Raw genomic sequence first — 288,358 nt, forward strand, 5'->3', positions numbered from 1 at the left:
TTTGATATATATTGGATATTTTGATATTTATCCGATGTTTTCAATCAATGCAAAATAAGTCTTTAGTAACTGCTTCCTTAAATCAGAGTTGTTTATTTCTCTTATATTATTATTATTATAATGCATCTACTTTAAAAGTAATGTTTCTTTCATTATTTATATTCATTTATTACATGTTCGTGATTTTGCCTCACCCACTCAAAAGGTAATTCAATTGCATCTGAGTTTATTTCAACCACTCATAAAAATAAATGTATAAATAAACAAATATTCAATTTATCAGAGATTATCTTAATTTGTTAAAGGCTTTAGAAAATCAATACTTTTGTCAGGAAATAGAACATTGAAATAAAGGGGAATTCAAATGCTCTAAGACAATGGTGCCCAACATAGAGCTTTCAAAACTGATTCATGTGGCCAGCTGAAATATCTGGTATAGATAAATGAATTTACTGAAAAATGTGGCTTTATTTTAAAGAATCTAAATTTAAGCATCAGTTATATTGCATTCTCTACATTTTTACTTCACTTAAATTTATACGTTAAAGCCAAACAAGAACAGTTTATAAATAGTTTCTACAGTATGCACTCACATTTTTTCAATCACAAGCACAAGTAAGCTCTTTGATGAGGTAGTAGCATTTACGTAAAAGTTTAAGACAGGAGTTTAATTTTTTCTCTCCTCAATCTTGACTAAAACCATTAAAAAAATTAATTTATAGTTTTCTAAAAATTACTCAGGACTGCTGAAATAACACTTTCTGGAAAAAAATTTGTTCGATATAACTGTGCCATGTGATTTCGTGATAGGATTTGTAGGACCATAGGAACTATTTGTTGGTCAGAAAATAAAATAAAATATATTAATATTATTAAAATAATTGGGACTTGAACAACGTGCCCCACTGTCCAACATACCCCACCTACCCCTACTATTTTGCTGAGGATATTCCTAAGTGAAATGCAGAAAAAACAAGCAAGTTTTCTCACGGTTCCTATAAAATTTGGAATCACGAACAATCATTACTTATTTTAGTCATCATAAACTGATGATTTCTCTTCTTAAGAGCAAAGATGATGCACACTAAAAAATATGTACATAATATTATGTACCAGGGTTGGGTTTTTTGCCGGAAAAAAGGTATTTTTGCCAGGACAGTGGAAAAAACCATGGAAAAAAGCGGCAAAAATGGAAAAAAAAGCAAAAACCTAATTGCAAATATAGTACCATTATATTGTTAATCAAGAAATAGTGACAATATAATATAAATAATGCACTTTAATATTTTAATTATGTCTCTCCATGTTACTTCTAATTTATAAGGTGAAAAATAAATAAAAAAGAAATGTTGGGATTGCAAAACTTAAGATTTTAAATGTTTGCTAAAACAATTTTTTTCAGAATGAGCCAATTCCTTCAATGCTACAACAAAGAATGTTTACTTAAGCATAGTAAATTAATAAAAAGATTGAATTCTAATTATATATGTATATATACATACATATATTTAATTAATCACTTTTTTTATCCCACTAAACTTTTTACAGGGTTTGTACGCTCCTTACAAACTCCTTATAAACTCCTGCTTTTTAAGAAAAGAAAATAAGGGCCCTTAAAACTCCTGAATTTTGCCATTATCTCCTTACAAACTCCTTATTTCTTTATGCTAAGAAAACCTTAAAGATTTTTTTTCTATCCTATACGAGTGATTACGTTATACCGAATTTTACTGGAATTCTATTTTTCCGTCTGTTAATACCAGAAATCCGATTTTTTTGTTAGATTATTTTCTTCCCCACATCCGATTTTTTTTCGAAATTTCGGACGATTATGCCGTTAAGTATTAACAATATAACACCTTGTAGACTTGTTAAAGTACCATTCTAATTTTTTTTTGCTTTAATAAATTCTTTTATTTGCCGTTTTTAGACTTTTGATGCTTTCATTTTGATTAATGCAATCTCTTTGCATCCGATATAAGAACCGAATTTTTTTGATTTTTGATGCTAATTATGCTTTTTTTGGAGGGCAAATAAATGAATCCTACGAAAATCATGAAGTTAAATTTTCAAGCCGAATTCTGTGTCCATTATGAGAGTCTAAAAGTTAAAATCCAAATCGCTGGTTTAATTTGATTGTTATTAATAATACGTTTATTGTAGAGCTCCAAAATGCAATTCTAAAATAATTTAAATAAATTCCTTTATGTGCCGTTCTTTATACTTTTAATGTGTTCACTTTGAAAATCGCTATCTCTTTGCATTCGCCACGGGTATAAGATTTTTTTACATTTATGATGCTTACTACGCCTTGTGAAGAAGCAAAAAAATTAAGTTTGTTTTTATTTTTATTAAAATCATTAAATTGAAAAGTTTTTAATGAAATTCATGCTCTTTAAGAGAGTCGAATGTCAGAAAGTTAAGAACGGAATCACTGGCTGAAATTTATTTTTGTTTCAACTTCTTTAAGTGTTTTAATACATACATAACATCTGTAGTTGGCAGGGTTTGTAATTTTTTTTTATTTAAAAAAAGGACTTTTTTATTTAAATTGTTTTATTTTAAAAATTTGTAGATACTAATTACTTAACATGAATAAACATAACATATTTTATATAATAGATGAAAGAGTAACTTAGTAGCTGAACAGTGATACCACTATTTCCTAGAATTATAATTTTCATACTTTTTAGAAGAAAAACTCACACAAAAGTTTTGAAATGGTCCACAAAATTTTGATCTATTTTGAAGATTAAAGTAATTTGAACAATTTTTTTCAAAAGGATCCATAATATTTTAATTGAATTTTCAGTATTTCAATCTTGTATGAGTAACCTTATGTTTCTATGCCAAAATCAAACACAAGCTTCGCCGAAAATTGTTTGTTTTTTTGGCCTCTGTTACTTTTAGTTGGCTTATTATAATTCTTATTTTAGCAATTGTTTTATTTTTTAAATTCTTTTTTTTGGGTTAGGAAATAGTTAGTACCTGTTTTGTTTTTGAGCAAATACTCATTTTCAAGCACTATCGCTTTTTTTGATTAATTTTCAAAATAAAACATATTTCAATGGTTACCCCCCTCCCTGTTTTTGACTTTGTTTCGGAGACGTCTAAGAAGCAGTAAATGCATATTTTACTATAAATTTAGCATTTTTGTGCATTATTTCAATATATTATATGAAAGCAAAAATAAATAATATTAGAGTTGTGCATATTTTTTTTTTGTAATATGTTTTAAAAAATGCATCTTTAAACAAGAAACTAGTCCTTAAAAATGAACTCCTGCAAAACTCCTTAAAAACTCCTTACTTTTAATTTTCAAAGTAGAGTATGAACCCTGTTTTAAGCTATTTAATTAATAACAGAATTTTTACTTGAATATAGAAAAATATCTACTTTTCCTCACTAAAGAAATAATGCATTTACATGCAGTACAGTACCTAAAGATTTCTGCACACTAGTCGTAACTCTTCAAATGTGTCCTGCAAGTTCTGCTGTAATAGAGAGATATTTCTCAAATTTTTCTTTTGTACAATCAAAAATATGAAACCGTTTGTCAGTTGCTTCTCTCACGAAACTAGTTTATTGCTATGCCATGCTTAAACAACAAATAGGTTTTGATGAAGATGGTATAGACTATGATGATTTAAGTGATATTTCAATCTAAAGAAATGTGTATTTTGCTTTTTAATTATCTTTTATTTTATAGTTATATCTTGATTAAGTATTATATAGATATTTAGTATTCTGTAAACAATGCTATAATAAACAAGCTAATTACATTTTCATTGTAAGTTAATTATTTGTCTTGGATGTTACAAAATGAAATTTTATGTTAATATTTAAAAATTTAGAAGTAAAAATGCTCAATAACTTTAAAAGTAAGTTAAACCTTAAATTTTTTTTGAACCATAAAAATAATTAAATTAAAATTTTATCAAAATCTTTACGTGCTTTTACTTTTACATAAAAGGAAAAAAAACTGTCCGTAAGTTGTTAACACAAAATCTATTTTTGCCACTTTGGCAAAAACTGGCCAAAACCTATTTTTGCCGGGCGGTAAAAACCGTGGTTTTTTCCATGGTTTTTTCCGCCCCCGGCAAAAACTTGCCAACCCTGTTATGTACATATATGAATGAAAAACACAATCTATGCTAGTCAAAAGAGATTGATGAATTAAAATATTCCCTGTAATACGTGTTTTACTTTTTCATGTGTTTTTAGAACACCTTGTTATTTGAAATTAAACTTTACAACACACTTAATGCAAAGTAGTTGAAATACAGCTCTATTTCAATTAAAGTATGTTTATTTATTTTCCATTCATAATTTTATGAACTACTTTAAAAAACATTCCTGCCAATTCAAAACATCAGCTGTATTGATGATTTAGCACATTTGAAGAGTTTTACTTCAGCTTCTAAATTTATTTGCCCTTAATGCTTTTTAAGTTTCTTCCAGATATTCTGCAACTTAAAGAAAGCTCAACTACTAATTGAATTGTAGCCCTGATGCAGATGTTCTAGAAAATTCATGATAATATTGTACTGTTTGCTTAAAAAATTGTATAATAGAATGATCTCCAGTATTAAGTTTACAAGGATGTCCAGAAATCATTTTCGAAGTTTTCTTAGCTTGACAGCTTTATCAAAACTAATTTTAATGAAGTTGTTTAAAAAATAATAATAAATTTCCATGTATAATATGCCATTCATGTTTGTTATGTTGAAAACTTCAGAAAATTTGTTGCCCAAACGGTCTTTGGACTTTCAACAACGACATACAAACCAACGGAAATTTTGTGTTTAAATGCTAAATAGTGTATTTAAATGAAATTTTGATCTTCTTCATACAGACAATGCTGCATTTCTGATTTGTTACGCTTATTATCAAATTTATTATCATTCATTTGTATAATAATATTGAAATGTAAAGAGGTTAAACAAACAATACTTTTGCAACAGAAATTTTGAAGCAGTTGCTGGAATTCTGTTTTGATTCTCTAAATTTAGAGTTTTTAATTTGTTTTGTAAATCAAGTGCTTTCTTTAGGTTTATGCTTGTTTGTCATGTAAAAATATTGTTTTCAATTCAGATTTATAATAAATTTTTTGGTATTTAAGGCAAGGCTAAAAAATTTAAGTATACATAAAACTATGAAAGATGTATTTAGGTTTGTTTATTGTTATACCTTATTACAGCATTAAATAAACAGTTCATTTCTGCTTATTCTGTTCCTGTAATTATCCAGAACCCCCCCTCTCAAAAAGAGATTTTTCTCCCCACTTAAACTGCAGGACAGAATTTGAATAACTGCAAATAGCTACAATTTTGGAAGGGATTGTTAGCAACTGTTATCTTAGTCCACTTCTGACTGTCAGTGCACCTGTTCTGTTTCTGACTGAGTTCTGGAAGCATTTTTCACCATATTAGAACATACGTCGTGTTCATCCATCCGCGATATGGGGTAATAAATGGAATAACAATCTATATGAAAAAATCTGAACAAAAAATTCAATTTATTTCAATCAAGGGAGTTTTTTTTCATAAAAATTCACTTCACGAATAGTATAAGAGAAAATAAATTACAAGCATCAGTATATTTTGCCCTGTCTAATCGAAACTCCCTGATTGAGTAGATGGGAATAAAGCCTATAGCAAAATTTATTTTATTTATGTTTATAAGTGACTGAAAATTTTGATTAAACTAATGTTTTGTCCATAATTATTAATTTTAGGAAATGATACTTTGGAGTAAGGAATTTTTAAAAATGTGGTAATAATAACTACATTTTGAACATCTAAATATTCTGACATTACGTTGCATTTCAGAAAACACAAAGATTAATCTTTGCCTATTTTGTTACTTAAGCAGTTATTGATAATAATAGTTTGTCCCAAAATCTATAAAAACTACAAATCCTGTTTCGGTACCCTGAATTTGAGTTTGATTGCCTAGTTGAGAAAAATGTCTTTGTTTCCTCTTTTTTTCCTCATGTAAAAAAGTTGGAAATTCTGTGTTTGAAATAAAGTTTACAGATGTAGCAACACCAAAAAATAAATTGAACATTAGAGACTTTGGATGTAATTTTTATGTGGTAATGACCTGAAGACTTAGTATGGAATTAATGAGTTTTTTTCATGCTAAGTTGTATTTAAAATATCTTTCAAAATTAAATGTAAACATTGCTTTTCCACGAAAATTGAAAATAAGTACAAGTCCTCTACTGGTGCTGTGAATGATTTTTTCTTTGTAATATTGTTTTGATGTGAAAATATTGTTCGAAATTTAAGTAATAGATGTATGATGCAGAGAAATAAATAAATAACAATAGATACATTTGTTTCTTATTCATATGAGTTGAAAATAAGTAATGTTTAAAATTACACCCCCTCAACTCCTCAATTTATTTCTGAATATTTCTATCTACATCAAATTAAAGTAATAATTTTAAATTTTATTCAAATTAATATTTTAACCATGATTACCTACTGAATCACTAAAATATTTGGAGGTTCTTGGTATTTTTTCTTTCTTTTTTTGGGAGGGGGGGAGGGGTTACCTCGTTTTAACCATCTACCTATTTCTAGTATTAAGCTTTCAAATTTTCCTTTGCATATTTACCTTTCAAATTTTTAATTTAATGTTTAACTTAATCACATTTAAATCAGAAAATTGTACAGGGTAAACTTAAACATGCAATTTTTTTAATAGCAAACCATTTTTACTAGTAATATTGCTTTTTAGATGGTTACAGGAAATATTTTTAGATTTAAAACTCTTTATAACACTTGCCTTTCCGAAACAAAAACAAGCAATTTCTAATGTGCATTATCTGTCGTTCATTTATTTATTTTCATTTTCTTACCTTTTTTTAATCACTTCATTTATTTTGAATTAATTAAATTCTAATACATGGAGGTAAGAATTCACATGCTGCGAACTCCTAAAAATAAATAAATAAATAAATAAAAATTATTACAAAAAAAAAACTGTCGGCAGATTTAAATGGATATATTTTTGCTGAAATTAAAAAATAATAAACTATTCCTTAGTTTTAACTGTAAAAGGCATGTGACAGCAAAGTTGCACTTTTTGAAGATTAGTCCATTAGTGACTGAAGTTTTTAATTAAACTAATGTTTTCTTTTTCGGATGAAAATGCTGGAAATTTTGTGTTTTAAATAAAGTTTATAGATACAATAACACCAAAAAATAAATTGAACAACAGAGATCTATGTTGTTTACAACAACAACGAGATTACAACTATAAGATCATGCTATTGATCTGAAAACTTAGAATGAAATAAATGAGTTTTCCTCATGCTAAATTGTTTTTAATTTTTAGTTTTTGTTTTCTCATAAAAATTCAAAAATAAGTACAAGTCCTTTTTTGGTGCTCTGAATTGTTTTAATTTTGTTTCATTAAAAAAATTTCTACTACCTAACTACCTTTCATTCTAGTATTGTTTTGGTATAAAAATGTTGTTGAAAATTTTAAATAATAGATAGTGTACTTTCAAGAAATAAATATAAAACAATGGAGACATCTGTTTCTTGTGCATATACGAATGTTAAAAAAATATATGTCAAAATACACGCCCCCCCCCCCCCCCTATTTAACTTCCCAATTCATTTCTGAATATTTCTACCTTCATCTAGTTTTAAATAAAAATGACCTCTGATTAATATAATTTCGTTTTCAACTAAATACAAATTAATCTATTAACTAGGCGTTCCCACTAAACCATTGAAATATTCAGAGGTTCTTAATTCTTTTTTTTTTGGAGTGGGGGGGGGGGAGGGAGATAGGATCCCCGCAGTGTGGGGTGTCCCAGGTCTTAAGGGGTTCAACGGCCTTTGAAATCGAAGAAAAAAAAATTGAAAAAAACCTAGCACTAAGACTTATTTAATGTTACAAATATACACTGATGGCCTCTGGGGAGGGGCTATAGAGATTTTGTTGCAGGGAGGCCTAAAATATATAGATCCGGGCCTGGATAGGATACCTTGTTTTAAGCTTCTGCATATTTCTAGTATAACTCTTTCAAACTCTCCTTTGCATATACATGGGTGCCCCCCCCCCCCGTAGGTGGACATCCCAGGCATATATTTAATTTCGGAATTTTTAAGCTAATACTAAACTTTTTCATTTAAATCAGAAAATTGTATTTTTTTTCTTTTATAGAAAAAAAATAAATAAGTAATGCTTTTGATATCAATTCAAGAAATATTTCTATGTTCAAAAATCTTTATAAAACTTAATTAATGTAGCAAAAACAAGCAATTTTTTATGTTCGTTATTTGTTGCTTATTTATTTATTTTCATTTTTTAAATCAGTTTTTATTCCTTCATTCATTTTGAATCAATTCAAACTATAATATAATTTTCGTTGTCTCAGAATCTTTTGATTAATTTAAAATTAATCGTATTAAAGAGAATAAGGTTAAAGAAAAAAATCTGCTTTTAATTCTGCTAACACAGGGCCATTTTGTCTTTTTCTAATGTTTGAATCAAAATCGAGCGTTTCATTTATTGACAGCATACATTTTCGAATCCGCGTGCTTACATCCTTCAGAACCCTTTTCATCCATTCTTCCCGCTCCCGCTTGTGACTATTTTTTTTAATGAAACTCGAAAGCGAACAAGGAGCCAATCTTGCAGCTCGGCGGCAACCCTATCTTTCTCCTGTAACCGGTTGCGCTTTCCGAGCGTAGCTGTTGTCGCAACTCTGAAAACTACGTTTTCATATAGGGACTCTACTTACGGCCACGGTCCTTTTAAAGTGATGACGTCATGTAATGTTGCTTCTGTGAATCCGTACCCGTAGTCTTACTAACTTCCTGTTGTTTACCTCCATGTATAGTTAGCTCTATTAATAGAAGTATTTCGGAAAAAAATTAGGGATTTCTTTAGAATTTAGGGAAAAATTCTTTATTCTCACTCTGGTTAGATCCAGATAGCTCCGGTCTATATCCGGTTTCGTTGCAGTTTAGTGTTTAACTCATTCTGTTTTCGTACAGTAAATATTCAGTTGTTTTCGCCCCGCCTATCCCTTTGTCGGCATTGTAGATTGCATAGCTGTGCTTCAAAATATCACAAATTAGCCATCTGCAACTGTAGTAAGTGATCGTTAAAGTAACGTTCTAATGTCATTTTAAAAGAAAAAACATTGAAATTTGGTGTCAAATTAATGTAATATTTTTAGAGGGGTTGAATCTTTAACTTACATGTCAAAAAGAGTGTATATTTCTTAATACAAGCGTATCCGTCTGAATGTTTTGTTGATTACTTTTGTATGTCTGTCCTATCTTTTGCAGTAAAATGTCACTCAATTAAAATCACTTACTGTAAAATAATTTCTATTCGTAATATTATGTTTATAAATTTAAAATTAGAGAATCTTCAATTGGTAATACGTAAATAATATCAAAATTTAAGCTTGAAAGTTGTGACAACCTTGATTTGCTGTCTTTTTACACCAGCATTTCTATTTATAAATATTTAACTTCTGGTTTTTATGCTTTTAATCTCCATCAAAAATAATTTGAGATATCAACACAAATTTGTTTGTTTACTTTATTTTATTCATTTGCTGTGAAAAATACTAGGTTACTTGCTGTATCATAATTACTGATTTAAGTAATCTGTTAAATTTTTTCTGTGAAAACAAATTTATATCGTATAAATATTATTATATTTATTATTATGCAATTATGGTCTTTATTATAGTTAATCATTATTATAGTTTTTATATAGTTACCCTTCATGCCCCATGCAGTCGGCGCTAGTGCTCAGTGTGTTAAATAAACTAACTACTCATTGCTTATAAATCTTAAAATTTAAAATATACTCTTTTATTAAAAAGCCTTTTATCGTGCAGCTCTGTTTGTCTTGCTTTCAAACCAAGGTAAAACATTTTAGAACTCACCAAAGAAGGGTTGGTGTACAAAAACATTCGGCCTGCCCTTCCAATAGAATGTTTTATCTATGCTATTTTCGGCAATAAAAGCATTTCTTCCTTCATGACCATTTAAAGGTTTAGTCACTATTTTAATAATACAGTCGAGTCCCGACTCACGCGAGGGATGCGTTCCAAGACTCCTCGCGTAAGTCGAAATTTCGCGTTGTGCGAAAATATATGTATAACCAATTTTTTAAAAGCATACCAAATTCTTTTAGACACTTATAAACACCCCTCAAACTGCTTTAAAACATTCCTTAACTATACACTACAATTTCTTAAATAAAGAACTGAACTTTTACTGTATTTAAAAAATAAAAAAACTTTCATTCAACATGAAATATTTTAAGATGTACAAAATGAATGATCAATGGAAGGATAGACATAAAATAAAACAACATGGTACGCAAAGTATATACTAATATTAAAATGCTGCACTATACTGTACAGTGGATACAGTAATAATATTTATGAGTTAAAAAATGAAGATAATGATTTTATGCTCCATGATCAGATCGTTATTCTTATCCAATGCATTTTTAAATACGGTTGCTTCACCTTTTCTTATTTAATGTTTCAATTTGGAGCAACAGCCCTTCTTTCTTATCTCTTTTATCCACAATACAAAAGCAGCTTCTATTTTAATAATATTTACTTTTTTAGACTGCTCTGCAAGCTTCAATATTGAAACTAAGTTCAGAACTTTTACGGATATCTCTTTGTTTTGATTTTTAACTGTACGTATGGAAGATTCACTCATATTATTGTCGTGCTACTGTCGACGTTTTGTAGTTTTTCAAGCATATCGAGAATCTTAGCCTTTTTTTTTTTAATCAGAAACTTTCTTTTTTATCCCATCTTCACAAACTTTAGATAAAGGTGCCACTGAGGTGCCAGAAATTTCATCAACTTTAATATTTAGAATGAAAAAAACGAATAAATGAAAGATGCTGAGTAGTTTTTTGATGCTCTAACAACACGATGCGTAGATTAATTTGGTGTGAGAACTTTTGCTGTCAGTGATGCTTAAAGGGATGTAATAACCTGTACGATATCAATATTTTGTGGCAAAAAACGAAGTCGATACTTCCTTCCAAAAAAATTCGTGTTGTGGACGAAAAATTCGCGTTAGCACTAAATTTCGTTCCTCGGGAAAAATTTGCGTTGTAGTCATTTCGCATAAGCCGAATTGCGTTGTAGCGGGAGTCAACTGTATTCTTATTCACTTCTGGTGTACCACTTGTAAAGCTACATTTGTTTCAGTTTCTTCTGCCAAAAGACACTTCGTGATAAAATGGTAGCATGAGTGAATTTTCGTTTCGGCTTGGTGTTGATTGGGCGAGAAGTCTTAGATCCAGTAGTTTCTCTCTCTTATTTATCAGTGGTCAGATCAGAGTTTAAACGGGGCTCAAAAGTTCTTTAGCAAAATAGGGGGGAAAGTTTTAGCAAAATGCTAAAATGTTACACGTTATCACATTTTTCTAAATACCTCAGTCTTTTTTTGTCTCAAGTTGAAAATATAATTCAAATTTCATTTATTACATCTTTAAAGAAATAAGTTCAGCAGTTGTTTCTTTTTAACTCGTAACAAGGGAGGTGAAAAAGTAGGACATAACAGGGGATGTGAGATCTCAGAGACCGCTCTATTTAAAAAAATTCTTACAAATCGTGTAATTAAGATACAGTCCTGTAATTTCCCTCAGATTTTCTTTGAACTTTTATTAGCACAGGGAAAAAATATTTTTTAACTTTGAATCGAAATATACCTCTTCCGAGGAAATTTGGCTAGAGTCTTAAGATTTTTCGAGAAAGTCATATGCTGCAGTAAATAACTCACTATCCGTAATAAAAACGAATCTATCATTTATTGATCATTTCATTTTAGGTGTTTAATATATACAGAGCATTTTAGTACAGTAAAACCTGTAAAGTTGACCACCCTTGTAAGTTGACCACCTGTCTATGTTGACCGCTTTTGTCAGGAACGGAATTAGTCCTATCTCATATAATGAGGGAAAACCTCTGTAACTTGACCACCTCTCTATCTTGACCACCTGTCTATCTTGACCACTAATGTACGCCAAATTTGGTTTGGAGTATTGTAAAAAACCCTTTGTAAGTTGACCACTTGGAATATTTTCTTAAACTTTCTTCAGCAAATTATTTTATTTTATTATCTATTTATTTATTTATTTATTTATTATTACTATTATTATTTTCCTTTTGATAGCTTTCTAAGAATGTTTTTAATGCTTTGATGACAGACTAGCATTTTAAACAGCAACATTTAAACAGCAGCATAAAGCTTATGCTACTCTTTATTCTCCAGACTTGATTTTCATTTGCTGTTCTATTTGAGATAGCTTTTTGTACTCTGTTCAATGAAAATAGGTGTCGGTAGAAAAGTTTAAAGTCTTTTCTTTCATTTGCAATATGTTGTGGCAACACAGGAATTGGGCTACAAAGAGCAGGCCCGGATCTATACATTTTGGGCCCCTCTGCTACAAAATATGTGGGGGCCCTCCCTAGTGTCTAGCAGTTTCTATTTGTAAAGTAAATAAGTCTTAGTACTAGTTTTTCTTTATTTTTTCTTCAATTTCTAGGGCCGTTAGCCCCTTTAATGACGCGAACCCCTCGCAATGCGGATACGCAGAGTCGAGCTTGTTGCTCTTTGTGCTATAAGTTTTACATAAAAAGGCTTCAAAAAGAAACTTGAAATTAATAAAAAGTATGAAATATTAAAATTAATTGAAATTGAAGAAAGCCAGAGAAAATTAGCTGGCACAATGGAATTTCTAAAACTACAGTGTCTAACATAATTAAAAACAAGGAAAAAATAACAAAATTATTTGAATAATATTTTTAATTATTTCACTTTCAATGATGTTAAACAATGAAAGTGAGTTGAACAAAAAGAGTAAGAGTGAATTACTCAAAAAATGAATACATGGTGCAAGAAAAGACAAAAAAAAAAAAAAAACATTACCGTCCTTTATAAGTTGACCACCTGTCTAAGTTGACCTCCAAAGTACTGCACCGCGAGTGGTCAACTTACACAGGTTTCACTGTACCAGAAAATTGATTATATCAAGTTACAGGAAAATTTTGACAGCCCTTTAACTACTAATATTTCGCGTCGTATTTCGAGAAATAATTCAGTCTTCATTGTCCCTAGTAACGTTTGTGAACATTTTAAACAACTTGCTACCTCATCTAGAATATTTTGCATCTCTTCCACATAACGCGGATAAGATAAAATGAGCCTATATCCGCGGTTTCTAACGTTAAGAGCCATGTCTACTACTGACGAAAATTGTAACACTGAAGGGGAATCACGGTCTCACAGACCGCTTCTAAAAATGCAATGAAATTTAAACCAGATGAACTTGCCTAAAGATACTGATGAGGAAGGAGGGTGTTCAAGGACATAAAACAAAAAGCTATTGGGAAAAACCATTCAATCGGACTGAAACTGAGATAGGGGTGATCAGATGAACTTTTGAGCGGTCTGTGAGACCACACCTCCCCTGTTAAGGGTTAAAGGTAAAATAAAAAATTTTGGATTTGCTTACCATTATGAAAACACATGTCTGGTTTTTGAAATGTATTCCCCTCCTCATACACAACTACAGTCTGATCTCCATATATCGAAGTAGCAAATTGCCAGAAAGAAATTCAGTATGAATTATATACTGAGCACTGCATTGCTTCTAAAAAAAAAAAATACTAATGTTTCATGTTTTTGAATGAAAGTTTTCTGTAAGTTTCAGTACTTTTATTACGGCTTTCCGATTTCACATAATAGCACGCCCTCTGCTTGCAGAAATACTAAATTAACCAGAAATGACATTGTTGCGCCTTTGTACATCTTCATTCTTCAGCAACTCAACTTGATTTGCAACATTAGAGGATTTTCATTTTGACATTGTAATCGAGAGAAAAGTAAAAAATCAATCTACTTAACTTGAATGATTTTCACTGAAGATAAAAAGACTAGGAATGATAATCAACAGACAAAAGGAATAACTTGTAACTGATTTTACTGTATTACTGGTTACAACTAAGATTTGAAATAAACTTGAAAGAATTTAAGAACTCCAGAACGGGACGACCTATTCACACCCTTCAACCCGAGATTCTTTATGAGTTTTGTAGCAACATTTAGTGAACATAATTTTCTCCCCTAACCTTCATTTTTCATGAGACAAACAATCTAAAGTAGAAAAAAAATCTACAAATGTCTTTAATTTTTTTTAGACATATAGATTTTTTTGATGTATAGAAACAATTTTTCTATATATTAAACATGGAATTTTGATATATAGAAAATTTCAATGCCTTTAAGTTTGATATATGGAGGTTCGACTGTATTGGAGAGACATAATACCGGATAAGACTAAGTACGGTAGACCGGGACATGTTTATGCTTGGGACATGTTAACGCAGTACACTTTTTTCAAAACGAATTATAACTGGAGAGCCAACAGTCATAACATATTGATGCTGCTCCCTAGCAAATAACCTCACAAGTTTTTGAGCATCAGTCAAGCTTCGGTTTATCTTGCAGAAAGAATAACCTTTTTTCTCCCAAGTCGAGTAACTTTTGAGTTGGACGCTTTGGAGCTTATTGTGAATAAATAATACTTAGTTAAAAAAGAACAAATATATAAACATTAGCAAAATTTTTCTTTTGTTGAGTGTAAAGTAGAAGATCATTATAACGCACACCTTGGAACCAAAGCTTTTGCATTATACAGGTTTTGGCGTTATATAGGTCGTTTCAAAAATTTTGAAACTAATATTCAGACTATATCTATATTAGCACTTCAGAATAGGTTTTTTCTGCAATGAGTAGTAAAACACTAATTATAGAATTAGTTATTCACAAATAAATATGTTTCACAATCAAAAGAAAGTGAATTATCTTGCACTTCTGGTAGCTTCATGGTTTGCATAACAGCTGCATTTTCAAGAGTCATCTAGTATTTTCTTTTTACTGTGAATAGGGGAGACCGGGGCAAGATGACTATGCTAACAGTTTTCGTGGTTTATTAATTTATTTTTAAGGATAGTAAAATTAATTTTACATGAGCTGTTAGAGTAGTCCTTTGTAGTATTAAATCTATTGCCATTTAATTTTTCAAATAAAAATAATGAAGGATATTTTTATCTTTTCATAACCTTAACAAATCGTCATCTTGCCCCAGTACTGGGGCAAGAAGACTTTGATCTAGGGGCAAGATGACAACTTTGAAAAAGGTTGAACATATTTTATGTTTTGAATGTGTTACCTAGTTTTACAAATGATAACTGTGTTTTTACATCTTACTAAGTATCAAATTGAGCGTAATGCGATGTAGCATAATGTTCAAGTGTTAAGTTGTGCAGCTAATAATAGACACAAATAAAAATACCATTTTCATGATTGGAACATTCCTCATGCCACCACTCTTGGCTTTTACAGTTCTGGATCCATTATTTGTTGGAGGGTCTAAAAATTCCACTCTCCAAGCAAGACATCTTAGAACACTATTCTTTGAATTTGATGCAACTGCATTGGTTGGCATGAATACGGGCCCACAGTAATAGACTTGGGCCTACAGGAACTTGGTCTGAGGGGTTTTTTTACTCCCTTTTTAGCTTCACGAGCTTATTTTCCCATTTTTTTAAAAATAATTCTTTTTATTTTCTTCCGCTTTGCTCCTTGTTCTGACATTTCTTTGATAAGTGCTTGTAAGAATGTTTGAGCTTCATTTTTTGTTTTCTCGCATTGTGTTGCTGTAGGCAATGCATTGAAATCAAAAACACTAACATGCTTTTTTGGTGTATCGGAATCAGCATTTGCCAAAACTTCTGCTTCGTCTGGCAGGTTTATATGTTGATTTCTACTCCCAAGGTCTGAGGATTAGCACTATTATTCTCAGTTTCATCGCCAACAACGTCATAGTCCGCTAAAATCAAGAAAATTATGAGACTCGATACCTCATTCTTTAAACCCTTTATCAGCATTTCCAACTGTAGCTGCTTTGAAGTAAACAGTGCTCTAAAGCTCACCAATATTTTTTTCTGGGATAGTTTGTCCTTGATGAATGACCATAACGTTATCACATGCTTGGCTATAGTAGGTTTTTAATGGGCAGAAAAATGACGCATCAGGAGCTAGAGACGATGCAATGTGTGAAATGACAACCCAACCATGATAATATTTTTCCGCTGCAATATAGGATAGCCTGCAAAGCTATGTGAGATTTATGATTGTCAATAATCAGCAGAGCAGGAGATTCTTTGCTTGGTTTTATTCATTCAACTAGTCATTTGATCTACTAGATTATAAATAGTCCCTGGTCACCCGCTTTCGAACAATACCTACCTTGATTCAATGCGTCCTTTAGCCCCAGAGGAGAAGCGCAAGGTCACGTGGACAAACAGACAGCGTTTACAGGAATTTAATAAAGTTTACAACAAAGTTAGTTTAATAATTTCCGAAACACGGGCAATAGGCAAGCTCATCATCTTGCCCCGCGTTGCTGCCCGTCATCTTGCCCCGCACTGCCTGTTTGAACGGATTCTTCTCCATTGCCATAAGAGAAGGCGATTAATTGACATTTATTCATGGTAATAGGTAGTATTCAAACTAAGTAACTCATAAATACTCAAGAGACACGATATATAATAAATGTATATGATGCAGAGCTTATTTACACATGCATAAAAATTATATCGTGGCAACGGTAAACAATCAGAGCTTCAGAACTAATACAACTATGGCGATTTCAGCGTCTCTATACCATTGCTGGACAAACAGCGGATGGGAGAGCTAGTAGCATGCAGTTGATGCAGTTACCTAGTTTAAAACGGAAAAATTAAGGCATTCGTCATCTTGCCCGGCTCCTCATCTTGCCCCGGTCTCCCCTAATAATTTTCAATTCAAAAGCTTTAAATTATGATGAGAAGATGAAAAACTGTTTCAAAATTTAATTTGCCTAACAATTTTAATGTTTGCAAGGTAAAACAGAGGGATTTTTTAAACTTTAAAACCTATTGTTTACTTCTAAAAAGTTGTGCGTTATATAGGTCGGCGTTATAAAAGTATTCTACTGTATTTGTATGAATTGAAATGTTATTAAATGTTTTTGCATATTAAAAATAAATCCAAACTTGACGATGGGGCAAGTTTACGTACGTTCTTATTGTTTCTTACTTCTAAACGTGCCCTGGTGCTTTTTTGGCTCTGAACTGTCTCAAAACTTTTTAATATTTTCAGACTATTTAGTTTTGAAAATCACCATTTAATTTTTTATTGAGTTACAAATTCGTATCTTATAGCTTACACTTATTTAGTGCTGTCTTCACACCGGTTCAGCTTTTACTTTATTCACTATTCAGTCTGTAATAAATTTGCTTTATTTTAACAATGGTAAGACATTATGTTCAAAACACTAACAGAACCACGTTATTTTTAGCTGTAGGTAGGTGAGGTATGTCAAAATAAATATGTGCAAAGGTACCCCATCTCCGGGGCAAGTTTACGCAACCGACTTGGACTCAAAAATTTTTTTTTCAACGATTAAAAACATAAACTGAGCAACAACTGAATATACCAATTTTGACTCCATTAACTGCTTCATAAAACCATAATGTCTAAAATTTCCTAAGTTAAAAAATGGAATTTAGAAAACTCATTGAAAAAAATCTACATAAACATGCCCCAATCTACCCTGTTGTCCGACCTTCATAGTAATTTAAACATCTTAGCTATGATTTAAAAAAGATTAAGTTGATAAATTGCCATGCTCCCTTCCTCTCTTGGATCAAATATATATATATATACGAGGCCTGTCTAAAAAGTATCCAACCTTTGGCTATAAAAAATATTTTGAATACTGGACGGGGTTGGGACCCTAATCCCCTTCAAAGTAGGCCCCTTGTACTTGCACACACTTAGCCCACCGATCCTTCCACTGCCGGAAACACCTCTGGAAGTCTTCTTTTGGAATGGTGTTCATCTCCGTCGTCGCGTTCCGCATTATCTCTTCTCTACTTTCAAAACGGGATCCTTTCAGTGGGGTCTTCAATTTGTGAAACAACCAGAAGTCGCAAGGAGCCATGTCTGGAGGGTAGGGAGGTTGGCGAACGGTTGAAATTCCATGTTTGGCCAAGAAATTTTGGATCAAGTGGGATGAATGTGCGGGGGGCGTTGTCGTGATGCAGTTGCCAGTTTTTCGCCGTCCACATGTCTGGTCTTTTGCGCCGAACTGCGTCACGGAGTCGCCGGAGAACATCCTGATAGTACTCCTTTGTCACTGTTTGTCCTTGCGGTGCGTATTCGTGATGCACAATTCCATGGACATCAAAGAAGACAGTCAGCAGCACCTTGATTTTGCTTCGCACCTGTCTCGCTTTCTTCGGTCTTGGAGACTCGGGATGCTTCCATTGCGATGACTGTCTTTTTGTTTCTGGGTCATACCCGTACACCCATGACTCATCTCCAGTTATCACGGTGTTCAGAAACCCAGGATCAGCGTTGACGGTGTCCAAAAGGTCCTGTGCAATTTCAAGGCGGAGGTCTTTTTGTTCCGGTGACAGCAACTTGGGCACGAATTTCGCAGCCACTCTGTGCATGTTCAAATCATCACACAAAATTGCATGTGCCGAATCTTTACTCACTCCAACCTCTTGGGCAATCTCCCGCAAGGTCAAACGACGATCTGTCATTACCAAATTTCGCACCCTCTCAACAACAGCTGCACTCCGAGCAGTTTGGGGCCTGCCAGAACGCTCGTCACTCTCCGCTGATGTGCGCCCATTTTTGAATCGGTTGAACCACTCCTTAATTTGGGTTACACCCATCGCATCTTCTCCAAACACCTGCTGAATCTTACGAATTGTTTCGCATTGAGAATCACCAAGTTTTTGACAAAATATGATGCAGTATCTTTGCTTAACACGTTCAGTCATCTTGAAAGAATTAGTAATCCGACGAACACGTTGTGTAGCACCTCACTCAGCGACCGACAGGCAGCGACTGACACGCTGGAAGGCGGGGATAAAATTCACACATGCGCATGAAGGTCTCTTCCTTTACTGTGTACAGTGGCGCCACGCTATCGTCTCTATTTTGCGCGGGAAAATCAAAGGTCGGATACTTTTTAGACAGGCCTCGTATATATATATATATATATATATATATATATATTTATATATAAATTTTTTTACATGAGCAAAAAAGCGAAAATACTTTGCTTTATTTTTGCATTTTGTGAAAAATGTGACAGTAGTGGAAGCCCTGGGTCAGATTGGGAGTTCGTTCATACGAAAAATGCTCAACAAATGTTGCAGTTAGTTCTCCTTTTTTTTTTTCAACCTCAGCTACTATACCTTTTTTTTTTTTTTTGGTTCTTACAGGAGTGCAGTTTCGCTCAACTGCTTAGTTAAAAAAATAGTTGGTTTTGAACTCAAATCAAACAGAAATGCATGAAGTTTCCTAATAGCATATTTCAAATTCTAAAGGTAGTTATGTCGCCGGGCACCTCCCGGTCCCCAAAAAAGAAGAAAAGAAAAGGGAGAAAAAAATCAAAACTGTTTACTAGAAAAGCAGTCAACTCTGTTTTAAGTGCCACAACAGTAAATACCAAAAGAGTAAAACTTCTACTCAATCGAGACAAATCAAGAAATTTTCAAAACATTTTACGTTTTTTACGCTTACTTTGTTCCTCTCAATGGCACTTTTTTCCACAACACCCATCATGAAGTTGGGAAAATTTTTTGTCCCACCAATACTTTTGTGTGTAATGTCATAAAAACTAAATTTTTCAAGGGTCATGGGTGCAAGACCTTCCGTCTCAGGACGGATTTCCGTCTTTAACAAAATTTCCTACACGGAGATCGGGAAAGGAAAGAGATTCAGTAACTTTCCTTCAGTTTTTACTTAAAAAAGAGAAATTGACTGTTTGAAAAGTATGCTTTAATTACTGGACCTTTCCATAACTACGAATTTACATCGACATTCTCTCGATTTTCCGCCATGGACTTGTTTCGTTTGCAACGTGTTTTTGGAGGAGTGGCTGTTAGACTCGCGCTGTTTAACTTTTTTTTTTAGGTAGCTCTGTTATTTCACTGCATAACTCACTGCACTGCAGATCACGGAGTTGCTCTCTATTCTCCTTGATTTTTCAAAATAATAGTCTCTAATTGAATATTTAGCCTTTTCTCTTACTATTTTCGATCACTCTTTTTTTTCATTTGCATTTATTTTTTATTTTGCTAACTTAACACGCATAAATGAAAACTATGAGCGCTTTTAAAATGGCTTAGAGTTGAATCTGAATCACTGATTGAGAGTGATTGCTGACAGGGTGAAATATTTACGCCACTGCAAAGGGCGTCCACATGCCAGGTAAAAAGGGTAACATTCAGGGATTTTGAAGAATTTAATGAAAATGGAAATTTTGGTAAGAATTGGGAAAAATTTCAAGCTGGTTTGAAACACCGATGGGAAACTGTTTCTGAATTTTTGACATGTTTCTGGTAAAATATTCTAAGACTTGAGGAATCACTAAATTCCAATGTCATTCAATCTAACACTTTCTAGAATGGAAATATGGGGGGACGGGGGGGGGGGGGGAGAGAAAGGAAACAAGAAAAACAACGGCAACACGAGTTTGCAAAAAAAACCCGCTGCTCTTGCAAAGTCGGCAAATTAACCCAGGATATTGAGATCTTGAAACGTTTATGTCTTGAACAATCTAAGAAGGGGGGGGGGGGCTACTCAAGGGCTTCAGAATAAAATATCGAAAAACTTAAATGAAAGCCATTTTTGAAGCTAGGAGTGGTTCAGTATTTCTCTTCTGCTGTCTTCTCTTAGGCTGCCTTTAATGATGTAAAAGTGGGTAAGGGGAGGTTTAAAAAAAATCGGAAACAGGAGTCTTAAAAACACTTAATTTAGGCAATCTTTGGTGAATTTATGAGAGATGGTTTTGGTGTTCTAACCTGAAAATGTTTTGCAGCTGATGTATTAAAAACTATTTTAGGCTATACTTAAATGGGACTTAAGAGAAAGGGAATTTAGGACCCTCTCCTGAAAAGTGTTTGTAATTGAAGTCTTAAAACTTTTAGGCTATCTTTGGCAACGTAAAGAGGGGGCTCTGCTTAGGCCAAATTCCGAAACTGGAGTCTCTTAAAAGCACAACTTTAAACCATCTTGAGGTTTGGGGTCCCCCTTCCTCGAAAAATATTCAAAGCTGAAGTATTCAGAACTTAGCTTTAGGTAATCTTTGGGGGACTTAAAAAAAAGGGAATTTGATGGCTTTCTCTCAATAAATTTTAGAACTTATATTCTTAAAACTTCGGTGATGAAAAGGGGAACCGCAAATTTAAGTCAGGGAACTTAGGGGAAGGAGTTCGGGAGGGGGCGGGCTCTCCCCCCTTAAAATTTCTCCTTGCTGAAGCATTGAAATGCTATTTGGGCTATTCTTGAGTCAGTTAAGAGTTGGGTAATTCGGGGATCTTTCTCGAAACATTTTGGGGAGGAGGGGGGGGGGATATTCCACCGCCCAGCCCGGAATCCGTTTCTGAAATTTTAAGAGCTCTGTTTTGATCTATCTTTGGATAACTTGGAGGAAGGGTTCAGGAAGCTTCTTTCAGAAGGTTTCCGAAATTAAATTGTGAAAACTTAGGGATTAGGCGGTCATAAGTCATGTATATATGTAAGGGGGGGGGGATACTGTTCCTAGAAAAAAAAATTTAGAAACTGAAACTTTAAAAATTCAATTTTAGGACATTTGTGTTGAACTCAGAGGAAGAGGTTCAGGAATTCTGAAAATTTTTCGATGCTGAAATATTTAAAACACCACTTTAGGCTATATTTGAGCGCCTTAAGCAGAATGTGATTTGGGGCCTCTCCCTGGGATGAGTATTCAGTTCCCCTATTGCTTTTTTAAATTAATGCATATTGGACAGTGTACCTCGCTTAAAAAATATATCTACTTCACTGAAGCGGTTTTTTTATTGCTAATTTCAGCACCTGCTATCTTATAAAATATTTCTCTTTCAAATGAAGACTGGGGGGGGGGGGGGGAATGGTGCAAATTCATTATCATTAGTCACCCATACCCTTCCCCTATTTATCCTTCTTTTCTGGTTTGTTGGCGCTGCCTTGGGTAGACTTTTCGATCAGAACTGATTTTTGTTATAAAAGTGAAAATCTCAAGGTTGTTTGGTTTAAACCACGTTGGTTTAAACCATGGTTTAAACTAATTGTTTTTTTTTTTTTTAAAAACCATGCGGTTTTTTTTAAAAAATGGTTTAAAAAAAAAGCCAAAAAAAAAAAACTATTTTACAGATTTACATTGATTTCCCCACACATATTGAATAAGAAACAAATTAGGATTGGAAAAAGCTTCAAAGCTAGTCTTTTTGTTCAATGCTTTCAACTAAATGAATTTTTTCTAAAGACTTGGAGAAAACAACGGTTCTTTTGGTTTTAAGCAAAATATTTTTAATCTGTTACAAACAAAAACTAAAATTACATTTATAAATAAATATACAGGATGTCCGAAAAGTCCTTGACACATTTAACCTACCATTGTTATGTGTCGAGGACTTTTCAGACACCCTGTATATGTAATGTATTCAACTCATTTCAGAAATATGTGTATAAATCTTTATACAATTACATAAAATCAATGTTACACCGCAATAACATATGCATAAATACACAGCAACTTTCACGTTATAAATTAATATTATTTTTATGTTATTTAGTTCAATGCACTGCACTTTTCTGAAGCTGGTTTTAGTAATGTTGAAGACTTTTAAAGACAGTCGCATTGCATTTTTCAAATTCTTTTTCCTAGCTTTTCCACCACTCAGTCAATGTTGCAGAAGATATAACGTTTTTGGCCAAAAAAATTTCTTGAAATAGAATTTGCTACACATTTTTTTATTCTAAAGAGTTCGCATTTAATATTTTTTAAACTTCAATGCTGGTTGCAACATGTATGCCAGTAAATAAGCTGTAATTTAAGCCGTGTTACACCAATTTTTCTATTCTTTTGATTTGGTTCTTTGTTTTAGCGATAGTCGATATATTTTCCAAGTCTTTCCAAAATAAGAACGGAGTCGAATATAGAGCAGCACTTTTTTTTAAAACTTTGTCAGTACAACAGCAATCGATTTTTTGACTGTTCAAGTTATGATGATTGCTTCTGAAACTGAACATTCTTTGAGCTACCAGTTGCACCTAGTGGTCATGAAAGACTATAAAAATTGTTAGATGATAATGCTGCAAAATTCTGTGGACAAGTTTTAACTATGCAGCAAACACATTAATATATGCAATTGAGCAAAAGGAAACTTGACTTCAAATTTGGGTTCTTAAAACATTGTAAAAATCTATTTTAATGATAACCTTTTAGTTAGTTTTTTTTTTTTTTACTTTCTACCATTTAAGTCAAAAATTCTGTAAGGACAGCAGATGTTAATGACATTTTAGTACTTATCTTAAACCTCCACTTAAATAAGTAATTTTTAGTTTTGTTCTTTTGAAGACAAAAAAATAATAATTTTTAAAAAATGCAAAAAAAACTTTTGCTTAGAACCTGGGAATAGAAATTACACATTTGTAGAGAATTGCTGAAATATAAAGGAAAATTGCCAGAGCCAGAGCATAGCTTATTATCTAAAAGCAGAACTGGAACTAGAGGATAGTAAAAAAACTTCAACTCTAGGTGCCTGGTTGATTTCAAGGGTAGATCCAGCTTCTGGTTTTGGAGGGGGTCATCCTTATAAAGACAGACCCCGAAGAGTTCCTATTTTTCCTACTTTTTCCTACTTTTTAGAGCTCTCTCCTTATTTTCCTACTTTTTCCTTTTTTTCCTACTTTTTTTTTCTTTAATATAGCACTTCTAATTGTGCATCGATTCTTATTTTTACAATGCCGCACAAATAATTTTCTGCATGTTTTAATTTTGAAAAGCAAATGAAACAAGTGGATCCCGAGCTTTTCATTGAACTGACTACAGTAATTTCTGGAAGGAATGCCGCGGCGTTTGCTTGTTTAAAAGTTAAATTTTCGTAAGTGACTTTTTTGCCGTTGTGGCGTTTATGATCGACTTTTCTTTTTATCGCCTCGACTTCAGTCCTACTGTTCTAACGATACAATAAAGAAATAGATGCTGGCACATTCTGATGCAATTATACATTATTTACCCATCAATTAGAAGCTTTAATTAAAGTAAACGGCCGACTGTTCAAAAAGTGCGGAAAAGCCGAATTTCCTATTCGCCTATTTAAAGAGAAAGGCAATTTAAAACCTTAAAAGGAATACGTAAGGAAGCAAAAAGTGAAAAATCGGTACACTGTACATATTTTATTGATGTTAGTACAAAATAAATGGGACAGATAACAGAAATTCGCAAAAACGGACCACTTCAAAAATAACCGCGGTAACTAACTTTTTTCATACATATGATTATTGTTCATTCTAAATCGTAAACATGATTATAAAATTTATAAAATTTCATTTTCTTTCCTTGCAAAGAGTGTATTTTCAAAAAAAAAACATGGCAAAACCTACATGAGCAAAACGTTTCCGATTTTTGGAGAAAAATCGGAAATCAATTTAAATGCAAGATCCGTTTTTATTTCTTCACATTTTTAAAAGTTGGGGGACTGAGCCACAAGCAAGTATGTACTGTTTTTTTTTTTTTTTAAATTTTTAATGGGTATTTTCTACTCTGTTATATCTATCATCAATATCGAGAAGTTGCTCATCATTTTTATGTGCTGCGTTTATGGCAATGCGGCATTTCTGAACATTTAATTTTTTAAAAAAAATACTCGTACTCTTTTTGGGGTGCGGCAATTATACCGATGCGGCCTATCTACTGTAAGTTATTGTGCTAAGGGCGCCTTATCAAGGGGGGGGGGGGGAGAAAGAGATATATGCAGGCATTTGATGCCAGGTGCTTCCCCCTCTCTCTCATTTTCGTGAACAATTTCCGAATAAATATTTTTTGTTGTATGGTGAGGACTGAGAAACTACGTGCCTTCCCTTAGATGCACAGAGAAACATTAGTAACTAATCTTTGTCTTTGATAAAAATGTTATGTTTACCACGAATGGATTTTTCCTTGTTTTTTTCCGTGGCAAAAATTTTGGAACAAGAAGGAGGTAAAAAATCATCAAACAGCAATATTCGTTTTATTGCTTGATTAAAATTAAAACTGGCTCGTCATTTTGATTTTCCCCCCGAGCGTGGCCAGCCAAAGATGCAAATTTTATCTGAAAACAACAAAAACCTCACAAACTTGTATAGTTAAGCATTAATTTTCAAAAGCCAGGGTGGGGAGAAATTGACCCTACTAACCCCCCATAAATGACATGCCTGAAACAAAAATTTATGTTGAACGCTAAAAATACATAACGTAATACAAACTCTTTAGTCTACTGTTTACTTATTTCGTTATTTATTTAGTTTAATTGTTTTACTGTAAATTTTATGTCCCATATTTAACAAAAAATTTATTTTATATAATTCTGCTTTTTTATTCTTTTTCCTTTTTTTTTACAAATTCAAACATCTGCATGCATGTTACATGCAAGAATGCATGTCAGCTGCTGATTATTTTTAAATAAAACTAATTTAATATTTGCTTTGCTTTTTGTATCATAGTTTATGACAATAGGAGCTGAAAGTGTTACATAGTATTTTTAAATGATAATTGGATGCTCTCGAAGGAATGTTTTAGTTCTTGACAAAACAAATCTATAATAAAAATGGTTTTATAGCACCAAAATATGAGTTTTATTATTATTATTAAGGTGTTTTTTTATTTTGGCGTTCACTATATTGCATTTTATTCTTTCAGACTTAAAAATTTTATTACTGTATTGTTGAAAGGTGTTTCTTTGTTTAGGTTTTATTTTCATATTTTTGTAATTAATATCTTTGTTTCCACCAGTTTATTTTTCATAATGATGATTGTCAGCTTGTTTCTTTCATTTTGCTTTTGAGACTCGGTCTTTCTTTAAATCCCTTTAATACTTCAAAAGTACTGTATGTTTATTTTTGGGACAGTTTTAAATCAAAAATACTGTTAGTTTATTCTACGTTAGAAATAAAATTTACGGTAAATTTGTTTCCTTTTGACGTGTGTGTAGTCCTATCTCTTCCTATTTTTTCCTACTTTTTTAAGTGATTTTTTTCCTACTTTTCCTACTTTTTTAATTTTTGATTCCTTATTTCCTACTTTCCCTCCCCAAAAAACCACTTCGGGGTCTGTAAAGAGGTGGTCAAACTGTAATTTTCGGGCAAAAATAGTGTGTCTGGGACAAATTCTACAAAATATTAGCCCCAAAACAACTGATTTAAGATATTTGGTCGCTTAAGGAAGGGAGAAAATGGGTCATGACCCCCTCCCTCCTCTGGATCCACACCTGGTTGATTGTATCTTAATTCTTAATTTAATCATTTTAATATGATTTTAAATAATGAAGATGGAGACAAGTGTATTTAAGTATAATCCTGATTGATTAGTGTGATGATGAGCTCTACCAGTAATCTAAAAACAACTTTATCCAGAATATCTCAGGCACAATCATTCTGGATAACTGGTTCCACTACTGTTTTGGGAGAGCAAGTTTCTCTTCTTTTCTCACCATGATTGTACTGATGTCTCTTTCCTGTATTGAAGCATTGACTTTTTATTCATGTTGTGTTTCTAAATTTTGATATCTGAATTCTAATTTTTGATTGAATTTTCTTTTTTTTCCTTTTAAGATTAAAATAAAGATGAATAAATGTATGCTGGCATGTTTCATATTTACAACCTGCATGCTTTATGAAGCAGTTGCACACTTTCATGATAAATTTCTTGATGATTCCGATCATGAAATGATCTCTCGTATTCCCCGTGGTATTCATGGAAAGCGAAAAGGTAATTTTAGTTGCTCCTTTCATTATGCATTGGAGAGTGATTTTTTTTTTTTTTTTTTTGGTATGATTTCCAGCTTTATTCTCTTAGCTGTATGTATGTAGATAAGAGGTGTGCAAATGAAAAAGTACCAAACGATGTTGTGGGTATAAATGAAAACTTTATTCAAAGTATGCACCGTAGGCCCACTGAATAACTAACCGAAGGATTCCTTATTCTCGGAATTTCTGTGGTGGTGACAAAACCCAGTCCTTGACGGTGTCCTTGAGTTCGTCGTCCGAATTGAAGCGCTTTCGTTTCAAATGCTTTTGAAAAGGACCAAACACATGAAATCGCTGTGCGACATGTCTGGGCTGTAGGGCGAATGGCCAAGCCGCTCCCACTTGAACTTGGCCAGTGAAGTCTGGGTGGTTTAGCAAACTCAGTTTGCTTTAACTGAATGCTGGTGTTGGTCTAGAGCCATTGTTTTTAGTTCTTGAGAACAATTCCTAAAGTTTTAAAAGATTTATAAAAGTTTCCAAAACTTACTTCCTTTTTTTCACCACTTAGAATGTCATCCCGTTATTTTACTGGCGCACAAATCGTTCCCCAGAGCCATTATTCCCAGCTTGTGTTTGTTGACCCGCTGCGTTGATGTGTCATCATAATAAAAATGTTCAGTAACTTTTTGCTGTGTGAATGTGGGAAACAATTTTAAAGATTTATTTGTATACCGTGCTGAGTTGTTTCACCAATATCAGACCTGCCAACTCTCCCGTTTTTCACAGGAGACTCCCGTTTTTTACTCCATTCTCCCGGTTGTACGTTTGAGTATCCATTTCTCCCGTTTTTTTACTCTATTCGGGTTTTTTTCTTTTTTTTTAAATTAAACTTAATTTTCTTCCTTAAAATAGTTACTCACAGCCCTAATAGATGGCGTGACTAGCAGAGCAAACCCTCACTGCTCATGCTCAGTGAGCTCACGTTCGACAAGCACGACCGGTTAGTTAATCACGTGACAGCTAATGATCACGTGCTCCAATCAACTGCTTAGAATGGTAACGGATGCGGTAACCGGTTGATCATAGAACGCTGCGGTTAGTAACCGGTTACTTACCGGAAGACCAGTGAGGTTCGTCGAACGCAAGGTGAGCGGCAAACATTCGATGGGTGCGTTCGGAGTGTCGACCGAAATGCTTCCGACGATGGTGTTTTGGTTTAACTCCACGTTCACACTTCTATCTCACGCATGCGCCGTTTACGCGGTATCGTTCAGTTTCAGACGCATGCTAACTGCGCCGCATGTTTTCATCTTGTTCCTTGATCTACCGCGTGCGTTGTAGTTTAACATTCATCTTTAACGATGTCTGAAAAAATGAAATATCTACAAACTTATAAGAGCTATTATACGAGTGAATTCCCTTTCATGAAAAAATCAAATAAATACTTGTTATAACAGTGTTTTTTACTTATTATAGCATCGTTTAAAATCTCCCTTTTTCTCCCTTAAAGCTTTGACTGGATCTTCCGTTTTTTCTTTTCATAAGGTTGGCAAGTCTGCAATATAATTTATGCATGTTTTTTCGATATGTATCACCCCATTGCATAGGGGGGATTGGGAATGGTATTCAAGTGTGAACTCTCAATCATTCCATTTCTTATTCTTTGTGTCGTTGTAACTGCAGTTCAATGTTCTGGTGAAGTGCTGAGATTGTGCCTGGTAGCTCAGCGCTCCAGATAGATTGTTCCACGTTGTGCAATGGATTCTTTTTGAAATATGTAGAAAGTATTTGTTTAGCCCAGATATAAATGCAAGTGGGTTTCAGTTGTTGCTTTAAGATGTTTTTTTTTCCAGTGGAAGATTTTCTTTTTATAATATGGAAGTTTAAATCAAGTCATTTTTGCTGGTAAAAGGTCTAGCAGGCAGGGCCATTGTAGATTCAGTCTCGAGAGCTGGATTGGATGTCCATTAGAATTCTTCGTCCGGTGGATGGTTCCTGGTATCCGGGAGGACAGGTTTTTGAATGATACAGCATGGTGGCTGTCCACAATTGGAATGACCGTGAACAATTTTTATATGAGATCCAACTGGTGGATCCTGCATTCATTTTTGTGCCAGCTTTTAAGCAAGGAATAGCTTGTACAGGATGAACTTTTGTGTTGTTCATCTGAACTGTTCTGTTTTTGACATAGAACTCAAGTTGGTACCGTATTTTCGGGAATAAGCGCCGCACCCGGTGTATGCGCCGCATCGTAATATTTTCTACCCCAAAAAAATAATTTAATGTAAGCGCCGCACCCGGTATAAGCGCCGCACCCGGTATAAGCGCCGCACCCGTTATAAGCGCTGCTCCCGCCATTAAACAACTTAAAAGCACAGTTAGTAGTAAAAAAAGGCTGGAATGTGAATGTAAATAAAAGAAATATTTTTAATTAACCTAACAATAGAAACTTTTACTATTAATATAATCTAAATACCTGGGGAAGAGACATTGGTTGGTTATCCAGAGCGCGGGACGCGGACCCTTCTCCTCATAGCGCTCCACGTTTTTTTAAGTGGTCGGCGCCACTATAGGCACGCTTTGATCAGTGGGTCGCATCCACTTATAGGCACGCTTTGTTCAGTGGGTCGCATCCACTATAGGCACGCTTTGATAAGTGGGTCACATCCACTACGGATCGGCGATTCAGAATTCGTCGAATTCACTCTCCTCTCTGTCTGTCGCAAACAGCCCCAAGAAGCCTTCATCTAACTTCGGACTATTTTCTCCATCGTCGGAATCGCCATCTTCCTCCGCTACATCCGAGACTGGGGGAATTATTCCTGCCTGCGCGAAGCCGGAAATGATGGTGCTAGACTTCACAGCATTCCAAGCTGCATCCACCCACTTGGCCACTTTTCCGAACGACGCTTTCCTGAGGTTGCCGCCCTTCATGTAGTCGTGAAGACCGTTTGCCATCCATGACTCCCATTGTTGCCGCACGTGGCACTTGAAGGCATGATTGGAAGCCAAATCCAACGGCTGCAATTTCTTTGTCAGCCCACCCGGGATGACGGCTAGGGAAGCCGAACATGTCCGAGCGCCCTTCTTCACAGCGTCGGTCTTGTGCGCCGCCAAGGAGTCGAAAATTAGCATGCCACTCGGTTGGAAGAAAGAGTCTTTTCTCTTGCGCCAAACTTCGTTGAGCCAGTCCAACATCAGAGGCTCATTCATCCAGCCCTTCTCGTTGCAGCGTATAACGAGGGTCGATGGGAAGGTGTCCTTGGGGAACGTTTTTCGCTTAAAGATAAGCATAGGTTTTAGCTTCTCCCCGCTGGCCGTAGATGCTAAAACACAGGTAAACAAAGTCTTTTCGTTTCCTGTGGTCATAATGGGGACGCTCCTTTCCCCAGCAGAAGTTACTGTTCTTGTCGGCGGGCAGTTGAATGTCAAGGGGACTTCATCCATGTTCACAAGTTGTGATGGCTGGAAGTTCTTTTCAATCTTCAGCCTTTCAACGTAGGCCAGAAGCTTCTGCTTCTTTTCCTCCCAATCGGCCGGAAGGCTTTGCCCCACAGTTGTCCGGAACCTGACAGACAATTTGTTTCTCTTCATGAAGCGGAAGCACCAATTCGCATTGCCTTTGATATTGGCAATGCTCATGTTCGCAGCGATGCTCCGGGCCTGAATTCGGACCCGAACAGTTGAAACGGAGAGTCCTTTTGAACGCTGCTCCAAGATCCACTTTTTGAGGTCTCGCTTCAACTCCGGCCAGTGAGCTGCTCGTCCCCGTCTAGCACGTTTTGCCTTCGGCATTGCTTCGATAGTGGACTTTTCTGTCCTCCAACGGCGAACGCATCTCTCATTGATTCCAAATTCTCTGGCCACAGGACGATTTCCTATTGATTCTGCCTTCGAAACTACTTCTAACTTGAAGGCTGCAGTATAGCTTCTCAGTCGTTTAGGAGCCATTTCAAAGTAACTCGGTGAAAAAAAGATAAGCAAGAAACGCACGAATGACAGCAAAAGAAGCGACGATGTGAGTGACTAAAATTAGAGATAGGAGACGGAGAAACAAGTTTCCAATTAGGTCGCTAGACCACTCCGAGCACTATACCCGCCGCACCCATTATATGCGCCGCACAGGCATTATTTTTACTTTTTTTCTTGTATGCGCCGCGGCGCTTATTCCCGAAAATCCGGTAGTAGTATTGAACTAGTTATGTGAATTTTACTGGAACTTTAACGATACTATTTTAAGAAACGTTTCCTACTGATATTTTTGGAAGGATTTTTAGTCAATTGTTGGGGAATGTGAATGTTTATTTACATGTTGATATTTCCATGTTTTAATTATATTTATTGTTCAATAAAATGTTTATTTGATTGTTAAATATGTGTCTGTAATTTCTTTTCTCCCAAGCAGATCATTCCACAGATTTTAAGTTGGGCTTGCTTATAACCTGCTTTTAGTTCTTTTAACTTCAGGTTTTTAATTGAGCTATCAGAAAAGTCTGTGGTAGCAGAGCGTAGTTTGGTTTGCTTGGGTGAATGGAATTTTTAAGGTTATTGAAAATTGTGCTATTGGTCATATGATATTTGAATGTTTTTTTTTAAGGAAAGGGATTTTAAAATATCACCCTTGATAAACTAGGCACTCAGCATGAAACATGGTGCAATTTAAAACATATGTAGACCCCCTGTAGTTTTTGAACAGTGTAGCTGTATTGTGTAAATGTAATTTCCCATTTACACTATAAGATGACAAATTTAATAAAATTCGGCGCCAGGTTATTAGGGTAATGAAAACACTTGAAATGAAAATCTTTGGGTAATTAAAAGAACATAAGAATTTTTTCCAATTGATGTTTAACTTTTTGTTTTTAATAGCATGTAATGTTTGGCTGTTTTTTGGCTGTAAATATAAATATAAGAATTTGTAATCGATTGGACTTGGGCCGTATATTTTTAATAGCATGTTAATTTTGGCTATTCTTTTTCCGGGCGTAAAATATTAATATAAGAAATTGGAATTGGTTAAATTTGCTGTAATTTTAATAGTATATAAGTTTTGGCTGTAAATATTAATATAAGATTTTTTTAAATTAGATTTGGGTCAGGTATTTTAATAGCCTGTAAGTTTTGGTTATTGTTCGGCAATAAATATTAATGTAAGAATTTTTCCAATCAATTAGATTTGTGCTATTTGTTTTGATAGCATATTATTTTTGGCTATCTTTCAGCTGTAAATATAACAATTTGTTTCTCAAAAGATGAAAAATCCCTGTAGGGGAATGTTTTGGAGATGGGGGGGGGGTGACTTTGTTTGGGTTAAGTCCTGAAAGGTAGGTTTTATTTGAGAATATACTTTGGCTGACTTGCATTTTTAAGTCTTCCCTAATTGAATTAAAAATTTTTTTGAAATCTAATTGATGAATTTGAAACTGTGTTTCTGGGTTTTTGAAACTGGGTTTGTTTCTGTGTGAAACTGAAACCGTTTCTAATACCGAAAGTAAATGAATTTGAAACTAAAATTTGTTTTTGAAGTTTGAAACTGAGTGTTTCTGAAATTTCAATTTAAAATTTGAAGCTTAAAAGTGTTTCTGAAAATATCAATTTGAACTAAAATTTTAGAGCAAAACATTGGAAGAAATCAGGTTTATTTCGCTAGTTTCACGCAAAACGTGTCTATCATTCGTCGTTGTTGAGTCATGCGACTTGGGGTCGTAGCCTCAGCTTTTGCTTAACTAATGATTGGCCTCGCTCCCTCCGTTTAGATTCCTGCTCTAAAGTAAAAACCATGATATTCACCGTGGTTTTTACCGTAGTGTCCAAAACCTTGCGAATGCTGGCTTTCAGAGATATGAGTATCAAAATAATTAATGTTGGTCAAAAAAACATGAATCTGGGTTGATTGAATCTCTTTAGGATTTTTAAAAAAAAAAGTGCTTTGTACTAAAATTTTAGTGTATTTTTATACAGACCACAAACAGCATTCTACTTTGTAGGAATGCATGTATCAAATTATGCCTGCACAAGTTTAAAATAACTAATCATTTTTACTGACAAAAATTTTATGTTTAGATGGAGAGTGCCGTTATAAAAAGGGACTATGGAGTGATTGTGATGCAACATCTAATATGCAAAGGAAAACTCTTAGCTTGAAAAAGGGTGATGCATCATGCGAGCAAACAAAAGTTATTACAAGAAAGTGTAAAAAGGGTAAGAAAATCATTTTTGGGCCATTACACGAAAAACTCCCGTACGTGACTGTTCATATATTTCATTAAATACTAATCATTTCAAAGAGTAATGACAGAATTTTTTGCTTAAAACATCATTCATAAGTTTGTTATTTGTTAAGCAGAAATATTTTTTATTAATACTTTTTATTGTTTTTAATGACATAGATAAGGGGTTAGCTGCGGGACAAAACGACCATGTTAAAAGGAATAGCCCTTTAGCAGTTTTTGAGTGCTGTTCATAAATATGTGAGCATAGGCATGCGCATGGGAGCCACCAGGTGTACCGTGGTACCCCCATTAGCACATAGAAATGAAAGTCAATACGAAAGTGTCTAAAATTTTACATTTTTAGGTTCATTAGTTTCTTACCTCGTACGCTTTAAAAACGCTTTTTACTCACAATATTTGAAAATTTTCCTTAAGCGAGCAAGTATATGGGAGCCTTTCTAAGCACAATTTCAACCTCCTGGTACAGTGGTTCCCCCATTTCTGAAGCCCTGCACACGCTTATGGCTGTTAGTTTACATAATTGTAAATTTTTATTGAATAATGTTCTGAAGCTCAAAAGTTATTTACTTTTACATGTTTGAAAGTGAGAAAATACATCCTTATGAAATGTTTTAGTTCTTCACAATATATTTATTTGACTAAGCATCTGAAGGTCAATTAACTCGGTTGAAGTATATCAAGCTTAATATCCAAAGAAAAGTTTTTTACTTTTATTTCTTCACAATTGACCTCTTCATGCTAAGTTCTGGACATAACTTAGAGCTGACTTTTTTCTTAATTTGATTTTTTGTGCTACATTGTAGTGACTACAACTTTTCAAAAATACGTAAGTACAAGGGCAAGGTGAAAAGTTGTGGGCCTGACACTGAAATGGCACTCTAAACAGCAAAAATTTATGTTTCCTGCCTGGGTGAACTTGTCATTAGTTTGAATGAAAAGTTTCAACTTGTTTTCTGAAGTCGTTTATTTGCACAAATTTTTGCAGTAGACATCCCAATTGTTTCTCTTTAAATGGATAAACTTGAACATTGTATGGTTAAACATTTCTTTGTTTTGGATGGATTAATCCCTTAGGAAATTCATCTTGTGTTCAAAGACGTTGTTTAAACACTTAAAAAGTGGGAAGCTATTCCCCAAAGACCGTACTCGCTTCGCAGAACATATACTGAAATTGGAACGATACAGAGAAAATTAGCATTGCCCCTGTGCAAGGATGACATTCAAAATCATGAAGCGCTCCACATTTTTTAAATTTTATTCAAAACTCCTTCATTTTATTTCTGAAATTGAGTATGAACCCTGTTTCTGTGGTATAAACTATATTTTTCTTAATAACATACATTTGTCCATTTTTATTTTGTAAAGAAATAAGATTACCATCATGCATTCCCTAGTTTTCTCATTTCTGTGAACAAAAATGGATTTTATTTTTATTTCAATGAAATAGTTAAAAGAAAAAATGTATAGTATTTTATGTTTAAACATTAATGTCTTTAATTCACTTGGTACACATGCTCATTTAATAAATGCACTCATTTAAATGTTTTCAAATTTAAGTACCGTATTTTCCTGTATATTATCCACGTCGGCGTATAATCCATGGATAATATGATGCAAAAAAAAGAAATTTTGATGTAACATACAAGTTTTTCCAACTAAACTAAAAACGTGAAGAAGTAATAACTTTTGAGGTACATTCAATATTAAAAAACAAAATAATCTAAGAAATTAAAATTTCTTCGTGAAATTGTCATTATAGTACTCTAATTACTTGAAGACAAAGAGTCAAGAAAGGAGCAAACTGTCTAATCTTGTGCAGAAGACTTCGTTTTTTACTGTATGTTGTTTATTTTACGTAGCCTGAATCTCCTAAGAAGATCATTCAAGCTATGTAAAATAACCAACAAACAGGCAGAGTTAAGGATCGCTAACAAGAACATTCAAGCTATGTAAAACTAGTCGACCCGTGCGGAACTCCGCACTATGCTTGGAATCGTTTCATGTGGCATTTCGTTCTTAAAAAATTTCAAAGACAGAACATTATGAAAAGAAATTGAAAAAAGTTTAAACGGATTAAAGAAAATGGAAAAAAGTAATCGAATAAAAGAAATCATGTAATTTGAAGACATCAGCAACAAAATACAATGTTAAATACAATGTTGAGATAATGTGATCATCGCTCACCTTTTGGACCTTTTAGTTTTATGTATTTTCAATGCAAACATAAATATCCTTAAAAGTGTGACTGAGTGATTCATAAAAAAGCAGTAATTGTGCATGTGAAAAAACGGGTTGTGGCAAATACAGTCCTGCCCAGGTGAGCATCTGACGGAAAAAAAACTATTAAAGAGATATTTGTTGACACGTATTCAAACTGGCACCATTCTGATCAACAGCACGACACTCCAACCAACCGAGCTGCTGCGCCTTCGTTTTCGAACGCATTGAAGCAATGTGTAATGAAAAAAAACAGTCAAAAAGCTTTTTGACCAAAAAAAAAAACTATGCATCTATTTTTTGTCATTAGCCAGCATGATACGCTTCTAAATTATTCGTGAAACATGGAACTTAGTTAAGCAATTAGGAAGATCTGGCGTAGCGATTGAAACAAACATTCTAGAGAAATAAGAAATTTGATTGAAAATAAGCGTTTTTATTTTTGAAAATTGATATGATTTCCCATAGCAGGCTGCTTTAACCGTTACTGCTTGAATGTCAGCACATGTTTTTCTTTTAATCGAACAGTTAAAATTGAAAACCAAAACCAGTGGAACAGAGTTTGTTTTTTAAGTGTAATTTTTCAAACGTAGACAAAATGATTTTTTTTTTTTTTTTTGCCGCCCAAAGCAGAGGAATAGAAAATAATTTCTTACTAAAGAAGTTGATAATTTTAAGAGCCACTGTCTGTAAGAAGCAGGCAGTTTACGGCATTTGTGAGTGTTGACATTTTTAATTTTCTTTATTTTTGCAAATGTTGTTCCTTATCATGAATGTAATGTTTGTGCAAAATATGAGTTTTATCTGCCTTACCGTTTTTGGGAAATTGAATTCTTAAATTTAGGGGGCGTGACACATTTTTGCGTGTTTTTCAAATTTGCAGATTTTAAAGTTCTTGTTACTTTAAGCGCCCCTATAATGACATGGATTTTTAAATTCTATACTATTATATGGTCTTCTTAGATACTATTACAGCTGTCAGATCGGTGTCACTACGAGGGCGACGGCCACAAACTCCGTTTAAAAATGACCGAAAATGGAATTTTTTTACTACATTCAATGCCAATTTTCTCAAAGCGCCTTCATGATGACACCAGCATTTTTACATAAATTCCTAGCTACACTTGCATACATCAAAAATATGTAATAAAATTGGTGTCACTATAAGGGCGCCAGAAGATATTGGAACTTTTATGTGATAAATTTCACAAAAATGCAAATGTTTAAAATCTAACTACTACTCTCGCCCTCATAGCAGAGATCTGAAACTAATTATGTTTGATAACCAGCATGTTCGTCTAACATATGAACTAAAAAAATCGGTGTCACTCTTATTACTTTCGGCAATATAATCATTTGAAATTAGTATGTTATGGAGTTATTTAAAAAAAGACTTTTCTGATTCGAATGGCTTTTTGCAGTTTGTTTCAAACTTTAATATAAAATTACAGTAGGGACACCTAAAATATGTTTCTAATGCTTTTTATAAAAAAAGCTTTATAAAAAGCATTAGAAACACAGTAAATCAATATAGGTATAGATGGACATATTGTGTAATGTGCATTATAGGCTAAAATAGTCATACTAATATTCATATTTTTTCAAACATACTAATTTTTTATCTGTTATTTATATTAAAAATGCAACTATTTATAACATAATGTCTTAAATAGTGATAAACATAATGTATTACATAGTGAACTTTCAGAATCAGAAACATAATTTGAGGATGACGTAGACTAAAAGAAAACATAAAAAATCAAATCACCCAGTTTCAGAAAGACGGTCATTAATTATTCATATCTGGTAATTTTGTAGCACTAAAGCTTGGGAAAACATGGTATCCCTGAGAAATAGTAGAAGTTGACCATTTGCTGGTCTGAATACAACTAGCCCCCTCATAGCAGAGATCTGAAACTAATTAGGTTTGATAACCAACACGTTTGTCTAATATTTGAACTAATAAATTTAGTGTCACTCCACTACTTTTGGAAATATAATCATTCGAAGTTAGTATGTTGTGGTGCATTTTTTTCATTTATTATTATCATTTTTAATTTATTTTATTTTTTTATTTATGTATTTTGTTAATTTAATCTTATCACACCGAGATAGTGTTTTGACCATATTTATTTTTAATTTATTACAAAGAAGCAACATTTAACATAAACAGCTTTGGGAAGTAAGAGTGTCTTTATATATATATATATATATATATATATATATATATATATATATATATATATATATATATATATATGAATGTCTGTCTGTATGTCATCCATGAACTCAAAAACTACCCGGCAGATTTGACTGAAACTTTCACCGTTTGTTATTTTTGGTACTGGGAATGTTTATAGACCAGTTCGGAAAAAATTCGATCGATAGTTCCTTTTTTATTCCAATTTATGTCACAATCCATTGGATAAATACAAATAAAATTATCGGCTGCAGAAATTAATTCGCGTGAAAGATCTCATTGATAAGAAGTTAGCTGTTGCCATTTTTCTTGAGTTTGAACAAATAAATTCTTTCTTTATTGTTTTATGGCTTTTCATGCAACGGGGGGATTTAAAACTTTTTCTATTTGATATTTTTAGCGATTGATTGATCTTGCAAACTGCGTGAGAACAAAATTTGAGTATAGTCATGGCTTCACTTGATACCTGGACCGATTATTATGAAAATTGCTATATATATGTATTTTTCTACGGAGAAGGTGCATAATATGCTCATTGAAGCCACTCGCCACCAAGTGGCACTGCAGAGTAGCAACTTCTGCCCCATTCAACCGATTATCATGAAAATCAGTGTAATGATGTATTTTTTTGTTGGCGTAGCAACACGCGTCGGGTACAGGTAGTCTTGAATAGAAAATGCTTGTTTTGATATAGGTACCCAAGTGCATCTATTGTGCATAATATGTTTAGATTATCATACCAATACTCGCCTTTTTTCCAGTCAAATAAATAAATTTATTTATTCCAATCCTTCTTGCCATGTATTTGACCTTTACTTGCAAATGGTCAACTTCTGCTATTTCTCCGGGGTACTATGTTTTCCCAAGCTTTAGTGCTACCTAAAAATTACCAGATATACTACCTAAAAATTACCAGACCCTCCTACTAAAATTACCAGATATGAATAAGAAATGACTGTCTTTCTGAAACTGGGTGATTTGATTTTTTATGTTTTCTTTGTTTTAGTCTATGTCATCCTCAAATTATGTTTCAGATTCTGAAAGCTCGCTATATAATACATTATGTTCATCACTATTTAAGACATTTTGTTATAAATAGTTGCATTTTTAATATAAATAACAGATAAAAAATTAGTATGGTTGAAAAAATATGACTATTAGTATGACTATTTTAGCCTATAATGCACATTACACAATACGTCCATCTATACCTATATCGATTTACTGTGTTTCTAATGCTTTTTATAAAGCTTTTTTTATAAAAAGCATTAGAAACGTATTATTTTAGGTGTCACTACTGTAGTTTTATATTAAAGTTTAAAACAAACCGTGCAAAAAGCCATTCGAATTAGAAAAGTCTTTTTTTAAACAACTCCATAACATACTAATTTCGAATGATTACATTGCCGAAAGTAATAGGAGTGACACTGATTTTTTTTAGTTCATATGTTAGACGAACATGTTGGTTATCAAACGTAATTAGTTTCAGATCTCTGCTATGAGGGCGAGAGTAATAGTTAGATTTTAAACATTTGCATTTTTGTGAAATTTATCACATAAAAGTTCCAATATCTTCTGGCGCCCTTATAGTGACACCAATTTTATTACATATTTCATGTATGCAAGTGTAGCTAGGAATTTATGTAAAAACGCTGGTGTCATCATGAAGAGAGCTTTGAGAAAAATGGCATTGAATGTAGTAAAAAAAATTCATTTTCGGTCATTTTTAAACGGAGTTTGTGGCCATCGCCCTCGTAGTTACACCGATTTGACAGCTGTAATAGTATCTAAGAAGACCATATAATAGTATAGAATTTAAAAATCCATGTCATTATAGAGCTCCTCAAAGCAACAAGAATTTTAAAATCTGCAAATTTGAAAAACACGCAAAAATGTGCCACGCCCCCTAAATTTAAGAATTCAATTTCCCAAAAACGGTAAGGCAGACAAAGCTCATATTTTGCACAAACATTACATTCATGATAATTAACAACATTTGCAAAAATAAAGAAAATTAGAAATGTCAACAATCACAACCTGCCTGATCCTTACAGACAATGGCTCTTAATGTTTTATATCTAATTCGAGTAAATAATTAAAGATTTATTTGGTTAAACTTAAATTTACTTTCAATTTGGCATAGTATTTTTTCATTGATGCAAAAGGTCAAACACTGCTATTAGAAAAATCTACATTTTAGCATACAATGAAAAGTTTTTCTGCACAAAAAGGATTCCCTTGAGGTCTGAATTTTTAAATTTAATACTTTTTTTATGCTTAGTGTGGTCTCAACTGAGTCAAAGCTTTAAAAAAAAAAAAGAGCACCCTTCAATTAATAGTCAACTTATCTGAAAAATAACCAAGTAGCAATCACGTTGCATTTATTTTATTGCCTTAAGTGTGTTATCTGTTGTATGTTATGAGTACATGTAATGTGTAATATTAATCTTAATTAGCTATAAGGTCGGACAGCCTGGGCTGGCCTGAAGATCAGCTAGTTTATAGCCGAATGCTCTACCAAAAAAACTTATCAATTTAGCCGAACAACTAAGTCGAGTACTTTAAAGCTTTATTCAAAAAAAAAAAAAAAAACAGGTCAATTGTAATTTTTTTTTACAAAAGCGACGCAAAAAATCAAAAAATTTGATTAGAATTTTGTTTTAAAAAAAATCTGCATAAGAACTACAAGCTGCATCAAAGTTTTGCAATAGCAAGGGGCGTTTTCAAAAACTTGATTTTTAGACCGTAAGTCTATTTTTCATCATTAGCCATCCTAATAAGCTTTAAAATGAGAGGGGAATTTCTTCAAGAAATAAGAAAGATCTCGCATACTGACAGAAAAATAATCCACAGAAATAATATCTAAGAAAAGTTATTGAAGAAAAGTGTTTTTATTTTTGAAATTTTATACAATTTTTTATCGCAGGCTGCTTGAACCGTTGTGGCTTAGATGACAGCATGTGTTTGTTCATCATTTAACCGAACGGTTAAAATACAAAATTAGTTGAACTAAGTGAAACTGAACTTGAGGCAATATACAAGAGCTTCGCTAACCCACTGCGCCACCGAGGCTTAGTTAAACTAAGTTTGTTTTTTAAGCCTAGCTTTCCGAATGTAGTAAAAATGTGATTGGCTATTTGTTTTTTGCCGAAAGAAGAAAAAAAAATATTTTACCCATCAAATTGTTAGTAATTTTAATGTTTTACTTCATAGTCTAATAAATATTCATAGTTTAACTAAATGAAAAGCGTAATTTCAATTTGGGGAAGTAATTTTTTTATTTGTATAAAGGGTCAAAAACTCATTAGAAGAATCTACATTTCAGTATACGATTTTTTTTCCTGAACAAAAATCTATTCCATTGTTAAAAAACTATTCTATTGAAATCGTGAACCTGATACCTATATTTTTGCTTAAATTATGCTTTAGTTTTCTGACCGGAGCCAAGGCTTTAAAAACAAACTATAAACCTTACAATTAAGAATCAATTTAGCTACATGTTGCATCAAGATTTCGTAATAGCAAGGAGCATATCCGTCACATTTATTTTATTATGTCATTTGTGTTATTGATAGTCTTCGAGTGTTCATGTAATACGAGATTTTTGTCTAATTTTTTGATGCAGATTGTCCAGGCTGGGGCCCGAACACTCGTTCTTCAGGTTAAGATTTGAATGCTCTGCTAATCGAGCTATTCAGCTCTGCCAGTCACAGTGCAATTTAAACTTTTAAATTTAACCGGAAACCTTAGTCCGGTGCTTTAAAACAAGTTTTTTTGACAGAAGAAACAATTTTTTTTTTCGTATTTAGCCTGCACGATAAGCTTTAAAATGAGGTGTAAATCAAAGAAATCAATCAAGAATTGACGAAGATCTCACGTAGGAACAAAAAACTTTTTACAGAAATAATATATAAGGATAATGAACATACAGGCAGGATTTACGAGTGCTAAGAAGAACATTCAAGCTATGTAAAGTAACCAACGTACAGGCAGGGTTTACGAGCTCTAAGAACATTCAAGCTATGTAAAATAACCAACATACAGGCAGGGTTCATGATCTATAATGGCGAATCCTGCTGGAAATATTGAGGTTCAATGCGTCGGTGTGGAGGAAAAAAATGCACAGATAATCAGTGGCAGCGTATAATCCGCACCTCATTAATTTTACACTTTTTTTACAGATAATCCGCAGATTATATACAGGAAAATTCTGGTAATAATAATAGTTAACTTTCTATTTGTGCATTATAAATTCATTGTTTGTTCAATTTCTTCTGACTAATGCTAAGTAACAGTAATACTAAACAAATTGTAACAGTAAATAATACATTTCTTATTTTTAAGGGAATTTCGGGGGGAGGGGATAGTTACAGCTAATAAATTTGAGTTACGGTGCACATGTTACAGTTACAAAAAACCTTGTCTCATTGCAAAATTCAAGTTTACAGATGAAAAGACATTCAACAAAGAATTTTTATGAATGTCCATTCTTTACCTCTTGAGATAAGCACACAATTTGTTTAACTGCATCTATGTCTGCGAAAACCTGCCTGCCTTTCAGAAATTACTCCAATTTAGTGTAGCACAAGCAGTAATCTATTAGCACCCAGTCTCTTGGTTTATTTACACATTATGTTTGTAAAAGAAATTGGGGGGGGGGGGGGTAATATGCCCATATTTTTGACAAACATCATTAGGTTTAAGAATTGGTTCCATCACAGGCTTTCTCCAAGCACTTTGCTCGTCATTTTTCCATGTTTGATTAATAAATGCCAACTAAGCCAGTTTTGTAAAATATCTCGAATTTATGAGGAATAGGTTGGTGTAGTCGGTATAGAAATAAAATTTTGGCAAAACATTTTAAAATTTCATTACAGCGGAATGCTTTTTCCCAATTTTTAAAACCCTGACATGTGATTTGTTTTTTCTAAAAGAAACAATGCATGTTGTAGTTGTGGTTTGTGAGAAATGACATCAAATTTACCAATCAAAAATATGCAAAAAATTAATTTACATAGAGACTCTACTCACTCCGCTCTACAGGGGTGCCCACAGGGGGGGGGATTATGGCGCAAGTTGCGCCATCAAAATTTTTGGGGGGGATTTTTTTTTTCCCAGAATGTTTTTTTCTTTAGAACATGAAATTCTTGAATTTTGGAAAAAAAAAATATTTAAACTTACTGATCAAGAAATAGATGCATTAATAATACTTTTTTCACGTTCTCTTCAGGGCCGTCGCCAAGACGGGGGGGGGGTGATACGCCCCCCAGTTTTTCAGAAGTGGGGCCGCCAATTTCATTTTAGCGATGAAAACGAAAGAAGAGAAAGGGAAACTCTTCGCTGTTTTAAAAAATCAAAATGGCAATTATAAATGAACAATTAAAATAATAGTAACAAAAAGTATTTTTTCTGTAAAATTTGAATGGAAAATGTAATCTTAAAATACAATTTGGGAACATCCATGATTCTCTTTTATTAAGAGTCGCGGAAATGTACGCTTCAAACATTTTTATTAACCAAAAAAAAAAGTATTCAGTACAGTATACTCTTCACTAAGCCGCAAAGTGGGTATGTCTGCCTAGTCGGAAACTATAGGCTCGGCTCAATTAAAGTATTGTGCATAGAGTAAAATTAGCATAATGGGAGGGAGGAAAGGCGACAAAACTAACATGGTGCACGCCTTGTCTCTCGACGGCCCTGGTTATACAAAATTAGGCTTTATGGTTCTTCAGTTAAAAAAAAAAAAAAGAAAAGAAAAAAAAAACATAGATAAATAGGACAGCTTCATTAGAACAGCCCATGGGATAGGGTTCGCCGAAACATTCCTATATATTTTTTTTGATGAAAAATATTGTCCTGAAAATCATTGCTAAGTGGAATAAAATGTATGGGTCGCCGAAATAAATGCGAAATAGAGAGGAAAAAAAATAATAAAACAGTTAAATGAAAAGAGAGATTCAATGTATTGCAATGAATACTCACACCAAAAGTTCTAAATTTTTGAATGTAAAAATCGTAATTAAATCACAGCTTAATCAAGCAGGCTCAATCAGCTCAATGCAGGTAGCATATTTAAAATAAAATGAAGTGGAATAGAAACCTAAAGTATCGCAGAAAATTACCGCATCTGTTCAAAATGTTAAAAGTCCTTTTTCCAAGGCCGCAAATGCTTGTATTGCAAGAAAACAAAAATATTAGGGAGGGGGGAATTGAAAGTTTTATTATGGAAAATCCAAACAAATAATCGTGTTTGGCAAAAGAAAATTGGAAGAAAATATTACCACAATATGTTTATCAGTAATTAAAATTGACAATGAAGATAGGAGGGACGTAGCCAAACTGAAAGGAAGAGTGGGGAACTCAAACCCTTCTTTTTATGTCCCCAAAGCTGGCCTGGAAGTGAGTTTTTAAAATTTAGGTTTTGAAAAAATTCCGGAAATTTTTTTCTCAAACCCCATCCTTTAGCCTAACGTCATTGAAGCTGACCTACACCTGTGTATTTAGGCCTGCAATTTCGAAAAACCATGAGAATGCTCCCAACGTAACCTCCATGCCCTCTCAATTAATCATTGATCCTCATTCAAGGTCGAATAAATTTCGTCTTTTGGACTTTAATTTAAAAAAAAAATAACTCCCTGAGTTGTTCCGAAACTGTCGTCCTCCAAATATTACTGGAGATCCTCAAAAATATCATTGTTAAGGCTTCAATTTACAAAAATTTTCAGGGGAGAGATCTCCAAAACCTTCTGCCCCTCTAACAGTATTAATAACTAGTCTACGATTACTTTAATTGAATTTCAATTTTGAAAATTTGCCGGGGGAGGACTCCGATTCTCTCCACCCATTAACGTTGACAAAAATCTTCTAAAACTGCGGTTTCTACGGATCGAAATTTTTTTCGAGAGAATGCCTCTGTCTCTCTCTCGCCAACATCATCGAAAAATGTCTTAAATCTTGCTTTTAGTGCTTCAGTTACGAAACATTTCTGGTCGCGAGCACCTTCAAAACTCCCCCCCCCCCTTTCATCAAAGGTTGGCTTAAATTACGTTTCCGCAGCTTTGATTTCAAGAGACTGGCGGTGCACTAAATTTTAACAAAAAAGTCTACAATCGCGTTTTAAGACTTTAAAATTTCAAAAAATTTTGATGGGGGAGGGCGCATCTCTCATCCCCTTAATTTCACCATAGATTGTCTAAAACTGCAGTTTTCGATCTACAATTTTCAAATTTTTCTCGGGGGAGAGCCCCCGGACCCCCATTTACGTGTCACAATTGGGAATGCGTGCTTCAAGTTTGCATTTTGAAAAATTATAGAATGATGACCACGAGTCTCTTCCTCCCTTAACATCATCATAGATCGTCTAAAACTGTTTTTCAAATAACAGTCTTGAAAATTCCCAAGGGAGAGCCCCTGGACCCCTCTTCTGAACATAATTAAATATAATATACGATTGTGTTGGGAACTTAAATTTGGAAAAATTATCGGGAGATGCTATCCTCTGGAACTTTTCTCCCCTTCCTCCCAAACTTAAAATATAGTTTAAAACTGCGTTTTTATGTCTTCAAATTGCAAAATAATGCAAGAAGGTAGCCCTCCGACACCCCCTAATTCTGATTGAATATTATCCTAACGATTATTTATATTGCTAGTACTAAGGTCTAGTAATATGACTATCCCTGCTAAACCAGAAGCCAAATGTTCTCTCTCTCTGCACATTGGAACATGCGTTTGAAAAAATTAAGGGGCCGCAAGAAGCTTACCCCCCCCCCCCCCCAGTTTTTTTTTTGAAATAGCCACAGCCCTGGTGCTCTTTCCAAAATTTAATGACCGTGTCTCTTTTTCAATGAAAGGAGCATCACAGACGACATGGAGTTGGTGTCCATTTCAAAGTTGGATCAGAAGATTTGATTTCTTTTTAATATCTTATAAATTTTCTGGAAGCAGCACAATTCTGCATGATGAATACGTGTGACAGTGATGAGAGGGCGGGAGGTCAAAAATGTTTTATTGTTTGTAATAATTCTGACCAGTATGCTCTAGTCTTTCATTGATTCCTTTTGCACCTTGACAATCGTTAAAAACTAGTTTTGAAGTTCCTGCAATCGACAATTAATATATTTTCTTCATTAACTAGCTTAAGCTTATGAAGAATATATATATATCTCTCTCATTTCACTTTACTCCCATCATCTCAACCATTTTTAAATTGATTGTTTCAATTTATCATTAGATGATTTTTATTGAAACTTTCAGTGATGTTGGTTTTCGCTGATGGAAGTAGAACAGTCTGTTCTTAAGTTGATTCAAGCAAGTTCGCATACCGATCGAGCGACCGCCTACAACCGCGAGAGATGATCGAAGAGAGAGCAAACTAAAACCGCGAGCAGTTTAAATATCCCCCGGGTCATTAGCATATCCGAGTCACGTGAACGGACACATCACTGCTATCGTTAAGCACACGTGCCATCAGATTTCTTCTAGAAGCATCTATGACGTCATCCACAACGGAGTTCCCGCCAAAGGTGAACGAAAGTGAAACAAACATTCGGTCGATTCGACCAATGTGAATGAGTGCTGATAAGATTCTTTTACCCCAGTCATGCAGAATGATTGGTAATACATTATAAGTAAGGAAAAACATTATTTTACTCTTGGTGTTGTGAGGTGATGAGATAGGATTATTTACTGTTGTTATTAACAGGCATTTATGCCTAACAAGGCTCCCCTCTCATCATCTCACAATGAAAACATTCAAAAAAAATTCGAGTTCATTTAGACATTAACACAATTTCCACATATTAATAATTATATGAGAAAAAACAATGAACAAATTTTTAAACATAAACTTGACTCTATATTACGAACTTCCAATATAGATCTAGAATCTCAAAATTTGAGAAAAACACAACATACAATACACTTTGCTGGAAAAAAATTTCAAAAGTTCAAAGAACAATCATCTTGAAAAGTCCTTTTTTTTTCTTCATTATCTCTTTCATACGTCGTAACTCATAGTACGTTTTCACGTAATTTTCACCAAAAGTTCGAAAACAAATTCTTGATCAAAGTTCTTTCAATCATTTTTCAATCATTTTTTCCGGCTTTATTTATAGCAATGACAGTAGGTTAATCTGAAATATAAAATAAAAACCCACAGTAACTGTTCAAATCAGCATATAAAATATCGCAGTCTTGAAAATAGTATAGTATAAGCATATATTGAGAAATGTTAATAACGAAATGTAAATAAGCTCTTTTACTAACTATCCATTTCTCACTAAATCATTTCATTTACAAATAGATCACTAAAAATCTTAATCAAAAAATATGCTCCCCTTCTATACTTAAAGACTGTCTGATAATTTTAACTGATTAAAATTTCATTTTTACCAATTCAAAAAAATTTTTTTTTTTTTAAATTACATTTTTGCACCATAATATATTCAATGAAGGAAAATTACAAATTGTAAGGGGAACTAGTGGTGTTTCCAATATTCAAAAATAGGGTCTCACAAAATGAAAAAACAAATACACCCGTGATAGACCTTCATGCAACAATAAACTCCCTCTATCCTAACTCCCGGGAAGACTCAGACAATTACATTTTCACTTTTAACGAGACGTAACAAAAAGCTGTTCGCAACCCGGTTGATAGGGAGAAAAAGCCACTGTAACATTCAGGTGGACAATTAAATTGTTAGAACTTGCAAAAAAACATTTCACAAAACATGATGCAAAGAAAAATTTAAAGTACATTAAACAATTTTCAAAAATTTCTAAAAATGTTTCTAAATTATATTATATTTGTACAAAAAAATTTTCTATAAATCTTTAAATTTCTAATCGGGTGAGAGGTTTCGTGAATATGTCCGACATGTTATCTTTGCTTTTGACATATCTCACGTTAAAAATATTTTTATGAACTAAATCCCGAATGAAAAACAATTTGATATCAATGTGTTTACTACGATAATTTTCGATAGGCGATTTAACAAAACCTAACGTAGCCTGATTATCCACATACAAAATAGATTTAATTTTACAACTTTTAACAATTTTTATTTTGATGCATTCGTCAATTACACGATCAAACCACATGAGCTCTTTAGCACATTCGGTCATGGCTATAAATTCAGCTTCCATCGTTGAAAGGCTAACACTTCGTTCTTGGAACGTGCGCCATTCAATTGGAGCTTTATCAAGTAAAACAAGTTGACCGCCTAATGAGGTTCTATCATCCTTATTTGTAGCAAAATCAGCATCCGAAAAAGCTATAGGTTGAACATTTTCACATTTTAAGTTTAATTTTAAATCTTTAGTATGGTAAACATATCCTAGTAATTTCAACAATCCATCCCAGTGTACAATTCCTGGGTTACTTTGAAATTGGCTGAAAATGTTAACAGCATACGATATATCAGGACGTGTTCTACTAGAAATAAATGATAAACACCCTAATAAACTCTTGTATGGATATTTTGACATTTCGTCAATCTCAGCTTGAGTAGTAGGACAATTTAACTTTGAATAAACACATCCTTTACTAATAGGTAAAGAAGAAATAGGGATTTTAAATTTACTAAATCTTTCATAAACTACACGAATGTATTCAGTTTGATGTAAATTTAAGCCATTTCCTTCATTTTCAAATTCTACACCTAGTAGCTTTTTAGTTTTACCTAAAATTTTAATTTCAACATGTTTTTGAAGTAAATTCAGAGCATCTTTAATATCCCTGTCCTTCTTACTGAATAACACAATGTCATCAACATATAAGAGTAAAATCACATTATCAGTATAATAAACACAATTACATGATAAAAATTTATGAAAACCAATTTTAAGCAATATATTTTCAATTTCATAAAACCACAGACGACCGCTTTGGTGCAGGCCGTATATAGCTTTATTCAATTTGCACACATAATTTTCTTTTCCCTTTTCAATAAAACATGGGGGTTGCTTCATATATATTATTTCATCAATAGGAGCATATAGGTACGCACTTTTAACGTCACATTGGATATGTAGCCAATTTTCTCTTGATACCAATAAAGAAAAGAAAAAGCGAATGGTACTAAAGCAGACTACTGGGCAGAAGGTTACATCAAAATCTAGTCCCCTCACTTGATTAGTCCCCTGTGCGACTAGTCTACTTTTATAAACTTCACCATTTTCCCCTTTCTTTAAATTATAAACCCATCTACATCCGATAGGATTAACATTTTCCGGTAATTTGACTAAATTCCAAACATTTCTTTTACGCATAGTGCCTATTTCTATTTCCATTGATTTTTGCCATTTCCCCCTTTCATTAGGTTTTAATGACTGTTTATATGTTCTAGGGACTTGAATTTCTATGTCTAGTCAAGAAACATGAGTTAAAATTTTTAGATTGATTTGAAACTTCACCCTGAAAATCATCATTGCCTTTAAAATTAAATAATTCCGGATCATACGCTATGTTTTCATGAAGACAATATTTTTGAACATCATTCAACGATCTTAATCTTTTGCTATTCCCCTTTTCAAAATAATCTACGTCGTTTCTTGAACCATCAGGTCTAGGGACAAATTTCCGAATCCACCTAGCTTCCCGCATTAGTTTGCGACTAGAATCATCCCTCTCACTGTCTGAACTTTCCGCCCCCCCCCCCCCTTCGGAGCTACTTTCAACATCTAATTCTCTGAAGCGATTCGAATCTTCGCTTTCTTCCGAAGAATTCTTATCTTCTGCCTGAGGCGAAAGAGGCCAGAAAAGGATATTTTCTTTTCCGCGTGATTCCTACTCGGAAGTAAATTCGTCCTTGAAAAAGGAATTCTCTTTGAAAGATACGTTGATTGTTTCAATGACTTTATCTTTGTCTGGAAGATAAACGCGAAATCCTTTACGATTGAACGCGTATCCGATTAAAACGCCTTTTTCGGCTTTTAGGTCTAGTTTCTTTCTTAATTGTCGTGGGATACCGGCAAAACAAGTAGTTCCGAATGCTTTTAAATGTCTTAAATTTTGCACCACCCTGGTCAAACTTGGTGCCAGACAAAATATTTCGTCTCAAACGGGAAGAATACATTACATCTTTGATAATTACAGTTCTTTTACCGAACTTAACTTTGATTTCCCCTTTTCCCTCAATCGGGAAAGTTTGCTTTTTCACGGCAACAGCCATGTTAACATCATTTAGGGGTTCAAATGTCCTAAACCAGTTCTTATTTGAGCAACATTGATTTGAAGCTACAGTGTCAAAAATAAATGTATTCCCTTTATCTTGGGTCTGACTAAGATTTGCCTCTGACAAGAAATACAAAGGAGACTCACATCTATTATTTGAAGGTGATCGGCGACGCTCCTGGAACTTCCTTCTAGAACTCCATCGGCGATTTCTACTCCTTGGGCTCGTACCTTCTTCCCTCCATTCTTTCCGGGATTGGTGTTGGTTTCCTCTTTTATTTCTTTCTCGTGAAGTCAATCTTTGAAGGTCTTCATTTTTGACATAAGGGCATCTGCTTCTTATATGCCCATCTTCATGACACTTGTAACATCGAATTTTAGATTTAACTTGGAAAACCTGCATCTCATTTGTCTTCTCTTCTTTCATTTCTTGACGGTTTTCTTCAATAATTAGATCAACCAGGATTTTCTCGAATGTGAAATCTTCATTTTTCCTCATCAAAATCTGTTGAATCAGATGATCATATGTTTCTGGTAAACTTTGCAGTAATTTAAAAGAAATAGTCCTCCGGGAAATTCGGATAAGCAACTTTGATTTTGTTGAAAATTCTCTGCAGACGCGCGGCAAATAAATTCAGCTTTTCTCCATTCTCTTTCTTGCACTGATTCAGCTCAATAAAGAGTTGCATACTTATACATCTATTCTCCGGAAAAAAATGTAATTTTAGTTTTTTCCAAGATTCGCATGGATCTTCTATAGTTTCAACTATTTTTCTTAGATTTTGTTCAATATTCAAGAAGATTAGAGAGACTGCAGTTCGCTTCCTCACAATAAATTCTTTCACATCCTTTTCTGTTACATTCGTCTTCTCATTAATGACTGGTTCTTTCTCTTCTCCATTTGTGATATCCCATACAGTCCGTTCCATGAGAAGGAACTTCATATTCGTCGACCATTCGAGGTAATTCTTGTTATTGAGCTTTTCAATCTGAATCGCAAAATTTGCCATTTTTCTTTTTTTTTCAAACTTTAGTATTCTTGAATTTTGGTAAAATCTTTTAAGTCGCTTCTATCTTGGTCGCCCCCCCCATCTCAAACATTCCAATAACTTCATTTTCAGATGGGTCATCGAATTTGCAGCTTTCAAAAAAATATTTCAAAATTTCTGAAAAATATCGAAATGTACATCATCCAACGGTACATGTACTTTTGGCAGCAGTACAACCCTGCCTTTTTACAGATGCATGTACACTCTTTATCATTTCCTAGTCTTATCCAAAAATATTTTCACTAGGTCTGCACAGGAAAGGGACTGGGCCCATAACCCGTGTTGGGGAGAATTTCTAATCTAATAATATCTCCCCAATGCTTTCTTTGATACTAGCAGAGTGAGTTCGGAAATAAGAACTTGACAAACTATTTCTAACTTTCATGAAGTTTATTTAAACAATAATATAAATAGGTTAAAACATGCTGTAAATGATAAAAATAAATACTAACAACATAATCTCTCTACATGCTACTTTTGCATGAGATAACTAACACTGCAATGCAACCTGATTGACAATTGACTAAAAACTTCGATGAAGTAAACCCATTGGGAAATAAGCTAAGTCCAGCTCATCATTTTTAATAAAGGGCGAACGGCACGAACAAGCAAGCCTGCATACCGATCGAGCGACCGCCTAGAACCGCGAGAGATGATCGAAGAGAGAGCGAACTGAAGCCGCGAGCAGTTTAAATATCCCCCTGGGTCATTAGCATATTCGAGTCACGTGAACGGACACATCACTGCTATCGTTAAGCACACGTGCCATCAGATTTCTTCTAGAAGCATCTTTGACGTCATCCACAACGGAGTTCCCGCCAAAGGTGAATGAAAGTGAAACAAACATTCGGTCGATTCGACCAATGTGAATGAGTGCTGATAAGATTCTTTTACCCCAGTCATGCAGAATGATTGGTAATACATTATAAGTAAGGAAAAACATTATTTTACTCTTGGTGTTGTGAGGTGATGAGATAGGATTATTTACTGTTGTTATTAACAGGCATTTATGCCTAACAAGAATGACATCCTCTTTATTATCAAGAGTCATCTAAAACTGCGTTTCTCGTCATGCAATTTTGAAAAATTTATAGGAGAGAGCCCCTGATTCCCCCCTCTTTCCTTAACACGATCAAAGACAAGCCTAGAATTGCGTTTTTGGAGTCTCAATTTCAAAAAATTGCCGGGGTAATGGCACCGAAATTCACCTTCCACTAACATTATCTAGATATATCAAAAGTGTTTCCAAAGCTACAAGTTCGGAAATTTAAGTGGAGCGCCCCTCTCCCTCCTCCCCACTCTCGTCAACATTATTAAGAAGTCGTCCTAAATTTGGTTTTTAGGGCTTCAATATCGAGAAAATTCCGGGAGAGCATTCGAAAACTCTTTTTCTTAACGTCACAAAGGTGGCTACAATTGCGATTTTAGAACTTCAATTTCAGAAAACTGCTTGTCTCCCATTCGTGAACCGTAGATAGCGTTTTCAAGACTTTAATTTTGAAATTTTTCCAGGGGCGAGCCCTAGGATCTCTTCTATCCTTAACATTACCACAAATATTCAAAAACTGTGTTTTTAGAACTACAATTTTGAAAACAAAGGAAAGCCCTTCTTAACACAACGGTAGACTATTTATAATTGCGCTTTTAAAGTTTCAATATTGAAAAATTACCGGGAAGGGGCCACCTAACCTTTTATTTTCCTAACATCACCAGAGATCGTATGAAACTGGTTTTAAAATGACAATTTCAAAAATTTTCTGGGGGAGAAACTCCCCGGACCCCCTATCTAATTTCCGCTTCACGGTTCATGTTATATACATCTAGTAATGACTCCATCCCAAGCCAGAAAGTTGTCCCTGTAATCATTCATACTTTTGAAAAAAAAAAGTGTAGCAAAATTCATGGGTACCCAAAATTTGTTTACTCAAGGTCCATGTTTCAAAATTAAGGAAGGCAAGGTGGGTCAACAATCCAACAACATTTCAGTTCAAATGGTATTTGTTAGCGCTCCCCCTCCCCCCCCCCCCATGAATTTGACTGGAAATTAAACACTCTAAAAATTGTTATGTTCAAATCAATTCGAAAGCGAGAAAATTTGGGGGGGGGGGGGGGGCACACCTGCCGCTCTATTGCCCTTAGTATTACTTATATAGTTTATTTTAAAGAAGAAAAGATTCAACTTAATTGCTTGGAGAATGGTTCAGGAAACTTTTTCAAAACTCATACTAAAACTGTCATAACAAAAATTGTATGTGACCAATGTTTTCAAAAATCTCCCTGAACTTAATTTATTTTTAAGATCTGAAATTTTTTTTTTAAAAAAAGCATGATATAAATTTATTTAAAAACTAATAATATCCTAGTAGAGGAATTCCCCATAGTAGTGGGTGCCTTGAAATCAAATGACTTTTGTTTTACCGTATATACTCGCGTATAAGTCGAGAAATTTTGTCCAAAAAATGAGATCAAAGGAAGGGGGGTCGACTTATACGCGGGTCAAATTTTCCGAAAAATTTTTTCCGATCAACGAGAGCTGGGAAGCTACGAGAAATGCCGATGTGCGGTTACAGGTAGTTGCTGATAAGTTGATCGTGTGAAAAAGTAAACTTATTCAAAAATAATAACTAAAAAAACCTAAATAATACACATAAATAAAGATAATTTTATTCTTCTTTATTAAGGATCAAATCAGCAATTAACAAATATCGTGAAACGTATGAAAATATTTATCGTCAACAGTCACGCCATTCAGACTGAGAGTGCGTTCGACGAGCACGACCGGGAGCGACCGGTTAGTGAATCACGTGACAGCTAATGATCACGTGCTCAAATCAACCAATCAACTGCTTAGAATAGTAACCGCTGCGGTAACCAGTTGATCATAGAACGCCGCGGTTAGTAACTGGTTACTTACCGGTTTACCGGTGAGGTTCGTCGAACGCAACCTCTGATGTCATTGACGATTCTGCAGCCGCCGATGTATACGATGACGCGGTGATGACGGAAGCGGACTTTAATGAACTTTTTTTTTGCGTCCGACTCGGAATCCGAGTTTGAAGGCTTTTAGAAATGTTTTCCTATTTAATTCCTATTTTATTTGTAAATAAATGTGTTCATTATTTTGAAATTTCTTTGAAAATAATTCGCGATGTTTTTGGAAAGTGTGGGGGTCGACTTATACGCGGGTTTTAGATTTTTTCTGGATTTTTTCTCTGAAAAAGGGGGGGTCGACTTATACGCGAGATCGACCTATACGCGAGTATATACGGTAAGCTTTATTGAGGTTAGTTATTCATGTTAAAAAAAACTTAAATAGTTTGTCTGTGATTGGTTTGTTTAGCTTGCAAGTATGAAAAAGGTGAATGGAGTGATTGTGACATTGGTAGTAATTCTAGATCACGAACTGATACAGTGAAACCTGAAAGTGATTCTAGTTGCCCTCCTACTAGAGAGATTTCAAAGAAGTGTAAGAAAGGTACAGGTAATGGAATATTTTATCTGTATTTTATTTTAATTCATTTATGGTTTATTAGTGAAATCAAATACTGAACTTAATAACTACTAACATACAAGTGGTAACTATTTTTCAGCTACTCTTTTTCCAGTAAATTCCCCCACCCCCTCTCTATTTTCTGTAGACCCCTCTCTATTTTCTGTTCATTGATTAACATAACATTCATGTTAAATCTTTCAATTTTTGAATCCATTACTTTATGTCCGAAATACTTTTCTTGTTTAGAGCTAGCTCATGAAACAAAACAAAAATTACAGTTCAACCAGGTTACACATAAATCTGCTGGTTAACTTCTGTTGCTATTCGTATGTTTTTCAGGAGTATTATAAAAACCACTGTGTTTTGTTCCAAGCAAATTATTGTAAAACAAGTCATTTGCAATTAGCCTGTGGAGTCAGACATATAAAAAAAAAAATATTGGCACAAACTCAAGCTTTTTTTAAATAAAATTAAAATGAATTTAAAAAAGTAATAGCAAAAGTTGACCTTTAGAAATTCTGTAGACTCTTATGTTTGTATTTTTCTTGGATTATAAAGCACATCTAATGCATGAGTATTGACAGTCAAAATAAGTAAAATATTGTGAAAAAAACATTTTCTGTTGTGAATTCAATCAGTTATGTTTACTCATTATGATTTGCTTTTTGTAGTTTGTAAGTATAACAAGCAAGCTCAATGGAGTGAATGTGATCTTTCAACTGGTAAAAAAATGAAAGTGTTGGTGTTGAAAAGTTCCAGTTCCCAAGGCTGTGAACCAAGTAAAAAGATAACAAAACCGTGCCACAAAGGTTCCAATCACGGAAACCACAAGGGTGGTAACAAGGATAGGCAAAGTTAGTTTAATGCCTATGTTTTTAATTTTGATAGATTTTATTTAATATACTATTCAGTTTTCTTGGTTTAGTTATATAATTTTAATGATGAAGGATTTTGTATCTTTTTTTTTTTTTTTTTTTTTAATTTTGTGATATCTTCTTTCTAAAAGTAATCTCAAAATGAAGAAACCTCAGTTTTTTATTTTGGGATTAGGGGAAGGAGTAAATTAAAAGACCCTAGTTGATCCATGTAAAGTACTCAGGCTTGACAGAAGTAATTAAAAAATATGTTTTTGTAAGTATATTTTTTTAAATAACAGCTAAGATGTGACTTGATTATTTATTTTTTGTTGATAGGGGTGAACAATTCTTTTAAATAATTTCTTTCTTTTGAAGTTTGATGAAGTATTATAAATTTTATAATTAAATGCTCAAAGGTGCTTTCTGTGAGTATGCTATAACTTTTTCAAAGTTATAGCATACCCACAGAAAGCACCTTTGAAAGATAATATGTATGATTCTGTGATTTGACACGTTAAAATAAATGTTTTATTTTCTGATTTTAATACATCACAACTGTAGTTTAGAATTCTGGCTCCAATGAGTTTAGATTATATCGTCGGCTACATGCTAAACTAACAAATGTGAAAAATCATAAATTAATATCTTCATAACCAATATTCATTGAGCACAAAATGTACACAATATAACACAACAGCTGTTACACCAAGTGCAGTGCTTTTTTAGCAGAATACTGAATGTGAATATACTTGCATATTATTAAACATCATTAATTAAAGGTAATTATTTTTGGCTAAATGAGGTACAGTTATCTGAAACATACAATTATCTTGAAAAAAAAAAAAAAAAGCATTTACGTAATTTTTTGAACATTTTTTGAAACATTTAAAACTATTAAAATTCCCTAAATTCAATTTCTTTCTTTAAACAAAAAAGCACTTTCTTTAGTTGCTTTCCTTAATATCTGTAGAGAAATGAGTTTTCCCAATCAGTTCAATCGGGAGGGAAGTTGAATTTTGAATCAATGAAAATAAATCTATTGTGAAAGTAAAACTACAGGCAACTATTTTTTAGGGCAAGAAACAATAAAATTATAAATAATAATTTCAGTGAAAAAACTAGTCCTTTTTATAGTGCTTAAAATTGAGAAAGAAATATGATGACTATTGGGGGATTTTAATCACCATACAAGCCCTGAATTCACCATTTCCCGCACTATTCTTATGATTGAGCTTTCACTGCTGTTAAAGTCTTCAACTGAGGGCCGGATTATGTGTCAGAATATGCGAGTATTTATTTGTTTAGTGTTAAGTTAAATAGGTAAGCTAAAATCTGAAAACTATCAAGGTTTTCGATTTCTGTTCAGGAAGAAAAAATTTTGGAAATTTTATCCACAGAGATATTGGTGGTCGTGAGGCCCCCATGTTGGCCCCCTAAATTTGCGCCTAACTAAATTGTTCAACTAACATGCTAATACATACTGTAATTATTTTGATTTAAGAGCATGAAATTCTTAAATATCTCATCAAAGTGAATGATAAGTGTCTGCCATGTTGTGAAACTTTCAGCAGCAATCCGAAACTCGGCATATTTCCGAAGTCCAAAGCTGGTGTTGGTCCTGTTGCTTCCCTATTTCAGGTCCTGTGCTGTACTTTAATTATGCAGTAAAAATAGAAAAGTAATTGTTAGTTTTTTTCCCCGAAAAACGTTGGCGATACACCAGCATTTAGATGTTTTTCAAGGTCGATAGGCCGATGTTTTCTTCAAGTTAGCATCGACCGTCAATGCCGATGGATGAATTTTTGAAACATCGGCGCCAATGTATCAGTCTGACCGATGCATTGATCAAGTCCTAAAATTTATGGTCCTTGAGTTTTCTGCATTTTTAAAAATAATCTCGTGAATTCTTACTGATTCCATTCATATTATTTGGTTCACCTCAGTTGAGAGATTACAACCTGCTAAACCGTGAAAGACAAAACTGAGAAAATTCTTTTGTTACCAGTGATTGCTAGCAGCAATTTAATTAGCCATTTTTTTAAAAATAGTCGTCCCCTTTTCAGAGAGTGAAATCATACAATGATACATGTTTTTAATTTACTAAGTTGAAAATTGATAGGGTTTTTTAATCGCCATTTTTTTCATGTGGTCAACCTGTGGCTGTTGACAACTTCTGATTTCGTCCATTACTAAGCTGATATTTTTGAGCATATTTAAGTTCAAAGAATTATTGTATATTTATATTCATACGTGCATACGTTTTTGACAAATGATACAGTGAAAAGCGAAGGGATGTAAGTGAACTTATTCAATTTTCGAGTAAACCACCTTTAAAGATCAGATCCTCTGTAGGCTTTCATTGAATTCGTTTCCTAAATCATGCTATATCGCTGCATCCACCAGAGCAACTAGTACCATCTTTTGCCCTAAGACAGAGGAGAGCAGGGTGGCGACAGATCAGGGAAAAGTCAGGGAACTTTATTAATCAGGGAAATGTCAGGGAATTTTGAAAAAATAACAAAAAATCAGGGAAAATTGATTTTATGAAGAAAAAATTTTTTTTTTGCTTTACAAAATTAAGTACTCTAATTCCCTACACATTTTCCGCCAATTATCTGTTCAAAAAAAAAAAAAAAAAGAAAAGAAAAGAAATTAATGAGGTGCGATTATACACAGTCGCATATTTGTGCATCTTTTTTCCTCAACATCAAAGTATTGAATCTTACTTATTAACCACAGAATGAACTTCCTAAGGTTGCTTCTGTGTCTGTTAGGTTGTTTATTTTACCTAGCTTGAAATTTCCTTTTACGCTTTAAATGCTACGTAAAATAAACAACCATACAGACAAAGAGGAAGCCTACATTAATGCCTTAGCTCCTTTGCCTTTATTCCATTGTATAGAAGTAATTAGCGTACTGTAATCACGATTTCAAGAAGAAATCTTTGGTTTTTGAATTAATACTATAAAAGCTTAAAAGTTATTATTATTTTTTAAATTCTTTTTAAGTAAATGTATTAATTTTTTTATTGTTAAAATGCTGTATTCATTCATTAAAACCTATGTTCTTGATGAGAGAAAAACTCCCTGTGAATGGATGTCAAATGGTTTCATCTGTTTTGCATAAATATGTCAATTAGTTATATAAGAATAACTACATTAATTCTATTCTTTCACTATTACTTGTTATTATTGCAACAATTATTATACTGTTTGAAAACTTAGTTCAAAATAATTTCAATTACTTTTTAGTTCTATCATAAATACACAAATGTTTTTAAAAGTAATTTTAAGTTTCTTAAAATTCTTATGCTAAGTGGTTTCTGGAAGTAAAGTTTTTTTTTTTTTTAATTTTCTATAATATTTCCTTGTAGAAAAATTTAATATATTGTTTTGTAGGTTCCCCCCCCCCCCCACCCGCCCAAATTGATTTAATATGTTTTTTTTAACCATTTTATTTAAAAAATAGCATTTTTTTAAAGTATATTTTTAGTTCAACAACTTAACACAACTTAAAACGTTTAAAATACTGCATTTTATACAAACATACAATGAATTTCAAGTATAGCAAAGAAAGAAAGCCATTATCATTGGTAACGTAAATCAGGGAAATTTGGTGAACTTAATCAGGGAAATCAGGGAAAAGTCAGGGAACTTTTTTTCACAGTTCCTGTCGCCACCCTGGAGACGTTCTCCTACCATTTGCACTGGTTATCTCCAAATCTTTAATTTTGGCTCTTGCATCCCTTTGCTTCTCACTACCTGAAATGTATACAAATCGGTTATAAGGTCGCAAAGTAAACCTTAAGGGTGACCTTGTATCGAGGTACAATTGTATTTCAATTTGTCAACTTTTTAGCTGTGTTTTGTAATTAAATTTTCGTTGCATTTAAAAAAAGTAATTTTATTGCTCAATGTCATTTATTTTATAAAATTATATAATGTTTTAAAGACTACTGAAAACTTCTGTGGTCAATACTCATGGCTGCCACACTTCCGTCCAGGGGACGGAATTCCATCTTTTCAAAAATTTCGGCCATCAGATTTTTTCTTTCTTTTTTTATTTAAAAACAAATCAGTTTTGAAAACTCTTTTCCATCTTAAATAATTAAAAATCTCGGATCAGTGGGTGTGAAGTGACAGGAAGTCTGTGAAAGAATGTTTATTTTCTCTCTAAAGCGAAAATGAAAGTGGAAACGAGGTTCATGTTTGACACGATGATTTTTGCTGATGAAACATTGATTTGAATTAAAAGGCAAATTTTATATAAATAAATGTGCTTATCTTTTTTCTTATTGTTTTTTTTCCGTGTTCAAAATGATTTTTATAGATGAAACAAATCTTTACTTTTGAATCTCTTACTCTATGCCTCAAAAAAGGTCTTATTCTTCTGAGGACAAAAAACTGGCCAATCTGCTAAAGTTCAAAAGATAACCTTTTTTTTCCCAAAAAAAATAACTTAATAAGTTACTCAGTCTGTTGATTTCAACCATTCTTATATTAATCTGGAAAATTTTGTTAAAGTTTTTATCACAATGCATCTTATAGCCAAGAATCTTATACCTGAATTTTTTTTAATTATTAATTTTTTGTATGAAATATGAACTATTTATGTAACATGAACTATACAACCTGAAGCTTTTTTTCTGCAGTAGCAAATTGTAAGCTTTTTTATTGTATTTTATTATTAGGTTCTTTTTCTAATTTTACCTCCTAAAAATCTTAGACAATAATATGTTTTTTTTTTTAAATTTAGGTTTTAAATTTTTACTCAATCTTACACAATTTGGTTTTACTACATAGTTACTACATCAAAAATTAGCATTATATATATCTAAAACATCAAACAAACTAAGCGCTAACATTTTGGTGTCGCGAAATGGAGCTACGCGCTTTTCAGTCCTGGCCAATTTTTAGAGTGGCACCCATGTCAATACTTAAGTCTATGAGAGGTTGGAGTATCTGCCTTACTATACTTTTCTTGCTTAAAAGACCATGGGATCAAGGTACGCCCAAAGCAGAATACTACTGTATTTGCATCATTTGTAGTGTGAGCATTAAGTGTAGTGAAATTTAGACTTACTACACCGCTAGTAGAAGTGAATTTGCAAAGAAAATGTCCACAGCCTGAAGTTGGAGAAAAAAACACTTGAAGCATTTTTCCTCATGGAAAATCTGTATTTATTATCCTCAAAGGATTTCTTAAGTTGACGAACACCATCTTCATTGATATTTAAAAAACATTTAGAAAAATAGACAAATATTAGCCGCTAATTTACAACGAAACATTAAGTTTACGAACATGCTGATTCCAAGGAATATAAGGCATTAACGTAACATACAAAAATAGGCCTAAAGGCGTTTTATAACTTTAAAATTGACATCACGTTGTATAACGCCCTGCCAGGAGTAAAGAGCACTGGCAGACATCACGAAATCACGTATAACACATTTTGCGGCTATGTGAGGTGAGAGAGAGAGCGAAAAAGATCGCTCGAAGTATTTAAAGGTCTTCACATGGCTTTCAAATTAAGAATATGCAAAACACAAGATGTGTTGCCAATGCAAGAAAGTTAAAGATATGTTGCCAATCAAAAAGTAACTCAATCTACAAAAAAATTCTCGCGGTTATAAGATACAATGAACTGGTGACTCGGTTCACCCAAAAGTTCATTCACTTGACTGAGTCATTGCAACCGATCGCACACATGACGTCACAACGTGATGCAATGTTTACATCGAAAAGGGATTGATTCTGCATGATGCAAAAACGTATTTTTAATGTTTTTTTTTTTTTTTTTTCAAATTAAGTGATTCTTTCACTTTTTGTGGAAGTTTAAATTAAAAATCTAACAAGCGGCCCCATTTTTGCAACATGCACAACAATCAGAAAAATTCACAATAAATTCAAATTGACAAAGTCACCATTGAATTTCACAAAAATTTTACACACCCAAAAAGTTCAAATTTAGTTTATATATTTTTCACCCCCAAAAATAATGTCACAAAAATGTCCAAGTTGAGATTTGGTATAAGGTTTTGTCAAAGCATCAGCTAAATTTAATTTAGAACTCACATACATTAATTTAAACAATTTTTCATTTACTAAATTTCTCAAAAAATGATACTTGATATCAATATGTTTACTTCTTTGATTTTGTATAGGACTTTTGGAAAAATCTATTGCAGCAATGTTGTCACCAAATATTTCACAATTTTTCAAAATTAAATTCAAATTTTCATTTTTTAAAATTCTCATGATCCAGACAAATTCTTTAGCAGCCTCTGTTAAAGTGACATATTCGGCTTCCATAGTGGAAAGAGCAATACATTTATGCTTAAAGGTTTTCCACATGATAGGTGTATTATCTAGCAAAATGATGTAACCTCCCATTGAAACCCTATCATCTCTACTAGCTGCTCAATCTGAATCAGAATAACATTTAATATTTAAATTTGAAATATTTGATAACTTCAATTTAAGATTTTTCGTATACAAAACATAACCAAGAAGACGAAGTAAACCATGCCAATGTTTTTCACCATAATTAGATTGAAATTGGGAAAATATATTCAGAGCATATGTTATGTCGGGACGAGTTCTACTAGCCAAAAAGGATAAACAGCCAATTAAATTTCGATACAGGGGTCGAAGTGGTCCTATATATCCTATATTTCCTATATTTTCAAAAAAAGTATGAAAATCGTCCTATATTTCCTATATTTTTGGAAAATGTCCTATATTTCCTATATTCCTGTTTTTTATCCAATTTATTTCTTTAAAACAACAGTAAACAAACTATCTGACTTCGGATTTTTCGTCGAAAGTACGTGTGCAAACGAATTTCAAATTAAAAAAACACAACTCACTAAATCCTGCAACAGGCATCTTCTCTCATTGGCCACAGCAATATGACGTCACTGTAGTGGGTGGAGTTTCGAGAACGAATTCTGAAGTTGGTTTTAGAATTTTGCGTTTGGCAACAGCAGTTTGTTTTGTTTTCCAGCGTGGTTTTTTTGGTTTTGTTTTCGTGGTTTTTTTTTTGGTTTTTGTTTTCACGGGTATATTTTCGTGTTCAGTGCATTTTCTGATCGGAATGTTATAATAGTCTTTTTGCAATCTTTTCTTTTCGTGGAATTTTATAGAACAAAATATCTATGTTTGTGCTATAAAGCATTGGTTATTTCCTGTTAGTTCTCAATACAAAGACGGTTTTTATTTATTTATATAAGTTATGTTTGAGACACTTCTATCCCTGCAAAAATTGTGAGTTGCTGTGTTAATTATCAATAAATTTCACTTTGTTCTTTTTTTTTTTTTTTTTGTCTACAAAGTACACTTTTTTCAAAAATTATTCTTTCAACTACAGGAAAGTCATTTCAGGTGTAAGTTGTAATTTTTTTTGAAGGTTTTTTTTTTAAACAAAATCATTGATAAGAATAAATAAATAATATGTATGTATTATTTTATTTTTCATAGCGAAACTATTCATATAATGTGTCCTATATTTGTCCTATATTTTTTGTGGAAAATGTCCTATATGTGACAAGTCGATCACTTCTACCCCTGGATATGGTAAAGAATTACATTTATCTATTTCTAACTTACTAGTAGGCGAATCAATTTTTGAATAAACCACCCCAACCGAAATAGGAACATTACTAATTGGAATATTATAACTAGAATACAACTCGACAATTTTATTAATATACGTTGTCTGATGAATATACCAATTACCATCAATGTTTTGAAATTCAACACCCAGAAGTTTTCTTATTTCACCCAAAATTTTTAACTCAAAATGATTTCTTAAAAAATTTACAATTTCATTCAAATCAGATTTTAGTTTGCCAAAAAGTATGATATCATCAACATAAAAAAGAAGAATAACCTTATTTTTATATATGTAACAGCAATTACACCAATCTAAACTAGAAAAGTTCATTTTCAAAAGTGTTTCATGGAGTTGATAGTACCACATTCTACCACTTTGGTGTAAACCGTACAAAGCTTTCTTTAACAAACAAACTTTACCAGGCTCTAGTACATATCCACTAGGTTGTTTCATATATACATTAGTATCCAAATTAGCATACAAATAAGCGTTATTTATGTCTACATGCAGATGACACCATTTAAAAAGACATACAAAAATACAGAAAAACAATCTGATTATAGAAAAATCAATGACTGGGCTAAAAACTTCTTGGAATGATTCTCCAGCTTCCTGAAGATAACCTTGGGCACATAATCGAGCACGGTATTTCACAATATTCCCTTGCTGATCTTCTTTTACCGTATATACCCACCGATTTCCCAAAATTTTACTATGTTCAGGTGGATCCACTAACTCCCATACACCGCGATTATATATGGTTTGTATTTCCTGATCCATCGCGTTAATCCAATGTTTAGATTCCCTGGAATTAATGGCTTCTTTAAAATTTAATGGAAGTTTAATTTCAGCAAGATTTCCCTCTAAAATTTCTATTACCTTTCCCTCTTTTAAATTTTTGCCTGAAAAGTCAAAATATGATTCATCAAATTCAATTTTGTTATCATTACAATATTTAATAACTTCATTTAAAGAACGCAAGCGAATATTTGAACCTTCAATCCTATAGTAAATATCAGTTCTATCACCTGATGGTCTAGGAACAGCTTGACGCAACCAATTAATTTCGGAACAAGGTTTTAATTCATCACTAGGACTATCACTGGAAAGCTCATCCACTCCCTGATTTGAAGTTACAGGATATTCATAATCAAAATTGTCAGGTAAGTATTTCATAACCCTTGGACTACTTGATCCAGAACCTAGAACAACATCTGCCCCTTTAGTTCCCTCATCAAAACTGACATTACATGTTTCTATGATTCTTTGTTCGTCTTCCAGCCAGACACGATAACCTCTAGTACTTTGAGCGTAACCTAACAAAATTCCTGGTTTAGATTTATCGTCCAATTTCTTTCTTTTCTGACTTGAAACATTTACAAAAGTTAAACAGCCAAAAGTTCTGAGATGTTTCACGTTAGGCTTTTTATTGAAAAACAGTTCAAACGGGGTATGATTGCTCCCATGACAAGACCTATTCCAAACATAAGAAAAACAAAATGCAGCTTCCCCCCAGAATTTCGAAGGTAAGTTACTGTCTTTTAAAAGTGCTCTAACTCCCCCCATTAATGTCTGGTTAAACCGTTCAATTATGCCATTCATCATTGGTGTGTAGGGATTAGTTTTCTCATGCCTAATGCCACGGTTATTCAAGAAAATTTCAAAATTTTGATTGCAAAATTCTTTCCCCCCATCTGTACGAATTGATTTAATTTTCCTCCCTAAAAGCCTTTCATTACGATTTAAAAATCTTACAAAAATATTGAAAACATCAGACTTCAATTTCATAGGGTATACAGCAACGCGTTTTGAAAAATCGTCCATAATGGATAAATAATATTTCTCTCCCCTCAAAGTTAAATTTGGGACTTCACCTACATCCATGTGTATAAGCTCTAAAGGTTTAGAAGATCTCACGGCCCCAATCGATTTAAAAGAAATACTCCTAGCTTTAGTATATTTACAAATTTCACAATAGTTAACATTTTTATTCAATTCAGGAAGACCTCTAACACTATTGTTTTTGCTAGTTCTAGAAATGTATTCATAATTAATGTGACAATATCTCTTGTGCCATAAATCTTCAGGTGAAATTTTACCAATTTTTTCAGAAATGTTACAAACAGGTTCAGAATTATCACAATGTTCACTATTTTTCAAATACAAATATCTATTAGGCTTAAAGAAATATAAATTTATGTCATTTCTACGCTTTGCATAAAATAATTGATTCCAATTTTTGTCATAAACTTTAAGAATGGTATTATGACCAACAAATTTGTTACCTTCCTGTTCCAATTTAGATAATGACAATAAATTGCGACGGATTTCAGGATTGTACAGAACATCTTTCAAGATAATTTTCCTATGTCTACCATTAATTTTGACCAACAATTGAATTGTACCAATCCCTAAAATATTGCTTTGTTTACCGTCAACAGCCATAGACATTTTTAAGTTATTAACTGGTCTAAAATCAGAGAAAAGATTTTTATTTTTAGTGACATGTGACGTAGCTCCAGAATCGGCAATCCACGTTATATCTGAATCAGATGAAGTAATATTCAAAGCTTCTGACTCATTAATTTCACTCACATTATGTTGAGAATTAGAAGACCCTTGAGATAAATTTTTAGAATTTAACTTTGCCTTAAATTTAAAACAATCAACCTTTTTATGCCCAAAAATCCCACAAAAATTACATTTCCCTTTAAATCTATTTTTACTAAAATTTGACACAGGTTTACAACTACTTTTACAAGGATGGATCTTACCGGCAGGTAGCGAATTCGGAACGGTCACATACACAGCAGGTGTCTGTAGTGGAATGTTCATTTCAGAAATTCTATTTGCTTCGAGCAACAGTTCTTGTTCTATTTTTAATGGGGTAAAGTCCACGTCAGACCATCTGTAGATTTGCTGTACTATGGATGCAAATTCAGGGTGTAAACTCTGGATATACTGGAAACCTATGTAAAGGTCGGACATTGCATGGCCAACTTCTTTTAATTGTGACGCAGCTGCTTTCACTCGGCAGATGAAAAGACCAACAGTCTCACCTTCTTGAAACTTGACTTGAAAAAATTTATCCAACAGGGATATTAATTTGGCACAGGTGTCAGGTTCAAAATACTTGCACAAGATTTCCCAAGCTATCTTTCCTTCAGTAGTGCATTCGATGAGAGGCTTGAATTCTTCTGACAGGAACTGATAAATGGTAGTATAAGCTCGAGTTCTTCTAAGATTCATTTCCGCTTTATCTCGGAACGTCAATTTTTCTTCTTCAAGTTTCTTTTCTTTTTCGTCAGCTTCGATGAATTCCCAGCTGCCCGAATGACGCAGGACAACTTGTATGTTTCTCTTCCAAGTATTCCAATTATTGGCATTTAGTAAAGGTATTGTAGGGACTTCCATACTTTCAAAAATTTCACGATGTTTTAAAAATTCTTCAGAGCATAAAAATTCAAATTTTCCAAGTTCTTCAGGTTATGGCCAGGAATTGCAAAGTCCAGGTGACCTGGGCCCATAACCACTTGTGAGCATTAAGTGTAGTGAAATTTAGACTTACTACACCGCTAGTAGAAGTGAATTTGCAAAGAAAATGTCCACAGCCTGAAGTTGGAGAAAAAAACACTTGAAGCATTTTTCCTCATGGAAAATCTGTATTTATTATCCTCAAAGGATTTCTTAAGTTGACGAACAACATCTTCATTGATATTTAAAAAACATTTAGAAAAATAGACAAATATTAGCCGCTAATTTACAACGAAACATTAAGTTTACGAACATGCTGATTCCAAGGAATATAAGGCATTAACGTAACATACAAAAATAGGCCTAAAGGCGTTTTATAACTTTAAAATTGACATCACGTTGTATAACGCCCTGCCAGGAGTAAAGAGCACTGGCAGACATCACGAAATCACGTATAACACATTTTGCGGCTATGTGAGGTGAGAGAGAGAGCGAAAAAGATCGCTCGAAGTATTTAAAGGTCTTCACATGGCTTTCAAATTAAGAATATGCAAAACACAAGATGTGTTGCTAATGCAAGAAAGTTAAAGATATGTTGCCAATCAAAAAGTAACTCAATCTACAAAAAAATTCTCGCGGTTATAAGATACAATGAACTGGTGACTCGGTTCACCAAAAAGTTCATTCACTTGACTGAGTCATTGCAACCGATCGCACACATGACGTCACAACGTGATGCAATGTTTACATCGAAAAGGGATTGATTCTGCATGATGCAAAAACGTATTTTTAATGTTTTTTTTTTTTTTTCAAATTAAGTGATTCTTTCACTTTTTGTGAAAGTTTAAATTAAAAATCTAACATGTAGAAATTTTAAATTTACTTTGAACTTAAAGGAATCTCCAAAACTAAGTTATTTGCAGAAATTCTACAGGTTTTTGTAGAAATTATGTTTGATTGCCTGAACCTGCTTTATCCCCTTTAGGCATCCTACAGGGATGAGATTTTCTGACTTTTGCTGGAATTCTTAACTTTCTAAGTTTACTTTTTAAAGTGTTCTTCCTTGTTTCATTTTTCAGGTCTCAGAGCGATTCTATATTTCTTAAAAATCTGAAATGAGTCTGATTTTTCTTGCATTTTTTGTTTCTTTTTCCTTATTTTTCTCCAATCAATCTTCATCCACCTCAATTTCTGCCATAAACAAATTTTCAATCACTCTTAATTACTTGTCAAGGTTTAGGGGTATTTTATCATATGCTGCCTTAACTTGACTCTTTTTATTTATTATTTTAGCAATTCATTCATTTTTCAACATTATTTTAATTGTCTGTTCATGTCATGTAAAATTAACAAAAAAAAGGGGGGGGGGGTTGACAGCCAGACTTGGATTTTAATAAAATTTTATTTATTTACTTTTTCTATGCATTTAAGAAAGCATATTAAAATATTTTTAGAGATCTTAAATGATTTACATTTTACAGCCTGTTAAATTTTTTTGAGTTTTATAGTTTTTTCATGATCAACTAATTTTGCAACTTCAGTGATCTTCCATTCAACTTTTGGTTGAAAGTCATGATGTTTTCAGAAGCATCTCATTTTCATAGAAATACATAGAAATTGTGAGGCTTTTAAAAAATAAGGGGGAAAAAAGTCCAGAACTCTAAATACTTTTATAGTGATGAGTTTTGTTGCTGATTAAATGTTCATTCTTTTCTTAAACATAGGCTAAATTACTTGATTAATGAACCTGTCAAATTAATCTATTTGTTCTTTGTGGGCGAGGTTTTAAGTTGTGATGTTTTTTATAACTGAAATTTGAAGAATACTAGAATACTATGCTTTGAAAACAAACAATATGTGTAATCTTAAGTTCTTCCCAAACATTTAAAGCAAATGAACATGAGAAGGATTTTGTTGTATCCTTAAAACTGGTAAATTACACACTTTTTTGAGTACCATCCCTTCTAGAAGTTTTTTAGATATCCTTTCCACATCAATAAATTTTTGGATTCCTCTTTTTAGCTCTCTGATCACTCGTAAACTCTATCCGGGATTAGAGTGGTCAGATCGAGAGAAAGACCAATCTGTAAACCATTTTGGCCATATAGAGCAAAAAACTTTCTGTCCAACATCTTTGTGTAGTGTAGCCATCTCTTTGGTATGCTGGCCATGTGCTGCTATTCTGAGGGAAATAACTGCTTCTAAACTTTTTAATATTTAGAGGAACCGGCCGCACTTTTAGGTACCGAGAATGAAGATATAGTGCAGGGTTTTGCATATTCTGTCAACAATGTATGCCTGAAATTTTAACTTAGTGCTTTTTTCCCTGCAGTAAGACAGAGTACTGAATAAATTAAGTAGCCCTATTATACTCCTGTTACGATCTTGATTTTGGGATCACAATTCTTGGAAATGGTCATGTTTCTACGATACAATGCTTGAAGTAATTGCAGAACAATTTTAGTCAAATGATTTTACGTTGCAGTACATCAGAAGGTATTCTGCTTTAGAGCAAGGTACTGCAAATTAGTTAGAATTGTTTTTGTAGGAAATCAGTTACTCAAATGGTATGGGTCCCTGTTATATAAATTCTGAAACTGGCCTGGTGTTATGTTAATTTCTAACTGTGTGCTGTCCTATTAATCCTTAAGCATTTATAAATAAAATTGTCTGCATGGGGAGGAGGGAGTAGGACACTATGTTTTTTAAAACCTTTATAAAGAGTAGGAACAAGAATATTTTGAAGAAATAACATTCACGTGTATTACTTTCTTGGGCTCTTAAAATAAAAATTGTAAGGATATATTCATAGGTTATTGTGACTTTTCAATTGACAAATGTGTTCAAAATGGTAATATTTTGCACCAAAATCTTTTAACAGTTGATGATGATGGTGATTATGAAGATGATGATTGAATCGAAGGCTGGAAGAAGCTGCACATAGGAGACTATATTGGTTTTTCTTATGTTTTACAGTTTAATTATCCATAAAGAATTGATGTTTTCTTTTGTAATGTGTTAAATGTGAACTGTGAATTTTACTTAGGTAGAAGTATTTCCAGTAACTTTGTAGTTAATACTTATGAAAAAAAAAATTCTTGTAAAATCTACCTGTATATTGTAAAGTCTACCTCTAGTCTGTCTAGATACTTATTGTACTTCAAATCCAAAACTCTTTTTTAATCATGCTATTTGCTGGGCATCTCTTGTACATTTACTTAACTTAAACATCTGCTTTAAAAGCAAAATATTACGTCTACATTTTTATATGACTTTACATTGAAACATTATCTTTCAAACTTTGTTCATGGAATGCTTGTTTTTATGCTTTATTTATTGTTCTGTTAGTTTATTTTAGCTTAATGTTGACAACTTTCGTTTCATTATGGGTGCTAATGCATCATTTTTTAAAACTCTTTGTGTTGTTTACTCAAGTTATTTACTTCTAATGAGGTTACTGCAGTGTTTGAAACATTCATGTTTAACATGGTTTTGTTCCATTTTATTTATTCATTATGTGTACTTAACAAAAAAAAAAACATTATTATACAATAAAATATACATATTTTTTGAATATATTAACAAGAATTTCGAAGTTTTCGGTAAAATTTACAATTTGTTTATCAGAATTGTGTGTGTGTAAACATTCTTCCGATTTCGGTTCATCTTTGAAATTGCAACCTTATATTTAATTCAAATGTAAAACTTATTTTTTCCTGTTTACTAACAGTGTAACATATTGCTAGTGCATATAAAATTTTTGAAAAATAATTAAATTAACTGAATACTTAAATTTAGTTTAAATTGGAAAATTATATTTTTATTAAGGAGCAAAATTGCCCCCTCCTGTCGAAAAAAAAAAAATTGTATAAATACGATTAATTATGTGACTCATAAAACAAATGCATTAGTTCTCCTTATATGATAACATAAACATCTCTTTAAAGTTACGTTTATAATGATTCCTTGTCTAATACCTAAAAAAATTTTTAATTCCTTCATATCATGAAATGTTTTTAAAATGACTTTTTAATCTAGGTGTTTCAGTGTTATTGCTATTTTATTCATCATCCATGTTGTTGAAATAAGTACTTCATAATATTTTGTGTTTAATAACTTTTAAAAAGTCTTATAGTGATAATATTGGGAAATGGTTTGAAATCTTTTCAATGGTCAGTTACTTTAAATTCTAATACTGTCAATTGCAACATTTTGCATGTTTACACTACTTATAACAAGTAATAGTGTACAATGATTATTATTTAAGCAGTTTTTGGTTTCTTGTTCCCAAGTTGCCAGAAGAAATAAGAAAATTCTATGCATAATTCAACACTCTAACTTGAATAAATTTCTAAAAAAAAAATTTTTTTTTTATTTTATAATATAATAAGCTGTTTAAAAGCTTGAGCAACCAATTCAAGATTCTTGACAGTTGGCTTTGGATGAGTCCACCTCAAAATCGGTTGAAAACAAGATAAGCATGTGCTGCTTTTGTCCATTGTTGTTGAAGCAAGTTTTTTTTAAGTTATTGTTTGTTTACTATACAAATATTATGGCCTTAGTCTCAGATGAGGAGCACACTGGAAGTCTGGATTTGCTTCTCCCAGATACTGTCCTCCTCATTTCCTGTGAATTCAATATCTCTTCCACTGAGTGCCATGAATGCTGAACCACACAATACTAGTTTTTTTTTCAGTATATACTATGTGCAGCACCTATGTTATAAATCGTATGCTGAATAGAATTCCACTAAAGCAGTTATTTTACTTTTGCAAACCTTGCCTCAATATTTGACTATAGTGAAATAAACTTTTGGAGCTTTATTTCTTATTTTTGTAAAATTTCATCTGGTTTACGATTACCAAAATTCAACATTGTGTTGATTTCTTTTTTTAATTATTATTTGGGTTCTGATTCTTTGAAAAAATATTATTTAATCAGAATATAGATTTTCTATGTTAAAATAAAATTTAAATAATTGATTGCATTAATAGTGGCTTAATTTCCATATGCATTTTTTTCTTTTAAACTGATAACCATGATTATTACAATTTTGCATATACAAAATGAGGGCATTTTACTTATAAGGTAAGACTGAATATATGTAATTTTTTCTTCTAAATTATGCAGATAAACGCTTTTTTTTCCTATGTGAATACTTAAGAGGGAACAGTTATAGAATTATTGTTATTATTAATAATTTTGTTTAAAAAAAAGTGTTTCAATTGATAATATTTACTTATCAGCCTGTTTAAAATAAAACAAGCTGTAATATAAACAAATTATAAGTATTATTTAGTATTGTGGTTTTCTGGAGGAGTAATTGTATGATATTCATACATTTACAACTCTTTGTTCCTTAAGTAGCAAAAGTAAGAAGCATCTTTCATTATCACTAAGTTTCATGGTTTCCTATTCCATCATTCTGATACTCATAGATGAAAGTAATTGAAGTGAAATTATAATTGTGTGCATATTGAATGATAGAACTTATAGTGCAGCATAAACTGCTTCATTTTTAAGTACTTCAATATGAATTATTTAATGTTATTGATGCATGAACTACATACTTTTTCTCTTTTTATATCTGAAAAGAAAGTGGTAAAAAAATCAGTTGAGTATTTAATTTAATATGTAGCAGTTTATTTTTCAGAGTTAAAAGATACTGACAATTTATATGCTAAACATACATTCAAAATTTCATACAATTTGTGCATGTGAAACACATTTAAAACATTACTACCCCCCTTGCCACAATATTTGTTTTCTAAAAATTACTTCTAGTGTTCCTTTTATGTTTTCTCTTGTTGCAAATTTTTGGAAGAAATCTCTTTTGTTGTGTTAAAAGGCAAGTTTCTCGGAGTTTTTTTTTTTTTTTTTTCTATTTTCATTTAATTTACATTGGTATTTTCCAAGGCTTTTAAAAAGAAATATGTTTTAACTTCATGCATCTGTGCCAAATGTTAATTTTATATTTACATTTTGTGCCAAATATGACTGGTGTAATGAATTGAACTTTGTACTGATATTTTCATATTTTGTAACGCTGCAATGGATTTCAATGACTTTATTTTTAATGTCTAATAAAATTTTGTTTGAGTTTACAGATTCATTGTTTATTTTAGCTGTGCATTGAGGTTACTTTCAACCAATTCTTTATTTGTAACACAATTCATGTTATAAATTAGCTCTGAAGATAATATGAGTCAACTGTGCGATGAAGGCATCACAATTGTTAAAAAGGGGTATTCACAGGTGCAAAAGTTTAAAAACTGTTAGAATCATGTAACCATAAATCGAAGCAGCCTCGACCATGAACCAGCTAGATGGAAGCAATGATTGCTTGTGTTAGGGTTACCAAGAGACAAGGTGGGTGTCAGTTTGATTGTTGGGCCCCCTCCACCTCTAAAACGTGCAAAATTTATATGACTCTCATTCTGTGCCGGGCCTCTAGTTTCTGACTAGGCTTCTATGGCCTCTCGTCGCCCTTGGCTTGTGTGGGGATTAACTTGAGCCCTCATGAATGCACATATTTTAATGTTTGTAATGCCTTCATCTTTTGTCTCACTCAATTGACGATGAATTTCGATTAGTGTCTTCACCCAGAAGAAGAAACGAATGATCTAGTTAACTGTACTTAGCCATTTTATGTTGTTTACCATATTTACATTGCTCACTGTATTGTGCTGCCATTCCTCATTATAGACAAAACACTTCCCACAAATCTTAAAAGCATATTTATATTTCTATTTATTCTCAATGCTGAGAAAAGCATCAGGAGACCTTATAACTTGAACATATCTCACAAATTAAATAAAATGGCTTCTTAGTTGTGTGTTCTTATATATGCCATGTTATTCAATGGTTCTGGCTTAGACAATCCCCATTATAATATGGTCAACAGTCCATAAAATTACTGAAAACTATGTTCCTTAAGCCTTTCACAAAGATCGAGATCAGAGAGGGCAGCTAGAGTTTTTCAAGGCATGAGATAAATCTTAGAAGATTAAAATATAAATGATAACTATGATCAATTCCGTGAAGAAAACTGAAAGAAAAGAAATCTGAAAGAACAATGTAGAGCAGCGGATCCCAATCTTTTCCCCTCTTGTGAACCCCTTCCAAACTCCAAAAGAAGTTGGCGAACCCCTTGGGTAGTAACATAACAAGCAAAAAAAAAGCGTGTGCACACACACACATAGACAATAAAATTTGGGAGATTTTTTTTAGTTTGATGCTGCTCCACAATGAACAACAAGAACGAAAACATAATTACAAAATATAGAATTACAATTAGTACTACAAACTAAAATGATCGCTAAAAAATGAATGCAAAACAAATTCACAAAAAAAAAAAAAAAAAATAATAATAATAATAATAATAAAATAAATAAACAGTGATTATTCTGTGCTGAGCTTTAATCAACTTTGAAAAAAAAAATTTTTAATGGGATTTTTGTGGAGTAAAGAGGTTCAAAGTTTAGCTGAAATTTTTCTGACACAAGGTTATATTTATCTCTATCATTTAATCAGATGTCAATTAAAGAATTATCTTTAAACCTTTCAGGGAGCTGTCTCAGATTAACTAAATGAACTTTTTTCTTCTAGTGAAATGAGAAAGATCTCTAGGTTTAAGTCTTCTTGAAAAGGACTATGAGCCTAGCTGTTTGATAAGGATGTGCACATTAATCCTTTAATTGCTGAAGAATTTTCTTGTAATTATGCTACAAGTGTGGAGTAAAATGTGTATATTGAAAAATAATAGAAGCGTCTTTTTTCAACATACGCATTTACTCTAATTTTTACACAAAAGGTGAGTTTTAACAAAACGAATATTTTTAAGCTCACTTGCTACAGGAGAAATTTTTTTCCACAAATTTCATAAATTCCTTATTGACATATAGCGCAAATTAAGTTGCATGGTTCAATTCCGTGGATTTCCTTTTTTTTCTTTACTGCATAAACCTCACGCTGACAAACTTTCACCCACAAAAGTTTTCTGAACTAATTTTTCTAACATATTTATGACTTGCTAGCCATACTTTCTCTTTTTCGACAATAAAGCTTGAAGTTAATGTAGTGTGAAAATTATAGCAACAATAGCACATTCTCACTTCTATGCACTTTTAACTCAACACACGAGAAGAGCGACAGCTCTTCGTTAGACTCAAATGGTAAAGAAACTAAGCATCATATTTGAGAAGCAGCATATGCTCCATGTAATGTTTTCATCAAGTTTAATCAACTTTTCTGATCAAAAGCTTCTGATGAAACAAATGCTTTCAAATTCTTTCATCTGAGGACATTGTATTCAAAAGAAGAGCTTTTTCAGCATGGCTTCAGGACTATCATTGTCAACGAAAAAGCTAAAAGCTAAAACCGGCACTTTTGTAATGACATACAAAATTCTTCAAATATAAAATGTGTCAGCAACTATGCATTGTATTTTCATGCTAAGGGTATCGTATGTGTGAGAGACAAATGAATAAAAAGCAGCAAAATTTGCTTGAAACCGCTTGTGAACATGAGACTTCATCAGAAACAGACATATTAAAACTCCACCATTACAATATTTTTTTTTGCGAACCCTCAGGGGTTCGCTTCGAGAACCACCGGTTAGGAACCTCAGATGTAGCTGATATTATGGAAAGAAGATAACAACTATTGCTTTCATTTCTAACTTTTAGAGTGACTTTTAACTTTTAGTGCAAAAAAAAAGTATGATACGGGTTATTCTCCAGAAAATGTAACTTTTGAACACAAATATTTTTCAATTTCGAAATCTTTTGTTTTCTTTTTTTATTCTTACATGAAACTGTTACCTACTATTAGCAACCATAAACAATGGCACAGTTAAGTTCCCATTATTTAGATTTATTAAGCTGAGTTTAAAAATTCTTAAGTAAAAAAGCTAAAATTGGGGAGAAGTCTTTAATAAAATGCTAAAATTCAACCTTGACGTCTTTGAAGAAATAATGCACAATTCGGAATATTTTTCAAAAATTTGAAATGAAAAAGTCGGAATTGTTCTAAGTATTGAGGAAGCAAAAACTTTTTTTAACAACCCCTAAAAATTGGGGAGACATAACTCATTAAGACAAATATTGTTTAACTTAATAGCAATTTATTCATTTCAGCTAAGATTTATTTCGCGAAAAATGCGATCATAGCATAAGCCCTGGGTCCAACAAAGTTTAATCATTACTAGTTCAGTTGGAGTGGTGTATGCTCCATGTACAACATAATTTATTGTATAACCTGTGGAGTAGCTGTAAATACACTCCTGTTTGTGAAAATTGCAACACTGCGAAGGACTTACGCGAGTAAGCTGAAAATTGCGGGAAATGTAAGTTAGGGCATGATATGCAAATGATTAGAATTGCAGACCGGTAGCGTATGCTGAGCAGCGCCCTCTGAACAGCAGATTGAACCAAATATAAATAGACGGCTGTAGCTAGGCGTGTATGATTATCGGTGGTTATATGCTGGAGTAAACGTTAACTGAATCTTTACTACGCCTCTTTTGGCGAAAGAAAGCGAAATTTGAGCAAATTTCGGAGTTTTGAATGAGGCAGAATCGTCGGCCTTCGTGAAGCTGGATTGTCTTATCGTGCAGCTACGCTGCTTGTGTGCAGCGTAACAGCAGCACAGTCATGCATGTTTGGAAGCAGTGGACAGATGAGGGTTGAACAGCTCGGAAATCCGGGAGTGGACCCTGAAATGTGACGTCGGTTCGCGATGACAGACACCTGCGTATGGCGCTGACGGACCGCACAGCTTCTTCTAGACAATTGGCAGCACAGTGGTCAACAGCTACAGGTGTTTCATTGTGTGCTTCATCAATTTGGAGACGTCTGCTGCAGCATGGGCTGCACGCAAGGATTCCTTTATACAGGATTCCTCTCACGCAAAACCATCGCCGCCTGCGGCTACAATGGGCCAATGTGCATAGGAGCTGGAGTGCCGATTGGCAACAGGTCGTCTTTTCTGCCAAATCCCGTTTCAATTTTGTGACACCATGATGGCCTAATTCATGTCAGGCACCATGCCGGTGAATGGCACATTCCGGAGTTCATTATCGAACGCCACAGTGGACGAACACCCAGAGTTATTGTTGGGGTGCCATAGCATATCATGGACGATCACAACTGCTACAAATTGTGGGCAATTTGAACAGTACCGGATACATAAACGAAGTTTTACAGCCCCAAGCTATTCCTTTCTTGCAAGGATTGCCAGGGTCTGTATTCCAGCAGGAAGTCCGTCCACATATCGCCAGGATTGTCAAATCCTACCTTGATTCGCAGCAGATAAGCTTCTTCCTTGGTCTGCATATTCCCCAGATATGTCACCGATTGAACATGTGTGGGATTTTGTTGGGCGGTGTCTCGCTCGTGATTCTTGTCCTGTTGCTTCGACAGACAAACTTTGGTTGCGCATACAAACAATATGGAATACTCTTATGAAGACAGATATTCAAACTTTGTTTCATTCTATGCCGAGTCGTGTAGCAGCTCTTATTGCGGCGCGGGTGGCCATACAAAATACCAATTTCTATCTCTTTTTGGTTTGAAAATGTAATCATTTATTTGTATCATTACCACTCAACTGTGTATTATATTTCATTCAACAATAATGCTTCCTTCATAGTGTTACAATTTTCACAAACAGTAGTGTATAATCAAAAGGGAGAAAAAAACAAATGTTCGACTTTTTTACAGCAATTCTTTCTATCTTAGTTTTAAGTTATTACTTATATGAATTTTTATACATAACTACATATTTTTTTTATAAATTTAAAAATTTGATTTGAATAACCCAGAGAAGAAGGCGGGATAAATGAGGTTCTACAATCTATATAAATAAAACAAAGAATATGTATGTGTATATACAGGGTGTTCCATTTTAACCTGCAAGACCTTTATTTTCACAACCGTTAGTCCTAGATGTTATACTTCCAATTGCAAAAATGTTCAAAATCAGATGCAGGGTTAAGATATTGAAAGTTTGAAGTTAAAATAAAAGTAATAACTTTTTATACGGGCCCCAGGTCCCCTAACTTATGTTTAGGGAAATAATCTCTATTGAAAAATAATTCCAATACAAAAAGTTTGAAATTAGTACAACCAATATTCACTGAGATATGAAACCCAGCGTTTTGTGACTTACACTACTTTTCACTTGCCTGTCAATAACACTTTTTGGGGGAAAATATAGTGGTTAACAAGTGTTTAAAATTACATGTGTGCACAGAGTGTGATTAATCAAATTATTCGAGGTGTTGTAGTGCGTTTTTGTGTATGACGGCATAATTTCTCTAAATATTAGTTAGGGGACCTAGGGCCACTATAAAAAGTTAATTTCGTAATGTTTGACTCATTTTTATTTTTGCTTCAAACTTTCAATATCTTACCTCTGCATCTGATTTTGAACATTTTTGCAATTGGAAGTTTACATCTAGGAGCAATGGTTGCGAAAATATGGTCTTGCAGGTTAAAACGGAACATCATGTATATGTTCCCTATACAAATCCACAGTTTATGTCGGACCTTGCCCAAATTTAGCAGGGATGTACTTGGGCACCTGAGAGGAAGCATGGGTGGGCGGGGTCAAACGCCAAAAGGAACTGAACTGTTCAAATTTTAAGGCCCGAAAATGGCATTAAATGGCTTTTTCTTCCCAAAATAATTATCCAATCAGTTCCATTTTAACGCCATTCGAAAGCCTGCGAAAAATACACCTTCGAATTTAATAAAAAAGGGCTGTAAAATCATTGGGGAAAATTCAAAAGCATCATTAAGCCTAATGGAACAGAAATATGTCTGAAAATTATCATTTGCAGGATCTCATTTTAATTTAGTATGAAAACAATTTAGAAGGTTGCCACTTTATTTCCCTCGACTGCGGCTAAATAAAATTTTGTTTTTGTTTTGAGGTAAAAAATCTTTTTTTGATTATTACTAGGCAATTTATCTTCTTTTTTTTTTTTTTTTGTACTGCCAGCAGAAGATAAGAAGGTTGCGTTTAATCTATTTGGAAATTTTTGATTTGCCATTTTCTTTCTTTAAAAAAGATTATTTTAACAGGAAATTTCAAAGTTTTTTTTCCCTCTCTAATTGAAGCCTGGTTGTTAAACATGCATAACTTAACATAACTTTTATTTTCAAGGTAGACCGTGCAAAGCCGGGCAATGCAGCTAGTACTAAATAATTGTTTCACCTCACAGTGTTTTAATACAGAACATTTGCTAAAATTAAAATTAAGAAACATAGCAAGATGTATGAATTTTATTTTCAGAGATTATGACATGTGAAAAAATGTTTGTACACTTTAAACACTCCAGCAAAAATTTCTGGTTCTAACAAATACTCTTCATTTTATAAAATATAACTGGTCCATTTTTCATTTTGCAACGACTAGGTAAGAGTGAAATGCCTCATCTGCATAAAATATTTTCATCCAATTAGCACATTCAAATGACAAATTACACTGATCACAGAAAATTGCTGATAATATTGCTCAATAATTTCATTTATATTGAATGTGATGATGGATGTTTTTATCAAGCACTTAGTATAAAATCATAAAACTGATTTTTCCGAACAAATGGATTTGGTATAATGAGTCTAACGAAATATGAAAACTGAGATGAGTGTTAATTAATGTAACACTTTTTGCATCCATATTGGCTACAAAGCACCTGTTACATAAGAAGTGAATTGTTTCAATAACATTCAATCGTACATGTCTTGGCACAAGATAAAGAGAATTTTGACACAACCAAAGTACATTGAACTTATTTTGGAATGAAAAATATCAATGGAAAATGTTCATTTTTTTAGCAATACTTCTTAATTTGTATTCTATATAAATAGAGTTCATGACAATACTCAGAAAATTTGCTCAGTTAAAAGCAATAACCTTTTATACAAAATTACAATGCAGAAATAGGAACACCAAAATTTTAAATAAATTTACTGTACAAATAATTATTTTATAACATTTCATTCATGAAAGCTTAAACAGGACATTGAAGTACTAATTTTTTAAAGGATGTATTTATACTTCAAAACTATTTTAAAAGGTTTAGTATTTTGAATATTTTAAAGTGTAAATTTTTTATATAAAAGTGAAACAATCCAATGTCTCTTTTTTTAAACAAAACATAAAAGGTAAACTATAAATACTTTAAGGAAACTTAATCGCATTACAAAAGTTCATCCAAATTGATGGTTGATATTCATATTAATAGCTGTCTTCTCTATTATATAATATTCACATGTGTAACAAAAGCTAAACAAAACTATACAAAATGTAAAACAAAATATTTGATTACTTGTCTATGTATAAAAATTCAACAATTGTCAATCAAGTAAAAAAAATTCCTAATTCAAATTAAGTATTGAAATCATACATAAAAATTACAACAGATTTTGTTTTACAACTAAGAGAACATCATTTCAGTTAGAACTTAGCAATTACTTTAGCACTTGACTTTTAAATAAATATTTCAGAACCAATTATGATTTTTGTGAGGTATCTTATAAAGCATCATGTTAAAAGTAAATCTATTTTTAATTTTGCAACACTCTTAAAAATAATAATGAAATTTGTAAAATATAGTGTCCTTGAGTAAAGCATTAACAAAAGTATATTATTTTTAATGACATTATACAGGGTTGCCACGCACCGGGAAAACCTGGAATTGTCAGGAAAAATGAAAATGGCCGAAAATCAGGGAAAATGAAAAATTGCATATTTCCGATCGATCTTGATCGTTGTTAGCGCGGCCCGTGGTATATGACGTCAAAAAAAAAAAACTTTCAACCTTGTTTTTATCGCCGCCATTCCCATTTGTTGTTTTGTCATTCCCCTTTCTTTTTGCCCCTGCAGTTCTTTTTATCAACTCTTTGCCATTGGGGCGTGCACCATAGCAGTCAGCGGCGGACATGCGCAGAAGGTTCTTCTTTTCTTAGTTTTAGCGGGCTCTGTTTAAACGGTTCAAACACTGCTTGTTTACGTCAGCAGTTCTGAAGTTGTTATGATACACAGTACATTGTTTTGTCTGCGAGTGCGACTGAAGTTCTTAATGAGCTGCAATAATCTTTTCATATTTTATATCATTTCTTTAAATTGGTTAGTGAAATCGTATTCTACTAAACAATTTTGTTCTGTAAATTTAGTTCATTAGACAATTTTAAACTTAGAAAGTTTCTTTTTTACAGAAGTATCATAATCTTTTAGTATTTTAGTAGTGATCTTTAAAGACTTTCAATGCGCTTCTTTCTTTCAAAATAAAAGAAATCCGATTAAAAAAAAAAAATCTACACATCAGAGAAGTTTCTGATCATTGCTCAAAATTTAACTTTATGACAGGGTGCCCACAGGAGTGATTATAACGCAAGTTGCGCCATCAAAATGGGGGGGGGGGGATTTTTTAATTATTTATTTTGCTTTATTTTTATTCAAATTATTTACTCATATTATTTTACTTTATTATTTTCATCTATATATGTGTATTTTATTGCGGAGGAGCGAGCACACTTTTCTTTCAAAACAATAATAATTAAAAATAAATAAATAGAAAAAAAAATAAAAAAGAGGGTTAAAAATTAAAAAAAAGGGCTAAGACGTTCAGAAATATTGGGGGGGGGGGGGGGAATATGTGAAGCTAAAAGATGCATGATTTTTTTACAGGCCAAAGTCTAAAAGCGCTGTAAATTCAATGGCTTGGAGGGGTGGAAGGCAATAATTGAAAAAGTTTAGGTTTCATATTTTTTTTAGTTCAGATTATTTTAGCAATTAACTTTATTTTCGTGATACAGATGTCACAATTGTTAACTTCGCAGTTCTTTCACTTGATGTAAGGCAGTGGCTCCTCGCTATTGAAAATTAGATATGCTACATTTACATTAATTGCTTATTACAGTTATTTGCTTCACTTGTGTTAGTACATTAGGGTAGTGCAAAAATATACTTAAAAAAAAGGTTTCTCCTAGAAAACAAAACACCACTCAATGTTTTTAGACTTGTGGATAGTAAAATACTGGAAGAATTTTAACTTCCTATCCCAACTGAAAGCCGATGCTCGACCCCCTCCCCAAACTTCATAAGTATGGGGAGGGGGGTTAAAAAAATACATTGAACTGAAAAAACAATGTTACACACTATAATCTACACGAGTTATATACATATTCATTGCAATAAAATAATTACTTACTTAAAAAAACAGCTGGGGAAATTAAATGTTTCTAAATTTGTGACTTTTTCTATTCTAGGGCTAATGTTAAATTAAGGGGTCATTGAGCAACCTCTTAAAATTTGAGTAAGAAGCTAAAACTTTTACAGCACAATACTATTAGTAAGTTTAAGAAAGATAAGGGGTGTCTTGAACTCGACGTGAGAGAAAAAAAAATTTGAACCACCTTTAGTACATATTTTTGATTATTTCAGCTTGAGTAAATTAAATTTGGTAACCATCGTTAGCAAAGTTTGAAAATGAGGTAAGTTTTATCAAAATTTGAGATGTATATATATCAATGTTGCAAAATGAAGGTGGAGATCGATAACCTGGAATTTTCTCATAACCACCTGGAAAACCTGGAAATGTCAGGGAATTTCATTCTTGAACTTCTGTGGCAACCCTGATTATACAACAGGTCGCAACAGATTCGTTATTTGGTCTTTCTATATTAACAAAATCATGTTCAATGTAAAATCAAAATGGAGTCACATACAGCATGATAAATAAGTTATTCATGTAAAATTCTCAAGCAAACAATAATTATTTTAATCTATAAAGATTGATGATATGCCAAACATAAAACAAAAACTACAAATGTCAGTACATAAAATCACAATAAAGTTCGTCGCAACAAGTCAAATTCAATACTTTAAGCAAAAGAAAATGTTTTAACAAGTACATCAAGTATCACATAAGTCAGTTTCAGGATCTCATTTCAAAGTATTAAATATTTTGCAATGTAAATACATAACAGCCCTCAAAAACGTTTGTGTCCAGTCTCAATATTTCCAAGATTGAGATTTTGGTGTATCAAAAAAGAAATATACCATCAACCAGAACAACTTTGCCAAGCAGGGCATCATTGCCATTTTTTTAAAACGATATTTGGCTTGTTGTACTAAATTTAAAAAGCTAGCGAATTAATGTGGTTGTGTTTTTATTGCACAAGGACACTACTGCATCTATTAGCTTGTATGAGAACTTAGTCAAAAGTCAAGTGTCATCATTTTCAGACACTGCAAAAGATGTCTCACTTGGCGAAAATATCCCGGTTGATGGTAATAATAAAAGTAAAGCTCATTGTCATATCTTCCAATTAAAATTAATTGTACATTCAATGCAACAAATTTTGAATGTATGCGCCCAAGGGAGAAATGATAATACATTATAGCACTGCAGAAAAGTTGATAGAAAAGAAAGCTATGAGAAAATTCCAACAGTTCATGACTTTGAACTTAACATGTGTCTATTAAATGAAGTAATTTAAAAGTATTATTTGTTGCTATTTATAAACTAACAGGATTCCTTAAAAGTTCTCTCTTTAGAGAAATTCACAATTACACAACATTATTCAATTGTTATGCAGATGCTGATATATGTAGATCAGGGGATGGCCAACCTGTGGGACGCGTGCCACTTTGTGACACGACAATTTTTAAAAAATGCATGTAAAGACTTTTCCAAAAATTAAAAAAAATGATAAACAAAATTTTTTTTGGGAGCTTTGCCAAGCTCAAAAATACCTACTTATATTCAAAGAAAACATTCAAAATCTTACTTGTAACTAATTTACAATAAATATAATCAAATACGTCAAAATATGGTCAATATAATAGCTTTATCTAAAATATAAAAATGCATCTCATAGATGCCATCCACATGAAGGTTGCCTCACGAATTGTCTGACTTCAATATTTTAAGTACTTAACTTTGAATAAAAACTGACCCTGCAGAAGAGGTGCAGTGCAACATTTTGGTTTGTTGCACGAATAACAATTTTGAGGTTTCAGAAAAATTTCTTGGTTTGTGCCAACTAGCTTCAACTAAGGACATTTTTTAAAGAACTTTTTTCAAAAATGAATTTACAAAAGTTGAGAGAAGAAAATTAAGATATTGTATGCACAGATGGAGCACCTAGCATGATTTGTAGCATAAAAAGTCTTATTAAACTGCTTGAAAATTATTTGGGAAGAAGATGAGCTTAATTGATGAGCTTTTCCTATACTGAGCTTCCCACTACTCTGACTTACACGGGGGGAAAAAATGTGATACTGGAGTAAGAGTCACATTATCTACCCATAAATAACATTTCTTCAATTTTTGATTCTTTCAGTTTGTTGAAGAAATTGAAGGTGGCACACAGAACTTTTTATCACCAGAGTGGCACTCTTTCAAAAAAGTTTGGCCACTCCTGGTGTAGATAATGCTGAAATATTTTTATGTGCTATTTCTTACCATCCTGAAAACTATTTAAAATTATACTTCATGTAAGAACTAAATATTTAATACAATGTTTCATTCTTATTATGTAACATTTTGTAAATGCTGAATTGGAAGCTCCTGTCCTCACTTATTGAATTTCAAATATGCATTTTTAAATAATTTTGATGTCATTGGATACATCTTATACATTTATCAGAGTAAGAGAAAATATCCGAGAATGTGTACATAAAATTAAGCTAGAAGATAAGGTATGTAATTCACAAATCAATGCTAATATTGAGATTTTAACAATTTTGTTGTTGTAATATAGCTGCCATAGGTAAAATTAAAGAAACAGAACATCAAGAGTTCAGTTGATCTAGTTAAAATGAAGCAGCTAGAACAAGGGAGTAAAAAAATCTATAAAAATATTTACATGGTCATAGTAAAGATTATGAATGACTTCACAATTCTAGTTGCAGCTAAAATACAGCTGCCCAGATAATTTTAATGAATAAGATGTGATTTATTATGTAAAAACATAGATTCTGTTTTTGAACATGTAAAAATAAAGTCACTATGTTGATACAAAGTGGTTGAAACATAAGTTCATCTTTATTCCAACCACACTGATGCAGATGATCATTTATAGAAGGCTGCTAGCCATTAAAATAGGCACTCAAGGGAAATGTGAAGGATGAAAATGGACGAAACAAATTACATTATTTCAGTCTTTCACGAGTCTGTATATGTGATGTTGAGCTCCATGCTCTGATGTGGATACCTCAAACACATAAGCAATACACAACAAAGTCTCTAGAGAATCCCTGTTTGTAATTACCTGTAAAAGATTCATAAACATTGGCACATTTTGAAGACAATAATAAAAGAAAAACATTAATGAAGTAATGCAGTAACAAAACATCTTACGATGTAGAGCACTATCGCAGCCAGAACTTACATTCTGGAAGGGAGTTTTTGGTCATATGTCCCCACTCGTATGTATATAAATTACCATAGCAATTATGTTAAAGACTAGGGTTCTGCACAGAGGGGTTTGACCCCCAGAACCCCTTTGCAGCATCCTTAATGTATACACATTAGCATTTGCAAAATGCATGATTTATAAATCATATTGAATCAATATATTCTAGTTCTAATATTGTTGGCCTAATATGTATTTCTTAAACACTCATGATATATTTCAGGACTTTTTTTAAAGAAATTACCAATTTAATTTTTCCTTTTGCTTCTTGAGATAAAAATGAATCAACTAGATGAACGGAGCTTATAAGCTGTGGTTTGCAAACGTAACTTTTATAGAGATGTAGATTGCGTTTAAAACTAACATATGCAAATTTTCAGCTTCCAAGATAAAAATCCTGCGGATCAGGGATCCCTCAAGTAAATGGCTCCTGTGTGAGAGCTCATGGTAGCTGAGTTCCTGAACTTTTTAATAATAGGGGGATTTTCAAAACTATTGACAGTTTGGTGTCCTGGGTTTTTCCGTTCATTTTCGTGTTGATAAAATTTTTTTGGCATTGCATAGCCCATGTAGAAATGCATTGATTTGCACTTAATTCATTGCATTCATAACTTTTTTCCATGATTGTAAATTAATAAGCCTTTTCTATCACTTTAGTTAGCTAGTAATGGAAATTTCCTTGTAATGACTAGAAAATCCACATATCCTAAATCTTTTTTGCATGCTTTCAAGCAGCTTTTTTATTTTTTGTGCATTAAAGAAGGAAGTAATATTTCTTAGTTAAACACAACTGAAATAGTTTTTACTGAACTGCTCATCTAACATTTTTAAAATTTCAATGCAGTTTGTGTCTTTACATGCATCTCATGAGTGTTAGCCCAGGTAAATTTATATTTTTTATGAACGAAATATTTCTTTATTGTAGTTAGCAACAGTATTAAGGAAGCCCTATCTGTTTCTTTTCTTCTTAGAATGTACAAGTCTAAAGCTGGATATATTAATTTTTTTATTTGTTTATATTGGAATGTACAATTCAATGTGAAGAGCATTTTTATGACTGCTCACATGAGTGTGACCTTGTGTGTGATGTAAACCAAATTAAAACAATGTTTTTAGGCTCCATTTGAAGACATAAGCAACTATTGAATTACAAAAACATCTAATTCAAAAATTTAAAATATAATCACAAAAAACAAGTTTTTTTCATATTTTGTCAAAATTTAGGGCTAATGCACAACTGGAAGATGTCAGTCGATTTTAATCATTGCTCAGGAGTGTTACCCATTTATTTTGTATTATTTTTTTAAGTATGGATACATACAATTAGACAGTAATGTATTTTTTGTTAAGGAAACAAGGGACCTAACTAAATTTTCAAAAACACAGACAGAATTTAATCTATAGCGGAGAGTTTTTCTCAAAATCTCATGAGTGCCTCTTGAAAGGAGTAACACTCACAATAAAAAGAGTCCAAATAATGAGTAGATCCATAGTTATAGATATTATATTAACTATTAAAAAACTGAAGAGTGAACTATTACAAAGCAAATGTTTGCTCAAAGGAGATTTGTGTGCATTGTTTAGGATAAACTCTTATTATTAGGATATGGTACTCAAATAAATACATATTTAGAAGAATTAAAAACTCGTTAAACACTCAAATTTAGTTTGAAAGTGGGGTAGTGGGGTACATAAGCAAACACACACATACACACACACACACACACACACACACACACACACACACACACACATATATATATATATATATAATGCACACATGTCTGGGTATACCTGTCATGGTTTCTTGAAAACGGAAAAATTAAAGCAATTTTTCTAAATATTTCTCGAGAAGATAATTTAAACTTAAAGAAAATAATTTTGCTCAAGTACAATTTGAGCTGATATCCAATTTATCTCCATTCAACATTAAAATTAAAGGAGATCTTATTTTACATAAGTAAGATCAATAAATAGAAGTATTTAAACATAACTCGCAAATATTACACTATATAATGCTTGCAAAAGTGAATATTAGGATTTATTACATTTTCAAAATACAGTAAAACCCCTCCTAACGGACACCCCTCTTATGCGGACAATTTTTATTCCCGAGTTCCAATGCAAATAACATTATTAAACCCCTGTCCTGCAGACACCTACCTCTCTGTTGTGGACAAAAAAAATTACCCCGTTAGTGTCCGCATTAGAGGGATTTTACTGTAGCATAATATCTCATGTAATATATATTCAATTTGATTTCTCTTTTAAAAACAGTATTATCAGTAGTCTAAGATCCTACTTTGGCTGACCTACACCCTCATTGTGCTAGGGTTTAATTTCTACAACCTGACTGTTTTTCAAATAGTATTTAAGTTTTTTTTTTTTTTTTTTGAATAACTGTTTCATGTAATCTGAAAATTTTTTTAATCACAAATCAAGAGTAAAAGGTAAAAATAAATTGCTAAAGTATGCCTGTGGTGACTTTAAACTTTTTCATGAGTCTAATGAGCAAAAATTCAGCATTTGTATTAACAAACTTTTAATTTTAATCCTAAAAATTGGTTTCAATATTGAAATTATTTAGCTTTTCATGGTTATTGCAATGAAAAAAATTTAATGTTTAATTTAATATGTTTTTATTGTAAACTTTACCTTTTATTTAAGAAACAAAGTAACACTAATGAGAAAAACCATCTATTCAAATACTTAAAATTTCTTAAATAAATAAATCTGTATACCATTTTGACTTATCACTGAGTATTTAAGATAGTATCATCAGGATTTATTAGAGGCTCTAAATTGGCGGAGCAGCTTTGAGAAACAAATTGGAATGTTAAGGCTTAGCATGCAGAATATTTATTACACTGGAGGCCTGAAACTTAGAGTGCTTTAAGTACTTATGGTATATGTTCTACTATTTTGGTGAGTTTAAGATCATTATCTTTTGTCTAGCATACATGTAAACACTTTAAAATGTGGGAAGAAGCGTTCCTGAAGTTTAGGTTTTCATATACTCTGAAAATAAATAATTAAAAAGCTCATACTTGTAATTCTTTTGTCAAAATACTTGATTTGGGTACAGCTGCAGATTTGTAATAGTAACCAGTTGTAATTTTGTTAAAGATAATTATCATCCAAAGTGGCAATCAAAATTGCCTGTTTTTAAAGTGTTGTTGCTCAAATTTTCTACTTTCAATTTTTGTTCTGTCAGTACCCTTAGAAAGATCAGTTTTTTTTTTCCAATCCCCCCCCCCTCCCTTCGCAATGGTGTCCTTTCAGACAAGGATGAAATACTGAAGTTGAAAAATTGTTTGTCGCTCATGAGAAAAGTTCAGTGGGCATAGTAGCTAATCAGTGACTGTCTTGGAAAAGGGTTTGTTGTGATTTACATCTGTTATCAATTAAAAATAGTTTTTTTTTTTTTAAATTCTTCTTCAAAAACGTTAGTTTGCAAATTCAGTATGATTTCAAATTTCTTATTTGGGAAAAATTGAAAACATAAAATAATAGAAAATATAGACCATGCTAGTACTAAGTGGTTAAAAATCATCCACAGCGAAAATAGCCTGTTTCCAGGGAAAAAATTGCCATAATCGATTTTTTTTTTGTCAGCCCCATTAGAAATAACAGCTTTCCTCTTATTATTAATATGGTATTTCAGTTGAAGTGCTCTTTCTCATTAGGATAAAGAAAAAAAAATGAATTTGGATAATGTGTTTTCTTTTTTTTTTTTTTTTTGTGAATTGCATGAGGTCAGCTGCTACCAAAAGTGTACCTAATTACTTTTATAATTGTTATCCAGCTTACTTTCGTCCATACTGGTGTGGTTACAACCAGTTTTACAACTGCCAACTACATCGCTAATACAGGGGTCGTAGTGGTGATTAAAAAAATTTTAGGATACAATTTCGGTAAAATTTTAGGACAACAAATATTAAGTTTTTATAACTTAAATAATTTGCACGCTTGATTTTTGTAGTGGGTGATCAAACATGTCAAATTAAATCTTGAAGATGACAACAGAATGCATTTAATCTTTTGTTCTTCAACACAGTGACTCATTATGAGGTAGAAATATTTTACCTTGTGATTTGAATCCGGGTTAATCTAAACAGACAATTTAAAGGAAAATCTTTTAATGAATTTGTCTTCATAATAAGTATAGAAATAAATATTTTATTGCAGAAATAGACTTTTTCGTCTCCAATTACTTCAGATTTCATGAACTTTAAAATTTACTTCTAATAAGTTTGTCCAATTTAAGGTACAAAAAATTAACAGCTGGGCTCTCTTTCTGTATACAATTATTTTATGCAGGCCAGAGAGAAATGAGACAAAATGTATAAGTGTAAATGGATCTTTCAATGAATTTGCAGTTCTATTATATCTATCTAAATTGCCACCTTCATACTGTACAGATACAGATTTCAAGAAATAATGTTCAATAACTAAATACTGCTCAATCAGTTAATCACATACAAACCCAAGAGTGAACCACCTTGTTTCAACTTGTTGTAAAAAGACATAATCAGCCGAAACTTCAAGCAATTCAACTAGCAAGAAATCAAAATCTTCCCCCCTGGTTTGTGATAATTTAAACCATTGATTAATGTCTAATGCAAATTTTTCTATGTTGTTTTTCAACTCCCATGATCATAGCATTATGCACAATATGCAAACAATAAGTTACTATGTTAACCAGATTAGGGAGCAACATCTCAGCAAATATGGTTAACATATTTTTCATCTCATTTCAAGGGGGTAAAAATCAAAAATATCAGATCCTGTTCACCTAACCTAACTCTTTTTCTGCAATGCCTACAGCAGAGCTGTTTTTATTTTCTTTATTATTTTATTTTAATTTTCTGAAGATGAATGACTGCAAGCATTATAAAGTATGGATAAAACAGACAGCTTTATATTGAGCATATATGTTATAGTTAAATGCATCCCCCCCATGCCCTCTTAAAAATACAGCAGCACTATATGTTTCTCTTTCTTTCTTTTTTAGAGAAAACTTAGAGTCTAGCAAGGTCATTTTATCTTAAAACATAGGCATACCATCAAGCAAAGTTTAATTTTTAGGTTGAATTTTCTTTTTCTATGCAAGTATGGAATAAAATAATGAAAATTTTAGGAATTTTAGAAATTTCAGAAATTTTAGGACAACTTCTACCCCTGCAAATATGTCATGCCAGATATTGAGGGATCAGTCATATTTTTTGTTATTTCCAGAACAATATATTTTTCGATCATATTTAAATCATAAAATAACATTTTAAAAGAAGAATAAAGATAACTAACTAATAACAAAAGTAAACCCATTCCCATGGCCATCAGCATTCATTATGCATTGTAAAACAAGTTTATCTTGTGAACCACAGTTTTTTCAAGTTCATTTTCATCAAAAAAAAAAAAAAAAAATCTGATAGGGAAAAAGGGGGGCTGTTCTTTCTAACAGTGCTAAGGAAAACCAAATTGAAGGTGGCAAAAGCCAAGGAGCTTAAAAATCACAAAAATACTTGAACATCTTAACAACCAGAAGTACAAGGCTAATAAAATTTCAGGTTACCAGTGTAATGAAATTTTCTGCAAGCTTAGCCTTAACATAGCAATTCGTTTCACAAAACTGCTCTGCCATTTTGGAATCTTCTATTTGAGGGGAAAATATTTTTGTACAGTGCTAATGTTGAAAAAAGAGAAAACAAGAATGCACAAATGTTTCTCTCTGTTGATAGAAAAACTCAAAATTTGGGTTCAAATTACCAAGCAACAAAAATCCAGCATAATGACATTTAGAGATAGAATTACAACACTTAATTATCTAACGAGTGGATGCAGCTTCATACAAGCAATGCTTAAAAAACTGCAACTTACTTGATATATTGTGAAATTTTCTAGTACACTGTTACACATGTAGCTTTCAGGTAGATGCTTTAGCTTGTGGATAAAGTTGATTAGATATTCACACATCGGAGATCTGTGAATTCTGAACACAAATTTACCATTCTCAAACCGAGGATACTCAGTCTGAAAGTACAAAAAAACACTAATGAAGAATACATGATAAAAGCACTCATTATATATATCTTCAGTCATCTCTAGTTCATCTACTGGTAAAAGAGAGGACTTGACTAATGCATGTGAAAAGGATGTTTATGTAAAATACCACAAATGAGTGCTGAAATTAATTATTTTTGCAGCTAACCTACAACTAACTGCAAAATGTAAATAAATAAGGTTTCTTTCAAAATAAAAATGCAATTCCTTTGAATGCATTTTTCATGGGTGGAAAAATAATACAGTCGATATTTGTTATAATGGCCTTATGTCCTTCAAACAAAATTGGTCGCTATAGCAAGAGGTCCCTATAATGGAAATATATGGGGCATTGCTTCTGCTTTAGTTATAGTTAAAAACACTGGAATAACTTTTACAACTTATGCTTCATTTTAAAAGATAATCAAGAAACTAATAAAATAAATAATATAAGTTAAAAAATAATAACGACGACACATAAAACAACTTTAAAATAATACATTTAACTAAAAAATGTATTGAAATTACTGACAGCAATCAGTTATTTTTAATTGAAAGATCACTGTTTCTTTTGAGATTTTTTTTTTCTTTTTGTCTTTGAAAATAAGTTCCTCCTCTTACTTAAAAGCTTTCCACTTTTATGACTACACATATTTCTAAAGAGGAAATTTTCTTAATATCTGTCACTGGTGTATGGTTCTTATCAATTCTGTACCCTTTTCAGTTTCAAAAAACTCCTTTCCATGCAATTTTTTTTTACCCTTAGAAACATAAAATTGTTAAACATTAGTTTTCGATCAGTCTTGAGAATTGCAAACATGTTGAACTTAATTTCGGACATATACTGCCCTACTGCTATATACCCAAGCTTTGTCTACAATTCACGAACCAAACCACACCATGCTGCGGACGCTTACAGGTGAGATGGATCCACTATAAGGGGGCCCCCAAAAAGTTAATTTTTTTTTTCATAATGAATTTTTTTTTTTTTTTTTTTTTTTTGTACTACAAATTTTGCTGGCTCTGTATTAACAAGGTTTATGCGTTCAGCAGAAAACTCTCTCCCATGGAGTGAGAAAACTATCTAGAGTGACATCTAGCATAGAATGAGGCCACTAAAATGTCATTCCATGCCATGCCTCACTATTACTGCTTAAGGCATTTATTTTGTTTCTATTGATTTACAGCATTTCAAGATGTATAAATCTGTTGTAATTGTATATTTATGTAAGTTTCAAATAACAAATACACTGATTCAGAAATTAAATTGCTTCAGAACTTCCTTTCCAAGGGTACTTTGGAGATATTTGAAAACTTTTTTGGGGACACATAACAAAAGACAAAAAGATGTGCGATTGAGCACTTTCTTCGCTTCTGCAAGTCAAGGGGCCCCCCACAGGTTTGCTGTGATCATAGTCTTAAAATTTCTAAATCGGGCCCTGTTCTATCGACCAGTTTGTTGGCACTCTCAGCATCAATGAGAAGACATCTGCCTCCGGCTTGGTGATTCACTATGCTAGACTGAAGAGTTCTAATAAGAACAAAACAGCAGTCTCTAGCTGTAATAACTAGGCTGTCTGGTAAATTGCAAGAAGGATCATCTATTTCAACTTGTTCAAGCTCTTTTGGCTGACAGGACATAATTCATCAGTAGAGTTAGTTTATGTTTATATGTTTGAGGTGTTATATCCACTTAAAAACCCTGAGTTTGGTTACAAGTCCAAACTTTTATTTTAATTATTTAGCAGATTTACAGCAGTGATTTTTTTATATCTATCACTTATACTATGATAAATGTTATTATGTTAGCATAGTTTTGAGAATTTTAAAATTTAAGTAAACTAAATGAACTACGGTTATAATAATTTCATTGTGTTTATATTGTTATAGGGATACTTGATCACTGGGATCAAGTATCCCTGAAACAAAGAGATCAAGTATCCCTAATAAGATATTTTTATTACAAACATACTTGTTCGATTTTTAACAATACTAAATTTACTAAAAATATGTCTTAATTATTTAAGACTGTCCAGGGAGGACAACCTTGGAGAAACAATTTGAGGAGCATTTGTGGTGATTTTAAGGAGCATTTTGAAATTTTGCGGAGTAGCTCAATATTTTGTATAGAATTCAATAAAGGAACTAAAATCACTTATCAAAAATTGTTTTTGAACTTTGAAAATGATTTTGAGCACTAGCATTTAAAAAAAAAAAAAAAGTTTTTAACATTGTGTCATGCTTGAAAATGCTCTGCCGGGAAATGCGGAGCAAAATAACTTTTGTGCGGAGCTGTGGAGTTTCACTATTTTTGCTGAGCAACTCCACAAAATGCAAAGCAGTTGCAACCCTGACTATCTATACTTTAAAATTACATTTTGCTAAATTTTTTAAGTTGTATGTAATCTACAGAATGCTTTCATTAAAAATTTTCTTCTGACACATTCAGACGATCATTTCTTGAGCTAAAACAAAAAGGCTGAATAAGACTAAGTGTCACCAGTATTTGTGCACACGTATAACTTTACCATTGTTGCCAAGTTTCAAAGCTCTACTTAATGGTTTTGGTAAATTTTTTGGTGAAGGATCAAGTATCCCTAGTCTCTGCTAACGTTTAAAATTTTATGCTTCTAATGCTATTTATGTATTAGAATAACTGCTACTAATTCCATTTTTTTAATTTTTAAACCATTCAGAAAATCCAATATTAATTGTGAGAGCTTCAATTTTGTAAAACTTAATTGAAAGTAAAAAGTCATTTATATGAACAAATACATTGTCTTTTGAATATTAATTGCCGAGTACTACACTCCATTCTAATTATATATTCCTCCAAAATCGTTACATCATTTCTATTGCGTTTGATCTTTTATTTTTAATCGAAAATCTGCATTGACATACTTGCGAGATGTGTTGTGATAGTGAGACAAAAAATTCATGAAAGTCTTCTAGTATTTTCGGCTGGGACGGCTAAAAGTTATCCTATGAGAGATACACACAACAGAGGGGATTTGTAGCAGGAGAGATCACCATATGTATCTTTCTACAGGATTCATATTCAATTTTGAAATTAAAAGTAAGTTGTTTTTAAGGAGTTTTGCAGGAGTTCATTTTACTTTTAAGGGCTAGTTTCTTGTTTAAAGATGCATTTTTTAAAACGTGTTTCAGAAAAAATATGTAGCATACTAAATTCATAGTAAAATATGCATTTTTTTACTGCTTCTTTGACATGAGCCATCTCGGAATCAAATTTAAAAACAGGGGGGGGGGGTAACCATTGAAATATGTTTTATTTTGAAAAATGAAAGAAAAAGTGATATGTTGAAAATTAATATTTTCTCAAAAACAAAACACATACTAGCAATTTCCTAACCCCAAAAAAAAAAAAAAAAAACGACTTTAAAAAATAAAATAATTGCTAAAATAAGAACCTTAATTAGCCGACTGAAAGTAGTAGAGTCTAAAAAAACTTCTAAGTATCAAAATAATTGAAATATTTACAGGATACAAAACGACGAACTTCAAACACATTCGGCGAAGCTTGTGCTTGATTTTGACATAGAAACATAAGGGTTACTCATATGAGATTGAAATATACAGAAGATTCAATTTAAACATTACCCTTTCAATTTACCCTTCAATTTAAACAGTTTTTAAAAAATTGTGCAAATTATTTTAATTTTCAGAATTGATCAAAATTTTGTAGACCATTTCAAAACTTTTGTGTGTCTATCCGCTGATAAACATAGAAAACTGACTAATTTTTTAAGAATTTTTCTTCTAAAAAGTATGAAAATATTAATTTTAGGAAATAGTGGTAGAGGAGAGTGATGTACCTTGGGACACTCTGCTAATTTCCAAGAATCTATTTTTAACAGCCATGGTTTTTATAATCTCTAATAGTAACCATCACCACTAAATGGTGCCATAGTAAAAATCAGCATTAAATGAGTAAAATTGATAATTTTGTGAGAGAAAGAAAATTTCATGACTCCAAAGTAAATATTTTCTTCATTTTCATTTCATTTTCTGTCTTTGTATTTGTAAAAGTAATCAACTAAATTTTATTTTGTTATTAAAGAGAAGTACTTTAAATATTTTGCTTATGAGTAAATAATGATTGCGCATCTAGATTGACCATATTTTTTTTTTTTTTTAAATCACGTGGTGATTGTGGGACAGCCAAACATATTGTACCTAGGAAACATTCCAAATAATGCATGGATACAAATATGCATGCTTCTTAATAATTAAGATATGTTTAGGACCACGGAACAATTTACTAATCTTATATAGCGTTCTAAATGCATTTAAAGTTAGATAATAATTCATAATTCACAATTATTTATGATTCATTTACTACCATGAAAAAAAAAATTTTTTGGTCTTCTGGTGCAAAATTGGTTTAAGTATATGGCTGTTTCCAGAAGAATTTCCCATAGTACAACAGGATGTGTCCCAAGGTACAATAGGATTTTGTACCTTGGGACAGCTTGGAACTTTTACTTTAAATGGCTGGCAATATTTTATTTCGAAGCTGTCTGAATTTAAAAAAAATATATTACATAGAAGTATGTTGGGGTATTTTAATGTGACTTTTATATTTTAAATTTGATCTAAACAATTGACATTAAAAATTAAAATATGAAAAGTGTCCCAAAGTACAACACTCTCCCCTACTACTGTTTAGTTATTAAGCTGCTCTTTCATCTATTGTATAAAATATGTTATGTTTATTTATGTTTTGTAATTAATATCTTTATTTTTTTAATTAAAAAAAAAAGATTTAATAAAAAAAGTAAGACTTTTCTTTTTTTTAATCTAAAAAATTACAAACTTTGCCAACTACAGATGTTACGGATTTAAAAACTTAAAGAAGCTGTACCAAAAATAAATTTCCGCCAACAATTCCTTACTTAACTTTCTGACAATTCAACACTCTTAAAGAGCATGAGTTTTGTTAAAATCATTTCAACTTAATGATTTCAATAAAAATACAAATGAATTTAATTTCTTTGCCTCTTCACAAGGCATAGTAAGCATTCAAAATGCAAAAAATCTTATACCCATGCCAGATGCAAAGAGATTGCGATTTTCAAAGTGAACGCGTTATTAGTATAAAGAATGGCACATAAAAGAATTCATTCAAGTAAATTGTTTTATAATTGCATTTTTGAGCTCTACAATAAAAATATTAATAACAATCAACGTTTTTGAAGCAAAAATGAAATTCAACCAGTGATTTAGATTTTAACTTTTTGACTCTAAAAGACACAGAATTTGGCTTGAAAGTTGTGACTTTGTGATTTTTATTGGAACAAAAAGAAATTTCATTTATTTGCCCTTGAAAAAAGCATAATAAGCATCAAAAATCAGAAAAATTCCGATTCTCATATCGGATGCAAAGAGACTGCTTTAATCAAAATGAAAATATCAAAATTCTAAAAACGGCAAATAAAAGAATTTATTAAAGCAAAACAACTTTAGAATGGTATTTTAACAAGTTTACAAGTTTTATTATTAATAATTATCGAAATAATCGTCAGAAATTTGTAAAAAAAATTCGGATGTGGGGAATAAAATAATCTAACGAATAGCGGAATTCCGGTAAAATTCGATATAACGTAATCATTTGTATCGGATCGAAGAGAGAAGAACATCTTTAAGGTCATGTAGAATAAAAAAATAAGGAATTTGTAAGGAGATAATAGAGAAATTCAGGAGTTTTAAGGGCCCTTATTTCTTTAAATTAATCTTTAAAAGCAGGAGTTTATAAGGAGCGTACGAACCCTGTTCTATGAGTGCAATTCTTCACCTGAGTTTCTGACACAAAAACTCATACACAAACAAAACACACACTATTCTTTTTAATTTAGTTCCTAGAGATAGAAAATACATTAGTAGTTCAGGGTGCTATCAGATCTAATCACACAATCAACTTGCTTTGCTTACTCGTCAGGCCTCAAAATATTTTAACTTAGCTTTATCACTATTGCACAAAGAATTGGTACCCTCTCAAAAATAAAGTTTTAAACAGAATGTACTAGTCACTGTACTAGTCTTTTATCGCTTATACAAATAACTACTTCTCATTTTTCATTATTTTTTTCATTCTAAATGCGAAATCCATAAAAGTTCAGAGTAATAGTATTCAAGCAAATGCAAAAATTATGAAAATAGAAGCTACTCTTTATTGTAAATTAAAGAAACCAGGAAGAAGGGTAATGCCATAGATGGAAACTTAATAAATTAACCAATGAAGCAACTGTATTTAAAAATATATTAGAATGACGGTTTGATCACGCAGCATAAAATCATCATTTTCACTTTTTTTAAGTTACAAATATCATTACTGAATCAACTGTACAGTACAACTATAGGGCATTTGTTTTCCTTACTACATGCAGGGATAGAAATGACATTAGCCAACAAAAATATAGGAATTTTCTGAAAAAAATATAGGAATTCGATGGAAAATATAGGAATTTTCTGCAAATATAGGAATTTTTGGAAATAATTTAGGAACATTTCGAAAAATAAAGGATAGACAGGAATTTGTTTTATAACAAGGCTGGCGAGTATGACATTTTTTTTTTCAAAATGCAATACTACTATTTGATTAAAAACATATAAAGACACTACCTGACATAAGTGCAATACATATGCATAAATAAGTCTAAAAATACAAACAAAACCAACTTTACAAAAAGAAAAAGAGCGTAAAACTGTAATTTGTACTAAATAGCATTTTGAGGCATACTTCTTCAAAAAAAAAAAAAATAGATGAAATTTTTTGTAGATGAACCCAAATCTTTCTTTAAAAAAAAACCCATAAATGACTGGTTTCTTTTCGATAACAGTAACGATACTAAAAATGTGCAATGAATTAAATTTCAACAAAAAGACTCTCATTCTACTTTCAAATGTCTTTATTAACAAATCAGTTAATTTGAATCCTAATTAAGAACCTTCACATAATCAAGTTCAGAATTTTAAAACATATTTTCACAAGCAAAACATATGTAACAATGAAGTTACAACATTTTGCTTCATTAAATTTTTGCATTGCATTTTGTACAAGACTATTTATTCCAGGGTTCCCACTCTCATTCAAGAAAAAAATTCAAATACTTATTTACTATGTTGTAAACCTAGTGATAGCTCTTGAGCAGTAGTGTTGCCGGGATTTCATTTTGGAGGGGGTCCAATCAGTGGCATTGCCATGTTATTTTTTTGGTGGGGGGGGGGGGGGCGCTAAGGAGATTTGACAAATTGATATGGAGATCTTCTTAAAAATGAGCAAAATAGATTTTAGAGACGAAAATTTTATTTAACTGTTATTAATGACAATTAATAACTTTGAATGCATTTGAATTTAAAGCAAGCAAAAAAATTTAATGCAAAATAGATTCCCCACTTCCACAAGAAGCTCACGCAGGGACGAAATTCCAAGAAATTTGGAGGGAACTAAGTGCCTTTTGTTAGATTCTAAACAGGTATATTCTCAGAATTTGCATCTACTTCATTGATACAAAGGAAGCAAATGTTACGAAGGTTGCAAAGAGAAATATTTTCGCACACTAGGGGAAAATAGAGAATCATTGCAATAAAGCACTACGCCTTACAGCGTCCCTCATTTCGTCACTCCTCCCCTTCCCCTGCCCAATGTACTTTATCAATTTTCTCTTCAAAATTTTTTTTGTGTGTTATATATTGTACAAGAGCAATGTATGGATGCCTCACTTGCCAAATCGATAAAAACTGTCGAGAAAACTGATGAAGAAGATAGTATTATCCAATAGGAGTGAAAAGGCCCTCGTGTTACATTTTCTGCCATCACATGGTCAGAAATGTATTGAACCAAAACTTTAATATAAATTCACATGCTAAGCATTGATTAACCACTATTAAAGCAGAAATGTTTTTTTTTAAGCGGGGTTAATCGATTTGGCAACTGAGGCATCCATATATGCATATTTTTTCTTGTTTCATTTTTTTTACTTGAGTAAAAAGCTTGTTTTCAACACACAATGCATTTTTTCTTCAATCATATCTTTACACTTACGTCATTTCTGAGTTAGTGCAGACCCCACCTCGCCCTTTTGGATACCCCACTGCTCCTAAGCAGTGTTCTCAGCTAAGCACTTTAGGATAGCAGTCGTTTCCATCCTAGCACAACCGTACTTTCTTTGCTACCTCCAAGAACAGGAACATATTTTTAATGAAAGGTTTTGCATTATCCGATACTGGGATGGGCAAGCTGTGCTCCAGAATGAAATTCGGGAATAAAAGTTCTGTTAATTATGTTATTCCTTGACGATGCAGTAAAAGCCAAACTTAAAAGTTTTATAAGTTGTTAAAACATGCGCATTATTTTTTCATGTGTTATGCTGAAATCAAAGTCACATGTTAGCATGTCACACAGTAATATCAGGGGTCAGCCCAGGTTTCATTTTTTAAGTCCCCGTTTCGTGAAAAAACAAAATATTTTTTTTTGAATTTTCTTTATTTTTGTGAAAAAGAAATGATTGGGAAATTCCTTTCCTTTTCTGGAAAAAAGTGTTCATGTAAAAATTTAAATGTATACTGTATGGTTTTTTTTTTCAGAAAAATCTCTGATATGATGTATTTTTTTCTGAAAATCTTGACTTTTCAGGACCAAATTCGATCATAGTTGAAATCCACGATTTCCCATGACTTTCAAGGACACCCAGTAAAATATATATTTGATTTAGAAATATTTGGTCATTAAAGCAAAATAAACCAGACCTAAAAAAATAGTAGCCACCACTGTCACCAAGTTTTAAAGTACAAAAAGTGAGGGAGAAGGGCGGTTAGTTTTTACTACTTTCATTTAAAAATAATAATAATAAATAGAACCTTGCACTTGTTTACAAAAACATGCATTTTGGAAAATGTAAGATAAATTGAATTATTTCAAAATAAATATATGAGAAGTCGGCTGGAAACTGCATTTTAGTAATTAAAATTGTTTCTTTAAGTTCATACTAAAGCATCCAAATCAATGAGGATCAAATGCAATTGTGCAGATAAAATTTCACTTTTCAAGAAACTAATTAGTTAAAAGAAAAAAAAAAACATGATTTATGACACACCTTTATGTTATTTTTAATAGTTTGCTTTGAGATAAGCATCTAAAATTCTGTTTATGGAAATTTAGGCAGTTAATAATTTTGTCTACTTCGATCTAGAAAATGACCAAACATGGCGACTACGCGAAAAATTTAAGAAAATAGATTTTTGAATTTGATGCATAAAAGCAGTGGCGTAGCCATGGGGGGTAGGAGGGTCAGAATCCCCCCCCCCCTATGAGCCCCAAAAAATCATTTTTCAGTCAAACCTGAAGGGTTCTGTTTATGAGCTAAACGATTTTTATTTAATGTAACAGCTTTTATGGCAGTAAAAAGCTTATGTCTTCCTGTTATATATATATATATACAGTGGTGTGCAAAAATTAAGGACGAGACGGTTTTTTCAATATAACTTTGTACAAAAGCTTTCCAAATCAACACATTTAATACCGTAAGATCCCCAATACGTAAGGACATGTGTAATGTAAGAAACACTTACTAAAAGAGAAATCAGAGGGATAAAAAGAAGCTTTATTGAAAAAGTAGCATGGAGCGCAATGCGACTGAAGGCCGAAACATCCCTGTGATGGGTGTCCAGCAAGAAACATCCGGTCTTTAGTAGGGGATATGATCTCCCCCGACTAATAGGCAGGTTTCACAGCGTCTGCCCATGCTGAGAATGAGGGTGTCAATGAGTTGTTGAGGCATTGCTGCCCATTCGTCTTGCAGCGCCAATCAAAGCTCCTGAATCGTTACTGGTGGTAAGGTACGATCTGCCAAGCGTCTGCCTAGAAAATCCCATACATGCTCGATGGGATTGAGATCCGGAGATCGTGCCGGCCAATCCATGCGTTCCATATCCTCACCCTCTAAGAGCTGTTCGGCAGCTACTGTGTGATGACATGGTGCATTGCCATCCATGAAAAGGACCTGCGGACCCATAGCGCCTCTAAAAAGACGCACATATGGAAGAAGAATCTCGTTACAATAACGGGTCCCGTTGACTGAACCTGCATCAAAGATGTGAAGGTCTGTACGACTACCAAGCATGATGCCTCCCCAAACAAGAACACCGTGACCTCCATACCTGTCCCCTTCAATGATGTTCGAGGGATGATTGCAGCTTCCCCGCTCTCTCCAGATGAGTATGCGATAAGAATCGCTACTCAGACTGAATCTGCTCTCATCTGTAACGAGTACTCGTCCCAATTCATTGTCTCTCCAATTCCGGTGTTCCTGGCACCACAGAGACCGCCTTCTCCGATGAGCAGGCGTTAGAGGTACACACCGTATAGGGTGTCGTGCAAACAGACCACCACCTACTGTCTTCTGGCCACGGTAAAACGCAATATTGGTCGTCCAGTCGTCTGTGTCGTATGTCTAGCGATTTCTCCCGCTGTTTGCCGCCTGTTTCTTCTGGCCTGTAAGACAATATACCAGTCATCTGCGGGTGTGGTTCCTCGTGGGCGACCACTACTGAATCCCCGGATGGCTGTTCCTGTAGTTTGAAATTGTCTCCAAAGTCGTGAAACGATGCCGTTCGCAATTCCGAACTCTGCAGCCACACTTGTCACACTGTGGTCTTCCTCCAACTCCCCAAGGATTCGACCTCGGGTAAAAGCTTCCAGATGTCGTCTTAACAGATTGACTATTTGCCATTTCTCGCTGAGGCAGTAACTCGGTGTGATTTTAACTGCTATACAGCGTGCAATCTCTTTGCCAGAAATACTTATCTTACACCGACAACATGCATTATACTACTCAGACACTCCCTCATTACGTCTGCCTGCATATCTGTGCATGTGCTACCGTACATCACCTTACTTAATCTCCTGATTGGTCTTTCTGTCCGCTCTGCCTCTTCGTTCAGCTGATATGCTAATTTTTCGACTTTGTCCTTAATTTTTGCACACAAGTGTATATATATATATATATATATATATATATATATATATATATATATATATATATATGCGTGTGTGTGGTGTGCATGTGTGTGTGTGTATATATAAACTTGAGGGCATGGTTTTACTTTGAACTTCAAAAAAAATTACCCCCCCCCCCCCCCAAGGATTTTTTCTCGCTACGCCACTGCATAAAAGTAATTGTAAATATAATTAAAAATCCTCAAAAAAAAACTGCATTTCAGATGAAATAGATTTTTCAGCACATTAGCATCCAAAGCAATGAAGATCAAATAATATTCTGAAGGTAAAAATTTTGATTTTTTCAAGAAAATGAGTGTTATCCAAAAAAAGAAAAATTCCGGCACATTTTGCGGTATTTTCAATAGTTTTCACAGCAATAAACTTCCAATTCTGTTTTTGAAAACTTAGGCACATTCTGTTTTTGAAAACTTAGGCACTTAGTTTAGGCTTAGTCTACTTCCATCTTGGGAATGGCAAAAGATGGCGACTACACCGATTTAGATTTTAAATAGTAGCATAAAAATAATTAAAAAATAAAAAAATCCTCACAAAACCACAATTTAGTGGAAAATCCTATAGTGTTTAGCACATTAGCGACCAAAGCAATGAGGATAAGATGAAATTTTAAATTTTTCATTTCGTGAGAAAACTTAAAAATACTCGGAAAAAAAAAAAAAAAAAAAAAAAAAAACAAAAACAAAAAACAAACAAACAGCACATTGTGTTGTTTTCATTAGTTTGCAGTTAATTAAATATCCAATTCTGCTTTGTTTTTACGGTCTTAGGCACTTAACCCTTAAAGTGGAACGCCCCTCTCCCACTAAACTAGTCAAAAATTTCTGACCCACTGTAAAGAATTTGCTCTATTTGGACACATCGCATCCACACGCACATGCTCCGAAAATGCCAGCTACTTGTTGTCAACCCCCCCTTCTTTCTCATCAAGGTGGAACCCAAATTGACAGTTCAATGCACTGGTCTCGCCCTGTTCCTTGGAGATTTGAATCCTTTTACTATTCAAATGCACGTTATCTGGATTTTTCCGTTTTGTTGTGGCTTGCTGAACAAGGAATGCTCTCAATTTCGAGCTGCCTGCTTCATTTTGTAGCAGTAGGAACTAAATTTTTCTTCGCACTTCAGGAATATTATTTCGCAATACGGTCTTCAACTTTTGCTGCAGAAATTACATATTAAAATTCCTTTTCAAAAAGTCATAGTTTATGTTTGGGCACATGCAAAATTTAAATTTGTTCAGTACCTACTACGCTACAAATGTTTATTGCTATTCAATTGTTTGCTTAGCAATTGTTTAGTTCAGTCTTACTAAAAATCAATATCATATGAGTATAGGTGAAAGAGGTACCTATGGGGAATTTTTTCCTCGTTTCTTTTTTTTTTTTTTCAAAGAACGTTATGAATTTCTCAGGGCAAAAGTGTTCTAATGATAGAAGTATTTTCTTTGAGTCATGATCTTTATGAGATTTTGAAAGAAAATCTATTCACTTTATGGTGTTTGAAAAAAAAAGAAAGAAAAGGCTTCAATTGTTCAAATGTGCTCCGATTGTGGCCGAATATCGTCAAGCCTGGGGCAGAGCACATACAAACAAGATTTAAAAAAAAAAAGAGATTACAATCATCATATTTCAAAGAATTACATTGAAGAGTTTATGACCTATACCAGGACTGTGGAGTCGGAGTCGGGCTTATTTTGGGGTAAAGGATTCGGAGTCATTCGAAACAGGCCTACTCTGAATCCGGGCTTCTTTTTGTCAATAATATTTACCGACTTTCCTTGCATTTTTTAAATAATTTACCACAAATTAGTTCGATTACAAGTATATAGGCCTACTAATAACAAAATAACTGTCTTTGGCAACCAGCAGACTTGATTGTTTATCATACTTTCTGTAATAGCTATTTACGCCGTCCCCTAGTTTGCTTGTTTTTGTGCTCTCTTTAACTAATAGCAACTGTCAAACGGATTTGTTGCCTAAAGTAATCAATTTCAAATAAAAATAATAACTAGTAAAAGGAATGTATTCCTTGAACAAGCCGGCGCCCGTAGCTTGAGAGGAAACTTGAGAGTGTTCGGTAAATTCAAATAAGTGTTGGCGCGGTGAATCCGAAAAAGATCCGATAAAATACATAATTATTTCCCTTGAGGGAAGGGAGGGAATTGAAAATAAATAAATAAAAAAGAAGCCGGCGTCGAAGTTGGACGATTCAAAATCCAGGAGTCGGAGTCGAACATTTTCCTTCCGACTCCACTCCTCCGACTAGTACTTTGTTAGTTTAAATTGTACTGTAATGTGTCAAATACAAAAAAAAAAAAAAAATTATGAATTACATAACAATGCTCACTGTTAAATTTGAAAGTTTCGTAGTTTGGTCCAATCGCTGGAGACAAAAGAAAAAGAACCTATAAGACTGCACAGCCCAAGAAATATTTTATTGTGTTAAGATTATTTTTATTATACATTGCTATTAGGTTTCACACAGGTTATTAATGTTTTTAAATGATTTTAACCTGGATTTTTTGTTAATGTTTCGTGTTTAGTTAAAATGTTTCGTGCCTTTTTATTTCCTGTAGTCAGGACTAGATTAGCCTTTAAAATTAGGGAAAACTCGGTCTCATTTCAAGGCCCTCACTTCTAGCTTTTGGAAATTTTTCGAAAATTCTATGCACATTGATGCAAAACTTATTTGTGCTACTAGTAATATTTACAAAAGTGATCCAGTAGAATTCAATAAAGTTTATTCCACCTTCCCAGCGAATTGAAATTTCGTACATTACACATGTTGTACTGCAATGCTCGACGAATAACGTAGTAAAACGTTTAAATCAAATTTAACACTTCACAAAAAAAAAGACATAAATGAGCATTATAACAGAGTTGAACCAAATCCTATGCCAGAAAACATAACTTGTGACCACATTTTATTAAATGTATCCTCACCTTTTATTATTATTTATTTCTTCCAAACATTTTTATTTAGCATGCGGCAACGTTAGCAATCTCTTTAAAAATGCTTTTAAAAGCAGAAACTGTAATTGTTAATCACAGTTTTTTATTTATTTTCTGGCTCCCTAAAAATTCTGAGAAGCTCAAGTTTTCTGACATTTATGGGGTAATCTGGCCTCCCTGTAGCTGTTCTATAGCACAAAATTCTTGACTAATTATGTAGTAACAAGAAATAAAGAAATACTTAACTATACTTTCTGAATCGACAGTACAAAAAATAATAATAAATTATAATATTTTTTTCTCGAAAATTAATAATAACCTAACATTCATGTTTTAAAAAACATACCGGAACAGCGCACATGAGCGGCGGTTGTTATGTGTTTACAAGTTCTCCATCTTCAGCTTTAGGACTAACTTGCAATAGTAAAGAATTTTTAATTTAATACAAAAGAAATTACACATATAGTCATACATTTACGTAAATGTTCATCAGTGGCAGTATCGTGGCGAACGCAATGGGGTCCGCAATGGTGTCCGGCGGCCACCCCCATTATTTTTAGACCATCTCAATGATCTAAGCCCCTATCCCCTCGATTCGTTTTTCTTGTCTGTAAACCTATTTATAGCAGTCATCTCACTGCGTGCACTGTTAAAACCACGTAACAACGAAGTCAAAAATGCTTTCATTTCTTGTATTTCATAATTTACATGACTATATAAACGTGAATATTCATCGTACAGCGTAAATTTATTTAGATTTGTAGTTGCAAAATATGAGGCAGCAAGAAGCTGTAAGAAGGGATGTAAGTTGACTTTTAAAGTTTCGAGTAAAACACGTTTAAATTTTAGATTCTAGATAGACTTTTAATTGATTTTTTTCTAAACTATGCTGTTTAGCAGCACTAGCCAGAACCAGTTCTATCTCTTGCCCCAAAACAGAAAAGAGGTTCTCCTACCATTTCTACTGATTATCGCCAAATTTTAAAATTTTGGATCTTACATACGTTTGTTTCTCACTGTTTCATAACATTTTAAAACTGTATTGAAAAAATAATTGATTGAAATCCTAAAATAGAAAACAAGTAACATTATTGTCTTATGTTAAAAGCATACTTTAAGATGAAAGACTACTTTTCTTCAAGATTGAAGAGAAAGAAGATTCTGTCTTCATCAAATGATAGTTTTCTTTTTGTTTTTAAATTTTGAAAAAAAGTAAATGCGCAAATTATTGTGGTTTTTGGAAATTCCATTAAGTGTTCGTTAAAAATCCCAAAGAAACAATGAAATTTTGCATATTTTTCAAATTTTCAGGAGCGTTACCGGCTTTGATATCAGATTTCAATTTTCTTTTCCGCTTCAACTCTTCATCAATAACTGGAACTCTCTGGTCTTATAATATTTTAAAAATAAAAATGAAGGTTTTTTTTTTAATTATGAAAAAATGGTGAATTTCTTCCATTTTGGAATTTTCTGTTTAGTTGTGGATTGGATAATATTCAATTTCATTATCTTTTTACAAAAATTAAGTGTTCACCAATTGCAACGTTTCAGGGTTTATAGCACTTAAAAAAAAAAAAAAGATGCAAAATTTTCAAAAAAAATCCCCAAAAACCGGCAAAACTCTCCGCGTTTTCGAACTTTTGGCTCGTTCGAATGTCAAAAGCATGCAATTTCAAAATAATTTATTTTTCAAGTCGTTGCGTTCACCAATCACAACTTTTCCGTGCTACATTCACTCGAAAATAATTTTTTTGATTTTTTCGCACCACTCTTCGCTCTTTCTGTTTTACTGAAGAATATAATTTAAAATTAATACACTCCAAACACATTAATTATATTCTACCAAATCATTAGCTTAACTTTATTCTGTTCTGTTTTTCATTTGTTACACCTATTTGTTCAGCATCGCAATTCCTATAGTAACATTAGGTTCAAAAATATAGGTCTAAGAATGTGATGTTTAAGTACTTATTTAAAAATTGGTTTTCAAGTGAAAACAACGACTCTTTCTTTATGAAAAACAAAGCTCTACAAATATTATAATTCCAGTAATGTAAGGATGAGTTTTGCTAACGCTCCAAAGCATAGCTTAGTTTGCTGTTTCACTTTATTGAATGCACATGTTCTTATCAGTCAGCAGGAAGTGCAATCACTGTTCTTTATGAAAAGAACTTGAAAATAAGATTTCCCCCTTCTGATTCTCAAGGGATCTGCATTCATGTAGATGGAAAATACCAACGACTTCCCCTTTCTCGTTTCGTCTTGCAAACGAAACAATGGAGTACTCTAGCTTGTTTACAATGGGGTGCATGCAAGTGTCAGGGTCAGGTATACCCCGCAAGGTGTCCTTGGGGTAGGAAATGGCACGAAGCTGAGACTGGACTATCAACCAAGCTTTTAACATTTCAATATCAAGCCACCATTTTGATACCACCATTTTCACACCACTAAAACCTCTTGCTGCGGCACCATAGGGTACCACAGCAACCCACTTTGATAATCCTTGCTCTATTTTTTTTTAATTGTTAAATGTTGAATATGAAAAACAATTAAGATCGTGCAATTAAAGGTATCCATACTAGTAAAGCAAACATTTCCAATGAAAGGTTCACGTATTTTGGAGCAGGGCTGACTCAAGTGGTTTTGTCCTCCAGAACAAAAATGAAAAATGACTCCCCTCCTCACGATAAAAATATTGAAATTTATATATTGTTAATAAATACATGCCAATGAATCTTGAATAAATCTTGCACATAGATGACCTGCGTCGCAAAATAATTCATATATAATAAATAAGCATTTAGCTTTGATAAATAATCATTCATTGAAGCTCCTTTTTCGATTATATAGGAAAAAAGAAAAAGAGAAGAAGACAAAAATTGAAAGCGAATACTAGAAAAAGCATATCTGAGCCCCTGTGTAACATTTACATGAATTGAAACATTTACATGAGAACTCGAACCTCCTAAAATTTTTAGCCTACTTTCCCAGTAAAAGTCAAAAAAGAAGAAAAAAGCATGAAAGAAGGCTTAATGCATCTTAAAAATGTCGCAAAAAACGAAAAAAAATCACGAATGAATAAAATAATTAAATAAATATCGAAAAATTAAAAATTGGAAAGTAGGGTATTGAGATGAGGAAAAATGTCTGTCGGTCTGTCTGTCTGTCCCCCCCCCCCCCCCCTCTAATAACTTTTGAATGAATAGTCCGATTCGAACAATTTTTTTTTGTTCGAAAGATCTCGGCGAGGACACCTCATTCCCATATTTCACTTTTTGATTTGAACTATTTTTTGTTCAATTTTGAACAGTTCAAAAAAACTTAACATTAGCGCCTACGGGGAAACTGAAAGTCAATGTAGATTCCGTACTTAAAGGCGGATTTATTTCAAACAAATTTTGTTGAAAATAGCTCTTGACGCCAAACTCCAGACTCCGACTCCAAGAATTTAGAGGCACCTGACTCCGACTCCTGTGCCCGACAATTAATCGGACTCCGATCTCCGACTTCGATTCTGACGTCATAGCTTTGGCAAACACGGAGGACAAATGACTGACTTCGATTCTTGGATATTCGTCTCCGACTCCTTTATCCCAAAATGAGATTGATTCCGACTCCGAGGCTATTTTTTCACTGTGAAATAATTATTGTTGATATGATTTGTTTTTATTTTCACGCTAAAGTTTTAATTTAGGTATTCAGTTTTCGGCGAATAAACTCGAAGTCATTTATGTTTCTACATAACGATATGCGCAGACGTTTTTTTTTTTTTTTGACAATGAAAATTATTTCTTTAAGTTGACATTTTATTGTTTTTATTTATTTTGGTAAGTGCATTAATTCACTTAAAAAATTATTTTTGGCAACAGAGGAAAAATAAACGATTTTTTTTATATGATGTATTTATTTTAATAAGCTTATTAATTTTAATTATTATTTTTTCGTTTTGAAAGCTGTTAAAGTTTTTTTTTTATGGAAAAAAAAGTGTATTAGCTTTTTTTTTTTACGCATCTAATTTTTTTAGATGTGTGAGGAATATTTTATTCCTAAAAATTAGCAAAAATATGTTTGAAGCAATTTGCGATTTTAACTATTTTTGAGATTATTGATCAGGTACTAGAAAGTAGTATGGATATACGGGAAAGTAGGCTCGTATAGTTCTAGACGGAACTTCTTGTTATAAATGTAATTTTGAATAAAAAATAGTAACAAGTGACAACCATTTCTGTGGGCACTCATTAAGTCATATCTTCATTCTAAAACAGCGTTGCTTGATTTTATTTTTTTTGATGAGTAGAGGTGGAACCCTTATTAATGTTTACTTTTTTCATGGAGCCCTGGATTTTTCTTTACATAATGTAATCTACTATCAGTAATATTAAATGTTAGACTATTTTAATATATTTTTCATGCAAAAAATAATAATTTATAATAGTTCACATGGATATTAAAAAAAATCTTTATAGCTTTTTATCTTATTTAATGAAGTTCTGACTTTAATAATTCGTGTTTTAGATATTTCGAGGTAGGCCCAGTCCCATTCATCTTGACCTATGGAGATTCAACTATATTTCTGTTCCTGGATTTAGTCACATATATCCGTATTCTTGTAATGAGACGAGGTTAAATTTAACATAATATTTGACTTTAATATTTAACTGAAAGTCTGGGAAAAGTTTGGATATATACAAACTAAATAATAATACGTGATCGGTAATATGAGTAAAAATAACTTTGTGAATCAAAGTTACCGTTATGTACGCCTTGTTATAGTGTTTTTTTTATGCGGCAAGTTTTTCCCAGCTGTTGCCCCAACTGTCGCTTTTATTCATAGATAACACCCAAGCGATCTGAGTATGATGAAAATTAGAACTGGGCCTGAACATCAGTCCCCACCTCCCCCCCAACTAAACTGACAACTCGGCAAAATTGTTTCAGAAAATGTAGTGGCTGACCAAGGTTCTGGCCTCGAAGGCCAGCGGTCAAGAACACAAATCAAATATCAAAGTATTTTATTCTTTTTTAATTAACATGGGGAAATTAATCCGTTATACTAAAAGAACTGCAAAATGATAAAAACATCGGCAACAATTCTGCGGCAGGAATATTTTACAGAAAATATTGTTACTATTTTAAATTATAAAATATTTTAAAATAAGTTTGTTTATTTACCAGAATCGTTAAATAAAAGATAGCCCATTTGGAAATTTCAACAGTAACGATCGTCATTATGCGAAACGTTTTAGCTATTTCGACAGCAATCAGCTTTGTTTCAGTTTGAATGAAACGAAATGTAACGAAGAAATTCGATGCTTAAAGATGGTGTACTATTGTATAAAAATTCCAGTTAAAAAAAAAAATTAGATTCATCAATTAACTTACATAGCTTTTCGAGCATCATATTCATAGTTCGCCGTAATCTGGTGCATAAGCTAAACTAAAAAAGGGAAAATGAAGATTAGCCCTTCCCCCTCCCGAACCATTTCAGCCCCCTTTTGATCCAGACATGTTCGACGATAGTACGTTAAACAACTGAAACAGTAATTTTATAAAATAATAGCAAACTTCGAAACTATGTATAAAGTAACAACGAAAAAAATAATTGTGGTGATAAAAACAGTTAAATTGAACATTTGTGAACACTAAACTATTGTCCGTCAATTTCAAATGTCACTGACTGAAAAAGAGAGTCAGCACCCCGCAGTGTCAGCTCTCAACACCCCTTCAGTGAATAGAAAGAGAAACATCCCCTTGGTCAGCGGCTGTCCCTCACGAAATTTGGAACAGGGGAAAGCACAGTCAGAATTTTACCTTGCGACGGTTTTTAGAGTAGCTTTCAGGTGGCAGAATTTTACGCCGCAGCCGTTCTCGAAGCAGAATTTTCATGGCGAAATTTTCCGACACGGCCGCTCTTCGATACATCGCTGGGTGAAGGAATTTTACGTCACGGCCGCTTTAAGGGTTAAGCATCTTGTCTGATTCCATCCTGTGAAGGAACAAATATGGCGACTATGTTTCACACGTAACTGGTGGTCCGATAGCTTTCCGGTTGGTAAAAAAAATGATCGTTCCAGATTTACCCTATTATGTTGTTCGTACATTTATTTTGTGATGTGAAATTTTGTGAATGAGCTGCTTTTGAGATGTGGAACTTTGTGAAAGTGGCCGCTTTTACGATGCGTATATTTGTGAAGGGGCCGCAAAACGGACCCAATTTGGGTCTGGATCGATCCCAAAGTGTGCATGTTTTTCCGACTTCCTCGATTCCTTTAAAATCGGGACCAGCTGTGCGTATTCTTTTTTGAAAACTTGGCTGTGCAGCCTCTTCGGAGGCATTATTATTAAAATGAACGTTTAGTTGACACGCGAACTGCAGCACCAACATTCCGCACAATCAAAACCAAAACAATCGAAGTTGCGATGAGCTATCCTGCAAGCAGCAATAATTGCAGCCGTAGCCAAACACAAAGTTCCGAAAAAAAAATTGCACGTGTGGAGACTTGAAATGGTAGTGTTAGGCATAAATGCCTGTTAATAACAACAGTAAATAATCCTATCTCATCACCTCACAACACCAATAGTAAAATAATGTTTTTCCTTACTTATAATGTATTACCAATCATTCTGCATGACTGGAGTAAAAGATTCTTATCAGCATTCATTCACATTGGTCGAATCGACCGAATGTTTGTTTCACTTTCGTTCACCTTTGGCGGGAACTCCGTACTGGATGACGTCATAGATGCTTCTAGAAGAAATCTGAAGGCACGTGTGCTTAACGATAGCAGTGATGTGTCCGTTCATGTGACTCGGATATGCTAATGACCCGAGGGGGATATTTAAACTGCTCGCGGCTTCAGTTCGCTCTGTCTTTGATCATCTCTCGTCGTTGTAGGCGGTCGCTCGATCGGTATGCGAACTTGCTTGTTCGTGCCGTTCGCCCTTTATTAAAAATGATGAGCTGGAATTAGCTTATTTCCCAATGGGTTTACTTCATCGAAGTTTTTAGTCAATAGTCATGCAGTTTGCATTGCAGTGTTAGTTATCTCATGCAAAAGTAGCATGTAGAGAGATTATGTTGTTAGTATTTATTTTTATCATTTACAGCGTGTTTTTAACTATTTACATTATTGTTTAAATAAACTTCATGAAAGTTAGAAATAGTTTGTCAAGTTCTTATTTCCGAACTCACTCTGCTATTATCAAAGAAACATTGGGGAGATATTATTAGATTAGAAATTCTCCCCAACACGGGTTATGGGCCCAGTCCCTTTCCTGTGCAGACCTAGTGAAAATATTTTTGGATAAGGCTAGGAAATGATAAAGAGTGTACATGCATCTGTAAAAAGGCAGGGTTATGTCTGTTTAACCTCTGCTTGAACACACAACACCTGCACATCTTTTCTCCTCTCTTTTTTTTTCTTTTATTGCACGTTCGAAAGGTGTTCTTTTCGAATCGGAAGAAAAGCGTGAATTGCTGTCCTGAGGTGTTCTTCTCGTGTTGAAGTTCGGAGGCTTCTTCAAGCGTAAGAACGCAAATGCCAGCTGTTTCAGCAGCTGTCTGTGTGCTTTAGCAAATTGGGTTTGGCAGCTGATGCGCAGATGTTGCCGCTGATCCTTATGATTGAAAGATGGATTTTTAGCGTTCTCTTGCAGCATTCTTTTCGAGATGTTCGATTACTTCTGGTTCGGAAATTTTTTCTGAGAAATTTAGTGTTTCGCTGCCAAAAGTACATGTACCGTTGGATGGTGTACATTTCGATATTTTTCAGAAATTTTGAAATTTTTTTTTTGGAAACTGCAAATACGATGACCCATCTGAAGATGAAGTTATTGGAATGTTTGAGATGGGGGGGCGACCAAGATAGAAGCGGCTTAAAAGATTTTACCAAAATTCAAGAATACTTAAGTTTGAAAAAAAGAAAAATGGCAAATTTCGCGATTCAGATTGAAAAGCTCAACAACAAGAATTACCTCGAATGGTCGACGAATATGAAGTTCCTTCTCATGGAACGGAATGTATGGGATATCACTAACGGAAAAGAACAAGACCCAGTCATTAATGAGAAGACGAATGTAACAGAAAAGGATGTGAAAGAATTTATTGTGAGGAAGCGAACTGCAGTCTCTCTAATCTTCTTGAATATTGAACAAAATCTAAGAAAAATAGTTGAAACTATAGAAGATCCATGCGAATCTTGGAAGAAGCTAATATTACATTTTTTTCCGGAGAATAGATGTATAAGTATGCAACTCTTCATTGAGCTGAATCAGTGCAAGAAAGAGAATGGAGAAAAGCTGAATTTATTCGCGGCGCGTCTGCAGAGAATTTTCGACAAAATCAAAGTTGCTTATCCGAATTTCCCAGAGGACTGTATTTCTTTTAAATTACTGCAAAGTTTACCAGAAACGTATGATCATCTGACTCAACAGATTTTGATGAGGAAAAATGAAGATTTCACATTCGAGAAAATCCTGGTTGATCTAATTATTGAAGGAAACCGTCAAGAAATGAAAGAAGAGAAGACAAATGAGATGCAGGTTTTCCAAGTTAAATCTAAAATTCGATGTTACAAGTGTCATGAAGATGGGCATATAAGAAGCATGTGCCCTTATGTCAAAAATGAAGACCGTCAAAGATTGGCTTCACGAGAAAGAAATAAAAGAGGAAACCAACACCAATTCCGGAAAGAATGGAGGGAAGAAGGTACGAGCCCAAGGAGTAGAAATCGCCGATGGAGTTCTAGAAGGAAATTCCAGAAGCGTCGCCAATCACCTTCAAATAATAGATGTGAGTATCCTTTGTATTTCTTGTCAGAGGCAAATCTTAGTCAGACCCAAGATAAAGGGAATACATTTATTTTTGACACTGCCGCATCAAATCACTGTTGCTCAAATAAGAACTGGTTTAGGACATTTGAACCCCTAAATGATGTAAACATGGCTGTTGCCGTGAAAAAGCAAACTTTCCCGATTGAGGGAAAAGGGGAAATCAAAGTTAAGTTCGGTAAAAGAACTGTAATTCTCAAAGATGTAATGTATTCTCCCCGTTTGAGACGAAATATTTTGTCTGGCACCAAGTTTGACCAGGGTGGTGCAAAATTTAAAGGTGGGAGAGGTTTCGTGGAGGTATCCGACAAACAGGGATTAATTTTTAAAGCTGAACTCAATAATGGAGTTAATAATGTTAATTGTAAAAAGTTTAAAAATTCTCCTAGTTCTAGTCATATAAATAAAGAACCTTCAATAGAATGCTGTCAAAGTGACATTGAAACTTGGCATAAACGCTGTGGACACGTAAGCACGGAAAGTATTCGTAAAACTAGTAATCTTTCAGCTGTTCGTGGTCTACCTAAGTTTAAACATGTTAAATTAAACTGTGATGTTTGTAAATTAGGAAAATTTAAGCGTGTTAGTTTCAAGTCAATTGATAGAGTAAGAAGTAGCCAGCCATTGCAACTATTGCATATGGATGTTTGGGGAAAATGTGAAGTAGAGGGTAGAAACGGAGAAAATTATTTCTTTTCTATTATTGATGACTATTCTAAAAGGTGTTCATTGTATCCTATTAAGTCAAAAAGTCAGGTTCCGGGAATTGTAAAACAACATATTCTGAGAGCCGAAAGATTTATCGGCAAAAAGGTTGTTAGTATCAGATCTCATAACAGGACGGAATTTGTAAATCAGGAACTAGACGGGTTTTGTCAGAATATGGGTATACATCATGAACTCACAAATGTGTACACACCAGAGCAAAATGGATTAATTGAGAATTTTAACCGTACAGTAACAAATAGTGCACGCGTTTTGTTAAAAGAAAGTGGTTTGCCAAACAATTTTTGGCCCGACGCGATGTTATATTTTGTATACACATGGAATAGGATTTGTCATTCAAGTCAAGAAAAGACTCCTTTTGAACTTTACGGCGGAAGAAAACCGTCTGTAAGACATTTAAAAGCATTCGGAGCTACTTGTTTTGCCGGTATTCCAAGACAATTAAGAAAGAAACTAGACCTAAAAGCCGAAAAAGGCGTTTTAATCAGATACGCGTTCAATTGTAAAGGATTTCGCGTTTATCTTCCAGACAAAGATAAAGTCATTGAAACAATCAACGTATCTTTCAAAGAGAATTCCTTTTTCAAGGACGAATTTACTTCCGAGCAGGAATCGCGCAGAAAAGAAAATACCCTTTTCTGGCATCTTTCGCCTCAGGCAGAAGATAAGAATTCTTCGGAAGAAAGCAAAATTTCGAATCGCTTCAGAGAATTAGATGTTGAAAGTAGCTCCGAAGGGGGGGGGGGCGGAAAGTTCAGACAGTGAGGGGGATGATTCTAGTCGCAAACCAATGCGGGAAGCTAGGTGGATTCGGAAATTTGTCCCTAGACCTGATGGTTCAAGAAACGACGTAGATTATTTTGAAAAGGGGAATAGCAAAAGATTAAGATCGTTGAATGATGTTCAAAAATATTGTCTTCATGAAAACATAGCGTATGATCCGGAATTATTTAATTTTAAAGGCAATGATGATTTTCAGGGTGAAGTTTCAAATCAATCTAAAAATTTTAACTCATGTTTCTTGACTAGACATAGAAATTCAAGTCCCTAGAACATATAAACAGTCATTAAAACCTAATGAAAGGGGGAAATGGCAAAAATCAATGGAAATAGAAATAGGCACTATGCGTAAAAGAAATGTTTGGAATTTAGTCAAATTACCGGAAAATGTTAATCCTATCGGATGTAGATGGGTTTATAATTTAAAGAAAGGGGAAAATGGTGAAGTTTATAAAAGTAGACTAGTCGCACAGGGGACTAATCAAGTGAGGGGACTAGATTTTGATGTAACCTTCTGCCCAGTAGTCTGCTTTAGTACCATTCGCTTTTTCTTTTCTTTATTGGTATCAAGAGAAAATTGGCTACATATCCAATGTGACGTTAAAAGTGCGTACCTATATGCTCCTATTGATGAAATAATATATATGAAGCAACCCCCATGTTTTATTGAAAAGGGAAAAGAAAATTATGTGTGCAAATTGAATAAAGCTATATACGGCCTGCACCAAAGCGGTCGTCTGTGGTTTTATGAAATTGAAAATATATTGCTTAAAATTGGTTTTCATAAATTTCTATCATGTAATTGTGTTTATTATACTGATAATGTGATTTTACTCTTATATGTTGATGACATTGTGTTATTCAGTAAGAAGGACAGGGATATTAAAGATGCTCTGAATTTACTTCAAAAACATGTTGAAATTAAAATTTTAGGTAAAACTAAAAAGCTACTAGGTGTAGAATTTGAAAATGAAGGAAATGGCTTAAATTTACATCAAACTGAATACATTCGTGTAGTTTATGAAAGATTTAGTAAATTTAAAATCCCTATTTCTTCTTTACCTATTAGTAAAGGATGTGTTTATTCAAAGTTAAATTGTCCTACTACTCAAGCTGAGATTGACGAAATGTCAAAATATCCATACAAGAGTTTATTAGGGTGTTTATCATTTATTTCTAGTAGAACACGTCCTGATATATCGTATGCTGTTAACATTTTCAGCCAATTTCAAAGTAACCCAGGAATTGTACACTGGGATGGATTGTTGAAATTACTAGGATATGTTTACCATACTAAAGATTTAAAATTAAACTTAAAATGTGAAAATGTTCAACCTATAGCTTTTTCGGATGCTGATTTTGCTACAAATAAGGATGATAGAACCTCATTAGGCGGTCAACTTGTTTTACTTGATAAAGCTCCAATTGAATGGCGCACGTTCCAAGAACGAAGTGTTAGCCTTTCAACGATGGAAGCTGAATTTATAGCCATGACTGAATGTGCTAAAGAGCTCATGTGGTTTGATCGTATAATTGATGAATGCATCAAAATAAAAATTGTTAAAAGTTGTAAAATTAAATCTATTTTGTATGTGGATAATCAGGCTACGTTAGGTTTTGTTAAATCGCCTATCGAAAATTATCGTAGTAAACACATTGATATCAAATTGTTTTTCATTCGGGATTTAGTTCATAAAAATATTTTTAACGTGAGATATGTCAAAAGCAAAGATAACATGTCGGACATATTCACGAAACCTCTCACCCGATTAGAAATTTAAAGATTTATAGAAAATTTTTTTGTACAAATATAATATAATTTAGAAACATTTTTAGAAATTTTTGAAAATTGTTTAATGTACTTTAAATTTTTCTTTGCATCATGTTTTGTGAAATGTTTTTTTGCAAGTTCTAACAATTTAATTGTCCACCTGAATGTTACAGTGGCTTTTTCTCCCTATCAACCGGGTTGCGAACAGCTTTTTGTTACGTCTCGTTAAAAGTGAAAATGTAATTGTCTGAGTCTTCCCGGGAGTTAGGATAGAGGGAGTTTATTGTTGCATGAAGGTCTATCACGGGTGTATTTGTTTTTTCATTTTGTGAGACCCTATTTTTGAATATTGGAAACACCACTAGTTCCCGTTACAATTTGTAATTTTCCTTCATTGAATATATTATGGTGCAAAAATGTAATTTAAAAAAAAAAAAAAATTTTTTTGAATTGGTAAAAATGAAATTTTAATCAGTTAAAATTATCAGACAGTCTTTAAGTATAGAAGGGGAGCATATTTTTTGATTAAGATTTTTAGTGATCTATTTGTAAATGAAATGATTTAGTGAGAAATGGATAGTTAGTAAAAGAGCTTATTTACATTTCGTTATTAACATTTCTCAATATATGCTTATACTATACTATTTTCAAGACTGCGATATTTTATATGCTGATTTGAACAGTTACTGTGGGTTTTTATTTTATATTTCAGATTAACCTACTGTCATTGCTATAAATAAAGCCGGAAAAAATGATTGAAAAATGATTGAAAGAACTTTGATCAAGAATTTGTTTTCGAACTTTGGTGAAAATTACGCGGAAACGTACTGAGCTACGGCGTGAAAGAGATAATGAAAGAAAAAAAAAAAAGGACATTTCAAGATGATTGTTCTTTGAACTTATAAAATTTTTTCAGCAAAGTGTATTGTATGTTGTGCTTTTCTCAAATTTTGAGAATCTAGATCTATATTGGAAGTTCGTAATATAGAGTCAAGTTTATGTTTTAAAAATTATTCATTGTTTTTTCTCATATAATTATTAATATGTGGAAATTGTGTTCATGTCTAAATGAAGTCGAATTTTTTTTAATGTTTTCATTGTGAGATGATGAGAGGGGGGGCCTTGTTAGGCATAAATGCCTGTTAATAACAACAGTAAATAATCCTATCTCATCACCTCACAACACCAATAGTAAAAGAATGTTTTTCCTTACTTATAATGTATTACCAATCATTCTGCATGACTGGGGTAAAAGATTCTTATCAGCACTCATTCACATTGGTTGAATCGACCGAATGTTTGTTTCACTTTCGTTTACCTTTGGCGGGAACTCCGTTGTGGATGACGTCATAGATGCTTCTAGAAGAAATCTGAAGGCACGTGTGCTTAACGATAGCAGTGATGTGTCCGTTCACGTGACTCGGATATGCTAATGACGAGGGGGATATTTAAACTGCTCGCGGCTTCAGTTCGCTCTCTCTTTGATCATCTCTCGTCGTTGTAAGCGGTCGCTCGATCGGTATGCGAACTTGCTTGTTCGTGCCGTTCGCCCTTTATTAGAAATGATGAGCTGGAATTAGCTTATTTCCCAACGGGTTTACTTCATCGAAGTTTTTAGTCAATTGTCATGCAGTTTGCATTGCAGTGTTAGTTATCTCATGCAAAAGTAGAGAGATTATGTTGTTAGTATTTATTTTTATCATTTACAGCGTGTTTTTAACTATTTACATTATTGTTTAAATAAACTTCATGAAAGTTAGAAATAGTTTGTCAAGTTCTTATTTCCGAACTCACTCTGCTAGTATCAAAGAAACATTGGGGAGATATTATTAGATTAGAAATTCTCCCCAACAGGTAGTTAGCCGGCGAGCCCTTCCTACAATGACGTCGTCAAAACCTACACAGCACATGCGCCCAAGTTCATCGACGCTGAGTTCGAAAGCCAAGTTTTGAGGACTTGCGCAGAAGCTTCATGGACGCAGAATTGAGCTGCGCAGATGAGCTAAAGTCGAACGCTGGCGCCGCTCAGGAAGAAACACGGTAGGAAAGCACAGCCTTCTATATATCAGGCCTACGTGCTGTATTGCGCAATCGATGTCACATGACCTTCTAGAGGCGATTGGCCGTGAATTCCCTTCAGTTCAAACAGCGTTCGTGGACTAGCTGATCGTTGCAAAACAACTCTGGTATTAGTTAGCAAAGTAATAAATATTCAAAAAGTATGTGTGAATGTTCAGTTTACGTTATCAGCAGTCTCTTAATGGAGACTTGGAATGATGTTCTTTTTTTCTTTCTTTGTATTGTTGTGCTTAAAGCTGCAGAAGCCGTTGGGATGCTTTAGTATTGAAAATTTAACGTATTAAATGTTTAACATTTCCGAATATGTTTGGAAGCTACATTTTTTGACCAAAACATGTTTTTAAAAAGGTAAGTCTGATTATCAATGCTTATTTTTTTTTAATAGAATCAATAATACAAAATAAATACTTGTTTAATAATTTTTTAATGATTTTTTCCCTGTAAGGTAGAAATTTTTATGTGTGGTTTTTTCGTGCTATACATTTTCATTACTTTCGATTTTAGTGATGAAGGTTTCTGCCCCCACTTTGGGTAATAGTTACATTTTGTAAATATTGTTTCAAGGAACTTTTTAGCATGAATTGTCTGAAGAGTGCGATTTAGTAGATACAATAAATAGCGGCATTTTAAAAAGACCGACTGTTTTATATTTTAAAGCAGCTTCTATTACTGTAAAGTACTGTATTCTATTACTGTATGGTACACATTTTTATGAATGTTTTTTTTTTCATGCTATATATTTTTATTAGTTTCGATTTTAGTGACGAAGCTTTTTTGCCCTCAATTTAAGCAATGATTATTTTTTTGTAACTGATGTTTCAAGGAACTTTTTACATAAATTATCTGAAGAGTGCAGTTTAATAGATACAAGACGGTGGCTCTTTAAAAGGGCCAACTGTTTTAACTTTTAAAGCACCTTCTATTTGTATAAATATATTTCGAAATGTTGTGGAAAATTTTCAGGAGGAATTCCTTTCAAATAAAAATTAATTAAAGCTTTTAACAAATATTGGTGAGCAATGCATTAGAAATCTGGCACATGATCATTGCAAGCTTTGGTCTCACAACATTTTCTTGATTCTGGAAATGTAATGCAAACGATTTATAAAATACTGTTGTACAGTGATGTTCTTATCAATTTTTCTGAGGGTTTACTCCCGGTAATCCATTACGCACAATTTGTGTATGTGATCAAATGCTTAGTATGTCATAATATGAAAATTTATGAAGCTTGAGGATATACGCTATATGTCTGAAAAATAATTGAGAGTGTACGGCGTATCGAGTATACCCTATGGGAACACCACACTGTTGAATAACTTTTCAAAAAAAAAAAAAAGAATGAGAAGTAGTAATGGAAAAGTAGATAAAAGAAAAATAAAGAAGTTAACTCACAATAAATAGATTCCCAGTAAAAATTCATGACAAATCTATACATTTTTTGCTCTGAAATATATGCAACAGTATTGACATTATATATCAATTGTTTGGTTTGTTTCATTTGTTTAGATGTTTTGTAATCATTATTGGGTATTATAGCGATTCATTTCTTTAAAATGTATGTTGTTTTTTTATTTTTAACAGTTAGAAAAATGTCTAAATATAGGTTTTTTATTCCAATTTATATTATTGTTTCATTTGTTTACATTTATATCAAAGAAAATCAATACTACTGCTAATCATTCACGGGAAAAATGACTATTAGATTATGAATAACAAATATGCACTTCCAATTTATCTTAACTCATTTTACAATTTACAGTAAGCAAAATTTATTTCGTATTTTCTTTTATGTTAGGATTTAAATTTCAAGAGTATTTTCTTCATATCCAAATACATTTTCATTTTCCTTTCTTATCTGTATATTTTGTGTAATATAATATTTAATGTGTCATATGCATAGTTTAATTTAATTTACTATTTAAGAACCATTTGTGTCGATATTAAATCTTAAACGATATAAAATTTTAATTGAGAGATCTATCAGAGTACTTCATGTGAAAACTCTGATTAACATGTGATTGACTTTCTCAATGGATTTTAAAAAAATCTTACATTTTTATTCACGGTAGAGCTATTATGAGATGTAAACAAACAGCTTTCACGGGCGGCCATGTTGAATGAGAGCGCAGGCCTTGTGTTAAGATGGCTGTGTAGGAAAGATAAAATGACGTCTGCGCGTGGCTCACGGAAAAGTTAGTATCCAAAAGTCGGGGGAAAAGAAAAAAAAAGGAAGCTGAGACTAAAAATATAGGAAAATATAGGAATTATAGGAAAATAGGAACTTTTTCAGAAATATAGGAAAATATAGAAATATAGAGACGCTGCGATGCCTGTACATGATGTACATACGGTACTAGTTTATTTTATGTCTTTCTTTCTCATTGATCATTGTTTTTGTGCATCATAGCAGTATTTTATGTTGAATAAAACGGTTTTTTTTAAATACAAATAAAAACTCAGTTCTTTATGTAAGAAACAGTAATGTATAGTTAAGAAAAGGTTTTTAACTGTTTAAGGTGGTGTTTACAAGTGTCTAAATGATTGGTTATGTTTATAAAAGTTTTTATACCTTTTTCCACAACGCGAAATTTCGACTTACGCGAGGGGTCTTGGAACGCATACCTCCCGTAAGTCGGGACTCGATTGTATTTGACTTTTATAAAGATATGCAATTTATTCTTTTTCATGAAACAACTTGAATCATGAGGGAAATTTCAAGAAATTAATTGTACATTTTGGATTGCTAATAAATTTAGAGAAAAAAACTACATAAAGTAATTCGGCGGAGGAGGGGTGGGGTTGAAAGTACGAGAGTAATTGCACCATCAACTTGCAAAATTTCAAAAAAAATAACTGGAATATTCCTTAATATCAAAAAGCTCATTTGATCTCTCACTCTTGAGAAGGCTGTGAGAATTTTCCACAACTTAAACTACCAATAACTCAGAGGTTTTAGCCAGTCCCTTAGGACTTCAAGTTATTGAGAGTTGACTGAACAAAATTTTTTATAAGAGAATAAATGGAAATTTTGTAATGCATTTAATTTTGTGGACAACACATATTAAAATAAAATATATTACCTCTACTTTTTCCACCACGTTTTTTCCAAAGGAACACACTTTGGTTGAACACTGAATGCTCATGTTTTCAGTAGATTCATACCTAATGTCAGAAAAGAATGTTTTAGCGATTAAACACTGTGTAAAGTACATAGTTCATAAAATAAACATTAATTGCATAACTAAGAAAAGAAACAAATGAGTCACAAATGCAGAAGTAAATACCTTTAGGGGAAAAAAATACTAAAAAGTAATACAGTAGTTTCCCATTACATCATGCTTGTGGAAAAACATTAATAAAGTGTGTCCAAAAACACAATGTTATTAAGAATGGTGATTCATCTAACATACAGATAAATGCTACATGCACATAATACAAAAAGTTTATATCTCTCTATCAATTGGGGAGACTTTCAAAAATTAATATATGTTAGAAAATTAGCCTACCATTTTCATTTTTAATATAAAACAAGCTTTGCTGTGAAATAACAGTCAAAATTTCTGTCTTAAACTACAGCAAATTTAGGTGAAGAGAAAACCATGTTTTTTTAGATAATTTAGTTCACAGAAAAATAATTGTTCAGAAGAACACAATGTTATGACTAAAACAAAACATTTCCAATGAAAGAATAAAATGAGTCTTGGTATAAAAGCAGTTACCTTACATTTTATACAGAAGCTGGAAATTAGAAAAATTTAAGTTTATACTAAAATTATTAACTAAAAAGAAAATTAAATTTCAACGGAAGAGAGTAATACGCTTAGATATAGGAAAAATTATGTTTTAATATAAAAAAAATACATTGTAAATGACTATCAGATTACTGTAAATTCACACAATAATCTTCACACCTCAACAAATTAGATCATTGAATAGACATTAAACTTAAAATCAAATAGAATAACTGGTACTAGAGTGAGGAAATAATCAAGTTCATTCGGTCAATAAATACAGCACAAGAGCAAGGACATTTCACAATATTTGACAATCCTTCAGGGTAGTGTCTAACTGAAGCACGAAAATCACCACACTATATTCATCAAATAAATAAATAAAGCCCTGAAATCCCTACTAAGGTTTCCAAAAAGGACTTGGTCACCAAGAATATTAAAAAGCAACATTAAGAAGAGAAATATCAATTACAAATTTATGACACACATCTTGCTTTGAAAGTATTCTTGGTTTTAGGAACAGCATAGGATATCCAGCAGACATAGCAAAACAATCACTAGTAACCTTACTTCTATATTCCCACATTACTATACTGTAAATTCATCTTCATTCTAGACTAAAAGTAACAAAATAGGATAAATCTCATTTACATACTTATATATAAACCAGACATTGTTTGAGCAAAGTAGTATCGATTCTTTTTGCCCTTTAATCAACAATTTTCACACCCATGTCTGGCTCAAAATGCAATACTGGAAAATTAAATACATGTTTCTTCATCCTGAGTACATGGTCTCCTCCCATCAGGCCCTGTGGAACTGCGTACAAGGTCCCCAAAAGGGTTTGCGCCACCACTGTACACTTACAAAGACTGGATACACTCAGCAGAAAGATAACATACTCATGGTTTTCATTTAGATAGGGGAAACATTTTTTTTTTTTTTAAGGCTGAGTATAAAAGGAGAAATAAAGCACAAACGCACATAGCAATTCTTTAGAAAAGTGCAAGGTTTAATCCGAGGCTCATAGAAACTGTAGAAAAGAATTTCCCCCTTTCTTTTATTATTATTTTTGTCACCTTTTAAAGAACAAAATAACAGGCATTTAAGAGTACTCTATAATACTCACTTATGTGGAGGTTTAACATAAGTACTAAAATGTCATTAGCATCCACTGTCAGAATTTCTGTCTTTAATAGTCTGCCCAGACAGCAAAGAGAGGGAAAAAAAACCTTAAATGGATCTTTAAAATAGATTTTTACAATACTTCATGTTCCTTTATATTTAGTCAAGTTCTTTCTTTTTTGATTGCCCATATTAGTATGTTTTTTTTTTCTGAAATCTGTCCCCAGCTTTGTGTCATTATCATACAACACTTTTTACAGACTTTCATGACCATAAAGTGCAACCGACAGCACAAAAAACTTTCATTTTTAGTAGCAGCCTTCATAACTTTGTTAATAAATAAAGAATTATTGCATAAATTATTGCATAAAGAATTGTGTGCAGAAATTTCTTTGCTTCCTGATTAGATGTAATTAATATTAAAGTATATAGAAAAAAATTGATGGCTGTCATTACCATCCTCACTCATAATGAGTTACTTTTCACAATATTATGCAATTTTGTTCATTTTATGCTTATATTAAGTGCCTGTGTTCAAAATGTGTAAATGAAGGTAGCCATATTTTATATCTTGTCAGGTGAAATAGGTTAAAATGTCATTACCATCCAGTGTGACATATATGTGGATGGTAATAATCGACAAAAAATTAAATGGTACTTAGTGCATTATTTCCAGTATTTTAAATTCATAATTCTTTAAAAGTTATTTTTTTAACTTTAGACATCTTGCTTCATAAGTTTAATTGAAGCTCTAAAAAAATGAGTTGACGAGTATTAAAAAGTGCTTTTTACATACCGTAAACCCGGGTTACTTTAGACTGACGGGGTAACTTTATAAAAACCTGTTTTTATTTTTGAACCGTTCTGGCGGGCTTAATTTTACAATTGGCGACGCCCTGGTGGTCTCAGGGTTTCAAGAATCGCTTTTCAGAGTGTGCTGACATCGCCAATTGAGTAACCCCGTAAGTATAAAGTTACCCCGTCAGTCTAAAGTAACCCCGGTTTACGGTACTTAAGCAGTTTTATTATACAGTAGAGCCTTGAAAGGTTCTACTTAATCTGAGGTGCTTCATTTCTATTTTAAGTTATATTTTTTAGTAGCTCAAAATTTGATTTTCATTAAAATCTGAAAACAGAATTTTTTTGCCGCTGTAAAATGTATCGACTATGTACAGTAAATAAAATAAATCTTGAGAGGCTGCTTATGTTCTGGTTGCCTTGCGCACACAAATATGTACAGATATTGAGAAAAAATTAAGTTAACATTAGTTTAGATGCAATTAAAATAAAATTTGTATTGAAATTCGAGAGATAAATTTTCGTGAAGACAATATTTTCTTTTTCTTATACAATGAAGTAAAAGGTGCTCCTCTGTATGTCTTCCGAACAGGGGTAAATTTTAAATCTGGAAGAATTTTCCGGATAATCTGAGTTTTCAGTAATCTGAGGTGAGCCCTAATTATCTCGGATTTGAGACTCCGCTGTATTTATTTTGATTTTATATGATAAATTTAATAAAGTATTAAATAATCAATTTGATTTATGAATTAAAATTAGAGAAAATTAAAAAAATTGTTCGATGACATTTTTTGTCGAATTTACAATTTTAACCCTCAATATCTCCAAAACAAATTATGTTTTATGAATTTTTCCGATTTAACAAAAATACATATGGTCTTTCTAAAAACTGCCTTACTCAACTTTATCCTTGTTAAAAGATTGAAAAGTAGTTTGAGATACAAAATAACACTTTTTTTGCAGAATTGCCCACTGTGTATAAAATTTTTAGCTCTTCCGAAGATTTTAAGTACCAACATACTGTCAGCTTTCAAGCAAAAGTTATGAAGAGCAAAAATGTTCTTTGACATGTAGTTAATTTAAGTTCCGGATCAAAAATTATTGACAGCAATATTTTCCTCTTTTCAGACATCTAAGTGAGACAATAGTTTCACTTACGCCCCGTGGCAGAAAGCTGCCGACATGGCGACATTGTCACAGAATGAGAGAGAGTTTGTGCAGAAAGATTTTGCACTAAGAGGGTTTAAGGGGGGAAAAAGTCAGCAATAAAACCATTCTGCAGAACAATACCTAAGGATAGCTGTTTTGCAGTAAAAAATTTAACTCGACTATGAATTAAGGAAAAGGCATGATTTTCTGCAAAAATAAAATAATTGCGACAATATTTTGCAAAAAAAAAAAAAAAAAAGAAACTTTGGCGAGCGCCAAATCGATTGATTATTGATGACAGTGGTTGTCTGCAACATTGGAGATCGGTAGGTATATGGATCAAAACCCAGGGGTCTGTCCAGGATTTTTCACAGGGTCCGTTTTTTGTGAAAAATCAGGGTGATCCTTATTTACTTTTTCAAATCACATGAATGTTTTAGTTTTTTTTTTTTTTTTTGCAATGCTTAAATTAGTTAAATTAGCATAATAATTTACATTGCTTTTGGTTAGATTTAATTTTTTTCTCCACTTACCAATTGCTGTTACCATGGTGTTAATATTTTAAATCGTATAGATTTAGCTCAGGATCCCTTTTTTTTTCTCTAGCGAAAACTGAAAATCTGTTGGAAGTCCTGATACTGAGCTTTAATGCTTTTTGTTTTTGTATAAATGTGCTTAAATAAGAAGTTGTGCAAAACTTGTTAATAAATAAATAAATTTTTCACTTTGAAATGAATTGCACTTAAATTTGTCCATTAGTTAATTTTTCACTTCACGGAGCATTCTTGCAGAAAGAAATTAGATCCACAAAACTTGTCGCAGAAAGTCAAATAAAATTCTGCCACAGGGCACTTATGTAAGTGTAAGTTCGGTTTACAAAAATGGGGAAAGAATGAAATAATTACTTAATTATTCTAATCAATTATAATAATCTGGAATTTTGCAAAACTAGTGAGAACACCAACTTTAGCTTCATACAGAAAAATAAAATACCTACTCGCACGTAACACCATAAAACACACCAGCTTCATCTTGAATATTGGTGTTCAAATCCACCTAAATATATTAATTAATAATGAATATAGTGACAAAAAGGAAGAAATACATAAACGATTTAGCCGTTTCAATACACAATTATAGCAAAACTGAAAACTCAGAAAAACTTTTACATGATTTAAAAGTTACAACTTTTTCTCATTTTTTTTAACTAGTAAAAGAAAAACTTGTGCTTTAAATATGGCAGTAAATTGCAGTTATGGAAGCAATAAATATTGTAAAACATTTAAAAAATGAAAAAAAAATTATTTAAAAGTCAAGTAATTTTAAATTCTGTACTTGCCCAGAATTTGACGAGGAAGAATGCGTGTTCAGGACCTTTGTCATAGAGGTCTTTCAAGCCACCTTTCTTATCTGGGAATTTGTCGTATATTTGGCTAATATCTACAGCCTATTAGAGATAAAACCCTTTTTGTAATAAAAGAAATTTATGCACTATATTAATTTAAATATCACTTAATCTAGATAAAAGTTATTTAATGTTTTTTAAAAGGTCAAAAGAATTTTAAAACAAAATTGACATGATTTTAATAAAAACTACATCTTAAGTTAAGACAAACAAAACTTAAAAAAAAAAAAAAAAAAAAAAAAAAGCAAAAAAGGAAACCACAAGTTTTAAATAAATGGGACACAGGTAAGAGTGAAATCATTTTCCCAGAGTTTTCCCAATCCAATTAAAAATGGTTCCTTATTTCTCTTACGGAACGATTTCTCATCCTCTTACAGGCATTTCTATTCTTCCTTGACACTTAGATACACTTGTCCTTTTATATTACAGGGTGGCGACAGGAACTGTGAAAAAAAGTTCCCTGACTTTTCCCTGATTTCCCTGATTAAGTTCACCAAATTTCCCTGATTTACGTTACCAATGATAATGGTTTTCTTTCTTTGCTCTACTTGAAATCCATTGTATGTTTGTATAAAATGCAGTATTTTAAACGTTTTAAGTTGTGTAAAGTTGTTGAACTAAAGGTATATTTTAAAAAATGCTACTTTTTTAATAAAATGGTTAAAAAAAACATATCAAGTCATTTTTTTGGGGGGAAAAAAAACGCTACAAAATAGAATATTAAATTTTTCTACAATGGAAAGATTATAGAGAATTAAAAAAAAAAAACTTTACTTCCAGAAACCACTTAGCATAAGAATTTTAAGAAACTATTAAAATCACTCTTAAAAACATATGTGTATTTATGATAGAACTAAAAAGTAATTGAAATTATTTTGAACTAAATTTTCAAACAGTATAATAATTGTAGCAAGAATAACAAGCAATAGTGAAATAATAGAAGTAATGAAATTATTTTGAACTAAATTTTCAAACAGTATAATAATTGTTGCAAGAATAACAAGCAATAGTGAAATAATAGAAGTAATGTAGTTATTCTTATATAACTAATTGACATATTTATGCAAAACAGATGAAACCATTTGACATCCATTCATATGGAGCTTTTCACTAATCAAGAACATAGATTTTAATGAATGAATACAGCATTTTAACAATAAAAAAATAAAGATATTTACTTAAGTTACTTAGTTAACTCTATTTCAAATGATTTCAGTATGTAATGAAAAAAAATCTTACATCGCTTTTGTAACAAACAACTTTGAAATGCAAAGGGGAAAAAAGAAATAAAAAAGCAATTAGTTAATTTCAAAATATATAAAAGAAGAATACAACTTGGTTATAAAATAAAAGAATCACTTATGTCCGAAGAAAAGAAAACCTTTATAATCTGCGGTGATAACAAATAATATAACGGCAAAAAACAAAGTTTTTTTTATTGAAAGTTCAATTTTATCAATCAAATTAAAAACAGGAAGAAGTAATAATTTTTAAGCTTTTATAGTATTAATTCAAAAACCAAAGATTTCTTCTTGAAATTCTAAATACAGTATGCTAATTACTTCGAGACAATGGAATAAAGGCAAAGGAGCTAAGGCATTAATGAAGGCTTCCTCTTTGCCTGTATGGTTGTTTATTTTACGTAGCATTGAAAGCGTAAAAGGAAATTTTAAGCTAGGTAAAATGAACTACCTAACAGACACAGAAACAATCTTAGGAAGTTCATCCTGTGGGGAATAAGTAAGATTCAATACTTTGACGTTGAGGGAAAAAAAATGCACAAATATGCGGCAGTGTATAATCACACCTCATTAATTTTACTTTTTTTGAGCAGATAATTGGCGGAAAATGCGTAGGGAATTAAAATACTTAATTTTGTAAAGCAAAAAAAAATTTTTTTTCCTTCATAAAATAAATTTTCCCTGATTTTTTGTTATTTTTTCAAAATTCCCTGATATTTCCCTGACTTTTCCCTGATTAATAAAGTTCCCTGACTTTTCCCTGATCTCCCTGATTTCCCTGATCTGTCGCCACCCTGTATTACTTCAGAAATCCATTTAGCACAATATTTTAAAGTGAACAGCAAACAAGAAATAAGCAGGCACAAGAACACATAATTACAAAAAGAGCTGGAAAAGTCTTGGAAGTAAATTTTATAGGTGAACAATTTTTGTTTACTAAAACTGTTTGCAAAGGAAATAAAAACTTTTATTTCATGGCTTTGAAAGTGTTAAGATTTTTATGCTATAAACAATTTTGAAGTAAAAAAAGCTGTCCACTTGGAAAAATCTCAATGTGTAAAATACTTCTTAAGGCTTCAATAATGACCACGTTAATCAGTCTCATGAAATCCACAAACTGCATACAACATACATGTATGGTCATTTTTCATCAAGCTTCTAGAAGAAAGGCTGAAAATAATTCCAACATTTGAGTAACTCACAAAGTTTTCAATGTTTTTTCCAGAGAGAGCAATACATTTCCTTGACTTCTGAAACATATTGCCATTTTAATGTCATAAATGCTTATTAGATTAAACTGATTTACTTAAATTCTTCATAAATTAAACCTTTAGTAAGCCTCATACGGATTAACTAAGGCTTAGTTTTGCAAATAGTGTTAGTTTAAACTACCTCTGACTGGATAAAGTTTTCAAATAGGCATAGCAAAGAGATGACTGTGGACGTTCAACTAAAGTTAAAATAGATGAAGGATTGAAAATAACTGTCATATAAAAATTATTAATGTCTCAGTGGTAGACTTGTATGAGAGGTAACAAATGTACAACAGTTGCAGAAGGGGATGCAATCAATGGCGGATACAAGGGGGTCATGACGCCCCTAAACCCTCAACAACAGTATCCGTCCTCATTGTGTTCAAACACTTTACGCAAAAACTGTAAACGATTACAGTATCTTTTCAATTCATTAATTAGTTTTGGAAGTAAATATTTGAACTGCTACTTTGTTTCATTGGTTGGTCCTAATTGGTTGTTCTTGGTTGATTTGTTGCTTTTATAGACCCCAAGCAGTTTCTAAAATTTTTCATTCCAGTAGTAACGGTATGTTTCATGGGGGGAGAAAGTCATTCTTCAGCATGACCTCCCTCTAAAATGGTTTCCTGTATTCTGTCCCTAGATGCAATCTGATTTCAAAATTCATAACAGCAATCAGGATTAGCAAGTAAAGCATATTTGCAGCTAAAATGCAGAAATTTCATGCCTAATGCTTAAAAGCTGGCATATATGCAATGCAATATGAAATAACAAAATATTGTTACTATATTATTATTTTTTTTAATGCATTGTATTTTGGTTTGCAGGACTTCATACAGACAGTCAAACCTTGGAGCTGCTGGGGTGGAAAATGTGGGATTTTGTTTCTGTTGACTCATCCATTCTTCTTAATCATCATGAACTTATGAAGAATTGAAAACAAAAACAAAAAATAAAATGGGAAAAATCATAACAAAAGCGTCAGTGAGTTTTTTAAAAAATTGGAAACCTGGAAAAAGTCCCCAAAAAGCGGAAATTTGCGGAAAGAGACCAATTTTTTTCTTGTCAAAAGAATTGTGCTTAAAGAAATGTATTAAATTGCACAGTATATGTTCTAGACCACTATATTCCTTCACGTTAACAAATTTTTCATGTAAAGCATATTCATATTATTTCATTGTATGAGTGGTAGTTCTGATAACTTATATAAAATGTTTACAAAACTATAAAACCAAACAAAAGCACTTACTTCTAGGAGTGGATCGGTATAGCTAGGTAAACCTTCTATATGTACAAATATATGCTTGTGATACTACAAAAGGAGAGAGAAACAAATATGTAAATCATCCTCAAATTAAACATATCATTTAACAGTTTAAAAAATATTATTAAGATATATTTGCCTTTACATTTTCTGGATCACGTTGTGACTCCATAAAAGCAGACAACTCTACAAGCCTTAACTTGTGAGTGGCAATGGCTCTGCCTTCCCACGCTGGCAATGGCGTACTGCTGCTTAACAGATCAACACCGGAAACTGGAACACTTACAGGTGCCTTGTGACCAATCCCATAGGGTTGGCCGACGAAGGGCTTTACACTGAAAATAAAGATTCATAGATTCTTAGCTACATAAGTAAAAACAACATAAACAGAAAAATTTGTATTATTATTAGTATTATTTTTTTAATTACCAAGAATAAAGTATTACAATCTGTGCTTGTCATTACAAATCTCAGAAGTTCCTTGATAGCACATGTCATGCCAAGGTTACAGTGACATTCACTGGGAGTCAACAGACACAGTCACTAAGTGACAGAATTGGGATACCACATAGGAGTTTAGTGACACAGTTGTGATATGACTTCACTGTAAAGTCACTGCAACAATTAATTTGCAATTTTTGGAAGATGCCATTGCAATTTCACATTGTGATGTCTCTGGGAACTGACATTCATAAGTGGCTGCAACCTGATGACTTTGCAGTCCCTTATATTACCATCTTGTGATTGTCACATAAGGGTCCTATTTCAGTCCCTGTGATATTAGGGTTACTATCTAAAGAAATGCTATCCTCTATTGATAAAAAGATGTTTCCTGCTATTATTTAAAAAAATAACTAATAATTAATTTTTAAGGTTTAATTTTATTTTTCAAAAAAAAATAAGAATTGATGACAAAATCCTTTAACTCAATCTCTACATGTATACCTCATTTTAGCAAATAACACTCCTTTGACTTTCATCAACTTTTTTATTAGTGGTGATTAAATTCAAATCAAATTTACTGCTTTTTAAACCAATATTTCGTGTTATATTTTTAATTAATCTATCTCACTTCATACAGGATTTAGAGTATAAATTTACATACAAAGTAAAGTATTTCCATTCATAAATCTTCTCATCCTGAGGCTCCTGATTAAATAAAAGGAGACTGCTTCTTTTGTTGGATAAAATATACATACAGTGAAACTTCAATGAGCCAAAAACTTTGATAAGTCGAAGTGAATCGTTATTCTCGTTTAACTGAATGGAGAAGTAATGTTATTTACTTTTAATAAGTCGAATTTCATCAAGACAAAGTATTTGATAAGTTGAATCTTATTTTATGCCTATTGTCAAAGTTTCTTTGCTAATGTAACTCTATAAGTCAAAACTGAGGGGTTTTTTGCCTTTTTACTCTCAAAAAGTATGAACAAAAAGAAATAAATCAGTGCCATTGCAGTGCATTAAAAGGCTTCTAGAACAAATAAATCTTTGAAGCCAATTCATTGCACATAACTTGGCAAGATTGGTTTTTTGCTTTTAGTTCCATTCTAACATAATGTTTACTTCATTTCCTTCGGTAAAAAAGAAAAACCGGCTCATGGGGGAAACCAAAACCCAAATAGGATGGAAAAAATTGCACAGGAAGGGGTGTGTATATTCAGGATTAAGGAATAATTCCACTTTAGACAAAAAAAGAGGGGGGAGGGGTGGAGTTATAGAAGACTATTATTTGGATTTTGCGGTATTCTACAAAGCTGCTGGTCTTTCCAAGACTGGTTTTTTTTCCTTCCTTGTTATAGAAAACTAATATTTATGGTGCTATTTCATTGATTCCTGTACATGTGAGACAGAACTTTAAAATAGACTTAGAGAATAATTAAAACTTTAAGCTACCAAGAAAATGTTGAATTTTTTTGATTGTGGCGTAGCAAAGAAGGAAATTGTATTGAAGTTGAATGTGCCTCCAAGCTTTAAACAACTTAAAAATCAAAAATTCATTTTGATTGGTGGCGTAAAAAACAAAAACAAAAAACCCTGCATGAAAAAGCAGCAGGTATGTATTGCACGTTTTAATAGAATTCCATCCAAATCTTCCTTACTCCCTCTTTGATGCTTTAAAAGAATCCGAGGACTGCTCAAAAGAAAAAAGAACTGCTCAATGCAATGTTTGATAACTGATTTTTTTTTTTTAATATCTTTTATTTTTTCTTATTTTCTGGTAAGGTATCCTACATAATATTATAAATCTGTTTTCCATCCAATATAATTTTCTGAACTTATAGAATTATACTAAACATTTATTATGTCAAGTAAAATCATCGCCTCAGAGCCACAGGAAAACTTCTAACCAATATTATCTTTGATAGATTATTCACTTTTCTGCTCATATTATGTATTAATTTAATGAGTATCAGTGCTGGTATTTTATATTATATAGTTTTGTTTCCACATTCAGTAAGCAGAATTTTCAATAACTCATTTTTTTTCGCTTTCCCTGCAACTTAAGACTTGTCGAAGTTTCACTGTAATTTTTTAAAAATGTTTTACTTATGTCAAGAGCAATTCAGTATGTGGGACTACACTGAGCTGATTTTCCATAATACAAAATTATTAGTACAATACTGTTGGCCGAGAAGACCAACTGATGTGGAATGGTCAGCCCGGGAAAAATGAACAGTAGAAACTCAATTTAAATTTAAATTACACTTTGTTCAAAACTATTGTAAAAATGCAAATAGAAAAAAAAAAAAACAAATAAAAATCACATCCCCCCATAATAACAATTCTAATAAAATAATACCCCCCCCCCCCCCAACAAACAAACATCAAAGAGAGATATCACAAGATCCAGTTGCATAAAAGCATCAGTTCTAAAACATTCCGACTATTCTTAAAAAGTTCACCCCACACAATGCCACAACAATGGCAACTGTCCAGAAAACTATTTAAAAAGTTCATACCACTGGCAGTCCTTACTTTAAACTTGGCACACACAATACAGAGGTAACATTTACCTCTCAGATGTTCAGACGAGTTGAAAACGTCCATGGATGACAGACCAAATCCATGGTCATTCAATCCCAAGTACACCCATATTACAGAAGAGGCAGCGCAGGAAATTATTTACCCAGTTTCAGGCAAAACAGGAACCATCCACTAGCAGAGGATTCCTCACCGTATAGTGGATTCAGTCCAGCCCGACCGGCTCCATAATCGGGTATAGGCCAGACGAATATTCTGGCCCTGTTCTTAATACATCTTAAAACATCAACTCTTCAAATTTAAATTCACTAAAAAAAACTCCTTTGTTACTTTAAGGGTGCTGTTTTAGAACATCCTGCACTTTTAGCAGGCTATTGAATCCTATTATTAAATATCTCATGAAAAACTTTCATGTTCTCTGCGTAGATAAATCAATCTACTGAACCCACATGCTCACATGAAAATACACACCATCTGAGAAACGGAACCAACTGATAAGAGATTGATTGACTTGCTATTTAAGCAGTCTCATGTGCACTTTAAGCAACGACGTTTTAGGTTTAAGTTCCTGTTTATTGTTTATAGTTTAACATGTGGTGCATTTAGCTCGATGTTATTCTGTATTGCATATACTGGAGCTTAAACACTCACGTTTTAGTTAATATAGTTTAATTTTTTAGTCTTTGGACCATATTTATTGAATCCTCCATAGCTGATGAGCTCTGGATTCAAACTTTTTCTATTAATTGCTGCTTTCATTTTTCCTTTTTCTCATCATGATTGTTCTTAGATATTGTTTAAAACTTGTTATTTTGCTTGTATATTAATAAATCGATTTATACCATATGCTGATTTAAAACAACATAAAACTCTGAATACGAAGATTCTTTTTACATGTAGAAAAAGAAAAAAACTGCTGTAGTAAAAGAGGTTGGATTACTTTTTTCCTTGTTATTTTCCAGCAACACAGAAACAGCACAGTGCATCTGAGTAAGCACAAATACTATAAAAAAGGTCACTGTATTTCTATGTAAGCACAGATAAAACTTGACTCAGAAACTGGTGAATCATGTCTCCATATTTTATGTCCCTCTCAAAAGATCACAGCACGAGGAGCAAATGATTAAATAAACGTTATAGAATTTACTTTATCAAAATGTGAATTAAAGTTGTAAAAAGCACATAAGAAGCGACATGTTACACTAACTATAATTTTTATTTGTTTTCATTTCATTAGAACTTTGGAGTAATAAAACAAAAGTAGCTTACTCCTCAGATGTTCCAGCTGTGATACCTGGCTGCCAAAACTGAAATAAAATTTTAAAAATATTATTGAAATATAATTCACAAAATTATTTAATATTCAAACACAAAAACAGAGTAGCAACTATTAACTGGAATTTAGTATTAAAAATATTGTACAAATGTTGAATACAAATAATTTTTTTTTAAAAATTGAATGAGAAAAAAAAGCTAATAATTAAAATAGACTTAAGGCAAAAGATAGTTTTTAAAGTAGTTCTTGATTAATTCTCAAAATTTTTTTAACAGTTATGAGAGAAGCTAATTTAAATAATCACATTCTTGCTTACGGTTGTCCCAGGATAGTTAACTGGTGGCACAAGTGATGCAAGTCCAGGAACAGTTGAAGCTTTATTGTGGATGGCAGTGGCAGATACAATCTGGGCAGATGACAGGCTTGTAAGAGACTGGAGGGCTTTCTCCTTTGCCGCTTGGTCCTGGGAGTAAAACAAAGACACGATCTGAGCAGACGACATGGAAGACATCGACTGCAGAGCAGCTTCCTTTGAAGTTTGATCCTGCTGAAAATAGATGATTACAACCGTTGACGGCTAGAGGTGTAACAAAGGCCACCCAAAAAAACCGCCATTCCTGGTTGTATTCTTTTCTAAACTAAGCTATAGTAGCCTTTAGCTACATGAATTACTCTAAGTTAATATAAAACAAATATTAAGGGACGAAGTAATATTATGAATACTAAGAGTTTTACAAGACTAAATTTTATAGCATACCAAACCGAATATGGAAATTCATATATGTATTTATAATATAACAGTACTTTGTGGAATATAATTTTTCTGAAGAAATTGGAAGTAATGAAACAGTTTAATGCAACATATTGGGGAAAAAATTCTGACTTGATTTCATCTGACTATTTTCAGGATATTAAAATTGACACTTGACTTGCCATATTGATAGTTGGTTTTTGGCATTTTTTACATTAACTTACATAAATACTACCCACTTAACATATTTAAATCTTTGGAATTCAAAACTATACTCAACATGCTATCTACTAATTGCCAAATTTATATCACACCACATTCCATTCACACTCCAGGAGTGTAAGTTTTCTGTTGCACTATCCTATTTCTGCCAGGATTAGATAGTTAACATACAAGCATATTGCACTGTCTGCTTTTTTTATGGCATACAAATTCGCTTGCCATGATGAATTGACAGTTTATTTGCTGTACCATTTGCATTGAATAGACTCAGAAATAAATGCAAAAAGATATTGTTGGCATGAATGTAAACGAACATGAAAAGACAATAATTGTCAATACAGTGGCTTCTCAAGTTCGGCGATCACCGACTTCGAAGAAAAAAAATTCTCTTTGAATTTAATCACCTACAATTTTAATTCAACATTTAGTTCCATTAATTTTAAAATGTACTAAAGGAAATTAACATTTTCATTTTGATTGGCAAAAAAGAAAAATAAATCATATTTACTGACAGAGCAATAAAATCTTGCAGAAAAAGTATTTAAAAAATTTAAATTTTTTCTCATAAATTTTTACTCTTTAATTTGATTCATATTTAAATGAATAAGCATTAAACTTGACATACTTTTTTGTGTTAAATTAGATTCACTTTGGAGAAACATTTAAAAAGGAAAAAATAACAATAATAATATAAAAATGTCTACTGCCTTATGAAATACCATAGATAAAAGTTTAACTGATACTTAGAAAAATGTGTTGTTTCAAACCATTAAAATATTTTTTTAATTGCATCAAATGCCATTAAAAGAAATTCTTTGAAATGTAACTTCTAATAAACCTATTAAAATGGTGTTAAAAATCCAATGTTATGAAAAAAACTAGTAGTCAATGTATCTTTTTATCGATTTCCAATACAGCAAAAATATACATATCAATAAGTGTAGTAAATAGCTGTTGAGAAACTCAAAGCAACCTACTCCAATAATATTCATGAAATAATTACTTCTATTTGTCATAATATCTTTGTATCAATATTTTACCTGTTCTTAAATAGGCTGTTAATATTCGCTTGCTTGAAATGTCTGAACTGAACTTGAAACATAAGAAAGGTAAGTGTGTTTTACATCTTAATTGATATGAAAACTGATGAAAATCTAACTATCTAAGAATATAATCCAGAACTTTATACATGAAAAAGGACAATAGCAATATTTTTAAGCATTTAAATGTTGCAACAAACTTGAATGTATCTTTCAGTTGCGAAGTTATGTATAACAACTAAAGCAAACTTAAGAATTCATCTAACCAGCTCTTAACATTCAATAGAAAGGGGGGGGGGAGTTTATATTTTAGGAGAGAAATTAATATTTACTTTTAATTTTGACTGTATTTCTCGTGCCCGGCGACGAGCAAGGACTTGAATGTGCGAAGAGACCTAAAAGAGAGAGAATACAATAACAACTTGCATACCTGCCAAGCTCAAAAGGTAATATGAAGACAGAAGTAAAAAAAGAAAGAGTTTTGTATGACTTATTTTTTTTCATAATGAAATACAGTGAGATTGTCCTGTTACAGCAAATGCCGATACAAAGAATACAAAGAAATATCCGTTACAACAAACAAAACGTTTGGTTCTGTTTGAAAACCCCTTGATAAAAAATCTTGTTTCAACAAAGCAATTTTTTTCAAAAATTTGTTACAACAAAATGTTTTTCTCAAGTTCAGTTGGGAATATTTTTTCTTATTGCTGTTTTGGTAAATTAAAAAAACTTGTTGCAACATGAAAACTCTGTTCGTACTTTTTGAAACAGTCATTCAAGGGGAAAATCCATTCATGCTGAAACGTAAGTTGATGTGTGACAACAAAAGCCTGTGTCTAGCCAAGCGCAGTCGATTTTTGTGCACTAAACCTAAAGCACTTTGTGAACTCGAAAGGAGTCAGCAAGGTTTCAAGTTTCCTTTTGGTGATAAATGTCATTCACAAATTAGAATATTTTATAATGTGCTCTAGGACCAAGTCTCTGGTTCATAATAACACTTTTTGTGAAGATGACCAATGAATTAAAGTTCAGTGCTCAATATTTTTCTTTTTTTTTTTCAGAATAAATAATGTGTTTTACTTATATTTTAGATTGTTAGTAACGGAAAATGTTGCAAATTTAATTATATTACGGTGCAGATTTAACAGTTTTATAAAAATAAAGAAAGTTTTAAGACAATTCCAGTACAACAATTTTTTTTTTTTTGGTCCCTTTGGAATTCATTGAAATGGGATTTCACTGTACATTTCACCATATACAGTACAATAAGAACACCTACAAGAACTTTGAAAATGCTTTTGGTTTGAGCAACTCATTCGCTGAAACTTTAATGAATAATATAATGGTGAATTGAGAGTAGCAGGAAAATAGACGCATTCCCCACCCCCTGCAAATGGTTGCTAAAAACAAAAAATGCAAAAAATTTTGATATTAATATTTTTTTAACTCTCAGTACATGCTATAAAAAAACAACGTAACTGCTGTTTATACTTGATCAGGGAATTTGAAACAAATGCTACAATAGTGATCGACTATAAATTTAATTCCTTAACACTTTACTAGTGAATAAATCTACATTTTGTGTGTGAATTTCAAAAGTTTTTTAAATAACAAACAAATAATCTCTATCATGTGCTTATTTCTTGAAATTTAGTACTTTCCCAAAAGATGCATTAATTACCAATAATTTATTAATAAATAAACTACCAATAATTGGAATAAATAAAACCCAAGTTCACAAAAAACAAAACAATAACATTTTGACAGTGTATGATGGCCTTAGACTCTATAGGACTGTGTTTCCCAGTGGGGGTGTGCGAGGAGCCATTTTGTTTTTTGCAAGGGGAAAATCCACAAGAAGTAGTACCTTTTTTTTATACAGAATCATTTCATTCTTTTACATTAAGATTTTTTTCTTTGCTTTTTGTTCTTACTTGTAATTTGAAAGCATTTTTACACCTAACTAATGGCACATATACTTTATGGACACGCATTCTTGTTTTGAGTACTGAAAACTATATATCACTGGGGAGAAGGGAGGCAACCACACTTTAAGGATGTCTCATTGGCAAAGTTGGGAACCACTTGTTATAGCACCTACAGTGGCGTAGCTACACTTTCTGCCACCCGGGGCGGTTCTTCAATTTGCCGCTCTTCTGATAAGAAATAATTAATATATTAAAGAGTCAAAAGTATTTTAATAGGATTTTAATAAAGAGAAGACAAGAAACTCATTTTTTTTTCCTTCATGTTTTTCTTGCAGAAGAGAAAAAAAAAGGAATTCATAGCCCCACTGAAAATTTCCAAAATGTATAAGTTAAAATTGAGAATTTCAGGCAAGTTTTAGTAATGCATAGAGAAAAGAGGCTTAGGAGCTCCCAACATTTCTTAAAATTAGTTTTACGCTTTATTTAGCAACGTTAGAGGGTCGGAACTTCTCAAGGAATTTTTCGAAATTGAAGTGTTTAAAAGGCAATTTTAAGCTATCTTTTTGGATACGTGAAGATATTGGGGAAGGTTCAGGGGCGCTCTGTCTGGAAAGTTTTTCAACTAAACTGAAACACACGTAAACGTAGGCTGTATCTAGTGGTGTAAGGGTCTCCCCTAACTCCAATAAAAACTAGGACCATCGGCACCGATTGTTCAACAATTTATCCATCGGCATCGGCGGCCGATGCTAAATTGCAGGAAACATCGGCCCATCGGCCTTAAAAACATCGAAAAGCCGATGGAACTGGCCGATGTTTTTGAAAAAAAAAAAGGAGCTTTGATGTTTTACTTTTTAATACGAAGTAAAGGTTGTTTTCATATAAAATTGTTTACTAAATTTCAGTATGAATTTCTATTTTAGTCACCCCTGAAAGAGTTTTTAATACTGCATTCAAGTACCAAACAAGTTTATTATTGGGTTGTTTCTTGCTGCTGGATGTACGTACGTACCTCTCATAAGTCATAACTCAAAAATCGTAAGCTGTAGAAGGATAATTTTCGCATGTGGGGTGTGCACTTCCAGTTGTGCACTTCCCTTTTTGTTTTCGATCGGGTGTTCTGAAAAGCCTGTTTATTCATTTTTAGTTGCTATAAATTACTTATTTCAATGCAAAACTAATATAGCGTCTCAGACTGACAATCATTTGGTAATATATTGCCGAATTGGACACCTTGGAAACAAATATGAGATGGCAAAACCGGTTTTTGTGTCATTTTGTTAGATTCCGGTTGAGCCGACGGTAATTCTTAATTTTTCGATATCTATATACATAAATGGCTACTTCTCTGTGGGGATGTCCCTGGTAAACTTCAAAACTACTGGACAGGTTTTAACCATTTTTTCACCATAGATAGCTACATCATCAGGGAGCATTTTAGGCTATAATTTATTCCTTAAAAACTTAGTTTTAAAAAGTTATGGTGGAAAACATTAAATTTCATGTAATTTCCCCATGTTATGATTAAATATAAAACCCATTGTTAGGAAAATTCGTTGCCTAACAACAGCAATATTAAAAGTAATCACAATGAAAAGTTTGAATCAAGGCTTCTCCGGAGCAAGCATGACATTTATTGCTTTCTTAGGAGTTGTATCCTCATCTTTATACATAAACTAGCTGTACCCGACGCGCGTTGCTACGCCAACAAAAAAATACATCATTATACTGATTTTCATGACAATCGGTTGAACGGGGCAGAAGTTGCTACTTTGAAGTGCCACCTGGTGGTGAGTGGCTTCAATGAGCATATTATGCACCTTCTCTGTGGAAAAATACACATATATAGCAGTTTTCATAATAATCGGTCCAAGTATCAAGTGAAGCCGTGACTATACTCAAATTTTGTACTCACGCAGTTTCCAAGATCAATCAATTGCTAAAAATATCAAATAGAAAAAGTTTTAAATCCCCCCGTTGCATGAAAAGCCATAAAACAATAAAGAAAGAATTTATTTGTTCAAACTCAAGAAAAATGGCAACAGTTAACTTCTCATCAATGAAATCTTTCACGCGAATTAATTTCTGCAGCCGATAATTTTATTCGTATTTATCCAACAATGGATTGTGACTTAAATTGGAATAAAAAAGGAACTATCGATCGGATTTTTTTCGAACTGGTCTATAAACATTCCCAGTACCAAAAATAACAAACGGTAAAAGTTTCAGCCAAATCTGCTGGGTAGTTTTTGAATTCATGGATGACATACAGACAAACATTCATATATATATATATATATATATATATATATATATATATATATATATATATATATATATATATATATATATATATATATATATATATATGGCTGCTTCTGTGGGGATGTCCGGGGGGTAAACTTCAAAAGTACTGGACGGATTTTAATAATTTTTTCACCATATATAGCTATATTATCTGGGAGCAACTTAGGCTACAATTTATTCCTTATAAACTTAGTTTTAAAAAGTAATGGTGGAAAACAGTAAATTTCATATAATTTCCCCATTAAATGATTAAATTCACAACTCTAATAAACTATAGGGGGCGCAGCAGCCACTGTCTAATGGCGGATGAAAAAGGTAAAACAAAAAAATACCGTAAAACTTGCTTTGACGCGTAGTGAATGACATTAATTTTTCATCGTGTTTGTGAGAAGCCTTCTTTTCTATTTTTCTGAAATTACATTACACTACAAACTGCTAGAAGCCTGTAGTTTACCCCCAAAGAAAACACGTGGAATGGAATGTTTTACCTTTTTCTTTAGCATTGGTTTTTCACCGCAAGGTAGCGTATTCGAGCTCTGGAGTAGCGAATATAAAACCCATTGTTACAAAAATTCGTTGCCTAAGAACAGCAATATTAAAAGTAATCATAATGAAAATTTTGAATCAAGGCTTCTCCGGAGCAAACATGAGTTTAAAGTCATTTAAACTTTTGAAAACTCTACTTTTTGCACCTTTAAAGAAACCTAGTAGAGAGCTTTTTTTTTTTGTGTGTGTACTATTTAATTAAATAAAGCGCACGGTTTTTTTTAGTGATCTTTGTTTTTGTTAGTTCGTATTTTGGAAATTCTTCAAATTTTTATATGCTTAAATTCGTGCTCTCGTTTCTAAATTAATATTCGTTCGTTCTTTATACTTATTGCTATTTTACTTTTATGGGTAAGGAAGAAGCTCGATTTTTAATCACGTCAAAGCGATGTGTTTTGAGTTCTTTCAGTTAAAACAGAAAACGAAAGAAAGTAGCGATTGTTTCTCGCAATTATGACTGACCCAGGCAACGCCGGGTATTTTTGATAATTTGTAATATAAATCACAGTAATGCAGTCTTTTCTATATCGCTTCAGCGGAGTTACAAGTTTGGGGCCCGTCGAAATACATTTTGGGGCCCTATTTCCCTATCACAGAAGTTGTAAAACATTTATCACAAGCATTTTTCTAACTCCTACGGTGCCACTATGGTTATGGTGCCTCTCGCGCAATTGCAACATTTGCTATATTTTAAATCCGCCACCGGACATCAAAACAAACTCGGGTGCAAGTTTTGAAAGGGTTTTTCTGTTCAATGTTTATGATTATTTTGAACTCTATTTTTTGCGACTATTTTTTGAATTTCCAAGAACACTTGAGCGTCCCTCCTCCCACTCCTTCAATTTTTGAAATTAAACTCTAGTTGTACTTTTGAGTTGTTTAAAACTAACACCATTCATAAAATTAGAGATTTTTTTCAAAAACTTTATCTATTGTTTAGAAAGAATTTAGAGCATTAATGTTAGAAATTGATTAAAGACGTTTTGAATGGTGACATTATTCGGAAATCGATGAGACTTGAATTTTTTTCTTCGGAAGTGCTGAAATAGATTCAGAAACTCTTTCAATGCGTTGGTTTTAGCGGTTCTGTACTAAAAAAAATTAGGCCGAGGTTGGGGCCGAAGTGTGAGTTACTGCAAAATCAGAGGGTGACCCCCCCCCCTCCCCATTTTGTAATGCGCCATCTTTTTTGCGATCGATTTTTTTTCTGTCGTAAGTAACTATTTTAATGTATTTATATAAAATCAATGAATAACTTATTTTCGTTTCTTATGAAAAAGTTTCAAGGATTTTCTATTATGTAATTTTTTAAATTTCAGAAAATTATTGTTATATTGAACAATTTAATTTGAACATGTTTGTAAAGCTTCATAAAAGATTAAACAATCAAATTGTTTAATATTATGTGTGCAAACAACAGATCAAGTAGTATATGTATTCAGTTATTAACTTGGTGTAAATATTGAGTTTGTTTATTGTAGCTGCGTTTTAAGAACCTCGCTCTTTTCATGGCTTTTTCTTTTTCAGCAAAATTTATGTCACTGTTTTAGTTTTCTGAAAAATGCAAAATTTTCTATTCATAAATTTTAAATAAGTATAAAAATATTCCTATTATGATTTAATATTGTAATTTACCTGTTACCTTTTTTGTTTAATTTGATGACTAAAAAATGTCTACGTGCAATCTTTCCACTTTAATTGCGTAATTTGTTGAAGGTTTCATTGTTTTATTATTATCTTTTTTTTTTGGGAATGATTAAACAACATAGTTTAATATTTTTTAACTATGTTTAGTGTTCCTAAATCCATACATCATTACAATCTTTTTCTGAAATCTTAGTTATATGTTTCATTTGTATATATATAGGTGACTACTTTGTAGATCGATGTGCTTCGGTAATGTGAACTATTCAGGGTAAGGTTTTATACAACTTGTCCTCTAACTTTAGATTTTTTTATTTATTTATTAATACAAACATTGTTTATATTAATAAATAAATAAAAACCGTCTTTGTGTTGACAACTAACAGGAAATAACCAATGCTTTGTAGCACAAATATACAGATATTTTGTGCTATAAAATTCCACAAAAACATAAGATTGCACAAAGAATATTAGAACATTCCGATCAGAAAATGCACTGAACACAAAAATATACCAGCGAAAACAAAAAAGAAAACCCGCTGGAAAACAAAACAAACGGCTGTTGCCAAACGCAAAGTTCTAAAACCGGCTTCAGACTTTGTTCTCGAAACTACACTCACTACAGTGACGTCATATTGCTGTAGCAGGCGCATCAGTTTAAGATTAGCCTTTTTGGATGGGAGAGATTTGAGAGGGTGTCTTTTTTGGCGAGTAATCGCGTTTGGTGATTGTTTACTGCGAGCGATTATTAGCGGCACGTTAATTGTTTATTAAATGAAGGGTTATTTTCGGCAACTTTGGCGAAACCCCGTGGTAACCCTAGCAGTGCAACAATGTAAAATCCGATCCAAAATGGCTAGACTTAAGCTAATGCGTCGGCCTGTCTATATAGTGGCTCTAGATTTAGTCAGTTGCGTTTGTTAATTTAAATTCGTTTGCACTCGTACTTTCGATGAAAAATCCGAAGTCAGATAGTTTATTTACTGTTGTTTTAAAGAAATAAATTGGATAAAAAACAGAAATATAGGAAATATACGACATTTTTCAAAAATATAAGAAATATAGGACGATTTTGATGCTGTTTTTGAAAATATAGGATATATAGGACCACTTCGACCCCTGGTTAAGGGGAGAAAGGGATGGTAAATGGCTCTCCTCCGGAAATGTTTCCAAATGAAAATATTGAAAATGCATTTTAAGCTTTGTGACAATAGGAAGGAGCGTAAATGTCGGGGATATAAGGTTGGATATTTACATTTCTATGAGGCTAATTTGCTGAATGATTATATAAGCAATCTAATAGGTTCATATTAGAAAAGGCAAAAAGTTCTGTTACTTTTAATTTGTCATTATTTGATTCATTAAACAACGATCTATACCATGGACCAGCCAAATCCCATCCGTCTTTCTTAGGTTTATAGAGATAAACAAAAATCAGCAAATATTTTAACTTTTTTTTTCAAAAAAAAAAAAGTTTGACCGTACATCGCTTTTTGGCGCAACATTATCGGCCAAAAAGTGTCGAATTACGGAAAAAAAAGAGAACTTCAAAAAATCATGAATTGAGCTGGATAATCTCAATCATTTTTTTTTTCTTTGTTTACATTTCGTTACTTGATAAGCCGTGACCTTGAAAGAAGCGTTTTCAATGTAGTGACGGTCCCTACAATGATTTTCATTAATAACTGCTGTTCTACTGCACGGAATGCAGTGAAAATTTGTACCCTGGCTGTATTTTGCTGTCTAAACATAATTATGTAGCAAAAAAATAGGGGTTCCCATTGGAAAATCAAGAGTTGGTGCTCATTTTGCTTTGTATATGGTCCTTTATAAAAATTTTACCTACGTAGTTTTAAAGAAGACTTTAAAACAAGTTGGATGACTTCTTTCTTTCCTTTCTAGCATGTATAATGGCTGGATAATTAAAAGTGTTTCGTTTTTTTTCTATGACTGTACAAAATCGATTAGTTTTGAAACTTATAAAACTACTAACTTGTTTTCTCGTTCTCGTTTTGCCAGTCCTTAATTTTATGTAGCGGGCTATCAGCTCGTTTCGTCCTGGAAAAAAGAAAACAAAAATAAAAAAATTACAACATTCAAAGTACAGTCGAGTCCCGACTTACGCGAGAGTTGCGTTCCAAGACACCTCGCGTAAGTCGGAATTTCGCGTTGTGGAACAAGGTATGTTTAGTAATTTCTTATAAGCATACCCAATTGTTTCAGACATTTGTAAAAACCCCTCATATTGTTTCAAACCATTTATTAACTATATATTGCAGTATCTTTTACAAAGATCCGACTTTTTCTGTATTTCAGAAAAAGCGTTATTTGACATAAAATTCTGTAATTTAGCACAAAATCAATGATTAATGGGGATGAGAAACTTTATATAAAGCAGTATGGTGCTTACAGTATGTACACTAGAGCATTATTATAGCACTTAACAGTATAGGTGTAGTAAATATATTTGTAATTTAAAAAATGAAAAAGGTTTATGCAACGCGATTAGACTGTTATCAACGTTCAACGTATTTTATCAATGTTCATATGTAAAATGAAAAAAAAAATCATAGCGGTTATTTGTATAAACTAAAGCAAAGCGTTGTTTAGACTAATACAGTGGGTGAACTTCCACTTTCAGTGATGCTAAAGGGATGAAAGTCCATTCACAAAACCAATATTTAGTGTCAACAAAGCCCATTCTTACTCTCCGCTGCTCTTTTCCGAAAAATTTCATGTTGCAGGCGAGGAATTTGTGTCCGCAATAAAAAATTCATTGCTCATGAAAACCTTGCATTATAGCCATTTCGAGTAAGTCGGATCGCATTGTAGCGGGATCCGACTGTATACAAAAGGTTGGAATGTGTAGGGATGAAGGAAGCATTTCAGTCCTCGGAAATTTGTAGCAGAGTAGTAGTTTAAATTAGCACATGGCGAACAAAGTCCCGAAGAAAAAAAATATATTTTAGTAGAGCTAATTCTTAGACAATGTATTGTACTTACATTGAATCGAGTTCAACAGGAACATTAAACATAAAATATTATACTGAAACTAACAACATCTCGTCAAAAATGGCTAAAAAGTTATTTCGAATTACTTTAGAATAGAAGCATCTACACGAAATAACACTCCAATATAATTAAACCATTTTCATTTGAACTGGATAGGATGACACAAACGTGCACACTACACACACAAGAAAAATATGGGAGAGAGAGCGAGCTCTCAAACCTGCAGCATTAAATACCGTGAAACCACATGGTGGAACAACAAACAGTCAAAATTCCTCCATTTCCTCGTGTCCTTCCTATGTTGTCAGTATGGAAGCCTAAAGATGTGCCTATTTAGACTTATAACCATTAGTATCCTTCTTTCAAGGCACATAAAAGATGTATCAGTGTTCTTTATTTTACATTCCCCAATTTTCCTTTTTTAGAACTTTAAAACATGATTTAGAAGCTTAAAGGAAAATAGGAAATAGTGGTAGTTAAATGTCTTTGCTCGAATCGGAAGAATCGAGATCCGGTACTGGTTAAATTAACTTTTTTAATTTACAAAGGTGGGCCAAAATACTCTTTAGCCGACTGGGCCAAAGTCAGCCAGTCCGCCCCTGTATATATATATATATATATATATATATATATATATATATATATATATATATATATATATATATATATATATATATATATATATATATATATATATATTAGGGTGTCCCAAAAAAATGAAAGTCTTTTTTTTTTAAACGCATACCCTCTTATTTTTTTCCTTTTATATCAAAACCGTTGTAAAAAAAGTTTCATGCAATTTGAAGCACGGTAACCCGTGCTGACTTGAGCCTAAAGGCTAATCGTGTAAATAGCACGTGTATTCATAAGCAAGTGAACGCTGGCGACGCGATACTTTGCGAAGCTCAAAACAGCTGTAAATAGTGCACAGAAAACATATGTTGGGGGAGGGGGGGCTTATCTGCGGCGATTTGCAAACCGTCAAACATGTCAGTACGAATATATTCCGGTCAGCGAGCGCAGTATAATCCTTCCATAGGGAACGAAACACAGCAGTGGAATTGCAAAGTTTGAAAAAAGAGATATTTTTAATAGGAGTCGTAAAACACCAAACTACGGGCTTGAAACTTCAATCAAATGGACAAGTTCTGTTTGTTTTGTTTTATAACATTCGAGAAGTAAATTTAACCATCACTGAAAGTGCAAAACTCGCTATTCGGGAATGCATCATCTTTTGGGAAAAGGCACTTATTCCCACCAAATCGTTGTCAAATTGTGTGAATAAACTTAAAAACCTGAATCAAATTTGAAGGGACTTACAAAAAAATGCAAAAAAACTGCAAGTATTCAGGCAGCGCCAACAAGAATTTGAGAGTAATTTAAACAATTTATTCAATATTGCACATGCTGATGAACTTCGGGTAATCAAAATAGAGGAAGATGAGATTTTTTTGCAACTCCAAAAAGAGCCCGGTCGACGTGGTCACTTTAGGTGGAGTGGATAAAAAACTGGCCGACAAAGAGGAAATGGCTCGACTTTGAGCTGTCAAAGAAGAAAACAGGCGCATTAAATACGATTCCGCTTCAACATCCTCGGAATTGTGTGAGCCTGTACAAGAAGATTCCTCTTCGAGCTCTAGTGAAAATATTAATTCAGAAAATTTCTCTGAAACATATAAATCAGTACCTGGAACAAGTTTATCAGAACCTGGAACAAGTATTCCATAAACTAGAACAAGTATTATCCGAACCTGGAACAAGTAAATAAGTAATGAGGAGCGATTTTATTACTCAAAGTCAGTTGCTGCATTGAACAGGGGTCCAAGTATACGAGATTATGTGTTTATTCTTGAAGCTACTATTGATGCACTTGGGTGTAACATTAATGAATTTCCCATAGGTAAATCTTCAATTCAAAGAATTTGAACCGAAAAGCGGAAGGAGTACGAGGAAAGAATAAAAATTGGTTTTCAGAGCGAGGTACCATATGTAGTGAATTTACCTTGGGATATGAAACTGTTACCGGCTTTGAGTGCTCAAAAATCAAAAGAAGATCGCTTATCTATAGTTATTTTATATGGATGTGACGAACAATTCATTGCTGAGTCTAAACTGGATAATTCCACAGGAAAAAAACAAAGAAAGGCTGTTTGAAAGGCAGTTTTAGTTTGGAATCTCGAAGACAAAGTTCAAACTCTCTGTTGTGATACTACAGCTCCTTTCAGTGATTCTTGCGCTATTCATGAGCAAAAATTTGATAGAGAAATGCTTTCATTTGTTTGCCGCCATCATATATATGAACTGATCTATCCCACTAAAATACAGTGCTATGGAGGAGCTGCGGAGTTGTTCCAAACTGTACCCTAACTTGGAAAATTTACTTGACTTTTACCGTGCTGAACTTACTAATATTACGGTCAGGGATGACTATCAAGAGTTGATAGAACTGTCTATCATATTTTTAGGTGGAGATACAGAAAATGAATTTAAAATAAGATCACCGTGAGCCATGCACAAAGCTCGATGGATGGCTCGATCGATTTACTCCCTAAAACTATTACTATTTAGTTCACAACTAAAATTAGATACAAAGGAAAATGAAGCATTGTTTGATGTCAGTGACAATATACATGAAACCATGGCTTCAAAGCATTTTGGCAGTCAAAACACCCAACAAAGATTTGTGCTTTTTGATAAAAGTGTATTAAAATGTGGACCCAATTATCTCAAAAGCTGCTCTACAAAAATTCATCCAGCTTTTATGGTATGGACAATAATATTTCATTCCTTGATGTGAAAAAGACTATCTCAATGCTTAGAGCAGTAAACGATGCAGCTGAAAGAGTGGTAAAAATGATGCAGAACTTTCATGCAGGACTATCATGGTTTGCTAACAGCTGATGAGGAACAAAAACAATCTGTGTTACGTTGCGTTCAAGAGCAGCGGAAGCTCTATCCTGACTGCAAAAAGCAAACATTGAATTACAAATATGTGCAGTAATGTTTCTTGTAGTCTAATATTGTTGTAAATATCTGCTTTAAATAAATTGATGTCGCGTGTGGTAAGGAATTATACAGTTAGCAATCTTTCCACTGTAGTCGCCGTACAGGGTTTCAGGTCCAACTTTGACCTCAAGTCGGCACGGGTTCCCGTTATTTTATTGCAAGGAAACTTTTTTCTCATGTTTCTGATGTGAAATGGAAAAAATTTGGAGGGTATGCGTATTTGATTTCACATTTTTTTTTTTCGCCATTATATCTTGGGACACCCTAATATATATATATATATTGAAAACATATTAAAGAGGGAAAAATTAGAGTTATGAAATGGCGTACAGTAGACATGGAAATTGAAAATTTTAATTTACCAATTGAGTTTTAAACCACCCATCTCACTATAAGACACCACTTTAGCCAGGACTAATATTCTTTTCAATTAAAACAGCTAGGCAATACCATACTAAATAGTATAGTGTGGAGAAATAAATGTATAGCATATATATATATAAGATACCAGTTACTACATTGTATGAATGCACTATGAAACGGAAAAAAGGGATTTAAAATATAATGTCTGAACCATAAGTTTCAGTAAAAAAAATTAAAACCTGCACGCATAATTATTAATTTTTTTTTCAAGCAAGAGATGTTTTCAAAAAATGTTTATTAAAAAGTGAAAAAGTTGTAAGTGAACATGTAAATTGTGAAATGTATACTGAAATGAATACATATAAATAACGAACCCCCCCCCCCAAAAAAAAAAAGTTATATTCAGAGTATTCTCTCAAGAGTTATTGTGCAAGGGGGAGGGGGGTTGCACAATAGACACATTACAACATTAAACAACCACCTGCTTACAGTTTTTAAATTTTTATTGACACTTCGATTTCTGAATCCTTCAGATTTTCCTTTCAGTAAAAAAAAAAAAAAACTAGGTAGCTTTTTTTAATCTTCTAGTGTTAGAGGAGGGAGGGCAGTCCATAACGAGCATATGCAGTCTGCATAAAATGCAGATATGCCAAAGCAGATGACTCCTGATTTAATGTTCAATCTCTGACCTACTGCCACCAAAGAAATTTCTCCTACTCTTTTAGGAATCAAAAAGTAGCCTAACTTTGACTGTCAAGAGTCTTATTAATTTTGGTAGGGAAAATATAGCACACCTAATAACTGTTAAAGCCATAAATTTGTGCAATGTGCTAAGGCAGAGCACAAACTTTTAACTCTGTTGGTCTTTAAATTTTCTTTTTTTTTATTTATTAGCATTTCTCATGACCATGTGTAAATGCTAATTATACGAGTAAATAACTGTATATACATCTTTTTTTTTTCTTTTTTTTTGCATTTAAAGTTTTCCTCTTTAATCACTTGCTAGATTGAAGAAAAGTATTTTGAATAATGTAGTGACTAATTCTTAAATGAAAATGGCACAAATAAGTTCTTCATTTTTAATTTTTAAATTATCCTTGAAAATTTTGAACTTAAAATGTAAATGTTAACCTTGTTCAAGGTTACATCTTCCATGATTAATTTCACAAAAAATTGCCCAAACCGTATATCGATTTGAATTATATTGAATAATTCACTTAAGATTGTTTTATTTTATTTATTTATACAATTATTTTTTGAAGATTAAATGTGAAAATTATTAATGTCCTTCTCACTAAAATATCTAGTTGAGCTCTTTGAAGCACTTTGAAATTTGAAACATGAAGAAAATCCCAAGACAAAACCCTTTTCTAAATGACACATAAGATGTTACTCTCTAAATATCGCCAACAGTGGCCAAATTGAAACCAGATTTAAAAAAAAAAAATTAAAAAAAAAAACACCAAATTTGTCGCAAAGACTGGCGATATATCGCCAAGTGTCGGCCAAATTATAACACCACTTGAGTTTACATCGAAATAAACAATGATTTCCCCCAAAAAAGGGGCAAAAGACACCCTTTGCAGCATCTGAATGCAACCAAAAAGGGAAGTGCACAACTAGGCTCCACTAGGAGTCTAAGTACCAAATTTCAACTTTCTAGGACATTCCGTTCTTGAGTTATGCGACATACATACACATAAGCACATACATACGTACATACAGACGTCACAAGAAAACTCGTCGTAATTAACTTGTTCCCCCCCCCATACAACGTTTCATAACAAAGTTTTCATGACTTTATTTTTAAATGCATTTTAGGATTCTTTTAAGGCCAAGTAATCTCTTTATAAGTACACAAACTTGATGCACTAATATGTTTTTAATGCGGACGTAAAATATCTTTCACATTTCAAGCCAATTAAATGTTAAACCCAATAGTATTTCACTGAGATGCTATAAAATGAGCGGTTTTTATTACGAACATTGTCATAATGATAAGACACGAGAGCTATTAAACAAACCCATATATAAACATATATATTGAAATTTATTAAATAAACCCATACTTCGTTGACCCACACTACATACATTTGAGTTTTTATAAATTAATTTATACTTAACAATAAAATATTAAGTAATTAAGAAAATCAAAGCTTCATAACAGGGTCATTCCATACAGATTCAACGGACGAGTACGCTCGACCATTTTCAATTTTTTTGAAACTCATATCCCAAAAAGATGCATATGAATGATGTTTAAAACCACTTTTATTTTTTCTCTAACCTTAACCCTTGATTTTTTTAGAGGTCATCAAAAGTCATTTTCGTAGTCAAAAATGGGACTTTTAGACCTTTGCATTTTGGCCAAAATCTATTTGAATTACATTTATGACAGTTAATTTTACGATTTGATGTTAAAGTGCATAAGATGATAGTCTTACATGCTGAGTTACGTGGCTGTAACTTAATAGTTAAAATAATGGCAACAGGTTAAAATTCAAGGTCGAATGTAAAAATTTTACTTATTTCAATGGGGAATAACTCGCGTAGGGGACAGAAACACAAAATGAAATACGGCAAAAACTAATCACTGGGACTATGCTAATAAGAATATGTAACTGTTTCTGTGTGTTTTTTCACCCCTTACAGATTACAGCTTCTCAAAAATCGGAAAAAATGACAAAAATGGCGTTTTCAGACCCCTGTAGACCAAAAGGGGATGAAATTAAAAATAAAATTTCTTGGCCAATTAAATATTCTATTTAAGTACTATACATGTTCTATGTATTGTTTTGTGTATTTGGTTTGTAAAAAAGATACAGATCTTTGAAATTGAGCACTTTTACTAGTTAATTCACACACTAAAACAGAAATAAAAAGTGAAAACTTCATTGCACCTTCTTAAATTACGTAAATTGTGCTCTATATAATATATTATACTAAAAAAACATATTGTAAGTATAAAAAAAATATTTAAATTTGATAACATAGAAATATTTGAACATGAATGAGTAGTTCATGCTTGATTTACAGCTTATATACAGTGAAACCTCAATAAGTAGTCAACTGGTTAAGTGGTCACTCCGTTTAAGTGGTCGTTTTTCTTTGGTCCCGACAAGGTCTCATTCACAGTAATGTAAAATGACTCTCCTTTACTGGTCACCAAATTTAATTTTACCCGCTTAACTAGTCACTTAAAAGTTGTTTTCTAAAATTCCTTTTCTTTATCGGATCTTAGAAAATAGTGTCGGACTTAGTTGAAAGGAAGTTTGATATTTATTTTCCTTGAAATCTCGATCCTTGGTTATGGTCATTCAAAGCATAATTCTTGCTGTGACTCTGCTAAATGCCGAGAATATGAATGTAACTCCTTCCAGCAAGACAGACAAAATCTAATACCTGGAGAAAGTTAGTCAGTATTAAACATCCGTTCACAAGGAACAAAAAACACAAAACTTATAAGCTTGATGTACGTTAGAAGAGATAGTTCTTTTCCGTAAGCAACAACTTCATCAGTCAACATTGAAGGATTGTATTAACACTAGAAAGACGACGTTTTCCGTATACCTAGAAAGACTAGCAGCGGTCATTTTGACCGCTATACTTAAAAATGTGAAAATGATTTATTTTCGGGATTTTTAATAATAGAAAAGATTTGTTTTGATGCATCATAAATTCATTTAACAATTTAATCATAATATAACCTGTAAATTAGTCTGAGACAGCTTTTTTAAAAATTTAATTTTATGTTCTATCAACTGAAAAGCATATATACAGTAAGTAAATGATATTACCAGGGGTAGAAGTGATCGTCTTGTCACGTATAGGACATTTTCCACAAAAAATATAGGACAAATATAGGACACATTATATGAATAGTTTCGCTGTGAAAAAAGAAATAATACATGCATATTACTTATTTATTCTTATCAATGATTTTGTTTTAAAAAAAACCTTCAAACAAAATTATAACTTACACCTGAAATGACTTTCCTGTAGTTGAAAGAATAATTTTTGAAAAAAGTGTACTTTGTAGACAAAAAAAAGAAAGAACAAAGTGAAATTTATTGATAATTAACACAGCAACTCACAATTTTTGCGGGGATAGAAGTGTCACAAACATAGCTTATATAAATAAATAAAAACCGTCTTTGTGTTGAGAACTAACAGGAAATAACCAATGCTTTGTAGCACAAACATACAGATATTTTGTTCTATAAAATTCCACAAACAGAAAAGTTGCAAAAAGACTATTATAACATTCCGATCAGAAAATGCACTGAACACAAAAATATACCCGCGAAAACAAAAACAAAAAAAAAAAAAAAAACCACGAAAACAAAACCAAAAAAATCCACGCTGGAAAACAAAACAAACTGCTGTTGCCAAACGCAAAATTCTAAAACCAACTTCGGAATTCGTTCTCGAAACTCCACCCACTACAGTGGCGTCATATTGCTGTGGCCAATGAGAGTAGATGCCTGTTGCAGGATTTAGTGAGTTGTGTTTTTTAATTTGCAAATTCGTTTGTACACGTACTTTCGACGAAAAATCCGAAGTCAGATAGTTTGTTTACTGTTGTTTTAAAGAAATAAATTGGATAAAAAACAGGAATATAGGAAATATAGGACATTTTCCAAAAATATAGGAAATATAGGACGATTTTCATACTTTTTTTGAAATTATAGGAAATATAGGATATATAGGACCACTTCGACCCCTGTATTACGGAAGATTAAATTTGTACGAAATAGAGGACATTTTCTAAGCATGTAATCACTAACAAGTATTTTCAACTATTCATGTGATTCATTTCTTAAATGCATAAATATCGTAATATACTTAGGGTGCATTCGGAAACGCGGATCGGTCGCCTCGGTGCAACCACAAGCGTTCGGAAACGCTTGCGGTGGAACCGGTGACGTCACTTAACCGCGTTCGGAAACACTGTGGTTGTTTTCTGGCGGTCGACTTGGTAGCAACCTGTGGCACCGCTGTCTGGAAGCGGTTAGCGAGATCACAAACGTCACAAAGTCTGTGTTGGCCAATCCGGTCGTGTTTCATGTTTTGATCGTAACGCACGTGACTTGCCTACTATGAAAGGTACGCGCTGATTGGAGTGTCGTTTGCTGCTGAACTAGAACTACCGCGGTTTAACCACGAGCGCTCGGAAACACAGCTGTTCTACCGGAATTCCTAGAGAAATTCCAAACACGTCATAACCACACCGGACTAACCACGCGGTGTAACCGGTGGATCGTTTCCGAACGCAGCCTTACATTACTCTTCTTTACAATATTTAAAAATAATCATCTTTATCACTTTCCATGTATATGAGCCGCATTTTTTTTTTTTTTTTTTTTTTTTTTGCGATCAGAACAAATAGTCAGTTTTATTTCTACATTATTTCATTTGACATCGTTTTTGTTTTTTCCCTCAGGTAGAAATTTTATCATCATCTTTTTGTGCAATGCTAGGTTTCGAAAAATTATCGCAATCAACTGATGAACGTATATAATTTTCCTCGCTAGGAATGTATTCCTCCTCAGATAATGCAGACTACGCATCCAACCCAGAATCAATTTCAGGCAAATCCTGCAACAGTGGCAGGAATTCATTTTCTGATAAGTCTTGCTTTCCAACGGCCCTTCGCGGCATCATAAAGAGAATAATTAGACTAGACCTTTCAAGAACATCAAAGGAAACAAACGCCTATGTTTCAAGCCAAACACATGTTTTGGTGCCCAAAATAATTCCAGCACAAGTTTTTAGAATCCACCTGTTCTAAATTAATCCCTTTTCAAAACTAAAAGGATATTATGTGTCCAGTGCCATGCTTTTCAAAGTCACCTTTCTCAACTTTGCCCCCTGCTATAACAGCAGATAAAAAAGAAGCACTTGACCAAAAGGTGTTTCGCATTTTCCTAACGGTTCAAAGAACTGCACCTGACCAGCAGATGCTGTTCAAACCCACTAATTACAAAAGAATGCTATTCACCCTGACAACTAACAAAAAATCCATAGTGCACATATCTGATAAGAGAAAAGTGATCAAATCCGGAAGCATAAATAACAGCGGTCAAAATGACCGCCGTCAGTCTTTCTAGGTATAAACACTTATAGCGACTGTAATAATGGGTCTAAAGAAAGAAAATTTACTTTTGTCAGATCTTAATAAATAGTTAGGAAAAGTCAATAAAGGGGAAAGAGTTTGAAAATAAAGCGCAGCAAATATGAGCGTTTGGAAATCGTTTGCGGTCAAAATGACCGCCTCCGTCTTTCTAGTGTTAATGTATCGTGACTACATTAAAATAAGTTGTTGTTATTAGGTAATATGTAAATAAGAGAAAACAAAACAAAGTAACTATCATTAGTATTTTCCCCCTTTTTAAAATTTCCACTAATTTATAGACATTTCTTATATAAGCTATCGTTTTTCTCACAGAATTCTACTGCTATTCATAAATATTTGTAAGGCTCTTTTTTTCTTCCTTAATTTCCCACTCCACATAAGTAGTCACTCCACATAAGTGGTAAAAAAATTTTGGTCCCTTGAGTGACGACTTAACGAGGTTTTACTGTAGTTAATTTATAGACTATACTGATAATCTACACACACACACACACACACACATTTTCAATGTATACAAACATACTCATTAACTTATGTAACTGTTCATTAACTTATGTAACTTGCTTAAACACATTCAAAAACATTATCTACATAGCTGAAAGGAAAAAATAGTGCGTTTTTCATTTTTTGCATCAGTGCAGTTTTAAGAAAATGAACTTACACAGTAGTACTATAGTTCTGATGGTGACACAGTTGGGGCGTATACTTTACTCAAATATACAACAAAAATAGAAAGAACTTTGTTAATTTATGTACAGGACCGCCGAGAGAGGGGGGCAAGCCTATGCATTGCACAGGGGCCCCGTGAGAGATTGAGGGGCCCACGAAGCGGGTCTAAGATAAAGATACCCCACCCCCCCTTAAAAAACTTTTTAGTTTGAAGGAAGTCTTTCTTCTAGAGTTAAGATTAATAGTTTAGATTATTAGTTTTCAATCGAAGTGAATTCAGTGAAAGTGATCAGGCTTTAAGTGAGAAATTCTACTTGTCCTTATCTTCATAGCCCACTATCGATGCCTTGAACCAAAAATAAATGTGATTTTTTTTTGCGTGAATTCCAATGCTAAAAAAAATGCTTCTTTTTGAAAGCTAAACAGAATTTTAGTGAAATGAAAAAGGAGCAAAAAAAAAAGAATAATAATAATAATAAAAAGACATAAATATAAGCGCTTCCATTTTCAGCATTCGAAACTCAAAACATAGGCGAGCGACGCAGTTCGATGAAAAGATTTAAAATATGAGTTGATTTAGTTTTGAGTACTGTGATACAAATTGAAACTAGATCTAGTGTTGTTTCTAGAGGAAAAACGGGGAGAGTGGGGTGATTAGGGGGCACTTTGGAAGATGTTTAATCATCAAAGTGCATAGAACGCCCTTACATATCTAAAAAGGGCACAGTTATATCACCATTAATTAGAATGAGTGCTGGATTGACCTATAAGCTAAACAAGCTATAACTTAGGTCCCCCGCTTCTTTGGGGGCCCTAACTCCCGAAAAAATTGCATGATTCAATCCTAAAAAAAGGAAAAATACTTTAAAAAATGAATTTCATTTTCACGTGCTTAGAAACCTAACAAACTTGGGACATTTTAAACTTCTTCAAATGCGAGGAGGGGGGGAAAGGGATGCCAAAATTGCCAAATTCAGCTCCTCGCTACATTCTGCATCAAAAATGTAAAAAAGTATGGTTATGACATTCCTGAAACATATTGCTTGCTTGAGATACATTTTCGTGACTAGCATGTTCACATTTTGCTATTTATTTAAACCTGAATTCCGTATTTTGAAAGTTATTTTGTTATTGCCTGCTTTTACATTACTTCTACTGCATACTGTCAATCTGTTTCGCATGAGAAAAATTACTACACTACCTCTATTCCTTTTCGTTTTCTGCACTACTTGTTATTTAAGAATACAAGTAGTGCAGAATAACAGGGGTTTCTTACTAAGTTAGAATGTAAAACTATACGATCAAGTATTAAAATATCAGAGATTGGAAAGTACAAATGAACTGCTTTGAATAATTTTAATTGTTCTAGAGGCCTTGAAAATAATTTTAAAAATTTCTGATACTGCTTGAAAAGTGCTTCAATTTTATTTCCTATCAGTTGTATAAAGTATGATTTGTCCGAATGGTTAGGCTGTTATTTTCACATTACCTAATTTCTAAATATTTTCACCATTTCTTTTAAAGCATATTTTAATCTTGATCGTTTTTCAGTTAATTCAGTGGGCCGTTTGTTGGTGTGTTGATAAGGGATCATAGAAAACCAATTATACCGAGAGTCGATGTGAGCAAGTGACAATGCGTCATCGTTTCTCCCTCGTCGCTTTTCCTCTCTGTCGATTAATATCAACGATTTGTCGAACCACGAGCAGTTTGTATTTTGTATTGTCTTAGTTTGCAAAAGAGTGTAAAGTTTAAGAAATTTTTTGCTTTCCTTTTTTTTCCTTCATGTTTTTGTAGTTCCTATTATCCCGTATAAGGCCTCAAAATGCAGAATTTTTTAGCGTATTTTTCAAAGATTTTCCCGGGGGAGAAAGCCCCGGACCCCCTAAAGTTTGAGATATTCTACCCTCAAACCAAAGGAGATCCCTGCACCACTCTTCTGATATCCCTCCTCCTCCAAGGAAGTAAAAAGAGACAGAGAAATGTTTTTTATTTATTTATTTATTCATTTCTGTTAAATATACACACACGCGCGCGCGAAGGAAAAGACACATCGTGAGGAAAAAAAATATAAAATGGCCTGTTTTGCTATCGACATAAAGTTGGCCGAGCTACAAAAAGGGTCCCCCATACCTGAAATCGCAAATCAATTTTAAATATTATGTGAAAACGGAGCCTAGAAAGAGAAGGTTAAAGATGAAGTAAAAAGTTAGGGCCCCTGAAGAAAATTGCATAGGGGCCCATAAATCCTGTCGACGGCCCTGTTTATGTAATCAAGAAACGGATGTCAACTTGAGAGCTGAATGGCATTTCTATGCAATATCACATGGTAATGGACAATGTAAGGGAATCAGAGGAACCGTAAAAAGAATTGATGCTACTAAGACTAATTTGCAAGGAGAACTACTAGAAGTCACATTTTAATTCCTACAGAAATGTATACCTTCTACATTTTTGCTACTAAACATTGTATGTATTCTTGTGATCACTCCGTATATTAAACTAGCTGAAAAAATGCTGCAAGAAAGGTTTGACTATGCAAATAAACTTCCCTATACAACATCTAATCACTGCTTTATGCCACCCTATTTAAATATTATCACAGTAATAATATTTTCCCCTAGCAATAGGTATGAAGAATTGTGTTACTAAAAAGACTATGAAAAGAAGATGCATATTATTGTCAAAAAGGTTATTACATAGCTTGTGTTGATCAATAAATTTAGAACCCCTGTCATTGTCTTGGTCCCGGTTCAGTTTCAAAGTATCAAATTATGAATGTGCATTGGTAATGCATTCCAAAACGTCATATACTTGAGTCACCATTACAACTATAGGACTACTAGATGAGTTCATTTTTTCAAAACTACACTCAAACAAAAAATAAAAAATGACTTTTTAAAATTTAAATTTTGTACATATAATGTTTTTGCATATGTTTAAGGCAATTTGGACCTGCTTATGTACAGAGCATATGTTTGTGTGTATTGAAAATTTGTGTGTGTAGATAGTCTACAAATTAACTGCTTAAGCTGTCAATCAAGTATGAACTACTCTTTCATGTCCAAATATTTCTAAGTTATCAACTTAAAAAAATTATTTTTATACTTACAATATGTTTTTTCAATATAATATATTATATAGAGGACAATATATGTAATTTAAGCAGGTGCAATGAAGTTTTCACTTTTTTTTTTTTCTGTTTTAGTCTGTGAACTAACTAGTAAAATTGCTCAATTTCAAAGACCTATATCCTTTTTACAAACCAAATACACAAAACAATACATAGAACATGTATAGTACCTGACTTGAATATTTAATTGGCAAAAAAATGTATCAAGAGTATTTTAAGCAAATTTGAAACCACAGGACGCTAATGTTATAATCTATAAAACAATCACAAGATTAAAACCTAACAAATGAAATTTTAGGCGTAAAAATGCCAAAGGCATTTAGAACTAATTAGATACACTCATTTACAAACAAAAAAAAAGGCAGCCAATTAAAAAAATAATGTGAACGATTTTTCATCCAACAACACATACAAACTATCCACCTTTTCCGAAAAGGGAAATACGAGAGAACGGGGGTGGTTCGCGGAAAAGATATTTATTTTGACAAGCCATCAAGACCCCCCTCCCCCTCTAACTCTACAAACAGTTCTCCGCTTTTAATACTCGCCTCCCCTCAACACATTCATTTCAAGCGCTTGAGGGTCCAGCTGCTGCAACTCATTTTCGGTTCCTGGTATAAGGGGTAGGGACAATGGAGGGGGGGATGATAATCTCTGCTGTCCAAGAGATGCGCAAGCGCATTGCAGTGTCGCATCAAGGCTCGAGGAAGGGAGGGGTGGGACGCGAGAAATTGAAGGCGACATTCCAGACATTCCATTGGGATGGCGTTGCTTGGCGTCGGTTGGTAGGTGTACGCGCTTCACTTATTCGACTCCCCCCCCCCCCCCGGAGCTTCCGATATATATATGAAAGCAGCAAGCGATCGATATGATAGGGGGAAGCCATCCAACTAAGAGGCTGAAACCAAGGAAAGGGGCGGTGCCAGAAGTGGGGGGCTGCTTGCGTATTACGTTGGAACGCGAGAAATATTTGCCTCCAACTTTACAAGAAGTTAATCTTGGTGTTCCGTACAAAAGCACGTCACTATTCGAGTTGTATCCAAAATCTATTGACTTGCTTCTGCTAGTCAATTGATAGACCAATCGACCAGCGCTTGCAGTTTTGTTACGTTGACCTGGCGGAAGAAATGAAAATTAGTATGTGAGACAAGAGAACGGAGTGCTGGGCATAGTTATTGAGCTCAATGAATAGAGTAGTCAGAAAGATACCACAGGAGCATAAGGCAAAAATGTTTCTTTCTTGAAATTTTGTTCTTAGACGAATTTGAGCACCAATCGTAGAAAATAAGTTTGATTTCATCTTTTCAAAGATAATGAAGAAAGTCGGCCCGAATGTCTTCATGGCTTGACTAATTGATGAAATAAAGTACTCAGCAAAAACAGTTAAGGTTTATGGGATTTCAATCATTCAATCAATAATAGCTTGCCTTCTATTTTTAATACTCATCTAGACCCTACAAATGAAAAATTGTCATAGGAATTATGTGAATAGAAATGACTTCATTTGTAATGCAACGGTAGGGAGCATAACATTTTAGTAAGAATTTTAATAATTAATAAAATATACTGCCGGTCAAGTGATATACTAGCAGAATGAAAAAAAATTTAAAAGTTTAGCTGGTTCAATCGGCATAACTAGGGCCTTAGAAATTGGAGAGAGACGAAAAGAGAAAAATAATGAAAAAAAAAAAACAATCAAATTGCAGGAGTTGTACCTGCCACCAAGAGTAAAGGGATAATCGTGATCCCTCTCCCCTCAGTTTACACTCCTTGATGACCTAACCTGAAACATTCGTTTCTTATTTTCTAAATGGGGAAAAAAATTTCAATGGAAAATAGACTGAATTTCACCAAAATTTCGAAGAACATCATTATAACGCTCGGCATATCGGAGCAGAAATAAAGAAGTTTTGAATACAACATCCATCTCAAGATATGTAAAACATTAAATGATACAAAAAAAGATAAAAACAAGGATAGTTAATCATGTTTTTATCTTTTCTCCTGAAAAGTTGAAGAAAACTGTCCGATAAGGTTTCTATTTTGGTTTGCTCAAGCCAAAAGTTAATGATGCACAGGTCAGTATAATACTGGAAGGTGAACTGGTGGCAAGCCAATGAAAGATTGAAAGATATTATTCACTTTCGTTGCAAGGACAAAATAGCAAAGAGTTTTGATTTGATTAGAGTAAAGACATTATGACCATGTTTACGCTATATAGGGAGAAAGCTAACCTTGAATTTAAAAAATTCTGTTCGTAATAAAACTTCAAAAAATGCTTGGATCATATCGTTCAAGCTATTTCTGAATACACTTGTAAACTAAAAAACTTTTATTTATATACAAATCTCTTTAACTAGAATTACTTGAGTTTTTAATAACAATGCTTAACCTTAATAAATTCTCAAGTTTGTAAGACATAATACGGAGATGATGAAATTCTGAAATTTCGAAATCGAAAAAACACCCAATTGAATGAAAGTAAGAGATCAATGCCTTGTTTCAACTATTCATTCAAAACAAACTTCATGTAGACAGTTTGTTTGGTAGTTTGAACAACAAAGTAAGTAAAAGTACGCTATCAATGTTTTGTTTCAACTATGAGTCACTCAAACTATACTGACTTGAGCAGGTGAAAGTAAGCAATCAATGTTTCGTTTAAAATATGATTCATTTTCATTCAAAACCATATTAAATTGGCCAGGTGAAAGTAAGCGATCATGTTTTGTTTAAACTATAATTCATTCATAAACGTTGAGCAGAAGTAAGCGATCAATATTATGATACATTTGCAAACATAATAAATTGAGCATAAGTAAGAGATCAATTCTTCGTTCAAACTAAAACTCGTTCGTAAATATATTAAATTACGTAAAAGGGAGGAATATTTTGGTCAGACAAGGATTCATATGAATTTCATCGCGATGCTGAAATCAGCGGAAGCTGAGTACGTAAACGTTGGACATTCCAAGCCGCTAGTTACCGTCGTAGATGCGGCAGATGAATCGCAATTGATAGAAATTACTTTTTTCGCTGAATAAAGCGATTTCAAGTGATTAATTTTATTGAAAATCATAGCCTTATATAAAAATGAAAGACATGATGTATATCAAAAAGATTCTCATAAAATCAATTAATTTGAATTGCTATGAAAAAAATGGAAGGACTTTGACCTTACGGAAAAATATTTCATTTCAACATGCTTTTATTTTTATTGAGTTGAATTTGCTTTTCTATAAGAAACAAAAATGTTTCTATGTGTTTTCTCTTTTGTTTAATTTCACACTGTTTCGGTCATTTCTTTTAAATGAACTTTTTGTTTATTTTATAAGATTTTATACGGCTTCAGAGGAGATAGACGCTTAAAAACTATAGGATGAGTTGAATTATAATGTATAAAAAGATATATTTTTAGAATCAAAGTGAAGTAGAATGTGTATGACAGAAAACATTGTAAAATATTGAGGGAGGGGGTGAAGCAAGCAGAAACGAAATGAAAAATGTGGCACCATATAGATTCTCATTATTATTTAAAATATAACAATATAAAAACCTCTATGCGTATTCGTGCGTGAATGACCTAAGTTCTTTTATTCCTATCACAAGGTTGCCACTCAATTCTGGGGAAAAAATTCCCTGTGTTTTCCCTGTATGGATATGCAGTTTTACAAGCGAACTAACACTGATATTTGAAAAAGCTGCATGTAAAATAAAAAATAAATATAATGTTTGCTTTTATGATGGACATTTTAACATTTAAATTTAAAAAAAAAGAAAAACCTTTAGAATTACAATTTTTTATCATATTTTATTTATAAATTTATTTATTATACAGTATTTTTTGGTAATTAATATGTATGGACACTGATTTTTGCAACTTCAATTTAAAAAAAAATAAACTCCCTCTACTTTCCAGGTTTTTGAAGAAATTTTCAAAATTCCTTAGATGTTCCCAGTTTTTTTTCCCTTGAATTCCCTGCATTTTATTTGTTTCTTCAGGTTTCCCTGTGGCCGTGGTAACCCTGTATCATTCTCTCTCCAAATAAAAAACAAGAAGCAATAACAGATTAAGGAGTAACCTCTTGTCAAAGGAAAAGGAACAGTCAGTATTCAGCAACAATATGACTGACCTATCAATAAACGAGTTTGTACAACTAAACTGAAAATCTAGTTGCGACAAGTGAAATCTATTGACTATGAGTGAAATATCGACTTTTCATTTCTAATGAATTAACATATTAATGAAAGATTTGGCGCATTCGATTTGGTGTACCAACTAAAATAATGATCTACTTTGATAAATGTAGTTATAAAAATATTATATAAATAAATATTATATAAATAAAAAAAATATTATATAAGAGAAGGAAATGGCAAGTAACGAAGAAGCGGGACCTTTCATTAAGTTTTACATGAAAGACTAACAGAAAGTTTCTGGCAAATGATGACATTTTCATAATTATTTCTTGTATAAAATTTTGTAGCTATCTACAGTTTATACTCTGTCGTATTTCCTTTATTTTACTTAATTTTTTCTAGCTGATAACAGAACTTATCCTTGACGCTATTTACTTTCCTTTACAATTCTATGAATCAATATTTAATTAAGTTGACACAACTCTGGAAACCTTACATTTCTAGCCGACGGTTTGAAATATGAATAAAACAAGAGGGTTCTGGAGTGGCTTTTCATACCCCCACCCTCGTTGCACCACTGCCTAATCTACATTGAAAACTTGAAAAAACAACATGTACAGCAATTGATCAAGAAATTGCAACCTTCAGTTTTCATCCTTTTCTCGTGATACACGAGATGACAGTTACAGACAAAAGATGTAACGAAATGTTTATTCGTATTATGAAGGGGGGAAAAAGTAAGCTATTGTTAAAATGCAAATTTCATTTTTTTTCCAATTAATATTACTTAAACGTTCACTCGTCTCTTTGCGTTTGAAATAGATTTTGCCGTTTAACTTTTATAAATACACTTACGTCCAGTGACGTATGCGGGATTCTATCGAAGTGAAGGGAGTCAGGAGCGGATCCAGACGAACGTTTGGTGCTGGAGGAGTGCGAAAGCATTATATGGGGGGGGGGGGGGGCATAATAATACAACAAAAAAGTAAAAAAAAAAATTTTTAATATTTTAAGTGATCAAATGACAGTTACGTGTTTCAAGTATTAAGAATGAAAAGAAACAAAAAAGAATTTTTAACATTAATTCTGGATCAAAAACTTTTGATCCGTCTGAGGGCTCGGGAGCTAATTTTAACAGCCATTAAGAGCTTTCAATTGCATTTCTCTTTTCCTCGTAAAAAATGGTTGCAATATCGAGATGGCTTCTCTCTCTTTCTCTCCAGGTAGATTCCGCCTGGGAAAGGTTCAATATTTCCCAAACATTTGTAAACATTTTTCGTACCACTGTTTCAAAATAGTAGTTTCTGCTTCATTTAACCATTAACAATTTCGATTTTTGTAATTTAGTACAAAATTGCTGTTTATTTTTATAAGCACCCCCCCCCCCCCCCCTTACCTCCCTTCCAAAGTAAAACTGGAAATCTTTTTTTTATTATATAATAGAAACTAAAAAAAATTTGAAAATGATAAACTTTGGACAAGAAACAATTATTTTTTTAGGTAAACTCGAACCATGAACGGGAGATTTAAACCCCAAACCCCCTCCTTTCGCATACACCAATACAAATATATCAAAAACAAAAAAGGGACGAGGGAATGAATTATTTGTTGATAAATTAAAATCGCGGTATACTTTAATCAAATCTCAAAATTTTAAGACATTCCTCCTGGCTTACTCAGATCAACAGTCGCGAAATCAGGCTGATAAATGACACCTGTTTTGCGAGACGAACACACTGCAAAATTTATAATTCTCAATGACACATTAACATACCCAGGATTCAGAATTAAAATGATGATGATACTAATAAATTATCCGCAATCAGGATTTGGAATTTTAAGAGAAAAAATATTTCTCAACTCGGATGAATACTAAAAAAGAAGAGAGAGAGGAGAAAAAAAAGACAATCGCATATTCTATAAACTCGGTTGAGAATCAAAACAGTAAAATATAATTATCGATCACATACTCCACAAATTCGTTTTGAACTGAAAATATATACCAATCACATACTCCGCTTACTACACATGGAAGCGATAGTTCAATTATTTTTACATTTCCTGCAATGATTGAACAAATGGATACAAGAAATTTATTAGAAAATAAGACTAAATTCGAAAGAATAGTGATTTCAGAAAGCAAGCGAAACAGCCCAATCAGCTCAAAATTTTATTAACAACGCGCAAAAGGATTTCTAAACAGAAACATCAAACAAACCAGTTCCTCAAGAGCTCCCAATAATTTATCAGAGCCTCCAAAAGCGATCTAAACATACATCGACTTTTCAAACTTCCCAAACCCTCCAGTCGCTTGAGTAGCGCGTATTTTGCACTGCTGCCCCTTTTCGTTCAAAACAGGGAGCGGGGTGATATTCGCAGAGGGGAAAGCTGCAATCCAGTCAGCTAATATATATATATATATATATATATATATATATATATATATATATATATATATATATATATATATATATATATATATATATATATATATATATATATATATATATATATATATATGAGAAGGTATGTGTGTGTGCGACGGTGTGTCCGAACCGTAATTGCACATTCCACACATTCCTGGTCCGATGCACGGAAGGGGGAATGAACGGGGATGTTCTTCTCAGGGAGGGTGGAAGGCCATTTCGCAAAAGTCGTCACTTTGTCTGCACCGAGTCTGAATGAAACGTTCTCTCTCTTCACCCCCCGTTAACCCCCCATACTAGTAGCGTGACTAGAGTTGCTCAGCTTTTTACGAGTGCGTCAGGGAATCAGCAGCATTGGAAGTCATTGCTCGACGTGTTTTTGCCAGTCCTCGTATACTTTCCTTTTTTCCCTCTTTTTATTTTATTTACTCCTTTTTAATAGAAAAATGGCGTGATGTTGGTTATCTAAATATGCAACATGCTGCGGGAGTGAATAACGAAGATGTTACTACTTTCTTTTCTCTGGTCTAATGCCACATCTAGTTTCATTAACGTGAGAGATGTAAGATGGATCAATTCAAAATACGTTTGTTGTTGTTTTCGTATGTTATTTACATATAGGGAAAAGAAGAAGTGAAAGAGCTGGAGCGCTAAAGATTTGCCATTAAACATAATATCAGCATTAAAATTAAAATTCAAAATAACAACGTCTTATTGCTCAAAATTTAATTTACTTAATTGTTGATATACCATTACTCTTTTAATATATTATCTATAAGAAAAGATTTTATGTTGTGCCAATCCCGATAGCAGGAACGGCGTGACGCTGCGACGTGTGTCACAGAATCTGCCGACTATTTCTCAGGTGGGAAAGAAAAAAAACCTAAAATGTTTATTTAAAAAACATCTTTAAAGTTTCAGTTAATGAAAATTTGTACGGTCTTTTCTGAGATAAATCTACAAGTAGCATCTACTTGTATTCTTGGTGCCGATCGATATAGATATTACGATTAAGCTAATGTCGGTTTATTATGCTGGCTGTTTTTTATTATTATTATTTATTTATTGTTTATTTATTTAGTTATTTTTTTATCTGTGTCGAAGACTGCTGAAAAAAAAAATCTGATTTTGGGGTACTAAAGAAGAAAGTTTTAGCGAGGCTTCAAGGAACTAATTCTTAAGGATCTTTTTCTCTTAAGTTACCAAAACGTTTTTCCGATTAGCAACTAGTATTTTCCGAACTTTTTGCATAATTTTCCCTGTTATTAGTAATTTAAACTGGTATCGGCGCGTGTGACAGAAAGCTTGGGAGTAAAGCTTTGGTAAGAAGAGAAAAAATATGAAAAGTGGATAAAAATTTAGCGAACATAATGACATTATAGGATTTGCGTAAATAGCTTTGATGTATGTTTAATTGGTGATCTTTGTACAATACCATTTTTATACACTCTTCGGGATTAGAAAGGGAGGATACGACTTGGAATTTTGTTCTTCTAGAGCGGTAGAAATCAATACAAACACCATACACCAATCATATATTACGAACAGAACTCCAAAACGCTTTGTCAGGAACTGTTTTTTATTATTTTTTTAAAATGTATTCATTCATTAATATTTGGGCTGCTGTTGAGTTCAACCTTTGAGCCAAGAAAAGAAAATGTCGGCCGTTTCGGGGGGGGGGGGGGCTCAGTAATTAAAAGGTGAAAAAAATTTCAGAATGATTTTTTAAAAACAAATTTACGTCACAAAAATACATGATAATAACATTTCTTCAAATTAAAGAGATATTGAATCAAATTATTAATTTACAATATCTAATCATTTGACTATACTACTAACATACTAACAAAACTTCGTTTGTAAAATTTTACGTCATTTTGAAGACTAGTGAATCAAAATTTCAGTTGATAATAGCCAATGAGATATAGTTCATGTCAACAAAGTAAATTGCAGCATTATTTAATGTATAATCATCAGGAATAAAAGGCAAAATTAACCACTTACTGTGGTGTACTGGGGGGGGGGGGCTAAATTTTAGAAATCGCGCTATTTGCCAAACTGTATGTAATTTACTTTTTTAAAATGCCCCTAGCTGTTTTACTCTTGAAAGAAATGTATCAGGAGACATCAAAAGTATCGACTCGAAATTTATGTCACTTCACATGCAAATAAATACTCTACATTTTCAGTTCATTGCGAGCATTTAACTTCAAACGCATTTTCTAGCAACGTATCTCAGATGATCATCGATCTGATTTGCACGGATCAAAAACATATTTTTCATGACCGTGTCCAGCTGACACCAGATGTTTCAGTTATAAAAATCTTCGCGGTAAATTAATCTATTTTCTATACCTAAAAGAAAATCCAAGTTAAGACACAAAGAACATGATAAACATTAAAATATGATCTCAAGAAACTGGTCTATTAAAACATCTACGTTTTCTTCTTATTGATGGCAAATCGATGGGAAGAATCTTTCGAACAATATTGGATCATCTTTATAAAGACGACATTCAGCAGAAATGCCTTCCACGATCCAAAAGAAGAAAAAAGTGGGAGGTTGAATAGGATGCCTTTTTATTAATCGTCCTCCCCCAAAATGATCTATCTACTAAGTAACTGCAGTTCATTTTATTATCGAGTCTACAGGATTTGTCTTGCGACTTTTTTTACCAATTACACATTGACGAGCGGTAAGTGGAAACACAGCACTTAAAAAATTAAAAAACTTGTGTAAATATTAATTTAAAATTATTGTGGTTTAATTCTTTACTACAACTTATTCGTTAATTACTTTTTGTTTTTAGTCTGTGATGAATCACCGCTAATGCGTCTGAAGGCCAGAAAAGGAAAGGGAATGAACAAAAGGAAAACAAAAACGATAAATGAAAGCACGGTTTAAGAAATAAATTCCCCAAAATTTACTACCCTGCTTCCTTTATTTCGCTAATGAATCAAGCACATTAGCAACTGCGGAATAGCGATGAAGTTTGTCATGCACTCGTATGTTTTTGCAAACGTTTTTTAATTAAATGAATATCGTAATCCATATTTTCATGAGCATCAATAATCCATACTACCCCCTTCAACTGGAACAGTAAATTTATATTACCTTCAAAATAAAGTTAAAAATAGTACAGGCAACTCTCGAATAACTCGAAGCCCCAAGGGACCGGCGAAAACCTTCGAGTCAATGGTAGTTCGAGTTATGGGAAGCTCCCACAGCCTTCTCAAGTTTGGAATTCAATGAAATTTTCGAGTTCGAGGAGCCCCGAACTTAAATATTTGGGAGGGCGAAAATTCCCAATTGTGGTTTGGAGCACCAGATTGCCAAATGGAACTCTTAAATTTTGCTGAATGATAAAATATGAGTAATTGAGCATGCGCACTAAGTACATCAAATGAAAATAGAAATTAAGGGATTTCAAAGTTACAATTATGTCCAGGAGTTTGCTTAAGAAATTTTTTGAGAGGTCACAATGACCACCCGCGTGACCTCCCATCGGAACGCCCATGTTCAAGATAAGGGACCATTCCAGCAATAAGGCTCGGAGCTCTCGCGAGTTGACTGTATAAGAATGAATACATATGATTTTGGGAGGGGAGGGGAGAAGAAAACCATGGCAATTCATCAATAGGTCCCTTGTACTGACGTCTGTTAAAAGGAATATTTGAAGAAAAGTGCTAATACCAAACAAAATATTCACTTGATCCAGAAACACTTTTAGGAAATAATTTATTTATAAACTAAAAAGCTATTATTTACAACACATGACAGTCTTCAAATAAACCCAGATCAAGTAAAGAAGCTTGAAACCCAATTATCGAGCGTAACCAGCTAACCACAACGCAATAAGTGGTACAATAAAAACCATTCTACAGTGGGGATGGACCGGATGAAAGGATTACAAGGGGAGGAAAACCTAATAACGCCCACTTAAGCTACAATAAGCCTTCTGGGAGTGGGTGGGAGACGATAACGAAAAGAGGGGGGAGGGGGATTCAAATCATATTAGTAGATGGCTATCTTGTGTGCAATGAATATAGATGGCAGAAGTGGTGACAGCTTTGAGCTGTTAATTGAGGTTACTTTTTGACTTGACGTTGATCCATCATACGGTTGCGCACCGAACTCCGAACTATGCGCATGCGGTTTACGGATTATCCGCTCTGTCAGTAACAGAAAGTTGCCGAAAACCATCGAAGTTATTTGTGAAAAAATGAAATATAACTGTTGCGATAGATAGATTTGTTAGCAAACACACCCTATCTTGGGAGTAATGAGCAACGTTGATATTTAATTTGGAATCGGGTTGGGGTTTTTGGAGGAGAGGGGGTAAAGTAGTGACCATTCTCTCATTCTATAGAATGTGTATAGTTTACTATATATAGTTTCTAAGGTCTACTTTTGAATTCAACGCTTGAAGACAGGAATAAGAAGAGGTCGTTGTAGACTTTTTTAAGGTCCACTTTGTTTAATTATCCATGCCCCCCCCCCCGCCCCGTGTGAATCAGAACTTCCGTGTAATACTCTCTATTTTCATTACTTTGTTCATTCCCTAACTTAAAATAATTGAAAAAAAAAAAAAAAACTTTTTTCATCAATATTTTTTGAGACATCACATTATGGAAATAAAATAGATTAAAAAAATGACTATGGCGAAATAGAGATTAAAAATAGGGTCGGTCATTTCACAAAATTTCGACAAACATTGGTTGCTCGATCATTTTGGATTTTTTTCAAACTTAATAGAGGAAAAAAAATGTACCCAAAGACCTAAAATCCACTTACAGAAAAGATCTAACTTGATTTCCTCTCAAGTTATGATTAATCAAACACTGTGAAATAGCCCGTTTTAGCATAATTCACTGATTTACAAAATAACCACATATTTCTTAAACTAATAGAGATATGCAAAAAATTTTGAAAAATACTGAAATCAGTGGAATTTGATCTATGATTTTATCGGTTAAAAAAAGTGAGTGTTTTTTAAAACAATTTGAAATGGTCAGCAAAATACGAGTTTTATATAATTTTTATGTCAAATAATGAAAACAGACACTGATTAATTGGACATGTTTTTTGTTGTTTTTCGGTATAATTTGCATTGTGTAGATATCCTATACCTCCCCCTACCCCCTCCTGGGGGAAAAAGCAAAACGACGTACCGGACTTGTCTCGTTGTAAAACTTAAGTCGCATCATTTTAATGCCGAAATTCAGTCCCAATACTTAAATAAAAAACAGGAAGAAAATTTTTTAATTATTTTTCTGAAACTCTGGAATAACCCATTTGAGCTTGAGCTTGACTTTAATGAAAGTTCGTATTGAAAACAATTTTTGATGTATTTCTTTGAAGCATCACTGTAAATGTGGTTTTGTAGTGAAAACAGTGTTAGGTAGTTAGGCAAAGCAGATTTCCAGTGAAGTTTGTTTTTAGCTTGACTTCAATAAAAGTCTTAATTTAAAAGCAATTTTTGCTGTATTTATTTGAAGCGTCACTGTAAATGTGGTTTTGTAGTGAAAGTAGCGTTTATTAGGCAAAGTAGATTTACTGTGTGCTTCAACTTGAACTTGAGATCAATGTAAGTATTTATTCTAAAACAATTTCTGTTGCATTTGTGCAAAACGTCCCTGTAAATGTGTTTTTGCAATGAAAGTAGTGTTTCATAGGCGAAGCAGAGTTTCTGTATGGTTTGAATTGCGATTGACTTCAATGAAAGTATTTTTCTAATTTATGAAGCATTTCTTTGAAACGTCAATCAAAATGACTTTTTAGTGAAAGAAGTGTTTGTTAGGCAAAGCAGATTTCCAGTGTGGTTGGATTTAAGTTTAACATTAATGAAAGTACATTTCAAACAAATTTTTGCTGCCTTCTCTTTCAACGTTACTGTAAATGTGGTTTTGTAATGAAAGTAGTGTTTGTTAGGCAAAGTAAATTTACAGAACGGTTCGATTTCAGCTTGAGTTTATTCAAGATATTTATTCTGAAATAATTTTTGTTGTATTTCTGCGAAATATCACTGAAAATGGGATTTTACAGTGAAAGATGTGTTTGTTAGGCAACGCAGATTTCTAGTATGGTTCGATTTGCGCTGGATTTCAATAAAAGTCCTTAATTCAAAACAATTTCTGTTGTTTCTTTAAAATGTCACTGTAAATTTGGTTCTGAAGTTTAATTACAGTTTGTTAGGCAAAGCAGATTTCCACTGTGATTTGATCTGAGCTTGACTTTAATAAAATTCCTTATTTCATTTTTTTTTTATGTATTTCTTTAAAGAGTCCCTGTAAATGGGGTAGAAGCGATGATTTTCAAACAATGAGGTAGGAGTTTTCGTTTAGCTTTAATAAATTTGTTGGCTTGTACATTCTCCCAATGGTAGGATTGATTTTCAGTTTATATCAGAAAAGTATAGTTCTTATGAAAAATTCCAACAATAATGCATTAACGTGGTTTCAAGTTTTTTTTTTAAAGTATTGGACTGAATTTCAGCATTCAAGTCATGTGCCATTAAGTTTTACAACGAGACAGAAAATTGAAAGGGGGACTCAGGGGGTATTCCCCCCTTTACCTAAATATTAGAAAAATCACGAAAAAAGATCTTTTTATTCTGCTTTTTTAAAAAAGATGTTTGTAAAAAGAATTTTGGTGCAGAATGAGAGTATAAGACTCACTTCTATGACTCCTATGTCCAAAAAATTTTTACGATGTAAAAAAAAAACTCTCATGTGAATGTTGCACGTTGCATACGAGTTGAATCGCAGGTCTTCATTCAAACAGACATTCTTCTGGCTGATTCTTATGTAAAATGACATCTTATTTCCAAATACGACCACCTATCTCTCCATTATGCCCCCTTTTCAGACCCCCCCCCCCCCTTCTGATTCAGAGCCATTTTTTTATTTGGAGGTCAAAAGAGCATCATAATAATCGTAAATATTATTATAAATGACTAGAGATGTGCAAAGCTGAAAATCTTGTGCATATGTTGCAAAAAGGAAAACATGGGGGTATCCCCCCCCAAACACACTGTGCAGCAAAAAAAACTCTCAAATGATTCTGAGACTATTCCGGCTGATTCTTCTGCAAATTGACCCCCTGAATCCAAATAGATCTCCGTTTTCCTCCGACACACACCGAGTGTTGTAGGGGGAGTTTTATTTTTTGCTACATATGCACAAGATTTTGAGCTTTTCACATCTCTAGTCATTCAGAATAATGTTTACGGTTATTGTAATGCTCTTTTCCCCCTCCAAATTAAAAAAAATGGCAGAAGAGGGTGGGGAGGTTCTAAAAGGGGGCGTGATAGGGGGAAAGGTGGTTGTATTTGGAAACAAGACGTCATTTTACATATTACCAGAAGAACGTCTTTTTGAATGAAGACCAGCGTGCGATTCAACTCGTATGCACTGTGCAACATTCACAAGACAATTTTTTTTTTTACATCGCGAAAATCTTTTTGGACACGCGAGTCATAGAAGCGAGTCTTATACTCTCATTCTGCAGCGAAGTTGTTTTTAAAAACATCTTTTTTAAAAAAGCAGAATAAAAGGATCGTTTTTCGGGATTTTTCTAATATTTGGGGGGTTATACCCCCCCCTCCCCAAGTCCCCCCTTTTGCTATCGGTGTCCATGATCTTGAACTTTGAACCTCTCTTGCCCGCCAAAACTATTGTTAGCAGTAAATATAAAGCTCCTTTCACCTCCAAAAAAAAAGTAATAATTATTGCTCTAAAACTAAGGAAAGTTGAAAAAAACTTGGGGGTCTTAAAAAAAATGGTACGTATAGGGCGAAAATGGAGGTCATATTCGGATTCAGGGGGACATTTTTCATAAGAATCAGCTGATGAAATGTCAGAAGCATTTTGAGGGTTTTTTTTTTTTTTTTTGCCAAACAGTGTTATTAAATAAAATTATTGAGTGAATTAATAGTTATCATAAAATCATTTTTCCATAATTAAACAGAAAAACTTTACAATGTCTTGGCTTAGCTTTATGCATTTATATCTGAAAAATTATCATCTGTAGACAGCAAACAAATTATTAAGAATGCTAATACACTCATACAGACTACAACAGAGACAACGTTTCATGCACAGTTCCTTAGCTATAATGAATGTTCCCTCTCCTATAAAAAATATGTATTGCAGCATTAATTGATGTATTTTGTACTGATGCTAAGCTTATTGAATTAAAATGAAGTAATCTTCATCAACTTATAGTATAAATAGTGCTAAATACAATTTGTGCAGTCAATTTAAACTTTAAAAAAAAAAAAGAAAAGAAACTATTTCAACTATAGAGACATTCATACATACATACATACATATATATATATATATATATATATATATATATATATATATATATATATATATATATATATATATATATATATATATATATATATATATATTATATACATATACATATATATATATATATATATATATATATATATATATATATATATATATATATATATATACATATATATATATATATTATATACATATACATATATATATATATATATATATATATATATATATATATATATATATATATATATATATATATATATATATATATATATATATATATATATATAGCCTCCATTTTAATTTTCAGCAACAACAAAAGTCATTTTAGTGCATAAGCAATATGGAGAGCTTTAAGAAACTGCATTTAATACTTACCTATAGCTGTTTTAAGTATTTCTTATCAGACTAAAACTGAAAACAAAAAGCATTATGTTCACTTACCAGACTCAAAAGTTCATATCTAAAAAGTGGATCATGTTTCCATTTTTTAACTAAATAGAATGCTGCGGAAGTCAAGACATATTTAATATTAAGCGCTACATTTCCACATTCTAGATATGACTTTCTCTGTTAATGCCGCAGATAGATAATCTATGTGAAACTTACCTTACTTGAAGGGTTAAGCTTAAACAAGGACAATTAGCTGGCAAAACATCCAGCATCCAAATATCAAAACCCATACGTTCAGTGTGTTTGCTCAATGCATTTCATACAAATACATTCATTACCATCAACATACACAACTTCTAAGAATATCAAATAATATAATATCCCAATGTTTTCACCACTTTCTACTTGTTTATGACTAAAAGAAAATCTGAATTTTTATCTGTATGAATTGCATAAAGGTTTCTGCAACTTGCAACATGCTTGCACCCAAGGCTTGCAAAACAAAACAGGAAACAATTACATAGGACCACACATGGCAGGTAACCGCAACAAGAAAAATGGATGCATTTTGCACGATCAGATCCTGCATGTCAAGATCAAGGGGAGAGTAAGTCGGTGTTTTTGCCTGGTGCTTTCACCCAGTGCGGTAACTTCTAAGGGCAGCAAATTCACCCCCTTTTTTTTGAAACTCAATACAATAACTTGAAGGAAGATGGGTAGGAGCGGCAGTTTCGAGATTTGCTCCAGCTGAGAAAAATTGAAGCACACAAACATTTTCACAAGTTGCAATAATGTGGCAAATAATTACCATACATCTTGCTTTCAGGTCCCGTAAGAATAATCTTCCGGCGCCCACATGGGGGGTAGATAGCGAGAGCTTCAAGGAAAGCCTGTTCTATGTCTTGAGCCCAGACCCCCTCGGCATCAGATGAGTTGTCATTTTTCCCATTTCCGGAATCTTTAGAATCACTGTCTTCTGAGCCATTGATGTCTGGTGGTAATGGAGGTGGAGGTGCAACGTGGGGCCCTCCCGTGGGAGGCACGGTGGAAATCCAAGTGGACGAAATTTTGGCAATCTTGGAAAGGACACCAAATTCTAGAACAGAAAAGCAAAAATTAATATGAAGAAACTAAAAGTTTAATGATAAAAATATTTGATCGTTCTTGTACACATAGCTGATCATAAAATCCAGTCTGCAGTCAAGATGCCATTTTATCAAAGTTTTTCCCAGTAATCCAATAAAGATGAATGAAATGTATGCTACCTTCAGAGACGTAGGAACTTTTATCAGAAAACAACAAAAACCATGTGCACTTATATGTAAAAATCTTAATGGTTCAAAACCAGGGAGGGTCCTTTCTCCTCTCTGTGTTCTTAATTGTGTGAATTTTGAAAAAGCGACTACATTCTTAAATTCAGGTTTGAAGTACGGCACTGGTATATCGTTAACAGATATACGGCAAAAATGTCTTTCAGGGTATAATGTTAACAGATATAGGGCAAAAATGTCTTTCAGGGGAGCTAAGTCTATCTGAAATAATTCAGGGGAAGCCTGAGTTCCACTGCTCCTATGCATCTGGCCCCCTTTCAGTCAAAAAGGGTATCCCATCAAAAATAAAAGACGACCCCAAAAGATAAACAAAACTGTACTACAAACCCCTGCTTATGACATATTTTTATCCTAACCAAAAAAGATATCAGTACTAAATCAATATAGTCTGTTTACGTACACATCGCGCATTACAAGAAATATATATCAATAATAATACGTATAAATATAGCAGAAAGATAGTACTCAGAAAAGAAATTACATATGTTGTTCTACCAGTATAGCTTGCGATGTTCCCTCTGGTTGTTGTTTCCAAGTGCTGCCGCTCAAGTTCTGGCATTTTCAGGAGAACTTGGGTGTCCACAGGGGAGGATTATGGAGCAAAATGCACCATCCTTTTTTTTTTTTTGAGAGGGGGCGATTTTTTAAATTTATTGATTTTTTTAATTTAAATTATTTGTTTTATTTTACTTTATTCTGATAATATTTTATTTCATTTATTTATTTAGTTTGTGTGTGTGTGTCTGAATGTCATTGGCGTAGCACAGAACTTTTCTAATAAAATAATAATGAAAAATAAATAAATAAATAAAAATATTTAAAAAAAATAATAAATAAATAAAGAGAGCTAAAATTAAAAAAGGGAAAGATGGTTGAGATTTTTATTGGAGGGGGGGATTTGCGCCATTGAACTTGGGGGGGGGGGCTACCCCTGTTATGGTTTCAAACTTAACAACAACATTTTCTTAAAAAATACAGCCCTGCAATTCGCTAGCAATAAACTAAGTACTTACTCAGAGACATGAAATCATCAGGTTTGGTTTGGAACCGGTGAGTAACCGGTTGCTAACCACAGCGTACTTGAGAACTACCGCTTAACTAGTTGCTTCCGAGGTCGTTCTATGAGCCTCACCGGTTGATTTACAGGTAAACCGCAACTTAAGCTGGTTGATTGGTTGAGGGAACCAAGTGACATTTTTGTATGAGTAATTTTCACCTGCGTGTTATATTCGTCTGCGCAAGTAACCAGTGATCAACAGAGCCCGATCATTCTGATATTGTACATTTGGCACATTTTTATTTCAGGGCCCCCTTAGGTCTGACTAAGATTTTTGAAGACACTGGGCACAAAATTCCTTTTGCAACCCCCCCCCCCCTATTCCCCTTAGTCTATATAATAAAGCAACAAAATATTTCGATAATACATGTGCGTATTAACACAGCCCTGCTACATTTGGTGGTACCTCATATCACAATATAGTATATACATTTAAAAAGTAGAAGATATATAGTATTCGATAATTATATAAGATGTGGTTAAACTTTGCCCCTTGCAGTAAATCGTAAATATCAAAATTATCCATGATATATCTTTTAACAGTAAATACAGACTAAACTTGGAGTGGTTTTGAGATTTGCAGAGAGATCAAATTTTTAAGGGGTATTTTTATGAACAAATAAGAAGCAGTTGAAAAAATATCAATGATATCATTGTATTCTATATTCTGAGTGAAATCATTATCTATTTTTAATAAGCATGATAAATTAAGGAGTTTTCGGGCCCCCTGAAATCTAAGTGGAGGGGCCTGTGCCCCACGTGCCCCTGCGGTAATCAGGCTCTGGTGATCAACCGAAATTGTTCGATGAAGCATTGGTTCGTAAACAACCGGTTAGTAACCGCTGACGTTATTGCTGTCACGTGATTAACTAACCGGTCGCGCTCCTCGAACGTAAGCTGTAGTTCACCGGTGAGTCACCAGAAGCGGTTTAACAGATTACCGGTTAGCTGATCGTATATGAAAACATTCTATGGACAGGGACACCCACCAGACTAGCCACTGACGTCATCAAACGTCACAAAATCAACCGCAAAGGTTAACCAGTAACTATCCAAACATGCCCAATATCTTTTTTTTAACATAAACACAGCTTTTCTCTATTAACTTCGATGGTGTCAAATTGAAACAAAGCTAAGCTCTAACTTAAGAGAAAAAGCTAATAATCAAAACATGCAACTGCATAAAACGAACTACTTAACTAAAATACTACTAAGTTTGAAACATTATTGATCAACAAGGGCAAACTCAAGAAACGAAATGAAGGGTAAGAATTAAAAATTGCCAATCGCTCCTCCCTTGAAACATTTTTGGACCCGCCCTTTGGTCGTAATTAGATATAAATAACATACGCATGAGGTTATTCTAGCATAAAAACTAATTTCTTACATTGATATTCTTTTTTATCTATGTATTGATACCGTCGATTTTTAAATTCGAACATCAATATTTTCTCATCGACATCGCACCTCTACTAGGTACTTAGAGAAAAGCATCGAATATATGGTATCTTTTGTTTCTACTACCATAACTATTATTGAAAAGATTAAATATGATTAAAAAGAAAAACGACAATTTTGTACGTAAAATAAAATTTAGGACCTAAGATTGAGAGTAGTTAATAATCTTAAACCAACAACTTTAACCATAATGTTTAATCTTCTAAAAAATCGGGAAAACATTTTAAAACGCGGCATGTCTCTATTATGGGATACCACAAAAATAACACAAAACAACCGTATGCATTTCATATCATTTATTCGCACTTTCAAACAAATTATAACACATTTTCGATTACCAGTGAAATTTGCAAGAGCTCATTACTTATAATATTAAAAAGAAATTTTATTTAATTAGAAGTATTTATGTCTTTTTCCAAAGCTAAACTTTTCAGCAGAAGTGGAAAAAAAAATCTATTTTGTCAAACTTGTAGTTTCATCGTAAGTAGCACTCACCCCACGATTTGTCGACAACTGTGGTTTATCAGTATGACATATAACAGTTGAAGGGCTTTCAGCAAAAAAGGGTTGGTTTCATCTTTGGAAAGTCATGTTCACATTTTGGTCAAAAAATAATAACAAATGAGTAAATGAAATCCTGTAGTCGTTTGGTGCAAGAAGGTAGTCCCGTGTGTTGTTTCGGGTCTCAAAGACATTCAAAATGTGTGAAGAAAATATAATTAACTAATTTGAAACATTTTTTTTCGATTTCCGAAAATCATAAAAAATGGAGCCAATTCCTTTTTGCTGTAAATTTTACCTCACATCCTATAATTACGTCTACTGCAAAAATTATAAAAACCAGCAAATATGGATGGAGCCGACGCAGACCCCACCCTCCGTCAAACAAGAGAAAACAGAGAACAGTCATCTTAATGTTAGATGCAAGGTACAGCCAAGCCTTGATCGTTGTAATCGACAGACTCAACTAGACTACCGTGATATAAATAATGTAGCATTTGTGTATGAAATATTTGAATTTCTTTCAAATTCGGCTGTAAGTACTTCTTGGGGAAATAAAGAAAATAACAAGGTACACACTGAGATAAACTTGTCCAAAAACAAGAAAAGAAAAAGATGCTCCCTCTGTCTCAGCATGTTTTTAATTAAAATTTCTCCCTTTTTACCGCTGAGTACAGAAGTAATACAGGGCCCCACAGCGGTGTGAGTTAGAATTTGCATCTAAAGGGAATTAAGTAAATGAGCAACCATAGGAAGGTTTTGGGATAATGTCGCTTCTAATTTCCGCTGCAATGATCCCCAAAAACATAACTCCCGTCCTATAATTACATAATGATTACACTCCTGCTTGCGGTGTAGGCGGGAACAATTACATGAAATTGCCGCAGGAGCCATTGACTTTCATTGCTCCAATGAAGATGTCACGGAAGTTTTCTTTTATTCAAAAGTAAAAGAGACAAATCATACTATTATTTGTATTTTTACTTACTTTGATGCATTTATTTATTTATTTTTATTTTACTTTTTTTATTTTTTGGTGTCTGGTTGTGATTAGTTGATGGGCTGAAGCTTGAATGATACCATATGCAGGGGTGAGTAAAGAAAGCTTGTATCGACGATAATGATTATTTGCGTTGTGCCAATCTTAGAATTCCTACTCTTTCAAACCAAAGGTAAATAAACTCGCCCAAGGTCAAGCGCCATTTTTTTTATCAGACATCGGATTCTTCAGCAATTAAAAACTTCGTGGGTATTAAGATTCAGTTTAATTGCATTGCAAACCAATTCCTTCGTTTCTACCTGCCAATTACAGTGAAACCACGATAATTCAGGGAAAGTTGATATTCGTACCACCTTCCCATTCCGGCAATTAAAACTGGCTTCATACTTCCTCCCGTTAAAGGGTGACTTCGTAGGAAAATTCAGTGTTGCATGGCTTCTGAAAAACCAGTCGCCAAGGTGTTTTTTTTTTTTTTAGTCGCCTTTGATTTGTGGAACCCGCTTACATACAATGCAAAGGAAATGCCGTTCAAAATGTGCGGCATAGAACCAGAAGCTTATTTAGATGTGAAACCACACGGCGCTGTTACCGTACTTCATTAAAAGAAATGATGAAAATTACATTTAGTTTAAAGGGATATTAATATTATTATTGCTTAAAAACCCATTTTTAAAGGAACACGAGATGAAATTATTATTTACTTATCACACCTATGGAACTTAATTAAAAATTCCAATTTCATCAATTAATTAAAAAAAGAGATCACGTGTCAATACGGTGTTGAGACGTGTTAAAACTCTCCTAAGGACTAAAATGGACTGTCTGGCTCATTATGATGATGGTACAGTGAAACCCCTACTAACGGACACCCCTTTAATGCGGACACCCCTCTTATGCGGACAGTTTTTAATTCCCCGGCAGATAGACATTAAACCTAATGTATAAGGAACCTCTCTCGTACGGACACCCTCAAATACGGACACGGACACCCTTTTCGAAGTCATTTACATTGATATATCCTTTTTTGCGGATAGTATTTAAAACTTGAGAATTAAATAGCTACTCCATTGAAAGGCTTCATTTAATGCAAAGTCGACCAGCTTATACGGAGATAAAAAAAATATTTCTTTGCAATTTTACTTTGCATCTACTGCGTAGCAAAAAATTTTCAGCTTGACACCGAAATGCATTTTTCATTCCAAAAAAAAACATCAAATCGTCAAAAATAAAAGAAAAGAAAAGAGAAAATGATTATTCTGCAAGTTTCTGTCTGTATACCCCCACCCTCCCCCGTTGCCTTGTTCCTTTTCAGATGACTAACAAGCAGGCGTGTTGTGTCTAAGTGGAGCCGAGTTGACGCGCCATCTAACAAAAATATTTTATAGAGAGTAAAAGTAAAGCCAATGCAATATCATAAAGTAAACTTAAGGGTAAAAGCATTCAGTTGTTTCATCGTTCTCATTGAAATGGCTCTGAATACTCATCGTCAGCGTCGTACTCTTTCTCTTAAAGAAAAAATTGAAGTTATAGATTTCGCAGAAAAAAATAAAATTGGAATACGGAACATTGCTGAAAAGTTTGGTGTGGGACGCACACAAATTTGCTGTATATTAAAAGGAAAAGAGAAGTTTAAGAAAAAATGGTTCATAAATGGAAACCAAGAGAAGAAAAAAGATTTTCCTAAAAGTAATGCCCTTGCAGTGGATGAAATTGTGTTTAAATGGTTTGTGTCCGCAAGAAGCAAAAATATTCCGATTTCTGGCTCTATTTTACAAGAAAAGGCGAAAAAAGCAGCTACTGAAATGGGTATAGAAAATTTCAAAGCTTCCAATGGATGGTTAGATCGTTTTCGAAAGAGACATGATATCGTTTTTAAAAAAATATGTGGTGAATCCATGGATGTGGATGCTGACGTTTGCGAGAAATGGTTTGAGAAAGTGCCTAGTTTGATTGAAAATTACGAGCCATGTGACATTTATAACATTGATGAGACCGGTTTGTTTTATAGAACTCTGCCAGATAAAACCTTAACTTTACGGAAAGAAAACTGCTCTGGTGGCAAAATCTCCAAAGAACGCTTAACAGTTTTGTTGGGTGCCAGCATGGATGGTACAAAATTAAAACCAGTTGTCATCGGAAAAGCAGCCAGACCTCGGTGTTTTAAAGGACTGGATATAAAAAAATTACCTGTAGACTGGTATTCAAATAGAAGAGCGTGGATGACAACCAGTGTCATATCTGATTGGCTTGTAACTTTTGATAAGAAGTTGGGGAGAGAAAAAAGGCATATTGTTATTTTTATGGACAACGCGCCCTCCCATCCCAAAGACTTTCACTTGAAAAATATAGAAATAGTCTTCTTGCCAGCAAACACAACATCGAAATGCCAACCTATGGATGCTGGGATAATTCAAGCATTTAAAATTCAATACAGACAACTAGTTATGAAGCATTTAATCAATAAAATGGAAGAAACTAAAACAAGTAGCGAATTGTCCAAAACAATTGATGTGTTAGATGCAATCAGCTGGGTTAAGCACGCATGGAAGGAAGTTAAAAAATAAACAATAGTAAGTTGCTTTAATCGCGTTGGATTCAAAAAAGGATCTGCCACAGAGGAAATTGACAACGAAGTTGATTGTGACAATGATGGATCCGATTTGCAGTCGTTAATGCAACAAGCAGGGTTCACAAATGTGACCGCTGAAGACTATGCTCCCATCGACGACCAAGTTTTCACTGAAGAAAGCGAAACAGCAATTGCAAGCATAGTGCGCGAAATTAACGAAGATCATACAGTTGAGGATGACGATGAAGATGATTTGTCCGTAAAAGAAGACGTTAAAACAATTAAAAATGTTAACGAAGCTTTAAGCGTATTAGATGGACTCGGGGAATTTTCAATTAAACACAACGATCCTAAAGGACTAGACTTGGTACAAGAACTTAAGATACATTTCGAAAATGAAAGACTTTCATCGATCAAAACATATCAACAGACATCAATCGAACAATTTTTTAAAAGTACAAATTAGGTATGTAATTTTTATGCGAACCTGTTATTTAAATCTCTTTGAGTGTGCAAAACTGTAATATTTGAATTTAACCTGATAAAATAATTGTTTATTATGTATATGTTGGTAAAAACTAGTAAATTAAAAAAAATCTATGCATATGAAAGAGTAGAATTCACACATATTTCATTTAAGATTTCAAATAACATAAACAAATAACTAAAGTTAATTAAATTAAAAAAACCTCTGTAAAGCGGACACCCCTCTCTTACGGACAAAAAAGTTTGTCCCGTTAGTGTCCGTAATAGAGGGGTTTCACTGTATATTTTTTAACTCGTCTCCGGATAAGTAATAATCAATTACCTTCTTTAATTTGGGGAGGTGAGCAGGAAGAACCACGTTAGTAAACTATTTTCTTATTGCCTCGCCGCATAAGTGATCAAGATAAAAACCCATATCAAAGCAGAAGTAAGTTTAAGCAGCGTAATGAGCTTTCTGATTGCAGATAAGCGAACAATTTATGACTCGTTGAAGCCGTTTTTCACCAAAATTTCATTCAGCATTTTAATATGCATGACGAAGCACTGAAATCACTCATATGTGAAGCGTAATTTACATTATTTAGGACTAAAAAAAATTGTCATCAAACATAAGCGAATGGAAGGGAGAAAAAATAAGAAGCAATTGGGGTATAAACGAAAGCGTATAAAACAATTATTAATTTCCAGTCTCAAATTGTACAAATAAGTAGTGTTTTCCATTCTATTAAGCAACAATTGAAAAAAAAAAGGAAGAAAGAAAGAAAAGAAAAGGAAATTGATGGATGAAGTGGATTCTGGAATTGAGCTCCCGATAATCCATGTGCCGATTATTCTTTCACTTTGAAAATCAGCTGATTATCCGGATTTTCCGTGCCTTAAAAAAACATTGTAATATTGCCCACGTATCTGTGCATTGCCAAAATAAAAATGGAAAACATGATAACTCTTGTGATCGACTGGTAATGAAGCTCAGGAGTCGTCCACAAAATGATGTAATCTTTTGCAGGGAAGGAGGATTCGTGAAAATTTGATTTTGTGACAAGGTGGAGACCTTATAATATTCGGAGCAGTTTTTATTTAGTTAATATTAAGCTTGTTTGTATTTTTAATATTTTGCACAATTAATCATGTAAAATAGTTTATTTCGTTTACTCATTCAATCATTTACTAAATCACTTACGGATTCATTGAATTATACATTCATTTACATTCCTTCTTTCAGTAATCCACTTATTTATTCTTTCATTCACTCGTTTTCTTATTCATTTACTATTTTATCCGCTAATTTATTTTTCTTCATATATTAAGTATTATAATTTATTTAATTATTCTTTTATTGTTTCGTGATCTTTTAATTTATTCATTCAACCTTTTATTTACTCATTAATCTGATTTTAAAAAATATGATTGAATAAAACATTTTTCATTAGAAAAGTATTTTATTTTTCACTTTTCCCCATGAAAAAAAAAGAGAATTTTTTTTCTTTTTTTTTGAAGACGCAAATACACAACCAAAAAAAAAAAGATAAATAATAATAATAATGATGATAATGTTTCAATGCAAGTCTTGTTATAAAATAGAATGTTCTCACCATATGTACTGTAATTTTCAAAAGAAATTTAAAATTTGTTCATTTTGAAAAAGCTCAGTCATCTTAGCTTGCCCCACATTCTCCTACAACCTATAATCCCTTGGTGTCTTTCATTTAATAGTCTATATTTCGTCTTGTTTCCAGACCCTCCATAATATGTAGGAGAATGTGGCGCAAAGTGGAATGGCGAAATATTTACTGTTTAAGCGCCATCTATCTGGTATTACATATCATAACAATGTACCAACACATCTAGTCAGGAAAATGTTACCTCTGAAGATCAAAACATATGATAATGTACAAACAGTTTTTAAAAATTGATATTCATATTGTAATATTTTGTAGTAAATCATAAATTATTTTGTTACAATAACATAATAAAGTTCTTGTACTAACATTTTAAATACTAATTGAGCCCTACCAATATTCGGCGCAGGACTTATCAGTAAAACTAGCTTTGTGACAAAATGTGACAAGAGAAATAAAATTCAGGTTTTAAATCAACAAGAATCACATTTTTCAAATTTTTCAGATTGCCACCAGTTAAGTAGTACGTATTTTCGAGTTGGTTAAATGACCTGCCAACTAGTCTTAATGAGTTAATGAAGAGGAAGCCGTCAATTATTCGAGAAATATTTGATGAAAAATAGTGTCCGAGGGGTTAACTATAGTAACAAAAAATATATATAAAGAATTCCAGTCGTCACACTACTCGGAACGTATCATCAGCAATCCATCTCACCAAAGAGGGAAAGGGAACAAAGTTACAAAATGTAAAAAAAAAAAAAAAAATAAATAAATAAAAAAAAGAGGGTAAGAAACGGAAGCGAACCCTTCACGATCAACGCGAAGATCTTTAGCTTCTGGCACCGGAAATTCAGGTGCATTTTTAGACCGAGCAGTGAATGAATACACTTCCTTTCCCTTGCCGTTCCCACCATTGCATTCCCACCCTGAATCCTTGCATCCCCCCTTTTACCTTTGCAAAGATTCCTTGGCAAGAGCATCAACAAATCAAGGTCAAACTCTCTGATGGAGGAAAACCTCAAGGAAAAAAAATTCAACGTCTCTAACCTCCATTCCGAGCGACAGGTGGTAAGCTACTACCGGAAGCACCCCTCTTGTGGGGGTACGCAAAGACTCACCTTCTCTTAAAAATGCGGATCGTTTCGCACCCCGGTGTCTGGGGTGCTGTACAAAGGGTCTGGGGTATTCGCGGGCCATTCTTCGTATTCCATTCTCCGGCGTGGCTCCCCAAAGAATGCAAGGATACACAAAGGGTGATCCGAAAGCCGGTCTCTTTGCCTTTCCTTGTAGTATTATCCAATGCTGATTTCAACCTATCTAGAAACATGATGGGTTGGAATTGTTGATTTCTGCAATTCACAACCGTGGGATGCTCAAGAGGAAAACAATCCTTAACATAAGTTCTCCTTAACATAACCATGTTTTTTAACAAAAAGGTACCATGACAATATTTCAAAAAATGTTTTAAAACAAGTGGTAGTAAAGAAATCACCGATATCTTTACTTATTTTCAGTATTTTTGTGTCGCAGATTTCACTGCTCTCAAGCGATTCTGAACTTGGTGTCCTGTGTGCAGATAAGGTTAGGCAGGGTTGCAAACTGCTCCGAAATTTGCGGAGTCGTTCCGCAAATTAGTTATTTTGCTCCACATTTCCAGTTTGGTCTTAATTCTAACCAGGCTTACCAAAGTTTCTAATAAAACTAAATTTATTTTTATTATATTTTGCTAGTTTATTATAACAGGCATGTAAATATGGGAAATTAAAGATGCTTACTCAGAGCATGACATAGTGTTTAAAGCTGTTTCATTAATTTAAAAATAATTATTTTTATGCTAGTGCTGAGAATGATTATCAAAGAAGCTCAAAAACAATTTTATAATAGAGGTTTAATTATTTTATATTGATTTTCATACAAAATACCTAGCTGCTCCGCAAAAATTTGAAAATGCTCCTCAAAATCACCACAGATGCTCTTCAATTAGTTTGGCAACCCTGGGTTAGGTGGGGAAAAAAAAAAAAAACACCGCAACTACTATATTACACCTCACGATTGTTACCATTTGTTTTCAAACGAATCTACTTCAAAACCGAAAGAAAAAAGAGACCAAAAGGATTTCTAAAATCAAGCATTGGCGATTTTTTTTTAATTCGAGAAGCATCGTTGTTTGTTTACAATTTTTCGAACGGCGTGTATATAAAATAATCGAGTGCCAACAACAGTAAGACGGACACTACAATACGGTGTGATAACTAGTCTGAATTATTGGTTCTATCGGGCCAGCACATATTAACCCGTTCGTCTGATGGGACCATCATAACGTTTAAAATGCTAAATGTTGAACATTTTAGTGTTCAGATAATATTATTAAGACAGTCGTTAATGAGTAAAAATTAAAAAGCTTCTTAGAAATTTATAAGTAACTGTTTTTTGGTAATTGTTTTTTTTTTTTTTTGAAACTGAACTAGTAATTCAGCTACATTTCTCAAAGTGGGCGACATTGGTTCTTTGAAGACAAAAGGAACACTCTTGGAGTAAAAAAAGGTGATGCAATTTTGTGCGCATAAGAAGAGATAACAAGTTCCTGAAAGAAGCAATGACAATATCTTTTTTTTTTTCCTAGAAGGGGCGCAAGACTATACTTAACAATGAATAGGAACAATCTTTTGAAGAGAAAAAGTAATGCAAAAAGAGAGCTTAAAGGAGCGATAAAAATGTTTAGGTAGTAATAAAGCATATAAAAGCAATTTATTGGAATATCGGTTGCAAGAATATCCCGCTTAATGTAATAAATGTTCAATGTAGTCAATTTTCAAACTTAGTTTATCATTTCGATTTCGGATAATGGATTATTCTGCTTATAATAATATTTTTTGTGGCAAATTGGATGTTCCATTAAGCGGGCTCAACTGTACAGACGTTATGATTCTTAAAATGAGTGATGACAATATTTAGTTCCTTGAAAAATGAAGAACTATACGTAGTTAATTTTTTAAGAGTGCAACATTTAGTTTCTAAAATCAAAACGATGATTCTGAGTTCACTAAAATATAAATGCTTCTTTGCTCTTCCAAGAAACAATGACGATAAAATGAGACAAGCAATGGCCAAATTCCTAAATATGTAAAGAGACGTTTGGTTATTAAAACCGACAAAAAAGAAAAAAAAAAGTTCAATTTGAACAGTTCACTAATGACACAGAAAGTATGAAAATGAAATCCACTTCTAAAATTTGGGAAAGGTTTCATTCCTCAAAGGAAACAAATATTGGGAAAGCATAGGGAAATATTGATATAACCAAATGTAAAAGCAAGACTGAAACCACATATCACAAAACTGAAAAGCACTCTTTAGTCAGGGGTGTTCATCCCCCCAAGAGCAAGGGTACCCCCTCCAAATACCACAAAGACACTAACAAGAGCGCCCCCCCCTCCAAAGAGAAAAATACCTCTTAAAACATCCCCCTAGAAATTTCAATGGCGCAGTCTGTGCCATGACTCCCCCTCCTCCCCCATAGGTAGGGGTAGTAAACCATGAAAATAATTCTGAAAGACGTTGAAATTTCTGAAAAGAACAATCTTTCAGAAGCTGAATTTGCCTATTGACTCGTGAGAAATATTTTACTTGACTTCTCCAAGTCATAACTGATTAAATGCTCCTCATGTCCTTTTGAGAAATGATCGCTTACAGTAGTTGTGCAGTACTAAGAAAATTATCACGCATGGTTTCCAAAACAACGAACAATAATCCAACAGCATACCTTAGCACGACTGAATGCGTTACTAAAAATTACACAACTATAGCACGAATAAATAAATAACTGCCCGAGAGTGCTAACTTCATCAGCTATCAATATCAGCACTTACAAGAAATTGACCTTCTTGGATCAACATTCTTAGAACTAGGAGAAATTCTTCTAAGTACAGTTGCTTTGTAGAATCGTCAATGAGCTGGAAATAACAAACCCTACATGGCACGCTAAGAAGTTTTAAAGTGTAAAACAAACCGTACAAGGCAGAATAGGAAGTTTTTGAGTCAAAAATGATAAACGGAAGCGACACACAACAAACAAATTACAATACTGCCTTGAAAGCTAGGGAGCATTATTCACGGCTAATCCATTAACCATTATTGTCAAGGTTCACGTCACACTTGATGCTATATTGCATAAGCTTGCAATCGGAATCTGAAATCGACTTAAAACGAGGTAGTAGATTTGAAAGGATGAAGGTTTTCTGGATAATGATATTTTATAGATTATAATCAAATATGAAATCACTAAATTTAAACGTAAAAGAGCAATGGAAAGGATAAAATGTCTTGTTCCAGCGTTTAACTCGTCAAGCTGTAAGTTAAGAAATTGATGACAGCAATATGTAAGCTAAACAGTGCTTAGTTATTTTGTTTTTATTAATAAGTTTTAACAACTTCTATTATTCATTTTTGTTACATCATATGTATCACCATCATTATTTTTAGCCACGTTTTTTGAAACCACATGCTTATGACCACAGTGTGGCATGAGACAAGAGGAGGGTAGGGGGGTAAGACGAAGTGGGGCATTTTATGACAAATGAAAAGAGGGGGGGGGGGTAAACTTGCTGAAAAAAGTGTGACATCATTTATGCACAGCCCCTTATCAGATATGGAGGGAAATATTGACTTATGTACCTAAAATTAAAATTTCAATGTCAAAGAAGCACCTTTAATGAGTAATAGCTTTCATACAAATTTTAAAGCAAGGGTATTTCTTCGGGTTTTTTTTTTTTTTTTTTAAATACCTTTCTCACATTAATTTATATAAGAAAATCGTTAACTCTACGAACTCGTACATGAACTTGTTCATTTAAGACCAATTTTATCTGTTTAGAACTTAAAATATATTTTATTTTTACATAATTGTAACCGCTATGCGTAAAATGAAATAAGGGCGTCCTCCAGGGTCCCTTCCCATTTCAATTACAGTGGAATCTTATGACTGCTACTCAGTCCACATTTCATTAGGGTGTCAATCAGTTGGTCAAAAAAAATAACAGCTTTGAACACATCTTCATATCAGTCTACCCTTTATCTTCCTCAGTGATTTCTAGAGGAAAAAAATGATATTGAAAATGCGTTCTAGAATGAGCGAAAGAAAATAAAATCTAGGGCACTGTTTCTGGCTTTCTTTCGAGTTCGAGGAGAGTGGTTATAGATCTTCACGTCATATGTTGACATTATGGCCCCTTGTTATTGGTCAAAAAGACAAAAGACTGCTTCAGTGTCTGGCTAGACAATGACTGGTCGAAAGAACCAGAGACATGCGCTAAAAATCACACACGAATGAATCACAGGCAGTTCAAGAGAATGGATGACTTTAAGGTAGAAAATTTTATATGTGGAAAAATAAAGGTAAAGATACCCTCCTCCTATTCTTTCTATCAGTCTGAAAAGAAATAATATCTCTGTAGTAATTAAAGAAAAAAAAAAACTCTAAAATATAATTTACCCACAGGGGCTTATCTATAACTGTCGCACTTTTTTGCATTTTTTGACAGCCCTCCTCTTTTCTGTCACACTTCACCCCCTCCCTTTATTTGTCACATGTCATGACATTTTTTCATATACATTTTTATAAAAAATACAAGGTATCACATTTCTTGTTAACCCCTCCCCCCCCTCAAAGACTGACATCATTTGTAGACAACCCCAGATCTTAAATTCATATTACATTTAACTTTGTGAGAAATACAAGCTTTCGGGTAGAATATGGACACTTGTGGGGTAGAATGGGAAAATTTACAAGATCTTTTTTAGATAACCTTATAACACTGAAGTCTTAATAACGTGAAAAGAAAATACATAATTTATAAATTATTTGCATTCGGTAATAAAAAATAAATTTGGAACATTGTTTAAAAATTAGCCCCATAACGGTCCTTTAGGGATTAATCTTATTATTTTAAACAATCAAGGTGGAATCAGCGGCACAGCGATGGGAGAGAGCCCAAATCCCCCCCCCCCCCGTGAACTCTTGGTTTGAACATTATTGCCAATCATAATACGGTAGTTTAATGTACACACCAAAGGTCAATTCTGGCTGGACAAATGAGTTTTATTTATGTTTTCTAGCATAATGCAAATCAATTTTTCATTAAAATAATCAGGTCAATAAGTTAATTTTTACTTATTTGTTCTTGAATTATTCCTCTTTCTTGAAAGAAGAAGTCAATAAGTAATTTTAACGTGACATAAAAATTAGTAGACACATCAGATCAAATAATCAAACATTAAAAGACTCTTACGTGAAAAAAAAAAAAAAAAAAAAAAAAACACTTTCTACATTTAAAATTCGAAGAACATTTAACAGTAATGATGCTGAAAATAAATTGGAATTTTCTGAACAAAGATAAGATTTAAATCCTCAGATAAAAATAAACATTTGTAACATAAAAAAAAGGGAAATCTCAAAAACAGTTAGACTGTGACACATGGCATGACTGAAATATAAAATCATACTGCGAAAAGTATTATAATAAAAAGTAAATAACAATAAATAAATAAATAAACCACAAGTAGTGCGAAGATGAAGAACAAGAGTAAAGCGAAATGGACTGAATAAATATTGTAAAGAAAATATATTTCTTTGAACTGTGAATTACTTCAACGTAAACCATATAGAAATATGACACATAAGGAAAAGAAAGTGAAAGGTTAAAAGAGCTGAGAAAGCAATCAGAAAAATAAATTCAAGTTTATTTTCCAAATAATGAAGTAGTGCAAAAACTAGGAGAGGTGAACTCGGGCGTGAGGGAAAAATTATTATTTTTAATTGTTGTTATTATTATTATTTTGAATAACAATTACATATCTATGGAATCATAATTTATAAAAATAAGAATTAGAAATAAATAAACGAAATCGAAAAAAGTTAAGATTCAATGGCAGGTGGTAGATCGGGGATATTTTAAAATTAATAAAATAATAATAATATTATGATAAATTATAACGAATAACTATGAAAATAAACTATATGAATATGAGTTTTTAATTAAAAAAGTAGTAATAATGAGATTAAATACTTTTGTATAAAAAAAGACTGCAGTTTACTTAAATAAGTTATAACAATGCAAAACATCAATAAAAACGTAGTTAACACGATGTAAAATTTAGTATTTTTTCAATATCGTTAGAGTAATGAAGATATATTCCTTCTTTTATAAAAGTACACATCCCTTTCAATAATAATTGAAACATAAAAGAGATTTATCGAAAAACAAAACTCGGGATATGAAAGTAGGAGGGAAAATGTTTACTTTAATAAGAATGTAAAATGTAGAGTTAAAAAAAAAAAAAAAAGTCAAAACAAAGTCGCGTCGTAAAGCGTTAAATCGTGCCAAAATCTTAAAGACCAACGGAAGCGACATCAATCTTAATCAAAAATAAATAAAATATTTATTAAAAAATTTATTTAAAAAAAAAACACGTGAGTAAACAAAAACACTAAAATATACTAACTTTCCCCCACACATTACAGTATGGATAGTGTAACGGAGATATATTTCTTTTTATTATAAGGATATACATTACTTTCTATTTTAAAAAAATAATGAAAAAACGTAATATTAACTTTTAAAAAGAACATTAAACAGCTCCAAAATTTCTAAGACCAGCGGAAGAGACATTTAGTAATTTAAAAACAAAACAAAGAAACACGTGTGTAAACAAAAGCACTAAAATATACAAACTCTAACATAAACTATATTGTAAAAATATTAACTTTACAGTATGATCAGAATAACGAAGATTATTTCTTTTTCAAAAGCTGCACTTCACTTTCTACTTTTAAAAAAATATATCAATGGGGGGGGGGGAATGCGTTAACGAAAAATAAAACTCAGACTATGAAAGGAGCGAAAATATTAACTTTCACTTTAATCCGAACGTAAAATAGTGGGAATAAACAAACAAAATTATTCTTATAAAAACAAAGCTTAATCGTAAAGCGTTAAACACTTTCATTTTTTTAAAGACCAGCGGGAGACATTTATTCCGAAAACACAAATAAGTAAGTAAACAAAAGTACTGAAAGATGAAATCACAAAAATAAGTCATAGTAGTAAAAGAAAAATTCATTGCTAATGTACACAAACAAAACGTAATGAACGCAATTTTTAAAGAAGGAAGAAATTAAAAAAAGGCCGTCGGAAAGGCCAACGGCAGCGGGAGCTATGTGCGGCATCCCCGGCATGCCACTTACCGTTGCAAGCACGTGGGGAAGCAAGTATGACGGCGTATTCGGCGTCGTATCCGTGCGCCCAATTCCCAGCCTCCCGAAAAAAGAGAAGAGAGAGCCAGCAGAAAGGGAAAGCAGGCAGACTCGTCTCTCTCTTCCCAACAAAGGCCAGGCACGGGGGAAGGCACGGCCAACGGAGTTTAGAGGTTACCAGGCCGCTCGAGACAGAGAGGGAGAGTTGGAAACAAGAACACAAGGGCGGTGCTGATGGAATCAAAATGGGAGAATCGATTCTTCAGGAAAAAAAAAGTGAAAAAAAAAAAAAAAAAAGCTAAATCTAAAAAGAAAAATTACGACAAAAGACAGTTTTGAGGAGAGAGGAATTTTGGTGGAATCGCGCAGTTTTCTCTCGGCTGAATCAGGCCAAATGTCATCGGAAAGAAAGGATTCGGAACGAGAGCATGTTCTTCACGGATTCAGGATCTGGTTTTACTTTTGTTCGTGGTCACTCGAAGATCACAATTAATATGGAAAGGGGACGCACATCTTCAGCTTCTACAAAGAGCAGTAAGTATAACGTCTCTTTCTCGTATGACACCGATTTAAATACTGGCCAGGAAAAAAAAACATGCGTAAAATGAAGTTGGAATGCCAAAGAACACTAACTTAGGTTTCTCTCATAAATCGTAACACTACAAAATTAACCTTACCCTGAATTCAGTCAGTGTTACGCTATTTTTACGCTGAGATTATGTCAGTCAACACAACGGCAGCTAGAATTTCTTGGGGGGGGGGGCACAAATTCAGGATTGCAACCAAAAAGAGAAGTTTAGTTTTATAACTCCCCCCCCATCCTAATATGTTAATACACATAAGAATTGTTGTACACTGCCCCCCCCCCCACACACAGTGACCAAATTCTAGTGGCACCACTGCATGAATTACTTTATTAGTTTAATAATTGTAAATACAATAAGCAGGGGTGATTGTGAGTTCATCAAAAAATACCTGAAAGTTGCAAAGCGAGAAGGGGGGGGGGGAATCTTTGGCCCCTATTACTTAAGTGCACCTTTGCCATAGTTTTAAATAGTTCTGAGTCAAAATATTGCTTGCATATTTAATTAAATTTTTAATGGATTACAAAGTTACTTTTGAGCTGGTGTTATACAAATTATCTTGACATTTGTCCATCTTAAGGGATAGTTGTCCATCTTAAGGCTCTTGCAGGTATATTTGATGAGTATTATATAATTTAAAATAAATTGCGGAGGTAGGGAGATAAAAGCATAACGAAAAAAGAACATAATTCCGGTATTTTCAGACATGAAAATATCGGAAATACGTGAGAAAATACCGGAAATTCGGTAAAATACCGGACCGCAATCACCCCTGAATAAGATAAAAAACTTCGTGTATATATGTTAACTGCTTGTGACACTACTATCGGCGAATACCATTACCACAGACTTCAGCCAGGAATGAAGAAAAAAAATTGGGCGTAAGAGGCCAACGCCTTACCACTAAGTCACCCTACCGGCATAAAGAAAATATACAAGAGCTTCGGTTGAAATCGAAGCAATGTATTGTAAAGGATGATGACTCTAAAGCATCTAAAACTGCCACTCGATGCTTCCTGCGAGGTTCTTACATATACACAAACTACCATATTAGGACTGCCAATGTATATGTTAAAAACCATGGGCTCTGAGGGGGGGTGAATCCCCCTCGTCATGGCACTGGATGTAAATATATGTCAGTTCTTACATTTTATTATGCGGTAAAATCAGTTTCATTCGGTGAACTAAGAATCCCCCCTCCCCTTAAAAAAATTTCAACTTCGGGCACTTCTAGCTCTAATGCGCCCCTTTTCCCCTAAAATATTAATTTTAAAATTTCCTTTTTAGATGCTAATGATTCAGAAACAATCGATCTCAACAGCCTAACAGTTTTAAGACATATAAAAAAAGATGGTATGCCATCATAAGATATGTGAAGAACATGATGCAATTAATGTCTCAAGTACAACACTGCCGTGTGCAGGTAAAGGGCAGTAACTGCAAATTTTTCATTTTTCATTTTTTTGCATTTTTGTCATCTATTGTACGCTATCTTTATAGTACAAGCTCGCTTATTTGGTTTCAGCAGAAAAAAAGGTCTAATTCTATCATTTTCCTATTGTTAGTATTGAAACCACCACACATTTTCTCGAATATCTCGAAAACTCATTTCTGCAGATACTGCCGTTTACCTGCACACGGCAGAACAGTACTTAAAGCTACCAGCTACTCAACACTTTGAATTTTTTGTCAGCATAGTATGATGCGAATACTGGATAATACCCGGAGGAATAGAAAGCCATTCTCGTTTATGCCTAAATCCAGTATTGTGCTTATCCCAAGAGATAAATAAGAAAAATAGTGTCCCACTTCTTAACATGGACGTTTGCTTCAATAGCTGCAGCTGATGGATTGTCACTTAATACAGAGTTTAACAATGGCAACCCAGGAAAAAAAAGGCGAGATATAATCATTATTTTACTCTGGCCTTTTGCTTTTCGAAACAAAGGCGTATTAATATTTATAATATAGGGCGTTGTAGAATCGTAGATCCTTTCGAGAAGAACAATACTATGTTAATATTCTTGAAATGATATTTTGCTGAAAATGTTAACATTCTGAAGGAGGCTTATCTCAAAACACCAACATGTTTAAATAGATTTATGACATCTAAGCTACATATTATGGATCAGTTTTCAAGACCAAATAAATAGAAACGTATAGAGCGCAATTACAATATTAAGTTCAGAGGTGCTTCTTCATTTATGGAGGGAGGGTGGGGGGAGGAGGAACTAAGCAAATAGGTTAGATTCATTAAAGTGAAAAACAAGGGAGGATATCACGAAATTACAAACTCTGCATGCATAAAACAAGCCGAAGTCCATAAGGTAGCATAAAGAATAAGAGCAACAAGTATTATTACTCAATTGGCAATGAAACTTGAAGTTCCTAACCCAGTTTTTAAAAAGAGGGAGGGAAAATGCTGAGTGAATGGTAATTGTGTTTACGCATGCAAAAGTTTCCAAACACCAAAAGGGGAGAATATTTTTTAAGCAATCCAAAGTTTAAAAAGAAAAGCCGAAGGGAGCGCTTAGTCCAGTGAACGCATGGTTATCCTGTAATCCAAACGGCAATCATAAAACAAGTTATGCGTTGATTAAACTTGAAAAATAACAGCAAAAATTATCACCACTCAATTACATTGAAAAACTTACAGATCTTAGTCTAACACCCCCCTCCCCTTTTCAAGAAAAAAAAAACAACGAAATGCATGGTATTTTGTTTAAAATATGCAATTGCTTTCGAAAACAAAAAGAGAAAGTCAATTTTTCAACTATCTGTGTTAAAAAAAGAAATGACTTACAAAAGACTTTAAACCTTAACTCAGGGGGGGGGGGATAGAAACGCAGAACACATTTTACCAACAAACTATAGCACTCAAAACATTTTACCGAACATCGTCAAACATCTCTTAAGATATTTACCACAGAAAAATCAAATCGGAAATGCCTACCTGAACGCATTAAAGGTCCGTTATCTTCTCCAGTCAACGAATGCCGTGAATGAAGTAAACAAAATCCAAAGAACAAACCGACATTACATCAAGGACAGACCCTTCTCAGAATGCAACCCAAAGGGACCACTTAGTACAGTGGACGCATGACTAATCCCGTAATCCAAGCGGCTCAACTCGAGGGCGAGTTCGGTTTCAGTCCAACCCAAACATCGGAAAAGCAACTCTTCCGGAGGATTAGATCTTCCGACCCACCTTCAAAGATCCCTGCTTCGCATTCCGCCAATGAGATTCCTTTGCAGGACTTCAGATGAATCGATTGCAGAGCCCCCCACCCTTACAAGATTATGATTAAAAGCGGGAACACTAAGCAGAGGAGTTTTCCAAATCCAGCAGATATCGAGAATGCATTGTCTTCTTTTTGCAAGAAGAAACTGAAATGTTTGTTTTTTAGAAATGCTCCAGAAAGTTGAATGGTTTTTCAAATCTGATAAAACGAATCAGAATAATGTTTAGAAAGTGATAGCGACAAGATGCTAATTTAAAGAAGAAAAAAAAAATAGAATCTAGTCGCTATGAATATATATGTCTTGTAGATTGCATTACCTCCTGCCCCTTTATAAGAGTATCATATCGAAAATGCATTGTCATCCGATTGCAATAAAAAAATTCATTGCTTGCTTTTTGACAGTCTAGAACAATGAACGGTTTGCGAAATCTGATGAAATGAGTCAGAATGGATTATAGTTACTGAGAGAGACAAGATTCTAATAAAAAAAAATATTGAATCTTGTCGCTACCAATACACATGTTTAGACGATTGCAGAAACTCCCACCCTTACCTTAACTCCCACCCTTTAAAATGATTAATAGGGGACGGAACTAACTACACGACTGAAAATTTCTCCAACGTAGAAATTTTCCAGTTCCAGCGGGTATCAAGAATGCTTTGTCTATTTTGTAACACAAAACCTAAATGTTTGCTTCTCAGAGATACCCCAGAAAGTTGTACGTACAAGTTTTCAAGTCAGAAAGGGAAATAAATCAATCAGGATGGTTTTTAGTTATTGATAGCGACAAGATTCTAAATATAGAAAAGAAAAGCAACGCTAGTAAAGCACAACAATTGCAAATTTTATTACCGTAGTTTTTTATTAATGTATTTTCAGTACATAGATATTGCTAATTTTTTTATGATTGTAATTGGCAGAAATTTGTTTCTTGTGCAATTAATTATCATAGGAGTAGTAAACACGTATTTTGGGAAGCTCATCAAAAATGACATAATACTGAATCATCGGAGTTAGTTTAGTAAAGGTGGTAACTCAAGTGAAGTCTCCGTACAAATTGACCAGTATTGCTTTTAAAAAAATAATAAGAATTATAAAAATCTGGATCTAGTGGGGAGGCAACTTTTGGGGGGAGGCAAATTCACGCTAATCCCGAGGGGGGTGGGTTAAACTCGATATAAAAACATGAAGGATGCTGGGTTAGGACGGCAGTTTCAAGTTTTTTATCCGGCTCCGTTAATCGTTGATCCACGACTGCATAAATTTACAATCATATTGAACTATAGTGACAATAAGTAATTTACAAAAATCACAAAAAAAAAAATGATAATAATGTTTTTAAGATTATTGTAAACCACTTACAATAAGACAGCATTTGTGATTGAATTGGTAACTCTGACCTGAGAAGGCAATGACAAACAAAACGAGGATACTGAAGAAAATATGTTTTTGTTTAAAAGATCCGATGTTGCAAAACTCTCAAGTCGATATTTAGTTTAAATTTTAACTCTCGCTTATGATGCTATTGAAAAACAAAATCGATACACAAACAAAGTTGAAAATATTCTGAGACATTTCGAAACTTTTTAATAAAATTATTTATATCAGTACAAAATTGAACACATAAGTACGTTGAAACGACTACTTTATAAAGCTTCTGCAAGGAAATCAGATTGAGCAGTTAAATTCATTTCTTTTACACCATTTCTTTAGATTCTCATAAACATAAAGCTTTAATTAAAACAGAGGCAAATATTTTTTCGAATGACAACCATATCCTTCGATTGAAAGAATTTATTTAAACATTTCTTTTAATTGTGGGAAAATAAGTTACTCATGCTAACAAGGAAACGAAAAGCGTGTAGCGCCGAGCAAGAAACGCAGAAAAATATTTTATGACAGCTATTAGTGCTTTCATATTCACACAAGGAATTCAAATTATTACACTTGAGTCTCCGAAATTACAAATCTTTACAAAAAAGTAAAAATGAGACACTTTTTTTTTCTCTCTCAATTACTATTCGCTTGGAATATTTAATGCTTCAACATACTGTGGATCGCTCCGGCATAGAGCCGAGGATCGAATTTTGCTTCAGGGGGAAGGCCAAGAATTTTATTTCCTGAGCAAGTTTCGCCAAAAAAAGGTAAGAGTATTTATTTATTTATACATTTTTATTTCGTTTCCACTTGCATTTGTTTTCATTACTCATTTTCGAAAACGATTATGCGCTCGAGCGGCGGGTTTTCTCCGCGGTCTTTGTGTAGTCTTGCATGAGTGGTACTTCTTTGAAAGCAGGTTTCTGTGCGACTATGCCAGGTTTTTCTGAAGTGAATTCATGCGTAGCCAATCGACAGATGTAATCACTGGCATGATTTATTGCAAGAAACCAAGATCACTTCTGTGGAAGAAAGTAGCTGGAAACAATTCACAAATAAAATATTTGTTGTTTTCAAAGTCAACTTCAAACCATAACTTAAAACACAAAATTAGAAACGTCATCAACCACCATGAACCCGCTCGCTGGATAACAAGGTTTCCTCTTGCTTTTTTTTACATCATTCTTTTCATTTTTTTTTAAATGCTAAGAGCTCCTTTGCTTTGATTTTCGAGTTCCTCAGACCATCTTGACTGTGAACCCTTTTTAGGCTGTTTGATAGATGGAGTTCACAATCATAGAACCACACCTGTTGTTCAGTCTTTTCTCCAAAAACTCCCTACTTTTTCGAGTGGTCTTAAACGGCGTCCACATCATAGAGCTGATCAACCCGATACCTGAGCCACGACAGTGCTGGATGAAGTTCAGTTCCTCTTTTGAGCTTTTGAGTTCTTCACACCATTCTGGCTGTCGTGGTCCTTCTTCGGACTCTTTGATGAATGGAGTCTGCAATCGCAGAATCACACATGTTGTGTTCTCTCCAACAACTTCCTACTTTTTACAGTCGTCTTAAGCGGCGTCCACACCCGAGGGCTGCTCAAATTTGGAGATAACTAGTATAAATGGTAAAAGAGACTCGTGTGTGCTTCGAGGCAAGAAATAGTACTAGTAACTGGGTAGGTGCAGCTATACAGCATTATTTAGAAAAACCTTTCAATCAAAGCTGGGGCTTGAACTTTATGTGCGTTTTACTCAAAAATTTAAGAATTCCAGTTGCATCCTTTTCCTTCTCACTGTCTCATTAATTTACATTGAGTCATTTAAAAGTTAACCTACCAGTAAACACAAAATTTTACAGTTAGGATATGCTCTGGATATATTTTAAATGACATCATAAGGAAAAATTAGGGGAAACTTGATGTACTGACATAAGAAACAGATCGTGACAAAGAAGGGCCATGGATTTAATACAAATCACCATTAATACACCACAATGGCAGAAATTTCCATTACTAATTGGCCCGTCTCTACTGTAAACATCCAATAGATAACCTACGGCATTGCATTCTAATCGTTCATTGCTTCTAGTTGAGTACTGCAGTAAAGAATAAGAGAACCGATGGGTTGTGTACCCAAGAGGAATATAATGCTTGCGCCCACCAAAAATTCTTATGGAGCAAACTCCCTCAAGGGTTGTTGGTGCCAATCGAAATCACTGAAATGAGCTCCTTGTGCGGATAGTAACTTAAAATAAGCATCGTGAATTATTGGTCGAAGGTAAAATGGTTCAGAGTAAGGATATTTTATTTTTCTGAAGAGGTTTGGAAGCATTCTTAAAGAATAATACAAAATACTATTTTTATTTTTTTGAATTTATTACATTTTGTTAACTGAAATTTTAAATTGGCAGCAATGATGTGCTTTCTTCATTCGAGACTCTATTGCACATCTGAACGTTGAGAAAAAAGTGGTCTCAAACGCTACTTGTTTTTTTTTTTTTTTTTTTTTCAACAATGTAGTTTATTCATTTTTGCCGAAAATAGACACTACGTCGTCTTTGTGATTGCCATTACCAAAAAAAAAGGAAAAGAAAACTTGAACGTTTCCCAAGGTATTTATACAGCTAGTCAACATCGAAGATGCATTAAATGTTTCAAATGCCAGAGCATTCTCAATACCATGAACTCGGGTAAGAAGCCCATTTGAGGAGATTCGCTTTGACCTTCGAGCAGCTGTTTGATTTGGGGTTAAGAACCAAGAAAAAGTCTGAAAAGATTTTCGTTCCCTCTTCTTTTGTGACGGGGTCCACTTGTCTTCCCGGTACCTCGAACACCTGCCACTACTCGCGCGTCCGTTGGCTGGCTGTCGTGCGTGCTAGTAATTGTCGAGATCATGACGCGCAACAGTTGGTTGCGTTGGCCTGCGGCTAGACGCTAGGACCATCTCGTGATTTCTTATTTCGTGACGCGCATCACACGCGCGGCAGTCGTGCAATTATCCGGTACGGACGCCAACGGATTTTTAACGTCTGGGAGATGAAATTTCGTAAGAGTGATTAAAGTAACATTTACGCATCCTTCCATGGATTATACTGAATCTATCTGCACGGGTGTGACATTTTTGCGTACATATTTACAGTGGCGTCACCACGGGGGGCGGTCCGCCCCGGGTGTCACCCGTCTGGGGTGTGACACCCTAAGTGAAATTGCAAGTTATATTGAAAAATATGAAGCTAAAATGCATTTTTAAGACTACAAATTAAAAAAATCAGCCCCTGCCCCCCCCCCGCCCACTTTTTTTTTTTTTTTTTTTTTTGTACATTAGCCCATTTAAATTTTCGGTTTGCAGCATATGTAGTTTCATAAAATTGCATGAATTTCATGTTTCCAAAAAATTTTGTTTTTCTTTTGCGTTTGTAGGGGGGGGGGGAGTAACATCACAAATTACTGCCCCGAGTGTCACCCATGCTAGGTACGCCACTGATATTTACATAATGGGCCGGGAGTTTAAAACTTGGGCTTCTAATTTTGTAATATTTCAATGTGAGGAACCATTATGCATTAATATATAAAATGCGATGGAACTTCTATAAGCGACCACCTCCATTAACGACCAATTTTCCAAGGCACCGAATTTCCTCCCTGTTAACTCAATGCTAAAAATCCTCTGAGAAAGGACCATCAAAACATTTCCAACGACCAGAAGAATAAAAAACTCAGCACCAAAAAAAAAAAAAAAAAAAAAGCAGGAATTTTTAGTAAGAGAAAACCAAAAGAGAAAGAACGAAAGGAAAACAATAAAACGTTTTAGTCTGAACACACACTTGTCTTCCTTTGTTTACGAAAGTGAAAATAAACCAGAGTAAGGGGGTAAAATTTAATTTTCTAGTCGTTTTAAATGGATTCCTTTCGTGACCGTCTGTTTAAAGCCTCACAAATGTTACAAAAAGGAAGGGGTAGCTTTTCGTATCCATGGGAAGCTATGGTGACACTTATCTCACGGCAATTCTGTCATTGTGGGAGGTTCATAAGGAAAGGTAGTTATTTCAAAAAGTTGTTCTCGGAATTTAGTTGTTGCTTACGAATAGAACGGGGGCATTTCTAGATTATTTTAGTGGTCAAAATCTATTTTTAGTTCATTTGAACAGGAAATAAATAAATAAGGTTCATATTGTATTCAGATCGCACAATAATAATGATATTACTAATTATTTTTTTTCTGCTAAAAGTTCAACTAGAAACAAAAGTAGACTAAGCAGAACATATATGATTTCTGTTCATGTAATTAATCTTTTTTTGCATTTTCAAAAACGATCTATAAGAGGACAAACCTTTATTAACGACTGCTTTTTGTCAGGAACGAAGAGTGGTCACTCCAGAGAAGTTCAACTGTATAAACTTTTTTTTTTTGTAATAAAGAAATAATGATTTGTATGTGTTGCTGGCAGGAGCATGCAGAGGGGGAGGAAAGGGACACCTGTTGGCCCGGTCCTGAACCTGAATGGGGCCCAATATTTTTAAACTGAGTGGTGAAATATAGGGGTAAACGATATGGAGGGGAGCCCATAAAAATCATTTGTGGCGGGCCCCAAAATTTCTGTGCACGTCCCTGGTTGCTGGTGCAGGCACGAAGAGAAGGGGGGTCATTAACTCCCTTAAGCGACCAAATATAGCCTCTAGTTGCATTTTGGGCACGTATGTATTTCGAAAAATTCGCCTCAGTGATCCTCATTTGAGACCGGAAACAGCAATTTGACTCTTCTTTCGACAAAGGACCCCTCAAAAACCAGAAGCTGGAGCCGCTTTTGCGCGGATGTGACTGTATAGTCACACCCGCTACAAGTACAAGTCACATCGATACTTTATATTACAATACATAATGATTCAGTACATTCAAATTTATAAAAATTGAAACCAAAAGTTTAAAATTTCGGGAATAAGGTGCAAATATAGTAAAACCTGTGAAGTTGACCACCTGTCTAAGTTGATCGCTTTTTTCAGGCACGGAATTAGCCCTTATCATATAACTCAACCTCTGTAAGTTGACCACTAAAGTAGTGCACCGCGAGTGGGTAAAAATGTCAAACTCGAGCCAATGAATTCAGAAAATAGTAGAGTGCAATCACAGTAAGAGCTTATATTATCAAGCTCAGATAAGTTCGCGAAGTCGAACAGTTTAGTGCAATGTTTCAGATTTTTTAACCCTATGACGGTTTTGATGGTCCGAGGAAGAGGGAGGAAGCCTTACTCAAAATGTCTTTCAAAGGAAATGTAATAGATTTTGACAAATACGAAGTTTCATGCATGACAGTAAAAATTCAACGACAGTATTTAACGCGGTTTGAAGCAGGTTTTAGTGAGCGTTAAAGTTTGCTTTGGTCGTTGAGAGAAGAAAATGAGAAATAGTTAATTTGATTTTAAAATGACGGTTTTGTATATAAAGCTTTTACAAAAAATAACAATCAATTCATAATAATTAAAAACATTGATACTGGAACCGCATCTATTGGTTCGTTGTTTCGAGTAAGTTTGGTCTTAAAAAAATGGAGGAGGGGGGGGGAGATATCAACTGAGATTGTGATAGAAATAGTAGTTTAAATCGCTTAAACAATTAGATCATTACTTATTTAATCAGGAGTCAATAAGGTTTCGTTTTAACTCTGTATGCATTGACAAAAGACTACTAAAGATAATATAGTATAACTTCGATTTAACGATTTCCTCAATTCAATGATACATTTCACTGGTCCGGATTTAACTGCATTGAATATGATCCTTGATTTAACGAATCACAATTTCCAGTTCCTTGACAATCGTTAAGTAGTGGGGAAATTATTATCAAGGACATTTTGAAAATGTACTGTAATGCAGTTTACTAAAATCGTTTTTGTTGTTAAATTTATGTACAATGTACTAGTATCAAAATTTTATCAAAATTGCAAAATTTCTCCTCGTTTATTTTGCCCTCCCTCTCTCAAAAATAACAAGTAATTTCTGTTCCCATAATAATATTTCTACATTTCTAGCGCATCTAACGCTATAATATACAGTAATCATTCAGAAAGAACAATCATTCTGAAAGTACTCAAACCAAAACTGTTCAACTAACATCGGCCGCAGTGCAAACGACTGCCACTTACGCGCAGAGGAGCTATAGAATAAAATTCAGCATTGAGAAATTCATTCAACATATAAACGAAGCAAATTTTGAAATTTATTTTGGAAAACTTTAACTCCAGTTGAAATTTCTCTGTTGGGAAAAAAGTGTTGTGAATGTAGGTTGCACGTTGCAATAACATGTGAAGTAGGAATATTTCAGGTACGACTGTAGTGTAAATCCTCGATAATAGATGGCGCTCCCATAGTCAAGAACAAGGCATCGATTATTTTCCTCTTGTTTATCAGCCGGTTTGTTTTCAAGAGAGAAAACTTTATAACGTTATTTCAAACTGAATTGATAATTTAGTTTTCCAAAGCTATTACATCCACATGTGAAAAACATTCTTTACAGTTCATATTCAAATTATATTAGATTTTTTTTTTTTTTTTGCGAACCATACGACGTGAACTCGGAAACTATTTTCCAATTTAATAATGTTTCAGAAAAAAATTAAGAAACACTTTAATTGGATCATTGTATACACGTTCCTCATTGTTTTTAAAATGATGAGAAAAGAGTATTTCTGTTATGAAATCCTTAAAAATATGATTTTTTTTAAAAATATATTTTACAATATGAAAATTGACGAACGTCGATTTTCAATCTATTTGGAAAGAAATGAGATGTATAATGTATTAGGAACGAAAGAAAAGTATTATGGAAATCGAAATTGTTATTTGTATTCCATAAACTACTAAAATGTTTAAGATTCTTTCTTAAGTTCGAATGTAAAAGTGCAAAGACCTCTGTAATCATAATTTTACATTATGACAAGGCCCTGGAAGGAACGAAAGAAAAATATTTATTACAAATAAAATTGTTATTTGTATTCATAAACTATTAAAATATTTAAGATTCTTTCTTAAGTTAATATGTAAAAGTGCAAATACCCCTGTAATCATAATTTTACATTATGATAATTCCCCGGATTTTTTTTTTTTTTTTTTTTTTTTTTTATGTTACTCCCGTAATTGTGCATTTGCTAGATTTTCACGGCATTTTTTTATTTTTATGCTTAAAAGATATTTATTCACTTTTATGCGGTTTTTTTTTCTTTCTCATTTTTCAATTTGTCTTTTCTACATAATATTGAGTCTTTCATTAAATTTTTGAATTCTACACTAAGTTTTCGATATAACTTTTCAAGAATAGTACTACAATCTTCAAAGCATCTTTATCATCTCATCAGTAGGATCCCTCAATCCCTATCGCGCACTTTAAAATGGGAAATAAGGAGAAAGTTTTTGGTGTTTTTAATTTAAAATCGGTTGTCAAGATAAGCAATAATTGGGATCCATAGGTCTGATGAGCTAGATCGCGTGTATGATCTATAATGGGTGTGATACATAAAAAATAAAGACTAAAGCTAGGTTATATCTACACTCAAGGCTTCATTCGCATGGGAGCTCACTCTTGCACTTCTTTTCAATTTGTAAGCGAATTTTTATATATTTGGTGGGAATTCAGACATTCACGTATGAAAATGCGATCTGATAACTATAAAGCTCCTTCATTTCTTTCGTCAGAAATCAAACCCAGTCTACACTCGTTGTGTACACAAACCCAGTCTACACAAACCTGTGTGTGGGCCATTTCACAGAAAAGCCGCCATTTTGTTCCGCAAGAGACAGTTAACGTATATTAAATTTTTCAACAATAATTTTTAAAAGGTAATGAGCAAAATTGTTTTCTTGTGAAATCACATAAACACTTTTTTGATTTCTTGAGCAACAAAAATTCTCTTATTACTTTTTTCAGCGTCATTTTTTAATGAAATATATTAGCTGTTACGTGCGAGGCAATATGCCTGATTTTCCGTGGAATGGCTCTCATGCGTTTTCCTTTTCCTATTCCGTATTCTATGTCTATGCTCACGAACTCTTCTTCTCACTTCCGTCCTCAACATGACGGATGGGAAATGAACGAGAGGCATGCGCTGTTGCATGTCTTTTCAAGAGTTAAATCACACCTATGCATAAGTGCAGAGTTTGGGGTGTACACTACTTGGGGTGATTGCAAGAAAAATATTTAACCTTTATGCTATTAACACCTTCAAATGTCGATTATCAACAAAAGCTTTAACCCTTTGAGGACCATAAGCTTGAAAGCGAAATTTGTAAGAATGTTGTGTTAAAAAAACGAATATTTTTTTAAAGAATGGCTTTGTTCTAATTAATATTACGATTCTAATGTCTCAATACTCAATAACATGAAAAATATATTATTTATTAATTAACTGTATTCGATAAATCAGTGGCGTTGCTACGGGGGGGGGAGGCGATGTGATCCGCCCCGGATGTTACCTGTCTGGGGGGAAACACCCAAAGTGGAATTGCAAGTTTTTGAAAAATATGAAGTTAAAATGCATTTTAAAGATTACGAATTTGAAAATTTTTCGGGGAGCAACCTCCCGGGACCTCTTTTTCTTCGACCCACATCATGGAGTGAATTCTATACTAAGGATTAGATTCATATTGTCAGCTCTTTGACTGAAAATTGTACGATTTTTCATGTTTACATAGACTTTTAAAACTTTTTTTTTTTTTTTTTGCGTTTTTGTGAGGGGGGGGGGGGGGTGACACCACAAATTACCGCCCCGGGTGTCACCCATGATAGGTACGCCACTGGATAAATAAATTTTATATTAAGGTGACGCAAATGTCTCATATAATGATTCTTTCGATGCGTGCCCCTTGTTGTTTGCTCCCTTCGTCGATTTTGAACTGATCATGCTGCCAGTGGTCATTTGCGTTACGAATTCTAGCTTACTGCGTGAGTAGGGATTGCAATACCGGATCAAAAATGCAATACCTGTATTCGGTATTTTCAAAATGAGATACCAGGATAACGGTATTAATACCGGTATTCTAAATTTCTCAAAAAAAATAACAAAAACATGTTGTTGTTTTTTTCCTTTTTTTTGCCACATATCATAATTTTGTACAAAAAATGCATTAGTTATGAAAATTTATTTTTAACAAATGTAAAATGAAGGAACTACTGTTATAAAAAACATCAATAGTAGCAAGGGCGCCCATATGCAAAATTGTAAGGGGGGTCAGATATTTTCAACATGGTTTAGCTGAGTATATTCCCCATGGAAACCGATTTCGGGACAGAATAGAGTCTTTAAAATTTGAAATTTTTAGCAACTTATTCATTAACAACTGGAGAAGAAATATTTTTACATTTTTAAAAAGAAAAAAGTACTAAAAGCAAGGAAGTTCTGTTTTCTAGGGGGGGGGGCTCGAGCCCCCCCCCCCTTGCCCCCCTATGTGGGCGCCCTTGAATAGTAGTAAGAAACAAAATGCATCTATTGAATTTTCACTAACCTGAAACTCATTTAGCCTGGCCCATTTTATCATTAAGGTTAGACCTTTATCTGAATTCACTCTGGTCGGTAGTACTGTTAATAATGTGAGATACATCTCCCCTAGTTGCCTCAAAGTCCTTCATCTTTTAATAATTCGGTCTCTTACTTGCTTGATTTGGATACATCTTTTTTTGTTGTTGTTGTTTTTGCTCATATTTCTTTTGTACTGTGTGCAATTTTGTTTTTAAATGTATTTATTTATTTATAGCTAGTTACGATTTATTTTGGAAAGACAAGATGATCCTTTTCCAATTTTAATATCACTTTCAACGGTTTTCCCTTGATGAGGATAGTTTTTTGTTTGCGTTTTCTTTTTATTAACCCTTCGCCTTAAAATTTGCCATGAATTTAACTAAATATGATATAGTTTCTCTTATTTGCTTTCATTTTCTTTAATAATTTCGATTATATTAATATCTAAAAATAATTTCCAGGTTACTATGTCTTTTCTCTATACAAATTTTCATGGTAGTTATTTTCATTGCTAAATATTATATTGCCAAGTATACAGTTGAATAGGGAGATAGTACAACACACGAATACCGGGGACAACAAATTGCCATTTGTTATATTATCAAGAAACAATTTTTTCTCGAAATTCAGTACAGAGTACAGTAGATACAAATGTTTAAAAATATATCATAAAGTATTGCTGCAATTGATGGTTGGAATAAATTATTAATATTTGTAATTATACTTGAAATTAAAGTTTGCAAAAGGGTAAGCAGATGATCAAGAAAGTGAAAGAAATAAACACATGGCGCGCATAAAAGCACGAAAATGAGATTCATCACACCGGAAAAAGGAACGCAAATTCAAAACAACAGTAAATATGTAATAAGTTGAATTGAAAACTCTATAAAATAAAACTATTTAGAACTTTTAGCTAATACCGAAAATATCGGTATTTTACTTCAGCAAATACCGGTATTACGAAATTGCAAAGTAGCTCGAAATACCGGTATTCAGTATACTGGTATTGCAATCCCTATGCCTAAGTTATCGGGAGACTACTTTCATGCACAGTTGTTTATGTACACTTTTCTTATCTAAAAGCAACAAAGAATAAACATCGTTCCTGCTTCACAATTTCGCTCACTAAGATTATCTCTGTTGACATAAACTTCAAAATGTCATCTTCTAAAGGAAAATGTTCAAACTTCTCAATGGGAACCTTTTGTATGCCATACGTTACGTGTACTAGTTTTTGAGCTATTTTTATAAATAAGTCTAAATGTTTTCATAAATATAGGGCTAAACTAATATTTTTAAATATGTTATTCCTACCTCTCTTCTCCCCAACAAACGAATTTGCTTTAATGTTTAACCTTGTTCCAAGTGGTTCTATTTGTTTACTTCAATGATTACGGTAAATTTATTGGTTCAAAAGTTATGAAATCGCGAAAAATAACGAAAATCCTCCCAGATAGCAATGGATCTCTAGCATTCATAGGCGTCACATTATCGATTTAATATCTTTATATCCATTGATATTTCCCATACTAAAATGTATGACAGTAGAGCCCCGGTTATCCGCCCTAACGGTTGTCCACCACTCCGTGTTATCCACCGTACCAGCGGTAAATTTTTCATGGAAGTAATTAGTGCAACAAAAGTCGTTGAAAATAGTCTGCCAATAGCTTGCAGGCATCAGTGAGATGTGACCTATTGGATCGCAAGTACCTGGGACAATATTGCGATACAAGTCATGAAATGAGTTGCTGGGCGAGGGCGGAAAAATTGCTGGAAGCAAACCGAAACTCAGGAAAAATTTTCGACTTCATGTGAGGATGCATTTTTGGTTGAAGCAGGGAAGGTGTCTCTCATGTGATTATCAGTATGAAATTACCGACGAAGAAATTGTCACACTTGGCAATAGCGATGAGTCTAGTGATATTGAAGAACCCGAGACTGTGGAGTCCCATAAAGTAGCTCACAAAGAAGGGGGTTTTACAAACGCTGAGAATATGAGAAGTCAGGGTTGACGACATTATGATGCTCCAGAGATGGCGAAACTTCACAGCAAAGAAGCGAGCAACGTCAAAAAGGCAGATTAAGATCACTATTTTTTCCACTGATCCTCAAGTCTATCATTAAAATATTTCTGTGTGTAAATCAATGGCAATAAATTGATTCTTAATTTTAGTCGAGTATTTTTTATTTCTTTATGGATATAATCTTCCCTATTATTCGCCCTTCCGCCGGCACGGTTATGGCGGATAACCAGGACTCTACCGAAAATAATGTGTTATTAACCGTATACGCAAAACACGAAGCACCTTTTTTATAAAAAGAAAGGAAAGGCACTAAAATTAAGACACAAAAAAAAGGAGGAAGGGGCGGTCTCTTAACCGTATAAATTTACCGCATGTTTTCGCGCCATCTGAGTCACCATTAAAACAAACTCGTCGAGAAAAGCGAGAATCAGCGCAACATTCATCGCCGGATAACCTCTTGCTCGCGTAAGGGTGTTCGCCATTGACGGGTCACTATTAATGGGCAAGGGGAAATGGAACGCTGTTTATGTTGCTCTTGATGTATAGTTGGAGTCTGGAGAGTGCTTATTTATGGAGCGGTGTTTGGGGACGTAAGTGCTTTGGCTTTCTGGAGTCTGTTACTCTGAAGGATCGGGATATCAACTACAAGATTCAGAATTTAAATCTTTTGCATCACTAGATGTAGTCAGCATCTATTGTAAACAGGAGGGTACCGATAATTTTGTTCTTGTACGTTGATTAACATGAGTTATAAACTCCCAGTTACAGTACTAACATTAGCAAAAAAGTAAAGAGTTCAAGGTTTTTTTTTTTAAATTAACTATTAAGTAAAAAAAAAATTAGTATATAATCGTATGATCTCGAAAGCCATGCTTCTCTAAAAGTCGTATAATGCCAGAGGTGTTTCATAAGGGGAGGGGGGTTCATTCTGGGGACTCGCCATCGCTTTTGGGAGGGATGGGCACTGTTGCTAACACCTTTTGAAGAAAGAGAATTAGTAACTGCTAGAAATTTCTGCGAATCTTTTGAACAGCTACAAGTTGAAAAGTAAAGTACGAAAACGGAAGTAGTTTTTTCGATGTATATAGGGAAAACATATGATGCCATAAATGATGTTTAGCACATAGTTAATTAGAAAATAACAATTAGGATGGCTAAAAACCAGAGAAAAATTTATGAATGAAAAGAAAAATGTTCATCACAGGAAGAAAAAAAGATGCATTGCAAAACGAAACTACTCATATCTTTAAATGGCCACTCAGATTTAATTCTTTTAGTAATTTTTTTGCTCATGAATTAACTAAAATAAATTACATTCCGAACAACTTTGTGGTTATCAAAGACTATTGCCAATTCTGAAAATTAAATTTTGTGTTTCGTAAATACCTTGTCATGCATATTTATAGATGATCAAACAAGTTAATTTTGAAGAGTTTCAATACTAACTTAAAGATTCAACTTACATAATGATCATTTATACCTTTCATAACCCTATGTATTTTCTGCTATCAGTTGTCCAAATTTGTGAATAGTTCCAGTTAAACTCAAATGGTTACTAGTGATTATTGCGAAGTCCAAAATTATCCAAACTTGCGAGTGACGGCCCTAGTTCGGATCGACAACAGTTCGGATAATTGGACAAGCAACATCAAGGGTGCCTCCACAAGAAAATGGTTAAAATACATATTTTTAGTATAGATAGTTTACGTTTTAATCAAATTTAGTGCTAAAAGCTATATGTAATAAATATCGTGTGTATGCATTTTCCCTTCACGTTATGCAAACTAGGGTTAGACTGTTAGAATTATGTTTATTATGTTGTCATAACTTTGATTAATCTTGTCACAAGTTCTTATTCTCTTTTCAAGGGCGGAAGCAGATTCTGATTTTGGAGGGGGTGATTTCCGTAAAAAGGAGTCATAAGTATCCTTTTTGAGTGAAAATGTGTGTGGGGGATCAGGGACGAATTTTTCGAAAGAGAAGTCCCCAAAACCCAGTTTTAGGCAATCTTTGGTCACTTAAGAGAGGGGTCATGACCTCCCCCTCCCCCTCTGGATCCCGGACTGTCTCTAATACATTGGAGCAGCCAAATCTGGTTTAGCGGATTCGCCTGCTCAGTCGTATGATGTCCATGTCTCATCGTCAATGAAAGATAATCTTCGGATAATTTGTCAGTGCGGTTAATTGGAGTTCGGATGATTGGCACTCTTTGGAAATAACAAAAAGAAAAAAAACATAAATCACTCTTTGTACGAATTATACAAATCTATGGATTTTCTTTAATGCAGTCAGTAATGTTTAGTCAATAAATGAACTTATTAAATATTAAAAGATGTTTCCTCAACAGTAGTCGTCGTTTGTAAGAAGACCTGTTGAATCGTAAGCTAAGTAAGCAGCAACAGCACGTGAGCAAGCGTGATAGGAAACGTTAGCTCGCGTGCAAAATCAAATGAAACATTAAAAAGATCTACCGAATCACGAGCGTCAGTAATACCTGTTGAATACGGCCCGAGATTAGTTTTTATCCTTTTTTATCTGTAGGAATATATCCGAGTATATAAATCACCCAAGAGAAAGAGACAGTAAAACTAGTGGTGTAGTCGTTTCGAAGATAACAGCCAGAGGGGTGGCGAATCCCCTGTCCGTGACATGTTTAGAGGGTAGTGTCGCTTAGTTTCCGTTTGACCCAGAAACGCGCTTACCTGTGAATGGGAGACAGTGTGCAGAGTATTTTGTCGTTTCGATTTGAACTATTTAGAGGTCAATCGATGGAAAGCGCATCGTTGCAGGCATTTTGTTGATGTGCGTTCATGGACGAAATCCAAAAATTAAAAAAAACTTTTCCAGCGAGAAGAGAAACTTCTCCACTTTTATCTCATATGTACCCGGAATTCGTCTCTTTTGTGTGTGTGTGTGTGTGTGTGTGTGTGAGTGAGTGCCATTTTCCTCTTTTTGTTCATTTTCCAGCAATGTCAGACCCCCCCCCCCCTTAATGCATGTGTTATGATAACACGTGTATGAAAAAATAGCCTGAACAGTTAAATTTTTGCGTCAGATCAATAGACTTATACATAGACTAACCCATTTTGTTTAAACTTTCGGATATTATTCCGTTGTTTCAGGGCGATTACAAGCATTTTTTCCTTGTTTTTAAAAACTTACGCATTTTGTAGAACAAATTAAGCCGTTTTGGCTGGATTGAAATATCTTGATGCATCTTTATCCATTTAGCGCAGGATTAAGCCTCTCAAAACCTCTCGTCATGCTACGAAGAGCTTTGCGTTTCACTTCCAGTTGACCATAGCGAAATCCTAATTTCGTCTTCGTTTAGCTAATTCAGCTGGAAGGAACAACAACAGATCTCAGTTGTGGACTGTGAAAATCAGCAGCAGCAAAGGTCCATTGCTTCTTTTATGAGGCTGCACTCTGACCTTCCTATCTTTTGACCCGCGAGGACGCGCAAGGGGGTGTTTGACACCCCACATAACTTTGTTGCTCGAAATTTACAAGTTCCCTTATTTGAAAATGGATCAAACCCTGGGTAGCTGGTTTAAAGTTCACTTGCTAATTTGGGTATGTTTAATATGAGTATTCCTGAAGCGGTTTCCCGGAATCCTTATATGGGGTGTAAGCACCCCTTGCGCGTCTCCTTGTGATTCTCTCATTTTCGTCGAAAATGTCACGCTATCTGACGTATGATGAGGATATGAAGCATTTGCAAAGGCTGTTGGATGAAGTTTTCATTGATGATGATTCTATAAATAAATCCAATGAGGAGCCTGATAATAGTAATAAATTATAGTCGCCATAATTATGACAGCGGAACTGAGGATTTAGCTGAAAATGGCGAAGTTTTTGGTCATAAAAATTAATTTTTTTTCACCGAAAAAGATGGTCGAACAAAAGGTATGAAAAAAAAAATCGTTCCAACGTAAGAGCACCAGAAAAGAACATTATTTAGAAACTTCTGGGAAATACGAATCATCAGGGGTGATTGTGAGTTCATCAAAAAATACCTGAAAGTTTCAAAGCGAGAACGGGGGGGGGGGGGGTAATCTTGCCCCCATTACTTAAGTGCACCTATGCCACAGTATTAAATAGTCCGATAGTCAGAGTCAAAATAGTGTGTGTACATTTGATTAACATTTTAATGGGTTACAAAGTTACTTTTGAGCTGGTGTTATACAAAATTATCTTGACATTTGTCCATCTTAAGGGATAGGTGTCCATCTTAAGGCTCTTGCAGGTATATCTGATGAGTATTATATAATTTTTAAAAAATTGCGGAGGTAGGGAGATAAAAGCATAACAAAAAAAAAGCATAATTCCGGTATTTTCGGACATAAAAATACCGGAAATACGTCCGAAAATACCGGAAATTCGTTAAAATACCGGAACACAATCACCCCTGTTGAATCATATAAGTAACATTTCAACGCATTCAAAATCGGGGTCAATTTTATTTGACGAAGGTATTCTGGATTTTATGGTCTACTAATACTTGTTTTAAAAATATTAGATATAATTTTACTCGATCTCTGCTGCTTATTATACAGCAAGGATTTCAAATAGATGACCACTGGTGGAGTTTTTGGTCATTCTGAATGTAGCTACACTCAGCTTCAGAATTTTGCTGCTATCAATCAAAGACCCTTAAATTAAATTCAAAAAGAGGACACCATTGACTAAAGACTTGGAAATTCAACTTGTCAAGAACCATATGGATAAGAGAGCAATGTCAAGCATCAAGCAAAGAAAATTTGAGAAATCATTTTTCAAATCAGAGTCAGTTTCAAAAAAAAAAAAAAAAAGATGTCATAAAAGTGCTGTTATCTTGCCAGAGCCGTGTCCAAGGGGAGGGTTTTAGGGGTTAAACCCCTCCCATTGGAGAAAAAATAAAAAAATAAAAGAAGAATTATGCATATTTGACTTAGATTTAGCTTTAATGTTCAAATTTGTGTACAGAACTTTTTTTTAAAAAGCATTCTCTTTGAAGTTGCCTGGTAACTTATGACACTGTCTTCTCTTAATCAACTAAAATCATATTTTGGAAAAACAGAGATGGAGGAACAGTTGAAAGGGCTGTCAATGTGTCAATACTTTAATATTGCTTCTCATAAGGGGTTTTGATCTGGGCGTTTCACAAAGAGCGATAACAGTTGCCGCTCTGTAGATTCATAATAATTGCGTTTGTTAATGTAATTTACATCTGCATCAAAACTCTTCCTATTTAGTTTGCTAAGCATTATCTTACAATATTAAAACCTGAAAACATATGTTATAAAAGACTTTGTGAAATTTTCTCAGTACTTGTTGCAATATATTGCACTGTAAACAGATAATAGGTTTGAATCTAAACAAGCAGTAAAATGGATAAATACTGAGGTTTTCTTGCCCAACCAGAAATTTAATTCTGGGAGGTGGGGTTCATAACGATCCTTACATGTACAATACAACCTCATTTATCCGGACTAGATAGGACCAAAGGCAATCCTAATAAACGAAAATCCTGATAATAATCAATAATATTCTTAAATATGCAGACTTATCTTTCATTGCACCAAAAAACAATGCTTTCTAACAAAACTACAGCATACCATTTTTTCTCAATTACTTCATCAGTTATAATTCAGCTGCAATAGTATTGGGCTGACATCCAAAGTATATCATATTGTTTGCTAAATTAGTACTATACTTTATTGTACGTCCTTTGCAGGAGTAGTGTACTTAATTGAAATGAAACCGAGTATTTGGCGCATTTAAACTTCTGTTCTTGAAATCATAATTTTAAATGATTATTAACGTAAATATATTTTTTCTACAAATTCGATCCGGATAAACAGGCGCTGGCTAAACGAGGTTCTGCTGTGTGTAAAATACATTAATAGAATAGGTAGTATATTACTTAAAACCTAATGTTCTGTGAATTTGAACCATCCCCCCTCCCCTCTAAACTGCTAAGCCCCTCATTGTGACCTTAAACAGTGAAGAATTATTTGCACACTGAAGTGTGTTTTCCTGACTATGCAACTAAGAATGAAAATAATTGAAGCCAAAAGCAGGCCCGTCATTTGGGAGATCAGGGGGGTCTATTGCTACCCCTCACCCTGGATTTTACAAACACAGGGATGTGCCGTCCTAAACTCGCTTTTAGAGCAATCTTGGGAGCAGGAAAATGGTGAGTTTAGAGAAGTAAAACGGTGAATTTGGAGCAGCTTGCAACAGCGAAAAGTTAAATTTTGCATCAATTTGTAGCAACTATGTATATTTCACGCACAGAAACATGTGTGACATGATAAAATGATAAAAAAGGAGATTAAGGATGCAAAAACCGTAACTCCAACACTCCAACTACTAATTGAAGCTCTCTTAATTACATTTATTTATTTGTTTATTTTTATTTTATATTTATTTATTTTCTTTTTTGTCTAATATTTTTCACAAAAAACAAGCCATGTCCTGCTCTACTTTTTTCTTACACTGATTTAAATTTAATTCACATATTTACTTTGTTTAATACATCACTGCTTTTGTTTACATTTACGTTTTGGTGTTTGATATCTATTTTTAATTTTTGTTTGCTTTTATGTAGTTCATACATATATGTAAAGGACACAAGATATATATACATAAAACTCAAAAACATATTCAAAAAGGCTAAAAAAAAGGAAAAAAGAATAGTTAAATTTAAAAACTTTACCTCAACAAATTACATGCGTGTTTTAAAGAGCTATTAATCTTTTTTTTTTTTGGTACCTGTAAGTTATTTACTAACATTTCACCTTATACACATATTCATATATGTTACATACTGAGCTACTTGATTAACAAATCTGAAGATCAAGCAAAGGAAACCATTAAAACCTTTAATTTTTAACTATTTGATATTTAATCACAAAATTAATAATGAAATTACAATGAAAAAAATGCTTTTGAGAAATGATGTCATAAGAAAAGGAATTTCAAAATACATGTGAAAAAATAAAAATTTTGAGGCAAGCTCAGAATATGGAAAGTAATGCTTAAGTCTCAGAAACTTTAAATGTCTGCATTTTCATCGCCAGAGCATTAGAATTCCCCGATTTTTTCTATCTTATGTGTCTCCAACCAAAATTAGGGATCAATTTTCTGTCCTAAAATCTTAAAAAACCCAAGATTAAAAACTGGTAAACAATATTAATTTTTACGCATGACATTTGCTTAGACCAATTCGGATGCAACTAGATTTGACATTTTTGAGTGGGCGTGGCAAGAAGACGAACTTACAAGTCCTCTTCTTCTGAAAACAAAAGATAAGAATGGTTGAAAATAATGGTCAATGCAAAATTTTTCAACTCAAAGGAAACGATCACATAATAAATTAATTATTAAAACGATTGAATTTTTCAAAAGCGGATGCAATCGGATTTTGAAATACGCAAAAAATCGGGGCTATATAAAAAAAAATCGTAAAAACAAGCTCCAAATGTCTAAACTTGATGATAATGTGAAAAAACTGCCAAATATGCTGAAGGAACTGCAACATTAAATGCAAAATCGCACTTTTGGCGCAAGTTTGTCCGATTTTGGAGCAGAAAAGTTCATTTGCAGTCTTTTGGAGAGTTTGTCGCAACTGGCACATCCCTGCAAACATGACGAATTTAAGCATTTTTGTACATATTTTGTTGTTTTTTCAGATAAAATGTATCGATCAAACGCTTTGCCCCTCCCCTTCAAAACAAAATATTTTAAAGTGACAGGATTGCGAAAACCCCTCCCTTTATGAAATCCTGGACACGGGACTGTATCTTGCTACTCAAGTGCTATTGTGATAGTAAGAAGGACAAACAAAATCTTGTTGTTTAAAATGCTATAAAATATTTGCAACGACATTTTCTGGAATGTGTGCCGATTGCATCAATTAATATAAGCAATTATGCGCAATAAATATAAAACTTTAACATTAATTTGGCAAAAATGACTCATTAAATAGGTTGCTTTGCACAGTTTAAAGTAATTATTAAGTTTAGCATAAGGAAGTAAAACAAAATCAGTGAAAAAGACATTTTTGCCTAGTAAATTATTAAAATTCCCAATTGGGGTGCAGGATACCCCCTTGCGAGTTCTCGTATTCGTCCGAGTAGCGTGCGTTCTCGCGGGTCTTTTAACTGTGTATGTAGACAGACAACTTGAGAGATATACTTTTTTAAAGTGAGATTAAGGAAATGTAAAAAATGAGAAAAGAAAAAAAATCACCAACATTTTGTTTCAATAACAAAAACCTTCTCAAGACAAAGGACGATGTTAGTTTCATTGATCCTTATCAATATTTTGATTGGTACAATCCTTTTTGGCAGGGTTGGAGAGTTTTTGCCGGGGGCACAAAAAACGATGGAAAATACCATGAGTAGGGAGATAATGCCGGTTCACCAACGGGAGGGGGTGGGGGTGTTAACACCCCCTCCCAACTCCTGACTACTCCTCCGACCTTGGGGTTGCGCCTGTGACCTCGCCTGGTTGCGCCTCTGACCTCCCCACGACCAGGGCCGCCGCGAGAACCCGTAGAAGGTGACGAGGTTATTTTGGCGCGTTTTCGAATATTTTCCCGCGTTTTTGTACTTAGAATATTTTTGCACTATGTCGTTTTTTTTTTTTACTTTTTAGGGAATGGCAACACTTGTTGTCATGGCAACTGAAGTTTTCGGGTGGCAACACTTGTTGCTATGTTTTAACTTTTCGATTTTTACTTTTAAGAACGTTCGTGGCGCTATCTATCGGGACTTTGAATATTTTTTTCCGGACTTAGAATATTTCCATGAATTTAATTATTTTTATTTTTCAGAGTGTCGGGAATCGAACACCCCAAACTTTGAGTTAGCAAAACCGTATGCTAACCACTATGCTATATTTCCCATTACTCTTTCAGTCTTAATGTGAATCTGTACCATGACAACGAATATTACAATTAAATTAATTTTAAAACCATCAATTAATTTACTCTTTAGTACTAATCATGGCACATCATTAACTAAATTTCAGCTCATAATTGAAACTATCATCATTATTATTATTTTTCATAATAACACAGTTTGTCCCTTAAGTTAAGATTTATTTAAATACAACCCATTCGAGATTTTTGATTTATTTCAATGTTTTGTGGACTTGAAATATATTTTAAACTTTGATTTTCTTTTTCATGCATTTCAAACTTTATCATTTTTTTTTACAACATTGATTCTTTGCATGAATTTCAAAACTTGCAATCAATTTACTCTCAGCATTAATTAACACTTATCATTAACAAATTTTCACGGAATTTTTTAAAATCATCTTAAATATGTTTTTTTTTCTTTTTTTACTTTTGTACAACAAAATATTGTTTCTAACTTGTTAAATTTTCTTAACTATTTTTTTTTCTTTGTCAAATTTACAAAATAATTTTTCTAACTTGTAAAAATTTCGAAGAAATAATTTTCTTAACTAATTTTTTTTTTAACTTTCATACAACAAAATATTTTTTCTAACTTGTTAAAATTTCGAAGAAATAATTTTCTTAACTATTTTTTTTTATTACGAATAAAAATGAAATCATTTTTTTTTTTTTTTTTTTTACTTTCATACAACAAAATATTTTTTCTTACTTGTTAAATATTCGAAGAAAAAATTAACTTAAATATTCTTTCATACATTTTGAACTTTAATGTTTTTTCCTGTCATTTAGCACTTAGATTATTTTTTTTTAACTATTTTAGCGTTTTTCAATTATTTTCAGTCTTTAACTATTTTCTTACTTTTTAGTCTTTAACTAATTTCAACCATTTCAGACTTAGATTATTTTTTCGTGATTTCGATTTTTTTAGTATATTTTAGAGTTTGATCATTTTCTCGCTTGTTTTTACTTTATCGCTTTTTTTTCCGATATTTTTAAACTTAGAAATTTTTCACAATTAGTGACAGGAATCGAACCCTCAAATTTTTCGAAACATTATCAGGTCTACACTTTTCATCCAACTAATTTAATTTAAAAACTTGCAATCAATTTACTCTTAGTAGTATCTAACACTTATCATTAACAAATTTTCACGATTTTAAAAAATCAACTTAATTAATTTTTTTCCAGTAAGCAAATTTCGCACTCAAGTTACATTTCATCACTACATATGCTTTTCAAAAGTTTCATTTAATTTATCACATTTTATTTAATCAACTCTAATAATTATTTTTTGATTAGTATTTAACTTAGTCATTTCATCGCATAGTATTTTACTTTATTATTTTTTTTTTCATACAAGCACTTTTGTTAGAATCAGGGTTGGCCGGATTGGACCCAATTGGGTTGGACCCAATGGGTTTTTTTGAAAAAACCCATTTAAAAAAACCCATTATTTAGCCCACTTTTGGGTTTTTTTTAAATTTTTTGAGAAGTTTTTCAAAAAGGTAATTAATTTAAATACTTTTACAATTTAAACTTCTATTTTATTTGTTCTTCACCACAGACAATGGACATAAAAAATGAATTTTGAACTTTAATAGTATTTCTTAACTCTTAACGGCATTAAAAATACTTCAAAGATTTAAAAAATATATATTTAACTTTTATCTTTAACTGGTCAATAAATAACTCAAATTATCTTGACTAAGTCCTGTCACGTCTGGTTTTCTCAATATTTGTAGATTGTACAGAGAAAACTACTTTAGCTAAAAGGCTTTCATGTGAATTATTTTCTGCAACCCGACACGTCACAAATTTCGAATTAACAAGTTATATTTTTTTAAGAAATTAACAGGTTTTACAAATGGTCGGACAGAAAACAGAATAGGATGTACAGTATTTTCATTATCTTACAAAAAATTTTAATATTTCTTAATCTCTACACAGAAATTGAAAAACGGGCAACATAAAATTCAAAGAAATGTCTTGATTAAGCTGGAATTCAGTAAATAGGGATTTAAACTACTTGAGGTTCTACAGTAGTTTTGCATAAAAAAAATGAAATACAATAAAGTAAGATGCAAAAAAAAAAAAAAAAAATAGTAGTAATTAAAAACGAACAATAGATTTTATAACTCAAGAAGTAATTTTGCCTTAACTGTTGGTAATCATGGAAACTAAAAAATCTGAAACTTCACCATTCTTGGGTTTCGTCGTCTTTCATACTCTTCTTCAGAAAACGCTGAATTTTAACTAGTTTTCCAGCTTTTTTTACCCCAAGACAATTCTTGTGCTTTGTTCATATACTTACGCTACAATATGCTACAAGCACCCTACATTTTCCCTAAAAAAAGACAAAAAAAACCCCACATTTCTTTTAAAAAACCCAGCTTTAGTTGGGTTTTTTTTGGGTTTTATTTAAAAAAACCCAAAAAACCCTGGGTCCATGGGCTTTTTTAAAAAAACCCGGGTTTTTGCCAACCCTGGTTAGAATAAAACAAAATTTTCACGAAGTAGATTCACTTTGACTATTTCATTTTTCCAATAATATTTTATTTTACTTTACCATACTTTACTATTTTACTTACTGCGATTTACTATTTATCATTCATTACAGCTTTTCAAAAATATTACTTTATAACCAACTAATTTCATTAACAGAATTTTCATTACAATTTATAAATTTAAGTTTTATTTAATTATTTTTACCTACGGTAAAATAAAACACATCACATAAAAATGTTAAACATCAATGAAGAACCCAAGAAATGTTAAAATTATAAGTCGAGTATCAAAACTTCATGTATACAATCCTACAAATTTTAAAAATAGACTCACCGAAAAATAACTTCTACTGAAATTAATTTCAAAACTTACAATCAATTTACTCTTAGCATTAATAAACACTTATCATTAAGAAATTTTCATGGATTTTAAAAATCATCTTAAATAATTTTTTCATGTAAGCAAATTTCGCGCTCAAGTTACATTTTATCACTACATATGCTTTTCAAGAGTTTTATTGAATTTATCATTTAATTTAATTATTTTTTGATTAGTATTTAACTTAGTCATTTTAACGCTTAGTATTTCACTTAGTCATTTTCTTGCTTGTTTTTACTTTATCGTTTCCCCCCCCCCCGATATTTTTAAACTTAGAAATTTTCACAATTAGTGACAGGAATCGAACCCTCAAATTTTTCGAAACATTATCAAGTCTACAATTTTCATCTAACTAATTTAATTTAAAAACTTGCAGTCAATTTACTCTTTGTAGGAATTAACACTTATCATTAACAAATTTTCACGAATTTTAAAAAATCAACTTATTTAATTTTTTTCCAGTAAGCAAATTTCGCACTCAAGTTACATTTCATCACTTTATATGCTTTTCAAGAGTTTAATTTAATTTATCACATTTTATTTAATCAACTCTAATAATTATTTTTTTCATTAGTATTTAACTTAGTCATTTCATCGCATAGTATTTTACTTTATTTTTTTATTATTATTTTTTTTTTCATACAAGCACTCATGTTAGAATAAAACAAAAATTTTCACGAAGTCGATTCACTTTGTCTATTTCATTTTCCCGATAATATTTTACTTTAACAACTAATTTCTTTAACAAAATCGATATCATTTATTTTATAGTCTTTATCATTTTCGAACAAAACATTCAAATGGTCATCTATACGTAAAATTAAGAAACTTAATCTAAAATTTGACAAAATTAAGTTATAACTAAATACTGAGTAAAATTAAGTACAAAAGACTAACCTTTTTGGGGTGAAATCCCTCAAGTACCAGCTATCGCGATGTTATTCAAAAACAATGAATGAAATTGTAATAAGTGGATTGTTAATTATAACTCAATCTCACAAATTACAACAACACGCATGTTTTATTTGAAATCGCTGCATACGGCTGGCTCCCCATCGTCGATTTGCAGAAGGCATGCCGTGATATCGGCAAATCAACGCGGCTGTTGAAAAAAGCTACCCTCATTCTACAGCACTTCGGATCGTCCACACACACCGATGCGAATTGAGGAAATGACTTTATCAATATTGCTATCTACCCCTTTACCGATAACAGATAACAAACCCCACGTGCGAGTATGATTCACCCCTTAGCAAGCACGCCCTGTAAGTGATGTCACTGTTTCTGAACAATTAAAATTAGTTCACGTTTCTCAAACGTCACGGCAAATCTCAATCATAGATCGTCAATAGCCTGATGCCAGGTTTTCCAAACAAAATTTTAGATTTTAATTCGTAGTTTCGAATTAATTTCTTTTTCATTTCAAACTTATAAAAAAAATTTCTAACTTGTAAGAATATTTCTTTCAAAACCAGATTTTTGATTCAAAACAGTATTTTTTCAAACTTGTAATATTTTTCTACTTAGAAAATGAAATCAAAATCGGTGTTGTCTTCATCTTATTGTATGGTTTTGTAATTAAGACTGAATGAAAATATAATTTTTGTGATATTTCAATAGATTAATACATGCGAAGGACTTCGACTTATGCTAAGTGGAAAGTCAAAATTAGAAGCATAATGCTTAAACATGTCAATGGTTTGAAAACAATACACAGTTATATTCACATACACAAACTCGTACGTGTCTATATACTTATATTGGAGAAAAATTTTAATATAGACCTTCAAATTCTCATACGAGATAAGAACGCTCTTTCTTAACTTAGTTGGTTACATGATCAATAAAAGACCCTCACTTATTTGTGATTCGTCATGAAATAATAACGATAGATATGTTACTAAGTGTGTAATAGTTTTTATTTTTCATAAATTCAAAGTTAAAACCAATTTGTTAATTGTATGATTATATTAAGTGCTAAAAATTTGATATTTTCGCTTATAATTTGGGTTGATGAGTAAAGTTTAATTACAAGTTCCCTCACACGAATGAACAATAACATGCTAGATGGATATTTGAAAGCTTGAGTGGATGATTTGTAAGTATCTTAAACATTATTATTATTATTTGTAATTCGTGTGTGTTAATTAATACTTAAGAGTGCAAAGAGTAAATGGTTAAATGCTATTGGTTATTAATACTAAGAGTAAAATGTCATTGCGTTTTGAATTTAATTAAATCATTTCGTTTGAAGATTCCGTTGAAAAAATTTTTATTTTGTAAGATTGAAAATTTTTGAAAAAAAAAATTTTGCAAAAAAGAAAAAGATTGAAAAGAAAAAAAATAATGTGTTACAAAAATATTATTATTATTAATATTTTTGTTTTGAAAAAAATATTTTTGCGGAAAAATTTATTTTTGTAAGATTAAAAAATTTTTAATTAGTGGTGATTTTTTTTTTAATTAGTGGAAAAATATTACAAGTTTGAGAAATTATTTCTTAAAAACATTTATATGATTGAAGAAAAAAAAAATATTTGATTTCATTTTCTAAGTAGAAAAATATTACAAGTTTGAAAAAATACTGTTTTGAATCAAAAATCTGGTTTTGAAAGAAATATTCTTACAAGTTGGAAATTTTTTTTATAAGTTTGAAATGAAAAAGAAATTAATTCGAAACTACGAATTAAAATCTAAAATTTTGTTTGGAAAACCTGGCATCAGGCTATTGGCGATCTATGATTGAGATTTGCCGTGACGTTTGAGAAACGTGAACTAATTTTAATTGGTCAGAAACAGTGACATCACTTACAAGACGTGCTTGCTAAGGGGTGAATCATACTCGCACGTGGGGTTTGTTATCTGTTATCGGTAAAGGGGTAGATAGCAATATTGATAAAGTCATTTCCTCAATTCGCATCGGTGTGTGTGGACGATCCGAAGTGCTGTAGGATGAGGGTAGCTTTTTTCAACAGCCGCGTTGATTTGCCGATATCACGGCATGCCTTCTGCAAATCGACGATGGGGAGCCAGCCGTATGCAGCGATTTCAAATAAAACATGCGTGTTGTTGTAATTTGTGAGATTGAGTTATAATTAACAATCCACTTATTACAATTTCATTCATTGTTTTTGAATAACATCGCGATAGCTGGTACTTGAGGGATTTCACCCCAAAAAGGTTAGTCTTTTGTACTTAATTTTACTCAGTATTTAGTTATAACTTAATTTTGTCAAATTTTAGATTAAGTTTCTTAATTTAACGTATAGACCATATGAATGTTTTGTTCGAAAATGATAAAGACTATAAAATAAATGATGTCGATTTTGTTAAAGAAATTAGTTATTAGTAAAATATTATCGGGAAAATGAAATAGACAAAGTGAATCGACTTCGTGAAAATTTTTGTTTTATTCTAACAAGAGTGCTTGTATGAAAAAAAAATAATAATAAAAAAATAAAGTAAAATACTATGCGATGAAATGACTAAGTTAAATACTAATGAAAAAAATAATTATTAGAGTTGATTAAATAAAATGTGATAAATTAAATTAAACTCTTGAAAAGCATATAAAGTGATGAAATGTAACTTGAGTGCGAAATTTGCTTACTGGAAAAAAATTAAATAAGTTGTTTTTTTAAAATTCGTGAAAATTTTTTAATGATAAGTGTTAATTACTACAAAGAGTAAATTGATTGCAAGTTTTTAAATTAAATTAGTTAGATGAAAATTGTAGACTTGATAATGTTTCGAAAAATTTGAGGGTTCGATTCCTGTCACTAATTGTGAAAATTTTTAAGTTTAAAAATATCGGGGGGGGGGGGGAAACGATAAAGTAAAAACAAGCAAGAAAATGACTAAGTGAAATACTAAGCGTCAAAATGACTAAGTTAAATACTAATAAAAAAATAATTAAATAAAATGATAAATTCAATAAAACTCTTGAAAAGCATATGTAGTGATAAAATGTAACTTGAGCGCGAAATTTGCTTACATGAAAAAATTATTTAAGATGATTTTTAAAATCCATGAAAATTTCTTAATGATAAGTGTTTATTAATGCTAAGAGTAAATTGATTCCAGATTTTGAAATGAATTTCAGTAGAAGTTATTTTTCGGTGAGTCTATTTTTAAAATTGTAGGATTGTATACATGAAGTTTTGATACTCGACTTATAATTTTAACATTTCTTGGGTTCTTCATTGATGTTTAACATTTTTATGTGATGTGTTTTATTTTACCGTAGGTAAAAATAATTAAATAAAACTTAAATTTATAAATTGTAATGAAAATTCTGTTAATGAAATTAGTTGGTTGTAAAGTAATATTTTTGAAAAGCTGTAATGAATGATAAATAGTAAATCGCAGTGAGTAAAATAGTAAAGTATGGTAAAGTAAAATAAAATATTATTGGAAAAATGAAATAGTCAAAGTGAATCTACTTCGTGAAAATTTTGTTTTATTCTAACAAAAGTGCTTGTATGAAAAAAAAATAATAAAGTAAAATACTATGCGATGAAATGACTAAGTTAAATACTAATCAAAAAATAATTGTTAGAGTTGATTAAATAAAATGTGATAAATTAAATGAAACTCTTGAAAAGCATATGTAGTGATGAAATGTAACTTGAGTGCGAAATTTGCTTACTGGAAAAAAATTAAATAAGTTGATTTTTTTAAAATCGTGAAAATTTGTTAATGATAAGTGTTAGTTACTACTAAGAGTAAATTGATTGCAAGTTTTTAAATTAAATTAGTTGGATGAAAATTGTAGACCTGATAATGTTTCGAAAAATTTGAGGGTTCGATTCCTGTCACTAATTGTGAAAAATTTCTAAGTTTAAAAATATGGGAAAAAAAAGCGATAAAGTAAAAACAAGCGAGAAAATGATCAAACTCTAAAATATACTAAAAAAATCGAAATCACGAAAAAATAATCTAAGTCTGAAATGGTTGAAATTAGTTAAAGACTAAAACGTAAGAAAATAGTTAAAGACTGAAAATAATTGAAAAACGCTAAAATAGTTTTAAAAAAAATAATCAAAGTGCTAAATGATAGGAAAAAACATTAAAGTTTAAAATGTATGAAAGAATATTTAAGTTAATTATTTCTTCGAAAATTTAACAAGTAAGAAAAAATATTTTGTTGTATGAAAGTAAAAAAAAAAAATTGATCTCCATTTTATTCGTAATAAAAAAAAAATAGGTAAGAAAATTATTTCTTCGAAATTTTAACAAGTTAGAAAAAATATTTTGTTGTATGAAAGTTTAAAAAAAAAATTAGTTAAGAAAATTATTTCTTCGAAATTTTTACAAGTTAGAAAAATTATTTTGTAAATTTGACAAAGAAAAAAAAAATAGTTAAGAAAATCTAACAAGTTAGAAAAAATATTTTGTTGTACAAAAGTAAAAAAAGAAAAAAAAACATATTTAAGATGATTTTAAAAAATTCCGTGAAAATTTGGTAATGATAAGTGTTAATTAATGCTAAGAGTAAATTGATTGCAAGTTTTGAAATTCATGCAAAGAATCAATGTTGTAAAAAAAAATGATAAAGTTTGAAATGCATGAAAAAGAAAATCAAAGTTTAAAATATATTTCAAGTCCACAAAGCATTGAAATAAATCAAAAATCTCGAATGGGTTGTATTTAAATAATTCTTAACTTAAGTGAAAAACTGTGTTATTATGAAAAATAATAATAATGATGATAGTTTTAATTATGAGCTGAAATTTAGTTAATGATGTGCCATGATTAGTACTAAAGAGTAAATTAATTGATGGTTTTAAAATTAATTTAATTGTAATATTCGTTGTCATGGTACAGATTCACATTAAGACTGAAAGAGTAATGGGAAATATAGCATAGTGGTTAGCATACGTTTTTGCTAACTCAAAGTTTGGGGTGTTCGATTCCCGACACTCTGAAAAATAAAAATAATTAAATTCATGGAAATATTCTAAGTCCGGAAAAAAATATTCAAAGTCCCGATAGATAGCGCCACGAACGTTCTTAAAAGTAAAAATCGAAAAGTAAAAACATAGCAACAAGTGTTGCCACCCGAAAACTTCAGTTGCCATGACAACAAGTGTTGCCATTCCCTAAAAAGTAAAAAAAAACGACATAGTGCAAAAATATTCTAAGTACAAAAACGCGGGAAAATATTCGAAAACGCGCCAAAATAACCTCGTCACCTTCTACGGGTTCTCGCGGCGGCCCTGGTCGTGGGGAGGTCAGAGGCGCAACCCCAAGGTCGGAGGAGCAGTCAGGAGTTGGGAGGGGGTGTTAACACCCCCACCCCCTCCCGTTGGTGAACCGGCATTATCTCCCTACTCATGGTATTTTCCATCGTTTTTTGTGCCCCCGGCAAAAACTCTCCAACCCTGCCAAAAAGGATTGTACCAATCAAAATATTCATAAGGATCAATGAAACTAACATCGTCCTTTGTCTTGAGAAGGTTTTTGTTATTGAAACAAAATGTTGGTGATTTTTTTTCTTTTCTCATTTTTTACATTTCCTTAATCTCACTTTAAAAAAGTATATCTCTCAAGTTGTCTGTCTACATACACAGTTAAAAGACCCGCGAGAACGCGCGCTACTCGGACGAATACGAGAACTCGCAAGGGGGTATCCTGCACCCCAATTGGGAATTTCAATAATTTACTAGGCAAAAATGTCTTTTTCACTGATTTTGTTTTACTTCCTTATGCTAAACTTAATAATTACTTGAAACTGTGCAAAGCAACCTATTTAATGAGTCATTTTTGCCAAATTAATGTTAAAGTTTTATATTTATTGCGCATAATTGCTTATATTAATTGATGCAATCGGCACACATTCCAAAAAATAACCTCGTCACCTTCTACGGATTCTCGCGGCGGCCCTGGTCGTGGGGAGGTCAGAGGCGAAACCAGGCGAGGTCACAGGCGCAACCCCAAGGTCGGAGGAGCAGTCAGGAGTTGGGAGGGGGTGTTAACACCCCCACCCCCTCCCGTTGGTGAACCGGCATTATCTCCCTAATACCATGGTTTTTACCGACAGGCAAAAATAGGTTTTTGCCCGTTTTTGCCACAGTGGCAAAAATAGATTTTGTGTTAACAACTTCCGGACAGTTTTTTTTCCTTAAATATAAAAGTAAAAGCATGATAGATTTTGATAAAATTTTAATTTTATTATTTTTATAGTTTAAAAAAAATTTAAGGTTTAACTTACTTTTAATGTTATGGAACATTTTTACTTTTAAATTTTTACACATTAACATAAAATTTCAGTTTGTAACATCCAAGACAAATAATTGATTTACAATGAAAATCTAATTAGCTTGTTTATTATAGCATTTTTTACAGAATACTAAATATCTATATAAAGTATACTTAATCAAGATGCAACTATGAAATAAAAGAAATTAAAAAGCAAAATACACATTTCTTTAAATTGAAATATCACTTAAATCATCATAGTCTATACCATCTTCATCAAAACCTATTTGTTGTTTAAGCATGGCATAGCAATAAACTAGTTCCGTGAGAGAAGCAACTGACAAACGGTTTTGTATTTTTGATTGTACAAATGAAAAATTTGAGAAATATCTCTCTATTGCAGCAGAACTTGCAGGACACATGTGAAGAGTTGCGACTAGTGTGCAGAAATCTTTAGGTACTGTACTGCATGAAAATGCATTACTTCTTTAGTGAGGAAAAGTTAATATTTTTCTATGTTCAAGTAAATATTCTGTTATTAATTAAATAGTTTTAAAAAATCTTAGTGGGATCAAAAAAAAAGTGATTAATTAAATATATGTATGTGTATATATAATTAGAATTTAATCTTTTTATTAATTTACTAAGCTTAAGTAAACATTTTTAGTTTTAGCATTGAAGGAATTGGCTCATACTGAAAAAATTGTTTTAGCAAACATTTAAAATCTAAAGTTTTGCAATCCCAACATTTGTTTTTTATTTATTTTTCACCTTATAAATTAGAAGTAACATGGAGAGACATAACTAAAATATTAAAGTGCATTATTTATATTATATTGTCACTATTTCTTGATTATGCTACTTTACTTGCACTTAGGTTTTTGCCGTTTTTTCCATTTTTGCCATGGTTTTTTCCACTGTACCGGCAAAAATACCTTTTTGCCGGCAAAAACCCAACCCTGCCTTTTGGAACGTTTTTTTTAAACAAAACAGCATCACGAACTTTGCACGATAATTCTTTGCTCGCAATTAATCAAATTCACTGAAAACACTCATCTAAAAAGTAGTATACGTGCATGACTTAGAAATTAAGAAATTACTATCTGACCTATGCGAAGCATCCGCGCTCAAACACACACCAAGATCACTTACTTCAAGGACACAGTGTGTACTTGAAGTAGGGATATAAAATACCCGGCTATTTATTTTTACAGGTAAATACCCAGGATATATACCCGGGTAAATACCCAAAATGGGTATTTACCCGGATATTTATTTCAAAAATTTATATTCGTCTAAAATACGTTTCTGTATGTATTCCACTATGTATGTATATATACACCAACCATATACAAAACAGTAAATTTTTGCCCAAAAATTAAATTTTGATCACATATTTAAAGAAATATTGTGTGAAACAACTTTGCAATCTAATATGATATTCACAAATTAAATGTGTTGGATATGCCTAATCAATGTTGATAGCCAACTTTCAGATACAAAAAGCAGAGCTGACAAGTTTTTGACAGTCGGAGGTTTTATCCAGTTTTAACCATGGTTTTTACCCTCATGTCAAAAACTCCTTTTTCACATGGTTTTTGACAAACTTGTCAAAAACCTACATTTCTGTCCAAAACCTGCCTAAGTTTGATTTTGATTACAAAAATACATTAAAAAATTGATCAAAGTTTTATAGTTTTTGATTTCAGACACTGGAATACATTTTTGGAGTTCTAGAATTCTAAAATGATGTGCAGTAAACAATCCCGAGCATAATTTTAACTAAACAGGCTGTTCGTCTGTAGAAAAAAAAGAGAAATAAATGAAAAAGTTATTATAATTATAGAATCAAAAGTAATTATAAATAGCTAAAATTAAACTTAATATTTTTCCCGTTTTAGCATGCAATGAAAAAATTCCAGTTTTGTAGCTTTTTGCATACCAAGTTTATTTCTAAGTTTAGAATAGATCAATCCAAAACTAGAGAAGATCCTCTCAATAAATGCTGAACAACATAGGCTTGAATGTAAACGCACCATGAGCAGGGCCGGATTTGGAAGTGTGGAGGCCCCAGGGCAACGAAGGAGTGGAGGCCCTTAATCAGGGTTCGAAAAGATCATCATATTTTCGAAATATCCGATACTTTGATATATATCCGAATTTTTTGATATATATATGTATATATCCGATATTTTCGACCCGTGAAAGTTAGGATATTTTGTAAAAATTTTATTGTGGGGGCCACTTTGTTGTGGAGGCCCCGGGGCAGTAGCACCGCCTGCCCTCCCCTAAATCCGGCCCTGACCATGAGTTGTACTAATTTGACAGAAATATTGGGTTTTCTTAGACCTTATTGCTGCAGAGACATTCTGAACCGAGAACTAATTTCCTGGATATGATGCAGATTCAGCTTAGAAAGCTCTCATTTTTTTGTGTTAAGAGTAGTTTTTATTACATATTTATCTGTATAATTTTGCTGGAGACGAATTCTCTGAAGATCCGCACCTTTTGATGAAAGGTGTTCATTTTCTTCAACAAAAGAGATATTTTTTCACTTCTAGATTTGCAAAAGAAAAAAAAATCATTAAAAATATTTAGCTGACTTATAATTAATCATTGCCTGCTAATCGATTTAGTTTTGCTTTTACTAAAAAGAAAAAGGATGTTACATAAGTACATAATTACATAGGAAGATTTTTAGATAGATAAAATTACTTGTAACTAATTGTTAGTTATTAAAAAATTTAAACAGAATCACTTTAAAAACAGGATTTAAGTTTTAATGTTTGTAACTTTTTATGGCATACAAATTAATTTTGAGGAATTAAATTTAGTTTAATGAAATTTTTTCATTTAATTTTTGTTTTACTTAAATGATAAGAATAAGAAAAATAAATTATGAAGAAATCATGTTTGAGGAGGAAGAATCTCATATGCTTATTAAAAATGTCAATAACGGCTGCATTTGAGTTTTCGACAGGTTTTTGACATGTCATGTCAAAAACTGGTTTTTGACCTTAAAAACCCAACCCTGATAAAAAGCCAGTCTACAAAAAGTAAAAAGCTTAACTGGTTACAAAAAAAAGCAAACGTCTTCTCCAATTATGACATTTAAACGAAGGATTCTGTGATTCACGATATGTTTCTTTCATTATTTCATCAAGTCTTTCAATAAAAAATATTATAATCTGTGTAATACATAAGTATGTATCAGTTTTACCAATTATTTCATATTTAGATTTTTTTTTAAATTCCCATTCACTTTTTGCATTTTTTTTGTAAAATACCCAGTTTTTGGGTATTTACCCAGGCCTTGGGTAAATACCCAAAAAATATTTACCTACCCACTGGGTATTTACCCGATCCACATCACTAACTTGAAGTAATGTGGTAAGGAGCATAAAATAGATGCTTGTTTAAATCAGACGTAGTTTAATTTTGAATTTAATTGCTGAGCGTTTTAACATTTGGTGAACGCATTTATATATTTACAGCAGACGATGTCGGAGGTGATTTTTCAACCTTTAAATCGATATTTATTCAACTTCGATGTTTCTGGATAAATAAGTGACCGATAAATCGATAGAGGGAATACAAAAATTCAGATTTTTTTAAGTGTAATGTTTCAAAAATAAGCCAAAGCGAATTGTTTAGATTTTTTTTTTCGTTGATAGCTCTGAAAAAAAAAGCTTAAAAATTATGCTTTACTTTGAAGTTTAATGAAATTTTTAGGAAGTTATGGCGTACCATCAAGAAGGGAGGGGGGGGGGGGAACCGCTCGAGAAATGATTAAAACAACTATTAGCAAAAAATTTCGATGATTTGAAAGTTCAAATTTAATACAGCATTATACAAAGTATTATTTATTTTTACATTGCGCAAACGTGTTAATAGAAACACTGATCGAAAATATGATTTAGATAATCAGAAGATATGCCTTCATTGATAGTAACAAAATAATTTTTAAGGTTAAAAATACACATTTTGGATTTTGTCTACCAATTTCTGCAACTTCAGCAACAAAAAACGGAATAAATCCAAGTGATCAAGTAATTTTCTCAAGTCTTGCAACACCAATAACCTTGACAAATGTCCCAAACATTCAAGTTTCCCCAGCGCAAGCTACAACAAATGTATGATTGAAAAATCAGTTGAATCAACATGTAAGCTTAGAGCACGCACATCCAGTGTACGTTTACAGCACGTAATGTAACCGCACGCCAATATTTAGAGGTCAATCTACGGAAAACGCTTTGCTCCAGGCGTTTTGTCGAAATGTGTTAAGGGACGGATTAATGAAAAGATCCGTTAGCTTCCATGGGAAGAAGAAATTTTTCAATGACTATGAAACTAATAGCCAGCGGCGCACTAGATGTATAAAAAAAGTGTTTCTTTCTATGATGAGGATATAATGAGCTGTTATGACTTGACAATTAGGAAGTGCTAACCCCAGTGAGAAAATAAATTACATTTTTCCGGAAACAACACAACTCGTGATGCATGGCATGACCAGCGAAACAATGTTCCAAATGGGTGGTTTCAGGGTTAAAGTAGGGGGAAAGTTCTGAAAATGGCAGTGAAAAAATACAGCAACGAAAATATAGTATAACAATAGATTTGTCCGACTTTTTTTTTTTTTCAATTGCCTTTTTTTCCTCATTTAGAGCTATGTGTAAGTCATCTGTCTGCTGATTTATTAGTTAAAAGCCAAAATGATGAAGACGAAATCCTATAATGATGATTACTCACTTCATTTGAAATGCAAAAAAAAAAAAAAAAAAAAAAGTCAATAAAGATGTTTAATGCAGTAGGATCCTGAAAACTCTCATACGAATGTGTACCGAAAAGAGTTTGAAAATGGCGGAATATCTGGAATGCGCGTGTAACAGGTTTTTTTCCCGTTATATATATATATATATATATATATATATATATATATATATATATATATACAGTAAAACCTGTGAAGTTGACCACCCTTGTAAGTTGACCACTAAAGTAGTGCACCGCGAGTGGTCAACTTACAAAGGCTTCACTGTGTGTGTGTATATATATATATATATATATATATATATATATATATATATATATATATATATATATATATATATATATATATATAAAACGACTGATCACCAGCTCTCTCCTCCCTTTCCAATGATGTGAGAATCTGAAGAATTTATACTGAATCGAAAATGGGGGAATGTGACATATACTTTATAAAAAAGTTGAAGTTTGAAAATTGTAACAACGCATTTACCAAAATGTCGGCTACATGCTGTTAGTAAAATTCAGACAAGAGCGAGTAGGTTTCGTTCATCCAAACTTCCGTGAACTGATACCGAGTGTTCAATACTTAGATCCGATACTTAGGGTAAATAGAATATTTTTCTTTCGGCACTATGTAGTTAAGAATAATTGCTGTGTGTTTACTGCTTATTCATCAACACTAGTTACCAAAGTAGCGAACACAAACTAGGGGGTGGTTTTAATTTTAGGGCCACTCCCGAAAACACTAATGACTTCGAGTAAAAATATAAGAATATCTTCCTCCCCCTGAACTTAATTCTCAATCGTTAGCCAGAAAGAATCAACCCCAAGTCCTCGACAACGGGTTAAAAAAACTTAAGATACTAAGGTATAAAGTAGTATTGATCTTCAGAGTCAAAATTTTCAGCATCAATGCTCTGCGTTTAGTGCCATATTAGACATCATTTTTTAACTCTAATTTGAACAAAAGCAACTAACGTCCCAACTTGGAATATTGGGTACATAGTTTTCAAGCAATAAAAAACCTGTGCCGGCCGGTATAACCACGAAATAAATTTTAAACGCGGCTCATTAAGTTCTTAAAAAAATATATATATATATATATACAGTCAAACCTCGATATCGCGACACCCGGATTTCACGACACTCCGGATGTCACGTCATTTTTTCAAAGTCCCGAACTTATGCCATATAATTTTAATGTTAAGTAGCTCCGGATTTTACGACAGTCTTTTAGGTGCACTTTCGGTTACGACGACACTTTGAGCTGCGCCGACTGGATCAAATATTTCTTTGCAATTGTTAAATTTTTATTAAAATAATGAAAACATCTGAAAATGTTTGTTGTAGGAACTGCGGAGTCTGACAAGAGATTTGACCAGGCATGACACCTCAAGAATTGTGAGGGATAAGTAGTTAAGTTCTGAAAGGTACAGGTTTCAGACTTTGAAAAGAGGGACAATAGAAAGGAATTCAAAGCAGGTATAAGAGCTCCTCATTAGATTGAAAAGGGATACACAACTCTAAAGTGGATAAAAGAATTAGAAAGTGTTTTTTCACATTCGAAAGGTGGGGCTTAGACGTCAAAACCTAATCAAATTGAGGACAAAAGTGAAGAGTCTTGAATTGGTTTCTTTCTTGCTGATACTTTCGTGGAATGGTGGAGTGTTAAAAATGCTATTGAAAAGTAAGTTTAGTTAGAAAGTTTTTAGTTACAAAAAAAAAAAAAAAAACATAATAAAAAGTGAAGATTTTTTTAAAAATAATGTTTGTTATATCCACCAATAATTCAAATTTACATTAGTTAAATCTAATTTAAAATGTATATAGATACTATTAATTTCTTTATTAAATCTAATTTAATGTTAACTAATGTTTAATTATGAATTTTTGAACTATTCCGGTTATGACGTCGCTCCGGCTATGACGACACTTTGTTGATAGTCCCATAGGTGTCGTGATAACGAGGTTCGACTGTATATATATATATATAAAATTCGAAAAAATAAACAATCTCTAAAACGTACCCCAAATCTGAAAAAGAAAGGGAATAATAGCTAACTCATTAACTAAATTGGGTAAATTCGTCCAAATGTGGAAAGCTTCCCGAACATCTAAACCCGGAAGAAGTGAACATTTCCTGTATAATTTTACCTGCCAATGAAATTTAATGTGTTGTTGGAATTCCAGCAATGTTAAGCAATGCTCGAACTTTAATTGCGATTAAACAAAAACGAAAACCTTTTTTGCCAACAGGTGGAGAACCCGAAATCCCTCCCCCTCAATCTAATGAATAAAAAACGGGAAAATCGCGCTTTATAATTCTTTCTACTCGCCGCTCTAATTTCTTTGAAAAATTAATTATAGACCTGATGCATGTGCCGCTTTAAAAAGTACGTAATTTACATTGGAGTTTATTTCATGGTCAGTGTTTAGTTTTCTCTCCTACCTGAATTCCGAAGTTAAATCGAGTTTCCACTGCGTGAGTTGCGAGTTAAGTGAAAGAGTTTGATTTTATAAAGTTTGAAGCGTATAAATTATAAATATGAAATTGATGTATTTTTTGTTTTAAAGTTTTGAATAAAGGGTTGACGTCAATCTTTGAGGCAAGATGGATTAGTTATTTGAGTTTCCTTCAAAGAAGAACTTAAATTATAACAGTTCAACGTAAATAGTGGAATTTCCGAGTAAGAGAGTGTGCTGTGCAGTGATAAACTAATAAATACACTGGCCTCAAAAAGTTAAGGTACAACTGGTTTTTTGCGTCTAATTTTGCAAATGAATGAATGTAGAAACAAAACATTTGGAGGATATATGCATTAAATAGTTTTTTTATTGAATCCGTCATAGACGTTGGTCTAAGTGTGTTGCAAAAACGATTTATAACAAAAAGAGCAATCAAAAGTCCATTCTTGAAGAAAGCAGAACATCGCAGTGTTATGCAGTAAAATGGCATAGAAACAATACAAAAATGGGTTCTAATAACAGGGGTCTGGCCAGAGGATATTTGGGTCCGTTAACGGACCCTTCACAAAAGTCCGATCAACCAAAACGGATCTTTCACAAAATCCCGGTCAAACAAAACGGACCTTTCACAAAATCCCGATCAAACAAAACAGACCCTTCACAAAATTCTAATAAACAAGATCGGATCTTTCACAAATTGTTTATTGAAAGAGCAAATGAAATCTGAAAGCTAAAAAACGCATATTTCTGTGTATAAACCGATGGTTTTTGGAACCTTTTTTTAAGTCAAATCAGAGGGATCAGCTTTTACAAAATCGGCTAATTTTGAAAAAAAAAAAAAAAAAATCGGCACTCTTGCGATGCTCCTGCAAGCGATAAATAATTGCTACTGCCAAATAAATATAATGGTTGTTTGTTTTGTCACAGCTAATTAGCAGCGGTGTTGTTGTAAACTTTTCTGAAAAGGCATTGGTAAGCACTTTTCTCCCCGCTCATGATTTAATAAACAATAATAATATATATCTGCGAAATGAACTTAGAACTGCAAAGGGATAGTAAGGGTGGGGGAAAAATATGATCTTTTCAGATAGGGTTACCAACTTCAAAATTATCACCACTTAGCGTCTGGCGTTGAACCTTTATAATGACTTGACTCGAAAATATTCTCATCATTTTACCAGCTTGTCAATATTTGCGTTTTTACGGGTGCGGTGCGGTGTTTAATTGTTATTTTGTGAGAAAATTATATGGGTTTTGATTTTTCGATGCTAATAAGGATGATTAACTTTAAATAAACTCTTTTAATTACCGTTTTTTTTTTCTTTAGATGTCTACATTTTGAAAAATGCAATCTTTTAACATCCGATATGAGAATCATATTTTGTTCTTTTTTCAAGCTAACTTCGCTTTATTAGGATGCAAATAAATGAAAAGTCTCTTTATTTCTGTTAGAACTCTCATTTCAAGTTTTTTAAGCAAAATTCCATTTTCTGTTAGGAATCAAAAATTAAAATGCTGAATAGATGGTTTATTTTATTTATTTATATATTTTATTTTTTTGGCGTCAACTGTGTCCACAGATATTAATGAAATGTTTATCATAGGACTCTAAAATGCAATTTTAAAATAATTTTATCAAAAATATTTTTTTACAAGCCGTTTTTATACTTTTGATGCCTTCACTTTGAGAAAGGCGATCTCTTTGCATCCGCTATGGGAATCCAATTTTTCGAAATTTTGATGATTATTACGCTTTGTTAAGAGGTAAACAATTAAAATATCCTTTTATTTTTGTTAAAATCACGGAATTTATGAGTTTTAAACGAAATTCTGTGCTTTTTAAGAGTGTCTTGGGTCAAAAAGTTAAATGCTGAACTCCCTATTCTGAATTTTAAGTTATTTATTTATTTTTTTGTTAATTATTTTAAATGTTGTACAGAAATATTTCTAGTATAATTTAACATAATGTAGAGAGGGCGATGCCCCCCCCCCCCCCCCCCCGGGGCGAAATATCGGAAAAACACTCAACTTTAAGTTTAATTGATGCAGTTCGTGCCATCTCTAAATTCTAAAATTTCGTTTTAACAATGTTTTTTTTTTTGCGAAGTTATTTGATTTTTTACAAAATTCATTCATTTTTCACAAAATTATTTGATTTTTCACAAAAAACGGACCCTGTGAAAAATCCTGGACAGACCCCTGAAAGGAATGTATCCCCCCTAACTTAAATGCATTGGCGGCATCGATTTTCCAAGCTGTTTATTAATCTGCTATCATAGTCCCAAAGATGTTCGATCGGATTCAGGTCTGGAGATCGAGCTGGCCATTCCATTCGTTCCAAACCGTGATCCTCAAGATACTCCTCAACAATCCGAGCTCAGTGAGGTCGTGGATTATCATCACTCAGAATGAAGTCATTACCAATAACACCAGTATATGGGCGGACATATGGATCAAGGATCTCCTCCCGATATCTCAGACCAGTCAGACTTCCTCCATGGAACACATGCAGGTCAGCGTGACCACCGAGCGAGATCCCTGCCCAAACCATGTGATTCCACCACCTCTGTAATTGTGTCTTTCATCAGCGTTGGAATGATGGTATCTAGTGAGCTGATCCCTCCAGATCAGTAGATGCCCTGAATCACTCTCCAACGTAAATCTGAACTCGTCTGTGAACAGCACAGAAGCTCATTGCTGCTGAGTCCAGGAAACGTGTTCTCTTGTAAAGTATAAGCGGATCCTTCGCTTTGGTCCGTTGAGGGGGAACACACACAACATGTCGTCTTGCATAAAGACCTGCATTGTGAAGACGATTTCACACCGTAGTAGCAGAGATTCTTCTTCCTGATGCTGCAAAGTGGTCTGCAACGAGCTGCGGCACAGTGATATTTCGTCTTCTTCGGGCCAAAAGAACTAGAAAACGGTCTTCTGCAGGTATTGTAGCTCCTGGTCGTCCTAGAACAGGGCTTCTGGACACGTAATCTTCGGATTGGTATTGATCCCAAAGTCGCTGAACAACACTACGAGACACATTGAGGCGTCTAGCAGCATCAGCCTGCGACAATTCCATTTCCACCCATCCAACTGCCCTCCACCTTAACGAATCCGGTAAATGACGTCTCTGAGACATTTTCTAAACTCTATTGACTATTGTCACCGGAACTGCCAACAACAGTTGAAAATCAACACAACTTACACACAAAAGTACGAAAGCTTGATATTTGCATATTTTTTTCTCACGCATAAAGATACGTTCTTTTCTATAAAATAAAAGTGTTAGCTATTGTTTTTTATAAATGGTTTTAAAGTTCGTTATTACCATTCATGCAAACTACGCATTTAATTGTTACTGCCATTTTTTTTTATCGTGAGCTTCGAAAAACATGTTGCACCTTAACTTTTTGAGGCCAGTGTATGTCGCTCGCCGATGATGTGCATCCCATTAAGGGGGCGCTGGACAGAGATCGAATTTGAAAGTTGCTCGCCGCTTCACTAGAGCTCGTTTTTTAGCATGGCGAGAAGGCATGTGCTAAACTCGCATGATTGACAGACGAGCATCCAATCAGAGAAGGAATTGTCACTGTATCTGGGACCCCTCACATGTTATTTATTAGCTGACATCCGAATAATGGACAACCTTCAGGCGTTGAGGTTTCCCTTTGTTGCTTGACTTGTTTACTATTTTACTGCACACGCGGTTACCCCACAGGGTCTTAGGAAGACCCCCTGCTTTGCTATGAGACAGGACACTTTCAGAATCGGCACGTTGAGTTTAAAAAGACAGAACTTCCGCTGCCGCTAGAAATTTCGATTTGAAACAAAAAGAAATTTAAGTTTTGTTATGAGTTTTCTTTACTGTTTTCTACCATTTTTGAACGATGGGAAAAAGCATTTTAAATGCAAGATTTTTTGCTAAAAGACATTTTAAGAGAGAGCAGATTTTGTTGAAATTGGAAAAACGTATTAAAACAACATACACATATATTATTTTAAAGTAACGCACGCATGTATAAAACATTTTTACATTTTCTTTATTCTTACATTCTACGCAATCTAGAGCTCCGTACGGTATTAGACTATTGTAGGTTGGAAAAGGGTAACATTTTGAAAGGGGGCTTAGCTTCAACGTCCGATCTAAACCCCCATTTTCTTTCAGTTTCCGACATTTTCATGGCCATGATTTTTATTTGGACAGGAAGGGAGTATTATAATAACCATTAACATTCCTATGAGTGTTTAGAGAGGTGCAACGTTCAAAAACATACGTATTTGGAGCAAGGTGAGAGTCTCGTATAGGCATTCCCTCCAAAATATTCAAGCGATCATGAAAAATGTCTCTTTTTTAGGGGTTTGTTTTACAATTCTTTCACTTTTTAATTCTTCGGTGCAAAACTCGAGTATCGGATTCACTCTTATGAGCCCCATGTTCAAAAAATATGTTTTAAACAAATCTTGAAAATATCGCACAGTGCATACGAGTCATATCGCAGATCATTCGTTAAGAACCTTTTCTCATTCTTTATATTTATTCAAGTTACATTCACAAATAATTAATATTAAAAACGAAACTAAGTTTTTTTTTTTTTTTGCAATATAACATTGCTGCTATTCCATAGCTCATGGATCGCCCTCACTGTCACTGTCATGGACCGCCTCCTAACACTTCTTGATATAGTGATAAAAGATGGGGGCGGTGTATCCCTTTATTGAAGATCTGTGGTGCTGTTCGCATGCAACATGTAGTGTTTTCATCTCATGCTCTATTTAAAACATTTTTCACAACGAAAAACATTTTTTGGACATGGGGCTTATAGGAGTCCAAAACCCTGATTTTACCATGAAAAATTAAAAAATTATAAAACAAACCCTAGGATAAAAAAAATGGCATTTTCGATATATTTTTTGATATATATTAAGGGAGCACCATTCTTTCTGATTCTTATGTAAAACAACCCTCTCTCTGATCCAAATATAACCACTGTTTTCTCCCATGACCCCCACTTTTTTATTTATCTATTTATTTGGCTGCACAGTGTAATTCGTTATTTTCTATTTTTTGCTACAGTTCGTGCAAATGAGCAGCATATGCAGCAATGGATCATATCTTCCACCCAAAACCTGGTAACAGGAATACTAACAATCCGAACCACGTTCTTATCTCTTCTGCCCTACCTAGGGATTACAATACTGAACCAGAAATGCAATATCGGTATTCGGTATTTTTTTAACGTGACAAAAAATTACGTGTATTAAAAATTTCCCAAAAAACATTCAAAAACATAATGTTTCATTGCGGTATTTTGTGCAAAAAGTGCATTTTTTAATTACTGTGAACAAACAAAAAATGAAGGAACAAATATCATAATAAAAAATCAATAGTAGCCTCAAACAAAATACATATATTTCATTGTCACTAAGACTGGAACTCATTTTAGTGAATAAATTTCCTGCAGTTGAGAATATTTTTTCTGAATTCACGTAGGTCGATGGTACTGTTAATAATGCACGATATTCCTGCAGTTGCCTAAAGTCCTTCATCTTCAAATAATTTGGTCTTAAACTTGAAAAAATTATTTTTGTGAGGCTGGGTTTTTCTTTTGTATTGTGTGTAGTTTTTTTTTTTTTTTATCGTTATTATTTAAGAAGAACAGTTACTAATATACAATTCTTTCCCAGCATTAACATCGTACTCAACAATTTCCTCTTGATCAGAATAGGTTTGTGTTTCCTTTTTATTAACCCTTTGGTCTGAAATTTACGAAGAATTGGATCTTGTTAGTTTCTTTTTATTTTTCGTTTTCTTTTCCAAATTCTTTACAATTATGTACATTTCTAAAATATGTTCCAACTGATTATACCTTATCTCTTTACAAATATTCAAGGTATTATAAATATTATCTCGCTTCGTACAAAGCTAAATAGCGAGACAAAACAGCTAACAGCATGCTAATACCGGTGACAACAAATTACTGTTTGTTATACTAACAAGAAAAAGGTTTTTTCAAAATTCACGACAGTTAAGATAATTATTTTAAAAAAATAAATCATAAAGCATTGAAGATAAATCGTTCATAGCACAAACACATTTGTAATTACACAAAAAATTAGTTTTTACTTGTGGGCAAGTCTAGGAAATGAGAAAATAAAAACGTGGTTCACTAGACTCATGAAAGTGCGATTAATTACATCATCTGGCGATAAAAATATCTTTTTGTAATCCTTCCGCTACTTTTATTCATTCATATTCTATAACTTCGTGCTTTTGAAGCCAAATGTCTGCTTCATTAGTAGGACTCGACCGATGCATCGGCCTGGCCGATGCATCGGCGCCGATGGTTCAACAATTTAGCCATCGGCATCGGCGGCCGATGCTAAATTGCAAGAAACATCGGCCCATCGGCCTTAAAAACTTCGAAAAGCCGATGGAAGTGGCCGATGTTTTTGAAAAAAAAAAGACCTTTGATGTTTTACCTTTTAATACAAAGTAAAGGTTGTTTTCATATAAAATTGTTTACTAAATTTCAGTTTGAATTTTTATTTGAGTCACCCCTGAAAGAGTTTTTAATACTGCATTCAGGTACCAAACAAGTTAATTATTGCGTTGTTTCTTGCTGCTGGATGTACGTAGTATCTCTCATAAGTCATAACTCCAAAATGGTAAACTGTAGAAGGATAAGTTTTCGCGTGTGGGGTGTGCGTACGTTCCAGTTGTGCACTTCATTTTTTGTTTTCGATCGGGTGTTCTGAAAAGCCTGTTTACTCATTTTTTGTGGCTATTAATTACTTATTTCAATGCAAAACTAAGATAGCGTCTCAGACTGACGGTCATTTGGTGAAATATTGCCGAATTGGAGACCATGGAAACAAATATGAGATGGCAAAACCCCGCTATTCATTTTAAAACACTCTGTATTTTAAATCCGCCACTGCAAGTCAATACAAACTCGGGTGCAAGTTTCGGAAGGGTTTTTTTTGCTCAATGTTTATGATTATTTTGAACTCTATTTTTTACGACTATTTTGAATTTCCGAGAACACTTGTGTGCCCCTCCTCCCACTCCCTCAATTTCTCAAATTAAACTCTAGTTATACTCCTGAGTTGTTTAAAACTAACACCATACATAAAATTAGAGTTTTTTTTTTTTTTTCAAACTTTATCTTTTGTTTAGAAAGAATTTAGAGCATTAATTTAAGAAATTGATTAAAGAAAGACGTTTTGAATGGTGACACAATTCGGAAATCGAAGGGACTTTTGAATTTTTTCTTCGGAAGTGCTGAAATAGATTCAGAAACTCTTCCGAGGTGTTGGTTTTAGCGGTTCTGTACTACAAATATTAGACCGAGGTTGGGGCCGAAGTGTGAGTTACTGCAAAATCAGAGGGTGACTCCCCCCCCTCCATTTCGTAATGCGCCATCTTTTTTGTATCATAATAGCGATTGATTTTTTTTTTCTGTTGTAAGTAACTATTTTTATGTATTTATATAAAATCAATGAATAAGTTATTTTCGTTTTTTATAGAAAAGTTTCAAGGATTTTCTATTTTTAAATTTCAGAAAATTACTGTTAAATTGAACAATTTAATTTGAACTTGTTTGTAAAGCTTCATAAAAGATTAAACAATCTAATTGTTCAATATTATGTATGCAAACATCAGATCAAGTAGTCATATGTATTCAGTTATTAACTTTGTGTAAATATTGATTTTGTTTATAGCTGCGTTTTAAGAACCTTGCTCTTTTCATGGCAATATTTTTCCAGCAAAATTTTCTATTCATAAATTTTAAATAAGAAAAAAAAAAAATTTCTTTTATGATTTAGTATTGTAATTTATATGTTATCTTTTTTTTTTAATTTGATGACTAAAAAATGTCTACGTGCAATCTTTCCAATTTAATTGCGTAATTTGTTGACGGTTTCATAGTTTTATTCTTAATTTTTTTTGAATGATTTAATAACATAATTTAATGTTTTTTAACTATGTTTAGTGAACTTAAATCCATACATCATTACAATATTACTGAAATCGTAGTTAATGTTCAATTTAAAAAAAAAAAAATCAATTGTTTATTAAACAGTCTTTTTGTTTTTCTTCCTTTTTTCTTTCTTTCTTTCTTTCTTTTTTTTTTTTTTTTTTGGCTGTTGTTCTTTATCTTTCATTGTACAGCAGTCAAAAAAGGAGAAGCATAACTACACCCTATATAGATTGTACGTAGTACGATCCAAAAGTTCGGGACAAGCTGTATAAAACCTTACCCAGAATAGTTCACATTACAGAAGCACATCCACCTTTAAAAGTTTACCTTGAGGGACTACGTACTTCTGCCAGTGTTCATATAACTTTTGGAAACACTTCTGAAAGCCATTTTTCGCTACCTTCTATGATGGAGCTTTATCTTCTCCTGACGGAGGAAAGCATCGTCCATGCAAATGTTTTTTTTGCTGGGAACAGGTAAAAGTCACACGGAGCTAAGTCCGACGAAACGTTATGTTATTTGTTTGTCATATCAGAGCATTGACCAATCGAACCGTGCATCCTCAACACAGGGTTCATACTCTATTTGGATGAAAAAATTCCATGACTTTTCCAAGACTTTTTCATGACTTGAATGAAAAATTTCATGACCTTGTTACACGAAAAGAATAGCACTATTTAATCTCAAACTTGGTAATATTTGGAAATGAGCATTAGCAAAACGTCTATATGAATCCACAGCCTCATTGAAGCACTTACTCGTAATGGAAAAAATATAAGTGCACACTTAAAAAACTAAACTATTCTTATTTGTCTTCATCATATAAATTTAAGTAAAGTAAAAATGCAGTGAAGCGAATGTGATGATGCTTAAATGTCTGATTTTTTTTTTTTAACAGAAAGAATATTGAATGGGACAAAGGTTGAATGAGTCATCACTGTTTCAATAAATTTGCTTCAAAGTTACCTTTTAGTGTCAACAGTGCCTTTAATCATCCACATAATTTCACAGTATTTTGGTTTTTTAAAGTAAAGCCACATAGTTTAGTTCTTTATGTTTCTAAACCAGATCTTTTTTGAAAAAACCATTCAGTAATGAATCAATCTTCTGATAAAAAGTATATTTGTTTTGTTTACAAATTTTCATATTTTCAAATGCATATAAATTAGTAGGTTCAGAAATTCCAGAACAGGTTTAATTCCCGTCATTGAACATAGCAGTGGGTTGCATGGATTAGTTTTGCGTGCCGTATGTTGGGCACTACCGTTTTAGAGCATTATAATTCATCTTTTTCTGTATTCTATCGCCTGACTTAAGATCTTTATTTTCTAAAACATTCAACAAAGTAAGATAAACTCTGATACATATAATAATAAAGTCCTTACGAGTGATGGAATCGAACTTGCATGCAATTGAATTGCTTTTTTTTTTTTTTTTTTTTGAGTGGGCGTGGCAAAACTAAGAACGTGAAATTTTGCTACTACAGAATATGAAACATAAGAAGTGTTGAAAATAATGGAAAATTCAAAATAAGTGACGTCCAGGCAGTAAAATCACATCGCAAAAAATGGCAAGTAGCTGCAACAGAAATGGATGCAATGAGATTTCAAAATGCAGATTTGATTTTTGGATCGATCAATTTTCCACTTTTAATAGCTTTTATGTGCTATATCGTTAAATTACTCAAGATTTCTAACGCTCCTTTAGCTACTGTTCCTTTTTCTTTTTCCAGGACATTTTTCCATGACTTGAAATAAATTTCCATGACTTTCAATAAAAATTTCAATTTTCCATGACTTTTCCAGGTCTGAAATTCTGTTATTTTTTTTCCATGACTTTCCAGGATTTCCATGACCCGTACGAACCCTGTCAACATGAAAGTGGCCTTCTTCCCTACGATGAAGTTAAAGCAGCAGCGCAAGAGGCCTTACAGGAGGTTGCGAAAATGTCTTCCAGGAGCGCTTCTAAAAGCTATACGAACATTGGCAGAAGTGCATATTCGTTCAAGGTGACTATTTTGTGGATAGATTTGCTTCGGTAATGTAAACTATTCAGGGTAAGGTTTTTTACAACTTGTCCTCTAACCTTTAGATCATACTACGTACGTATGAGTTTTCAACTTACTATTTCATAACGTTTTTGAGTGACGTAAGTTTACGCGCATAAAGACATCACAAGAGAATTTGCGATAATTAACTGAGGAAGCGTTCAAAATGGATATTTCGGTCATCTACATGTTCTTAGGTACAGTCATAGAAAAAAAAAACGAAACACTTTTAATTATTCAGCCATTATACATGCTAGTAAGGAAAGAAAGGTGTCATCCGACTTGGTTTAAAGTCTTCTTTAAAACTACGTAGGTAAAATTTGGATAAGGGACCATATACAAAGCAAAACGAGCACCAACTCTTGATTTTCAAAGGGAACCCCTATTTTTTGCTACATAATTATGTTTAGACCGCAAAATATAGCCAGGGTACGAAATTTCAGTGCATTCCGTGCAGTAGAACAGGAGTTATTAACGAAAAACGTTTTAGGGACCGTCACCACATTGAAAACGCTTCTTTCAAGGTCACGGCTTATCAAGTAACGGAATGTATACAAAGAAAAGATCGAGATTATCCAGTTCAATTCATGATTTTTTGAAATTCTCTCTTTTTTCCGTAATTCGATACTTTTTGGGCCGATAATGTTGCGCCAAAAAGCGATTTACTGTCGAAAACTTTTTTTTTTTGAAAAAAAAGTTAAAATATTTACAGATTTTTGTTTATCAGGATTAAGATTGACGGACTGGGTTTGATTGGTCCATCGTATAGATCGTTGTTTAGTAAATCGAATAAATACAAATTAAAATTAATGGAACTTTTTGCCTTTTCTAATATAAACCTATTGGATTGCTTATATAATCATTCAGCAAATTAGCCTCAAAGAAATGTAAATATCAAACCTTATACCCCTAGACTCATAATGTGAATATGTTTGATAAATGTATTGCACCTATGTTACAGGTTCATTTTGGAATGAATAGAAAGTCTTTTGATGTCAAATGGAATTTTAATTTCGCAGAACATCGGCAGAAGTTTGGGCCATCGCACGCAAAAATACAAAAAATATACCGCACAACGTGGGAAGACACAGCATTAAATAGATTGGAGACACGGGCGAAGCAAGGTTTATTTATTCCGTGAAAATTTGCTCTATATACATAAAATGAACGAAGTATCAATCTGAAAAATAAAACAGAAACAGGAGAATATAAATACCCGTTAATGAGCAAACTGTTCATACTCGAACTTTATTTGGTAAAAATTTGGTTATATGAATTAACACAGTGGACAAACACGGTAATTGTTCTAGCGACTTTTTTGTAATCAAAAAAAAGAGACAATTTGTTTCAAATTAAAATTTGATGCGGAAGATCATAATGCGTGGTAATATTAAAAAAGCATAACACAATTGGCGGTTTTAGTTAAACATGTAATGACTCTTAGAAGCAATTTAGGAAAGTAATTTCCCAATGCTATTTCTAGCAAGGAGATTCGAGATGGTCCAACCCGTAATTTAAAAAGACAAAAGTTATTTTAGCTTGAACCAAGGTGAACCGAAATCAGACTTCTTGTCATTTCTCCTATTTTGTAACTTAGTACATGCAAACGAAGCTTAGTATTATTTGATTTTGTTTCGCGTACTATATACTTGCAAATGAACATTTCCTATAGTGTGAGGCTATAGGCTAACGCACCTACAGCGAAACTACACGAAGCATACCCGACAGATGAGTTTCATCTATCCAGAGACTACAATTTCGACCTTGCTACGGATTTCGCAGACTGGAATCGAAACTAATCGTGCGGGATGCAGAAGTCACCTCATTGAAGCTAAGAGTGCGAATAAACTGGTAGGTAAAGTAAATTTATTTGCTGTATGCTTACGGCATCTCACTGGTGAGATAAATTTTCTTCATCCACCAGTTTTTAGGCACTCTCGGCTTCAATGACATGACACCTGCTTCATTGTTCAATTAAACCAGTTGTTCAGTGCAGGGCTGCTGTGCTCATTATTAGGACTCACTGCAGCCATCGAATGGGATAACTAAACCGCAGTGGAGACGCGGGCCACATTCAACCCTCGCGGCTGATCCATGTGGCCCGTTGTTTGCTTAAAGATTAGGACCAGCAAGTTGAATTAGAGCGCCAGTGTCATAAAGGTGGAGCCGAATATTCAGATATTGGATTCTGAAAAACATGCATTTAATAAGATAGGCATCTAGTAGTTGATAACAATAATTTTATACAACTCTTTTTTTTTGTCGATATTTTTCCACGTTATTAAAAAAAAATGAAATTTTGTCTTTGTCTTGCGAGAATAGTTTTAATGTGAAATGCACGGACAATGACTGAGAAAATAAATAAAAAAAAATTATTTAAATTATAATTAAGAATAAACAAAAACTCAACTTAATCTAACACGCAAATTAATGTTTTGTTAAATTTTTGACGAAGTCAAAAAAAAAAAAAGTTCACAATTAGCTACAACTACCACTTTTGTGCAGAATGAGGCTCAAAGCACGCGGCCCTCTACTGCTACTAAAATTTCCTCTCCTACCACATTAAAAATTATTCAAACACTTTATAAAAAATAATAATAATAATTCCTAAAAACCAGTAAACTTATCTAAGAGCAAATATTACCTATTGACCCATCTGGATACTGTTAAAGGCGAAACTTCACACTGTCGGCTATTTTTCGAGTGCTTTTTCCCAAATTAAGACAAGGCAATAATTTTTCCTTTTAGCAAATTATTACCGGGAAGAGCCTTTAATTCTACACTGTCTATTGCAAAAAAAAAAAAAAAAAAAAAAAAACAGAAGTATTTTAAGTGTAGCTTTTAATTAAAAAAGTTCTATAAAATATTCTTTTATTAAACAATGAAGTAGTGTTTCGCATTATTTACACATTGACGTTTGAATGATATCCACAAAAAACTGACGGTTGCAATATTTTGTTGTTTTTCTGCAGAGACAGCGAATAAATTTATGCATTTAAAAAATTCATAGACGTAACTCTTATGTAGAAAAACCACGTTATAATTGGTTTGCTTATTTTGTTGAACATTTTTTTTTCTTTTTTTACGAAGAAACCAACTTTCATAATTTCTGTTTTAAAAAAGTATACGGTCCCCTAAAGTGAGAAAAAAGCATAGTGCAAAAACTACTGAATATTTTGAGCTCAAATTTTGGATTCCCGCATAAAACCTCTTCTAGATTGCTTTTCTGTTAAAATTTAATATGGTTTCAGATCATATTTTTTTCAAAAAATATTAAAATAATTCATAAAAAAAACTAAAATTACATTTTAGGTGTTGTAAAGCGCGTTATTATTATTGGGTCGATTCATATTTGGATACAAAAAAACAATCTTTGCCGTGCCTAATCTAGTTTTTGTGTTATGAGTAAAAATATCAAAATACGTTTTAACATTACGAGAGGAATTTTTCAAAAATCGATTCTGAAGTAACGGCTGGATCGAATTAAACAAAACTTTGTATATGAAGTTAAAAAAGGATGCTGATCACAAAGATGTGATAAAAAAAGGGGGTTCTCATTGAAAAAGTTGAAGTTGATGCTCGTTTTAATATGAAGACGACCCCTTAACAACAATTTTTTAACATAATTATGTAGAACTTTTTATTCCTGAATCAATGACACCTCACACGTGTCTCTAGTGTCAATAGTCTTTGAATACGATCGAGTGTTTCGTTTTTTTTTCTATGACTGTACATATGCATGTACAGATGTGCCGAAAAAACTTGTGAAGTTTAAATTGGGTGATCGTAAAATAAAAATTTAGGTGAAAATCTGATTTTTTTTTTTATTTTTTGTGATTGCAATTCCTTATTCGTAGAAAGGAAGTAAAGTGAAATGAATCAATCATCCTTTAAATCTCTGACAATTTTATCAATTTATTTCTGTTTGATTTTTTTTTTTTTTGGCCATCGGCCATCGGCCATTTGGAGGAAAACAATCGGCCATCGGCCATCGGCCATCTTTGAACAATCGGCATCGGCCCATCGGCCAAAAAATGCCATCGGTCGAGCCCTATTCATTAGATGGATTTCGGAACTGTCTCATTGAAAAAGAAATTTACATTTGAAATAACAGAAGATATCTAATTAGTTCAATTGAAAACTCTTTAATCAAAAACAATTCATTTTTTTAAACAAATATCGAAAATACCGGTGTTTTACCCCATCAAATACCGGTATTACGATATTGCAAAATGGTTCCAAATACAGGTATTCGGTATTGGTATACCGGTATTGCAATCACTAGTCATACCCATCGCCACACTGTTACCTGGTGGCAAAAAACTGCTAGTTGATAGCACTTTATCATCAGTTAGACCAGGGGTCTCCAACCTTTTTCACTCGCGGGCCACATTGTATATGTTTGGAGACTAGGCGGGCCATTCCCACATTATTTTCGCTCAGATGGTCTATTTAGCACTAGACTCCCCCCCCCCCTTCACCCATACATCGCGAACTTTCTTTTTTTTTTTTGAATGAAGCGCCAGTGGTGTTCGCGGGTCGGATCTGGCCCGCGGGCCGAAGGTTGGAGAGCCCTGAGTTAGACTATCTGATAAGGATGAACTCACGATCGAGCTGATATGTGTTATGTTGCATCAAAAATAAGGAGAAAGCCGATATTCGATTATAAAAAATATTTTTAATCAAATGAATCAATAAATAAGAGGTTGAAAATAAATGAAAAGATACGGAATAAAGAATAATTAAATAAATTTATTAATGCACGAGGACAAATAAAGGAGTGAATAAACAAGACAATAAGTGAATGAATAAACAAAGAAATGAACTTGTAAGAGATTTAATAAATGATTGAATATTTTAATGATTAACTGTTTCACGTTGCCCCATCCAATTTGCCTAGCATGTAATTAAATATATGTAGAAATTATTAAAAATACAAGTAAGCTTAATATTAACTAAATAAATTATCCGTAATATTAACTGTAATGAATATTTGAAGGTCTAAATGATTCAAATGTTAATTACAAGAACTTTACCCTTTGATAATACCAAAAATAATTTTCGACTGGCAATAAAATATTGCAACAAGAGTATCACTTTCTGAAAATTTTTTGTATTATCATATTCTGTGATTTTTAGATGTAATTTTTTCTTGACTGGACTTTCGTGCAAGAACAAATATATATATCTTAGTTCTAATCTACAAGTTTGCAATCATTTTCCAAAGTTCAAAATGTAAAACCCTCCCTAAAACACCGAAAATATGCTCAAAGTCCGAATTTTAGCTCGAGATCCTACCATTGTCCACGAGAATACATCTGTGCAATAGCGGTAAACTGCTTATTTTACATGTATACATTTATATGTATACGTTTTGAGAATAAATCGTCTGCGTTCGAATAAAGACCTTTACATTTAGAATTGCCGAATGCTTTTGATGTTTTTAAGAAAATTGAATGTATTAAAGTAACATTTGAGCAAATGTGTAGACGCAAAATTAGTATGTTTGTCTGTTCCCTCGGAATTACTCAACTGTTACTTTAATACATTCAATTTTCTTAAAAACATCAAAAGCATTCGGAAATTCTAAATGTAAAGGTCTTTATTCGAACGCAGACGATTTATTCTCAAAATGTATACATATAAATGTATACATGTAAAATAAGCTGTTTGCCGCTATCGCACAGATGCAGGCACGTAGCTAGAACTTTGTTAAGGGGGGGGGTCCAAGGTTTCACGAACTTCAAAAGAGGAGGCATGCTAAAGCAAAATTATTAGCTCATATTTACGTTAAAAAATAAATCCAATTAAAACTAATTATTAAAATATGATAATTAACTAAAATTAATTAAATAATTGAAATTGATAGAGCATTTATTAAAAAGTTATTTAACAAAAATTTTACATTAAGTGGCAAAAAAATTATTGTCAGTTTATAAAATTAACATTAAGCTAAAAGTTTTCCCATACTAAGTTTTCATACATGGATAAGAAAAATTCCATCACATAAGCTTCCTCTGTTCTGATGCTTTGAAAATGAGTGATATAATTCCTATTAATAAAAAGTTCACAATAAAAGAAAATCGGAAAACGAAAACTGTTCTATGGATTACTTGGAAAACGCAGGTAATAGTTTAATAAAATATTAAAGCTTTGTAATATATTTCAACAAAATATGTACAATTCATTTTATTTGAAAAAAATAAAGAAATCTATATCTATCGAGTCGAATGTATAACTATGAATGCAATATAACGTAATTCCGCCACCCTGTCCGATTTGAACAAGATTTCTGGCAAAATTCAACCACCCTCTCGACGAAAATATTATCAAGGTTTCATTTAAAAAGCCTGACTTTATAACATTCTTTTGATTATACGAAATTGAATGAAGTTTCTAATTTTATCCGTTTTCTAATTATCATTTCTAACCATCATTTAAAAACTTGAACAAACTATTAACTCTTTGATGGATGGAGACTTCCTTTGTTGCAATCATTAAAAAAAAAAAGCGTATTGCCGTTTTTTTAAAATCGTTATTATTATTTTTTTGCAAAACGAATTGGTAAAATAAGCTATCTTAGGATCCGTTATGGTATTTTTTTTTCTTTCTAATGGGGCTTCGTTAGAGGCTTTAGCTTTTTCGGATCTAGTGCGAACCACCGATATGGCATCTAGTCTTTCAAATGCTACAATTAAGGCGCGGATGTGACTACACAGGAAATTTCAATGCCGAGTTTCCACCAGATGGAGACACTTGAGCTCTCTTCGGTGCGAAACTGCACTAGGGGTTTAATTTTGTCAAGCCAAACGAATACCTGAGAGATCTTTTACCTGTCGAGTAATGGAATGTATGGTGAATGAAATTAAGCATCTATGTATTTTTATTTTAACAACATTTTGGAAAAAATGCAAATGATTCCTTTTTATAAATGTTTTTTATAAGGTCATGAATGATTTAAACATTATTGGCGATTTTCCTCTGATGTTTTCAATTTGATGTTTCATTTAAAAGATCAAGAGGAGGCATCGCACCCACCTATCTCACCACCAAACACGAGTTCAGTTTATTCTGCCAATACAAAAAAAAACTTCTCTACAAATCAGTCTTTTTCAAATTAAAAATATAATTGTAAACGACTACAGGGAAAATGGCAATACTCTATTACGAATTATCGTGTCAATATTTGATTATAACCTGGTTACTTTACTGTCTTTATTAGCAGTAAGCAAGTGTTCGACTCGAAAATTTCATGATTTGGAGTCAAACGTCAAATTTTGATCATTAAGGTAATCTTCGTCCCGTTTGCGATTGCGATAATACAGTAGCATTAAATTAGATACATTTTCAACAATATTGTTACAAATTCTGTAAATAGTAATTATTGTAGGAACGTAACCTGTAGATAGTTTCCCGTAATGAAAATACAACCCCTTTTTCATTCGGCTAAAGTATACGACCCCTATTTTCTTTCTTTTCATTGATAACGGTCTACTACTTTACAGAAGCGTGTGGAATATTTGAGAAATTTCTTTTCGGTGTTTATATAAACGGTTACGCTGGATAAAGAGTTTAGTTTCGATTGAGATTTCGAACTGAGTGCATTTTTGCTCTGTTTATTGCGAGGCATTTTCGCTGTGTTGTTTTCGTATTTGGAAGTAAATACGTGTGTAAACGTTGAGTTTACGGTGTTGTGTGATAATTGCTTAATTGCTGATGAATAATTTAGCAGTTGTTGAAGATCTTTCCTGTACATAGTGTAAATAAATTTCCTGTGTTTTTATCAAGAACTGTGTCTTCATTTCAAGAAAGTGGAAGTCGCACCGAATCCGTTACAATTGGCGCCCAACGTGGGGCTTCTTCTGGACTTTCTTGGAGTAAGTGTGACTTTGGACATTTTCTCATAAAGACTGTTTGAATTTATAGACTTTGTTTTTATGGTGATTACTCGCGCAATGGATGACCAATTAAAACAACTTCTGGAAGCAATTAATGCTGCGAAAAGTGACTTGGCTGAAAGTTTGGCGGCTAATCAAGAGCAATTAAAAAATGATATGGCGGCTAATCAAGAACAATTAAAAAATGATATGGCGGCTAATCAAGAACAATTAAAAAATGATATGGCGGCTAATCAAGAACAATTAAAAAGTGATTTGACTGCAAGTTTTACTGCAAATCAAGAACAATTAAAAAATGACATTGCGGCTAATCAAGAACAATTGAAAAGTGATTTAATGGTACTGAAAAATGATTTAGCTTCTAACCAAGAGGAAATTAAAAACGACCTTACTTCGGTAAAGACTGTGATGGAAAACAAATTTAATGAGATAGAGCATCGAGTTGATGCTTTTGATGAAAAGTTTGAAACAGTAGAAAACCGTATCGCAACAGTTGAAAATCATGTGGATGAGAAAATTAAAAACATGGAAAGGAGATTGGCGATCGCGGAAAGCAGCTCTGTACAGTTTGGCGCTCCCACATCGGTTGCTCGACCGTCCATTAAACTTGCCACATTTGATGGGAAAACTTCGTGGCAGGTTTACAAAACTCAATTCATGATAGTGGCGGAAGCGAACGGATGGGACTCTGCTACCAAGGCCTGCCATCTTGCAGCATCCCTGAGAGGTGACGCAGCGGACATTCTTCAGACCCTTCCGGACAGCCAGCGCCTGGATTTCGCTGCCCTCACATCTGCGTTGGAGCTTCGCTTCGGTGAGAAGTGCCAGAAAGACTTCAGCCGACTCCAGTTGAAGTCCCGTTTCCAGAAAACCGGGGAAACCCTGCAAGAGCTAGCGGCGGACGTCGAGAGACTGTCTCATCTTGCTTTTTGCGACTGTCCTGCGGATGTTCGAGACAACCTGGCACTCAACTACTACATCGACGGGGTTCGAGATCCGGAAATCCAGAAAGCTCTACGGATGGCGGATGTCAAGGACCTGAGTTCGGTTGTTGTGTATGCGATGAAGTTGGAGGCCGCCCAGCAAGCAACCCGCAAGGATCGCCATTCAATCCGCGGCGTGAAAACTGATGAGCCTGATCCGGTTTCGTCACGCTTTGCTGAACTGGAAAAGCAAATAAAAGAAATTGCAGGAATCCTCAAAAGGACTTCGGCTCCCAAGTACCAAAATGGACAATCACTTAAGTGCTGGAAATGTGGCGGCGAGGGTCACTTACGAAGAAACTGTGAAGCTCGCCAAGAAACCAGAGGGAAGAGCACCTCTCCCTCGCAGGTCCAGGAAAACTAAGCCATGGCAATCTCGCGGGGCGGAGGTCGCCAAATTGGAATGAGCCCCATCTTAAAGTTTTCCAGATTTCATCGACGAGTGGCGGCAGTAATGGACTGTTTGTTTACGCATACGTAAACGGGTTTCCCCGCGAGCTGATTATTGACACTGGAGCCAATGTTACACTCATTAGAACAGATGTGGCTCGTCAATTTGGACTCAACATTCTATGGACGCCGCCCTGCGTTACCCTCCAAACTGTGACAGGTGACAAGATCGAGATTGAAGGTAAAGTAAACTTAGAAATTGTGTTTGGAAATGCCACTTACCATCATACGGCATTCGTTGCTGCTATCACGGACCCCTTCATTCTCGGATTGGACTTTTTGAAGAAATATGACTTCACTCTCGACTTCAAGACTAACGAGCTGCACTCGATGAGAGAAGACATAGCCGTTTTCCCTGCAGAAAGTGATGTAAAATCCGCTCATCAAATAATAGCCCAGACAGATTTATCGATTCCCTCAAGGTCAGAATCATTAATACCTGGCTCCATTGAAGAAAGCAATAGTTTTCGATTTGGACTCATTGAATCCCCAACTTAAGCAATAGCCTAAAAGGAGTGCTGGTAGCATCTACGCTTGTGGACCTTTCCAAGGATGTAATTCCTGTGAGAGTCGCCAACGTGAGTGAAAGGCCGAGGAATATCCGGAAAGGTGAAGTGTTAGCAACTTGTACTCCAGTAAACTGCATCATTAGAAGAATCAATTCCCCCGAGACTGTGTCTTCCGAGTCCTTGACATCGAAGTTAATTGGGAGTGCGGCATTATCGAAAGATCAAAGAACTGCTGCGGAACAATTGGTGGATGACTTCAAGCATCTGTTTTCATCAGCAGCGGAGGATGTCGGCCGTACGAATTTAACGCAGCATAGGATTTACACTGGAGAACACCCCCCTATTAAGCAGCATCCAAGACGACTACCGTTCGCTAAGAAGGAAGAGGTTGAAACCCTCCTGAAAGAGATGAAGGAGAATGATGTAATCGAACCTTCATCCAGTCCTTGGGCCTCTCCTATCGTCTTGGTCCGAAAGAAAGATGGCTCCACCAGATTTTGTGTAGATTACCGACGGCTGAATGAAATCACCAAGAAAGACAGTTACCCTCTTCCACGGATAGACGATACCTTGGACACTCTTTCCGGACACAAGTGGTTTTCGACCCTGGACTTGAAGAGCGGCTACTGGCAGGTTGAGATACACCCTGATGACCGAGAAAAGACAGCGTTTACAACTGGACAAGGCTTATGGCAGTTTAAAGTGATGCCCTTCGGCCTCTGCAATGCACCAGCTACTTTCGAGCGTCTTATGGAGACAGTGTTAAGAGGACTTTCCTACGAATCCTGTCTGGTCTACTTAGACGATATCATCATCGTGGGACGCAGTTTCGAAGAACATCTGGCAAATCTTAGAAAGGTGCTGCAAAAGCTTAAGGAAGCCAATCTGAAGTTAAGCCCGTCCAAATGTAATTTGTTCCGCCGGGAGGTGAACTACCTTGGTCACATCATCTCTTCTGAGGGTGTACAAACCGATCCAGAGAAGGTATCTGCGGTCAGGAGTTGGAGTCGTCCCGAAAACATCCATCAGTTGCGAAGTTTCCTGGGGCTCTGCACGTACTACAGGAAGTTTGTGAAGGGTTTTTCCAACATTGCACGACCTTTGCATAAGCTGACGGAGAGCAAGCAAAAGTTTGAATGGTCCAAAGAATGCAAAGATGCATTTCTACGACTGAAGGAGGCTTTAACATCAACGCCTATCCTCGCCTATCCTCAGCCTGAAAAATCCTTCATCCTGGACACTGATGCGAGCAACGAGGGAATTGGAGCTGTTTTATCCCAAGAAATTGACGGAAATGAACATGTCATCGCTTACTGGAGCAAATGCTTATCAAAGTCGGAGCGAAATTACTGCGTCACCAGAAAGGAGTTACTGGCCATAGTGAAAGTTGTAGAACACTTCCATCATTACCTCTACGGCCGAAAATTTCTGCTTCGGACAGATCATGCCTCGTTAACTTGGCTTTTGAACTTCAAGAATCCAGAAGGCCAGATAGCCAGGTGGATACAGCGGCTCCAGGAATATGACATGGAGATCAAGCACCGAAAAGGGTTGTCTCACGGTAATGCAGACGCTTTATCAAGGAGACCCTGTCCTGAGAACTGCAATTATTGTTCCCGAATCGAGAAACAGTATGGAACGACTAGCCCTATCGCCCATCAGGTGACAGTGACTCCAATATCATCAGAACCTGATCCATGGAGTGACGACCAAGTTCGAAAAGATCAACTTGAAGACCCCGACATAAAACCAATTTTGGAGTTCATGGAAAGTGACAGTCGGCGACCTAGCTGGCAGGACGTTTCCATCTTCAGTCCTGCAACAAAAAGATACTGGGCTTTATGGAACTCACTCCATTTACGGAACGGCGTGCTACACCGGAAATGGGAATCTGACGACGGCAAGACATCTAGGTGGCAGTTACTACTTCCTCGATCCAGGATTTCAGATGTTCTGAAAGAAATACATAGTAGTGCGACTGGAGGACATTTTGGTGTCTTGAAAACTCTCAATAAAGTTCGGGAGCGCTTCTTCTGGAGCAAGGCGAAGGATGACGTGGAGAAGTGGTGCCATTCTTGTGACGCCTGTGCTGCTCGTAAAGGACCGAAGAAGAGAAGCAGAGGGAAGCTACATCTGTACAACGTTGGAGCTCCTTTCGAACGAATTGGGATCGACATCCTGGGTCCTCTACCAAAAACTGCTGATGGGAACAAATACATTCTCGTTTCCATCGACTACTTCACCAAATGGCCGGAAGCATATCCCATTCCAGATCAAGAGGCTACCACCGTAGCAGAGACTCTAGTCCAACATTGGATCTCGAGATATGGAACACCTTTGCAGATTCATTCCGATCAAGGGAGGAATTTCATCTCTGCTGTGTTTAAGGGCCTATGTCAAATTTTCGGAATTGAGAAAACTAGGACAACACCACTACACCCACAATCGGACGGCATGGTGGAGAGATTTAACCGCACAATCCTAAATAATCTCTCGCTTATGGTCTCCAGAAATCAAGAGGATTGGGACAAGAAGCTACCTTTGTTCCTGCTGGCCTACCGCAGTGCTGTCCACGAGACTACCGGATATGCCCCATCTCAGATGCTCTTCGGACGAGAGCTTCGGCTACCTTGTGATCTCGTCTTCGGTCGTCCTCCGGATGCGCCTGCATCGCCTGAGGAGTACATCCAGGATCTCCAGGCCCGGTTGGAAGACGTTCATAACTTCGCACGAGAGCGAATAGACATCGCGGCGGAGAAGATGAAGACCCGATAAGACACAAGGTCTACTGGACATGAATTCAACGAAGGCGACAAGGTTTGGTTATGGAATCCCATCCGACGGAAAGGTCTTTCACCCAAATTGCAGTCGCATTGGGATGGACCCTACAAAGTCGTTAACCGACTAAATGACGTCGTAGTGAGGATCCAAAAATCACCTAATGCAAAACCTAGGATTGTACATTATGATCGGTTAGCCCCATACTATGGCCATAGTTCATGAGCATTACGTAAACAACCATGGTTGATAACATAAAAATTGTAAATAATTTTTGCTTTTAATGTTTAGTAATATTTCTTGTTATTGTGTTTTCTGTATCTGTTAGTTATTAATTAATGTGTATATTTGTAAACTTGTGATAGAGGTTTGGCACCCTTTCTGGGGATTGTACTGCCCGGGACGTGCAGTCCTTAGGAAGGGGGCAATGTTACAAATTCTGTAAATAGTAATTATTGTAGGAACGTAACCTGTAAATAGTTTCCCGTAATGAATATACAACCCCTTTTTCATTCGGCTAAAGTATACGACCCCTATTTTCTTTCTTTTCATTGATAACGGTCTACTACTTTACAGAAGCGTGTGGAATATTTGAGAAATTTCTTTTCGGTGTTTATATAAACGGTTACGCTGGATAAAGAGTTTAGTTTCGATTGAGATTTCGAACTGAGTGCATTTTTGCTCTGTTTATTGCGAGGCATTTTCGCTGTGTTGTTTTCGTATTTGGAAGTAAATACGTGTGTAAACGTTGAGTTTACGGTGTTGTGTGATAATTGCTTAATTGCTGATGAATAATTTAGCAGTTGTTGAAGATCTTTCCTGTACATAGTGTAAATAAATTTCCTGTGTTTTTATCAAGAACTGTGTCTTCATTTCAAGAAAGTGGAAGTCGCACCGAATCCGTTACAATATGTAATATGCATAAAGCTAGCCAATTTTTGAAATCAAAACTTATAGGTTTCTTATAGCCTCAGTTTGTAAATTTTTTGCTCAACAGTCATCTGATGTTCAAAAGCCTAAAGACAATCTTTTGTAAAAAAATCTTAGAATGATTGTGGTTAAAAATCCAGTAATGATTTAAATCTACCTTCCAAAATTCATCTAACAATAATAACACTTCTGATTCTTTCATTTTCAAATTGGTATAACTTCCATTCTAGGAGCTATTTTGTAATCATCATGTATTCTCGAAAGCATATCATATTTTATAACGTAGGTATTGACTTTTTTTTTCTTTCTTTTATGTGATGTTAGTAAAAGATATTCTATTGCAAGAAATAGCAAATAATTTTAACTTGAAGAAATTAAGAGTTAAAAAAAAAATTTAATATAGACGTGAAAAACACAAGAAAATGTACCTCGCATTGACCTTTTTTTAATTATATGCGCAGTAAATAGCAGAAACTTTAACCTAGTAATTTTATAGTTAAATGCACATGTCTGTTTTTTGTTACGTTTAATACTACCTTCGCAATTTACTAATGATGGATGCATAGACGCTTATTAAATAATTCCTCAGTAAAAAGGCGGTAAATACTAATCAGAAAATTTATTCCAATGAAACAAATACAAATATGCTTTTCTTGAAAAACGGAACAACATCGAAGAAAGATTTTTTCTTCAGTTAAAAATGACTAGCTGCTCTTCTCTTGGGACCATAGACTCACATTTCAGTAAGATTTAAATGTACGAATTTCTAATAATTACTTTTAAATTACATGTGTTAATATGGCCGAACTTGCAATTTCATAAACTGATTACAGTAAAATATTCAAGTAATTTTCAATTTCATTCTTCGCTTCATAAAATTTTGATACAGCGAAAAGTAATTTCGTTGCATCAACTTCAAATTTATTTATTCACTTATGTTCAAAAAAAAAAAAAAAAAACCAACTTTTCAGGATTACAGTTTAAAAGTTGTAAGCTTCCGGGGAGATAAGTAATCTATTATTGTTAAAAATAAACTAAAAGTTTAAATAAAATTATTAATCAAAATATAAAATGAATCTGAAATAAATCATACCAAAAATATAAAGTTCAAAAATAAATTAATAATTAATATTTATTTTTTCTCATCCTCAATGACACGAAATGTGTAGAATTTTTTTTTCGTTGCTGTCGGAACTTAGTTTTTAAATGGGAAAACATATTAACACATAAATTGCTCGTATTGTTAAGAAAACTTTAAAAGGAAACACTACAACTTACCTAGTTTATGTACACTTAATTTTCTTCTGATTACAATTTTGTTCAAGATATGTTTCCTATAAGCGCGTGGTAGAAAAAAACTGTGTGTTAAAACAGAAAATAATAGGAATTTTAATTACTAATTCACCAGGGATGCACCTCACTCTGGCTGTCCTTCGTGCAGCATGTGTCTAGGAAATCAATTCCAAACGGGAAAAGAGTCAAAACGAAAAGAAGAAAGAAAGAAAACCACCCCAATGAGACTGGGGAATGTTTGTTTTCAATTACTTTGCCGATGGCAATTTGGTGGGCTGAGGGAGAGGGGCCGAATTTCAAGGTCACAATCCAGTTGGGTTGAATTGGAAATTCGTCGTTTTCGGACGGATTCTTCGCGACACAGGAAGAGACCGGCGGCAACTGGGAACCCGCAGTTATTTCACGAGGTTCTCGTGTTCTGAATTGACTCGGACGCGGGAAAATTGTCGATAAATGGGAATATTTAAGGGGAAAATACCGGGTTTCATAAAATTTCTCTCTTTGGAAAATTTTTGTTGTCGTGAGGTGCAACAACCAAGAAAAAGCAGACAGTGGTCTTTCGGGAAGGGGGGGGGGGGGGTCCGGACCCCATGGACCCCCCCCCCTTGGCTACGTCCTTGACAGATGTATACTCGTGGACAATGGTAGGATCTCGAGCTAAAATTCGGACTTTGAGCATATTTTCGGTGTTTTAGGGAGGTTTTTTACCTTTTGAACTTTAGAAAATGATTGAAAACTTGTAGATTAGAACTAAGATATATATTTGTTCATGCACGGGAGATGTGTGAAGACCGTTAAAACCCATTTTTTCAACGGAAAAAAACCTGAAAAATCATGTTTTTAATGAGTTATACGGTGGAAAAAAGCATTTCTAAACACCCAGCAGCGATCAAAAGTTGTGTTTTATCATCCGATTCTTCGATTTATACTAAGCATTGAGCCACGTATCAGGGAAAAAATATGATCATACTTTTTAGTTTTCAAAATCGCGACTTGAATCCATTCTGAGCTCTGCGGTACTTAGGGGGTTAAAAAATTCAAAATTGTAGCACCACTACGAAATAGTCCAAGAATTTTGCCGCATTTTGAGCCATAATAGAAGATTCTAGCTCAAAACCCGCGAGTTCGGTGGATTTTTGCCCACTATGCCACATTGTGCGACGTACTTATGTTTTTTTTTTTTTTTTGAAATTTGAATTTTTTGTGTGTGGGTGGGTGGGTGGGGGGAGGAAGCAACAGTGCCTTAATTTTGTCATTTTTTTTCGAAGTGGGGCAAGGATTTCATACTGCCCCCAGTGGCACAACCAAAAAATAGTTTTAGGTGAAATACAATTTCAGGTAATCTTTGAAGATAGAGATGTTCCTCCGAAATTTTTAAAAATTGAAAACATCAATACATGTTTCATGCATAATTATAATTTAAATATTATTACATATTTCATAAAATTTTGATTTCACGAAAATTTAGGCAAATAATCTCGCAAAAAATTAGTGAATTTTGTAGTATTTTATTTTAGTTAATGTAACGGTTTATTTGCACAATGTTTTTTTAATGCTTTTTTTTAAAGTTCATTGTAATCACTTTCAATGGGCATATAATTATGACATCTGTTTTATTTTTGTTTCATATTACACCTCTGATACATTTTTTCGAAAGGAAGTTTTTCTTTTGCATTAAAATATAGTTATCTCTGATATATTTTTTTATTGATCCTCAATAAACTTCACGATTATATATACCCTCATGCATATTTTACACTTCTGATATATTTTTTCGAAAGGAAGTTTTTCTTTTGCATTAAAAGATAGTTGATATTGATAATACGGCAATTACATAAAATAATGCAAAACTGTTACATAGTGTAATATTTTCACTAAAAATGTTTAAGATTTATTTGAATTACTTGGGGGCTCGGCTCGTCCCAAGCTAGGGTAAGAAATATTTCCAAATCTGTAAGCAAGGAAAAAGTTCCTAGCGGAGCTCTACTCGAAGTTTAGATCCAAAAGGAAATAAATGCTCTCGCTCATTCAACCCTTAATTGCTGTCACCCCCCTCCCCAAACACATGTTTTTTATTACCATGAAGACTGCCTGAAGACAAGCTCGCCGACTCTCCCAACCCATCTGGGGATAAGAAACTGCCCCCTCTATCCTCTCTCATTGTCACCGGCGGTAGGCGTGGCTAAAGCGAAAATTCGTCGATTTCTGCAAAATTTCCCAGTTTTTCCCTCCCAATTACTCTTATCCTAATTTAAGCAAGATTAAATAAAAGGTATCCCTGAAAAGCCCAAACTTTCAAGAATAACGAGTAGTTTTTTAATTTCAGCAAATGTTTGATCTTGAATATTTATGAAGTGTTTAAACAGAAAGCACCTCTTACTTTGTCAACTCATAAATTTAACCGCCATTTACTATTAAATTTTAACAGAAAATGAAAAATTTAAAAACACGCGTCATTTGTACTGCTGTGAAGAATCTTATACAGAAAAAATTATCTCAAAATATTTAAATGCGAATTAGCAATAGGGAGGAAACTTCCTCGTAGACTTAACATTGACTTCATACATTCGGAGGCTCCCTCCAGCGGCCCCTTAAGAACAAAAGTTTACATTTTGTAGTTCACTATTAATTTAGACTCAAAAAAAGGAACCCGTAACCATAACACACCACACATTTTTTGAGTATATCGTTGTTTGAGTTTAGTTCATTTAAAATTAGAAATAAACTTAAAGCTTGATTTTCTCTGTATTCCCCCCCCCCCCTTCTTATTAGAGATGTGCTACTACTGTCACCAACTAGCGACTATAGCCAGTATGACCACCTAGAACTCAACTTGCTTAACAAAGTTCAGAAATTTATAGCCTTATTGACAGACAGTACTGTTTTATTGTCTAAGAAAACGACATACGAAACTGCACCATAATAACACCGCCGATGTAATTGAAAGCACTGATGTTTTCCAACAACGTTTCTGCACATTTCTGCGCCACCATGCAGTTAAGAAGCTTTATCTGCATCTGGGACAATACAATACAAAAGAACCTTCTGCGCTTAAGTGTTAAAGGTGAATCTGTGAAAAAGATAGCTGGTCTCGTTGTATGAGTTTCTTCGAGGTGAAAGAATTATAACCAGCTCTCCGAACGCTTCTATAAACAAGCGGGGTGATAAAAATATATTTTCCGCTGAACTACAAAATCGGCACTCGCAAACTGTGTTCTTTGGTGTAAATGCGCTTAAAAGTTTTGGCAGCCCTTTTGTGCTAGTCGAAACTTGCGTTCTAATCCGTTTCACAGTTCTTTTACGTCTACCTCAACAATGTTTTCCTCAACAAACACGATTCAAAAGGAGCAAAACACATTAATAAAACTTAGTTTTAAAGCATTAATTATATCTAATTTCGTTAATTTTCTTATTTCAAAAAATAATCGAGGATGACATGCATGTCAAATCTCATATCAGGCGAAGTGGAGTGAATGTCTTACATCCAGGAGAATTGGACTTTAATGTTTAGTAATGTTTACATATCATCACGTCAGGGCAACAATCTAATCCCAGGAATAACAGTAAGATATCCTACTGTTGCTTTGAGCCGACGATATATGGCTTTATATGTCCCTCACGGAAATGTTTCAGTTCTATTAGTATATAAATAATACAAAAATCCCAGGAAACTTCCCAACTTTAATTTAAGCTCAATTTTGTGGAGCGCACAAGAAATATAATGTAAGGTCAACAAATAACTTGGATGCAAGCAAAACGTTGCAACGAGAGATCAAGAAATGGAAACGGAACAAGCAGCAACTACGTATTTCATAGTTTTTCAAGCGCCTGGGAACATGAAGAGTTGTTAAACCATTAACCTAGAAGATAACAATACGTAAACTAATGCAGGCGTGAAACTTTCCCTCAGTAACATGATTCAAAGAAGCCGACATTCAGGCTGAAATAAATCCGAGAAAAAAAGTTTGTATCAGAAAATGCTACAGAAGGGATAGAAAATGGATAGGAACTATCATCTAGGGTTTTTTTTTTTTTTTTTTTTTTTAATGCCTAAGAACAGCAAGAGCTACTCGCAATCCAGTTTTTCGTGTTAAAACTATGAGATTAAAACTAGGCTGACGCTGACTAACAAAGCATGCATCATGTCTTATGAACTAATCAGAAAACATGAGGCCATTGGGAGGTATCTTAAAATTTTAAATATGACTTAAAGAGGAAATGTTTGTGTCACATAGTGAAATACCATTATAACAAATACCAATAAAAGGAAATATAATATCCGTTATAACGAAACAAATTTTCAGTCCTAATTTAATTTCCATTCCGTTGCTTCGAATTCTAGTTAAAACGAACAAAACTAGCGGTCCTTGGAAGTTCGTTGCAACGGGGCAGCACTATCGTTAAGGTTTCTTCTCTAGGGTCACATAAAGGTTGAAAAATACTTTTGGTAGGAAAAGCGTTCAAATGGGATTTAACCTAAGAGTTTATTTTAACCGTGTTTGCTCGATATTATAACCAATAAAATGAGGCTTCGCTCTATGTATGTCTAACGGTTCGAGCAATTACTACAGGTAAATTGTAAGAAATACTGATTAAAATTTCTAGCAAATAATATCTCTTCCTTTAGGACTTAATTTAGCTCTTAATCGTCACAAGCAAGACTCATGGCATAGTAGGTGTCTTTCAAATTTACGTATAAGGTTGAATAACGCAATTTCTACCCTTCATTTTTTTGCTTTTACACGGTTACCAAGTAACATTACATAATAGTGCTCCCAAACTGGCGGTTCGTGAGCCATATTAGGCCACCTATACCGATATTGAAACTCCATGATGAATATAATTTAATTATGTTCCTCATATCAGTTTTTCGAATTATATAATTAAATTTATCTTACTATTTGTAATGGTAACATTAAAGACCTAATTATAACGGTTAGGTTATAATGACCAGTAAGAGCCTTTAAACAAAATATTCATCGTCAAAAATTCATTAAATTGTTAAAAAGTGTAGAATTTGCATGTGAAAATAAAAGCGATTAATTGATTTTGGAAAACTTTTACGGTTCTGCATTAGTTTTTTTTTCTTGGGAGGGGGGGGGGAGGTTAATGATAAATGGCACAGCAATCTAGTAAATGAGCACCATTCACTCAGTGAACAAATAACATTTTCCAGACGTTTTCTTTTACGAATAGCACAAAAGAAAGCAAGTACCATCAATTCATCAAAGAACAAACTTTTGAAACCTTGTGTATTTATTTATTTCTTAAAATTACAAGTTGTTCATTCGATGGAGGTGTGTTCAGACACTGGTCGTTTCTCTCTCACTGTACAAAATATAGTAGACCTTCAGCTGACTTTCGACAGAGCATTTGGCCAGAATTTAGCTTTAGTTAGTAGTCACTACCGCGTAAGGTCGCTAAATCGGATATCACTACTACTGAATGTTGATGACTAACCTAATTAAAAGTTCAAACCCAGAATTCGCATAAAGTAAAGTATATCTAAAATCAGAAACAACAATACTTAAATAAATACGCAGATTTTATCAAGAACAGAAGGAAGAACTAAATAGAACTTAGCACAAACAATTGTCATCTTCCCACCTCATTCGGAAGCTGTCAATCCCTTTAAATTTGACAAAAGATACAAACACAGACCTCAGGGTCGAGACGAACCTTTTTATGTCGTTTTCCAGAGGGTCCTGGATTTCGAACCGCGATTGCCGAGAAAGCGTTTCTATAAACAAACCTACAGGTTAAGCGGAGTTGAAGAGTCGAAGGCAATTGCGACAGAAGCAGCGACTTGCCAACGGGGATGCCCAGAATACATACAAGAAAAAATACGTGAGACGCTGTCGTCTTCTTTGGACGGATAAAGGAAAAAAAAAATGCTGTGAGGGAAAACAACAGAAAACGGTAAAGCTCAATTGTATTTAGGCTTAGAAAACTCTTGACAAATTGGCTTTTTGCAGTGAATGAAAACCCTTTCAAAAAGTATATTTTCATCAGTTTTCATTCGGTTATCAAGCATGATAATGGAATAGTTAAGTTCTACCCCTCATAAGTTATCTCCATTATCTCTTTCTGGTGCACTGAAATAGAAATGTGCATTCAAAGCATTTGTTAATTTCGGGAACATTGAGCCATAGTAAAAGATATAGATAGCGTTTTCTTCGAGGCATGAAAGTTTTCCCTGAGATTCTTCAGAGGAGTGAAATTTATTTTTATGAATTGGAGAAGTGAAATGTACGAAAACAGTAAAATCATCAGTTCCATAAAAAAATAATAGTAATCAAAAAATTAAAACCTACGAACACTATAAGAATGAAGTGGAAGGTGACCGGAAAGAAGGGATGTGTATTATTTTCAATTTCGAATGTTTGAAATTTTCTAATAATAATAATAATAATAACAAAACGTTGTAATGTAGTAGGTACTTTAACAATTTCAATTGCTTTTCCCCCTTTCCCACAATATTAAATTAATATCTAAAGCACACAGCGTAAAAATGCGCTTCACTACATTTTTGAGGCACATTTTCAATGAGTGGAATGCGCTCGTAGAGGCTTTAAAATATCTCTGGCAATACAAGTATCTCGGGTTATGTGTTTTTTTTTTTTTTTTTTTTAATAGAACTTTTGATGCGTTTTGTCATTTTGATTTTTCTACTGCATTGGAAATAAAACCAGCTTTTGACGTTCAATTCGATGAACATGAAATTGTGTAACAAACTAGATTTAAGTTGGCTAGATTAGTCGCCTTCTGCAGCCGCCTAGACGTTAAGTGGGGTGTCTCACATCCCAGAAGGATTAGACTTTTGTATTCAAACGGTGTGTACTGTTAGCATAAATGATTGCATAAATGATTTTATTTCAATCACGGTACTATTAAAAGGGGGAGGGGGGATTTTCCTTCTTTAATTTGCTAAAATTTTGAGGGATGCACAAAATATAATGTTGGGGTTATATGCAATACAAATCACCACTTTCTTTTTGCGTTACAAAAAAAAAAAAAATAAATAAAATAAAATAAAATCCACCTCACTAGTAAAAGGTTAAGCTAATTAACTATCCAATAAAAAGTTTAGGAAGGTAATTATTACGCGACAAATGTTCCGTGATGTAACTAACTGAAATGGGTTTGCCACATCTTCAAAAATAATTTTGTTCATAACATAAAGAGAGCAACGCTATGAATAATTGATATTGTTTTCATAATTTAACAAGTTTTTTTTTTTTTTAAGAGCAAATAATAAAAATTAAAAAAAAAAAAAAAGTTGCTCACATTAACTGACATTCGGTTGAACAGCAAAGTGAAAAGTAGCTACAATAGCAATTTACTTACTGTAAAAGTATAATGCATAAGCACTAGAAATTAGCAGTAATAATTTTAAACTTATCTTTAAATATTGAAAATCACTACGTTTAAGATTTGGAATACAGTGTAGCATCATCTCTTTGGAAATTGCCACCTGAGTTTACAGATGCGTAAGTAAAAATAAATACTAATTTCTGAGTCATAAATATAGTTTGTGAAACTTCTAGAAGGAGTCAAGCATCAAAGTGCTAATCTTGTTAAACATGTGTTTAATGGCTGAATTTGACATGGTTAAAAAGTCTCATAAATACCATCAATTAGTGTCTTCATATCTTAATTTCTTTTATTTGCTTTATTATTATTATTATTATTATTTTCTTTTTTTCCGTTTCAGCAATTTCAAAATTTTCATATTTGTACATCAAATGATCGTTAGATCCAACAGAATCTGGTCAATTGTTGGGGTGGCATGTTAACTAGGACATTGTTTCGATACGTCGAGAGTTACTACAACATTAACCCATTAATGCCTGACATTTTTTTTTCAAAGATTTTTTGTTAACGGGTTGCAAATAGTGTTTAATAGACAGGAAAAATAATTAAAAAAATCTAATGCAAAAAATAAATGTTTTATTAATAACAGAAAAATTGTTCCTAAAAAGGGACGCTAGGCATCAGAGGGTACATGCTTTTTCAACGACAAATATTTTTTTGCCGACGATTTAATACTTGAAAAAAAAAAAAAAAAAAAAACTTTCCGACTTTGTCATTTTTGTTGAGTTTGGTGTCAGCAAAATGTAAATACTGCATAATTTGCTCAAATCGATTTCTACTCATTGCAGAACTAATTGCTATGTCGTTGACATCAGTTGATGGACTCCAGTAGAGTCTCCGCTGGGCATCCACTTGTTAATAGGATAGCCAAGAATAAACGCAACTCCTCTCGCGTTATAGAAGAGTATGTATTGTTTTTTTTGTCGAGCATAGAGGGTGCTCTGAAAAACAAATTCATCCAGTATTTCATCTGTAAAAAACTCTTCAAATATTGACACTGGTGTCCATTCAACATTCAAAAAGCTTGGTGTTTCCACATTCCATACATTATTTTTTTTTTTATTGATGGATATATCTTTCTTAACCCAATTTCTTTCTGTATTTTTTTTTCTTTATTTTTCTGCGTTTGCTTGGAAGATGCTGCTCAACATCATCACTGTCACTTGACTGACTATCTCCAACACATACGACCTTACCCTGATTAACTTTTCTAATGGTCATTGTAGCAGAAGATTTCAATTGTTGACCTGATAATTGATTAACATCAACTGAGTCATCCGGCCCACTGTATTCGTCAGTAATTTCACTAACTTGTGAAGGTGGACAAATGCATATATCAGCCTCCTTGAATTCTTTATCATCAGAGAGCTGTTCCAGAAGTGCTAAGGCTTCTTCAAAGTCAGACAAAACAATGAGAAAATCTCAATGAGTTACTGAAGATTATTAATGTCAAAAAATAACTCAGGTTTCAAAGAAGTTAATTTTTGAAACAGTTAGCTTTTCAAATTTACCTAAGTATTTTTCGAAATTGCAGAAAAAATTGTTACTGAAATATCTTTAAAAAAGGTAGTTTTATTATTGATTAGTCTTTTTAATTTTTAAAAATAAAACATATTGCCTATTTTTTAGTCTAAAAACATTTAATAACTTCTTTTGAGGCCAATTTTGAATTCTAAGCAAGAAACTAGCAACGATTCAACAATGCAGCCTTTACTGCCTAGCGTCCCTTTTTTGGGGACGCTCTTAAATTGCTATAAAATCCATAAAATTTTTAAAATCTACAAAAATGCAAGAAAAGGTAAACTGAAATATTGATCAAAGTAACATATGTATCAAATACAAATTGATTTACTTGTTAAAAATTTTGAAAACTTACTTTTTTGTTCTTGACATTGTGAACAATGAAATTCTTCACGAAGATCATAACAAAATGGTTACAGAACACACTTTATAACGATTATGTGCTGCCGTCTGCTAGTAACGAATTGAAACAATACTAAAGTAATAAATGAACACAATTATTGAGTTAAAATGTTTACTTTTGGGAAATTGAGACAATTTTTGGACCGTCCCTAAAAAGGGACGCTAAACTACCGCAAAACAATATGAGGTTATTTCATCTATTTCCTCTGTTTTGGAGTTAATAAAACTGTTAAAAAAGTAAAAGCGACGTTCAAGTTGCCAGCTGCGATGAAATATTCAGAACGAATGTAGATTAAAAGCAAGATAAACCATAGGAGCAGTTGAATTTAATGCAACAGTAAGTTTCAAGAGTCCTCGAAAGCTTCCAGAAACAATTTAAATCGAGAATGTTAACCCTAAAGCAACCAACTGGAAAATAAAAATGAAGAAATAAAGCAACAGAAAACTAATTTCTGTGCCAAGCCCAGCGCCATGGAAAAACCGCAAATCCAGCATTTCTTGGGAGAAAGACGATTGAGAAGCAAAAAAGAATTGCGTCATGTATCTCTCTGCGGTTAACTGAAGGAAATGGACGATTATTTTTGAAATCTTCAAGATCAAGTCATACAGATACAAAGAAAACAGACTGTATACCCATTCGTTAACAAGCAAAGAAGCTGGCGCTGGAGAAAGTTGGAAAAGATTTTCAGGATTTAACTACATTACGCATGAGCGAGAAAGTGAGAAATGAAATGCGTAGAAACTAGAAAGTACAACAGTAGATATTTTTATGCAATCCACAAAATATAGCAAATTAGAGTAGGAAAACTACAACTGAAACCATACGAAAAGTGACATATATATTTAATACTGCTTTGAGTAGATAAACAGCAATATCTACAACATTTTCATTAATCATTTTTTCTTTTGCATTTTTTGTCATCTACTTTACTTTAGCTTTGTTTGTTTGATTTCCGCTGAAAACGAAGCCTGGAAAGGGCGTCAAAATCCAACATTTTACTAGTGTTTGGGAAGAGTAAAAAGGGCGTTTCATTTAAATGCAGCATAACTTCGATTTAACGATACCCGATTTAACGATTTTCTCAATTTAATGACTCATTTCACTGGTCCGGATATGTCTATGCTCCTCGATTTAACGATATCCTTGATTAACGATAACTTTTACCAGTCGTTTGACAATCATTAAATCGAGGATAGTGTTTGGGGGGAATCAAAAACGCGTTTTATCAACGATCTCAAAAAACTCATTTTTGTAGATACTACCGTTTACCTGCCCAAGGCAGTATAATGCCATATATTTTAAGCATAACAAAAAGTTAGAATGCAAAAGTCAGATTTTCTGAGATAAAAGTCACACAACAGGTGCGCCCTCCTGCCTGTGCGTCCTCGAACCTGTGCACCTCGGGGGGGGGGGGGGGGGGGGGGGGGTTCCGCCCTCGAACCTGTGCGTCTATGGTTTCTGTGTCCTTGAACCTGAGCTACTTTTGTTGTTTTTTTTTATTTTGGGCCTTAAAATTTGGGTCCTCTTTTTTTTTCTCGCCTTCAAACCTGTGTGACTTTGTTTCCCTTTTTTTTTTCCCTTGAAGCTGTGCGTCTTTTGGGAGTCAAGGTTGGCGCCCTCTTACAGGATGCAGTCCGCCCCGTCACCCAATCACATCAGTTAAGGGTTTAAAAAAAAAGGATACCTTCATAGAAATACATTTTCTATAATGAGTAAATAGCTATTATTGACTAAGTAAGCTAATGAAAAGGAGAAGCAAATAGCGATAATAATGCTTATCTATATCTTAGTCTCGCAGAGCAAAAGCATTAAACAAAAAATGCTTTAAAACAAAGGTGTAAAAATATCTTTAAACAAGCTGATGTGTGTCTCACATGACTTCCTTTTACTCCAATTTAATATCATTTTCCCATTATTGGTAATTTTAATGTGATTCAATAGTTTACTTTCTAAATATCACCAACAGAATTGAAACAGATTTAAAAAAAAAATCGCCAAATTTGTCGCCAAGTCGGCGACAAAACTTGGCGACCAAAAGACTGGCGATATATCGCCAAGTGCCCGCAAAATTGTAACACCACTTGAGTTTACCTCGAAATTAACAATGATTCCCCCCCCCCAAAAAAAGACCCCCTTAAAAACTCCCGAATGCAACCAAAAGGGGAGGTGCACAACTAGACCCCACTAGGAGTCTACGTACCAAATTTAAACTTTCTAGGACATACCGTTCTTGAGTTATGCGACATACATACGCATATCCGCACATACATACGTACATACAGACGTCCCGAGAAAAATCGTTGTAACTAACTTGGAAATCGTCAAAATGGATATTTCGCGTGTCTATACGTTCTTAGGCACTTATCCACGTGTGGTCGAGTCGAAAGAAAAACTCAACATTCATTCGGGGGTGAGCAAAATGGAAATTAAGGTCGATTTTTGAGTGAAATTTTTTTCGCGAATACAATACTTCTTTTTTTGTAAAAGGAAATAAAAGGGGGGGGGGGGAGTCTATGACATTTAACTCTTTCTGATACTTGCTTAGGAGTTATTTCGGAAATTAATTTATGGAAAGAGTTAACACGCAAAGATCTTCTGCCTTTGACACTATTCCTATGACTTTCTAAATGCTTTGAGAAATATTAACTCATAATTCACAGTAAAAAAAAAAAACTGTAGTCTCAATTACAAAGTAGATCATATATATTCATATTACCACTCCTAAAATTATGTGGTGGAAATTATTGTTTCTTAAATTAAGTTTTAACACCCCAGATATTAGTTTGTTAGTCAAAAATCGTAGATTGAGTAGTTATTTACAGCTTACATAGATATTACTAACTCTGTGCGATACTAGCTCACGCATAATTTTGGAAAATTATTTAATATCAAAGTTAAAGGTGTAAAGATCCACTTCTGTTAGCTTAGCCCCTTCATGCTTCTGATCTCAATTTTTTTTTAAGTGAATTTTGAACAGATTTAAAAATGCACAAATTTATTATGCTAATAATAGTTTTCCTTTGACCACGCAAATACTACTTTAATAACACAGTTAGTTCATTGACCAAAAATCGGAAATAGTCATTGATGCTTTCGAGAGACCGCATTCGAGTTTTTGTAAATTACAAGCTCGCGGAAGAGCCGTACTCGAGTAAATATGAGTTCGTTGCTTGGCGACAGCTAACGAGAAAGAAAAATGCAATATGGAGTCGGAAATTAAATTAGGAGACTGCCCCGAGATAAGGACGGAATGGGATGAAAGATCAGACTTGGCGACGGCATATCACGTGACGCGCGGAGACGAAAGTAAAAAGAGGGAAACTCAACAGCCAGCTACATCCGTGAGTCTAATAATAAAATTCGTTTTGGGATGAAACAAAAAGTGAAAGTAAATAAATAAATCTCATTAAAGTGTGGTAGAACGCTCATAAATACTAAACCTATGAAAATATTAACGGGAAAGCTAAGTAGATAACTGTTTTCGGAACGGATCCGTGGTTGTACTCTCGATTTTCAAAAGGGAAGTAAAGATGGGTTGTTTCACAAGAACAAACACGGCCTGCGGATGGGATCAACTGAGTGAATGATCGAGATTTTTTTTTTTTTTGACAAGCACAAGAGAAAAAATAGTATTGGAAGTGGTTTATTTATTTATTTATTTATTTTTTAAATCACCCCACTTACAAATTGAGAGAAGCAACAGTAAAAATGAAATTCACTTCAAGATCAAGACCAGGGATGCGCCGATAAACTAATTGGCCGATACCGATTAATCAGCAACAGATAATCGGTCGACGCCGATTAATTATAATGATGATGATTTTCAATTGAATAATTTCTCCACCAGCTATTAGTGTAATTAACAATTTCAACTTCTCAGCTTTAAGAGTTAACGAAATGCACAAATGCCCATGTGCAACAAGGTAAAAGTATGAAATGCAACGTTCATAAAGCACGAACTAAGGGCAATTGATTGCAGACACATGTTTCGGTTTTGCGCGGAACCCCTTTTTCAATGAAAAAAGTTTGACCTTTGAAATATAAAGCCATCCGAAAATGGATAATTTTGTATCCTAAGGTTCTCACTGCATTACAAGGGGGTTCTTTGAAACCCCGAAACACGTGTTTAAAAAAAGTTTATACTCTCACCTAGCCTCATTATCACATAAAAACAAAATTTAAATCCTATTCTATTGATTAACATGAAACTATGTTGTCGTCTATTAAACAATTGTGGATTTGTGAACAAAAATTTAAAAAAAGTGTATCGTGTTGCGACAAGCTGTATTGTGAGAAATCTATAGTTTACTTTTACCACAGACAGGGTTGCAGTTGACGTGCTATAGCGCGAGAACTCAAACATTCCGAAATTGAGAAGAAGAGGAAGCAAAGAGAAAAGGAAGTTCGTGCTACCCATGGTGTGATATTGCGATGTTTTCTAATTCCACGTGTAGTTCATTTTCCGAATATGGCACCTAGGAAGCCATCATTTCGTTCAAAAGGTTTGTGAGAATTCAAATAAATGGCTTATGCATGAAAATGATGAAATTGTTAAGGAAAAATTGAAATAAAGCAAAAAAAAAAAAAAAAAAAACCTTTTATGGGTGCAACTGATTTCCAGAAGAAGTCAACAACGAATGAAGTCTTAATCATTGCATACTAGAAATTCAAAGTTTCAGAAGCAAAATCTTAACAATACGTACATAGTTAAAATGATATAAATGTAATAAATTAATTATTTGAGAAAATAATATTTATTTTAATTGATTTGAAGAAGGATTTCATCGAGTACTTAAGCGCTAAACATTTTTATGTCACTCAAAACTTTTAATTACTCTTTTCTTCATTTGGAATCTTTTTCTTTTCCTGCAAGGACACAAGTTCATAAAGACGCCTGGGTTTTTATGTTCCAGGATGGCGGTAAACCTTTGCGTACGTTCATATTGAACTGTTTTATACTAAAGTGTGTAAAGGGGGGGTGGATTCTTAATTTTAAACGGCCAAGAATGTATGTGCTCGGTGGATAAAATAACCTGAGTTCTAAAAATGTACGACATTTACATATTTCAAAAGGATAATTATGTAGATTTAGTTTTACAAAAATATACAGCCATTTAACCACTTAAGTAGATAACTGTTTATATTTTTTTTATGATCAGAACACAAGATATTTTATTTTTTATCCCAGAAATAATTCTTATTTAAAAATGATTTCCAAACATCAATCACTTACGGACGTGTAAATTGAAAGCATTCGTGCGTGAATCGAGCATTACGCTATGTTTGTACAACATTTACCACTAAGTGGAAATGCAATCGAGTTCGTACAATTTTCGATACTATCTTCAACGCTTAGTTACCTTTTAGCTCAACATAAATTATTTTTCGCAGCAATTTAGTGGAGCGATCGATTAAAAATGATTGACAAAAAAACTTAAATACTAAGGTAAAGTTAGATAACATGTGTGAGTGTTTACTTAAGAGGTAAAAATCAATCGTTTTAAAAAGCGAAAACATGCGCATCTGTACTCTATTCACGGGAATATGAACTAGATATAAACAAAGAAATGCTCTATTTGGTGACGGCAATCAAGTGTTTGGCTTGAACAAGAACAAATGGTACCAAGCAGACGGCAAATGCGAGTAGTAGTGGTGGGCGTAATCGAGAACGTTTGATAATCGAGATCTCGGGAATCGAGAACTTTTGACAATCGAGTGATTGATAATCGAGGTCTTTACGAATCGAGAACTTGAGCTGTGATAATATACAACTCGAGCTGTATCAATCGAGAACTCGTGATGTGATAATCGAGAACTGGAAATACGATAATCGAGTACTCGCAATACGAAAATCGAAAACTCGAGATGTGATAATCGAGAACTCGAGATCTGACAATCGAGAGCTCGTGATAATCGAGTTCTCGAGTGATCTTGAACAATCGAGTGATTCGATAATGAGAACTCAATTATTCTCATCAGTAGCGAGTAGTACTGGTAATTTATTTCATTTTTTTTTTATATTCCAGAGGAAATCCTCAAAAGTGGATACAGTGGAAAACCTTCTGGAAATCTACTTGTTTACTTTCAGTCAATCTTTTCCTCGAACAAATATAATATTTTCACCAGATAAAAAGTAAGTACCCCTTAAGTCCTAACATTAAATGTTTGCATATTTTTAAAAAAAATATTAACAAAGACTCACCTGACGTATTTTGAAACTAGAAACTGTAGAAGTAGGCAGTGTTGCTGTTAAAACGCCTTCCGTCACCTAGGAATGTTTAAAAAATATTAAGCTGAAGATCAAATATTCCAAGGAATACCACCAAAAATCATGATAATAATGGGAAACTTATAAATGTCTGCAATTACAAAAGGGAAAAAAAAAGAACAATTTCCTTTCCTCTCTAATTATATTTGCAAAAGTACGTGGGAGCAAAAATAATTTAAAACACATGTATGACATTTCCTGCAACGCTGGAATATTCAAGAGAAAAATTTGATTTCAACCGCATAGCAAAGAGCTTTAGGATAAATGGCAAGAAATATAATTTCTAAACAATTGTGTTTGTGATTTCTGTGGTTAGAATAAGTGTAGAAAAAATAATTACGTTTCGGAGAAAGAATATCAAACGTTAAGCACTTTTTGACATTTAGATCGCAACTTCTGTTCTACCTTTTGGTTACTACTTAAACTTTATACACTTCGTGCTTTTTTAAAAAATTATTATTAGTATTATTCACACTCTTATGGACAATGTTTATTTCTAATCTTTAACTTCTGAACAGGAATCTTTTACATGAACATAACAACAATCAAAATTATTTAATTATGTATGAAATTCATTATGTATTTCATTATGATATGGACACCCTTACCACTGCCGAAGTTTCAAACTACAAAATAATGAACGGAAATATGTTGACAAAGAATAAGCTATATCGCGTGACCTGTGGCGTACTCAGGAGATGGGCTGACAGAACTGTAGCCGCCCCAGAAATTTACAAAATATATTTTTTACATGTATATTAAAATAAGTTATTTTCCCTTTATGCAAACACATCATGAGAAAAAATTTCGTAAGTAAAATTAAATATTTAGGGATAAAACTAAGAGTTAGAAAAAAAAAAAGGAATGTTATCTTAACCGAACATTTAAGCATTATTTCGTTTCCAGTCGGGAAACGTCTTAAAATCATCTGGATGTTTTCTAATCTAAGTATAATCAAGGATCACAAAACTTCCGCAAGGAAAAACGTCTCAAATTAATATCTTCTAACGTTTTGTCTTTCTCGTATCGTACTTGATCTGAAAGCGTGATTCATGATGAAACAAAATTTATAACTAAACGTTTCTAATTCAAGTTTTTTCTTTTATGTTAATTTTCACGCCTAAATTGATGTTCACATACATAAAGCGGAAGAAAGAGACACACCTCTGGGGAACACGAACCTCTTCTTCAACGAACTTTATATGACGAACGCGGTTGACGAAAGCGACCCTAATTTTAGATAATTTACGAGTAAGAGATACTTCTTCAGGGCACTTCAGTTGTGTTTAGATCTAAGAACTTTACAGCGTAGTTGACCTTTCTTTTTCTTAGAGGCGAGCAGGTTGAGCACACGAAAACAGAAAAGTAACACTACTCGATTGGATTTACCTAGCTCCGAGGGCAACTTCTCTACTGCGTCCCACTTAAAATTTTCTTTCAAAATTACATACCACTTTTTCTGGGCACATGTGTCCATTGACTTTGTCATACACCGCGTTCTTCTTTTTTCTTATTCTCGTGCTGCGTAATTACAAGCATTTCCAGATCCGGGTCGTTTGAAATTCAGGGGTCATCTGAACCAGACTGCCCTAATTTGATTAATTATTCATCCTCTTCAAGCAATCGGAGATCGTTTAAGCTTTCGGCAGGTAATTTGATGATTACTCATTCGGCGTCCAATCCATTTTCGATGTTTCTTTAACTGCCATCAAAGCAGGAGAATCTTGACAGCCAACTCTTTTAGTCCAGTATATGTAGCTTCTCCTACAAGACCGTGCAATGGATCTAAGAGGCCCGGGCACATAAATAGACAGACCGAGCCTCTTAGACCCAACACTCGTTCTTGTGGGTTTAACACCAGTGTTGAAAATGAGCGACCGTTGTGCATATTCGACGACCAAATAATTCCTTTTCATGTATAGAAATCCAAACTTAGGCGTCAAGACTGACGCCTAAGATTTTGGATTACTTCAAACTTCTTATCCAACTTTTTGCAATCGTGATGCGCGACAGACCAACCTTCTTTTTTCCAAATCTTTGCGATTGTGACCCGCTGTAGACAAACCTTTTCTTTTCCGAATCATTACGATTGTGACCCACAAAAGACGAACCTTCTCCTTTCTGACCTGCGGGAGACGAACCTTTGCTTTTCTAGACGACAGGGAAAGAAATAAAAGTTTTCTGTCCATTCTGGTGTTTCTAAAATATCATGTTATCATGCAAGGCAAGTGCATTAATGGAATTTTTCATGGCTTACGTTCTAGGTTCTTTTATTACTAGAAACACAGTTCAATAACTTTACCCATGGAGAATAAGACAGAACTAAAAAGTATTTGGTCGGAGGGGAAAAATTACTGAAAGCAATTACTGAACCGTATAAGAAATTAATTTTAAACTAAATCATATTTGCAACAAAATTAAAGTTATCAAAATTAATCATAAAATTCGCGTTAAAAATTCTGTGATAGATAATTTTAAATTTTGTCGGTACATTTCATTTTGTCAATAAATTATTTTAAGATAATTTTGTATTTTAGTGCTTTATTTCAAGCTACCTTTTTAAAGTGAGATTATTGCTCATCACTGCTTCATCAAAACTGTCATTATCCGCTTCCGAATTGAACATTCACCTTACATCTTATATAAGTTTAATGTTACTGACCTTGAACCAGGCCCATCATTTGGGGGGCTCAAGAGAGAGAAATTGCCCCCCCCCCCCACCCCGACTTTGAGCTATTAATATATTTCCACACATATGGGCGGAAAGTTTATGCTGTGGTTTATGCTGTTTTTCGACAATCATATGTATTGAATATGTACCCTTTGAACCTCTGGAAAATTCGAAACGACGGGCCTGTCTGGAACATCCAAAAGGCCGTTCATTTATGACTTCCATGTACGTAATATCTTGAAGATGCAAATCAAGTCATAAAATGGCTCATAGAAAAGGGGAAAATATAGAACAAAAAAGTTCCTCCCCCGAAGAGAATTCCTCGCTACGACTTAGGTTTCCAAAGCCGACTAAAGCTAATTAGAATTCCACATAAGTAGGAAAATAAAAGCTTTTACGTTATTAACGGCAACCCTTAGAAAACATCGTAGCGTATAATGGAAGAAATAAAGATAAATATGACTCTGGACGCATTCAAATATAATCATCTCCCATTTACTTCTCACAAAAAGTTAAGCTCAAAGGTAAATCATTCAGGCCCACCGACGAAATCACACAAAACTGAGAAATCCTTGAGACGGCCATTTTGTAGCAAATTAGGCAGAACGGGCGGCGGAAGATTGCCAAATGTGACAAGAATCGCAGGCCCTCTGCGCTTGCAGTCAAAGAACTTCTTTCCACACCACCTCTCGAGTTTTATTTCGAGAAACACAAGGGGAGCTTTGCAACTGTACCTGACTGTGGTTACGTCATAAAGTTAACTACTTTCCAAGAACCAGTTTCTAAACGTCATGGTGTGTAGGATGCATTAAATGTATAAAGAATCAAATAAAAATGACTCTGAAGAAAACGAGTGCAGTTTTGCGCGGCTCCAAAGGCAACTTTTGCACCTGTTCCCAGAAATCAGTAGTTTTAAAGTGCTTGAATTCAGCCGCCGCTGCCATTTTTCATGAAGTAATGAGGGTAACTAATGTTTAAATGCAGCTACTCAAACAGACGAACAGGGAAATGGAAAGCCAGTTTTAGAAATTACGTACTAATTACGCCGGAGTAGAGCGAAAATGATAACTTTTTAGTTGTCTTGAACTGGATATTTAAATCGACTAGAAACAGGATAAAAAGCAACGAAATATTAAGGAAACTGATGTTAAGTAGTATCAATATCAAACAAATAAGTGAGCCATTGAGAGTAAAAGTGGTGCAAGTCATATTTTTTCAATAATTTGTATTTACACTAGTGGTGCGACATCGATGTCGATGTTTTCGGAACATCGATGTTTTGGTTTCGATGTTTTTTCGATGTTGATGTTTTTGTATTATAATTGAAAATTATAGTAAAATTCTCCAATTTTCTCGCTAGGTAATTAAGTTTACTTATGAAATTGCTCCAAAAATTTCATTCATTTGCACACATTTAAAAAGATCGATTTTTCTGTGTAAAGGATGATTTTAGGAAGATCGCTACAAGATGGTAGAAGATAACTGGAGGGTGAGGAAGAGGTCAAAGCTATTGGAAGAACTCGACACTGGTAGTCTGTTGCCAGAACTTACAGTCGATTCTAAAGCCCCGAATCTTAAACTAAAGGAGAATCCTATATATTACTACGGTGAATATTATAACTGTAAAAATTCAGAACTGTAAAAAGTTGTGTCGAAGTATTTGACATAGAAGTATTTGATACTGATGGCGACTTTTGTTTCATCGGAAAGAGTTTTTTCTCTGCCTGGTGGAATAGCCAGCGAAAAGAGAAATGCGCTTAAACACCAAATATTGGAGGTTACTTATCGTCTACCCAGGGACGGATATAGACTAACATTTTAGGGGGTTCATGCTAAAGAGTGACCCTTCCCCCACCTTCATGAATAAATTTATGGTTTTTGGTATGAAAAATTTCTGAAACTGCTTAGGTGTTTAAAAAATACACACATCTGTCATGAACATGGCACCTAATAGGACAAAAACCTCACGAATAAATTTTATAAACAATTAAAAAAAGTAGGATTCTAAGTATTTACTTTTAAAAATAATTCAAAAATTGAAACAAAAACTGAAATCATTTATATTTTATCCATAAAGTGTTTGAATAGAATGCGAACGGATAATATTGTCGACGTTTTAGGGGGCGTCATGACCCCTATGACCCTCCCCTTGTATCCGCCACTGATTAGGTGGGCACCCCTGCGAGAACCTATGTATAATGAGATTTTGCGCTAACACGACACTCAAATTTTATATTTCTTGCACGAGAATAAATCCTAAACACTGATTTAAACTAACAAACTATTTACAGCACATTTAAAAATAAACTCAGCACGACCAAAAACTGAACTATCTACAAATTAAAAATTACAACAGAAATTCTAATCTATAGAGACTTTACATAAAAAAAAACATTTACGCACTCAAATGGGATATGGATATGGTTTTACAAAAACTATCGTTGATTAAATTTGCTGCTTATACAAAGCAAACGGGCGTCAGACACTTCTTTGTTACCTTTCATTATACTGGCTACTGAACCCAGCGCCGTAGACTAACTGTCTCAAGAAAAGCTATTTTTACTGTCTACATATTTTAAATACATATGCTATAAATAAAAAAGTAACAGTTAATACCCCTCCCCCCCCCAAAAAAAAAAAAAATCGAGAACTATTTACTGTTTCTTATTATGGTTTCAGTCCGGCTTTTTTTTTTCAAGCAGTCATTTTTACTACTCAAATGCAATGAACATTGAAACGGATTACAAAGTATTGTCCGAGATTTTGATGAGAGGAGGGGGTCATGACCCCCATGATCCCTCCCCCCTCCTTGTATACACTTACGGTTTCTATCAAGTTTTTTTTTCGAGCAAACATTCAAATACTGTTGCGGGCTGGGGGGGGGGGGGGTATGACCCCCTTGTATCTGCCACTGCGTCTACCCCCAACAAGCCGTCCCTCAATTACTCACAATTTGTGTTTAATTATATAGCACTAACAGTACAAAACATATTTCTTGCTCTTAATAATAATTGTCAGAATTAATTTTGTACTTTTAATATAATTCGAACAACATTTTCTTATCATACAACGGGCTGTAAGTGCTATGATATATTTTTTCGCAGATTTAATTAGTTCGTAATTATTGTTGCATGTCTTATTATCATTTTTTGTCTTATTATAGTACCAAGATGTTGCGAAATTATTCCTATTAAATTGTATTCATCATTTGCGGTTCAGTAGTTTCAATATATTCGTGGGGTTCGTATTCTTTTGTATTGCTTAAATTAGACGCAATGCCAAATGAATTCCCTGATCTATTAAGAAACATTTGTTAGAGTTTATCATCTATGTAAGTTTGTAGTGTAGTATATTAAAAAATGTATGTTAAATATTGACAAAAAGATCGATGTTTTAAAACATCGATGTTCGGAAAAATCGATGTTTTTTGGTCAATGTATCAATACCATCGATGTTTTAATTTCCAACATCGATGTTTTGCCATCGATGTCGCACCTCTAATTTACACCATTCGTTACCCTCATTCTACTTCACGCGAAAGTGGTGTTAAGTCTGGGTTCAACCATTTGCCGACAGACAGTATGATCGTAAAACGGAGCAGCACTGCAGCAGCAGTGTTTTGTGCAAAAATGGCTTATTCAATGACTCAAAATCTTGCTTTACTGACCTTAACTCTCAACCGCTCATATAGACAATGAAATATAATAGGAGAAGGTGTAGAAAATGTAAGAAAACAAAGAAATGATTTTTTCGGAAAAAAATTCTGATCGTTAAGGACTTTTAAACTTTTCAGTTTGCGTATGAAAAAAAAAGCTTCCAGTGTTTTATTATGTTAGTTTTTTGATCTTCGGGCAAATTATCCGCTTTGTGAGCTATCAACAGTCTCTCGGTACTTCTTATCAAATCAATATGCTTTAAAAAAAAAGTAAAACTAAGCCAAACACTTTCTCATATGAAACAGAAAGAAAGTAGAAATGAACCATGACGCAACTTTAGCTAATGTAGATTTAATCATTAAATACATAAAAGCACCGACTATTCACCTCAGTGTGCTGTTAAAAATAGCAAAAAATGAATTGTAGAAAAAAAAATCAATCGCAAATAAAGGAGGAGTTTCAAAACGAGCGAGTGAAAACAAGTAAGTGAATGAGCTGTAAAAAAAATAAATAAATAAAAGTAACTGAATGAGTTGCAAAGAAAAAACCAGTAACTGAATAATTTACAATATATATATATATATATATATATATATATATATATATATATATATATATATATATATATATATATATATATATATATATATAAAATGTATTGTTAATGTCATAACTTACTGTGTTAGGAATATAATCGACAAAAATGGTTCAAATGCGATTTTGTCTCTTTTCAGTAATTAACCGGATTACCTGCTGGATTATCTCTTTCGTTGTTGCCGCGTCCCTCTGTATCTCGGACATAGTGTGGCTTTAGTAACTTCATGTTTGACATGGGATAAGGTCATTTATGTTTCAGCTGAAAGCGGAGAAATTCTTAGATTGACGCTATATTAACACTCGTTTTCGCAGCGTATACCGACCTTCATCACTCTTATTTTAAAATTTGGAATCTTCTAAACATTAGTGGATCCGAAAGGAAATTATCACAACTAGACTGCGCCAGGGATAGTTACGAGCCTGTGCATGTACGTTGTTTGTATTATATACATAATTTCATCAGACTTCTCATCAAAGACAAGAAAAACTGCATGAAAAATATATTTTTACAATAAAACATTTATGCTTCTTAACGTTAAGGAGATCTCAAGTTTTTTAATTTAACAGAACACACACAAATTCAAGAAATAGCCCCCCCCCCCCCCAATATATTTTTGTAAAAAGGCAATTTCAAAAAGGGAGAATAAATTCTTGACCTCAGTAGGGCCATTCCACGGAAAAACTTACAATTTGTTCCTTACATGACAGCTCATATACTTCATTAAAAATATTAACTTAAAAGGGTGACGAACCAAATCTTGCTGCTAAAGATATCAAAAACGTGTGTGTGATTCCTTTCGCGAAAAAATATCTTCATTACCTTTTCAAAATATTACTTTGAATAAAATATATGGATTGTCACGTACGGGAAAAAAAAATGGCGGCTTTTCTGCGAAATAGCCGAGTAACAACATAACTACGCACAAAAATTAAAATAAAAAATAATACTAAATATACATGAACAGAGGGGAAAAAACGATAATAATAAAAATTACGTGTCATAACAATCTCCTTGGTTAGGATTTGGGTGGTGTTAGTGTGTGCGGGGGGGGGGGAGGAGAAATATCCTCTACCATTATCTCTCAAACTCTACCATTTCATTTTCGCCGCCGGGCAAATCCTGTACGTACAACTTGAAGAAAACTATAACGGGTGTAGCTTTCTTTTCAGCACAATTGGAGGTCATATTTATCTTGTAGTTTTTCTTTCGCTTTCTTTTCCCTGCAATCTGGGCTCACTCGTCTCCGCCTAGATACTTCAGGTCTCCCTCAAAAAGAAATTAGATGACGCATATCTCCTCAATTCCGAATGAGGAGTCATTAACTGAAGGTGGAGATACTCATAAGCGGATCGAGCAAGCTTCATATGCGCCACCCATTGGAAAATAAGGGCGCCATGAAAAGAACTTGATTTCATTAACAATAAATATAACAACTTGGATACTCAAATATATTTTATGCTTATATTAAGGAGCACGCTGCCTTTTCTTCATTACGAAATCAATTTTTATTTGGGGAGATATTATTGTTGATAAACATTGTTAATTAATCTCTTGCCTCTAGAACTCAGTTCGCACAACGCAAATGCACCAATTTCGGAATGTCTAACCTAAGTTCGGACAAGTGAAAAAACGGTGTTTAAAGTCCGTGAAGCCAGAACTCAGTTAATGCATAAATTGTAGTAAACCATTTCTAACGCCAAGATTTCCATTCCAACAACCCCAAGTGGGTGCAACAGTTGGCGCTCCTACTTATACTCAAGGTAAAAAAAATTTTGAACTATTTTTCGATGACAATTTGAGGCACACCATTACGGAAGAGACTAAAAGATATGCACAACAATGCATTGGAAGGCAACATCTGAAGCCAAAAAGCCGATCAAAAAGGTGGATGCCTACGACTGACAATGAAATGGAAAGATTTCTGGCAATCCATGTTTTACAGTGAATTTATTCATTTATAAGCCCGTTGTCTCAATCTTTGGATCAAAAAGGACATGTCAAGGAACTATACATTCTTTTGCAATGTACGGAACAAAACTATAAAAAAATAATCTATTTCTGACATTTTGATGAAAATAACGAACAAATTAAAAGAGGTTTTTCTTTCATTTATTTTTATTTTATTTATTTATTTATTTATTTATTTTTTATTCTTGGTACGTTATTCTCAAATAAGTTCCACAGTCAAGGCGCTAGCAATTAAATAAAAACTTAATCTTGAAGGTTCTGATCAACAATCTGCACTTTCTTTTAGGAAAGAGAGTTCTCGTTCGTATAACTTGTTTTCATGCACAAAGCATAAACAGTGTGGTAAAAATAATAATTTTTTGTAACTCACAATCTTTCTTCGATGTTTCATATTCAATGCTGACGTAAACTGCTAATTCATACCATCCATTTAAAACTCTGGAAATGTTGCGCTTGTGTGCATGCTGGGGCTCAAAAAACGAAATCAAACAAACCGAAAAAGGGGTGAAGTTGAAAATTCAAGAAGGGATCTTTAAGATTGCGCTTACTCGAATTGCAGATCTTGAATCCTACAGGGAAATTAGCGTTGTGATTAATGCAACAACAAAAAGTAATATTACCTAATTTTACTACGTGCTGATTTTTTTAAGCAAAGTAAAAATAATATATTTATTTAATACCTAACTGGTTGTTATACAGTAACCCCTCGTTATATCGCGCTTTTCGGGGGACAAAGAAAAAGAGCGATATATCCGAAAGCGCGATATAACGGAGGGCATTAAAAATAGTTATGTCTAATACCACAAGTAAATTGGCATTCGTTCTTTTTGACATTAGTTTCTAATGGTTTCGATGAGGGGAATATCAGACCTATTGAAATTTAAACAAGATTGAAATTTAAGTAAATTTTCACCGTCAGAAAGTTAAAATCATCAAATGGCGAATGAAGACGATCTTTCTGAGCTACCGCGAGGTAAGAATGAGCATTCCAATACCCTTTTATTCCGAGTAGGTTTTCTAATCCGTTTTACTTGCTGTGGAAAAGATGTGAAAAGTAAAAGAAACCAGATTGTTTCCAGGAAACTATTTCGCCCGTCCAGATCATTATTCCCTTCTTTGATGCAAATCCTGGTTTGTGCAACCAAGTACAAATCTTTTCTGTACTAAAAGAAGGGCGTATGTTCTCTTCTACATGGGCTACTATGACACTTGCTTGATGTCTCTCACTCCTTGTAAAGGCAATGTATCAATACAAAAGAAGATGTCAAGTAGTTTACAGACCATCTTAAACTGAAATATACTGTGCGGGTATGTACATTTGGATGACAGGAATTGCTGCTGCTTTTCCAACGAATTCAGAAGAATTGCTTCCTTTTGTTCATTGACAAAATAGAGAAAAAAGAGACCTTCTCTGTGCAATACCATATGTTTTCAGAAGTGGTTTCAAACTTAAAGCAAAGTTTTTTTCTTATTTTAGGCTTTAGTATTTCGGGAGACAGAAGAAAAGAGCGATATATCCGAATGAGCGATATAACGAGGGGCTACTGTATAATTGACAACGATATGCTTAAAGGTTTCACTGGTGAGATGAAGTGTCTTACATCCCAGAAGAATGGGACTTTTCTAATTCTTCTGGGAATATCCTCCAATCCTTTAATGGGAGGGGGAAAAAAATCTTCTCCAATGCTTCATTTTTTAATTTTTTGAAAATTTGCATATATAGCTTTATATGTTTACATGATTGTCTCAGCTGTAATTATATGCGGGCAATTCCAAGCTAAAGTCACATTTTTCCAACTCAATCGAGAAACATGAAGGTCCGCAAGGAGCCCATGTGATGAGTGCTTTATATAGCACATAAGCGATGTCCGTTTTATTTCAGAACAGTGTTTAAAATTTAAAATAAATATACATATTTTAACTGCGGCAGTTATTTTTTGTTGTTTGTTTCTTATAGATCAAATGTTTGTTGCGTATGAAAATTGCTTTTACGTTATATTTACTGCATGGCACTAAGCAAGTTTTGTGAGAGAATTTCTCTAAAAAAAATTTCTGAGTGGGATGTGATTATATTTTGGAAGTGATTATAAGGTTAGTTTTGGTCCTTTTCAATGATCAAAAGGGAAACGTTTCTGAGTTTTGGAGGTGAATACATCAACAAAGTTTCCCTCTGGATACGCTACTGACTTGTAAACCACTTTGGCGAGAACCTCTTGGAAATACAAGGTTAACACAGAAGAATATCCCGGTTTTAAAAATTCATATTTCATAAACTATTACACTTAAAACTTAAATGATATGTAAAAATAAAAATAAACCGTGAAAGTTTTTTTTTTAACGACGTAACTACTTAAGCGTGCGCGTTCCGCACTAGCGCAGCCAGAAATTCCTTCTGGAGGGGTTTTTCTTGGTCACAACAGCTTAATAACTACTGTATTAGGATTAGCAACGATGTTAAAACCAAGACCTCTGGGGGGTGTTTTTACCCACATCGATGCGCCTCTGACGTTCCGCAACGCTGGATTGGCCGTGTAAGTAATGATGATTTACCTTTTATGCTTTGGCCAGCTAGCTCCTCAAACCTAACCCCGATGCTTTTTTTTTCTAATGAGGTTTCGTCAAAGACAGTGTTTATACACCACCAACGATATTGCAAGAACTGAAAGATTGCATATGTGTGTCTTTACGAGAGGCGCACACATC

The 288,358-nt window shown here is 33.3% G+C and overlaps 3 protein-coding genes and 1 non-coding gene across 5 annotated transcripts; 2 read left to right on the forward strand and 2 right to left on the reverse strand.

Moving 5' to 3' along the window:
• The first annotated feature begins 8,987 nt into the window (after nucleotides 1–8,987).
• On the forward strand, nucleotides 8,988–72,295 carry LOC129218692 (pleiotrophin-like). Of its 2 annotated transcripts, none has more exons than XM_054853014.1 (6): nucleotides 8,988–9,122; nucleotides 26,745–26,901; nucleotides 32,943–33,080; nucleotides 54,091–54,231; nucleotides 54,915–55,097; nucleotides 69,071–72,295. In XM_054853014.1, exons 2-6 carry the CDS (start codon nucleotides 26,757–26,759, stop codon nucleotides 69,103–69,105), a joined length of 642 nt encoding a protein of 213 aa, XP_054708989.1. In that variant the 5' UTR covers nucleotides 8,988–9,122; nucleotides 26,745–26,756; the 3' UTR covers nucleotides 69,106–72,295. The 2 variants fall into 2 exon arrangements, with proteins under 2 accessions (XP_054708989.1, XP_054708990.1); XM_054853015.1 differs by having other exon boundaries at nucleotides 54,091–54,225.
• On the reverse strand, nucleotides 18,008–18,922 carry LOC129218985 (protein GVQW3-like). Its single transcript, XM_054853303.1, has one exon. It carries the CDS (start codon nucleotides 18,920–18,922, stop codon nucleotides 18,008–18,010), a length of 915 nt encoding a protein of 304 aa, XP_054709278.1.
• On the forward strand, nucleotides 34,255–34,360 carry LOC129219474 (U6 spliceosomal RNA). The gene has a single exon (XR_008580425.1). It is a non-coding gene; the product is annotated as a U6 spliceosomal RNA (small nuclear RNA).
• Nucleotides 72,296–84,278: 11,983 nt separating the features above from the next.
• LOC129218986 (transcriptional enhancer factor TEF-1-like) lies at nucleotides 84,279–176,991 on the reverse strand. Its single transcript, XM_054853304.1, has 13 exons — nucleotides 176,928–176,991; nucleotides 175,910–176,197; nucleotides 145,495–145,559; nucleotides 137,409–137,471; nucleotides 135,380–135,607; nucleotides 135,057–135,094; nucleotides 130,948–131,137; nucleotides 130,788–130,850; nucleotides 126,979–127,086; nucleotides 126,637–126,695; nucleotides 121,917–121,998; nucleotides 90,501–90,653; nucleotides 84,279–84,476 (listed from the first exon to the last, which is right to left on the reverse strand). The coding sequence occupies exons 1-13, from the start codon at nucleotides 176,989–176,991 to the stop codon at nucleotides 84,363–84,365; spliced, it is 1,515 nt and encodes a 504-aa protein (XP_054709279.1). The 3' UTR covers nucleotides 84,279–84,362.
• Nucleotides 176,992–288,358: the final 111,367 nt, after the last annotated feature.

This window comes from Uloborus diversus, chromosome 3 (genome assembly GCF_026930045.1).
Source record: "Uloborus diversus isolate 005 chromosome 3, Udiv.v.3.1, whole genome shotgun sequence".
In the NCBI taxonomy this organism is placed as follows: Eukaryota; Metazoa; Arthropoda; class Arachnida; order Araneae; family Uloboridae; genus Uloborus; species Uloborus diversus.

Coding starts and splice junctions, on each gene's coding strand:
- LOC129218985 (XM_054853303.1), bottom strand. CDS start 18,922: ATGACTGAACGTGTTAAGCAAAGATACTGCATCATATTTTGTCAAAAA.
- LOC129218986 (XM_054853304.1), bottom strand. CDS start 176,991: ATGCCAGAACTTGAGCGGCAGCACTTGGAAACAACAACCAGAGGGAAC. Junction 176,198..176,927: donor GAACATCGCAAGCTATACTG/GTAGAACAACAT, acceptor TTTCTGTTCTAG/AATTTGGTGTCCTTTCCAAG. Junction 135,608..137,408: donor AAATACAGTCAAAATTAAAA/GTAAATATTAAT, acceptor TATTTTCAGCAG/GATCAAACTTCAAAGGAAGC.
- LOC129218692 (XM_054853014.1), top strand. CDS start 26,757: ATGAATAAATGTATGCTGGCATGTTTCATATTTACAACCTGCATGCTT. Junction 26,902..32,942: donor TATTCATGGAAAGCGAAAAG/GTAATTTTAGTT, acceptor TTTTATGTTTAG/ATGGAGAGTGCCGTTATAAA. Junction 54,232..54,914: donor GAAGTGTAAGAAAGGTACAG/GTAATGGAATAT, acceptor TGCTTTTTGTAG/TTTGTAAGTATAACAAGCAA.